The following is a 288,358-nucleotide window of genomic DNA, read 5'->3' on the forward strand; positions in this document are numbered from 1 at the left end:
GGTGGTTGGGTGGGTGTCGGGAATGCTCTTGTTTAATATTGTTATCAATGCCTCTGAAGTTGCAAGGCTGAAAGGAAAGCCGCCTCGTTTTCAGCCTCCATTTGAGACTGGTTCACCCACGGCCATGTAGAGGTACCACTAAATTTTGACCAAAGCAGAATTTCCTCAGTTAAACCATCCAAGGAATTTTGAGTGGGGGGGAAAGAATGTTGATAAGAATGAAATTTCTCAGGCAGACTGTCATACAACCCTGCCTGAGATGAAGAGAGGACATAAATGTAGATTGAGGCAAATGGTGCTGGAAGCAGTTGGTGCCACCACTGCCTCTGACCATCAAACCCTTGGGAGACGGGGGCTGGAGGAAAAGGCCCCCACCCAGGGACTGAAGTTGATAAGGCCAAGGGCAGAAGTTGCCACCAGATATGTCCAACGTGAAATGTCCAGGTGAATTCAGACATTCCCAAATCTAAAGCAGCCTTCTCCCGAATTTGGAATTGTAGTTCAAAACAACCAGAGGACACCAATTTGTGGAAGGCTAATCTAATGCACCCTAAGGAAAGCCAAAAAAGCATTTCAATACAACTTGTGAGTTTTTCTTAGAGAGGTTTGAGACATTCCTACAAACACAGTCCTCATCTGACAGATGCCCTTGAATAGGTGATTCAGGATCAAACTCCTGTACAGCATTGCACTGCCTCACAAGCAATTATTTGCAACGTCTTTCCTATGACACAATCAGCTATGATGGTAGGCAGCAAACATGGAAGGGACTCTGAATTTGGACTGGTGGAGAGTTGGGTTCAAATCTCTGCTCAGCCACAAAGTTCACTGGACTCAGCACTGTTTCTTAGCCTAGCCTACCCTGACGGGGTGTTGTTGGGATAAAATGGAGCAGGAGAAGAGGCGTGGATCACACATTCACCAATTCCTTGGTGGAAGATCTGTGTATAACAGATTAAACAAATAACCAAGCAATGCATATTTGTGTGAGAAAGAGCTCCTGGCTCCAAACTCCTCTGGAGTGGGTGACCCTCTTAGTAACCCTCTTTTATCCCATGTCTTCTTGCGTTCATTCGCCTTGCCACTTCCTCCCTCCTGCCTTTCTCCTCTCGTCACAAGCACCAAGAGATTGAGCTGGCATGGCAGAAAGGTTGCATGTCGGCTCTTCCATTCACTTGGCAGGGAGTCAGGCAGTTGCCCCCATGGATTCGGGCAAATGCATTTTCATTTTCCTCCTGGAAAATGAAAAGGCGGGCCATTACCTAGGGAGGGAGCTGACCCCTTTTTCTGAAGGGAGAAAGGAAAGGAGGGTGTGAGGCTCCCATCACTCAGCAACATAATGGATGGCTTGGCTCTAGGGCCAGAGACCAGTCTTGGCTCTTAATCGAGAGCACGCACATGCAGGCACGCGTAAGTGTGCTTTGTGCCTTGAGTTACAATTCAATTTTTTAATATTTCAGATGGCTCAGGAATAGAATGGAACAAATCACCCACACAGACAGACGTGGCTTTTTATTTCTTTTGAATAACAGGACTGCCCTTGAACACGGAGACAGGAGTGAATGTGTGTGTTTGTGTGTTGTTGGAACCACCTTTGGCACCTTTGTACCTTGAACTCCATCTCCGTGGTTGGGGGTTTGTGGTGCTTAACATGATGCTGCCTGATACTCACTCTTCTGCCAGAGTCCCAGGGCACACGAAAGCTGCCCCCCACAACAAACAACCCACCAGGCTGGATGCAGCACAACAGCTGTGCACAGTGCTCCACCCGAGGCTCGATGAGCCCACCTGGGTCTGCTAGAATGACTGCTCAGATAAAACTGCTGGTTGCTGCTGGCTTGGGTCTGCAGAAAGGAATAAATAAACTTAAAATGTGAGGTTGCCGAGTATCCAACAGGCCACAAAATGGGGCACATGGGCTGCATTCAGCTTGGTGGGCTAAAGGCTTCTAAAAACAAACACATCTGCAATCTAAGCAACGGATGTAACTGTTCTTTTGGTACAATGGGCTAGTTTTGACATGCACTCACATATCCTCCGTCCAGGCAAGCAAGAAGCATGGTCGGACTTCCAGGATACTTCCCAGTCAGGCAAACACACTCAAGGCATTTGAAAAACAAGTCCATTAGGGGGTGCAGCCTGCAGAGAGTCTCAAAGGCTAGACAGAGAGACCCAGAGGGCTATAATTGGCCTCTGGTCCTGAGGGACCCAATTCCTGGAGTATGAAAAGACGCCGCCACTCACACCTCATCCTCTCCCTCGAGCAGGTGGTGGGCTCAGAGAAAGAGGAGGCCTGCTAGGCAGCAGTAACAGCAGTGAAGCAGAGGTGGGCAACTGACTCAGGGAGGGGGCACCTGATGAAAAGCACTTGCCTAATGCCCTACCCATCCTGGAGCCAGCTCTAGCGTAATGCACCAAGGAGCTTGAACTAGAGAACCTGGCAACAGGGGGCAGGTGATTTAACTCCCTGCTCCACTGGGGCAGTCTGTAGACTGAAGGAGAGAATAGTCCATTACAGCACCCCTGGAGGGGTACTGCATCTTATCAGCCCAGCCAGACCAGGTGATCTGAAGAGCCAAGGGCAAATGACCCAGCCTAACTGTTGACTGAGGCTTGGCCACTTGGTTGGTGCAACTCTGGTTATAGAGACAGATAAGAAGGTCTCCCTTCCCTGCCCCTTGGACACCTGTCTTTTTGGAACAGGACCACCTGTCCTGGCTCTCCCCATCTGATGAACTGGAACTCATGACAAAACAAAACAAAACAAAACCCCATCCATTTTTGGATTAGAATAGGACATAAGGCAAGTCCCAGGTTGCAAGGCTGAGTGATTGCACGAGGAGTCAAAGGCACAAGCTCAGATGACATGGCCCCTCTACCTTTCTTTGAAAGAGAGGGTTGGCACAGCATTTAACAGCTGGAATCCCATGACTGGGCAAGGAAATGGGCACTCCTTCTAGTAGGCCGGCAAGGGAGAGGTTTCTGTGCACTGGCATCTTTTGCCTGCTTGGAATGTGTCCTTAAACTGTGACAGCATCTTCCTTGCCTGGACTGAGAGGGTTTACTGGGGGAGGGGAAGCTGAGAGGTGTGCAGAAATATCCCACTGCTGCATGGCTGGAATGGGTCACAACTGTACAAAAGTCTCATCCGTTGCTCTGTCTCCTTTGCCATTTGTCACACCCACCGCTGGCATGTGGCCCTCCCCTGAAAGCTCCAGATGAGGGTATGCTGCCTCAGGTTATCCACCCTGAACTAGAATAATACAAGTCCACCACAGTGTCACAGTTTTAAATGAAGATAGATATGTCAAGAGAGCACCAGCAAAGAAATGGGAAATGGATTGGATTGTCATAGCACAAGAGATGACCTCTCAAAAGTTCCTTTTTTCACACACACCCGAACTATGTGTGAATCTAAACACGCCCACACCCACAAAAACACATGACTCTTCAATATCAACATCCCTAAATAATATTTTTGGACATAATCATGGATCCAGTTTTAATATTATTGAAAGTTATTTTTTTTACAAAAAGTAATGGGCTGCCTGATCCCCCTGTTCATTCCAGTCTCCTCTCTTAGCTAGGCATGTCCTTCATCTACCCATATAAACTAACGATATAATTTCCCTCCCTTCTGTCCCCCAACTCAGAGAATATTAGATGAAATCTCCACACCCCACCCCAATTTTGATGTGTTTGGGGTGAGTCCTGAGAGCCAGGTAGACAGGAGTGGAGAGCTACATTTGGCCCCTGAGTCTAATATTCCCCATCCCAGGTGAGACATCCAGCCAAACCAGGCCAATAAGAAGCATTCCTATCATTAGGGCACCAGCCTAGGAACACTGGCTGGAGGTGGGCAGGGGGGAGCTACCACCAATACCTTCCTGTTCCCTGGCATATGCCACCTGAGGTGGTTGCCTTACTGTGCCTCATGGCAGGACCCGTCCTGCACACTATGAACCCCTCTTCCACCTGCCTTCCCTCCTCATTATGGAGGCTTCCTCCTTCTTTCTCCCTCTGCTCTCTTCTCTGTTATTCTCCTCCAGTGCCAGTTTATTCATTTCAGCCCCATTAGGGAACTGAAAAGCAAAAAAACAGGAAACACCACCCGACTGCAAATGGACTCATTCTTTTAAAGGAGAGAGATGCTGGTCTAATTGCTCTCGGATGCAGAAAGAGATGCATCTGGAATGCAGGAGAAGGGAACAGTGGAGTTAAAAAAAAAAAAAGCTCCACAATCAGATCAACTCTCCTTTGGAGCCATTTCTGAGAACAGAATTGTGGGGGTCTCTTTCTCTTCCCATCCCACCCCCCAATGCAGTTCCATCTACAGTAGACTATTTGGTGATAAATGTCTTACATCCTCTAGAGCTGGTAATTTCAACCTTTTCAGACCCAGGCCCCACTTCTAACCCAAACATGCATTTGGCAAACCATTTTGTAATCTTTTACCACATGTTTGCATGGTGGTAGTGCTCCTGTTGCGATCCACCTTGGATCAGGTCATGTCCCACCAGTGGATCCCGACCCACTAGATGAAGACCAGAATTCTAGAGATGTACAAAACTCCCTTCAAGAAGTTTTGCTTATCTCATCCACAGTCTTAACCTACAGTAATTCCCGTGCATTTCTTGCCTGCACTGGACCATCTAAATGCACCTCAAATTTCACAACCTCAAGCTGTGTGGAACTCACACGGCCAATTTTATTGAAATTCCATTCCTACCCTGCAAAAACTAATAATCCTAGAGTTGTTTTGCCTGGGCAGAATTCTTCATATACATCTCAAATTTAGCTTTTGGGCAGTATAGATTGCCAATTTTTACTGTTATACCTCAAGTATTACAGCCAAGCTGGTTTCTTCAAGAGCAAACAAACAAACAAAAAACAAGGCCAGACTTACTATGTGCTCTACTTGCTACAACATTTCAGTATCCCCACCTCTTTAACCATAGTGTTTCTGTGATCCATGCTATGCAAAGCAGTAGTTTTTCTTATGGAAAACTGGGGAAATCACTATGCAATGCCCTTCAACAAATTCAGTGCTCTTTAACTAAATATAATGCACTTTAAATGATTTCATGTGCACTGCCAGGGCCAATGGTCACGAATTAGTCTTCTACCAAAATGTTAGCATACAGGGAGATAAAAGGAACCACAGGATGATGAGCTTTTCCCTGTTGTTGTTGTTGTTGTTGTTGTTGTTGTTGTTGTTGTTGTTGTTGTTGTTGTTGTCTTGGTGATCTCACCTACTTTTAGTTGTAACTAATTGCTTCTACTCATTGCCAGGTGTTTTCCATGACCAATGACAGTGCCTGTCCTGTGTTGGCCCCCTCTCACCCTGCCTACGTTCCCTCCTCCATTTTGCCAAATGGAAGCAGCAGGTGTTGGAACTGCTGCCATTTTTTGCTTTCCAACTACATTCTGGAGTGATGCTACACCAGAGGGTTGTGGGAACATCAAAACAATGGGTGGTTCACAGGCACCTGTTGCAGATCATGGGATCTGCTTGCAAGGCAACTTGGGGGGGGGGGCTGCCAGTGCTGTGAGGGGCCGACGGAGGGCAATTTGCCACCGGCCTCCTTGTACCTGGAGCCACCAGCTTTGCCCTCTTTATTATTATTATTATTATGAATCACTTTGATCGGCATTTGTCAGAAAGTGGCCAAAAAGCTCTGCAAGTGCATTCTGGGACTGACCCAACAGGTTCTGGGGCAGAGCTTTGTAAAACCCTCTGCATGATCCCCTAAGCAGAAAGTGCTGGTTTTTGGGTGGGGGTTGGACTGCAGAGATCACCCTGCCCTCTGTTGCCTTTGTGTTGTGAATGAAAAGCCCCTTCATCTTCTGCAGGTTCATTACCTTCCCATTACAGCTCCTCTCATCCCTCATTGGGCCAGGGAGCTGGTGCTCTGGGGAAAAACCAATCCCTCTAAATTATGTCTCCTGCTGCTGCTGCTGCAGCAGCAATGTTGTTCACCTATTTCATCTGGCTGACATGATAGTGGGGAGGGCAAGAGGCCAGCGCTCTTCTTTTCGCCTCGCAAGAATAGAAATATTGCAGGAAAAGGGCAGGGCAGTGGGGTTCCCCCCAACAGTGACATCTCAAGTGCCAAAGATCCCCCACCCCTGATTTAAAGGTCAAAGCCAACACTTAGTGTCGGGCCCCTTTGACTGGGGCCATATGTGCCAATCACTGTGCATGCACAAGCAGAATTCTACTGCACTGTCTTCAAGGGCAGCCCCATGTAGAATACATGACTACTCTCTACTGGATTACGGAAGCAAGGTCCAATCCCTCTAAATACAGCTGGCACCAGCTCTCTGACCAAGCTACTGGCTGATCCCTGAGCTGCGCTGCAATTCTTCACCTGATGCTGTGCAACAGTGCCTTAGTGGTCCCCAGTGGAGCCTCTGAGCCCTGAGGTCAGAAACAGAGATTGTCTGCCACTTGTATGATGCCGATACCCAGGGGTTTGCTAGGAAACAGTTCAACGTCTTGCTGCTTCTCATACAACATGGGAAGTTTTATGGATCTTGTCTCCGGCTGAGGCTGCCGGTAGATCTAGGGATGCTGAAGTCAATTACCCTCTTTGGCGCTTGGCCAGGCTGCAGAGCCTGCTGCCTTTTAGCATTTATGAATGTTGCTGTGGCTTTCTTTAATGACCACCCAGAGGTCAGGGCCAGTTGGCGCTCGCTGTCTTTGGAGAGGTGACTCTCCGAAGCTGGTGCATTGTTACCGTTCACGGCAACACATAGTGAACTGTGTGTACAAGTGTGGGGGCAGGGAGAAGCGCTGCCAAAGAGCTGCCACCCCCTGCTTATAAGATTTATCCCTCAAATAAACTCCCAAGAAACAAACACTAATGGATCAGAGGCCGAAGGGCTGCAGATTGCTAACTCCACAAGGAAATAGGATTGATAGAGAATGATTTTTTTCGTAAGAACATCCTGCTAAATCATCCCTCTAAACCCAATGACAGCGAGACAGTGCTGTGTAGTGGTTTGAGCAGCATTAATTAAGTTGTCAGGTGGGCTTAGCTCCCCGATCCATCATCCTTAAGCCACCGCTGGTCCTGCATATCGCTAGCTGTTCTCAGTAGCCCTCGGCCCAGTCAGCCCTACCTGCTGGGTATCTGTTGTGCTGTGGGGGTGACAATGAAGTTTCTGGGGGTGACTTGGGCCTCAGAGTTGGGTCGTGGGCCATGAGTTTGGATTCAGGAGCCAGGCATGACTAGCCAGTGGTCGGAATCAACAAGCCAGACTGTGAAGGTTTCTAAACAGAGGTCAGAGAGCCATCTGCCAGGGATTCTTTAACTGTGGTTCCTGCTTTGCAGGGGGTTCAACTAGATGACCCTTGAGATCCCTTCCAACTGCACAGTTCCATGGTTTTATGACTAGATAACAGACTAGAGGGCAAGAGCAAGCCAGGAGTCAGGAGCAAAAAGCAAGGGGTGCAGGAATACAGGGTTGCATTCAGTCCTACTCAGAGTTAGACTCATTTAAACCTAAACTAGCTGTGCCTATTTATGCCAATGGGTTTCCTCTGAGTAGGATTAGCACTGAATACGCAAAGGAAGGAAACAGCCTTATAGTCAGACCCTTGGTTCATCTGCCTCAGTATTGTCTCTACTGACTGGCAGCAGCACTTAGGCAGGGAATTCCAGCCCTAACTGCAGATGCTACTGGGGACTGAAGCTTGGATCTTCCACATGAGCTATGGCCCTTCCTTAAAAGGAGGGCCAAAGAACAACTCAGGGTGCAGGAACAAACCAGAGCTTAGGGAGACCTGATGCCATGAACTGGCAGGACAAGGGGAAGGAGGAAGACGATCCCAGTGAGGGGTGTAGCTGGGGCTGGGACACACCGGGGCAAGCAGGGGATGGGGAAGTAAGTACTCACAGGGTGATGAAGGATGGCAAAGGGATGGGTATCCGTGAGCAGGAACCACAGCAGGAAGACCCATCACCAGAGCCAAAGGGACCACTGTCTCCGTTAACACGGTGGGCTCTGAGGCATAGGGAGCAGGAGGGGTGCTCCAGGAGGCTGAGTCAGGCAAGGGCCCACAGCCCAGCTCCCTAGCTAGCCAGGTGGGGCTTGCTAGCTCTGGGAGGAGGGATGTGATTCCTCAGCTGGAGTAGGAACAGGTGAGGGTCCCATGCCTCGTCAAGCCCAGATGCTGCAATCAGCATAGAAGGGCAGCAGATCCGTGTCTGCTCAACTGCCCATGTTGATGGACCTCAGCTTGGATGTTCTAGGATCTCTGTGGGACTATGTTTTGGTCTGACCTTTGGACTGACTGGGGACTGGGGACGTGATATATGGAATTGCTGCCAGGTAGTCCAGGGGTTCGGGACACCTTATTGTTCATGTATGACTCAGCTGCAAAAGGAAGCTGTTTATACGCTTGCCTGCTGAGAGAAAGCCAGTGGTCAGTCTGCATGGGCAGAGTCAATCCAGAAGGTTTTGAAGAAGGCAACTGTCAGCAGTTCAGTGGCTCAGCACATGGCCACTAAGTGACAGTGGTACTCAGGGTTTCAGACAAGGGGCATTCCCAGCTCTTCCTGGGGATGCTGGGGATTGAACCTGGGGACCTTTGTGTGCAAAGCAGATGCTCCACCACTGAGCTACAGCCTTTCTCTGAAGATACCAGCTAATTGGCCAGAAGGAAGATGGCAGGAGCATGCTGGATTGGTTGTGTCAGTGGCCTCTCCAGACTGCTGCTGTTGTGGAATACATCAGCAGCAGCAACAACAACAAAGCATCAACATAAGAGTAATGCATTAGTGGTGGGTTTATACTGGACTGTCTACTCATCATTCGGCTTTATTAGTTGTTCTGTGATTCTTCCCCAATTGACATGATTGCCATCTAGAGGGACAGGATTTAAGCAGGAACATAAGAACCTAATGCTGCTGGATCAGGCCAGTGGCTCATCTAGTCCAGCATCCTGTTCTCACAGTGGCCAACCAGATGCCTGTGGGAAACCCACAACCAAGATTTGAGCACAAGTGCTTTCTCCCTTGCTGTGTTTTCCAGCAACCAGTATTCGGATGCATTCCTGCCTTCAGCTGTGTAGGCAGAGCATAGGTATCATGGCTAATACCCCTCTCCTCCAGGAAATGACAGGATATGCACTAGTTGGAAGCAAAGCAGTAAGTCTGCCCTGAAAGTTTTGCAGATAATAATAATAATAATAATAATAATAATAATAATAATAATATTCTTTATACCCCGCCAATCTGGCTGGGTTTCCCCAGCCACTCTGAGTGGCTTCCAACAAAATATTAAAAATACATTAAAACATGTCATTAAAAACTCCCCTAAACAGGGCTGCCTTCAGGTGTCTTCTGTACTGAGTATTGAGACCAAGGTCATGTATGACCACCCTGGAAACATCATGGGCCCAAGTCATTATAAATACACCATAAACAGGACGTCTGGAGCGGCCCCTGATGGGCCCAGCTGCCTGGCTAATTTCCTCTGACGAAGCCATCCATCTTTTTCTTCCTTGCCTTTCCTGATGGCTCTCTCTTTGCCAACGCTTTGCAACAGAAATATTTAGTTTGCAACCATCAGCAGTTCGGGAAGTCTGGGGAAGAAATCCCTGAACCTCAAAGGAGGCCAAGAACGAGAATAAATGGATAGCTTATTTTAGTGAAAGTGAATTTTTTATATATATAAAAGTTGTATATTGGTGTACGTGCATCTCTGCTGAGGGAGTGGAGGAGGTGCTAACGAGGGTGAGAAATGCTGTTTATTTCCCAGCTCACGCTTTCACTTGGAGGGCCTGCGTAATTAGAATGTAACCAGTTAAATAATGTATGGCCATCCGGAGGGAATTCGCCTACCTGTGCATATGTGAGCAGGGCTTTCTCTGTGGGTAGGAGAGTTCCCAAGCATGCCGTCCATCGGCCCCCCGCACCCCCACTGCTCCATATTCCTTCCACAAGGGGATTGATTTGCAGGAAAGTGCAGCCTTATTGCTTGCAGAAAGGTCCTCCAACTCTGCCAGATCATCTGTACCTTAACCAGATAAAAATTAGAAATACAAACACTTGGGAACTGCATCATTCATCATGCATGCACGTAAATCTTAGGAAGAATTAGTGCTTGTTTTCCGGGCCCTGCGCTTCACCCTTTTGTACAGTGTGTGTTAGTGGGGACGTGCTAAATAAATCAACATTTTTGGTTTTGTTTATTTTTTAAAGGGAGGCTTACAGGTACTACAGGCTGCAAAGCTGTAATTAGAAGTAACAGGGTTACAATCTAAATATGTATGATTTAGAAACTGCATTTGAGCCGAAATCCCTATAGCAGTCCTGTGGGGTAGACCTATGTTATCCTCATATTGAAGATAGGGGCACTGAGGCTGAGAGGTAGGAGACTCCTTAAGGCCAATGAGTGAGCTGCTGGCTGAGCCGTGAAGTGAGCGCTTCCTGATTTGGAGATCACACTTGGAAAGTAGGAGAAGCTTCCCCCACCCCAGCCAACAGTATATTCAGGGATGGTTGTCAATGTGCGATCTGGAAAATGCTTCCCAAGTTTCTATGCAAATGCATAGAAGCCAGTCAGGGAAGCCAGTCAGGCCCACACTTTGAGATAATGTAGGGATCCAGGAAGCTACCTGATACCCAGAGACCCTGTGGCTCCATCTAGCTAAGTCTTGTCTACACAGAGGTGGGAAAGAGGTAGATAAGAATCTACAGGTAGGTCTCCAGATGATTTGCATTTCATCTGCAAGGATTTCTGCTTCCCAATTGTTTAACAATGGCTACTTACCAAACCTCCTGGTCAGAACAGTGCAATTGCACTGGCAGGGGTCAGGTGGCGCATTTGCACTGCATGGACCTCACTTCCATTTTGCCCCTTGCCCTCTTGGTACATCAAAGCAATGGCAGCAAAAGGAGATGAGATAAACAAACTGCTGGAACTACTAAAGCTTAGGAGAAAATCAAGGATGGAGTTTTCTGTGAGAGGTCTGTGAGCTCAGCTCTGGCACTAAGAACAAATATCTGGGCTGAGCTTATGCAAGCTTGATGTCTGCCCACTCCTGGTCCCTGCTGACTGGCAGAGACTCTTTGGCATATCTAACGGGGCCTTTTCCAGCACTAATTGGCCTCAGGATGCCATAGATTGAGCCTGGGGTCTTGTGCATGCCATCAGGGGCAGGCTGATCCGTTGGGGGACTGGTGCACTGCCCTCCCCTTCTCAATTACCTGCCTGGCTTCTCAATTACCAGTAGTTCACGGGAAGGCCCTGGTTGTGCAGTTCCTCCTCCCCAGTCTCTGCTTTGCCCCTGTACAAGACAGCAATGGGGATAAAACTAGAATTGGTTGACCCCATCTAAGGACAAAAGAAGAGCCTACTGGATCGGGCCAATGGCCCATCTTAGTCTCACAATGGCTGCCCAGATGCCCTAAAGGGAAACACAGAAGCAGGATCTGAGCACAAGGGCACTCTGCCTTCCTTTGGTTTCCAGGAACTGGGATTCAGAAGCATTACTGCCTCTGGCTGTGGAGGTAGAACATTGCTGTCATGGATAGTAGCCACAGATCTCTGCGATGAATTTATCCAGTCCTTGTTGAATACCATTGAAGCTGGTGGCCATCACCGCCTCCTGCGGGACCGAGTTCCATAGTTTAACTGTGTAACAGGCTTTCTTTTATCTGTCCTGAATCTTCCAACTGGATGTCAAGGAGTTTTAGTATTATGAGTGAAGGAGAAAAGCTTTTCTCTATCCACACTCTCCATCCGATGCATCGTTTTATAAACTTCTATCACATCACCTCTAGGTTGTCTTTCCTCTAAACTAAAAAGTCCCAAACGCTAAATCAGTAATACTAGAACTCATTATTAAAATTCAAACAATCCCAGACAGAAAATGATTGAAGACTGCATCGTGTATATATGTTGCAAATCCAAAAGTTAAAACAGATCCATTGTTGGCTCCACCTGTAAATCAGAGAGCTGCCATTCCATTTCTACGTGTTGCTGGACCCACTGTTAACCAGCTGTGCAGCTGGGCTGGAGCATCAGTTAAGCTGGGTTTTGGATAGGTTTGATTGATGAGCGCCTTAGCAGCACCGCATCGCCGAAGGGAGCTTTTTAATTACAAGAGGACTCTGCAGGGGTGCAGGCACTGTTGATCTGAAAAGCCTCCCTGTTACACCTCAGTGCTCCTGGCAAGCCATCTCTACCTAGGACCCCATCTCCAAACAGGTAGCAGAATGCAGTGGGGTGTATGGAAATGGAGCAGCACCATCTTCTGCGACATATATTCCTAGCTCTTTCTCTTGCACCATTTTTCTTTGTCATTCATTTATGCATCTGCCTTTGTATTTCTGTCTGTATCCCCCATTTCTCTCTCTCTCTCTCTCTCTCTCTCTCTCTCTCTCTCTCTCTCTCTCTCTCTCTCACACACACACACACACACACAGAGAGAGAGAGAGAGAGAGAGAGAGAGAGAGAGATTTGTATGTTTGTTTGCTGATGAATCCCTGCTCTGACCACCATCCCAATCTGCATTTAAGTTGGTGTGTACATGGAATAGGGCCTTCTTTGGTGGTGGTAGCCTCTGTATCCCCCCCCCCCCGGGAAGCCAGTCAGGCCCACACTCCACACATAAATTTTGCCTAGGAATTTCAAGGAATTGCTGTGGAATTTCTACAGAAGCAAAACAAAAGCCCAAAACCAAACAGATGTGGGTGGCAGTGGGAAGAGGAAGGATAGTTGTATATTAGTATTTTCCACCAAAAGTAACACAGAATCTTGTGGCACTTAAAGGCAATCATAGTATAAATTTATAGCAAGTGAATGAAGTGGGTCCCCCAAAGTACCAGCCACACAGCTATGCTGCTAGTCCTTAAGGTGCCTCAAGATTGTTTGTTCAATAATACTATTGAAAGATCTATGAGTATCCTTACATTGGGCTTTTAAGAGGTTGAATAAGGTAGGAACCCTCTGTGCCAGGCTTCCTCAACCTCAGCCCTCCAGATGTTTTGAGACTACAATTCCCATCATCCCTGACAACTGGCCCTGATAGCTAGGGATCATGGGAGTTGTAGGCCAAAAACATCTGGAGGGCTGAAGCTGAGGAAGCCTGCTCTGTGCACTTACCTGGCAGTAAGCCATATTGAATACACTGGCACTCATTTCCAAAGAAATATGACATAAGGTTGTATCCAGTTAAGCTTTGCCCAGAGTAGACCCATTCAAATCAATGGGCCTAAGTCAGTTGTCCCCATTAATTTCAGTGGTCTAAACCACTGAGCCTAGGGCTTGCCGATCAGAAGGTTGGTGGTTCAAATCCCCGTGACGGGGTGAGCTCCCGTTGCTTGGTCCCTGCTCCTGCCAACCTAGCAGTTTGAAAGCACGTCAAAGTACAAGTAGATAAATAGGTACCACTCTGGCGGGAAGGTAAACGGTGTTTCCGTGCGCTGCTCTGGTTCACCAGAAGTGGCTTAGTCATGCTGGCCACATGACCTGGAAGCTGTCTGCGGACAAAATGCCAGCTCCCTCGGCCTATAGAGTGAGATGAGCACCGCAACCCCAGAGTTGTCCACGACTGGACCTAATGGTCAGGGGTACCTATACCTATACCTATACTCTTAGTATGAGTAACATTGTATGCAACCCACAGGCATTTCAGAAAGCCCAATGGAATAGCAGCCCAAGTTGTTTAGTTATGTCCCACTTTTCATATCTGTTCTTTTCCCACTAGCATCTTAAACATAATTTTGCTTTACTACATTGTTATTGTTGCTTTAGATTGGGGGTGTTTTATTTGAGGGCTTGAATCATCTTAATTAGAGTTAATGCCAACATTTCACCTGAAGTCAAATTCAAAGTGAGTTTTTTGTGGGTGTGGGTTGGGCACCCTCCTCAGGCGAAACAGCTGAGGAATGCCACGGGCAGATAAATTTTGACGAGATTAACAACACTCCAAGGGAGACTTTGCACAGCCGTAGGATATTGCCAGATTGTGCCCACGGCAAAATCTCAGTGTGACTCTGGAGCAAGATTTTGAGGGAACGCTACCAGAATTTCAATATCTAGCACAGTTTCTTGGGGTCACAATATCACCCAGCTCCGTAACAACGTTAGGTCTTCTGAGTCTGAAATCAATACAGAAAGCAGCAGGGAGCTCATTAAGAGGTTTAAAAAGGAGGGTGAAATTATTCAAGGGATCGGAGAAGAGATGGGGAAGAAATTCCATTCCATCCATATTGAAAGGTGAACCTTCCTAATTTGTACTTCCCTGAACAATACATGAACCGATTCACGGCAGTCCTCTCAAATTCACATTTGTCTGAATTTTGCAATGCAGTTCTCCAGCCAAATATTTTGTACCATGTTGTATATCATAGAATCATGGAACTGTAGAGTTGTAAGGGGCACCACAGGGTAACTAGTCCAATCCCCTGCAATGCCAGAATCACAACTGAAGAATACCAGGCAGATGGCCACCCAACCTATAACGTATGAACGTATAAAAATGCATTATATATGGGGAAAATGCTTTGCAAAAATGTGAATGTCATTCTCCTGGCCTTCAATCCCAGCTCCTAGCTTCATCATTGAACTCTGATCAGTGGCTCCTGGTTCCCATTCCCAGGTCATCTCAGATTTAAGAAAGAATGAGGTTATTTTCACGGAGGCGCTTAGAAAGGAACCATTGTTAAGAAATGGAGCTGATGAGCAACACGTGTTCTCCGTTCTGAACTTTCTTTAAATTCTCCTGGGGCTGTGGGAAGGAAACTTTAACGGAAAAAAGAGGGGAGGGGGAATGCTAACACATACATGCCTTACCCCCCCCCCCCGATTCCAAACAGAATCGAGGTGCGTAAATATGCTTAATAACTGAGCACTTAGCACTTAATGGAAATTTTCTTTTTCTCTCATGATTAGTTCTGGGTCAGTAAAACACCATTTACAGCTTACAGGGACTGATTGCTCTTGACAGAGCCTGTTTCTTTCCTCCCTTTTCCTCTGCTGCAGTTTGATTTACAAATAAGAGCCAAAAGTACAGTAAGAAGAGCCCGAGGGAGGATGGGGCAGGGGGAGGAAGCCGCAGAGCAAAAGGCCTCTGCCACCCTAATGGAACGAAAAAGCTTGCTCGGTCTGTGCAGCGGCACGCCAAGGAGCTACCAGCTGCCCTTAGGCTCTGAGTGAAGCCATAAACTCAGGGCTCCACCTGCCCCCCCTAATATTCTTGTGGAGCTGCCTCTCATCTGATAGCACTTGTCAAGCTCTCTCCAACTCACCTCATTAATTTGCTTGTTTTCCCCAGGTTTTCTAAGGGAACAGGGGAATGTTAAAAATGCAAAGAGCTCTCAAAGAAAGTTAGAGGTGGTGTTGATTCACTGGGGAGGGGGCTTCCTTTCAGACCTCCTTCCAAGTCCCACTCCTCCTCAAACCAATGTAATCTTTTGGTAGTGGGGTGGTGGTGGTTAGTGGTGGCAGTAGCCTGTTTGTTGCATCTTCAAGACCTTGACACACCTATTGCCTCTGAGAGGCATTTCATGGAACGGAAAACTCCAATAATGGATACAGCAAGACCTTAAGGATAAGGCTTCTGCTGTTACACAAAAACATGAGTAGCCTGCTGGATCGGGCCCATAGCCCTGTTCTTACAGTAGCCAATCACTGCATCAATATGTTGGGTGGGGGACACAGGTATCAAGTAATGGCTGATGGTGAGCCCATTATAATATGGGCCTAAGCTTTGGGAATGGTGGCCTTACCTCATAATGAGTGAATTTTTCCATTTTCCATTACAGATCCATTACAGTTCTGAACATCAGAGGAAGTTCTCCTGGGCAGGTTCCAAATGCAGCTGGGGGGAGGTGAACTGTTCACAGTACTGTAATATATTTTTAGCTGTAGTAAGGGTAAACAGCAGCCAAATATCAACACAGATATTTTGTGTATTTGCTTGTTTGTTTAAAAACAACCCTACCTTTTCACCCATGAGGCCCACAAAGCTGTAAAGCAATAAAAATGAAGAGATCTAAATGAGGGGTGGCAGATTCTTCAGATAGCCTTAATTGTCAGAGGGACTCGGCAAATTTACCCTTAATTGTTGAGCTGTCATTTATTACACTTGTGTGGAAAACACTGGGTTGCAATAGAGAATTCTATAATGCATTTTGCAATCAAGGCCACCATGGAGCAGGGTTTAGGAGCTGCTCAGCAGGACCTGCCTTTGGAGCTGATTTGGGCCGGAAGTGCTTTATGGAGGCTGAATCGTTTTAATCAAGCAACGGAAGCTCAAGTTGCTTGGCCAGTATTAATTGCAGAGGGCAAGTTAAGATCACATTTGTTTGGCCTCTTGGGTTATTTTGTTTCTAGTGCACAACTAATAGGGAATGAGAAAGAAAACAAGAGGTGCCCTTCCCTTCTTTTGCTTCAATGCCCAGCACGTTCACACACACATATACACGTACATGTATAAAACTTTTAATTTTCACACCACTTTTCTATATTGTAATACTCGAGGCTGTTTACAACCCATAGAAATGACAGAATATGCAGCAACAACAAAACCACATCTTGTTCAGTCAAATGAAAATAAGTCGCCATTAAAATGATAACTTAAAAAGCCCAAACAATTTAGCAATTAGCAATTAGCATAAAATTCAATAATCCATTTCATTTCAAGCTGTCTTACACATCCTTCAATATCTCCAAGGCGCCAAATATGGAGGTTTTAGTAATATGGAAATGGATTTTAATTTCGTGATTTATTAAATGTCTACAAAGGCCTTCTGCTCCAATGTCTGAAGGGCTGGCTCATCACACAAGAGGGTTCAGGCTTGTCGCTCCAGAGGAACAAGATGAGGACCAAGAGGTGGAAATGGATACAAAGTGGATTGTGGTTGACAAGGAGAAACTTCCTCATGGTAGGAGGTGCTCTACAAAGGAGGCAGTGAGAGGGGCATTGTTGCTTCCCTTTGGAAGAAGAGGCAGGAGTGCCATTTGTCAGAGTAGACCCACTGACTAAGTTGGGCACATTGATTTAGTTGGCTACAATCTTATGATTCTGCAGTGCATTGGATTTGTCTGCAGTTTGGGCTTTGTTGACCCAGATGTCTTGATCACTAGCCCTAGTCACATTTTACATGCCAGATGAATCTCATTTCTTTCTTCTTCTTTTTTATACTTACAAGTTTGGTGGATCAGGAGAATGCTAGTGTAGTGAATCTTGATTTCAGTAACACTTTTGACAAAGTCCCCCATGATATTCTTCTGAAGAAGCTGATAGAACATGGGCTGGGTGAGATAACTGTTAGGTAAATTTGGAGCTGGTTGACTGCTTGAACTCAAAGAGGTTGCTTAATGGTTCCTCATCATTCTGGGGAAAAGTGACAAGTGGGGTGCCACAGAGTTCTGTCCTGGGCCTGTTGTTGTTCAATGTCTCTATAAATGACTTGGATGAAGGGATTGAGGGGATGTTCATTAAATTTGTAGATGACACCAAACAGCAGCTAATGCTGCAGAAGACAGAATCAGGATTCAAGATGACCTTAACGGATTGGAGAACTGGGACAAAACTAAGAAAATGAATTTCAATAGAGACAAATGTAAGGTTCTACACTTAGCCAGGAATAGCCAGCTGCACAATTATAAGATGGGGAAAACCTGGCTTGCTGCTAGAACATGTGAAAAGTTTCTTAGGGTCTTAGGGGACCACAAGCTTAACATGAGTCCACAGTGTGATGCAGCAGCAAAAAAGCTAATACTTGGTTGCATGAACAGAAGTATAGTGTCCTGATCAAGGGAAGTAAGAGTACCACTCTATTCTGCCTTGGCCAGACCACACCTGGATTACTGTGTCCAGTTCTGTGCATCACAATTTAAGAAAGGATATCGATGAGCTGTAATGTGTGCAGAGGAGAGCAATCAAGATAATCAAGGGTCTGGAAACCAAGTCTTATGAGGAACGGTTGAGGGAGTTGGGTATGTTTAGTTTGAAGAAGAGACTGAGGAGATATGATAGCCATCTTCAAATATCTAAAAGGCTGTCACATGGAGGATGGAACAAGCTTGTTCTCTCTTGCTCTGGAGGGAAGGACCCAAAGCAATCAAATCAAGTTACATGAAAGGGGCCTACCTTCCTCACATTACCATGGGTGCATTCCTGAGGCCAGGCCACCCTTCAGTCTCCAAGCCAGGCCATGCCAAGGCCAGCTCCCTTGGTAAATGGCTGCCCAGCCAGTGCTTGCCCGCACCTCACTCAGCTCACCATGCTCCCCGGATGGCAGCAGGAGCAGCCCTGGCCCATGGTGAGCCCATTGGTCAATCTTGCTCAGCATTGTCCACACTGACTGGCAGCAACTCTCCAGGGTTTCTGGCAGGGCATCTTTCCCAGCACTGCAAGGTGATGTCAGGGATTGGACTTGGAAACTTCTGTGTGCAAAGCACATGCTCCACCACTGACCTACAGCTCTTCCCGAAAAGATACCCTTCCTCCTTTGCCTTTCCACCATCTCTTATTTCTGTCCCAACGCTCAGAATTCCTGCTTGGCCCAAAAGTATTCGTTCTCTCTTGTGCACAGTTTCCTGCTACTGGGCCACATCTGCTTGCAAACCCCTGCCACTGCTTAACAAAGAAACACTCTCATCTCTCTTTGTGACCTTCCACTTCTCAGTCTCTTTTTTGTCTCTCCTCTTGTGAAGAAACCCAAAGTCTGTTATGCACACTGTGCAACCTGGATGAAGGCTTCCGTTCTCCTTTTAAGAAAGTGCTTTAAAACATTGGAGGTTAAACAACAGTTCAGCTTTGTTCAACCATTAAAGTTCTTGCTGACTGATGGTGGGTGACCACCAGCCCCCTGCCACTCTTTGATGGTTACTTTAGGATTCCATCTCACTTCCCAGCTTCTCTTGGCCCTGTGAAACCTCATTGCACATTTTATATACTCCACCCTTTATGTGGCCATTTCCAGTGCTGCAAGAGACTGTACAGTGTGCTGTATCATGTGCACTACATATTAGAACCCCCTGCAGCTTTGCATGTGTGTCAGTTAGATCTATGCTTGAATGGCTTCTTGAAATCTTCCACCTTATTTGCACACAGAGAAATTGCAGGGACCGTTTCACTGTAGTATAAATTCTCCAACAGTTTCTCAAGGGTAGGGGTCACCATTAATAGTGACAGCAGCGTAGCTTCTTCATTTTGTCCTAAGGTGTCCTGTCTCCTGTCCCAGATCACAACAGAGCATGCTCTAAAATCCAAGCTAGATCAAAATTTTATTAAGGCAGAGTAACAGAACGGACATGGCAGCAGGGAATCGGCTACTCCTGCCCCAGATCTAGAAACAAGGCCAAGGCTCTCAAGTTCAGGGTCCAAGTACAAGCTCAAGATGGCACAAGAATGGAGAAGTTGTCCCAACAAGTTGTCCACACCCATACACCAGCCAAAGCAGGCCTCACAATGCATCATAGGAGTTTCTGGCTACGTTCACATTAGTGTCTTGACATGTTGTGAGGTTGCTTCCTGGAGCTACATGTCCAAGTCACTTTCTCCCACTACTGATCACATCTGAATAGGGGCTGGGATGTTGCTGCCCGGTGATTTCTTCCCCCAAGTTGGTGAAGCTTCCATCTGTGCCTGCACAAAAGCCACCTGAATTTATTATGGTAACTATGGATTTATAACAGATGGATAATGGTAAAAGATGCAGAAAACTTTAATTATGGAACACATAGAGGGAGGGATGGAGGTCCGAAGAGTAAAAAAAAACAAAAACTTTTATTTGAATGTTTGAAATGGTTGAAGTTGAAATGTATAAACTTATGTAAAACCAATAAAAAAATATTCTAATAACAATTTTAAAAATCTGCCTAAAATGTCCACACCACAATGGAATGGGAGTTTCCATCTTCAAATTGCACAGAAGCTGGTTTGAGGGAAAGTACATCCAAGAGGAGTATTTCTCAAAAAGCAACAGGCTGTGGAAGAATCATGGCTAATGTCGTATGAACCTGGCTTTATAAAACAGAGGTCAGAACATGCTAGAGCTGAAGTAGACTAATTCCTGGAGCCACCACTGCCCCATCTTCCATCCGAGCATACAAAGGGCATTATCGGAGTTCAAGGGCACATTCCAGCTAGGCAAAATCTCTCAGTGATGGGTACAAAGCAGGGCCAGTGAGAGGGTGTGGTCTGGTAAGAGAGGCTGGGAGAACTGCATTTGGCCATGAGGTCTGCAGTTCCCCGCTCCTGTTTTAAGGCATGACGCTGGCACTACTGGCACCTCCCCCCCACCCCCACAAATACAGTGAAGAATATTTGGAGAAAGTTCTCTAAAGTGGCTGCCTTCTTCTAAGGGTCTGAAGAACAAAACAAAACAAAACAAAACTCCTTTTAGATTTCTCTGATAAAATGTCTTCTGAAGAATTTCAGCTCAGCTCTCGTGTTAATGATTCTGTGATTGAAAACGGCACCAACTTCTACTGCTGTAATAAAACTGGCAAGTTCAATAAGCGCACACACAAAATTATTTTTATATGGATGTGCTGGTTTTATTTGCAAAATGGAAGTTGCTTTGGTTTTATTACTTTTTTTTAAAAAAACTAGGGAAATGGAGATTTGGTCTTCTGGAAACTTGGTTGGCGGGATAGGGCTGGGTGGTGCTGTTTGAGGTGCCCCAGGAAGGCAATCCCTTCTGCTTTGCTTTTATTTATTCCACACCTTTGCCCCATTCTTCTTTTTAAGAGGGAGATCCCACCACATTTCATCCTCACAACAATTGTGTGACGTAGGCTAGGCTGAGATACGGTGACTGGTGCATTTCAGGACTCTGGGAGGGATTGGAACTTCGGTCTCTCTGAGCCTAATCCAAGACTCTAACTACTTACCCTATGCTTCCTCTAATGGAAAATGCCAACTCATGGGAGTACAGGATTTGTCCAGTCCAGTCCACTCCTGTCTAAGGTTTCAGGCAGAGAGAGGTCTCACTTACTTACCACCTGATACTTTTTAAACTGGAGATGCTACTAAGGATTGAACCTGGGGCTTTCTGCATGCATAGAATGCCCTCTGCCCCTGTGCTGTGCCCCCTCCCTATTTGTGTGTAAGGAAAATGCACTTTGCACCAGCTGATGGGAATTTTCCTCAGTTACTACTAGTGGGGCTTTTTTCAGTCGGAACTCAGTTCTGGCCCTTTTCAGGTGGGCACTATTGCTATTATAAGAGAACAAGGGAGCTGCGGTGACCTCTTTTCCTAGAAAAATAGCACTGACTACAAGTTAAGCTCTGGCACTGAAAACAGATTCTGGGGCTGAGTCCTGCCTCAAATTAAGCCCTGGGGGTTTGTAATAAATATCTCTTCTCTCCCCGCCCCCCTTCTTGGTGTCTGTTAGGACCCACAATTATATCACATAGGATGAGAGATTAAGAAAGGGAACCCGGTCAGCCCATCTACCCCTTCGCCAAAAGGCTGGATATCTCTCACAGGGGCCTACTCTATCCTCTGTTGGGTATCTCTACTCACAACCTCCCCAAGTGCCCAGAAACAGTGTATTCCATAACAGAATGGCAGTTTAAACGTAGTGGGTTCTTCCTATCTTTGAACCTAATCTTAACCTTCCTGTTGATGAAGCTATCGCTGCATCAAACTATAGCCCCCACATCTTGTTCTCACAGTGGATCTCCTGCCAACAACTCAGCCCTTTCCTAATATTGTCACAGAGTAGAATTAGCAGCTGCTGTGGAGGGAGATAGCAGGGTCCCACAATATGACAGAACCCCCCCCCCCTTTATTGATAAAACTCACTGATTCCCCTGTCCTTTTAGCTGATATTCAACCCCAAGTTCACAAATGTCATCATTTCTATTTTATATATGACACGTTGCTGTGTTTTATAGTTTTAATGTTTTTATATGGGTAAGCAGTTCTACGGTGGTGGTGCAGTTTTAGTACAAAGGGTAGTATAGTCACATATTGAATAAAGAAGTAATAAATAGCTATCTAAGGAGGAGGCACTCCTTATTCAGCACCACTAGAGGAGACAGCACCACAGCTTGGCAACTATCAATAGAAGGCCTCAGTCCAACATAGGTGGGGTGTGTTGCCTAGCTATCGCCACCTGAGGAAAATGGCACACCAAAGCCTTGCAATAAATATAGATCCACCTCCATCCACATGGACCACATTGCACAATTACCCAAGTCAGGAGTCTTCCACAACCAGATTTAAATGCAGACTGCTTCAGGTTATTTTTGAGCTTCCTGAAGTCTCCTTACAAATCCTCCAGTATTCTTCAGAGATGTTCCTCTGAAACCCTGACCCTTGTGCTCTTTTGAAAACATTGGTCCTTTGAAGCCAAAATGAAGGCAACTGGATGCAGTCTTCAGTCCACCAGAGAAAGGAGAACTTCTTAGGCATGGACAGAAACAGCAGAATTGCATGTGAGATCAATCTGACCCAGGGAGGGCAGACACAGATTTTTCAAAAGCACCCAGCATGCTAGATGGACAGAAGCAGCTGTGAGCCCAGTTTCCTACTGTACAGAGAACATCAAACACTTGTGATATGAAAGGCAGTGGCCAGCCAAAGCACCTGCTCAGCCACACCTTCTGCAGAAATCCCTTTGTGCTTATGCTCACTTGCCGTTCCTCATGTAACCCTTTCCAGATGGCTTGCTGCCTCCCTCTTTCTGTCTGTTGTTTCCTGACTACAATGGTAGCAGCTGGAGCACTGGCCTCTTTCCCCTTAGCATCTTCAACCTCTGGTTAGCCAGAGGAGAGCAGGCCTGGAGAATGACTCTGATGGGCCTGGATTGATCAGAGCAAAAGTGCATTTTGAGCTGTTTGCAAGAGTGGCTAAGCCAGATGCCACCAGGAAGCTCACAAGCAGGCTACTGTTTGTCACTCAAGTGTCTGATATTCAGACACCACATCTGAACACAGAAATTCCACTTTTCCATCTCTGTGCTTCTAGCCAAGGGTAGGACTTGTCTGCAGGGTGTCAATATTCTAATATTATCTGAGAAGGAGAGAGAGAGAGAGAAGCCATCTCCTCCTCCTGCACACACGGCTGTCAGGAAACAGGCCATATGGAGTGTGAACATTGATGGGCATGTTCTTTGGCCCACACTTGGCAGTGGCGCATTTCTTAGTTTGACAGTTCTCATCCAAGTGGAGAATCTTTCATAATTCAGCAAATTTGTGTGCAGTGAGTTGTTGGCATACGTCTGTCTCAGGAGACAACGGAAGAGTGCATTTTCTGGGGTAAAGTCAAACAATTGGAGAGTTACAGAACCTGCTGTGATGGTAAAGACTGATATGGGAGAGACATGTTTTATTGTTGGTGGGTCTGGTTTTGCCGCTGCAGATGCCCCATGGTGTTTCTTCTCTCTGCACTTCTCCCAGTGGTCATTCCTCCTCTGGTCACTGCTGTGGATACACAAACTGAATGCCTCCAGGTACTATGATCATCTGCAGACATCTTTGTAACACAGAGTTGGTCTGCCAGCAGGCCTAGTGCCTGAAGCCAGCTCCCTGCAGAGCACATCCTTGGGGATCCTGCCAGCTTCCATTCTGTGTACATGACCAAACCAGCATAGATGTCACTGGGACAGAACTGTGTGAACATGCTGGGAATGTGGGCTTGGGAGAGCACATCTATGTTTGAGACTCTGTCCTGCCGTGTAATGCTCCAAATCTTCCTAACAGGGGTCCAACCAGGACCTTTCTGTAGGCCAAGGCTTTTCCCTTAGCTGCACAGTTGTAATCGTGCAGGAAAGGGGCAGTCCCTGCCTGCCAGAAATGTTTGTTTGTTTGTTTAATTTAATTTAATTTAATTTAATTTCTATACTGCTTTATATTTTTAATAAAAAAATCTCAAAGTGATTTACAGCATAAGATACTTAGGCCCCCTAGAGGCATAGTGGGTTTGGGCAGGGTGTGGCCACCAACCTCATATCTTGCTAGATTATACAAGGAGGATTTCTGAGATGGTGGTGTTCAAGGTACAGAGGTGATGTTTGATTTTATTTTGTTGCTTTGAAATTGGACTGAAATGTGTCCTTGATGAGTGGAGATTAGGGTGTCTGGAAGGGGAGATGGAGGCCACACAAAGCAAAAACTTCCATTTTTTTGTAAGACCTTAGATTAAAATATGCAATTAATAAATATTTAACAGAACTGAATCAGCAACTAGACCTATTTCAGAAGCCTTTCAGTTTTGAAATAGAACATGCACCACCTGAAATTCAGCTTGAGCTGATAAAACCGCAAAGTGAAACTGAACTGGTGAAAAAAAAAATTCCAGAATAACTATGCTGAAATTCTTCAAACTGTTTGTGTCCGTGGAAGAATAAGCTGCAAACGGGAGATGAGGACCAAAAATAGCATCTCTGTTTGGGACAACCTCCTGCTGTGAGGCATTGTTTTCAAAGCTGACTCAGGCCAAAATGCATCTTGTGCCAGACTGACAGATGACAACTTCGAAAGGCAGCTGAGAGTGACAACAAGATCAGTGCAGCCAGACTTTGCAAAGCTCACAAAAGAAAAACTGCAGCCACAACACTAGAAAGAGATTGGGACTGGAAGATAAAAGGGTGGCTGGAAGGGTGGAGATCACATGAAGAAAAGAGAACACTTCCACTTCCTGGATCAAAGATATGAGGTTTGGTTATCAATGTTTAACCAATAAATACTTAACAGGACTGCATGGGAGAGCACAAGAGTGATACTCCAGATCAGCATTTCTCATACAGTGGGAGGCCATATTCTGGTGGGGGACCAGGAGCTGTTCCACAAGATCATCAATTGCCTGGGAAGAGCTCTTCCTTCTCCAGCCCCCCATTCTCTCTGGTGCCGAAGCAAGAGGGTGGAGCACTGTTGATGCATCAATGCGCAGACTGCGAAACATTTGACACCGTTGTCTTAAATCCAGCACCACAGCTCAGAGAGGGAGTTGGAGGTTCTTGTTTACGACTTTCTCCCTTCCACAGCAAGCAGGACTTCAGTGAGGAGGACAGCTGCCATGTTTGTCAGTAACTAAAACAGCTCCTTAGTTGCACATGGGAACAGTTTGACCCAGGGCAGCAGATACAGGTTGTTTCAAAAGCACCCAGCATGCTAGAGGGACAGAAGCAGCTGGACATCAGGTTTCATTCTGCAAAGAGCACATTAAACACTTGTGATATGAAAGTCAGCGGCCAGCCAGACTACCTGCCCGGCTGCACTTTCTACAGCAATCTCTCAGCCATTCCTCCTCTAACCCTTTCCAGATGGCTCGCCACCCCCCTCTTTTGGTCTGTTGTTTCCTGCCTGCAATGGTTGTGGCTGGTGTATAGGCCTTTCATCTCTCAGCTTCTTCCACCACTGGGGAATAGCTTGGCAGATGCCTCTAGGAAGCCCATAAGCAAAGCATGATGGCAACAGGCCCACCCTCGAGCTTCTGTTATTCAGAAATTACATCTGACCACAGAAAAGCTCTCCAACTCCATGAATTTTGTCTCCATAGGAACATAGGAAGCTGCCTTATACAGAGTCAGACCATTGATCCACCAAGCTCAGTATTGTCTACCCTAATTGGCAGTGGCTCTGTGGGGTTTTAGACCGGGTTATCTCCCATTCCTACCTGGGAATGCAACAGATTGAACCTGGTACCTCCTGCATGCAAAACAGATGCTCAGCCAATGAACTGTGGCCAAGAGATACTTGTGCAAAGACTCTAGCATGCTCAGAGGAGGAGAGGAAGGAGCAGGATTTTCTAAATGACAGATAAAGCACTGAAAGTGTCTACAGAGCAAAATGTTACAATCCATAAAGGCAATTCAAGCAAAGAACAAAGGAGAGTGACAAACACAGTAATTTCAAGGTGCAAGTCACAAAATGGCTGCTATGGGGGCATGGCTTATTGTAACATAAAATGGCTGCCACATGTAAAAGACAAGAAAAAGGAACAGGACCACAAAATGGTGTGGATGTCTACATCAGCTACTGCTGTACTAACTCACTGAGAGAAGCTCTTTCTACCTTCCCTCTGTTCTGAATGGGACAAAAGTGTGTGTCCAATTGTGACTTCCAAAGAAACATGGGCACACTCAGTGGAGGAGAGGCCAAACTTGTGCAAACAGGAACTGAGGAGGAAGAGCAAACTGTCTTTCGTGCACTGTGCATTTTTGAGGGGATATTTCCTAAGAACTTTGTGGGTGCTGGCAGGCAAGCATGTGGCCCATGGGCAGTATGCTGGCAACCCCTGGTCTAAAACTACATAACTGCACCACAGTGTATGGGGCTGATTGGATTTCGAGTCGAGCATCATGGAAGGCCAAGCCTGAAGCAGAGGAATGTCTTGTGCCAGCCTTTCAAGCAGGTGGCTTCCTGCCGTAAAGTAGGACACACATGGCCACCCTGTGCTGAGTTCAAAAGCATCCCATCGGATCTTGGCACTCATTTGGCTTGTGCAAACTAAACTCGTTAGAAGTGAGGCATTGCAACAGAGAGAGGAGGAAGATTTTGCAGGCTGAGAAACCAGGTGGCTTAGGTTCCCTGTCTTCATTACTGGGGTTTTCTTGATGGGTTATTTAAATAAATACATGTTAATGAAGACAGATGCAGTGCTGTGCTAAGGAAGCAATTCTGCAAGAAGCCTCGGAGTGGGGGCCATCTGAATCCAGTCAGATGTAACACTCTTCCCACTCAGAGTAGAGAAGCAGGGCAGGGATAGCTCATCTCCGCCTCGCTGAAACGCATTTCTCCTCAAGAAGAAGAACACTGACTTAATTAAACCCGGCTTCTATATTTCAGCAGCTGCGGCAGCTCCCCGTCAGCCTCAAGTTTGAGTGGTTTTGTTAACTTCATTGTCTTGAAAGGCCTCTTCAGGTCTAGGCCTTGAATCCCCAAGTGCCTGGCTGGATGCTGATAGATTGTGATGAGTTAGCCGAGGCAATGCTTCATGTAACAGGCTTCGGAGCTTCAGGTTCAGGGTTTAATGCTAGCATCTAAGCTGCAAAGAGCAAGGCAGAGTGCATTTGTGTGTGCACAACTGTAGCCTCTTCAGATGCAGCTCTTGAATTTAGTGGAATTATTGTCTTGTCATGCAATCCTGTGCAGGCTTACTCAGAAGTAGGGGTGAACAAATCTGGTTCTGTTTCTCATTTTCCCAACCTTAAGTTGAGTTCGCCTCATTTCAGTTTGCAAATTTTCTCTTTTAAGCCCTCGTGAAAATTCATCAGCATTTTAATGGGTGGGTGGGTGTACACACACAGAGGAATGCGATTTTGTACATTTTCCCAAGCAATTTATCCTAATACAGCATTCTTCTGTGCATTATCACCACTTGTTTATGCATTTCCCCCTATTATGTGCATTTTTGTACATGGTTTTTGGTTGGAGAACTGTGTTGCAGAATTCAGGTGAAACATTAGCAGTAGTTTTGACAGGCACCACAAGCATTCCTAGGGGAGGGGAACAAGCAGAGTTGTCTATCATTAGAGATGACACTGAATTTAACAACAACAACAACAACAACAACAACAACAACAACAGGAAATTTGGAGGGAACTACTCGGGCAAAACACCAGCAAGAATTTTGATAGATGTCCAAGTGCTTGTTTTAATAATGTGCAGATTTTCTGAGAAGAGATTTCCACATTCTGTTGCAGCTCACATTTAATATTTGTTTATACAGTGTTGTTGATGTAGATGTCTCTTTACAACAATGTCCCTGCAATCTCCCCAGCTCTCTACAATTATCTGAAAAAAGCCACACTGGAGTTCCCCTGGACTTCAGAATGAACAAGGTGCTAGTCCTCAGAGATACAGAAAAGCATTAGGAAGATGTGCACATAGGTTAGTGAATGTGACAGCTTTTTGTGGTCCAATACGTTTTCCATCGCCCTTTCCAATGTATGCAAGGAAATCTGCATACCCAACCAAACATTATTTCAACCCTAGCGCACTGTGTGTGATAATTTACGGCAATCAATTTAGCTAATTGATCCAGTGATTCTTCCGGCTTCCATAGCAACATTGTAAGGACACACACAGCTGGGCTCAAACCCCGGGGTGACATTCCTTATATATGCAACAGCACTAGCTGCCCTCCCTCATTCCTTGTACCAGATTTCATGCTATAATGTGTAAAGTGAAACAAAATGGTATTTAACAGAGCGATTGCCTTCAGAAGCACAAAATATGCATTTGACGAGGAGCTGCGAGCTAGATAAGGCTTCCCTGAGGATCTGTAGCAAGGCAGATTCAGAGCGTTTTATGTCAGTTATTTCTCCACAGCAACCAAGTTGCTGTTTGCGTATTGCTTAAACACAGTCACAGTCGTGGCAATTTCCTGGACTTAAGGGTGCCCCAAAATGGCAGCTTCCCTGACACTGTGTGGAAACAAGCAGAACATTTTCAGAGTGCTGGTGGTACTATGATGGAGCCAAGGTGGCTCCAATTGCCAACCTTTGCTTATTGGTTTTGCAGGGCTTTTCAAGGCACTCCTAGTTGTACCTGGGTCCTGGGGAAACCCAGTTCGTAAGAATACAAGAAAAACCTTACTGCTGGATCAGGACAACGCCTCAACTAGTCCAGCATCCTGTTCACACAGTGGCCAATCAGATTCATCCACGAAGTCTACAGGCATGAAGGCAAGAAAGAGCCTGACCTAAATGTTGCCCATAAGAGCATACAAAGAGCCATCTCCCTTTGATCCATTTCCCCTTGAAATAGCAAGCCAAGGCTACAGTCCGTTGTTTTGATCACAGTTCCATAGCAGGAGACCAAATTCTTTTCTTGCTGAATCAGAAGGGTGTTCGCCATGGGTGGAGAACCCTTTTCCAGGCCACATCCTCCCATGGGCAACCTTCCTCCATCTTGATGGGTAGGGCCAGAGGCAAATGTGGGTGGAGCTACAGGTGTGGCTCATACTTTTGTACAACCAGCTACATTCAATACAGGTTTCAACAACACTATTAAATATTCAGGAACAGTCAGAAGCCCAATATAACTTCGTTTATTCAACAGCTCACTCCCATATTAAAACAAGAACACACTCTGAAAAGCCCAACAACAAGAACTGCCAGTTGGCAGGTGACAGTTGACAGAGCTTGCCATTAGAACTTTCATCCACCTACGCTCTGCGATTGGTTAGAATCATAACGTGTTAAACCCAATACATAACACTCCTCCCCCCAACTTCCTAACAAAAGGAACAAACATAGTCATCAAAGTGTGCTGGCCTTTTCCGCTCCCGCTGGGACCGTCGTGGTTCCTGTGCCCGAATGGGTGACCCAGGAGGTTCCTCCGGTACCTGCGGTCTAAGTGGAGAGGCCAGCTCTGAAGGGGTAATGGCCAATGGCACCATTGAGGACTCCGGCCTGAAGTCACCTTGCTGGGGTAACTCGGTCACCGGCAACCCATCTGGTTCCCACCCTGGCCTGGGCACAGATTCTCCCAAAGTACCCATTTCTCTGTACTCTGATTCCGCTTGAAGTTCCCTGTTTGGAGGTGTCCTGGTTCTGATCTGGTCCAGGTGTCTCTTCCAAACCAGACCCCCCTCCAGCCCTACCTCGTAGGAGACCGGGCCTGTACAGCGGGCAATGGTACCTGGGACCCAACCCTGTCCGGGCCCATAGTTCCGGACGTACACAGTGTCCCCAGGGAAGAACCCTCTAGGAGCCCCCCGCACCACAGTCGATGGCCGTTGCTCAAGAGCCCGGTCGGGGTGCATACGATCAAGGAGGGTAGTGAGCCTCCTTCCCATAAGCAACTCCGCTGGGCTCCGGCCGGTCACTGCGCTTGGAGTGGTGTGTTGGGCCAATAAGAACTCCGCTAACCGGAGAGTCCAGTCACCATGCACTATGCGCCTCAGTGCGTCTTTGGTAGTACGGACCATGCGTTCAGCTTGGCCATTAGTGGCTGGGTGAAAAGGAGCGGAACGAATATGGCGGATTCCATTCTTTGTTACAAATTCTTTGAATTCCGCCGAAGTAAAAGCAGTCCCATTATCACTCACCATTGTGTCTGGCAAGCCATGTGTTGCAAATAGCTTCCTAAGCGCGTTTATAGTTGCTCTCGTGGACACGGTTGAGGTAGGCACCACCTCTAGCCACTTGGACTGAGAGTCGACCACTATTAGGAAGAGTTGGCCCTGAAAAGGCCCCGCGAAGTCCACGTGCACCCGGGACCATGGGGACTGTGTGGACTCCCAGGACTGTACTGGAGCCTTGGGTGGATCCGGCCGGGAGACCTGGCAGGGCTCGCAACGTTTCACCCAACCCTCTATCTCCGCATCTATGCCTGGCCACCACACATAGCTACGGGCCAATGCCTTCATCCGGACAATTCCCGGGTGAGACACATGCAGCCCTTCTAAGACTTTTTTTCTTAACGGGGTGGGGACTATAACACGGCTACCCCATAACACGCATCCTCGGTGAGTAGACAGCTCGTCTTTGCGGGCTGTGTAACATGAAAATTCTGGACCCGGCTTCCCGGGCCACCCCCTCCCCACCCAGTCCGAGACACGGGACAATAGTCTGTCCTTCGCGGTTGCGGCAGCAATGTCCTTCACATGCAGGGGCTGGTCAGGTAAGTCTTCCAGCCGCAGGATCTGGTGGGCAGGAGCAGGGTCAGGGCCGCTCTCCGGCAGTGGCAAGCGGCTGAGCGCGTCTGCGTGACCCATGGCTTTCCCAGGTCGGTGCTGTAGTGAGTATTGGTACCCGGCCAGGAAAATGGACCAGCGCAATACTCGTGGCGAAAGCATCTGGGGTGTCTGGCGGTCGGGCGCAAAGAGTCCCAGGAGTGGCTTGTGGTCTGTAATGATTGTGAAAGGCCGACCATAAAGGAAGTCATGAAACTTTTTGACTCCTTTAACTATTGCCAAACCCTCCTTGTCGATCTGGGAGTAGTTGCGCTCTGCCGACGTGAGAGTTTGGGAGAAGTAAGCCACTGGAACTTCCCTCCCATCTGGGAGCTGGTGGCCCAGTACTGCGCCCACTCCATAAGGGGAAGCATCGCAAGCCAACACCACCGGAAGCTTTTCGTCGAAGTGTGCCAACACTGAGTTGGACACAAGCAAGTCTTTGACCCCTCGGAAAGCCTTGGCCTGTCGAGGGCCCCAGATCCATGGTGCTTTTTTGTCCAGGAGCCTGTGCAAAGGCTCAGCTACGGCTGCCTTGTGTGGCAGGAATGCATGATAAAAATTAAGAAGTCCCAAGAAGGCTTGTAACTCTGCCTTGTTCTTTGGGTCTGGGGCATCGCAAATGGCGCGCACTTTGTCCTCTGCTGGATGCAGGCCATCCGCGTCAACCCGGAACCCCAGGAAATCCACACTGCTAACTCCCAACAGGCACTTTTTCTGCTTTACTTTAAGTCCTGCTGCCTGGAAGCGTTGGAGCACTGTCCGTAATCTGGCGGTAAAGTCCTCTTTTGATGATGCGGCAATCAGCACATCATCGAAAAACGGTGTGACTCCGGGAATGCCTTTAAGGAGACGATCCATTAGGCTCTGAAATAACCCTGGGGCCACGCAAACTCCAAACTGTAGGCGTTTGACCCTGAAAGCACCCCTGTGAGTCACGATTGTCTGGGCATCTGCGGTAGCCTCATCAACGGGCAGCTGCTGATAAGCTTGCGCTAAATCTAACTCCCCGAAAATCTTGGCCCCAGCCAGGGTCGCTAACACGTGGTTCACTACTGGAACCGGGTATGCGTGGTCCTGTAAGGCCCGGTTCAGGGTGCATTTGTAATCACCACAAATACGGACTGAGCCGTCTGGCTTAACCGGTGTGACAATTGGGGTTTCCCAGGTTCCCGAATCTACCGGCTCTAAGACCCCTTGTGCGACTAAGCGATCAAGCTCCTCATCGATCCTGGGTTTCAGCGCAAACGGGACTCTACGGGCCTTGACCCGGATGGGTTGCACTGTGGGGTTCAGCCGTAGGGAAATCGGGGGTCCGTTGTACAGGCCCAGGGTTCCATCAAAGACTGATGGAAACTCCTGGCAGATTGATTCGAATTCTGCCCCTGGGGAAATCTGATTAAGCCCTGAAATGCTTAAGCCTAATGGCCCGAACCATGCTAGGCCTAGAAGGCTAGTGAATGGGCCTTTAGTTATGATGAGGTTCAAATTCTTGGTGTACTTCTTAAACTGGACCTTGAAGGTGCCCATACCCTTTAGCTGTATTCTTTTCCTCTGGAAGTCCCGCAGAACTATGGGGGCTGGGCGGAGAGGAGGACCGCCGTCAGGACAAAGCTCTTTCAGAGTCTTAGCAGATATTATGGAGTAGGATGAGCCGGTATCCAACTCCATAGTACACGGGGATCCCTCTATCTTGAGTCGCACCCTAAGCTTATTGGGCCCCGGGGACGGAAGTTGCAGTACCCTGGCTGAAGAGGTGGACTGTAACTCCTCCTCTATGTAGGCCTCATGGACACGTTGCTTGGGTCGTGCTCCAAAGGTCTTGGAGCGGCAGACTCGACCAATGTGCCCAGTTTTCCCACAGCGGCGACATGTGGCATTCCGAAACCTGCATGTCCGCCGCTCGTGGTTTTCTCCGCAGCTGGCGCAGGTCCCTTGAGGTGCGTCAGATGATCGCTGGTTCGACAATGTGCTCGTAGCATGAGAGCTGTGGTGTCGGTCGGATCTGTCCGAAGCTCGGTGGACATCCCCATTGTGGGAATCTACTGAAGGTGACCGGTCTCGCTGTATGCGGTGAGTTCTCACTTCGGCATGTAGGCTGTAGGCCGCCTCATGGGCGTTATCCTTCTCAAAGGCTGTGGCCATATTAATTGCTTCCATCATTGTGATGTCATCTTTTGCCAGCAGCTTGCGGCGGAGACGGCTGTCTCGCACGCCAGTGATGAATCTTTCGAGAAGTCGTTCCTCGATGTCCGTGAATTGGCAATACATCGCAATTGCCCGGAGCGCGGTGATGTATTCACTCGCTGACTCTTGCGCTTGTTGCACTCTGTGCGCCAAGTCGTAGCGGCAGTGGTTCTTAGTTGGCTGAGGCGCGAGGTGTCTTGTCATAGCCTGTGTCAGCTCATCGAAAGTGCAGACCTCTATGTCCCTGGGTGCCATCAGACCTTCCAGTAGAGTGATGGCGGAACTTCCCAGCACAGTGAGAAGTACATCTACTTTATCAATTTCCCTAGTAAACCCTTGAAGCCGAACATAGCTCTTTATTCGGCGGAGCCATTGTGGCCATTGCTCGGGGTGACTCAAGTCGAAGTCTGGTGGTGGCCTAGTCTGCCCAGCGGCCATTTTCGTACCTTGAGCTGTCGCTTGTGTTGTGCTGGTTGATTGCAAAGGCGCTGCTGGCCCTTCCTCACTACCGGAGTTCTCCGTAGAGTCCAGCGTGACTTGATGTCGCACTCACTATGAGTGGCAGGGCGGTGCTGCAGTGCCAACTCAGGCCTCAAATCCAGGCCTCCAACTCAAGCTCACTGTGAGTGGCAGGCCTCAAAACCGGGAGGGCCAGCATCCCATCCTCGTCGCCAGTATTAAATATTCAGGAACAGTCAGAAGCCCAATATAACTTCGTTTATTCAACAGCTCACTCCCATATTAAAACAAGAACACACTCTGAAAAGCCCAACAACAAGAACTGCCAGTTGGCAGGTGACAGTTGACAGAGCTTGCCATTAGAACTTTCATCCACCTACGCTCTGCGATTGGTTAGAATCATAACGTGTTAAACCCAATACATAACAAACACAGACACATCACTCCATCCTTTGTCCAGGCAAGCAGAGGGGTGGCATTTTCACAGTTCAAGCGCACACTCTAACCAGGAAAAAAAGCACTCAAAGAGGGCACGGAGCAGGTCTGGAGAGCATCCCAAGGTCCAGCTAGAGGGGTCTGGGAGATAGCATTGAGCTGAGCTGCTGGGGTTCTGCACTTCTTGTGTTGATGAGCAAAAGTTCTTCCTATTCAAGCTGTGCTGTTTTTGTTTCACCAGAATGGAGATCTCCAAAAACATACCTCTTTAAACAACGTAGCAATTCCTGCTCCCTTAATGTCTCCTTGGATGCCTCTCCCCATAAGATGTTGCTTACTTTTTCAAAGATGCAAAGAGCCGCTATAGATTCTTGCCTGCTTGTTTCTCTGGAGAGCCAGAAGGGTCATTATTAGATACATATTTAAAAATCAGAGGGGGGGAGAAGCAGATTATCTCTTTGGGTCTTGTAAGTCAATTACTGTGTGTTAAATAAATGTGTTCCAGCAGTGGCCTCATGCATTAAAATTCAACCGGCATTTTGCACCACTGTCACCTATATCCAATTAATGTGGCATTAAGAGCACAGTGACTTAGAAATCTATTGGGAAAAGACGTCTTTGAACTCTTATTATCGGCGGTCGTTTCTGATAGTATCTCCTTCATGGATAAGGAAGCATCTCCTGTTCTCAATCAAAGTCTTCTATTCTGCAGGCAGGCAGGAAACTCCAGCACCTACTCAATTCTGCTCACACACACACCCCATAATTTCATAAGCTGTTCATGCCTGTGCAAATGGAGTAACAGTAGCATGCGGCAGAAATGAATATTCCCTTCACCTCGTCCCCCATCAATATGGAAATGTGTGTATACTAGCATGCAGACAACTGGGTAAGGTGTGTGTGTGTGTGTGTGTGTGTGTGTGTGTTAGTTCCTGGTTCCCCAGTGTTGTTTTGCAATTATATTTTACTGGAATTTTAAAAACAAAAATAAACAACAACGATTATTTGGATTGCTGGTACTCTAGGGTTTGGCAAATGGCCCTTCTTGAGAAGGTATCTTGCGGGGATTCTTTGCTGGAGCCCCCCGCGTGCAGGACTAGGTCAACTGCACATGGGATTCCAGTTGCCGGGAATCTGCGGCCAGCGCCTCACATGCGTTCCCGCACGGGCACCAGCCAAGCCTGCGAACGGGACGGCCGATGGTTCCGGAGCTTAAACTCACACCGGCGTTGTCCACCAGGCTAAATCTGAAGGTGCGTGAGTAGTCCGACGAAAAAGAGTGCCTCGTAAAAGTACCCGTGAGCACTTGCTACCTCCTAAATTGTTCCCTTAGTTAATGTACCCAAATAAAAGGTGGCCAAAACTACGGCCGGGAAAAAGCGCCCATAGACTACGAAGAATAAAATCGAGACGAAATAAAGACAGACAATCACTGTTTCTTTTAGATGGCTTTGGCTGACCCGCATAGGCTATTCCCTTTTTATATGCCTAACTGTACTAACATTCCCTAGGCTAGCCGACCCTGAACCGCCAATTCTTCCGCAAGTTCTAGGCTACCTAAGACTAAAGCTATCTAAGCCTAAACTGCCAAATCTTCCGCAAGCTAACCTCTCTACCTCCTGCACGCGCTTCCAACCCAACCAACCTGATCCCCGAAACCCCAACTATCTACATCTAAATCATCTGAACCCTAACTCTGACTGTCCGCCTAATACGGGGAGCCGCAGCCTTTTATTGACAACCAAGTGCAACGTCATGATCGATAAATTTACCAATAGGAATGCTGTTGCTGCCCCCCAAAAAGGCGGGAAGCAGATTAACTGATCATTCACATTTTAAACCTCTGGAACCAAAAAGTCTAGGCGGAGGGATCTCTGTGGCGAGACGCCTACTGAGCCCTGCTTTCGCTTTCACTTCTAAACGGAAGGATACATAAAATAGTGCATAACATTAACATTAACTTAAAGCAAATAATCACGGGTTCAAAGGAACCCACGAAGTGTATTCCCATAGTATCTCACAAAATATAAGTACGGTATCTAAAGGGAAGAGCTCAAATGACAATTTTCTTTTATTTTTACATAAGGCATGATTTTATTTCTTACACAAATATTGAAGCACATGGCCAGTATATGTAAATGTCTCACTCATTTAAGACTGTACAGAACCTTTATTCTTAATAATGATATAACTCACAGATGGAGAAAACCTTTACAGTGGTACCTCACGTTACATACGTTTCAGGTTACATACTCCGCTAACCCAGAAATAATGCTTCAGGTTAAGAACTTTGCTTCAGGATAAGAACAGAAATTGTGCTCTGGCGGCGCAGCGGCAGCGGGAGGCCCCATTAGCTAAAGTGGTGCTTCAGGTTAAGAACAGTTTCAGGTTAAGAACGGACCTCCGGAACGAATTAAGTACGTAACCCGAGGTACCACTGTATTTTCATATATCTTTATTACTTGTAAAGGGAACCTTTGTATGAGTTAATACTTTATTATCCTTTTGTGCTGTGTCTTTGTCCTTTTAGGCTGTGATGCTTTCTGGTATATATTTCCGATTCTCTGTTTTCTTTCCTTTTGTTACGTTCGTACTTTTTGTTTTGTTTCATTAACAGATCAATAAAACTATTTAAAAAACAGTATCAACAACAGCAACAATTGCTGGCGTCAAGTCTGCAAAATGTACACTGTACAATCAATGCCTCCAACAGTGTGACGCAGCCACAACAGAAGCCAGACCCTATTACCAAATTATACAAGCGTATCTCTCTCGAAAGAGTACAGGGGAAACCAAGGGATGCATTTCTTCTTCGTGATGATTTACATTACAAACACAAATGGGAACCAGATTTCATGAAATTTATCCAGCTGTATATCCCACCCCCCACCCCCTCGGGGCCATTCTACACCTGGCTGTCAACTTTTCAGCTAATGCTGTTTGCCATATCCTGTAGTACCACCGTTGAATTGAAAAATCCTCTTAGATGTCTAGAAATGTGCTATTTCTCTACAAGCCACTGTTTCATACAGGTGCATTAACAAATCTGTACACTCTACCTTTTCTTTTTATGGTACTTTTTGAATTCGTGGCAATTAAAAAAAAACACATTGTATTGCAAGCTCCCTTGAAACAGTTTGCTCTCCACGGTAGCACAGAAATGTTTTTAATAAATAAATGAAAAGCTGGACTTGTGATTCAAGTGCCAATCCTTACTTAGCCAACGTGGTACTAATCAGCCAAGAGCAGGATGTATAGGTATAGATGTAGATATAGATACATAATAAGAGCCCTCCTGAATAGGGATGTCACAAAACTGCAACAAAAATGGAAACAGGAGTGCTTATTCGTCCCAAGTCCAGAATGGAAATCATTTCAGCAAATACAGTGGTTTTTGCTGTTGTTGCTTTCGGTCTGTAAATAATGTGTGTGTGTGTGTGTGTGTGTGTGTGTGTGGGTCCTCCCCTCCCCCCCAATTGGTATTGCATTTCCTTTGCATTGAAATGAATGGGGTGGAACAACATGATATAATTACATACCTTGCCTAATAAAGCGACTGGGGAAACCCAGCCAGATAGGCAGGGTATAAATAATAAGTATTTTTTTTTATTCTTGCTATTACTACTACTACTGCTACTACTACTACTACTACTGCTACTACTACTACTATTTAATTATGTAAGTTATGTCATTTTGCCAATTGTGTAATGTTTGGTGGAAAGTGAACTGCAGCACTGCATACAACGAACACAGGGCAAAACAAAACAAAAACAAAAACAATGCCTTCCTCAAGCCCTGCTCCTGAGCATCCATCTAGCTCAGCATCCTGTTTCTAGCAGTGGAGTGGAAGCTTACAAGCACAACGTTGTGAAGGTGTTGGCCCTTCCTTGACTATCTCCAAGTTGCTGCGCAGTTTCCAGCAGCCGAGGCTGGCTATGCTCAGACTGCCCTGCTGGTTTCCATCTTCTAAGATGCCTGCAGTCGGGTGACTCAGGTACATACATGTTCATGCTGGTCAGTACCTTTTAATGTGTAGCTCCAGGGTTACAGCATGGCCTGGGCTTACACAGAGGCTGGATTTTGAGCCTCCCTGTAATTAATATTGGCAGCAACCAGAAAAACAAAGAGTGGCAGGTTTAATTTACTCCTGGCGTCCTCTGAAGCAGCGGAGCACTAAAATAAAAAATTGCAGTCATGATTCATTGGCCTGCCTGCATGTTGTTGGCGCGATGGCAGCTCTCTGGAACCCTCTGATAAACTAACCTTGATCTCCTTCCTACTGGTGTCGCATGCCTGCCTTCCCGATATTCATTATAAGGCATTTCCTCCAAGGCTTGTCTGAAGAGAGGCGGCAGCTAGCTGAGCACATTGTAGGAACACACACACACACACACACACACACACACACACACGGCTGGCTACGTGTAAAGCAATGTTGTGGGTTGGCTCAAAAATACAAGAGTATCTGAATGCCTGCAGAAAATTTCCCCCAAGTATTGTCTTGCAACGGAAGTAATTAGCAGGATCAAGCTACACCAAGACAATTTTCGTACCAGGTGTTGTGTGCATCATTGATATCAACTTGTATTGTTTTCCTTGCAACCAGAAGCAAATGTTCTTTGATGATGGAACCGGTAACCCAAGCTCTGCAATCTGCGCAGTTAGGTTTAATGGAAATGAAAGCACATATACGAGAGTTGCTGGGAACAGTAGAACGAAACAGGGAAGCCAGTGAGGAGACCCTTAGCACAGTAAGAGAGAAGTGAAACTGTCTTACCTAACAAGCCGTGCAACAGAAGAACTCTGCCAATCATCCCAGCTACTCCTCAGAAGACTCCTACCAGCGGTCCATCTATATTCTCTACCTGGATCTGCTTATTACTTCACTGAGGACTTGCTTCAGCGATGAGAAGTAACCTGCTTACAGTGTGCTTAAACTATGTTCATATCAGAAGTACCACATTGACTGGGGGGGGGGACTTTCAAGTCTATTTCAATTCCATTCAGAAACTTTACAAATCTGAAAACTTTTGGAGTGAATCTGTTACTTGGTATGAGTTGTGGGCAAACAGACCTACCAAAGAAATATACCAAACATCGTGTGAACAACATGAATCTTACTGAATTATTGGGTCACACCTTCCCTCCTGGTTGCAACATGCACGACTGAACAATCCTTTACTTATTAATTAAATTCATGGGACACTTTTTTTTTTAACCAAGATGACTCAAAGTGCCTGAAAATCTATAAACAAACAAACATACATACATACATTAAAACCAGCATAAAACAAAAACAATCCAGAATACAATCTTATTTTTAAAAATTAGGATTAAAACAACACACCCACTTAAAGAGGCCACAGATAATGAAAAGCCAAAGGCCTGGAGAAAACGAAAGCTTTTGCCTGGTGTTGAAAGATAGGTAATGATGGCACCAGGCGAGGCTCCCTTGGGACAAGCAGGGAGCCACCACTGAAAAGTCCCGTTCTCATGTTGCCAACCTCTGGCTTTCCCAAAGAAGGGTCTCAGATGACCACTGCAGGGTCCAGGCTGGTTCATATGGAGAGAGGCAGTTCTTGAGGTTTTGGGGTCCTGAGCCAAATAAGGCTTTATAGGTTAAAACAAGCTCTTTGAATTGCATCTGGAAACTAATTGGTAGCCAGTGCAGTTAGGCCAGGATATGTGCTCTGTCTATTTTGCCCCAGTGATGGAGTGGCAGCCTAGCCACTGAATTCTGCACCAGCTGCAGTTTCCAAATGGCCTTCAAAGACAGCCCCATATATAACACATTGCAGCAATCTAACAAAGAGGTTACCAGAGCATAGACAACAGACGTTAGGCTATCCCTGTCCAGATGGGGCGCAGCTGGGGTGCCAGCTGAAGCTGGTGGATGGAACTCCATGTGAACAAGGCTACCTGAACTTCATGTGATAGGGATGGATCCAGAAGTACCCACAAGCTATGTACCTGCTTCCTCAGAAGAAGTTTAATCTCATTGTGGGCAGGCTACCTCCCATCCATCTAATCTAGGGGAAAGTTTCACTAGCAGGGCCTCAGTCTTATCTGGATTGAGCTCTCATCCAGTCCATTACCAAGGCAAAGCTTTGGTCCAGAACATCCACTGCCTCACCTGCAAATGTAAAGGAGAAGTAGAGCTGTGTGTCATCAGCATATTGCTGACAACGTACTTTTGCGCAAGATGAAGACAAGGCTACATTTGACAATGAGTGACGATCAATTATCTGGCTTGTGTTTGTTGAGTGTACATTGAAAAAAGTTGAAGACTTATTCCAAGGAGAAAATTACAGAATAAGTCATTTACCATTTTGGCCAAGATCCTTGAAAGCTCTAGTTTTTGTTTAAAGAGTGATACATTTTGTATTATATTTTCCTTTATATAGCACAAGCATTAACAAACAACCAAAAGTCTGACTGGTTTCATACCTTATGTCTGGCATTCACCACAGCCAAGGTAGATTTTGCATAAAAGGTGTGAAATTCAGCCTTAGGGTTTTAAGAGTTTGATTTAAAGTCCTACAGTATTGTTGTTCAATTGACAAATTAAAGCTGTATGTCTTTCTAGTGCTTTGCTCGGTTATTATTAAATCATCAACAACAAATTGTTAGAAGATTGTTTCCTCAACCCACCGGTAGGCAGTTAGAAAAGGGAAAGGCCAGAGTTGAGTTGTGTGTGTGTGTGTTTGCCTGAAGCTGGATTTCTGTTTGAATCCAGGGCTACGGCTGTGGGGAGAAGCAAGACCCTCTTGGGGTGTCCATGCTGTGAGCCCCTCCATCATAGGCTCAGGTTGTATACACATGTAAATCAGCCATAGATAATAAAGGCACCACGGTGTCCTCTGTGCCTCATTCTCAAAAGAAGCATAAACCCTGGGTGAGCACCTGGAAGGAGATTGCAGTGGCATGCAATAGCATTTCCCCATAAAATTCTGCAAGCCAACGCACCATCGTTTCTAGTTGCTTCCCTTCGGGGGGGGAGGGTAGTTGTAAGCTGCCCCTAGAAATATTTCTGTGGACTCCCACGCTACCTGTGGTTTGAACCTGAGACCTTCTGCAGGAGACAAATGTGTGTTCTGCTAGTGAGCTCTATTCCTGTCCCCAAAATGGATGACGTAACAACTTTTGCATAGTAGGAAGCTGCCTTATGCTGAGTCAGTGAGTTCTCTGGAGTTTTTGACAAGGAACTTTTCGAACCCCACGTGGAAATGCGAAGGATTGAAGCTGAACCTTTCTGCATGCAAAGCAAACGCTCTGCCACTGAGCTACCTGCCCTTCTTTTGAGGTGCTGCTCCTTGCTGCAGGTGGTTGCCCTCTAACATGCGGGAGTAGGCACAGCAGGGGAGTGGACCAAGGGCGCTCATCTCCATTCCTCCTCATGCAATTGGTACCATGTGAGGGAAATTAGCACCGTTGGAAATCGGAAATACAAGACCCATCTATTTGTGCCCCTCATTTTTTTTAAGTTCGTCAGGGACTCAGGTATCTGCTGAACTCCCTGAGTAAAATTGCATCCTAGACATTGCCTTCAGGGAGGCGAAAAGGAGAGCAAAAGAAAAAGGAAAGGGAATTGGGGGGGCAGTTTTATTTTTAAACCAAGAGTGCTATTTTTTAAAAAGATATATTTTGCTTGTCATTTGGATTATGGCCAATGGTTTATCAAATGCACGTACATTTTTCATTATGGTAAGCGTCTGTAAATAAATCTGTAGTAACTGATAACTCGTGAAATTTAATTTGACTAATGCTGTTAACAGGATTTTAACTGCTTGCTTTATTTATATGCGTGGAAATGGCATTTGCCAGGTATGTGTGAGAAAAGCTAGTGACAATATCATTATAGTACAGTACAGTACATGTGTGTGTGTCTACAAACTGGATGACTCATCCACTATAGTCTTATCCTTGCAAATAACCATCACGGGGAGAAAGACTGCTTTCCTGGCCCCACCCTACCAACTTGTCCCCATTGCTGGCCCTGGCCCACACATTGGAGGGCAAGTCTAAATTAAAGAGCGTATTCTATGCAAATAGGCTCTACCACTGTTATGGAGCCCTGCCAAAACAAGAATCCAGAGCAAACTCCCCTCTAGAGAAATGTCCCCCAACATGTGGAGAATGGGACAGGGGCTGCGGGAATGTGGCAGTGAGGTGGGACCAATGGGTGTGGTTGTGCTCTTCCTCCCCACATTTCTCTGCAAGCCCCTCTCAGCTACTGGCTGTGGTTCTATGACGTTGTGGAATATTCACAAACATGTTAACTGCTTCAGGTCATTTACAGGATGTTGATAAAGCAGGAATGCTTTTGAGAGGTGTGGGGAAGATCAGTATGGGAGAAAAGCTTCATACAGACTAGGGACCAGACTATATAGGAAGAGGGAAAGATGAGCAGAGCCTTAAGTCTTTGGATAAATGCAGGAAGCTGATTCAGGAAACCAAAGGGGCAGACACAGAGAAGGAAGCAGCAGAGAGAGGAGAGTTATTTGCACAGAAATGTGCATTGGACGGAGGCTCTGGGGCTAATGAGCTAAGATGGCTGAGGGCAGAGGGGCTCCCACTGAGCCTAGGGGGAGAAGAGAAAGGTGAGGAGGGCCGAATTTCATATATTGATTTGAAGCAAGCAGGCAAATCTCTCATTTCAAACAAGCGAGGTGAACCACTGTGTAATAGGGTCACAGCTTGCCTGCTGTTTCACCAGTCTGCTCATTTTTACTTTTTAAAAGTCTTACACTGGTTGCCAGTGCAGGTGATGGAAGAGCTGGAGGAACCGAAATCTAACCAAGCAGCACCTCTGTACTATGGTGTCTGACATAATTTGTACCTTCTGAAACAACAATCCTTCAGACAATCCTTCAAAATCACACTTCCCGAAATTTTGCAATGCAGTTCTCCAGCCAACTGCGTCTAAAAATGCATATACTAGGGGAAAGTGTGCCTTTAAAAAGGCATATATTGATGAAAATAAGATTTAGGAATGCATTACATTAGGAAAAATTGCTTTGCAGAAATGTACCTATTAGGGGAAATTGCCTACAAAAATGTGTAAATTAGGATAAATTTGGAGAGCCAGTGTGGGTTAGTTGTTAGCAGGATGAATTAGGAGTAGATAGGCCTGCCAAAGTTTGAATCTATACTTGCCCATGAAACACACTGGGTGGCCTAAGGGCGGTTGCTCTTCCTCTCAGCCTAACCTACCTTACAGGACTGTTACTTGCCAGAAAACGGAGCTGTGTCCCTTTTATCTCCTACCCTGGTGTCAGCAGCTTACCTCTACAACTGACTTCAGCAATCTGCAGTAAACTCTGAAAGGTACCAACATGAACTAGCTAACTATGCAGATGTGCAGCAGGTGGTATGTGTCATGTGTTGTAGTCAATTCCCGTCGCCCAAGAAAGGAAGGTGCATTAATGTGTGCTTGTACTGGGTAAAAATGATTTTTTTAAAAACTTAAAAACCAACCTTGTCCCTTTCCCCGCACCCCTTCTTCTATATGAAGCTTGCTGGAAATGTTTGCTTTCTCCTCTGCTTTATGAACTCTGTGCTTGTACCAGGAGACACACAGCTAAGTGAGGGAAGCTGTTTGTTTAACCACCTGACAAGGCTCCAGTGTCTTTTGCTAATGGCACTACAAGGAAGATGCTTTTTGCTGCATTGATCCAACTGGCCACGGAGCCTTGGGAGTCATCCATTTGGGGCTCCTCCTCTCCGTCTCTCCATCCTTTGCAGGCACATCTCAATCACACAGTGGGCCTTGCCACATGTATCACAAGCGCTGTCAAGGACACCCGCCTGTTCTCACCCCCTGATATAATTTATGCTTCCTCTTTGCCATTCCTCAGCAGAAACCTTGCTTTGCATTTGCGGCTGCTTTCCAAGTTGAACGTTAGCACACTGGCCACTTTATTTTTTTTTCACCTCCTTCATTTATTTAGGCTCTTCCCCTGTTGTAACACCTGCTGGTACAGACATGTCCAACTGATGTAATACTTTGCTTCAGCTGTGCTGTTGAAAGCGGAGCACCTGTATAACTCGATTCAAGTATCAAGTGAGCTAACCAACCATCCCATTTGCCCTGAGACCAGTGTGGTGTAGTGGTTAAGAGCAGTGGACTCGTCATCTGGTGAACCAGGTTCGATTCTCTGCTCCTCCACATGCAGCTGCTGGGTGACCTTGGGCTAAGCACACTTCTTTGAAGTCTCTCAGCCCCACTCACCTCACAGAGTGTTTGTTGTGGGGGAGGAAGGGAAAGGAGAATGTTAGCCGCTTTGAGACTCCTTAGGGTAGTGATAAAGCAGGGTATCAATTCCAAACTCCTCCTCCTCCTCTTCTCAGTTTGGCACAAGTGATATTCCCAGTGCTTGTCAGGAGGGGAGGTGCTAAGCTTTTTTTTAAGGGCTTAGATCAGAAACAGAAATCATTGGTGAAATCCACACCTCCTACTACCCCACCCCCAATGCCCTTTTAGTTACAAGTTTGGTGATATGGGACCCATAGCAAAAATAAGATACTATAAGGTATCTTAATAAGGTAACCAATCACAGGGATAGGACAGATGTGGGCTTCCATTTCCCCCCATCCTTGACCATTGGCTGTGCTGGCTGGGGCTGATAGAAGCTGGAGTGAAACAATATCTGGAGGGCCACCAGTTTCCCCCACCCTGACTTAGCAGCAGTGGGGCTATGACACTGAGCGGCCCATCAAACTTCATTGCCTTCTCAAAGTGGCCCTCCTGGAAAATTAGTTGCTGAACAGTCCCTGAGAGGAGTTGGAAGACAAGAAGGATATTCCAAAGCAGGAACAGATAGCAATATCTGTTTATTTCATAGTGCAGTGTTTTTCAACCTTTTTTGGGCAAAGGCACACTTGTTTCATGAAAAAAATCACGAGGCACACCACCATTAGAAAATGTTAAAAAATTTAACTCTGTGCCTATATTGACTATATATAAAGTAATTCTCTTGAATTTTTCAATTTTTCCCACGGCACACCAGGCAACATCTCGCGGCACACTAGTGTGCCGCGGAACAGTGGTTGAAAAACACTGTCATAGTGAATTTGAGGATCAGATATATTAGTAATGGAGCTTAGTCCTCAACAGTCGTGTCAAAGGGCCAAGAGGACTTCATAAAGCAGTGAACAAGGTGGAGAGAGAACGCCTTCTCACATGCCAATCTGCCTGTACCTTGAGGTCATCGGAGGAGGAGTGACTGGTTGCCCCTGTGTGAGAGGAAGTACAAAGCACCAGAATCCACAGAAGGGCCTTTTCAGTGGTGGCTCCATATCTGTGGAAGATTCTTCCCACGGAGGTGAGTCTAGGCATGCCAAAGTTTTCTTTTAAGAAACAAGCAAAAACATACCTCTTCCAGTAGCCTTTTGGATGAAATGATGATTGAAATAATGATGAATTATTTGATGATGATGCCTAATATGAATTATCCAACGGTTTTGATTTCTTTGGTATATTATGTTATGTACGTATAGGTACATACGTCGTGTTGTTTATTATGCTGAAATGTTATAAAACGTTCTGTGGTCTTTTGGAAAAAAGGGGGGGATGGTGTAAATTTCTTAAATAAATACATAAATATGAACCATTATTCCCACCACCACCACTATAGGTAGTCTTGTCTCCTTCCTGTCTCAGACACACCTGGATTTCGTCCTTCCTCAATGATGCATCAGTTGTTGCTGTTGGAACTCCACAACCACAACACAGGGCAGGAATACTGGTGCAGTTTATTTGTGTTTAATAATTAACAATCATCTTCCCGAGGCCCCTCTGAAATAAAGGTTTCGGCGATCAACGGCAAAACTAGCAACCAGCCGGTGAGATTGCCCATCCCTCTCTCTCCGTGCATTTGCCTGCCCATCTAATGAGCACAGAAGCCTGCCGCTGACCCAGCTCACTGCCGCCTTCTCCGCCTCTCCGTTAATTAGTCTAACTCAGCACAGTGACTCAGCGACACAGCCTAGGGACATGTATAAATAATTACAAGAATAGGCATGAAATTTAAAAATGATAAAAAGAGCCATTATTTTCTGGGAGACAGCCCATGGAGAGAGGGAGAGAGGGAGAGAATCTCCCTGCAGCTGGAGAGAACAGCTGTCCCAGGGATGAAAAGGCTTGCGGTCCAGAAGTGGCTCATCATCCAGCAAGTGATCATCCCTCCCGTCCTGGGCCGCAATCCTCAGGACCCTGCAGGTTTCATGTTGTTGCAGAAGGGTCTGTGCAGAAGGGGAAGATGGGGTTTAAAAATAATAATTAGGAAACTGCATAACACGCACTTAGTGCCTTTGATTGTAGGATGTGAGCTTCACAAGTGGCCAAGTAATCTGCAGGGGGGGTAAGGGGGATGTATCCCAGACCTACACACTGCTTGGCGCTGGAGAGAAAACAGAAGGGGAAGGAGGGAGGTCCAATGAGCAATGGAGAAAGCTGTCAATTTCAGGTCCTTTCAGTTTTCCAGCTTTGAGTTCAGTTCTCCCCATGTCCACATCAGTTTATGATTTACTTATTTTTCAAAACCTCGTAAAAATCCATCAGCATTTTACTGCGAATTTCTTCTAAGGGACATGTTTTTCCATGCAATTTTGCCAACCATGGCAACTTTGCAAAGCGTTTTCCCCCTAATGTAATTAGCTTTTGTATGCTGTTGTCCCTGGTATTTGCATTTACATGGCAAACTTTAGCCTTGTATATACAGGTGAAACTCGAAAAATTAGAATATTGTGGAAAGGTTCGTTTCTTTCAGTAATTCAACTTAAAAGGTGAAACTAATATATGAGATAGACTCATGACGTGCAAAGCGAGATATGTCAAGCCTTTATTTGTTATAATTGTGATGATTATGGCGTACAGCTAATGAGAACCCCAAATTAACAATTTCAACTTTGGGTTTTTCACCAGCTGTATGCCATAATCATCACAATTATAACAAGCAAAGGCTTGACATATCTCGCTTTGCATGTCATGAGTCTATCTCATATATTAAACTCCAGGAGCTAATTAAAACAATTGCTTACATAAATGAACTTTTCCACGATATTCTAATTTTTCGAGTTTCACCTGTACATTTTTTTGCACACATTATTTGGCTGGAGAACTGCACTGCAGAATGCAGAGAAGTGTGAATTCCCAAGGATGACCAAGTTTCGGTTTGCATATTGTTTCAGAAGGTGCAAACGAGGTAGGTTTGCCTTTAAATGTGAACCGATTTGAATTCCTCCCAGCAGAGACTTTTCCTTCTGACTCACCACCTGATGGATTTAGAGTGGAAGTCGAGATGAGCGCCCCCCCCCCCCAATTTCATTCCTTGATTGCTTTGTGCATTTCCTGCTCTGCTTCTTGCCCCACTTCTCTGGAATTCTCGCTGAACTAGAAGAATCTCTAAAATTAATTCTGGAACAGCAGCATGTGCACTTTCCTGCAGCTTTCAATCCCTTCTGTTCATTTGCACTATCCCCCCGCCTTCTCCGCATGCCCAATGCACATTAGTAATTTATTCCTCATGGAATTCAGCAAGGCTCAGCATTGTACTACAGTACATACAACTATTTTCCTGCAAACCTATGACTTTTGTGTAGGAAAACCGTGAGTTCACAGTCATGTGTGACAGAAACATAGAAATATTTGCCAAAGTTAACAAATGCACACACACAATTTTCTAAGCAAAAGTCCTGTCTCTAGGAGACCTGACTCCCACCAATTTCAGGGGCAACCGCTTACAAAAGAGTTAGATCTCTACTCTCTTTGTAGATTCTCAGTCATTTAAGTTGCAGCTCAGGACTTGCACAGTTTATCTTTGAGCTGACCTTAAAAAAGCAAGTCTAGGGAGACAGACTAGGTTGACGTCTGCTGTTTCCATGAACTCTTCTCGATGTGAGATTTTTGTGGGTGAGAACCTGGAGACTGAGAGGAAGGGTGTGTCAGAAGAAAAATACATCTACAGTATCTATCATCTATCTATCTATCTATCTATCTATCTATCTATCTATCTATCTATCATTTGCTTCTGACACACCCTGTAACATTTTAATACGTAACTCTGTATTTTTGTAATGTTTTGTTGAAGTTGGCTGTTGTTGCTTCAGGTTTTTGTACACCACTTAGATACATAGTTAATATATTAAGCCAGTGTTTTTCAACCACTGTTCCGCGGCACACTAGTGTGCCGCGAGATGTTGCCTGGTGTGCCGTGGGAAAAATTGAAAAATTCAAGAGAATTACTTTATATATAGTCAATATAGGCACAGAGTTAAATTTTTTAACATTTTCTAATGGTGGTGTGCCTCGTGATTTTTTTCATGAAACAAGTGTGCCTTTGCCCAAAAAAGGTTGAAAAACACTGTATTAAGCAATGTTCCGTCTCAGGACGGAACAAGCAGTATAGAACCCAACCAATCAGTCTTCACTTTGTCATTCACTCCATTGGAAGGATGGAAACACCTGTGAGTGTGTCGGACGCAGAGAGGAGAACTTAGAGTTTGTTTGTTTTTCTAGGAGCAGAACACTCAGGCTATAACTCCTCTGAGAGCCCACCATCCCAGGCCCATCAAGCCGTTGCTCCCTCACGCCTTTCCAAGGGAACTGGACATCACTTCCCCTAACTCGGTGCGGGGCTCTGTAACCCTCGAGCGAACGGAGCCAGCAAGGCCTCAGGGATGCACAGAGAAGTTCAAACCCAGAGAAAGTCAATATTTAATTTCTGCCAGCCTGTGAAATATCATTGATTCGTGCTTGGGGTAGCAGAGGGGTGAGGTGGAGTTGGGGAATGTTTTCTGGCAGGGAAACTTTGCAGAGGCAGGAAAAGATGCGGAGGTTTAATTAGGCCGTGCGGTTGCCTGGGGGTGGGCATGGGGTGGGGGAAGCTAACTTGAATTATGGGCTACTGAGAAACATGTCAGTATAATAAACATTTGTTACTGGCCTTGTACAGCACAAACTGTTCAAACAACAAGCACTGAATACCGTACGATGGAATAATACATCGTACAACTGCCGTGAATACTGAAAAGCAAAAATCACGGCATACTGTACTATATATACCAGGACAGCAGGGGCTGGCTAGGGGCTATCTAGTTTTGTCACCCTATTTCAAGGTAGCAAAGTGGGGGGCGGCTAATTTTGGTGGTTTGGAGGCATGCGGGAAAGAAAGCCATCACAACTTACTGAGATTCATAATGCACCGTTTCCCATCCCTCAAATTCCCCTCAGAACGTCACATTTATCCATCTGAGGGGATTTGGCCGGGGGGGGGGGGTGGAGGTTGTTGAATGGCTAGAGAAGAGTGGCCACCTCCCACTTCAGAGCCAAAGAGGAGTCTGAAGGATGGTTTCGGTGTGGCGCTTCGGCCTGTTGGATTGAAGGAGCAAACCAACATGGCCGCCTAATGAAGTCATTTTTCCCTACTTCAACAAATGCATTGGGGGGAAATCCTGTCAGCAGCCAAATGAGGATTTATCAGATCTGATGCATCACCTTTCCTTAAGCACGTCAAACCGTGACAGAAGAATGTGCCAGCCTCTTGCTGCTGCTGGCGGGAGCCTAATTAAGAGAACTGACGGCTGGCTTCTGCATCCCTGATGGGAGTGGGCAGAGCCCACCTGGGCCCAGTCATCAGATCCAGGCAGCAGAAGTCATATTTAGCCCGCTTCTTGCCTGCCCACCCTGAGGGGAGAGGTTCGTTTAGCCGATGATGCAAGGAGAAAGAATAAAACCCAACCAACTTGTGGATGTTGACCTTTACAGTGAAAATGGGGACCCTTTCCTTCCTGAGCAGTTCAGTATCCTCGGCTTCCCCCTCCCTGGCTCTTCTTGACACATTGCCTTCTGGAAAACTCTCCTGTCACAATGAACTCATCACCACCCCCTTCTTGAGTTCATCTTCTTTTTTTAAAAAAAAAAATTGGCTTCCTATCATACTTGGCATCAGCCTCCAGCTTCTTCGTTCTTTTAAGAAGAGAAGCCTCCCGCATTTCTATTGCTGCCTATAGCTCGATTCGCATGTAAACAGAGCGGCGTGGGCGACACTTCCCTGTAGCTCCTACCCACATCGCTCTGGCCAGGCATGGGAGGAAGAAGCCATGGGGGGAATCTCTCCCACCCCTTGAGTGTCCCTTGGGCTCCTCGTTGCCTTGACTACTCAGCATGGATGGTGGGAACTAGCCTGGGCAGAAACCGTCTGTGGCCACCCAGCCCAAGCCTGGTTGGCAGACCAAATAAATAGCACAAAGGAAGCTGGCCTGTTGGGGCAAATGGCGCCAGTGCCAGTGCCTCACCATTCCCACTTGCCTGCCTTGGGTGGCCAAATGTTCTTGTTTCCACAGTGCAACCAATACTTTAAGAATTTCCTATTTAAAATGATAATAATTATATGACTGAATTTCGTACACAGCATTGTGCCTGGGAAATGTGTTGCATTTTTCATTTGCTTCTAGTCAGGGGTGCCATCTTGGAGGGGGGCAGGGAGCCAAGGGCCTGCCAAAATTTTCAAGGAGGGGGCCGGCCCCCTCAATATTGTGCAGCGACGTGCACTCACGCCACACAACATGCTCACGCCATGCGGGCAAGTGGAGGAAGCCGGTGTGCCTGCTTCTAGTTCTTCCTAGCTTTTTACTCATTTGAGTTAATCCTCTAATGGAAACAAAAAAGCAATGGAAAAAACGGTGGGGGGAGCAGCAACCTTAATGCATTCTTTGGTACGATTCAAGATTCTTTTGGTGTGGTGTTTCACCAATATGTGTGCCTGGAGTTCTTATGGTGCCTTAGTAAGGCACCACAGGTGGAAAAATTTAACCCAATTTGATGTGATCGTACCTACAGATTTTTCAAGATTCTATTTGTGTGTGGTTTCCACCAAAATGCAGAAGCAAATGTATGCATCCCAGTGCTTTATTTGTGATGATACTCTCTGGCATGAAGTGCCTTCACTTCTTTAATTTTTTCCCACTGCTCTTGACAGCCATTAAATGCTGGCACGCATGGTACTTGATCAAGATGTAAGTACCAGCAGCTCATGATTTGTTTTTTTTTAAAACAAACAAAAAAAGCACCGAGTTAAACACACAAAGGATCTTGATGCTCTCATAGTAGGATTGCATCACTGCTGGCTTTCTAGCAACAGTAATGTGGAGGTGCAGGAAAGATGCAAATGAACAAGGGAGGCAGCAGCTCTGCAGCAAACGGTCCGTGCTCTAATTTTAGAATTAATCTTAGGCATTCTAGTTAAACCAGAATTCAAGAGGAGCAAAGCACAGGGCAGAGCGAACCAGGGGGAGCAATAAAAGAAGACAAAAGGAGATATCCTCCCATCTCTAAATGCAGGAATTTTACTGCATCCCCATAAAACAAGAGCCTTTAATATAACAATCGCCTTTAATTCACCTCAAGCTATTCACAAAAGCAAGGAACAGTTAACTGGGAGGCATTTAAAAGGCAGTTGGCAATGCAAGGGTTGGGAGAGTTCCTGGAGGCTGGAGTTGCTCCAACAAACTCTAAAGTGTTGGTTAGATTCCCCCAGCTGGGTGCCCTCTGGCTGGGTTGCCTGGGGTTGATGGGAGATGTAGTCCAAAACATCTGGGGGGGGGCACCAGGTTGGAGGAAGCTAACCAGACGACTGGCCCCTCACATCCCAAAGCAGGGTGCGTTGACAGCCAGAGCCTCATACCTTTAGTGATGATGCAATGAATTTAAAGAGGCAGCGTTGTGTCTTGTGACCATGCACTGCTACTGTTGAAAGGCCACCAGAACGAGTCCTGTGCCCTTCTCCAGCGGTAAGAATAATAATAGCCATGTTCCATTGCAGGCGGGCTGCTGTTGTTTGGGTTGCTTGGATCAGGCCCACAGAGATGTTGTCTTGGTGGCAGTGCTAGGAATTGCAGCTCCACATTTATTAATGCTTTATTAATATTTCAGGAATGGGTCGGGAGTCTGAGCCACTTTCTCTAATAACTTTTTATAATGCATAATATAAAATGCATTGGCCATAAATCACCAGGCGGTCACACCTTGGCAGGCTGCTATAGTGTGTCTAATCAGCTATTGACAAGGTTTTAACAATTTATGGCGAGGGTGTGTGGGCTTAAGAAAGGATTATTCAGGTTATTACGAGTGCCACATTTCAAGCTTGCCCAGAAGCACTCTGCTCGCCTGGCCAGTTTTGACTTGGGACTTCTGGGGGCTTCAAATATGAACCTTGGAGCAAGGGTCCAGATCATAATCTTGTTCCACACAGTCTTTATAGTCTTTACATTCTCGGGGGGGGGGGACAGTGAATGGCAATCCTTACATCCGCATAGTTCACACAAACTTTACACACTTCTCTTATGGCCTGTGCACTGCAGTAACCTCTTACATTTCTGCATCTTGAGGGCATTTGAGGTTGCTCTTGAGGGCACAAGAGAGGGGCCAGTTAAAAGGTGGCAACCCTAAAAGCAGAAACAGAATGCAGACATTCCTGTAGTGGGACTGGAACAGGAAGACTCCACTTTGGAAAAGCCGACACATTGCTCCACACTGTTCTGAGCACAGTATTTTTATCCTTATTATCCCGCCATGATCTTTACATCAGCCCTGCGAGTTGGGTGGGTATTACACCCATGATGCAGACAGGAGACTGAGGCTAAGAGAGAGTGGCCCTCCAGACCTCTCTATGCAGCCCCAGCCCCTGCATCCTCCCTGCAGGGCACACTCTTTGAGTGGCTGAAACTGCTTCTTGCCTTGCCAGAGGGGTGGCAACAAGCCTGCGGCACAAAAGTAAGATGCACATTTGTTGCTCCACCCATTTTGGCCTCTGGACCCTGTCCACTACTGGCATGTGGCCCCCAGAAGGTGGTCTAGAAGGGAATGTGGCCCTCAGGCTGGAAAACTTCTCCACCCCTAATCTAGAGCACGGGTAGGCAAATTAAGGCCCGGGGGCTGGATCCGGCCCAATTGCCTTCTATATCCAGCCCACGGACAGTCCAGGAACCAGCATGCTTTTACATGAGTAGAATGTGTCCTTTTACAGTGGTACCTCAGGTTACAGATGCTTCAGGTTACAGACTCCACTAACCCAGAAATAGTACCTCGGTATTAAATAGTGGGTGGACATAGCAGACGACACAGTGATTCTCCAAGCAGCTCTCAGGCTGGAACAGGACTGAACTGAAGGGCTCAGCAGCCTGCTTATATAGAAATCAGCTACAAGCAACAGTAACAACTTTCTGTAGTTAACCAATCCCTGAACGTCACTTTCAATCCCTCATTTGCATGTGCGGACCTGAGTGAGAACTGCAGCAGAATGAACTATATACACACACCCCTAATGGCCTAGGGTGAGAACTTCAGTACATAACACTCAGATTAAGAACTTTGCTTCAGGATGAGAAGAGAAATCGTGCTGCAGCGGGAGGCCCCATTAGCTAAAGTGGTACCTTAGGTTAAGAACAGGTTCAGGTTAAGAACGGACCTCCAGAACGTATTAAGTTCTTAACCTGTGGTACCACTGTATTTAAAATGCATCTCTGGATTATTTGTGCGGCATAGGAATTTGTTCATTTCCCCCCCTTCAAAATATAGTCCGCCCCCCCCCCCCAACAAGGTCTTAGGGACAGTGGACTGGCCCCCTGCTGAAAAGGTTTGCTGACCCCTGATCTAAAGTATCTGTGACACTGAGTTTCAATGGAGAGAGGGGGTGCCCCAGTTTTCTCATTCATAGTTGCACTCCTATGCATGTTTACACAGAAGTAGCTGTGATTCCAGCATTGCAGGGGGTTGGGCTGGATGACCCTTTGGGTCCCCCCCAACTCTATTCTATTCTTTCTATTATTCTATGTCCTATCGAGTTCAGCAGGACCTGTGTGTACTATAGTGCCGGTTTCGGTCTGTTTCTCAGCCGCTATGCCTACAGCAGCATTTGGGAGTCGTGCAACTGTTTTAGCTCTTTAATTCACAGAAACGCACACAAAAAATTAATCAGGCGCAATTTCCTCTCCTAGATCGGAACATGAAATAAACAGGAGAGAAATCCGGGCGGCAATTTGACAGCACGGCGGTTCTGCGCACGAGGTCCATGCTGAAAACTCAATCAGGTTTTGTCATTTGAACATATTGTCTCCCTATTTGGTTCATTTCCATGCTGAGGGGGCCTGGTTTGGAGCTGATTGGAAGTAATACATCCCTCTGGGCTCCATGTGTCACCCAGAAATTGCTGTGGAAAGATTCGAGTTGGTGTGTGTGGTCTGATAGCGCCTCTGCAAAGAGGGAGGGAGAGACGGGAAGGGAAGGGGAAGACAAGCGGGGAGCAGGCAGGTGGATCTGATCCCTCTACATGGCAATCACGCAGCACCAGGCTAAGCAGATTTACTCAGGAGTAGGGATGGATGAAAGCATCTGCTTCAGATTCTCTCTGTTGCTCAATTTCTCTCCCCCCCCCCCATCTTAAGCACAATTCACCACATTGCACTGTTGCAAAAAGAGAAAGAAGTCCTCAAGGGGGGGGGGGGGAAACCCAGCCTTTTAGTACCCAGTATACTTTTACCCAATATATATACAAATTATGAACACCTTTCTCTTGAGAAGAGATGTGGCTCAGTGGTGGAGCATCTTCTTTGAATACGGAAGGTCTGAGTTCAAATCCTGGTACTGCCAGACAGGGCTGGGAAAGATTCCCTGCTTGAAATCCAGGAGAGCCACTGCCAGTCAGTGTGGATGATACTGAGCTAGATAGATAAATGCAGCTTCCCATGTTCCTTTTTTGTGTGTGTTCTTGTCACTGATATATGCATATTTATGCACACTTTTCCCTAATCCATGCATTTTTCTTCACCTTTCTTTGGCTGAAGAGCTGTGTAACGAAGTTCAGGGGAGCCCAATTTCCAACGGAGAGTGGTATTCTGGACTGTGTCATTTCAGGAAGTGCATAGTGAGGCAGAATTTGTCAAAACTGAATTTATTTGGGACGAGTAAAGTCTCCTGACAGCAGTCATGAAATTAAAAGATGCGTACTTCTTGGGAGGAAAGCAATGACAAACCTAGACAGCATCTTAAAAAGCAAAGACACCTTGCCGACAAAGGTCCGTATAGTTAAAGCTATGGTTTTCCCAGTAGTAATGTACGGAAGTGAGAGCTGGACCATCAAGAAGGCTGATCGCCAAAGAATTGATGCTTTTGAATTATGGTGCTGGAGGAGACTCTTGAGAGTCCCATGGACTGCAAGAAGATCAAACTTGTCCATCCTTAAAGAAATCAGCCCAGAGTGCTCACTAGAAGGACAGATCCTGAAGTTGAGGCTCCAATACTTTGGCCACCTCATGAGAAGAGAAGACTCCCTAGAAAAGACCCTGATGTTGGGAAAGATGGAGGGCACAAGGAGAAGGGGACGACAGAGGATGAGATGGTTGGACAGTGTTCTCGAAGTGACTGGCATGAGTTTGGCCAAACTGCAGGAAGCAGTGGAGGATAGGGATGCCTGGCGTGCTCTGGTCCATGGGGTCATGAAGAGTCGGACACGACTGAACGACTGAACAACAACAAAAGGCCCTCGGAGCTCAAGGGGGCTTACCCCCAAGGAAGTGCATGTAAGATTTCAACCTTCAAGCCACTTACGGCCACTTCACACGTGATACTCTTGTCTTGCGTGTGCGCTTAAAGACTGCCGACTGTAAATGCAACAAAGGGCATGTTTTCAAGCATATGTTTGCTTTAGGTACAATTCGCAGGAGAAAAGCCTGCCTTTGATACCATGTAAGGCCTGATGCGGCCGAGACCTCCTAACTGAGTCATCACCTTTCCCTAGAATGTCAGAAGCCAGCTATATTACTGGCCTCCAAATTCCCAGGGTTCGTGAGGGCCATTCTCTCGCTCCAGTGGGCTTTCCTCTACAAAACAAGAGAGACCATTTTAAGAAGAAGAGGAGTTTGGATTTGATATCCCGCTTTAGCACTCCTCGATGGAGTCTCAAAGCGGCTAACATTCTCCTTTCCCTTCCTCCCCCACAACAAACACTCTGTGAGGTGAGTGGGGCTGAGAGACTTCAGAGAAGTGTGACTAGCCCAAGGTCACCCAGCAGCTGCATGTGGAGGAGCGGGGAATCGAACCCGGTTCACCAGATTACGAGTCTACCGCTCTTAACCACTACACCACACTTAACCACAAGCCTTGGCCATTAAAAAAAACAAGGGCCCTCCCCTTATCTTAGCCTTGGATTATATAAAAACATAAATATTCTTGTGTGTTAATAAAACAGGATTGATTAAAAGTCAAGTTTAAATTATTAATTAATTAATTCCCCTTCTCCGTCAATGTCTCTCTGAGACAGAGCACTGAAGTGTATATGTGTGTGTGTGTGTGTGTGTGTGTGTGTGAGAGAGAGAGAGAGAGAGAGAGAGAGAGAGAGAGAGATATTCTCTACTCACATATTTTTAATCCTTTCTCTCTATCACTCACCGCCTGTGTGAAGACCTTGGGGTTCCTTAGTTACTATCTCAGTCAGGAACTCAGAGCCTGACAACAGGCTCTTTCTGAGCGGGTGCTTCAAAGAACTCATTGGCTCTTTGCATTTTTCATGGCCCACCTAGTCCAGTATGTATCCTGTTCTCACAATAGCCAACCAGATGCTCCTTTGGGAAGCCTGCGAGCAGGATCTGAGTGCAACAGCACTGATGCCCCCCAGCTTGTGCTTGTGATTCCCAGCTACTTGTATTCAGAGCATAGCTGTCAACTTTTCCCTTTTTTTGTAAAGGGAAATTCCCTTATTCCGAATAGGATTCCTTGCAAGAAAAGGGAAAAGTTGACAGCTATGATTCAGAGGCAAATATTTCCTCCAACCGTGATGGTAGAACACAGCTGCCAAGGTTTGCAGGCATGGATAGCAGCCTCTTCCGTGAATCCGGACACTCCTCTCTGAAAGCCATCCAAGTTGGTGGCCATTGATACATCTTTCAAGAACCAGTTCCATAGTTTAACTATGCAGTGCGTGAAGAAGTACTTTCTTGGATCGTCCAACATTCAGCTTCTTTTTTTCATTTGTTGATACTTATTCAGATATACAGCTACTTTATCTTAAAAAAAGGGCAACGCCAGAAGGAAGAAAATACAGGAAAAGGATAAATCTTTTTTTTTAAAGGAGAAAGCCAGAGAAAGGGGGAAAGGGGGAGGGGAAATTAAAGAAAGACCAGGTTCATTGGATGTCCATGAGTTCTAGGATTTCGAAAGAGGGAGAACAATTTTATTCGCGCCATGCATAATTTTATAAAATTCCCTTCTTACTGGCCTCTTTCAACTAAAATGTCCTCATAAGGAAGTCGCTCCTTCCCCTTGATAATTTTGACCGCCTCTTTTCTGCACCTTTTCCAATTCTACCCTTTTCAGGGATTCCTACGAGATTCACACTGGTCACTAGTCCATGAAGGGATGTCAAAATGGTGTTTCTCTGACTGTCCTTGTTAAAGGCTAAATACGAGTTGGTGGACGGTCATCTTGGTCACCTGGGATGTGTCACAGGCCAGACTATCCAGGCCAGGCTCCCACAAAACGCTCCTTGCCTATCCTGGGTGAGCAATGGCTTGGACCTAACATATTAAAATATTATTTGTTGTAAATACTGGCATCTGACAGCTGCCCGAGCATTCAAGTTCAAAGTGTGTATGTGGGGGGGGGGGTCATCTCTTCTGTGGCTTCTCTTGCTGCCACCATCCTTAGCATATCCAGCTAAGCACTGGCACCTTTTTTGGGCGTCCTCAGCCTCGGCCTATTGGCCAGGTATGAGGCACACCTGGTCCACTGCCTTCCAGAAATTGCTTGCCGCAAACTTATCTCTCAAAGCTCAATTGCAGAGATGGGGAGAGAAGGAAACGATAAGGCTCCCCCTCCCCCCACATTTCTCCATCCTCCCACCTTGATGCAAATCAGTAATCCGCTGCTGCCCCCTAGTGGCTCTTAGGGGCAAATGCAGCTGCTTGCACAGGGAGAAGACCCTCGGCTCAGACGACTGATTAAATGGGCTCCCGTCATTCCTACAGCTGCAGGGGTTCATTTCAGAGCAACCTAGAGCAGGCTGCGTCAACGTACAGAGGCTTTCCCCTCCCTGGTCATTTCCACCACTAGCCTCCAGATAAAAATTAACACCCCCCCCCCCCAAAAAAAAACCCCACAGTCATTTGCCCATGGGGTTCAACATTTCCCTCTCTCACCTCGCTGCCACTATGAGAGTAAAAACGTCATAAAGTGGGTGATCTTGAGCTGGAAAGGGAGAGGGAGGGAAAGATTTGAAGAGACTGTCTGTGTGCGTGCGTGCATGCCCCTGTCTGCCAATTCAGACTTGCAGCCCGTTCAGGTTGCTTAGTATTTAGAAAAAGGGAAAAGAAACAACTCAGAACAGAGGATCACAGGTCTACATTTGAGCTGTCATAGTCCAGCTGAAATCTTTGGGGACCAGCAAAGGGCAGACCAGGTGAATGTACCAGCACTGCCCAGGCTCCATGGTTCTCAATTTGCTCCCTGTTTGCTGTGAATGCAGTTGGGCTTTGGATAAAAGGCTGCTAAGGATCCAGGATGCCTGGTTAATGGTCAGCAGATGCCTCTTTTTGGGTACTGAGTATTTAAAATGATGGCGGTTTCCTGATGCAGAGATAATCTCTGGAATGCCAATGCCACCAACTCTCTCCACCTAACAAGGGTCTTGTTGGCAAGAATTGAGTGTGCTTTGCTTTTGGCTGTGTCAAATTCCCCTGCTAAAGCTTTATGTTCTCAAAAACAGGGACTCGGTCCTTGGAGAGGGATGTCAGAAGGCAGTGAATTTTGTCCTTTATTCGTCACATGCAGCGCTGTTTCCATTCCACTGCAGTTCGGGGGGCGGGGGGAGGACTATGTTATTTTTGCTAAGGTGAAATTTTACATAACTAATAGTTATGCTATGTTTCACGCCATTTGTTTCAATGCAAAGGAGCCAGTATGCAAATTGGAGCAGGAGACATCAATTATGTATTGTTACGTATCATTTACAGACTGAAAACAACAGCAATGAATATTAATCATGTTTGCTGGATTGAGATCCATTTTGGGCATGGGATGAATCAGCAAACTCCGGCAATTTCTGCTCCCACTTCTGTTTTCACTGTGACTCTCCAGCATCTTCCTGCCCTTGTGTGAGTTTCTTTGTCCCAGTAATTGTAGGTATCTACCTGAAACCTGCACCACACCTAGTCTTACTACCTGAGCTTTAACCTGGGATGGGGTCAAGGGCCATATTCCCTTCTGAGCAACCTTCCAGGGGCCACAAGCCAGAGGTGGGCACTGCCAGAGGCAAATATCTCCTGTTAGTTTCCTCACACACTCGTATGTGCCTGTCTCTCCTTCATCCAGGCATGCAAGAGGCAGAAATGCTCCACACGATTTGCAAAAAAGGGTTGGTGAGGGGGCATGGCCTGGAGACAGTCCGAAGGGCCACATAGAGTGGCTTGGAGGGCCACATATGGCCCAAAGGCCTGAGGTCCCCCCGCCTCCTGTTTTAACCAGAGAGGCCTCCCTTTTCTTTCTCTCCCTATTAGTTTTCCTCTCCACTTCTCTGGGTATCCAAAATGTATGCACTTGAATAAATCATCTAGCGGTAAATATTGCTAGTATTTTGTATGTTGTTCCTTAGGGGGTTGGGTGGGTAGGTTTGGCTGCGGTGTTATTTTATATTATTAATGCTGGTAAATTGCAGCATACTGCTCAGAAATAATATTTTAAACTTTATATATAATTCATACGTCTTTTGCAGTATTTTGGAAAATTTCTCAATTAATAATAGAGCGATGGGGGATTCGACTTTCTGCACGCAAACCTGGTTCGGAGATTGCCATCAGCACCCAGGCCCTCCTGGATTTGAGTCTTGGCTCGGGGGAAAGCTCTTCTCTGGACACCAACCTGCTGTGAATCACTAGCCACCCTGCATAACTCAGGGGCAATGTTCCCAGCTCCCATCATCCATGACTGCTGGCTGGGACTGGTGGGAGTGGGCGTGTAAGAACATGGGGGGGGGCCCTCAGGCTTCCCATCCCTGGTTTTACTACACTGGAAGGAAGTGGCAAACTTTGCAAACTGGGACTGGGAGACAGCAGGTGAGCTGGAGTTGCTGGTTGCTGAGTCTTCCCAGTGCAACCATGTTGCTTCCTGAGGTGGGTGGGACAAGAGGCAAAAAGTGGGGAGAGCAATGGCTATGAGGGCATTATCCAGATAAACAGGGCTGGAGGACCATGTTCAGCCCATGAGCCCGAGGTTCCCTGCCCCTGATGTACTTAGGGCTGGTTCACAGGTACACAGGTACACCAACTGATTTCTTTCTGCTTATGGAGTGTCAGCTGAGTGTGCGAAGCTTTCATGTGCTGTGATGCCACAAGGCCTCTTCCCACTTCCATACCTTTTTCGCACTTTGTGCCTGGGCTGAAGTGTTTGGTGCTTGTTTGTCACCTTCCAACATGGGGTGGTTGAGGACGTGCAAAAGGGAGTTTCGAAACAGTTCCAGTCTGCATCGTCCACGGAAATGGCCCCTGCCACCCACGCACGGCATACGTGTACAATTTACATTTTGTCCCAGACTTTGCCGCATTAGCGCTGTGACTCGGCATGGCATCCTCACAGCCCCGCTGGGGGACGTTAGCTTTTAATCTTCATCTTTTCTTCGTTATATGGATGCCTCCTTCAGATCAGCTTCCAGGAATTTCCCCTCTCTGCTGCCTCTCTTCTTGCATACGGGAATTGGCCTCTGAAAAAGCAGCAACAACTTAAACATTTCCCGCACGAGAAGAGAGAGAGAGTGTGTGTGTGTGCGCGCGCATGAGTCAGGCAGCCTGTGTGAGGAGGGGAGGGACATGGGGTGCCCTAGGCAGGAGGAAAGGGGGGCTGTGTTGGCAAGTTCTGAAGGCTGGGCATGTCAGGGTGAGCATCTTGGCACACGAGTATGGGCTTGCAAGTGTGCCAGTTTGGCTACAAAAAGCTCCAGGAGCCAAACGTCAGCAACACTGGGCCTTCTGCTTCTTAATGTCCTTGGCCAGACTGTGGTCTTTTGCTGGGGAGTTGTAGATCTTGGCTGCAGACGGGAGCCTGTCTCGTGAGTCTGGCTCCCCCCACCCTCTCCTCACACAGGGAGACCAAGCCAGGCACAACCTGGAGCCAGTCTCCTCCACAAAGCAGCACTAGCAGTAGCAGGTCCTGGCTATTTTGGGCCCATTACTAGCTTTTTGTTCCTAATAAAACTTTCCTGCTCCAGTTCCCCATACCTCTTTTACTTGCAATCCTCACTTGGGTGTCTCGTGCTGAAGAGCAGCCTCTGCCTGTTTGTCAAACGTCCGGCCTCCTTTCCTAGCCCATTCGTCCCTTCCCCACACTTCTCTCCCCACCTGACCTGGGTCTGCTATGACAGGCTACAGCTTTCCAGGAAGGGGGTGGGGGGAGTTGAATAGCTTGGCTGTCAAAGTGAAACACAACCCTTCCTTCTTTTCTTATGTAAACAAGTTTCTGTTATTTTTGAGCCTGAGAGTACAAAAGTGATCCTTGCCTACCCCCCCCCAAGCTGCGTATCTCCCAGTTGTGCCTATTTAGACAGCCATGTGGATGTTGCATCCTGAATGTTGTTTTCAATAGCGCAGGAAAGGTGCTCTGTACATGTTCAGAGGTACTCTGCTATCACTCATGGCTGAACCTCTGGCACTGGGAAAAAAAGAACTTCCATGGCTTTCTGTTCTGCTGTCATGTGGTCTGAACCAAGAAGCTTCTGGGAAATTTCCAGCATTTCTGCTAATTCTAAACAAAGTGGAAGGGAATACCCTCCACTGATGCACCCAGAGGATGAGGTGGAGCATTCGTATGTCATCTTCTCTGCCTGAACTCAATATTACTCCAAATATGTCTTTCACAGGCTGAATAGGAAAAGATCGGGGAGCAAATGGGGTCATGAAAGAGAGAAGAGAAGGAAGAGAGAGAGGAGCAGAATTGAGGTTTTCATAAGGCGCTTGTTAGTAAATACCATTTCTAAGGCTTTGAAGTGATGCCACAAGTGGTCTGGGGATGGAGCTGGTGAAAGTTGAGAAGGATCCAGTAACTGAGTTCAGTGTTACAATAAGAACGTAAGAACAGTATCCTGTTCTCACAGCAGCCTCTGGGAAGCCCACAAGCAGGACCTGAGCACAGCAGCACTCTTGCCACTTGTGAATCCCAGCAACTGGTCCCTTGGACCTTCTTTCCAAAGCCCGGCACCTCTCTTGCCTGGCTTTTGGAAGGCCGTGCAAGGAGTTTGTGTGTATCAAATTTTGGCCTTGCACAGGGCACCATATTACCCAGGTCTGTCCCTGCCAGCCATTTCAGCTAGTAGCCCTTGTCCTTTCCATCTCCTTCCAAACGGCCTTCTGCTTTGCTACTTTCATGGATCCTACTTAGGCTGTCAGCACTGACGCTGTCTAGTGGGCCTTTGGAAACCACAATTAGCCTTTTAGTCAATGGTCCCTAGAGCTCCACGGCTACATCGACCCCCGATCTTGTCAGGGCACAAGCTTGGCTCTGATTTGCCTTGTCTGATGCTGACAATATGGAATACTGGCAAAACGTTACAATATTCCGGAGAAACATTTCATTCACCGCTGAGCTTGGCGATCCAGAGAAACATGATGGGGATTCCAAGAAAACCTGTGATCTCCTTCCATGGCTGCTTGAGGCATGCCTCATTTTGCTTCCAGATGCAAATCGTGTGGAGCAACCAAATTCTCCTCCAAGTTTGAACATTTTTGCAACATGTCCCCTTCTGCGGAAGTGGGCCTGGTGGCACTTCCTATGTATTCCCATATGGGGCTCCTCTCTAGTGACCTAATAAGAATTCTCCTGAGTGAGCAACTTTTTTGGGGGGGAGGGGCCTCTGCAGTTGGCATGTAACACTGAAGCAGCAAGTGCTCCAGCCAAGAGATGAGTTTTGGAGCCCCTCAGGGACCTGGCAAGCACTCAGGCAGGCAGCCGAGCAAGCAAGCAAGCAAACAAGCAAGCAAGAGCATGGGAGGATAAGATGGGACCTGGCAAATGAAATGGCACCTCGTGTTGGTGGAAGATCACAGCCCCCTCTTGCGCTGAGTGGGTTCTTTCTGAGAACAGGAACTTGGCCTCCATCTCGGGACATATTGCAGAGGGTGTCTGGAAGTGTTTGTGTGTGCACGTGTGTGTGTGTGTGTAGGTGTTCAGTTGGCATGGGAGCTGCATTGGGAACCGCACCGTGGGTAAGGAACTGGCACTCGTTTTATTTGCTGGTTCGTGACTTGTATGCTCGGAAAGCTGTGGCAGAGTGTGGCGAAAGATGCTGCAGTGGGAAGAGGAGGGGCCACTGAAACCCTTTTGTCTCCAGCGCCCTCAGTTTTCAAGACTCACAATGAGCATATCACCCACCAGTCAGAATAAAAACCAGCCAATTCAGAATTGTTTGATTAAGACAGCATTTGCCCCCAAATAGGTAATCAGTCTTTTTCAAACTAATGAACTGCAATTTAGTAATACTTTTTTGCCCCGCTGTACTAGGGTTGCCATATTTCAAATAAGTTGAAATACCTCAAAAATGTTGCCCAAAGTTGTTGAGATTTGAGGGCAAAATTGCAGTGTGTGTGTGTGTGTGTGTGTGTGTGTGTGTGTGTGTGTGTGTGATTTTTGAATGATTTTAAAGGAAAATTGGCAAAAACAACACTGCCGGCATGAGTTGCCGTACGTCCGGATTTCCCTGGACATTTTGCTGATTTCCGCCTAGACACTGTTTCCGACCACAGTATTCCCGATATGTCTGGGAAATTCTGGGTGTAGGGCCACCCCATAATGTCATGGTGAATGAATGCATGGTTGCACAGAGTTCTCCCTGCTCCTTGCAAGCCTCGCAACCTAGATGCCCCCTGCCACTCCACTCTTGAGCCTCTGGTTAGAGATCTGGTGGAGAATGACAGGGAGACTCCTCTCCAGGTCTGCAAGGGCTCAAGCTGCAGAGAGGCCTTTGGTGCCCATTGTGCCTCCAGAGACAACAGGAGCAAAATGGAACCTAGAGATGCCTGGAGGTTTTATGCTTCTGATTTGGTGTCTGTGGCCTTCATGTACTCACTAAAAATGGAACCCCAGGAAAACAGATTCTCTCCCCACTTCCTCAGTCTAGTTGGCAAACCCAGTCAGGATCCACATCTTCACCTAGCGAACATTCATCACTGATATTTCAAAGTGGTCCTCAGGGAGGGACAGATGAGTCTTATTTGTGGTTCCTGTCTGTTTCACAGCTGTTCATTTCTAAGTCCGTTCCATTTCCAAAACAATCTGTGAATTTTTTAAAAACAGAAAAGCTCACATTACTTTTTTATTTAAAAAATAGATGTATCTTATTCTAGAATTATTTTTTGTACATGTTTTATCCAAAACACACCTTTTTTTTGTATGTGTTTGAATCAAAAAATCCATTTTTATATATTTGGTATGTATTTTGAGCCCCAAACCAAACTGAAAATTCAGAAAGAATTCCGATGCAATTGTTGGCCTGGGAAGTGTGAATCAAGTCTGCTACAAAAATGCAGACCAAGTGAAATCCTTGAGTGTCCTTCCTGGTCCCTCATTAAAGTTGCATAGTCCTGATCTTGCTCCTGGTTCCCTGACCCCAAGTTCTCTCAGATCAGGTCCAGGTCCTGCTGCTACAGGGGTGCAAGATCCTAGGAATATGTTGATGCTGGGCCTAGTGAGATACAGACCAGTCAAGCTTATAAGGGGAAGCAGTGGTCAGACTTCCCTTTGCAGCCAGGATAGAGAGCAAGTCCAGGGCAATGCCGCTTCACTGAGCTGGAGTGGCTCTCCAGAATTTCTTGAAGGGGACATTCCCAGCCCTACCTGGAGATGCCGGGGATTCTGTCAATAGCTGCAAGTTGCTTTGCCAGGTTGAACACCTGCCTGATCTTCTGCATTAGGTCTGATTCCTAACAGTTTGAAACCAAGGGGCACCTCTGGCACTGCATTAGAAGGCTTGGAGATGTGTTTACAATTATTTTTCCTACGTTGTACTGCTCCCTCCTCAGTGCAAACCAGCTCTCCAAGTCAAAGTGTCTGCCCACAGCCACAACCATTTTTGTGGTCCTCATGTCAACTGTGGAATTTGTGTGTGCGTATGTACATAAAAGCAATACTTATGAGTGTGTGTTGGTCTGGGTAGGGCTGCCAGGTCTAAGGGTTTGACTGGAGTTTCAGCTTCCTTCTCAGCAGTTCTAAGGAAGGAAGCCAAATCTTTGGCTGAGGGGCCAGAACTGATGTATCAGGAATAGTTTGCCAGTGGAATTTGCTCCCACAAGAGGTAATGGTGGCCCCCAGCTAAAAGAGGGTGAGAAAAATCCATGGAGGAGAGGACTCTCAATGGCTACCAGTCACAGCGGCTAGGTTGTTCCTACATTGTCAGAAGCATTGTGCCAATTGTGGGGATCACAAGCCCTCTGCTACTCCTGTTAATTGGATCTCAGGGTCCATTTCCATCTTGTGTTCTCAAATTGTGAAACTTTAATCCCTGTTACTTTGTTTTTAAGTAACATACTGTATTGTTATGAGTTTGTAGGTACCAGACCCCGCTAAATTCCTGGGTCCAATAGGGGTTAGAATTTAAACAAGGCAAATGTTAAAACATAAGCTGGGCTGGTTTCCTGACCAGGAAATCACTTGGAGTGATGAGTCATTAGGAAAATTAAAGGAAGGTGATGACTTGTTAAGAAAGCCATTAAGGCAATGGCTCTGTGCCAGGTAGCAAGTGAGCGGGGGGGGGGGGGGAGGGCTCCTCCTTCAGCTCAGTTTTAGGAGAACAAAAGCCAGAGTTTTGGAGTTGTCTAGGATGTGACCTGGAGGGGAAAGGTTGCAGTCTGGTAAAGGCGGCAAGCTGGAGAGGGGGTCAGAGCTATGGCTGATGTCTTTCTGAATTCACAGCTGCAGCTATGGAAGAAGCAAGACCGTCTTGTGGTGCCATCTGAACGTGTGACCCAAGAGGTGCCCAAGGCTCACCTGCCATGTTGCAAAGGATGTTGGGTCCCAACTGCATCCAGATGCATGTCCTTGCAAAGTCCCCCAGGGTGTACTTCTCAGGATTTCTTAGGATCACCCTGGGAGCAAGGCGTAGGGCTCTCTGGGGGGGACTCCCTTGGGCACCCATCTCTCTGGGGTGTATCAGAGAGAGGTCATAGATCCATGGGAGAACCCATGCTGAGCAAGCAGAAGGTCTTAGGTTCATTCAATCCTTGGCATCTCCAAGTAGGGATGGGACACACCCCTGCCAGACCCCTGGAGAGCTGCTTCCAATTGGTGGAGACAATACTCATTGGAACATAGGAGGCCTCATTATGTTGGGTCAGACCATTGAGCCATCTAGCTCATTACTGTCCACATTGACTGGCAGTGGCTCTCCAGGGTTTCAGGCAGGGGACATTCTCAGCCAGGGATTGAACCTGGGTCCTTCTACATGCAAGGCAGATGTTCTTGCCACAAAGCTGCAGTCCTTCTCCAGCTATATGGACCAAGGATCTGACACACGCTAACTAAGCTTCCTGTGTTGTTTTTCAAGCATGCTGCGTGACTGAGACAGATACTTGTTATCATACAGGGAATCTCACCGAAACACAATATTGGCTGCAGCTCCATGTCAAGAACACACTCAGTCAAAATCCTGGGTCTGCTGCCACGTAATGTGCGGAACAGCCCATTGCCTGTCTTTCCTTTCCCCCCTCCCTCTCTTCCCCTCCCCCCATGCAAAAATATATTTCTCTTCTTCAGCTGCTCCTCCTCGTCCATCATTCCTTGTGGCTTTCTCCCATCAGTTACTCATTATTCGTAACTGAAGCAGTTCTTTTGGGATCTTTTCCAATGGGCACCAGATGGAACGTTAACCCCCAAACCAGCACTGGCAAATCACACACAAATCTGCTTTTTAGTGGCATGGGGTGTGGGGCAAAGGGGGGGGGCAAAGGAGATAAATTAGGCTCCATAAATTGTTTTTAAACGACACTCAGATATTCAACGGCTGCATCTTTTGAAGTTTGCCTTCCTGTGCTGTGCTTGCGTTTTTGATATGGTTGGTTGGGTTTTTTAATTTAATTTTAAAAGGCATATCTGCCAATTCTGACTCTTCTTCCCCTCCCCCATTTTGTCTCTGTTTGGGAATTTGGGGGGGGGGCGGTCATCTCTTCTCTCCACTTTGTCTATTTTTATCTTCTTGGTTGCAAAGAGTCTTGGCTTGTCTATGGGTAGAGGGGGGGGAATCAAATGTAAAGCTTCAAAATTGATGTTTTCAGCTTGGCATTCAAATAGTTTTGTGTAAAGGGTTTGTAACTGAATTAGGCCGGCAGCCAAAGACTCCATTCCCATTTTTCATGAAAGAAAACAAACAACCCCCCAAGCTTCCCCAAAGAGAAGTGTGTACAGACTGTTTCTGAAGATCAGTGGAAGCTCCTTCCCCTTTTTACTTCCCCCAATCCGGAATCTGACTGAGAAATGCTCTGAGCCTAAAATATAGGCAAGATTTCATGTTTTGGACATAAAAGATGCAATCTTTTACATAAGGCGAGTGTGCATATATGCTTTTTCTAGGGAAACTCCACAAGCAAAAAAACCAGACAAACTAACCTATAATTCTGTTCTTTAGTGTTAGGTATATTATCTTAATACAAATCTTCTTTTAAAATGTCTTAAATGTTATTATTTCATTGATGTAGCCCCATCCATCTACATGACACTTTACCACAGATGAGACATGGAGATGTATGAAGGCATCAACATCTGCCTTGCAGTTCGCTGTAGCAAAATTATGTAATTTACATAAGTTACATTGTCGTTACCTTACTCCGCCCTATTAATTCAGAGGCGAAGGAAACCCAGTGCATATTCGGGGACGGGGACGGGGACAGGGAATCAATTATGTATTGTTTGCACACTTAAAGCAACAACAATAGTGAATACTGACCATATTTGCTGGTTGATTTCCATTCTGCAAACGGGACGAATAAGCAAACAGTACCAATTTCCATTCTGGGTTCCATTTTCCTTGGAATCGACTGAGAGGACAGGTCCCTGCCCCAAGGAGACTACAACCTCTCTTTCATTTTTTTACAGGAAACAAGTGGGAGCAGGAGAAGAATTTGCAATCAGGGGCATTGTATGGGGTGGTACATGGATTGCCTTCCCTGGGTCTCTTATGCTAGGGCTCAAATTGTCTGCTGCTTTTTTTTTTTTTTAAACCTGCTTGCAGGACTTCTGAGCAAACGAGAGCCAGTAAGACCTCAGCCATCCAACATCTTAATCTGCTCAGTGATCTGAATTTGCATCTGTACATATAAAGTAGGTAGTGCATATTTCATGCTAATTTGCACCATGAATCTATGTCTGAAAGTACCAAGCAGTGTCCCTCTTTACACATGCTTAGGCTTATTTGCATGTTCAGACCCAGAGACTTCCCCCTAAATAAATTCACACTTGACTCAAATTTTAGTTTGGTTTTTGGCAGAATTTAGGCCACAACTTTATTGATTACAGAAAGTGAGTGGTTGCATAGGCTCTGGTTCAAATAGCTCCCTGCACCCTTGCAGGTAGCACTGACCCAGGGCACCAGCATAGGTCAGCCTAGGGTGAACACCTAGAACAGCGGAAAGCCAGAGTCAAGCTAGTCCACCACCCAGATGTCCCCTTGGACTCAGGCATGGGCACAACCCCTCTCAGGGTTGACCAAACCATTCAGTCCCTGGATTCCTTTAACAGAATACCCTTCGCTTAGGGATGGCGAGAGCATTCCCCCTTATCTCTGCGGCTGCGATTTCCGGGGTACATCACCACCATTAGACAGTTGAATGTGCATGTGTACTGTGTCCATTTCCTTCCCTCCCACCCATCCTCCGCACAGCCCCAGGTGCTGGCAACCCATGCTATGCCACTGGCAGTAGAGATCGGAGGATTGTGCCCAAGGCTTCGCAGAAAGAGAAGAGCACTGTGGCACTTAGGCTCCTTCTTGCTTCTTATGGGCTTCCCATGGGGACAACTGGTTTGCCACTGTAAGAACAGGATTCTGGACCATATCGGCCCTTAGTTTGATCCAGCAGCAGCAAGGCTCTTCCCATGGAAAGGAGGGTTTTGAAGGAAGTCAGGAATGGCTATCATGGAGATGTTCCAGGTATACAGGGCAGCAGGGAGAAAGAATAGTGTTGTTTAAATAGATGCAGGAACTTCTGAATATTAATACTTCCGTGATCTGAAGCTGTGCCACCCCTTCACCACATAAAAGTGAGCATGCAAGAGCAAATAACTGGAGAGCTGCTGTGATCTCTCACGTCCTGGTGAGGTTTAGAAGAATCACTTAAACATTCTTGGAAAGGATCAGCTATGGGACCATAGATGATCTTTATGAACTCACTCCTTGCAAATCATGCCTTTAGATTTACTAAGCAAGTTGTAAAAGATTACAAACCTCACATAGTCCACTCTTACTATGGAATAACAACCTCATAAAATGCTCAAATTGGAACCATGCTAAGGAGGTGTCTTAGAAGTGGGAACAGACTCTCGCCTTGGATCCTCTGCAGGGCTCCTGCCTCATCCCTCTGGGTTTGAAAATAATTGGCGTCAAATTTGAATACGAATCTGACATGTCCCTCTGAGCATGCAACCTTTGCCAACTCAGGAACTAACGCAGCTATTCTTAATAGCAACTTTTGAGGTGGAATAGAAGCGGCTACACTGGTCTATATTAGCAGTTAATGGCTTGCCAATCTGCAGTTCATTTCCATCCCAGCAATTTCTGAGATGGAATAGTTGATGTCAATAGAGCATCGCTTTCTGGAACTTACGAAAGAACTGTGCAGATTGCATTGCATCAAAAGCAGCAGTGTCTTTTTATGCACCTGCACAATAACACAATTCAAATCTTAGCTCCCTAGGCACACCGCAGTCAGCTCTGGAGCAAATGAGTTTTCATCTGTGAGAAACATGAAGTTTTATTGTCAACACTAGTGGGGGGGGGAATTCCATTCCATCTGCATTTTAATGCAAACTTACCTAATCCACACTTCCTGGATCAATAAGCACATTGAAATGCAGTTCTCCACCCCCTAATTTTGCAATGCATTTCTTCAACCAAAAAAAAAAAAGTGTCCCCCCCCCAAAGTAACCATTAGGAAAAATTGTACACAAAAAATGTGTACATCAGTGATAATAAAGCACAAAACATTCTTTCTGAAAGGGCGTATTAGGAGAAATGCACAAGCAAAATATTTCTGGATCTTCACACAGATTATTTTAAAGGAAAAAAATTGTGGAAATGTGGCAAACTTAAGGCGGGAAAAATGAGGAATGAAAAAATCATATATCCAAAGTTGACAGATTCACCCATCCCTAGCACTTACAGCAGCTTACAGACGCTCACCAAAATGCAGTGAAATGCAACATGCCATTAAAATTAACTAAAACAATATCCATATCAGCAATATAATATATATATATAAAAGAGAGAAATTTTCCAGGTAAACTGTCCTCAAGCTTTTAAAGACTTTAATACCAGCACTTTGAGTTGGGCCCAAAAACTGATGAGAAGCCAGTGTGGATGACAAGATGTGTGATGTGGTCATATTTACCATTCCTCATCAATTAACTTCGTTGCACTATTTTGGACCAGCTGTAGTTTTCAAAGGTACCCCACCCACCCCATGTAGCTGGGAGGCCAGTCTTCTCCTCTTGGTTTTTTGCAGCTTAAGATTCTGGCCTGCCTCCTCTGCCCAAGCTGCACCCAAATAACCAACAGGCACCTGTGACTCTTTTTGCAGTCATATTCCACATGGCATGACCTGTGGACTGGTGGGAAGAAACACACACTGTGGTAGCTGTCTGACAGGTATATGCATGCAGAATCTCACCTGCATTAAGCACAGTCACTGGATCACGACACCCACCCACCCCCTGCCCTGTGTCAGTTCATGCAACATCATTGTTTTACAGCTCCCCTCCCATTTGTCTCCAAAATACATAGCAGTGCTATGGGGGGAAATAATTGCCCAATAAAAAAAGGATTATAAAAGTTGGGTGATATCTCATAGCCAGCAGCTCTAATTACCCCCCTAATTATCACTGTGTAACTAGCACTGGAATAAATCCCTTGTTGCAGAGTCTTTGGGGGTTGTCGGGAAAACAAATGGCCCACGGTTGCGCTTGAGCACTGGAGAGACTCTTCGGTAATCACTCTGACCACCCGCGACATCTCCTTCGCCATGTGCGGAGGGAACGATCAGGTGTTAATTAGATGCCTGCTTATTGAGATGCATGCATGCATATTTGTTAACCAAGAAGAAGAAAAAAGGAACCCTCTGGGGAAATAGATTTGTCACCATTAAGGAATGAATCTGTGCAGAAAAGAAGCAACTCTGAACTCTGACGGTCTGCCATCAAGCTAGAGAGCTAGCAGTGCCACTCGCAGTGCCTCCTTCCCCTGCTCTGATTCTGTGAGAGTAAAAACTCAGGCAGACAATGACCAGCAATTAAAATGGCCACAACTTTATTGGCTGCAGGCGTAGATGGAACTTTGGCTGCAGGCATTGGGTGTAGATCCATTCCAGCCTCCTCCTGGAGGGCTGGAACCCCTTCAGGGTTGTGTTAAGGATTATGGCTTCCCCAAGACATTGATCTACTGAAGTGGCTGTCCTATGGAAGCCCTACAGCCCTTCTGTCCCACTCTGGCTTCTGGACAGGGACATCCACCAAGACCCCTGAAAACATAGTTGATCTAGGATGGACTGATGCACCATTTCACAAGTCGTTCAAGGACTAAGATTCCACCCAATTCCTTAACTGCCTAAAGTTGTGATGTTTTGCTCTGGGGAAGGCAAAACCTCTAGACTGGTCAATTCCTTCCTGGCTCTGAACACAGAGGATTTGGCGCATGGGCAGGGCACCCTGTAAGAGGGATAGGGAACCCATAGCAGATGTGTTGGAACTCCATTCCTATCACCCCAAGTCAGCATGGCCAATGGAAAGGGCCACAGCAGTTCAGTGATGGGGCATCTGCTTTGCAAGCAGGAAGTCCCGGGTTCAATTGCCAGCATCTCCAGATAGGGCGGGAGAGCCTCTGCCAGTCAATGTGGGCAGTACTGAGCTAGATGGACCAATGATCTGGCTCAATAAAATTCACAGCCCTGTGTCAAGGATGATGGTAGCTTTAATCCAGGAGCAACATCTGGAGGACCACAGGTTCCTTATTCCTGCAATACAGCAAATTAACCAATAATAAATGACCAAAGGAAACCACATGCAATTATGTCAAAATGTTAATACAGTGAAGAAAATTACATACTATAATGCATTATATTAGGGGGAAGTACTACTTGCAAAAAGTAGTATTAGTCATATATATTAGGAGAAATTTGCACTAAAATTTTGTTTTAAATGGTTTTTAATATTGTTTTTAATGTTGCAACCCACTCAGAGACCTTGGGGTTAGGGACAGGTAATAAATACATTAAGAAGAAGAATGCTGATGAATTTTCAGGAGGGCTTTTAAAATTGCACACTAATGCAGAATGTGCAGAACTGAATTTAAGAGTGGAAAAACTGAGCGAAACCAGAATTAACTGATTTGTCTATCCCCACCTCTCTCACAAGGTTGTTCCTGAATCTGGATGCTACAACCAAAAAAAATGCCTCATCTTGGGTGCCCATGCACTGGGATCTGGTGATTTCGGGGAGGAGGGAGGCGACCACACAGTGAAAGGCCTCTGAAGTAGACTGAACTTCTCGGGCAGGTTGCTGTGGGAGGAGGTGATTCTGGAGGTGCTCAGGCTGGCCCAAAGCCATGGAGAGACTTAAAGGTCAAAATCAGCAACTTGAATTAAGCCCAACAACAAATTGGCAACGTGTGAAGGCTATAAAATCCACTGAGGTTTTGGCAGCAATCTAATCTTCCTGGCTCTGAACACAGTGACTAGAACATGACTGACTGAGGCCAGGTCTTGTTTCTCAAAAAAAGAAAAAGGGGGGGGAAGCACTGGGGGCGAAGCACTGGGGGCGCAGGGGGTGGAATGCCATACAATGTACAGATACCTTGGTGGTGGCCTCAATCCAGCTACTTATGCATGCAGTTCATTCAAAGTTATTGATCCATCTTCCCCAGTTTTGGCCAATCCCAGTGTATGCTTCTGGCATAGAAAGAGGTCCCTGTCCAATCCCAGGACACTTCTGGGATATGGACCGTTTCCTCATCTATTGCACCCCTTGCAAAGTCTGTGTGCTTGAAATCACACCTCTGCCACCAGTGGAATGAACGTGCAAATCAGAAGCCCGAAAACCTCCGGAGGGCACCAAATTGGCAATGACTTCCTTAATGTTTTGGGTTGCATAACTTTACAGCCTGGGAGCACCTCCTGGGTGTCTGTTTCATTGGCTGCTGTTTCCTATGAAAATGTCAACAGACCTGTAGAGTAAATAACTGCAGACCCTGCAAAAAATAAAATAATCAAGGACCGTGTTGAAAAATAAGGCTCATTCCTACCATCCTGCCAGGTATGGAATAATTTGAGTGTGGGGGTGGTTTGAGTTCAGACTTCTCTACTGGGGTCTGAAAATCCAAGGCTAAGACGGCAGCTGCTCTCCGTCTGCCGAGGGAGGCTTCTTGCTAAGCAATTTCCCAGCCAGAACTGCCAGGGGTTGCAATCCTATTTCTTCCCTGCTGTTCCTGGAAAATCGCTTTCTGGGTCTATATAAATCTGTAGATGCCAGAGAACTTCTGAGGTTTTCAATTTTTCCTGAGTCAGCTCAGGATTGTAGCGGTGGGGTATGTGTGTGGGGGGGGGGATGTACAGTATATGGAAGATATGCAGTTCTGCAAAAACATTTCTCAAGGTTTGCCTTTGACTCAGGGCTAGAAATGTCTCCGAGCCTTGCATTTCATTTTTCCATCCGCTTGGGGGGAAACCCTTTGTGGGGACAGCCTAGGAGGTAAGACTTGGAGTGCAACAGGGGTTTGTGAAGAAAGCAAGAATCAAGGGAAAGTATTGGTTGCAGGGTTTGTTTGTTTGTTTGTTGCAAGCTGTTTTGGGGTGTTTTAAAAATATACACATATTTGCATCTCCCTCCCATCCATCCAACTTTGTACTCCATTTTCTTGGGCATGAAGCAAGAGGATTCCAAATTGCAATTTGTGGAAGGGCTGTAGCTCAGTGGTGTAGCTCAGGTAGCAGGGCTGCATATGCCATCCACCATAGAATCCTGGGAAATGTAGTCTGTCCGTCAAAGAGCTGCAATTCTCAGCACCCATAACAACCTACAGCTCCCAGGAATCTTTGGGTAGTCATGTGCTTTAGTGTAGTGTGTACACAGCCTAGGTTAAATCCACAGCATGTACAATAGGAGGACTGAGAGGGCACTTCCAGGCAACCTATTTATTGAGCATTCATTCTGATTTGTTTGCCTGGAGATTAGATGATACATCAATGCAAGTGTTACCCTACAGTTTCTGGTGCATTCCCTGTCACTTTCCTTAAAACAAAATGCCTGATCTTTTGTGCAAGTGAGTTTGTTGCACAAGACCTCCCAATCAGCTATAACTGGGATATTCAAACTTGATGGTATGCAATTGAATGCTACCTCCAAATAGCCATAGTCTGGAAGCATCTTCCAGAAAGATGTATTCCGGAGACTCTACTACAGTGTGGCTGCCAGTAAGAGTAGCAAGTAGAGAATACTGAGTTAGACTGGCCAACAGGCTGTTAAATACAAAGTGGTTTCCTATGTTCATTAGCCACAAAATAACAAATTTGATTGTGGTCCACAAACTTTTGCCATAATAAATTTGTTAATTTTCTGTATTTATATGTTGTTCTTGTATTTACCTGAAAGAAACCAATAAAAATTATTTGGCTAAAAAAGTTGTTACCCTTTTTTTAGATGCCGCAAGACTCTTTGTTGACATTCAACTGCGTTTCTTGGAGGCTGAGCAAGGTAGGTCCATTATGCATTTTTCTTTCAGTTGTGTTTGCTGCAGAAGATAACACAGCCACCCCTCTAATAAGCTGTAATAAACTAAACGTCCAAACAATTGTGCCGTTAAGCCCAATTCGCAAACAGCCATGATCCACATCTGCATTATGCTACTTGAATAGGGAACGTGATGCACTATTAAGATAACTTTGGGTAATAATATGCTTGTGTTGTGCAACAAGTACTTCTCTCATCCACGTTGGGGAAATCACATATTTGCCTCTCTACTTAAATATCCCAAACATGCAACTCAAACGCTGGAGAAGGTGAAATATATCCATAGAATTGTGGGGCCAGATACACATAACAACCTCGCCTGAAATTTGAGAAATTTCCCATCATTTCCAGCACTGTCTGTTCCAGCACTTTTAAAGTATTCAGCGCTTAGGAAATTGGCCTCTTTGTAAAACCTCTCATTTGAAAGCTTGATAGCTGAAAGCCACATCCAGCTCTCTCTGCCTGGGTCCTGACAATGGGGATTCTGTCTTGCTTCTGTCTCCTACGTCCAGGCTTCTATAGCACTTAACACACATTGTGATGTGTGAGCCAGGACTGCATTCAGCAACCTTCTCCATAACCAAGTTGGCTGGGGAGGTCTGTAAGGAAAAAGTAGCATTAATGGCAGCTATTTTAGTCCCAGAAAGTAGGCTGTAGTTGTTGGCTGCTCCAAAAGTCCTTGGCAAATTTCACTGTGGATTTTTCTCTCCTTCCCACTACTTATTAGTTTTCTTACATTTTCTAGTCTGCTCTTTCTTTCTTCCTTTGCTTAAGGCAGGCAGCTGCCATTTTAGAACCTGAGGAAGAAAACCTGAATAAATCTGCTGATAAAGGGGTGACAGATACCTTGGGGAAGCCATAAGCAACCATGTTAGAACACAAGAAAATGTCCTGCTAAATAACTATCAAGTCCAGCATCTCATGGTGACCAACCAGATGCCTTTGGGAAGCCCACAAGCAACAGCACTTCCTCCCTCTCCGGTTGCCTGGCAACTGGAGTTCAGAGGCCTACCACCTCCATGACTGGAGGCTGAGCATAGTCAGCATGGCTAGCATACTCAACCCCCTTTTAAAGCCATCCAACTTGGTGACCATTGCTACATCTAGTGGGAGACACTTCCATAGGTTACAGTAACTATGTCCCATGCAAACAAGTCCTTCTTTTTCTCTGTCTTGAATCTCACACCTTTAAGCTTCTTTGGGTGAATTCTAGAATTACGAGAGGGTAAGAGAAACCATGGTCCATTTTCTCCATGCAATGTGTTATTTAATAATGCAATGACGGCTAAGTTCCCCTTTAATTGGTTCCCCCGCCCCCACCCCCCAAAAAACCCTGAATAGCCACAAAGCATAATGAAGAGCTAGAACAGCTCATTTTCTTGTACTGGGGACTTTCTTCCATCCACCTAAGCTGGGATGGGCAATTGTGGCTATCAGGATGTTGTTGGACTCAAACTCCCATCAGTCCCAGCAGCATTGCCTGTGGGCAGGGATGATGGGGGTTGTAGTTCACCAACATCTAGAAGGCTTCATGTTCCCTCCCCACTACCTAAACAAGGGGATTGTGGCAGCTACTGGGCCCAAGAGGGTTGAGGAGAACGAGAACCGTGGCAAGAAGAGTGGGGCTTTGTTTTGTTTTTCCTGTGTCTCCATCCTGACAGAAATCACTCCTCTGAAACTGCTATTTGGTGTGGAGGGGAAGCTGCCCTCAGTGCTTGCTCTGCTGCCTCCCTGTGCATCAGTCCTGGTCCCAATTGGCCACCGATCCTGCCACACTTGCAGCTGCCATTTTAAAGGTGGCATTTCATGAACCAAGCCTCTTGGCCTGCAGCCGCTTTTTGCATGAAAGGCCAGAGGGGAGAACCTGCCTGCAGCCTGTATTTTCACACTGCAGATATCAGGGATTAACCCCGGGAACCTTCTGCACACAAGATGCATTATTTGTTCATTTATATCCTGCCTTTCCTCCAGGGAAGTCAGAATGGCACACAAGAGTCTCCCTCATCTTATCCTCACAACAACCCTGTGAGGTAAGTTAGGCTGAGGGACGGTGGGTTGTAGTTACGGTAACTATGTTCCACTCTCAGTACACCCACTGGAATGAATGGACCTAAGTTAGGCCACCTTCACACCATACATGTAAAGCACAATATTACCACTTTAAACAGTCGTGACTCCCCCCTAAGAATCCTAGGAAATGTAGTTTGATAAGTGTGCTGAGAATTGTTTGGAGACCCCTATTTTCCGCACAGGAGTGTTTTAGCAGTCAATCCATCTTTGCAAACCACTCTGAGGTAGTTGTTGTTACGATCAAGCGGTATATAAATTTCATGATAAAAATTCGCAGGGAACTCTGGGAACTGTAGCTCTGGGAGGGGAATAAGCCCGCTAGACATCTAAAGGGAGTCACGCTCCCTCACATCCATTCCCAGCCTCTCTCTCTCTCTCTGCTTCCCCCTTTGTAATGCCTCAGACTTTCCATCGAGAGCAAATGCAGGGCTAATTTCTTTCGGCTCCAAAAATGAGCACTGCTCTGTTAATGTAAGTAACCAAACCACAGTCTGGAAGGCAAACTGTACAACAAGGCACTGTGGGTTGGCAGGGAGAGGCCCCATTCAGGGATTTGCTTCCACAGGGAGACAGCTTCTGCAGACTCTCTAAGCAGCATTTCACAAATGAAAATAGGGGCCTGCTTGCAAAAACCCCTGCCCTTGTTATTTACTGAATTAATTAGATATTAATAATCCACGCTTTCATGACGTATATCATTGAGGCTTACAGCAAATAAAATATAATAAAATCAGGGATAGCTCAGCTGGTAGAGCATGGGACTCAGCGTTGTGGGTTTGAGCTCTGTGTTGGGCAAGAAATTCCTGCATTGCAGGGGATTGGACTAGATGACCCTCGCTATATCTTCCAACTCTACAGTTCTATGATAACATCAGTAAAACATCCTCATTTAAAACTTCAGTAGATACTGATGGGTTAAAAAGAGGATTTCATATTGTGAAGACCTGCATAAACTGTGCAGCATTCAAAAGACATATGGAAAAAGTCAGGGGCAGTTCCTGCCAAACCTCTACTGGCAGGGAGTTCCACAGGTCAGGGCCTGCAACACTAAAGGTTTGGTTCCTGGTAGAGGCAAACCAGACATCCTGGGTGTGGGGAACCACTGAAAGGGCCCCAATGGAGGATCCCATGCTAAGGACCACAGTTTGATCCTCCTTCCCCACTGCACCCCATTGATGTATGCCAGGCTTTGCCAACTTGGCGCTCTCCAGATGTTTTTGACTACAGCTCACAATATGTTGATGGGAGCTGTAGTCAAAAACATGTGAGTTGGTGGTCTGATGGGAGTTGTGGTCCAAAAATATACAGAGAGTGACAGGCTGGTTTACCCTGCAATAACTTGTTCACTGTTGAGTTTAAAGCCAAGAAGTTGATTAGCGAAAAGAACATATATTTCAAAAGCAGAATTGTCCTCCAGTAGTTTATGGGCAGCTTAAAACAGGGGCAGTGAGGAAATTCAATTATGTTTGCATGTTAATGAGAAACTACCTAATTTGCACTTATTGAACCAATACACAAACCAAAACACAAGCTAGCCCTTGGAATTCGCACATCTCTGAACTTTGCGATGCAGTTCTCCAACAAAACAACATATTTAAAAATGTATGTATTAGGGCAAAGTGTGTGAGGGGGGGAATGCACACATTACTGAAAATAAGATACAACAGTGCATTGTATTTCCTTTTTTTAAGGGAAATTCCCTTATTCCGAATAGGATTCCTCGCAAGAAAAGGGGAAAGTTGACAGCTATGATTGTATTATAGGAAATTGTTTGCAAAAATGTACAGTGGCTATGCTTTGACTCCTTGGTCAGAGGCGGCAATGCTTCTGAATACCACTTGCTGGAAACAACAGCTAGTAGGCAGAAGGCTCTTGTGGTCAGATCATGCTTGCTAGTTTCCTATAAGCATCAGGCTGGCCACTCTGAGAACGGGATGCTGGGCTAGATGGGCCATTGGCCAGCAGGTTCTCTTATATTCTTATGGTCCCCAGAATTATTTGGGGAAAGCCATGGCTGTTTAAAGTGGTATGATACTGTTTGAAAAATACAATGTGGATAAGGCCTCAGCCTCAGGCAGCTTCCCGTGTTCCCATGACAATGGCATCCGAACGGGTTGTCAGCTTGGCTTCCACCTGCAGCAACTCCTTGGCCCTGAACAATCTCATTAAGAAGTGTCAAACATTAGGAAGGCAGAGAGAGAGAGAGAGAGAGAGAGAGAGAGAGAGAGAGAGAGAGCGCACTATACAGACAGCAGAGTAGCGGATGAGGTGGCTGTGGCTTTCGTTGCCTGTAGGCCTTTGTTCCTGTCCCAGCTGGGCTTGATTAAGCTCTCTTGGCATTCCGGCACGTTTAATAGCTCTTTGCTTCCAGCGCAGGGGCCTGGCAGAGCACGAGCATTTCGTCACAGAGGCAGCCTCAGGCGCTTAAGGCAGTTGTGGGGGGGGGGGCAGGGCGGCGGGGGGAGAACCTTCAATTTTCCAACTCAGGAGGGAGAGTCTAAAAGAAGAGCTATCTGGGTTCTGAGCTGTCAAAAACTCTGTAAGGACCCCATCGAGCTTGCTCTGCAGCAGAGGCTGGGATCTGCTCTCCTCAGAGCCTCTACTCCACCGATTCTCCGCTCTTTCTGTCTTGCACACCAGCCAAAAATAAAAGGGGGGGGGGAAGAGTTGCAAACAACTGAAAAGTTGGAGAGGAGGCTTGCCAGATCTGATGGTGACGTGGGCTGCAAGCTCCCTGCTAGTTTGCTTGCTTGCTGGGGACTCGATTGCTCTCCAACGCTCCTCTTCCCCCACTGCTTAGGAATATGGCCAGCTGTGTGTAGCACCTCCGACAGGTAAGAGAACTAATCCCTCCCAGTTTGATTCAGAACACTCTCTCTTTCTCTCGAACATCTGTTTGCAGGGCTGCGAGAACTTTTTGATTTGCTCCTGGGTGACTTTGCTTGCTGAAGCAAGGATGCTGTTTGAAGCAAAGCGGGGGGGGGGGGGGAGGAGGAGGGGGTGTTGGCTGGAAGGCAGCTTTTCAGGTACGATTTTCAGGCCACCTATAAGCCGAAGGAGGTGATTAGCTAAGCTGCTGCAAGCTTGCCATACCACCGTGGATCTCATGCTTTATCACCATGGTTGACTCCTGGATGAAATCCTTCCAGAACCCGGCTAGAAAGCAACTCTCAGAGTTATCTTAAATTTGCTTAGCTTTAGGGCTCTGTGTTGTTGGGTGTGGGTCTGTATAGTGTAAGCTTTGGGAGATGTGGAGGAGCAAAGACAGAGGCTTTGTAATGCATCATGTACCTTTCCATAAACACCTCCAGATGTGCTTTATGTGCAATAAATCCTTTTTTTTAAAAGGGAGGCAAAGAGAGGAATCCTTGCCTCTTAGGAGAAGCTTCCTTTCAAACAAAAAGCCTGACTGTATCCTTCTGGAAACAGGGCACCTTTAACAGGAGGTGAAGAAAAGGAGTAATTGTTGGAAGGGAATTTAGCACAAGCTTTCTGTATACACACCTGCGAGGAAATTGTAATGTGGGCTATGTGAGGCCCCCTTTTTATTATTTATCTAACTTGCAGAATTTACACAGGAGTGTGGATTCCCTCCCTCCCCCTTTCATTTGACACATCAATCAACCTGGGATCAAAGGAGGATCATAAATGCAGATCACCAGATGGTGCGTTGCAAGTTTTTCCCTCCATTTAAAAACTTAATCACTTTGGAGATTCCCACCCCCTGCTTCAAGGCAGATCAGCTAAAATGAACCAGGATTATTATTATTATTATTATTATTATTATGCCAGTTTGGTGAGCTGCTCACTGTAGGATATGGCCTGGCATAGGGTGGAGGAGAATTTTGTTCAGGCCAGGTATTTAAGCAAATTCATAGAACAATTGAATGGTGGATCAGAAGGGACCCAAAGGGTCATCTAGATGAATGCCCTGCAAATTGACCTAACCCACCCCTTCCAAACATGGCTTGGGACATAGTTATCCTTCCGATTTCAGAATTCTCAGGATTTTTGTGATCTTGGCTCGAAAAGCACCAAATTGCATACAAATGTGCATATTTTAGAACAAATTACATATAGGAATACATAAATATGCATTTAAAAACTTGCTTAAATACCAGTTTCTGTAGAGATTTTTTTTTATAGAAAAACAGATTAATGAGGAAACAGAACAGGATAGACTTATTAATGAACACCGGTGAAATTGGCACAAAGTGTAAATAGGGGGATTTGCCCCTCCTTTTGCCCCTCCTTAGTTTCTCATGCCATCCAGTGCAAACACCTCTGCAGAGATTAAGCTTCATGACTGCATAGGTAGTCAGGTCTCCCAAATTATTTAAAGCAATGTATACTATGAAGGGGCCAAGATACCTGCATAACTTCCTGTGTTTCATTTATGCAGCACATAAATGTGCATCTGAATATGGCTTGCCATGCTTGAAGTTCTCCTAAATGTGTAGGGACAGTGCAGAGCTTACCATGGACTGCTGTTTGGGAATGCTTTGCAGTGTCCTATTTCCACCCCCCCCTCCCTTTCAGTTTTGGAGCTAACTGTGGCTAGCGTTCTGTCTGCACTGGTGTTTTAGTTACCCAATAATTAGCCCAAACCCAAGCATGTAAAGCTGGTTCTTTTAATCACAGTTGCAAAATGTGGCTTGGCATCAGCTATGGTTCATGGAAAGACTGGTGCGGATATCCTTCTAACATCACAGTTAGCTTTAAAACTAGAAGGGAACAGTGAGTCACTGCACAGGTAGCCAAGGTAGGAAGGGATGGCGATGAGTGTGCCAGCTGGTGGGGCACCCCACCTCCCTACTCACAGGGGAGCCTGGGCAGCACTAAGTGGGAAAGCGCTGGCAGAGGAGGTGGAAGCCTCTGCCTTGGAGAGATTTCAAAAATCTTTTAACTGCTGGGGCAATTGATTTGGGCTATAACCCACGCGTTTTAAAAGAGCTTTGCTGGCCTCCGCTTCTGAGTCCCATTCAAAGTGCTGGTAATTGCTTTCAAAGCCTTAAAGGGCTTAGAGCTCAGGGGGCCTGACAGAATGCTTTCTCCCGTGTTGATCTACCTGTGCCCTGTTAGGCCACACACTAAGTCTTTTCGTCAAGTGCTACCTTGGTCAGGTGTGAGATGAAGCAGGTGGCAAACGAGGAAGGCGGCATCTATGCCTGTAGCACCCTGACAATGGATCATTGACTGATCTCTAGGGTGCTGACTTGGCATCTGTGTGGTTTTCCTTCTGACATCAGGCAGAGCACACTTTTGGTTTCCCGGGCCTTTTAAATTGCTGAAGTGTCTCTTCTGTGGATTGAACTCTTACTTATTGTTTTTAACTACAAGCAGGTTCTGTGTTTTGTTTTAAATATTCTTTCTTTTTAAAAGGTGTTGCACAGTGCATATGGTAGGATACAATAACAACACAAACAGGACATGACATAACAGTGCACATCAAAGAAGTGTCAGGCATCACACTCAGATGGTCGCATCCAGAGATAAAGAGCAGCTTGAGAATCTGTAGGAACAATTTAATCAAGAAGGTGTCTAGGTAATAGGTTCAGCCGAAAGGGGTTTGTTTGTTTGTTTTTTAGTAGTTGGTGGTATTATAAGGTCTCCCTGCCTGACTATGTGACACAAATGGGGATTCCAACTGCCTGCAGATTAATTTATCACATTTACTTTCAGCCCTCAAAACATCATTGCCATTGGGCAATTTTTTCTGGTCCACCATCCTTAAATTGTGAAGCATGTTGAGTTGTTTCCATTGATGGGCAATTTCCATTCTAGCTGTCGCTAAGAGATAAATGATCAGGCATATCAAGCCATTCATTGGGGAAAAAATGATAGGAGAACCAGTCCTGGATCTAGAAACACAATTTGATTAACAGTAGTAATTACTTGGACTACCCTAGACCAAAATCCCTGCACCACTGAACACATCCACCACTTGCAGGACATTGTTCCTATCCGATTGCACCATGGTTCATGTGACTTAGCTTCACAGTTTGCGTGTGGCCTCCCTCAGCCTTAGTGACACTGGCTTCATCAGTAGTTTTAACCAAACAGCTTTACTCTTTTTTTATTTGCATTTGTGTTAGGGGACTCATAAAGTGAGTTTTATGTAGGGCAGTAAATAAATGTTTTCAATAAATAAATATAAATAAAACATCTCAACAGTTCACTCCTGGGCAGGCCCTTCATAAATCTCCAATTTGCCGGTGTTATTCAGAATGGCTTGTTTCCCTTGAAGTTCCTGCAGGTTAGGAATGTGTGCACAATCCCTGGGCTATTTTGCTACAGGCGCTCCCAAGTCCTCGTAAAACACAATTTGCAGAAGGTTAAACCTCTGTTTCTCTGGGAAGGAAAAGCAAGCTTCCAAGGGAGTCCAGCCATTCCCCCCTGGAAGTAAAGATGGAGTCCAAAGAGAATTTGCGTGACGGAATTTCACCTGGACAAAATTTAAGCCAAGGGACTGCACCCCAGGAATGGGCCCACTGACAAGAGCTCCCTAGACCTGGTGTGGTGAGGAGGTGGGATCACTGGGGGGGGGGGGAGCACAGAGAGCCCTTCCCCCTCCAAAACCTGGAGTCAACACTGTTCTCTTCAGACTAAACCCAGGAGAAATCTGAGGAGGCTCAAACCATTTTACAAAGGGTATCCAATAAATACCATAACTGAGACTGTGGTTTGGCAAACGGAAAAACTGAGCAGAATCTGGAGATGGAAGGGAGATGTGAGGGATTTCAAAGGAAGTCTGAAGACTTTTGATAAGACTTACAAAAGCATTCAGGGATAAGTGTGTGTAAATTCCTATCTGCAATAGTTGGTCCAGCCTAAGATGGGCAGGGAAGAGTTTGGTTATAGGAAATGAGGAGGAGGAGGAGGAGGAGGAGGAGGAGGAGGAGAAGTAGAAGGAGAAGGAGAAGGAGAAGAAGGAGGAGGAGCAGCAAACACATAATGGTGCAGTTGTAGGTGGCTAGTTACTGGTTGGCCACTGTGCGAATAGGATGTTGGATGCCTTTGGATTCTTTTGGCTCTTCTTGTGAACTTGGAACCTACTCCTTTCCCCCCTGTGCTCCCCCTACTGAGGAAAACATAGAGGAAGGGTCCAAAATTGATGCCCCCCCCCCATCCGCAGACTGGAAACTTGGCTGTGATTCTGAAAGACCTGCTCCCTGCCTTGCAGACGTTTTCCCACCTGGGCTGGGAAGGGAAGGCCCTGACTGACTCCAGCTACAAAAACTGAGGCTGCTGAACATAATCTTGGGCTGGGGTATTGCTTAGGGGTTTTTAGTGAGGGAGTGTTTGTTGCTGTTGTCACTGTTAATTTTTTTTTGTATCTTTATTTCGTATCTTACAATTTATGTGGAAATTGTTCAACTTGGTTGTGTGCTTTTTGATGTTTTGTTTATTGCTTATGCCTACTTTTGTTATGTTTGTACTTATGTAATTCTTAATACACTGCATGCTGCCTTGATCATGGTGAACCTTTGAAAGGTGGCATACAAATGAAATAATTGATTGATTGATTGAATTGAATTGACATAGTCTATTTCACAGCATCATTCCGCTGCATGTATAGAACCATTCAGAGGCTAAACAACCAATGATTTCTGGATAGCGAGACATTGTAAATTAACATTTTGTATTAAAGACACATGGTTGTATCCAACTAAGTTGGTACTCAGAGTGGACCCATTGAAATTGCCACCAGTGGGTCTACTCTGCATAGGACTAACGTTGGATACAACCCACAGGGGACAAGCCAACCAAAGTTAGGCATATGGAAATTTATCAGGTTTCAGTGAGGAAGTTAATCTTAGTAGTAGTGAGATGAGCCTGCCCAGAAGGGGACAGCAGCAGGGGTCAGGATAGCTTTTGGTTGCTACAAAACTGGTGCTCCCCCAGCCTCACTCCACCCCAGCTCAGCAAGTAGGAACACTGTTGCAAACAGGGCCCCCCTGCCTCTCCAAACACCATTCCTCATGTGCCACGACTAGTTACTGGAATAATAACAGAGTTTACAGCAAGTTCTTTCATGAGCTGGCAAAATCAATCCTCCAAAGTTCAGTGGCGGCCTTGCTAACCACCCCCACCCCACCCCCAAATATTTCTATCATGTTTTCTGGATACTGGCACACATCTCACCCCTATTGGAACAAATAACACCCCTCTGCACACACCAGTTTCTTCTTGTGTGTGAAATTTCATCCAAGGTACAGGCCAGGAGCAAAATTGGGCCTGGGGAGGGTCGGTCAAAAATGAGTCAGGGGACACTTGGTCTTCCCTTACTCGGCTCTCCCCTGTCATAATGGACCTTCTTCCAGAAGACTCGTCATTCCAGAGGCTGGGGTTGTAAGCAGGGCTTCCACTGAGAGAAAATAAAAGAAGAAGAAAAGAGGAGACACTAATTTGAACTACAAACAATTCTACAAAATATCCTGTCAGCTCATCCCTTAGCACCAGAAGGATCCCATAATTGCTTCACATCAAGGAGTCCACAGAAGCTGTGCAACGCTGAACCACGATTCCCTGAAAGCAGCTTTCCAGATGTAACAGCTAATCTGGGCTCTACTCATTACACACACACACACACACTGCGCCACACAACCACCACAGGCTTATCGCTGTAGCCAGTGGATTTTGCTGAAAATGACATTTTGATGCAAATTTGGGCAAAACAGTACTGAAATTCTGCAACCACCTTAAAGGGCTTTGAAAGGATACTTTGAGGTTGTACAGAGCAATCGTGCACCCCTAATTTAGCACCACTGAGGGTAAGAAGTAGCCAACTTGGTGCCCTCCAATTGGGACTGCTGGGAGTTGGAGTCCAAGAACATCTGGAGGGCATTATGTTGGCTACCCTGACTTAGACCCTGACTATGTGGTACAGTCATCACTTGAAAAGTAGTGTTAAATAGCCAGGCTCTGAGTGTTGAATTCTGATGCTCTTCCTGAAGCAGACAGAGAAAGCTGGAGGGAATCACAGGCTACTTATCTTATCTCCCCTTTAGTAGCTAATTTCCCCACTGGGTTGGGAAGGGGAGGAGCAAGGATAATTAGCTGCTAGGATAGAAGGTGGGTCTTTTTTTGTTCCAATGAAATGGCAAAGACATGTTGACCCTTCTCTTTTCTCAAGGGGCCTTGCTGACACCTGCTCCCTCTCTCTTCTAGGTGCAGCATTCCCAGCAGTGCCTGCCTGGGCTACCAAAGACCCACCATGTGGGGAACCCCTTTTTCCATCTTGTGCTTGTTTGGCATTGTCTTTGGCACCAGCAGAGGAGGGAAATTGCTTGCTCCTCAGGAAGGTAAGAGACCCATCATGGTTGACACAGATGGCCAGTTCCTTAATGGGATGTAGACAGATCACTAAGATTGTGTTGTGGCATCATGGTTGACACAGATGGCCAGTTCCTTAATGGGATGTAGACAGATCACTAAGATTGTGTTGTGGGATACACGTCAGAGGATCCACAGAAATGGATCCAGGCTCCTGGTGTTTGGAATGAATGTTGGGTTTCAGGTGTCTGCACCCTTTGGGGAGGCAGTTTGGCTTTGTACACACTTTCCCATTTCACATCTTACAGTAAGTAGTCAGGATTCTACTGGAAATAATGTGCAACTTTTAATGAACTAAAGCTGAGCCCTGCCGTTAATTAAAGTGCCAGCGAAGCAAACTGAAAAACATCCAACTGAAAGAGTTGCAGCAGTTCTCAGCATTAATTAATTCAAGTTTCAGTGTTGAATATATGCAAATCCTTTTGGCACTAAAGAAAGGTTCCAAAACTATGACACCAACGAAAGATGGGATCCAAATCGTTTTGATGATTACTGTGACTAATTCACGCAACACTGTGTGAGGTGGAGGTGTCTTTTAGGGCTGCCTTTCCCTCTTAATTTTCTTAACATACTTGGGGGTGGTGTCAGTCTGGATGATGCCCATGAGTGACTTCCAACATGTGATCATGTGACTGTGAGGTTACAATCTACAAGAGGAAACCTGGTTAACTTTTGTTAAGGTTATGGTCTCAGCTGGCCTGTTAAGTGCTGCCATTTACTAGTCCAAAGAGGTTGCCATAGAGACAAATGGGAGTAACCCCTCCCCCACCTAGTTGGAGGTAGCAGCAATACAATGGCCAGAGATTTGTATGTGAGTTTTGGCCGGTGCTGAAAGCTGGAGAGACTGAGGCTTGTCTTGCTCTGTGCTGGTCCAAAGAGCTTGGGGTTTCCCTGTAACCCTAATGGGGAAACAAGATCTGTTGGGGTGTTGATGCTGAGATCCCCTCCAGCCTATGGTCAGGTTGTATATACATGTAAATGAAAGACACTATAGCAGGGGTCAGCAACCTTTTACAGCCATGGGCTGGTCCACCATCCCTCAGACCACGTGGTGGGGCGGACTATATTTTTTTTGGGGGGGAGGGGAATGAACGAATTCCTATCCCACAAATAACCCAGAGATGCATTTTAAATAAAAGCACACGTTCTACTCATGTAATAACATGCTGATTCCTGGACCGTCTGTGGGCCGGATTGAGAAGGCGATTGGGCCGCATCTGGCCCATGGGCCTTAGGTTGCCTACCCCTGCACTACAGTCTCCATTGACTTTTCATTCCAAGGAAATGGAACCCTGAGGAAAGGACAGGAACCCCTGAAATCTCTTGCTGCCTGGAGACTGAGGTGTGAGCAACAATACAATGGTTTGGTGTCAAGGCTGAATGTGGCCTTGGGGCAAGAACTTGGTTATCCACCCCATTATCACATATGGTGTTTTCCCCGGGTACAGGAATCAAGCCCCTGCTTCAAAGTGCTTACACTTTAAAATTCAGCACCAGGAAATCAACAGAAGGAAAGAGAGGAAGGTGAGGCAGAGGAAGAATTTGCAAAATATCAGGCTGCTTCCCATGATAATGTTGTAGATTGATAGGTGCTGGAATTCAATTAAGGTTTGGGGGTGTCAAAGCTAATTTCCTTGGAGATGATAGCTAGACTCATGTGTATTTTGCTGCAGGCGGCCTCTTGAGACTTTCGTGGGCTGTCCATGAAGCAATATGAAATGGACTCCAGCACCCCGCCTGGGTTATCATAACTGGATGTGCATATCTGTCCATTCAGTTCAGATCCCCAATTCGGTCTCCATTCCTGGGGAGCTGCTATATCTAGCCTGGGAAAGGCCAACTTTAGCATCGTGGAGTGATGGGTGGTGGCGTGGGAGGAGGAAGGGACGCTGCTTCTCCATGGCTTGGGGGCCAAAAGTGCATGTTTGCCACAAAATTGGCTTCTTTGCAGTAGAAAAATGTAGAAACCCCTAATATAGGTAAATATTAAAGAAGGGAATGATAGCTTGATGGAGAAGGGGCTCCAACTTGCTAGGATAACGCTTTGCATGCAGAAGGTGCTGTGTCCAAATGCCAGGATCTCTGGGGGGGGGGTTGTTTTGTTTTTTTGTTTTTTTAAAAAATTGATTTGGTAGCAGGTGATGTAAAAGACCAATAATTGTAGGCAGTAATGGGCAGAAAGTACAAATAATCTAGCCAGGTATTGGGAGCTTCCTATGTTTCAAAAGTGTAGATTCTTTCTCTCTCTGACATACAAAGGAAATGGTGGCAAGATTCCTACCCCACTCTGGACCCCTCCAGACTGGAGATGTTTTTAGTGAGTTTATTCTGCAACAGGTCATTGATGGAACATTAAGTGCTCTGGAGGCTGCTCCCCTATAATAGATCCAGTAAGAAATACCCTGTATGGGAACATCTTATGCTCAACAAATGTGTTGAGGGGTGTATGCATGCATGCATGTGTGCAAACTCGCATGTGGGGGTGCTGAACTGAGTCTTTGACCTGGGTGAAAGAAAGCCTAGTTTCACCCCTGGGTGGTGGAATGTCCTTCATGGGATGTTTTTTAACTCTGCTATTCTATTATACTATGACCTGACTGCAACAGCAGCACTCTGTTACATTTTCCAGCAACTGGTCTTCGGGGATACAGTATTTTGTCTCCAAAACCAGGGGCCTCCTGCATGCATAGCACTTGCTTTGCCACTGAGCTATAGACCTTCCCCGGAGTTGGAAGAGGGAGTGGCTCAGAGGAATGTAAGAAAGAAAAGGAAAGCAGGGAGAGAGAAAGGGAGAATTGGCAGGAGGGAGAGGTACAAATGGGCAGGAGCTGGAGGGCAACTTTTACATATGGATTGTTTAAAAAGAACAGAATCTTTGGTTGCAGGCCAGCTAAATCTCAACTGGGGGGTGTCTGTTGTGCAAACACTGGTGGGTGTGGAATTAACACACTATGCATTACCAAAAAACTATTGTTGGATTAAAGGATGGTTCAATTACTCCCTGACAGTTGTCTGCACAAAAACTGCCTGCAAGATATCTTGAGCTGAAGGACTGCTGAGAGGATTTGACAGATCAAACATGAGTCACCTTTTCCTTCACACATCCCCCCCTCCCTCCCTCATAATTTTTAAATGTGTCTGGTACTCAGTGAGCAGATACCCCTACCTCCTTCCAGTCCACTGGTCTTATTTACAGTGCTGGTAATACACACTATACACGGCACTTTGTACCATAAGTAAAACTGACAATCCTCAGTCCCCAAGGAGCCTACAGTCTAAAATCCCCACTAAGTTTAACCAGTGGGGGTTTCTGCAACCCCAACGCTAAGTGCATAACCCTCCAAGTGCCCATATTTTCCATGGACAGTCCCAGAATTGCAAAAGCCATTGCGACTTCCGATTTGATCCCAGAATGTCCCAATTTCCCCTGCCAGCACTGAACCTGGAGGAGGACATGAGCCAGCACATCTCCTGAGCCGCAGCGGCAGCCACAGCTGCGAGAGAGCATCCCGTTGCCTCTGCCTGCCAGCCTCCTCTCTTGGGCAGGTTGTAGCAGTGCTGAAGAGTGGGAGAGGAGGTGGAGAGACTGCAATCGCTGAGGCCCAGCCCTGCAAGGCCACTCTGGGCGGGATGAAAAGGGGAACGGAGCAGAGCGCAAGAAGTCTTGTTTTTTATTTTTATTTTTTTAAAAAGGTTTTATGCGTCTGTGTCTAATCTTGCCCATTTCTAAAATTTATTTACAGTCATACCTCATGTTGCATCCGCTTCAGGTTACGTCTTTTCAAGTTGCGTCCCGCGGCAACCCGGAAGTACCGAAACGGTTACTTCCAGGTTTCACCGCTCGCACATGCGCAGAAGCGCTACATTGCACTGACGCGGCACTTCTGGATGCGAACGCCTCTGGGACGGATTATGTCCGCAACTCGCAGTTCCACTGCATTGGTGTGTGTTTCTCTTTTTGTAAATCTACCAAAGAATAAAATACAATGCCATAAAATAAAATAAAATAAAATCAGGATTAAGGGGTTTTCTCAGGATGGTGGGCATGTCTGCTGGTGTAGCAATGGCGGCACTCGCCCTTCTTCTGATAGGAAATGCTGTGCAGGGTGGGGGAGAAAAATGGGGGCTCAAGGAGGGTCAGTGGGGGGGAGGAAATGAGAAATGTCCCTTTTCCATCTGATGAATGTTGGAGGGTATGTAAGTGGAGGTCAGGGAGAACTGGTGCCCAGACATACTGGCAGAGTGGTAAGCAGGGAGACCAGCAGTAGATGGAGCCAAAGCCAATGGTAGGCAGAACCAATTCATTGGCATGTGCAGTCATGCAGCTCCCGCAGGGTGAAACGAGAAGAGGAGAGCAGCAATAGCATAGGAATAACCCTGCAAGTCTCCAAACACAGAGCCTGCTGTAATCGGAGGCAATCTGTTCTGGTTCCTTGGGCACAGAGTGCTTAATTTATGCATCTGTCTTTGTTCAGTGGCAGATGCACTTATTCCGAGCACATCTGTGGCTCCCTCTAGCTTTGTTTTAAGTCTTGGGGTGGGGGCGGGTTGCTTTCATCTGCTGGATAAAGGAGGGGGTGGAGAATGTAACATCTTCCATGGTGGCTCCAGACAACAGGAGTTTTTGTTTTCATTTATTGCAGAATCTTTTAATCTAGTTGGTAGTCCCTCTCTCCCAGCCCGACCCCTTTCCCCAACTGAAGCTGTGAATTTGAGCTGGATCGCTGGTCTATCCTGCACAATCTTGTCTATTCTTTCCTGGCAGTGGCTATTATCATAAGAATATGAAAAGAGCCCTGCTGGAGGCCTATCTTGTTCAGCATCTTGCTCTCCCAATGGCCAACAAGATGCTTAAGGGAGATCTGCAAGCCAGGCCTGAGGAGAGCAGCATGTTCCTCCTGGTTTTCCCCAGCAACAGGCATTCAGAAGCATTACTGCCTCTGGTGGTGGAGGCAGGGCATAGCCATCATGGTTAATGGCCTTTGATAGCCTAAGCCGCCATTAATTTGTCTTGTAGAGCCATCCAAGTTGTGGCAGAATATTCCATAGTTTAACTCTGTGCTATGTAAAGGAAGTCTTTCCTTTTATCTCTCCTGAATCTCCCAGTATTCAGCTTCATTGTGTGGCATCTGGTTCTAGTATTGTGAGAGAGAGAGAGAGAGAGAGAGAGAGAGAGAGAGAGAGAGAGAGGAGGGGAGGTGGGGGGGATTTTCCCTATCCTTTCTTCACCCCATGTATATGCACCTTTTAGTCTCCTTATAGTAAGTCTTTTTCTTCTTCTTCTTTTTTAAAGACCCAAATGTTGTAGCCTTTCCTCAGAGGGAAGTTGCTTGAACTCCTTGTTTTGATTATGAACATACAAAAAGCCTGCTGGATCAGGCTAGTGGCCCATCTTGCCCAGGATCCTGTTCTCACAGTGGCCAACCAGATGCCAGTGGGAAACCTACAAGCAGGATTTGAGCACAAGAGCACTCTTCCCCTCCTGTGGCTTCCAGTAGCTGTTATTGAGAAAGATTGCTGCCTCCAACTGCCATCGGGGCTGGCAGCCACTGATAGCCCTCTCCTCTTCCATGAATTTGCCCAATCCTCTTTTAAAGCCATTCCGGTGGCCATCACTGCCTGCTGTGGGGGCAAGTTCCATAGTTTAATTATGTGCTGCCCATTTTTTTTTTGGTCCTTTTCCAATCTCCTTTTTGAGGTGAGGTGATCAGAACTGTACACGGGATCCCAATTGTGGCCTTGATGTAAATTTGCACCTTGGCATTCATTTCCAGCATTCCAGGTTGAGAAAGGTCTTTTCCCAGCGCTGCTGTGGGAGCCCCATTTCTGCTCTGCCAATGCCCTTATTTATTCTGTCTCTTCCATTGCCTCTCTTGCACTGAAGGCTGCACCCCTTTTAAAGATTTGCTTCACTCTGCCAAGTGCCTGAGGTGACATTCCCGGGCTTAGGTTCAGCGGTGGCTATAGAAACCATTTCCAACCAAATGGGACCTTATAAATGGATGTTCTGTGTCACAAATAGGACAAAGCCTGGAGATACATCTCCAGTTGCTTATTGGTTCTATTTTTGGAGCTGAAGATACTTTGATGCCAGGCCCAGGCCCAGACATTTTGCTTCCTGGGGTGGAGCAGCAAATTGTGCCCCCGCCCCCACCATGGTAGTCTACTCCAGAGTGAGATAATGCCTGTCACGTGTGCCTCTCCCCCCTCCCCCAACCCAGCTGTCAAAACGCAATAATAGCAACACACTAAGTTACCAACCTTTGGCTGCCCTTTCATGTCACCTCAAACCAGTTGCCTAATGAGAGGGCCATCTCTTTTCCTGTATTTCAGGCCCAAATAGAGTACGATAGAGCAGGATATGGTTCATGAGAAACCAGAATGACCTAAGAGAACCCCATGGATAGAACTGTTGCCCTGTGTCATAGCTTCCTGCCTGGATGGGCTCATTCCTGCTCTATCTATTTGTCCAATGCTCACATACTCTGGTAGTGAGCATAATATATTAAGGCAATTAAGTTCTGCAGGTTAACACTGTGCTGCCTTAAAAATACTGCCTGTCTCTGGCAGGGGCATTCCCTGAATTTGGGTCGCCCACTGGCTAGCGATGCAGCCTCTCCCTTACCTGCTTGCACTGATGATGTCCAGAGTTCATCTGCACTTCCTCCAAATTTCACATGCTCTCCTTTCATCCGTCTGTGATGCATTAAACAGAAACATTCCGTCTTCCTGACTTATGAGCTTGTTTTTCCCAGGAATTGGCTAAGCACGCGGTAAATAGCAGACGCTTCTCGTACGCTCACTGCCCCACTTGTTCTTGATCGTTTTCCTCTTCTCCTGTTTTGAGTTATTATGGCAACTGCCACCATTGGCAAAAAAAGAGGGGCTCAGTGCCTATAGATTATGTGGGGGTGCAGCTCTGGAGAGCAGAAAAGAAAATGCCCATTGAAATTTAAAGAGGCAGTTAAGATCTCTCTTGCAAAAGGCAAGCTTTGGGGAAATTGTGGGTAGGTGGGTGTTCTTGATTTCATTCTGCCTTACCATGGTTTTATGATGGCATTTATATTGTTTATTTATTTTAAGAAAATGTACCCTGATTGGAGAATCTGGTTGAAGCTATCAATTGCCTGAATCACATAAGTCAACATAATGCCATGATGTGAAGCCACAATTTGTCCTTGGCTTATAAAGTGTGGCTTGTTCAACTATAGTTTAGCATTATGTACAAACTCAACAGCTTGGCTTACCCATGGTTTGTTTGTCCCTGACCCCACCCCACCCACTCACTAAGCCACAGAGGCAATAGCAGTTGGGGGGGGTGGAACAGGCATTGGATTTTCCAACTGTGGCTTGTTTCATCTTTTGTCAGATGACTCATGTTTTGTTGAACAAACTATGGCTAAAACAAACTGTGTGTTTATGTGTTACATGCAAGCACAACCAGTAGCTAGGAACAAGCAAGGCACTTGGGAAAGGCACCTCCAGTTTTTCTAGCTCTGCTACATATTACCCATTGTGATCTTGGTCTTATGATCTTAAGATGCCATAGAAAAATGTGCTATTATTATCCTGTGTGTTCTGCCTGTCTGTGCTCACCTGTTCCTCACTCCCTTTGCTCACTGGTGCTCTTCCCTGGGGCCAGAAGGGCAGCAATTAGAGTCAGGGAAGTTTGGTGGTCAAGACTGGGCTTTGTTGAATGCCTGACAATACCACTTCTGGCATCAGAGGGTCCCTATATCTACCTGTGAAATATCACAGAGCATGTTATCTACACTGCATATCAGTTGTTTGGCTCCTCCATGGACAGTGAAAAATTCAAAGCAGTCATTTTGGAGAAAAGCATCATGGAGAACTAGCCACCTGCAATGGCCAGAAGATTTTGTCTGTTGCTGTTTCAAGTCAGTATGGGAACTTGACCCTTCCACCCCTCACCAGCTGTGGCCAGATGTAACTCCCCTTCCTGACTCTTCTTTCAAGCCTCGTTCATATTATTGAAACTCTGTTGACTTCCTTGGAAATTCCTCAGACGTTGCGTCAGAACATGAATAACTTCTTTGAATCTCACTTCTGACAAAATCTGGAGACAACTTGTAGATGTGAGGAATCCCGCCACCAAACGCTCCATATTGAGATGGTTTTAAAGTTTTTATTCACTCTTTCTGTCACATTGCTTTGTATTGATTTGAACCATTTCTCCCTTGCCTTCCGCCTGGAGATGTTTGGGTGGCAGCTAACAGCTTCCCTCTCAAAGTCACTGTGGATTTTTGCTGAAGGTCAAATGGTTGTGATGATGGCTCTTTATCTAGAACGTTCCACGCTCTCCTTTTGCTGCACAGAAAGTGCCCCAAATGATCTCCCAAGGGCAACCTATGGCCCACGCTAGCACATTGACTTCCTCTTCCCATTGTTGTTGTTTAAATAGTCCTAGCAGGAAGATGTTAAGCAGATGTTGTAGCCTGGACACCTCAGAAGGGCCCTCAGGAGCAGTTTTTCGGGAGCTGTGATGTTCCTTTATAGACACACGCTGCAGTGAACCGTGGCCACAGCTGCACACTGGCTGTGATGAGGCAGCTCAAGACAATACTCCAGGGAATGTCGCAGTTCCGAGATCATTCATCAGGGAGGAGTCAGTTTCTGACTTTGCAGCTCTCTGGTATGACACCAAAGAACATTAAAGAGAGTTCATCCTAATTTCAGCATCCTAACCCTAATTCCAAGAAAAGTCTACCAGATGCATTGAAAGAGGGGTGAATCTGTCAAATTTCAGTTTCTCTCCATTTCTAATTTTTCCAGTCCTGAAGTCAGTTTGCCATATTTCTGCACCACTATAATTCATCAGCTTTTTAGTGTGCATTGTTCCTAATTTATACATAGTTGTATGCTCTAACAGACACATGGAGAGGGCTTGCAGGACTGCATTGCAAAATGGGTGTGGTGCAGATTTCAAAGGATAGCTGTGTTGTGGTTTACACATTGCTTTGTGGAATGCGAATTAGGTAGATTCACATTAAAATAGGAAGTGAACCAAATTTCTCCCCTATCCCTATCTCAGAGCAAAAATGCAGCAAAAAACCCTCTTGTTTTCATTGGTGTAATGTCTTCAAAGGTGCGCTGCCTCTGATTGAGGAAGTTTCATTTAGATAACCTGGCTAACCATGAGCTTGCCTAATTGTGAGCTTCCCTTTTAAAACAATGCCAGTGTCCACAGACACATCCTGTGGCAGTGAGTTCCATAAGCCAGCTGGGCTTTGTGTAGAAGTCCTGTGTTCTTCCTTATTTTATTATTAAATGTATTTATATCCTGCCTTCCTCCAAAATCAGGATTCAAGGCAGCTTACAACATTTAAACAACATCATCATAAAGTACAAAGTGATAATGACAGATTAGTTCACACCAATAGTTAAAATATACTAGAACACATTTAAAACCAGCATTAAAGTACAGTTTGCCCTGACAGCAGCCTAGTGGTTAGCATTGTCTGCACCTTAGTTTCCAAAGGCCTGTCTGAATAGGAAGGTCTTACTCTGCTGGCGGAAAGATAATTGAGAGGGAGGGAATTCTACAATATGGGAGCAGCCACAGAAAAGTCTCCCCCCTCTCTTGCTTTCTCTTGTGTTACCACCAACTGTGCCTCTGATGGTGATGGGACTAAGAGAAGGTGCTTACCCCAGAATTTCAACATCCAGGCAGGTTTGTATCGGAAGATGCAATCTTAAGGTAGCCTGAAAGTCATTTCTGGCCGAAGCCTACTGCTCAGCAGTTTGATTGGGTGACCCTTATGAGAGACAGTAGGTGAAGAACACTTTTCCTCTACCCAAGAGTGAGGGGGAGATGGGCAATGACTTCACATGAGTAAAGGTGGCCAGGAACAGCGGTGCCAACTTGAGTAAAATATTGTGGGGGCTCAAGTAAGCACTGCCCCCACTTTATCAATCACATAACACAGTGAACACACACCATTTGAATGGCAATGCCTATCAACTTTGTGGGGGCACAGCCCCCTCAAATATTTTGTTGTGGGGGCCGAAACCCCCCCCATGGCCCCTAGGAGTTGGCTCCTATGGCCCAGAAGATCATGCCAAAAGTCTCATCTGCTTTTCTCACTGTGCATTTACTCCCAACTTTTTCCTTGGCTGCAGTGAGTCAGAGGACTCATACAAGCCACTTCTGGCATCATTGTTTTCCAGCAGCTTGACAATAATGCATAATTTTGCCCTGTACTGTACTGCTTATTTGGATCAGTCAGGGAGGTAGAAGTGTAAGGGAGATTGATGGATAGAAAGAGGATTGGTCTAAAAAAAAACCTTATTGGATCAGAAACCCAGACATTTCTGCCAAGGGAAGAAGAGGTAAGAGTTAGGCAGAAAGTACCACATCAATTTGAGGCTAAGATCTCCTGCCCTCCTGGGGCAGGTGCCAAATGACTGGCCTGGCAGAGATCATGGAAAAAGTAGTAGTGGAGAATTGGGTGGAATTAATCCTCTTCTTTGTATTTGCTTATGTATTTATTTTCCCCAATGTATATTTAACAACTTTTACTGTGTTTATTCAACCACATATGTTGTTAAGGACAATGTAATGTACCGTGGATGGATTCAATGTCTTAATAAACATGTTTCTTTGTGATTTATTGTTAACATGATCTTATTTTATATAGCTAAAGCTGGTTAAGTCTGAAATGTACTTGTACTATGTTTCAATCTTGTAAAAAAATTGTGTAAGATACATTAAACTTTAAAAAAAGGAAAGACAGGAAGGAAAGAAGAAGAAAAAAGAGCCTAAATTGTCCATCATCCAAGCAGATCCCAAAGTGATGTTGAATAAGAACAAAAATAATATGCAATAAAAGCACAACATAATCCATCATGAAACAATAAAAGCTGGAAGACAACTGCTGAAGAACAAAAAGGAGGACCAAAGATGACTGTAGCTTCTTTAAAATGCCTGGACAAATGATGTCTTAACATGGTGCTGAGAGGACTGTGAGACCAATGCCAGGTGAATCCTTCCAGGGAGAGTATTCCAAAACTGGAACAGTTTAGGGCTTTAAAGGTAAGCCCCAGTACCTTGAATTGGGCCCAGGAGCAGATAAGCAGCTGGTGAACTTATTGAAGAATTTATGTAAATGGCTTCACTTTCCTACACCAGGCAGAGTACTTTCAGCCAAATTCTGAAGCTTTGGAGTCACCTTCAAGGGCAGCCCTGCACTGGCGGAGGAAGTGGAGTGCGGGGGGGGGGGCACCGCCCCCAGAAGTGCGATCCCGGTGTGAGGTGCCATCGTGGCTGCCTCCCCAGCCCATGCTGGGCGCCATGCCCCCAGAATGAGTGCCACGCCTCCAGGACACGCACCAGCCCCGCCCCCGCCTGCTCTCTGCCCCCCCGGTGCCGGAGCATGAAGTTCTGCCACTGCACCCCTATTGTGTAACACATTTACAGTAGCCTTACTTGTAGGTTTCCAGAGCATGGATCGCTGGCGTTAAGCTATCCAGTAAGTGAATTACAATGACAGGTGCAAAATGTAAAATGCTAATTTGGCATTCTGGACGCCCCCTAACAAACCACAATTTCCAGGATGGTTTTCTTTTGAAGGGGGTAGCCGTGAAGTTTAAACACATACAAAACTGACAAGATGTTTGTTGTGTAGGTATGCTCTAGGTTTTTGCCATAGTTTATGAAGATGTCTCTCTCTCTTGCAACTTCCTCTCTCTCTTACTTCACACTTATTTTTTCTCTTCTAAGGAAGGAAGGAAGGAAGGAAGGAAGGAAGGAAGGAAGGAAGGAAGGAAGCTGGAGTGACCCACTTTCACTTGGGTTGGGGCACTCCGCATTAGTGGGATCTCCCTACCTTCCAGTTAGAGGCCATCGATGTGTCATAGATAACTTGTAGGACTTTGCTCACTGAGACCAGAGTTCGTTCTCCATTGAGCCATGAAATGTACTGGGCAGCCTCCGGCAAATTTCTGGCTCTCAGCCTAACCTACCTCATTGGGTCATTGTGAGAGTGAAATGACATGACTCCTTGTGAGGCACTTTGAGCTCCTTGGCCAAAGGGTGGAATTCATAGGCGATGAAGAAATGCTTTGCCTCTCAGCAAGGATGACGTGGAAGGTTTGGAAAAAATGTGCACATCTTTTACTTATCTGTCTCAGAATATCCGCAAGAGAGATGCATCATCCCGGTTGTCATCTAATGTGGAAACTGGATAGGGATCAACCCTCGTTTTGCCAGAGGCACCTTGAAGGAGCTGAAAGATATCTGTGCGTATGCAGAGTGGAGCTTCCAGCCATGGCTTACTCTGGTGGCTGTTTTAGATCTCAGCAACATTGCAACGCTTTGATAAAATCTGAACTCAAGAGTATTTTTTGGTGTAGTGCAGATAACTAGATAATCTTCGGGGACAGAGAAAGCTTCACAACAGTAGCAGAAATAGTTAGGAGGGAAAGGGGAACTGGGTGGAGCATGGCATCACCTACATTTTATACACATTAATTCCTATTCATTGAGAGATTAAAAAGAGGGGATATTGTCACCAGTGCTTTTTTCTGGGGGGACGCAGGGGTATACATACATACCCCTAAACATTTTGTGAATCTTTGTACTTTTGTCCATTTACTGTATTTATTTTTCCTGATTTGAACTAAACATTTTTTTTTTAGAAAAAAGCACTGATTGTCACCCTCCTTTTTTAAAAACAAAAACAACAACAATCCAAAATCAGTTGACTAATTGTATGAGATTTAGGCCCATTTACCTGAATATAACAGGACGCGGGTGACACTGTGGGTTAAGCCACAGAGCCTAGGGCTTGCTGATCAGAAGGTCAGCGGTTCAAATCCCCGTGATGGGGTGAGCTCCTGTTGCTCGGTCCCAGCTCCTGCCCACCTAGCAGTTCGAAAGCACATCAAAGTGCAAGTAGATAAATAGGTACCGCTCTGGAAGGTGCACTGCTCTGGTTCACCAGAAGCGGCTTAGTCATGCTGGCCACATGACCTGGAAGCTGTACGCTGGCTCCAGCTGAGCGCCGCAACCCCAGAGTCGGACACGACTGGACCTAATGGTCAGGGGTCCCTTTACCTTTACCTGAATATAAGCCCTACTAAATCCAGTGGGATTTCTGAGTAGAAAAGGGATTTTCTATTAAGGTTGCCGCCTTCATTAATCAACAGAAAGAGCCCCTTGTTTTGCAAGGGAAAAGGGTTGTTTCCAACTAAGTTTTGCTCAGAGTAGACCCATTGAACTTAATGGGCCTATTGATTTCAACAGGTTAACTCTGAGTAGGACTAGCATTGGCCACAACCTATGCTTGCACAAGGCTTGTTCAGGACATTTTGTTGTGTGGGTCAGAGGGCAAGACGGTGCCTCCTCACCCCATTCCAAGTTCTGAAGCCAGGAAGACTGGTACCTGAATATTACCTCACTATGGGTAATGAGCAGCATCCTGCACCACACTTGAAGAAAGCAGGCTAGTTTGGGAGATGCGGGGCAGACAATAGTCGCACTGTCCTTTTCTCCAACACCTCCCAATGCTCTAATACCTCCCCCTGTTCTCTAACGCTTGAGGCAGCTGCCTCCTGCATAATGGTAGGACTGGTCCAGAGGTCTGCATCTTGATTCTGTTCCACATCTGCACAATCTGTGTGCCTTGATTTTTGTCTGTGCAAGGCTTTAGTGCAATCAAGGGTACCATGAAATGTGAATGATGGGCTTACCTGCTCATCCTCACAGCCACTTTGTTGTGATGGCGTCTTGCACGCGTCTGCTTAATTTCTGTGGGGATATGTTGTATCCAAGCCAGCTTTCAGCCACAGGCTTGCTGCCGGTTGGGTGGGACTGCTATGAAGAGAAAACAAGGTTTCTGGTAAATGCATATCAAAGGGCTGAGTCATTTGCTTTATACTACACTATTATTCATTGCCTTTGTTTCCGAAATAAAGTGCAACACATTGGAGTAGAAGGATCTCACATGGGGTCTTGGCAGGGCAGGACTTAGCGTCATAGCCAATATGGAGATTTCTCAACAGTTCCAAAGTTCATAGCAACACCCCCTAATTCTGTTTGTATTTGTTACTCAGACGCACTTCCCTTTGTAAAACAAAAGAACAGGCTAACAAGTTGCAGCTTAATTTTTAATGGCAGGTTATATGGGCAGCTTCCAAATGTATTACAGTGGTACCTTGGTTTATGAACTTAATCCGTTCCGGAAGTCTGTTCTTAAACCAAAGCGTTCGTAAACCAAGGCGTGCTTTCCCATAGCAGTGCGGGACTCAATTTACAAATGGAACACTCTCAAACAGGCAGCGAAACATGTTCTTACCCTAAGGCAAAGTTCACAAACCAAAACACCTACTTCCAGGTTTGCAGCGTTCTTAATCCAAGTTGTTCATAAACGGAGCTGTTCTTAAACCAAGGTACCGCTGTACTCAATCCATGTTCAATGCACTTTCTTGCAGGCGAGAAATGTCCACAAATGCAAAAGGAAGGTCTCCGGCTGGACCAGACTAGTGACCAATATGTAAACATAACTGGTAAGTTTGTTTTGTCTCTCCAAAAAAATTCTTCTCCTCGCTGGCCTCTGGCCACAACCTCTTTCCTCCCTAGGAATTTGCAAGGGGGCAGAGATAAATCTAATCAGGACCCGTGGATCTGAGACCCAGCAGAATCAGGCAGGAAGATCCATAAAGCTGCCTGAGGATCTCTTGCAGTGTCACAGGCAGGACTGGCAAGCATTCTGGTCTTGAAGCTGGGAAGAAAGATGGGCAGTGTGGAGAGTAACCCACGATGACCTAGCATTTCCTAGAATCACAGAATCATAGAATTGTAGAGTTGGAAGTCATCTAGCCCAACCCCCTGCAATGCAGGAATTACAGTTAAACATTCCCTGACAGATGGCCATCCAACCTCTGTTTAAAAACCTCCCATCATGAAGGAGAGTCCACCACCTTCTGAGGGAGTCTTATGCTCCAGAATTTGTTGGAGCAAAAGTGCCCGTTGTCATTTTTCAGTGCCTTTCTTCTTTAAATAAGTGAAGTTCTCCATCCCAAGATGTATCTGCATTTGATCTGCAATTGTTTTCATACATGCAAATGCTTTTACATTGTTTTTGCAGCAATGTATTTGTTCAGTACGGTATATGTTTTTATGGTAATGTGAAAATTGCTTTGAGATCCTTCATAGGAAGTGATTCATAAATGAAAACTAATGAAATGAAAACTAATTGATTAATATCAAGCTCAACAGGGTTTATAATATGCATGTGAACACGTTAAATGTGACAGGAGAAGCCCTAACCAAAGAATATTTTAAAATGTGGCATTCCAAGCATAAAATTCTCAATCGACCAGGGAATACATTTTTTAAACAAACAGACCAAAAAAAGGATGAACTGTGGTTTTTTTGTAATGCCACTGCCTTTCACTTTCTACTTTCTCACATTATCGGAGTTTAACGTGCCCCAGCAACTTGTCTGTAAAGGGAGAATGGGAACTGGGCTAATTCACTTGACATCTGGAATGGGAGGCTGGACTCTCAAGCTATGCTCCTTTCTCTTCTGTGTCTTTGGCAGGATTTAATCTAATTAAAAGGTTTGCTCTGCTGAAGACCTCAGCCATTAAGAAGATCCGCAACCCCAAAGGCCCAATGATCCTGCGACTGGGCAGCACCCCTCTGGTCCGACCGACAGAGTGAGTATGCCTGCTCTCAAAAACTAGTATGTGGCTGCATGTGCCTCAAGTCATCAGTGCAGTCATTCAAATTATTAAGCCAAGTGGGTCTTATTTATTCCTTTAGGAATTGAGTATTCGCTATTGCAGAGATAACAATAGAGCTTATTGTAAGCCCCTGCCGGATCCCTGCTGGTTCTCACTGTCGCCAACCTATGGGATGCCTATGAGAAGCTCACAAGCAGGACCAGAATGCAACAGCACTCTTCTCATGTGTGAATCCCAGCAACTGGTATGCAGAGGTGTACAGCCTCTGACAATTGTGCAACAACCTTGCGACATGTGTCATGATTTCCTATATTGCAGATGGGGAACTGAGGTTGGCAGAGACACACAGAATGATTTGCCCCAGGCTTGGTGGGATTGTGGTAAATTTTGAACTTGCAGAAATACAGCGTGGTGTAGTGGTTAAGAGTGGTGGACTCATAATCTGGTGAACCGGGTTCGCTTCCCCGCTCCTCCACATGCAGCTGCTGGATGACCTTGGGCTAGTCACACTTCTCTGAAGTCTCTCAGCCTCACTCACCTCACAGAGTGTTTGTTGTGGGGGAGGAAGAGAAAGGAGATTGTTAGCCACTTTGAGACTCCTTAAGGAGAGTGAAAGGCGGGGTATCAAGTCCAAACTCCTCCTCCTCCTCTTCTTCTTCTTCTTCTTCTTCTTCTTCTTGCCTTTTGAGTCTGTACAGTGTATACTGTACAGTGCAAGAGCTGACCATAGGGACAAATATTAGGAATAACTGGGCAGGAATAATCAGGAATGCACAAATAAAAGATGAGGGGAGCACCTGGTTTGACAGCAGTACATGCGAAAAGGATCTAGACTTGCTCTCCACAGCACCTCTGAGCTAACGTGATGCAATCTGCACTGGGTTGTGGAGGCTCAGCTTCAGATCTCCACTTCTGAGTGCTCTTGGGCCAGCTGCTCTAGACCGGTCAGCTTAGCCCACCTCATGAGCTTGTTGTAAGGATAAGTCGGTGGCATGTGAGTGGGAGAACCACATCTTCCCCTTGAGCTTCTTGGATGAAGGCAAATGAGAGGCCCGTGTGCTGGACTAGGCTCAGGGAGATCCAGGTTCAAATCCCCACTCAGCCATAATGCTCACCAGGTGACCTGGGGTCAGTCACCATCTCCCAGCCTAACCTTCCTCACAAGGTTATTGTGAGCATGAAATGGAGGTGGGGAGAGGAACCATGCATGCTGCCTTAGGCTCCTGGAAGGAAAGGCAGGGTGCAAATGTAGTAAATCGAATAGTCCTTGGGGAGTAGACAGCTCATTGGGGTTTGTCTTGGATGGGGTGTCCAATGGGTACCAGCCCCAAACACAAAGAAATTTATCCTGTTAACTCTATAAAAGAGCCTGCGGTCTCCCTGAGTAAGGATTGTGTGGGTGCCTTAGCCACAGCCTGATGGCTGGAAGGATGTTTTAATCCTAGAAAGTAAATCACAGCACAAGAGCAAAGGACTTGGGCCTTTTCCAGGGCCATTATGCAATCTCTGCACCATGTGTGTTTTCCTTCCTCCACTGAAAGTTGGCAGGCAGCCTGACGGGTCTAGACGGGTAGATTGAAGCAGCTTAAGCTGTTTACTAGCTAGGCCTTTCCTTTCATCAGGACCCAGCAGCAGTGCAGAAAAAGCAGGCTTAGAAACTGGCTTCCCCCATCTCCTGCCTCTGCATGTAGGACAGCCTTTAATGCCTAAAAGGGGAGGTGCTGCAAGGACTCGTGTCCTTTCCAGGACTTGCTTCAGTTCAGGCATTGGGGTTTTTGATCTTCATGAAGTACAGTAAGTCAGGAAAGCACATCTGCACTCAGTTCCCAGTTTATGAGACTGCTTTATTCTTCCTGTGCATTTTGGCACTTAAAAGTACGCAGAACGGAGAATAGCAAAACACACACACAAAAAACAACAACAACCCTACCAATAAGGATAGTTTAAAATTTAAGCACTATGATACAATAAAATTAACATTTTGATAAACCTCATAAAGGTGACCTGTAACCATAACTTAAGATGGCAACATATGTAAAACTGAAAGCAGCGGGACCTCCAATCTTCACAGATGTCAAAACACACATTCACACCCACCATGGCAGTTTACACAGTAGCCTCCCTTGGGTGGCCTGGGCCAACAGCTCTGTAGGCAAAGCAGGACCAGCAGGAAGCAAGGGCAAGGCATCTGCATTCTCAGGGAACTCTGGAGTTTGCAGATGGACATAAAATCAGTAAAGAGGAGGGAAAACATCAGTGCCACCCTCCTCCACCCCCCAATTCAACAACAGGAAAAATCATGCATGTATGGTTGCATGGAAGTGAATGCACACACAACCCAGCAAAGCTGTTTCAACTGAGCCTGAAATGAAGTCTTCAGACCCTCCCTTCCTCTGTACAGCCTCCCTCCTGCCATCCTACCTCATGATGAGGCCTGTAGAAGGAGATGCAAGAGGCCAGAAATAACAGCTTCCACTTGGGAGGAACAGAACATTCCACTCATCTGCAGCTGCAAATTTGAGGAGGAAAAGGAGAGGAGAGTAAGACACCGCTCCAACAGTGAGGGGGAAGGTGCAAGTGGAAGAGCCCTGGGCACTCAGGCACATGTGCACAACAGCAGCAGCAGCAAAAGTAGCAAAGGCAGCAGAGAGCATACTGAGGACGGAACACAACATTTTGTTGGGCATCTGATTGTCGGGAAGACCCTCGTGTGAAAATGCTCCTCCCTGCTAGAACTCAGTCTATCTCTTTCTCTTCCAGAACTGCCTAACCTTATACTCTCCACTCCCACCCAGGTTGGGGAGTGTTTCATAGCTAGTAGCCATCGGCCATGAAAGACCCATCAAGGCAACCAAAATGATCAAAGGGAAGGAGCAACTCCCCTATGAAGAAAGCTTGCGGCATTTGAGACTTTTCAGCTCAGAGAAAAGCCAAGTTAGAGGTGGCATGATAGAAGCTTATACAATGGCGCGTGGCATGGAGAAAGTGGGTGGGGGGAAGTATTTTTTCTCTCTCCCTCTTTTGCAACACTAGAATTTGTGGGCATCCAGTGAAGCTGAACATTGGAAGATTCAGATGAAAATACCGTATTTTTTCATGTATAACACACACCCTTGTATAAAACGCCCCCTATTTGGGGAGACTCAAATTTAAGAAAATGGGGGGGGGGTTCACAGAGTTGTTGAGCTTTTTGGGGGGAGGGTTGCCCAGAATAATTGTTGTGCTTTTGGGGGGGGTTGCAAAAAAAAAATCAACCACAATACCGCTAGCTGCCAATCGCCAACACAGCAACCAATTGGTAGCAGCCATTATCGCTCCCATCAATCAACAGTGACCAATCCTACAACCCAACTCTAAACTACCCATGTATAAGTTGACCCAAAATTTTCCACGGTAGTCTCTAAGGAAAAAACCCTCATGTTGTACACAGAAAATTATGGTACTTCTTTACACACCACATGGTTACACTATGGAACTCATTCCCATAAGAAGTAGCAATGGCCACAACCTTGGATGGCTTTAAAAGAGAATTGGACAAATTCATGGTGGATCGGGCTATTGATGGCTACTATGCTCTGCCTCCATGGTTGGAGGCTTGTGAACACCAGTTGCTGGAAACCACACCAGGAGAGAGTTCTCTTGCGCTTGAATCCTGCTTGTGGATTTCCCACAGTAATCTGGTTGGCCACAGTGAGAACAGGATGCTGGATTTCAGGGGCCAGTGGCCTGATCCAGTAGGCTCTTCCTATTTTCTTCGGTAAGGTTTACTTAAGCCACCATGTTTGGGTCTTCAGTGCCCACTGAAGAAGTATTTTCAACTACAGTATTAGCAAAACGGAAAGCCAAGAGAAAAAGAGCAAAGGATGATCAGAGCACTAATTGAAGTGCCTTGGGGTTCCTGACACAGTTTCCCCCGCAACCACTAAGCCAGAGCACCTGCCCCACCCATGCTCAGAAGATGTGGCATGGCAGAAAAGAGGCTAGTGGCTCCTTAGATCCCGATGGTGCCACCAACATCCAACACAAACATATATCCAGCATGTATGGTGGTACTTTGCTTTAATGCTCATTCAGACACCTGGAATTCAGCCTTCAGGGAAGGAGGCTCTGCTACAAAGGATTGAGGGCATTGGAAATAGCTGGTGCACGGCAGAACAGTTGCCGTGGCTCTCCTTTCAGAGTGCTCCCCTCCCCTCCACCTTCTTAGCAATTGCCGCTTTTGTTCTGTTCCAAAGAAGACAAGTCTGTAGTTGTCTGCAGAAGGCGTGCAGTCACCTCTCAGGGGCGCATGTGGAGTAGGACCACTCAGATAGTACCAGCTTCAAAGAAAACAACAGTGAGGGCCAAAAGAAGACAAAGACAAAGAAAAAAGAGGGAGTCGGTGGAAAATCTTGCAACTGAATTCTGATTTCAGTCACTGAAACTCTCCTAAGAAATGGCAATAACTAAAAAAGATATGTATAAATATTTAAGCTTCCTTGAAAGCCAGAACTGAAGGGTCCAAGCAAGGGGTTCCGCAGGGCCACCACTGAGAAGTCCCTGTCTTGCCATCCTAACTGGTTTCATTGGTCAGCACATAAGTAGGACTTCGGAAGCAAATAATAGATTGCAAGCAGTTTCATATGCATATATTTTCATATTTCAAGCATATTTTAAAAATTGTACACAATAGAACACCCCTGTAAGGCAGGTCAGTATTATTATTGCTTTATTATAAAGGGAATCTGAGAAAATAGTGGATTGCTTAACATGGCTACTGCGTTATCTCCTTTCTTATCTCTCAGTTCATAGCGTGGGGCCTAAGGTAGAGAAGAAGCTCCAGGGCAGAGCCCTTGTTGAGCAGTCGCTGGAACTGAGCTGTGGAGTGAATCTGAAATTAGACGGTGGAGAAAAAGTGGAGAGATTTATTTGCCTTTCCTTTTTGAATTTGACAGTGCCAAAACATTTCCTTTGAGTCCCTTGGGGTTTCCCTCCCTCTCTCCCCCCCCCCCTCGCTCTTTATCTTCATTGACAGTTTTTAAACAGTTTCTTAATGTAGGGATGGGCGCTGTGGCAGTTGGGAATAGGTGTGTTTGTTTAAACGCTTGGCTAGCTGAGGGCGCCTCTGCTATGATCTCCTTCTGCTGGTTCTTGTTTTGTCTTGGTGATTCATGAGCCAGGCATGATGACCCCACAATAAACACAGAGAGAGGAGCAAATGAAAGACAAACGACCTGGAGCAGGGCTTCCAAGAAGACAACAAGGAGATCAATGTGCATCCGGTACAATGGCAATGCCAGAGGTGCAGGGCCAACAAGTATTAGTTCTGGTCTCATTCCTTTGCTGGGTAGGGGAGCCTGAGACCAAGGGACAGAAAAGCTCTCCACCCACACACTGAGACTGATGAGGAAACCGTCTGTGCAGTTCTTCTTTTCTGCAAAGGCTGCTATCACTCCCCCCCATCAGCAGGCACTAGTCTTTACTCTGGCCTGCGAGACTCTCTTATCAGAAGTGGAAAGAACTCAGAGTTATTTTCCAGGTTAGGAAAAACAGCGGCGGCAGTGGGCTAGCAAAGTGTGGCATTGGCACACCAGCCAGTCTTTGGTGCATTCAAAGCAGGGAGATTTCAGCTCCTGCTCCTGCTGCATGCAGAGTGCTTGTACCCTCCGTCCCGGTTCTACATCCTTTTCTTTGCATTTTCAGCTTGGCAGTGATAATAATAATAATAATAATAATAATAATAATAAGGCAGTTTATCCAAATCACGTGGAGCCTCCATGCAGGATACTGTGAATCTGCTTTCAGCCTGGGTGGGGGGCAAGTCACAAATTATGCAGCCTGTTCTCCACTATTGTCGATAATTTTGATAAAGTTAATGCAAATGTGGCTCACCAACCATATCTTTCAGCTGGCAGATGCTTGACGACCTCTCCCTGTTTTTGTAGCCATAAACAGAGAGAAAGAGAGAGGAAAAAACCATCAGACTGTTTATCGTGCCTCTGGCTAGGGATAAGAGGATTTCCCCAGCTCCATTCATTTATTGATCTGATGCTTTCCTTTGCTCCGTCTACTGTTCCTCCTGCATTCCTTTACTGGGGAGAATTTCTAAAATTAACACCAGAATTGGCTCAGAAGCAGCTTCTCCTCTGCTTTCTCTTCCCTCTTTTCATCTTCATCTTTCTCCACAGCTGCATCACTGATGCAAACCACCAAAACACTGAGAAATCACCACCTCCCCTCCTGGGCTAGCCTGCCCATGAGGCGGGGTGGGGCAGTTGTTTCAGGTGGCAGACCAGGGGACAGTTGAGAACGGCGGCAGATCCAGGCCCTGATGAGCACACTGCTTACCACTGCTGCTACCACCACCACCTGCTCCTCCTCCACCACTGCGCCACCAGTGTCCCTAAAGTACATTACTTACTTGCATCTTAATGGAACACTCGACAACATGTTCTTGATCCAACCATGTGCTTCGTCACATCATGTTTACTGTTGTGTAATTTCTCATCAATGCACCCGTGTGCATCAGGGATTTTTCTTTTTTTCAAATGCACCCCAAAGAACCGTAAATGCAACCATGCAAATGATAGAACATAGATAGGGTAGGCGCTTATGCTAAAGGGGGGGAGGGGTATAAATGCTGTTATGAAACAAATATGCTCATATTAAGATAGGGTGGTCATTTATGTTTTATCAAATAAGAGAAAATGCATTATTAGAAAAAAGAGGGCATAGGTTTGTGCAGAATTTGCATGCGCTTGTTTATATGTACAGGACTGTATACTCCAAAGCCTATGAAAAAAAAAATCTAATGTAGAGAATTTTTGAAATGGCTTCCCTGTCCTGGCAGTGATATCTGCATTGTTTGGTGGCAGGTCTGATGTTTTAAAAGTCTCTGACAGGTGGGAAGTGGGAAAATCTGCCAATTTCACTTTTCTCAGTTTCTGATTCTTCCAATCTTAAAACAAAATCGAAAATTCTTTCTAGTAGCACCTTAGAGACCAACTGAGTTTGTTCCTGGTATGAGCTTTCGTGTGCATGCACACTTCAGATACATGCACACGAAAGCTCATACCAGGAACAAACTCAGTTGGTCTCTAAGGTGCTACTAGAAAGAATTTTCGATTTTGTTTTGACTATGGCAGACCAACACGGCTACCCACCTGTAACTGATTCCAATCTTAAATTCAGTTCTCCATATTTCTAGAACAATTTGTGATTATTATTATTTTTTTTAAAATATCCTCATGAAAATTAATAAACATTTTAGTGCAAATGTCTCCTAACACATACATTTCTGTATACAGTTTGACTAACGTACATATTTTGCAAGCAATTTATCCTAATATATGGTATGTTTGCATGTTATTTTCAGTAATATGTTCTTTGCCATTATGCACCCTTTCCCCCAATGACTGAATTTTTGCAAACTCTGTGTGCTTTGAAGAACTGCACTGCAAAATTCCAAAAAGTGTGGATTTTGAGGGATGGCTACATTTCAGTGCTTGTATTGTCTCACATAGTGTGAATTAGGTAGGTTCACCTTTCAATGCGAACAGAATTGAATTTCTCTCCCGTTCCTGGTGGCAGAACTTCATCTCTCAAAAGTCAAAGGGCCCTGATTCTGACCTCTGTCTGGCATCCAAATTCTCTGTCTGGCTCATTCCTGATGTACCTCTACAAAGACCATGTGGTGCAAAGGGAAGTCTCTGTAGTGGAAAAACTTGGCATAAATAACTGGTGTTGACCAAGCCCCAGAACTGGTCGCTGAAGGGCAATGAATGTTGCAATAGTAGGATGGATTCCACAGATGAAATTGATTCCTGCTCTGCTTGGCTTCCAAATCTCCTGATTCTGTCTGGACTGGATATGGGTTGTTGTTGCTGCTGTTTTTATTTTTGAATGTCCTGAGAAATGAACACAGATGTTAGTGGCTGCTGTTGCTACTGGAGCAAAATTGTTGGACTCGCTCTGTGTCTACCATGACCTCATTATAGCAATCCTTTTAAAGTGTTATTTATGGTTTGGCTGGGATAAGCTTCTAAATGGTTTTTAGGGTTACCTCCTTTCCTATCGGGATGCGGGTGGCACTGTGGGTTAAACCATAGAGCCTAGGGCTTGCTGATCAGAAGGTTGGCGGTTCGAACCCCCGCGACGGGGTGAGCTCCCGTTGCTCGGTCCCTGCTCCTGCCCACCTAGTGCAAGTGGATAAATAGGTACCGCTCCGGCGGGAAGGTAAACGGCATTTCCGTGAGCTGCTCTGGTTCGCCAGAAGCGGCTTAGTCATGTTGCCCACATGACCCGGAAGCTGTACGCCAGCTCCCTCGGCCAGTAATGCAAGATGAGCACCGCAACCCCAGAGTCAGGGGTACCTTACCTTTCCTATCTGACAGAGCCACTGTGCCTTTGAGCATGGGCAGAGGGTGCTTTCATGGTGTCCATGATGATGAGGGAAGCCTCTTGTTTTCATCTATTTCTATTTCTATGTACTGCCTTGAAACACCTGCATTGTTTCATGATTTAAAATAGTGAGTTACAGTGTTATAGACATGGTGGTACTTGAGGGGTAAGGAAGAGGAGAGGGAAATAAGCAAAAACAGGTACCGTGGCCATTGCATAAGTCTGTTCTGGAAGGGTCTGGGGCTAGCAAGAGATCTCAGGAATGAACATCATTGAGAGCTCCATCTGAGGCACATCTGCACTATACGTTTCCCCACTAAGAATCCGGGAACTGTTAAGGGTGCTGGGAATTGCAGCTTTGTGTGGTCCTTACATGATACATAGCTCAGTCGGCAGAACACAAGACTCATAACCTCAGGGTCGTGACTTCAAGCCCCACATTGAGCACAAGATTCCCACATTGAGGGGGTTGGACTACATGACCCTCACGCCTCATAGCCCCTTCCAACTCTACAATTATATGATTCCCAAGCCTGTTGAGGTGATGGGAGACAAGGCCTAGTTGGTACTGACCCCTAGAAATATTTTCCCAGCCTCTTCTTTGCCCTCTTTTAAGCAGGATCTTATGACTATTTCATTCTGAGGTGCAGTTCTGAATTAATTAGAGCCCCCAGAGAATGAATTCTAATTTAATATTCCTTCTGTGTTTTATTATTCCATTTCATTGCTGCTTTATTGTTTTTAGAATTGTACTGTAGATTTTCTTTGTTAATATATTTTTATGATTTTATTTTATTTTTATTTTTTTTGCATGAAAGAAAGGAAACTCAACTGGAACCCACATTATGCTTGCAGTAAGAAACGATTTAGTGGGCTGGTAGAAGGGATTTATTATAGGCTGACCAATTAACCACAAATCCTTTGAGTAAATCATTTGTCTTTAGATATATTAATGTTAATTAAAATAAATTGGCATATTGCACATGGATGCCTTTTTTTGCAAAAAAAAAAAATATGAAGAAAGTGAAAGATAGTTTACTGCTTAATAAACAAAAGTGAGCACTCATTAGAGGGAAAGGTCATTGTTAATATGTTCTTTTTCTTTCCATACGTCACCAGAGCCAAAATAGCTGCAAAACAACAACAACACCCCGACAGAAATTGAACATTCACAATGAAAAGGGACCCCCACCCCACTGAATAAACTACAGCGGTTGTTGATTAATCTGCCAATTAAAGTTTCATTTCCATCTAATGTGTGTGCGAGCATACGTGTTCTTATGGACTGATACGTATCTTTCCCAATATTTTCTGTGATTGTTTAATTAGTCTGCTTGAAAATAAGGTGCGAGCTTTGATTCAGTGTCTGCTTGGTGTATTTGCAAAGAGGAGGGTGCTTTGTAGTGAGTCATGCTAGTGGTCTATGTTTTATGATGTTTTGCCCATGATTTTTTACTGAACTTTTTGGTGCACACCGCCACAATATTTTTCTTATCAACTGGCAGTTCATAAATAACCGTAGAAACAAAATAATAATTTATAAGGCTACTTATAAACCTTATGAGCTCAATACGAGGTGACTCTCATAAATGTGGGAGTTTACCTCAACGGCCAAGTTAACTGATTACATCAAAATGAAAGAGAAAAGGCAAAGACAAGATAAATTAGCAACAAATTGGCGGCCATTTATTAAATACAGCAAGGATTCAGGGTTATGTCAAAATATATTGTGCTTTTACACCGTTTTGAATTCAGTTCTAGCAAGGATGACAAGATTATGGTGTAATATATTGTCAAGGGTTTTTGTTATTCTTTTCCACTTTTGGGAGGCAGGGGGAAACAGGTGACTGTAGTTTCTATTTTCCCATCTTTTTTTCCCTTTTCATTTCTTTACACGCACATACGTATCCCGAGCAAAAGACCCGCTTGCTATCACTGCTTTCACTGGCATGGCTGCCCCTGGGCATCCAGCATTGCCCTTGAGACAAAATGTCCCACCATAGGAATGATGTCATGAATTGCTGTATTGCCTTTCTAGAGCTTTCTTGCCTGCCCCCAATGGCTGCCTCCCTTTCCTCACATCTCTCCCCTCCTCTTTGTTCCCAGACAGCTGTTCCCCCGGGGCTTGCCTGATGAATTCACCCTGGTGGTTACTCTACTCTTGAAGAAACAGACCAGCAAAGAGAACTGGTACCTCTTCCAGGCCACCGATCGTCAGGGGTACCCCCAGGTACATCACACTAGCATGGTGCATCCTTTCCAGGGCCTCGTGGCTCTTTCTGTCCTATCATGCACCTCTTCTTTCCACTGAGGGCAACCAGCTTCCTATTCTCCTTCCGCCAGCCCCAGGCTTAACCAGATAGTACTGCTCAAGGAACAAGCAGATCTGTTGCCCACCTGATCCATATGGGCAAAGTTGCCAGTGGAGCTGCTGTGCCTTGTAGATGCCCAAAAGCTGTCACCACCCATGCAGTTGCCATCTGCACCCATGCCCACTTTTCTTTCACCCAGGAAATGTGGGACATGCAGCATTCCCCAAATGGGTGCGCGGCAGATGTGGTGGGCTTTAACTCCCATCAGCCCCAGCTGACATGGTCAATGGTTAGGGATGGTGGGAATTGTAGTCCGAAATATCTGGAGGTCATTAGATGGTGGGAGATTGCTCTAAAGGGGCTCCCAAGTAAGCAAGTTGCTCCCATAAAGACCAAGAGTGGGCTGGAGCCTTCTTTGCCTTCAGGGCAAGATCGCTCCTCCAAGGCCCCACCCCAGGTGATGGAGGAACCCACAGTGGTGGCTCCAAACCAGACTGAGCAGTAGGCTTCTTCTGAGAGGATAAGCTGGAGCCAGGCTCTTTCAGTGCTGCAGAGGGTGCAAGGATTGGAGGTGAAGCTGCCACAGGAGTGAAGTGGGCTCAGTTCACCTGGGTGATGTAAGAGGGGAAGGAGTGGAGTGGCTACGTCACTGAGACCTTCCCGGGGATCTGACTCCTCATGTGTAATTCCCCTCATTTGGTGCTGCTGGCCCAACAAAACTAGCCAGCCCCTTCTTGTCTGAGTGACAGTTCAAACCTAAGCTGCTGTCCATGAGGAGGATCCTTGCCATAGAAGTGAGCCTCACAGATTTCCTAGACTGGCCTTGTGTTGTGCTTTCACCATGGAAAGCTAGCATGGGAGTGTGGCCTGGGTAAGGGCAGAGCACTGGATGTGGCTCCTTGCTTCCCACCTGAGCCATTTTGGCAGGTGGGAGGAACTATTATTAGCTTGGTTCCCCTTGAAGGTTCCTCTCCCAGGTGGTTTCCTGGACAGGGAAAGCAGACTCCAGCTATTTAAAGTTTCAGTTTAATCCCCCATGCATTGATTAATCCTAACTTTTATTAGACCCAGGAATTGAGGGGGATCTGGTTCCCCACAAACTCATAACAATATGGAATATATCAAATGGCTAAACTAACTGTTTTTCTCAAGAAGTTATTTCTGATCCAAGTTAATGATAATAATAAAACATTCCTCTCTGGAATAACAGGCATCAAGACCATATTTATCTTTCAGTGTTCTTTATGATAATATAACTGTATTTTATATCTGTCACTTCCTATGTGTATATATATATATATATATATATATATATATATATATATATATATATAATCAGACAATGATTCATAGTATGACAAAGATGCCACTTGTGTTGTGGGATCTGATGGTCTGCAACATTAGATTTGACCCATTTCATAATAAAGGGTGTATGGACCAGAGGGAAGACTGCCCTGGCAAAAAAAGAACCATAAGTCTTCTCTCAGCTTGCCTGCTGCCGCCACAATCCTTATATCTCCCTGTTTAGTGTGCTTTCTTCATCTTTCTTTCTCCCTGTCTCCCCTCATGCCTTTCCTCTCTGCCTCTCTTTCTAGAACATTCTCATAGTCAGCGCCGTCTCCTTTCACCCCCTCAGCTCTCCCTGGGGATCAACAGCAAAGAGCAGAGCCTGGAGTTCCAAGCCAAGGGTCAGGACAAGGAGTTTGTCAGCGCCATCTTTGCCGGAAAAGGGGTCTCTGCCCTTTTCGACTTGAAATGGCACAAAATGGTCCTTAGCATCCAAAGCCAGGTGGTTTCCATCCACATCGACTGCAGCTACATCTCATCCAAGCCACTGCAACCCCGCCGGAGCCTGGCCAGGGAAGGCAACGCGTTTGTTGGATTGGATGCCGTGCAGGGTGCTCCTGTCACAGTGAGTCATGGCGGGGCTTTGTGGGAAAGCTGTGGCAAGTGGTCCCTCTCTCCATTTGGGGCTGCTTGGCCTTTTCTCAAACCTAGCTTGGCCCAAACACACATTGGTATTTATGAAGACACCCTCAACTCTAAGGAATGTTGCTAACGTTTTTAAAAAGTGTTAAGCTTCACCGGAAATCTCTCCTAAACCTTCAGGTTTGTCCTGGCATTCTACCATAGGTGACATGCATACTTTTTGCTAATCTTACATTTCTAAGAAGAATGAACCTCCAAATTGTCCAAAAGTTCACTTTACACAAAATTCAGTTCTATTGAAGCTTCTGTCTGTAAGGGATTGTCCCTCACTCCCCAGAGAACAGGAGTTGGTGTCAGGATTGAGGCCACTAAGCTAGGTCACCTTTGAACTTCAAGACAAAGCTATTGTAGGACAGAGGTTCCCTGCCTCTGATCTACAATGACCAGCAGCAGCTCTCTCTAACCCCAACCCAATCCTACCTGAAGATAGTAAGGATTGAACCTGGGACCTGCTGCATGCATAGCAGATCTTCTACCACTGGAGAATCTGCATGGTGATAGAGCAAGAAATGACTATATATTTCCAGGAAGAGATTTTGAAACCCTTGAGCTGATCAGCCAATGCATAATTAACAACAAACTAAGCTATTTTGGTGTAAGTGCATTCTGCAATAAATCAGGGAGCTTTAGCAAATCCTGAGTCTAAGCCAGAAGCCAGTACACAAAATTCTTGGGCAAGGTTTGGGGCCTTGGCAAGGACTACTGCCACCACCACCAGGCTGCTGTTATAACGCTGGTGGGGACATCACTGGTCACTTCTACTCCTGCTGCTAGCTGCTTCCTAGCAGCAGCTAGAATGGACTGTGGGGTGGCCTTGAACATGAGAACATAACAAGAGCCTGGCTGCTGGATGAGCTGAAGTCTCTCCCAGTCCAGCAGTTTGTTCTCATGGTAGCCAACCAGAAGCCCCTATGGGAAGCCCATAAGTAGACCCTGAGTGCAAGACCACTACACTCCCCGAAATGATCAAGGGGATGGAGAGCGACTCCCCGGTGAGAAAAGGCTGCAACATTTGGGACTTTTTAGTTCAGAGAGAAGGCCAGCAAAAGGTGATATGATGGAGGTGTCAAAAATTATTCATGACATGGAGAAAGTGAGTGGGGAAGTATATATTGGATAAGGCTAATAACAGTTACAAGCCATGATGGTTATGCTGTACCTCCATGGTTGGAGGCAGAAATGCTTCTGAATACCTGTTTCTGGAAACCCAAGGAGGGGAAAGTGCTCTTGTCTCTCAGATCCTCCCTGCAGGTTTCCCACAAGCATCTGCTTGGCTGCTGAGAGAATAAGATCCTGGACTAGACAGGCCATTGGCTTCATCCAGTAGGCTCTTCTTCCATTCTTATGAGGCACAGTGCCTCTGATACTGGAGACACTATATGGCCATCATGGCTAATAGCCATGTGAAGCTCTTGGTGTTGAGTGGAGCTCTAGGCCTGCACCCCTGAACTCTGACATTTTAATTATGCCATTTCCCAGGGTGTGTATGTTGGGAGCAGGGCTGGTGAAGTAAAATGGCGGTGCTGGGAATTCAGTAATTTGGGCCCTGTGCAATTGAGTTAACTACTGAGCTGTTAGAGGCTTCGGAGTTTTGCTTAGAATCCAGATACCTAGAGTATGTCTTTGTGGGATTTCCCTATGGCTGGAAGGCAAATGATGCCATAGCAGCCTTCCTGACGCTAAGCAGGTCTAGCTCTAGTCAGGGCCTGCCTGAGAACCCTCACGTATCCTGCCTTAATTTCCTTGATAGAAGGAAGGTGATATTTAAATGCAATAAATGAATAGATGTACCAACCCATTAGACAGGTATAAGCACAGTTCCACATGTGCCAGATTTCAGCTCCCAACCCTGACCCCACCTCTGCTTCTAACTGCACATTTGCGGGTTAAAGCAAGCGGTCAAAATGAGGCAATTACCCTGCCAAGATCAGGATTTCTGATTGTTCTCTCTTTTCCTATAATAGAATTGGGAGTGACAGTTCCTTTTTGGAGAGGGAATTTCTCTCCCCACACATTTATCCCACTGTGGCAATGCCACTGGGGAATTTGGAGAAGCACCGAAGAAAATATTTCTTGTGTGGCATTGTTTTCTTCTTAAGTAGAACTTTAAAATAATGCTGCTCCAAAACTCCTAGGCCAACATTTAAAGGTGGCAATTTGTGTCTACCTGATGGCCTTGACCAAGCCCAAGACCTGCCAACCCTTCACCAGAAACCATTTGAGAGGCAGGTATCTGAAAAAGTACAGACAGTTGGGAAGCTCACCCTGCCATTTCTCTTGCCCAGAAGAAGCTTGCCGGGTGTGGTGGAGCCCAGTAGGTATTCACTGTCACTTGCTGGGCGGGGAAGATGGCATGGAGGCTGCAGATGCATTGAAAGGGGCATCAGATTGGCTCTGCCAGTGCATTTTCACTGCACTGGTCTCCCTGCCACTTTTGCCCTCTCCTTCTTGGGAAGCAACTGGGACACAACTGGTGGGAAGTCAGCATAATGGCACCGCCCCACCTGGTGAGCCACTTCTGCTCATTTCTCTGGTGGAATGTGTACTTGTACCACTATGAATTCCCATGCTTAAGAGAAGGGCTGGCTGAGGCCTCTTCTCCAGGATCTGAAGAACCAGGGTGGATATTGGATCTCCACCCTATAACAGTTTGCTTGTTTCTTTGTTTGCAGTTTGACATTCAGCAGCTTCACATTTATTGCGACCCAGCCATGGCAATGCATGAGGGATGCTGTGAGATCTCTGATAACGGGGTGAGTAATACTGCAGATATGCAAAAGCTGTCACTTCTGTTTATGTGTGTGCTCCTGCAATTTCCCCATGCTGAGGTTGCAGGACTGAGACATTTATCCACAAAAGCTGTCAGACAACTTTTCTAGGGTTGAAAGCACTGCTGTCTGTTTTGCATGTTTTTATTACCTACAGTGGTGCATCAGGTTCCCCATTCAAAACCACAGGCAACAGCAGCAATTGATATAGATCTGATTCACCACTGTGCATAGTAGATGCAATCTACTCAGTTACATAGCAACTTGTATGTAAAAACTGCTATGCTTTTTTGGGGTGGATCTGATAATATGTTGACACCTGCTGCCTGTTTGGGATAGTTATTTGAAACAATGTCAGTGTGGTTTTTGCTTCAGAAAACCTTCACTTTCAGGTCTATGCAGTCATTGCCCTCTACTGACTTCTCAACAAGTTCTGATCTTGTTCAAATAGTACAGCCTCATTGTGCCCATAAATTCAGTGGTGAGGAACCTCTTGCTCAGGGGCCTAATAGGCCTATGGGAGGCAGTCGTAATTTGGCCCTCAAGGCTGTTTTCACCAAACCACACCCCACACCTGACCCACGCCTGACACCACACGTGACATCAGGTGGGCACCTCATAAAGACATGGCTAGCAAAGGAATACTCAGGAGCTTAAAATGTAATCCTGTTTGTTCTTTGGCAAGAAGGGCCTGCTGTCAGCACCAACCAGCTGATTGGGACTGAAAGCTAGCAACTTGGAAGTTGCCACCTGATGACGCACCTGTCAAAATGGCCCGTGATGGGTGAGGGAAGTGTGGATCCATCCCACCAGGCTGAAAAGTCTTCCCACCTGAGCCATAAACTTTGGTCTCCCAGTTCCTGGTCTGTCACTAACCCCTATTTGTTCCCAAGAAAGTTTTCTGGGGCTCCCCAGACACAACCAATTTGGGCAGCAGTAAGAAAAAGGAAAATTGTAAGTAGACACAGTGCTAGGTTGGGTGGAGCCCAGTTCCCTTATAGGGAACCAAAACTACCTCCTTCCTGATCATCAGAGTGATAATTTTGTAGTTTTAGGGGGGCATGCAGATCAGCCAATGGGTGGCTTGTCTACCTGTGTGTATGCAGGTGAGTGCATGAGGGAGTGTAGGGTGGCTTGCAGCCCCCAGAGATTGGCCAAGGGTAAAACCAACCCTTGGACCAAAACAGGCTAGCCACCGCTGCTATAAGCCCCAGGCCATGCTGGTCCATGAAGAGCTAACTGCCTTGCTCACCAAAGTTATTTCAGTACTTTCCTGTTTCATCAGTGCTTTCCCGAAGCATCTAAAACTCGCCGGGATGTGGAAGTCATGCAGAGCAATGACCTGATAGAGATCAACCCTCAGACTGAAGGCAAGGTCTACACCCGCTGCTTCTGCTTGGAGGAGACCCAAAGCAAGCAGGTGAGGAACACCAACCAGCAAGAAGGAACTAGCATAGCCCAGAGCATTGGGCAGCCAACATGGTGCCTTCCAGACATTTGGAACTACAACCCCCATCTGCCTCAGCCAGCATGGCCATTGGTCAAGGAGGATGGGAGCTGGAGTCCACAACATGTGGAGTGTACCACTCCAGTTACTCCTGGTGTAGAGCTATGAATCAGGAAGCCCCTAGCTCAAATCTTGTTCCTGTTGTGAAGTCAGGACATGGCTATAAGCAAGCTTCTCAGTCTCCCATCTGGGGGTTGATGATGCTGTCCTTCTCTGAATAATTGTAATGGTTATGACAAGCTAAAGTATGTGCAGAATTTGTAAGCATTACATAAGACAAAGTGTTATTGATCTGAAATCCTCTGGAGAATTCCATTTACTGGAATTGTACAGCCCAAACTGTGGAAATATGGGGTAGTTGTGGTTCATGGGTTTTTGTTGCATGTGTGCAGACAGCACAGATGTAAGAAGGCATAGTTTTCTGTTTCACTCTGCATTTGTTGCTTGTAGCACTGTTGCCGTTCCACTGCATTTCGTCTTCTGCATAAACTATTATTCTTCTCACTGTCTCGCTGTTGACAATATTGTGCAAATTATGTAAATTCCATCTTGTCATTATGTTATCCATTCATTTCAATGTAAACAAAACATGATGCAAATGAGAGAAAATGCAATTGATTTTGTATCATTTGCAGTCTGAAAGTAACAACAGCAGTGAATAGCAATTGCATTTGCTGGATTGATTTCCATTCTGGACGTGGGATGAACAAGTGAACATTGGCAATTTCTTGTCCTGTTTCTCTCTAGCAGACAGCTAGGTTGATACGATGTGATTAAATAGGATGGATTTGTGTGGAAAGAATTTTATTGTGGAAGAAAAGCTGTGAGATCATTACTGAACAACCATGGCAATGTTAGCCAGCGTAAACAACACTGAAAACTTCCATTGCGTGTGCTTAGCCATGTTCTCCAATATCTTGCTGCCACCCCCAGCATCTGCCACCTGAGGCAGCTGGCTCACTCTGCCTAATGGTAATGCTTATGTCCAATCACATTGTGTTGGACATAGTACCATGGCATTGTTCCATTTACTATGTGATCCCCAATTGGATGGGATCACCCATGTAACCATTACCAGAAGCAGCAGTCAGGATAAATAATGGCACCCAACAGTTTTGAGAAAAGATAAGTATTTGAGAGGGGAAATTACCCATCAAAATAAGTATTTTTGATCCACAAATCGGAAAGTTGTAGAGACTCAGTGCAGTCTTAATCCTCTGCTGAGATAGATTTAATGGTCCAACTGATGGAAAACTAATTTGCCTGTTCCCACCACCACTGTAGTATGGAATAGAGAGAGCTTTGCTGGAATTAAACACCAGTCATCCGTTCAACATTTGCTGGGAATAAATTTGCTGCCAATTTAGGGATTTTATTTTTCACTGTCACATCCTACTGAGGAGAAATACACACCAGAGAAGGGATTGGGAAGGGGGGAGCAAGAGGTTGCAATCCAAACCATCTGAGACTACTGCCAGCCAGTTGTGAGCTGACATGATGGATAGAATATGGAAATATTTACATCCCCGCTCTCCAAAGATAGTTCTTAAGGGGGCTTGCAACATTTTTAATACAAAAACATGATATAAAAAGAAACATCAGTACAAAAGCAAAACACAACCTTCGGCAGATTAAAAACAGCAGCAGAATTGATTAATCAATCATTTAAACACTTTATTATTCGATCACTTGGTACATAAACAGGTTTTTTTTACCTTCTCCCGGAGGTGCAGTTACTGCTTGATTCCTGTCCTATAACTTAAGTTTTCTTTCATCTGGTGAATAACATTCCTGTTTTTGATAGCTCAAGTGTAGGCATTCATATTTGAGATATGATTAAATTGTGCTTCTTTTATTTACATAGAAAAGCCCCATTTAATTCAGCATATCTTGTAGAGGCATTGATTTGGTTTTGAGATGAATTGTAGGGCCAATAGATGCTTACATCCAGTTGATTTAATATTAGCTTAGGCTACAGTCCTAACATGCTGGTCCTTGTGGCTGAAGGGGGTTAGGAGGCAGCAGATGCAGACATCTGCTGGGCTACGTCTCTGTGGGACTCCGTTGCCCTGGAAGCCCCACTCCCAGCCATAGATGGTGGTAGTATTCCTGCCAGTCATAACCAGCATAGGACCCCAAAATGATCTGTAATGGGGCTGAGTCACAGCAGGGCCAGCCATGGATCCACTGGATTCTGAACCAGTCCATTTAGCAGAGAGGGCTCCTGGAACAGGCATGGCTTTGAAAAGTCACTAAAACCACTGCCCACTTCTTCTGCCCTGGCCAACAAAAGCCAGCAGGATGTGACAGTCAACCCACCACGACACTCTTAGTGAGTATATGCTTTTGTGTGCATTCTTTGGTTGGAGAACTGCATCATAATTTATGTCTGCATTTTGAAGGACAGCTGCCTATCAGTTCATGTCTTGTTTTGTGAAGTGGGTAGATTTGCCTTAAGATGAAAACCATGCTGGATATTCCCCTCATCCTGAAGTGGCATGGGCATCTTTATCCAACTCTAGATAAATCTGACCCCGGGGCATTGTGTTCTGACTTGCCCAAGGAAGAAATGCTGAACTCTCTGGCTTGGAACTGCCTTCTCCCACACATGGGCCCCCTTTCCCTGTTGCTGTCCTCTCCATCCTTTGAGATTCTTTCATTGGTGAGAACACAAGCCTCATTCATTCACCCTCTGGGACAAAAACAAACTTGCCTCATTTTTTCCACAATATTTAATGGTGGTGATGAGACTAGGCCAAAAGAGCCAGACTGAAGAAAAATGCAACAAGAGCCAGAGGATAGAAAACGGAGCTTATTAAGAGGTGAATCTTGACAGGATGGAGCTGCAGATAAGTGGGAGCGTGGAAAGTATTCCTACAAGTGCAAGGGTGTGTGGTGATAAGCATCTTGCTGGGTTGGGAGAAAGAGGCCAGGATGTTAGGACGATGAGTAGGCGGACTAGTCCCTGGATGGTTAAAGTGTAGGTGGATCTATGGCCCTTCAGAAATTGCTAAACTACACCGCCCATGGCCACCAGCCATGCTTCCTAGGGCTGATGGAAATTGTAGTTCTGCAATACAGTGGTACCTCTGGTTACGTACTTAATTCGTTCTGGAGGTCTGTTCTTAACCTGAAACTGTTCTTAACCTGAAGCACCACTTTAGCTAATGGGACCTCCTGCTGCCACTGCACCGCCAGAACATGATTTATGTTCTTATCCTGAAGCAAAGTTCTTAACCTGAAGCATTATTTCTGGGTTAGCAGAGTATGTAACCTGAAGCGTATGTAACTTGAAGCGTATGTAACCTGAGGTACCACTGTATCTGATGGGCCAAAGGTTCCCCAGTCCTGACTTACAGTGATGTAGAGAAGGCATGTAGCTGCTGCACAGCATGTTCCAGGGGCAGCTGAACACGGTTGGAATGTGAGGAGAATTTCCTGGAGACTTGAGTCTGCTGTCAGGAGAACCACTCTTCACCAGCCGCTCCTGCCTTGAGGAGCAAGACTGGAGAGCAAAAGGCCGAGATGGGTGACGGAGGAGGTCACTTGAGCTCCTGAGCTTCTGCCATTTCATTTCTTGTTTAACACAGGAAACTGAATTGGTACAAGTCAGACCATCCAGCTCAGTACAGTTGTACCTTGGAAGTCGAACAGCTTAGATCCTGAACGTTTTGGCTCCCGAACGCCGCAAACCCAGAAGTAATTGTTCCAGTTTGTGAACTATTTTTGGAAGCCAAATGTCTGGCGGGGCTTCCGAGGCTTCCGATAGGCTGCAGCCAATCAGAAGCCACACTTTGGTTTTTGAATGTTTTGGAAGTCGAATGGACTTCCGGAACAGTTTACATTCAACTTCCAAGGTACGACTATACTGTCAACACTGAATGACAGTTTCTCTCCAGGGTTTCAGACTAGGGATGCTAAGCCCCTTGGGGAAGGGGCATAGCCCAGTGGAGTGCATCTGCCTTTCATATAGAAGGTCTCAGGCTCAGTCCCCAGCATCTCCAGGTAAGACTGTGGGAGCCTCCCTGTGTAGACAGTACAGCGTTACATGGACCAATGGCCTGGCTCCATATAAAGGCAGCTTTGTGTGTCCTGTGTTCAGGCAAGAGACCTTCCCAGCGATACCACAGGGTGCCAGGATTTAAACTTGTGACCTTCTGCAAGCAAAGCAGATGCTCTATCACTGAACTATGGCAGTGCACTTCCAGATGCTGTGATAAGCACCTGTTAAATGTTAATCTTAGTTCTCTGAACATCAGCCATTTTCTCCAGCTGCTGGCAACCTTCCCTCTTCACTAGGAGTGAAGGACAGAAAGAAGCTGTTTTGGCCCGCATGGAAAGCTTGCTACAAGGGAGGGAGCATGAGAGCATCCAGGAGATTTATGGCTTTGAAAGAGGATTGGACAAATTCACTATCAGTGGCTACTAGCCAGGATGGCTAGGCTCTGCCTTCACAGCTGGAAGCAGAAATGCATCTGAATACCAGTTGCTAATAACCACAGGGGAGGAGAAGTTGCTCTTGTGCTCAGGTCCTCCTTGCAGGCTTCCCACAGGCATCTGGTTGGCTAGTGTGAGAATAGGAAATAGGATGCTGGGCTGGATGAGTCCCCTTTGGCCTGTTCCAGCAGACTCTTCTTCTGTTCATATGCTAGAAGAATGGTTCATGGACTACTAACCTATAATACTGTCTTTTCTCGGCTCTCTTCCAGGAGGAGGTGAGATCTTCTGGAAAGGTTGATGTAAAAGATGGCCAAGGTGACAAGGTGAGGAATCATGGAATGTGAGTTAGTCATTTGCTTACATAGGTGCAGCATCTAAGAAGAAATTGAGCTACTGATCAGGGAGACTCCAGTTCTGACCTCTCCTGTCATGAATTTCTGTGTCCTCATGCCCATAGGATAGTGAGACCAATTAACCTCATAGGGTTGTTGTAATATACATGGGGAAGGGGAATATAGTTAAATAGGTTTGTTTGAACCATGACTTGGTAAGTTTGCTCTTTGATATATTCAGCTTGAGACAGTGTTGAAACATCCTTTTTGCATTTTTTAATTTGTTTTTAAACAAATAAAAAACAGTGTTGAAACATTGGCACAGAGAAATATCAGAGGGGAAGTTGGAAATGTGGAATTGAAGGAAGGACAAAAGATCTAAGAGTACAGGGGAAAAGCTGAGTGTCATCAGCATATGGGTAGTATTGAAAGCCACAAGAATTCGATACAAATGGTTGAAATGCTCATATTGGATTGTGAGAATGACATTTTGCAAGGCAGTTTGAATACAATTTCTTTTGAATGGGAACATTGGCAAATGACCTATGGAGAGTTTTGTAAGGTGTTCTACTTTGGAGAGAAGTTTCTCGAGGAATTTCTCTAAGCGTGCGCGCGCGCACACACACACACACACACACACACATTCTTTCAGTGGCATTCCAGACCTTTAGGGGCTGAGAATCAAAACCCTGCTTGTCCCTGCTTACCATGTAGTACTTAAGACTTCATTGATGCTAATCCTTTCCTGGAGAGCTCTCAGTAAACTGTTCCTTCTGAGGGCTTCTTTGTATGTTCCAGACTCCTGAGCTATCGATGCCTAAAAGGAAGCAAGCAAAGCCTTCTGCGCTGTGGCGCTTGTTACACAGTCAGGAATTGTAGCCTTCATAACATGCCTCTGCAGTTGCTGCTTCTTGTTCAGAATATTCTGGATGCCACAGTCATCAGGAAGATTCGATTGCTGACATGGATATTGTCTTTCCATTGATGCCATCAGTTATTCTGAACCCACAGATGCTGGGGGGGGGGGAGTGTTGTATAAGTGTAGGTAAAAGAAGACCTCACTTGCCAAGGACCAAAGGAACCTTTCCTCCAAGTCACCAGAACTCTTCTGATGTCACTTCCATGCCACCACAAAGAAACAAAAACAACCTCAGCTCAGTCCTGGGACAAGCTTTAGAAATTATCAAAATTAAGTGAAAATGCAGTTGGATGTATAAACCTTTGCACAATTGAATTCACTGGGGAAAAGGGCAGCCTCTGCACTTCAGTTCATGCCCCACTGAAAACAATGAAGAGCACGCCTAAAAAACCACCGGTTTCTTCTGAATGTGCCTGAATGCACATTATACTCAAAAGCAAGGTGGTCTATGGTGCTCTGTGGAGTTTCTGTGGATATCTGAGCTCACAGGAATACTGTGCTGAAATAAATGGGCAGGTTTCACATATCCCAGCCTTACACCTTGCTGGTGTGCTGGATACACACAGAAAGGCATCTCTGCAATTTCCACAACATTCTGACATCCCTATCAACAGTGTGTAAATTTGCATTCCAAGCACCGTTCCTTCAGTTGCCCCCAAAGCAGGGAAACCGCAGCAGCCACCAGATGCCTCGGCCTGCCTGGTTTGGCTTCTTTAGAGCTGACCATCCCATGGGAAGCATCTCACACTTAACTGGTTTGGTGGAAGGAAGCAGTGGTCAAGCCACAAACCCTCACATATAATAAGAGTCTTTTGCTGTGCCCAGAAATTTGCCAGGGAAAGGAGACGGAGCCAGCTGCCTTTCAGACAACTGAGCCCCTTCACTAGCTCACTTGAGGCTTCCACCCAACACCCCCTTCACTAATAAGCTGCTTGGCATGTACTTGGGAATGGACTATAGGAGGATTCAAACTGATCCTATCACAAGGGAATCAGAGAAGGTATTTGCTTAACCCCCACAATGCTGCATTTTAGTATTTTCCCGATTGCATTAAAAATAGCTAAAGTTTGATCATTTGTGTCACTGCCCATCATACAGACTGTCACAGAAATGCATAAACATTACAGAGTGATTGATAGTTAAACTGGTAGATGGATGAAAGAAGTCCTTGCCCATGGGGCGTAAGTCAATGAATGAATTTATCTAGTGAACCCGCACATGTTTGCAAACAAATAAAGCAACACTGCTAAAGAAAAACATTCTCCCCCTGACCTTGATGGACCCTTGCGCCACAGCCAGCATCACCATAAACATGGTGGTCCATCCTATGTGAGGAAAAAGCAGGGATGCCTTTCTTAAGGTGGTGCCCACCACATACTGATTTTTTAAATTACTTAAATTCAAAGCAAGTTACTTTTTAAAATTAAAAACCGCAATTTGGTGCCCTCCAGATGTCTTGCCTTGGTTCCTTGGGGCAGATGGGACTTGCCGTCCAAAACATCTGGAGGGCACCAAATTGTAGAAGGCTTCAATAACTAATTGATTGGCTGCTAGTCAATTAGTTAATACAGCCTTCTCTATTCTCAACTCACTTACCTGAGGAAAAGCCCCCACTGAACACAGCAGGATGTACTTCTGAATAAACATGCACAGAGCTGTCTTATAACTATTGCAGCCTTTATTAGAAGGCATCTTCCTTTCCAGATTTCTAATTGTTTTGTTCTTTTTGCAGTGTCCCCCATGCTCACAGAAGTCACAGCTTTCAAATGTAAGTCAAGGGGCTGGTGTTAATATCACATTGATTTTCTAATGAGCTTTGGATAAGGCTGGCTGGTGGATACTAGTTCAGGATGTCAGTTGCTGCAGGTTCAGGAAGCAACATGGGCTCTCTTTAACTTCCAGAAGTGGGATCCATGCATTTGTGGATTTGGGGGGGGGGAGGGGGAAGCTCCATAGGTCCAGTGGGCAGGAACTCCGGTCCAAGAGTAACCATTCCTAGAAAACTGTTAATTAACAACAACAACAACAAAAGCTGAGCTGGTGGTCAAAAAAGCAAGGTCATGCTCAGAACAAGAAAGAACTCTGGGCTTGGCATCTCTGGTTGCCAACTGGATATTCCATACCCACCAACATTCCTCAGATGTAAATAGGGACAATTCTCACTCCCCTCCAACTGAACCTCCTTGATCCTGCTGAGCATTTCCTATGACAAAAAGGGTAAGTACCTTTCGAGCAAGACCAGCCTACCTCATAAGGTTGTTGTAACCCCACAATAACCCCCCCTCCTTTTTTAAAAAAGCCCAACAATCTTGCATGTTTTCAAGGTTGGCCAAACACTGCTGGTACACTTGGGAACATTGTCCCACCCACATCCCTTTCTTTCTGGTGTTAGAGCAGCATCATGACTGTTTTGCTGCCCCAGCTGCAATTGTAGTTGAATGTGCAGTTTGCCAAATTAGAGAAGCAACTGACATAAACTTCTAGTTGTGAGCAATGTTGAAATCACCACACACACACACACACACACACACACACACGGTCTCTAACGGGACAAGGCTGTATTCTTAGATCCTTCCTCATTTGGCAGCCTAATTGCTGACTCAAAAGGCTTCTCAGCAGCTGCAGAATTATAACCTCAACAGGGACCATTGATTCATTCATTGATTCATTCATCCCAGTGGCGGGTTCCTACTCCGGAACCTGGATTTCCATCTTCTTTCTCCCCTGCCCCCCAAGTCCTTTTACCTGTCCCAGTTGGCTGAATATCCAACTTTGTCTGCATGCTTTCTAAAAGGAGCTGTCCCTGTGACCCCCCCCCATCCTTCCACCACTTTCCCCTGTTCCTTCTGGCTTGCATCCACTGGAACATCTGGATCACTGAAGAAATCTGTGATGGCTTCCAGATGTCAGCAAGGGTTCCCATGGCAACAACTTTGGCACATGGAACCGCAGAGGATGAAAGGAAGAGGTGGGGAGGAGAGGCTGCATCAATGCTACTCTTTGCACTCTTTCCTTGCTTACTTGGTTGCTGTTCTGCAGGACTAGATGGTGGGACTGCCAAGCAGTTGCACAGGAATTTGTGGGAGGGAAAACCACAGATCTGAGTCTTGGTGGCTTGGCCAGAGTCCCTTTTAGTCATTACTCCCTGGATGTACTCTAATGGGGACCCTGTGGCTTGACCCTCAACATGAACTGAGGAACGGGGGCAGATTGGTGTGTGAGAGAAAAGGACAATAAGAAGCTGCCTTATTCCAGTCAAATCATTGGCCCAGCTAGGTCCATATTGCCCGCACTGATTGGCTTCACAGAATTTCTGCCAGGGGTCTTTCCCATCTGTACCTGGAGATATTGGGGGTTGAACATGGGACCTTCTGTGTGCAACTCATGTGCTCTACCACTGAACTATTGCCCTCCGTTAAAAAGCCCACTTTATTCCATGTCAGACAATTTGTTCATCTAACTCAGGATTGTCTACAATGACAGGCAGTGCCTCTCTTGCTAGTAGACAAGAGTCTTTCCCAGCCCTACCCAGAAATGCCCAAGACTGAGCAAGGTGTGGTGCTTTGGTCCTCCAGGCTTGCCATACAAGGCTCAAGCCCTGGACTCTTACTTTCTGTCTGAATTACAAGCGGCAGCTGGCTGCATGACTTTCCCCTCCATAACCATATTGTATTAGAGTTCTTGTTGTTTGTGCATCCTCTTTGTGGCCTCTCCTTTGCAATACTTCTCACCAGGGGCCTTCTGCATGCAGAATATGTGCTCTGATGCCACTGAGAGCTGCCCTTTCCTTGACTGCAGGCTCTGATCTCCACCTCCAGACCTTTCTTGCTCCTAGTCTGAAGGGAGCCATGATCTGACATATTAACAGATTCTTACAAAGGCCACCAGTTCACTCTTGATGAAATGCAAGGTGCTGGCTCCTGTTTGTAACCTTGGAGGGCCCCTGCCAGTCAGTGTAGGCAGTACTAAGCTAGATGACCATTGGTCTGAGTCAGCAGAAGGCAGCATCTTATGCTGCTAAATAACCAGTCTGTTGGTTAGCCTGAAAGCTCTAGCAGAGACCTGCACAACGTATGACGCTTGGCGAGCTGAATGCAGACATGTATTGTGGTGGGGAGGGGGGTTATATTGTAGGGTTCTGCCCACCCTCACATTAGGGTTACGATGAAATGGAATGCACTCTGGGCATGCTCAGGGGGTGCCTTTTCACATTAGTGACCTAAAAATGAGCTAGGGCTTGTCTTCTCCCTCTCAGGTTAAGCTCAAGCTACTCTGAAAAGTCAGGCTTTTGAGTGAGATTCTCTGTTCTCCGAAAGATGCTTAAAGCACTCAATCTCATGTGACTTTCAGCCATAAGAATAAATTTGCCTCCTCATGGACCTCCCTCCTGGCAAATGGGGCCCTACTGAGTCAATTGATCCAGCAGCTGCAGAATAGTAACTTTTGACAGGGGCTCTTCATTCATTGCAGTGGCAGCCAATTTTCCACTGGTATGTTTTAAACTGAAAGTCAAAGCTCAGGGTCAATCTTTACTTCGATGTGTGAATGTGTGTGTGGTGGAGGGAGGGAGGGATATGCTGTTTGATTGCGTGGATGGAACATATGGATGCCAGAACCATCTGCAGTGGGTCTTGAAGCAGAGATGTGCAAGGAGTCTTGAACCTGGATGACATTACACCATCCTGACTAGAAGAGTGAACAGCAATGAGACTGGCCAGTCCTGATTTCCTTACTTAGACCCACATCTTTTAGCATCTCCTTCTCTTTGCCACAGATTAACTTCTTGGATATCCACTTCGCCTCTCATCTATGTAGCTATGCAGACATCTTGCCCCTAACTTTAGCAGGCAGACAAAGCCCCATGGGCCTGACCCAGCCACCAAAGCCTGTGACTAGTGCTGGCCTCCATCTTCTCCATCCGTTTCTGGATCCCTTTTCAGGTTGTTCCAGCAGTGTTTATAAGAGGCCCTCCCTCCCTCCCTCGATAAGACACCTACATTTTCCATCCTTGCAGCTTGACTAACTTTTCCATTTGTCTTTTCCTTGGGGGAAGGAGGAAAGAGTTCCTCTCCATCTTCTTTATGGCAGCCTCTTAAGTTTGAGGCCTGTTATGTTACCTTTTAATCTTCTTTTCTCTAGGCTCACGTTACACAGCCCCTGATAGTTTTAACGTTTTGTCGGCCTGGATACTTGCTTTTCAGTCTCTTCCCGTTTGACCTGATTCCTCCTTTTATTTACTCTTGGCATGCAGAATGATCACTGAGGCGTCTAGCAGGTGCATTAATTTTGTTTTTATCTCTTCAGGCCACACTGGGTCCACCGGGCTTAAAGGTAAGTCTTTCACCTTAGCAGAATCCCATATGGTGGCGACTGCTTCAGGCTCTACATTCCGAATCTTCTGCAGTTAACATTCCTAGAAGAACTGGCTTTCTGGCTTGCCATCATGAGTAGGGCTAAAGAGGACTGCTGATCACTCTGCGTTTCCTTTTAAAGCCTTCTTCTGATTAGATTAAATAAACAAATGGACTACAACATAATAAGCATGTAAATTACCTTATCCAGAACGTCCCCCAAATTGTAGTGCATATTTGTGCATTGATACTAACAGGCAACAATGCAAGCCATGGGCTCAGACGACAACCACTCCTTTTCTCATTGTTACTAGAGATTTGTTATTTTCTCTTACTGCTTAATTGCTGTCATCGCTTAGAGGTTTTTGAATATTAAGCAGTTTATAAATGCTTGTATTGTTAACTGCAGATACTGCACACAATCCAACTTCTGTCATTTGCGAATATTTTTATTTCAGGATGTTTGTAATTATTTTAAGGTAAGGGTGGCTAGAGAGTGTTCCTGCTGGCGCCTGAGGTTGTGTACACATTATATATTTGAAGTACATTGATTCCCCCAAAAGAATCCAGGGAATTGTAGTTTGAGAATCCTGGGAACTGTAGCCAGCACCCTCACAGAGATACAATTATCAGCACCCGTAACAAACTACAATCCTCAGGATTCTTTGAGAGGTCATGTGTTTTAAATGGATAGACTTGTAAAGAAGGCAAACAACCACTGTTGTTAGACAAGCTGCTAAACCTGCTATTCATTTTCAGACTAGAGACCTGAAGCCAATATTGTAGCTGATACTTATGCACACCTTAATCAACAGACTGTGGGAGAATTTCCTCCTGATGCTGTTGCTGTCATCCTGTCTTTCTCTCTCTCTCTCTTTCTCATCCCCTCTCTATCTAAATCCCACCTACCTTTCACTCCCTGCTCCTAACTTGGGGGAGAGTGTGTGAAGGGCAAGGATGACATTTACATCTGAAAGAGATTAATAAGCTAGCATATGTGTTTGCATCCAGTCATCAAGTGATGTCACGTTTTTGTATTGTGCGCTGCTCACATCTACAGCGTGGGGGCTTTTGTGTTTGATTTGTGCGCTCCGGAAGTGTCTTCTGCCTAGAGCTTCTGTTTTCTTTTCAATGGCATGACGACAGTTCTTTTCTCAGGGAGCTCCTTCTCTCTTTTCGCACAGGGTGGGAAAGGCGAACGTGGACCACCAGGCGTCTACGGATCCAAAGGGGAGAAAGGCGATCGTGTAAGTACAGCATGGTTCCTCCTTGCTCTTTCACATGAACTGACTCTTGGAACTTTGCTGACATGCTTTGGGGTCCAACACTTTTACCATGTGGGAGAATTGGCATATCCAAATCCCAAACCTTTGTTTGACATTATTATTATTATTATTATTATTATTATTATCTTAGTTATCGTTATGTACTTTGTGGTTTTGTTCTGTATTTTAAAGTATTTTTGTGCTGTGAACTGCCCTGGGAACTTCAGATGAAGGGTGATACACAAATTTTATCCAGGCTGATCCACCCACAAACCTGTAATGCTATTATTAATTTTCCAGGGTGCTGACTGTGTCCGGATCTCACCTGAAGCCCCATTACAGGTGAGCTGCTGCCTAACCCTGGAGAGAGGTCGTGCCTGTTTGGCTTCTCTCTCCTCTTCTTTGTCCAGTGTTGCTGTCCTTCTAACTCCCTGCCTGTTTTTCCTTATCTTTTCTGAAGTGTGCTGAAGGCCCACGGGGGGAGAAGGGAGATCAAGGAGAAAAGGTAAGCATGAATGTACAGCAGGCTTTGCCAACTAGTGCCTTCCAGAAGTTTTGGACTACAACTCCCATCAGCCCCTAGTGCCAAACTGTTTAGGGCTTTACTCACCATTGGCTCCTGCACCACCCACTTTTGCCTCTGACTCCTCCCACTTTTCACTCTGGCTCCACCCACCATCAGCTTGCACCCCCTACTCTGTGCTCACTCTGTTGCATTATGGTGGCCAGGGGGAGGGAGAATGCTCCTGCTAGGACTGTGAAACTGATTAAAATGGGTGAGCTTTCCTGCCCAGCTATTTTTCAATTTCAAGTTGAAAATTATTTTGGATGAAATTTCTCTTCAGCCTTACCTGCAATAGATTAGTGGCAATCTTAAATGATTAGTTACCAATCTTAAATGACCTACTTCCTGCCTGTGCTTAGTAAAACCCACCTGATCAGAATGTACTATCATTGTTATCACTGTGACATCTTGTTTTCTGCATACAGAGAATTATTTAGTGTGGAGAACAATCCAGTCATGTGAGCCCCTCACTTGCAACCTGAAGGGTTGCAGCAGAGCCGTCTCATCCATAGAAGCCGGTGGCGCGGTGCGCCAGGGCGCTGGGCGCCCCAGGGGCGCCCCCGCGAGCCCGCCGGCATACCGGGCTCCTCCTCCCCAACCCGCCCCCGCCCCCACGGGCAGGCGGGCACTCGCGCGCCGGCGGGCGGGCTGTAAGCCGCCCGCCCTCGCCTCCCAGAGCCCCAGCTGGAGCGGCGCGGGGCTTTGCGCGACCTTCCAGCACTCCAACTGGGGCTCTGGGAGGCGAGGGCGGGCGGCGCCGCGCCGTCCAGCTGCGCGCGGAGCGCGAGCTGCGCGGGAGCGGGAGCCGGCCGCCCTCGCCTCCCATCCCGGAAGCGCTGGAAGGGCGCGCAGAGCTCCCGCGCGCAGCCGGCCGCCCGCCCGATGCAGCGCGAGCTGCCCAGCAGCGCCGCGCTGTCCAGCTGCGCGCGGAGCCGAGCTGCGCGGGAGCGCGAGCCGGCCGCCCTCGCCTCCCATCCCGGAAGCGCTGGAAGGGCGCGCAGAGCCCCGCGCCGCTCCAGCGCCACGCCCCTCACCCACCGCTCGCCCACCCCCCTCCCAAGGGGCGGCAAGCGCGGGAGGGAGGCGGCGGAGAGGCGGCATGGCGGGGGCGCCGGAGGGATAGCCGCGCCAGGGCGGCAGATCCCCTTAAGACGGCTCTGGGTTGCAGCTCAGCCGCAGGTTGACCACCTCAGTAAGGATTAAGGGATGAAGTCAGAGAGACTATCCCCAGGGGCCCAAACTCTGATAGTCTGTCCATCATCTGGAGTTGGACAGAACTTTTTTAGACTGACCTTTGATGCCAAAGAATGCTGTGGGACCCAGAATCTTGCATATGCCTGCATCTTGCTTGCAGAGACTGGTCCACTCAGAGGCTTCTTCATTCATTCTTCTGGGTTCTCTAGTTAATAAGCTCCACAGACATCCATGCATAGATGCATCAAATTCAGCGCCTACTCCTTAGCCTTCTTGGTTTAGCCTGACCTTAGCAGGCCTGTGTCCATCAAATGTCACTTGAACTTGGCCCAAGTCACCCTGCTCTGGCCTTTTGCTGACCAGCCACTTGTCTCTTTGCAATCTCCAGTTTGCTGTTTTGCAAAACGTCTGTTCTTCTTTCCCACTTTGAAAGCTGCTGATTTGAATAAAGGCCAGTGTGTGCTGGGCCAAAGTTTATACTGTGAATGATAAATATTTAGTCACAGCATCCTGTGGTCAGGCCTATCATGACACTGTGTGTGTCTCTGTGTGTCTGTGCCTGGCCAGCTGCATCCTGCCCTGTCCACTTAATGCATTAACAAAACCCCAGAAATATAGTGGCACTATATATTTTGTCAGAGCCAAGGACTTTTGCTTTGTATTTCAAATTGATATGAATAATTTAGCCTCTCTCACTTAAGAGCTGCTGATGGCAAACCATTCTCCTCTCTGCCTTTTCCCTCTCTCATATCCCTTTGGCCTTCTCCATTCTCCCAGAATCCAACCTTCCTTTGCTTTTCTCTGCTGCCTTCTCAGGCCTCTGCCTCCTCTTTTCCTAGGCCTTTGCTGCTGCTTCACCTCTCTCTCTGAGATCAGAGCAATTCAACCAATGGCAGCCAGAACCCATTCCTTATGTGACAGGTAGGCAGCTTAGCTAATGGTTGACAGGGGTTTCACCATTCCCGCTGTCACCATATCATGTTTAACACATTACAGTAGCCCCTATCTTGTTCTATAGGGGCTTGGGTCCCATGTAGAAACTGGAAGCAATAAACAGAGCCCTTTCTGGCCTAAGCAGGTCAAGTCAGGACCCTGGACAGCTCCTAATGGGATGGGATGGAAAAGCTGTGGGAAATGTTGTCTCAGTAAAGGAGCAGAGAACAGATCCACACTACACATTTAAAGCATATTCAGTGCACATTTAAAGCACATGAGTTCCCCCAAAGAATCCTGGGAACTGTAGTTACAGGTAGGTAGCCGTGTTGGTTAAGAGAAGAGAAGGGCACAAGGAGAAGGGGACGACAGAGGATGAGATGGTTGGACAGTGTTCTCGAAGCTACTAACATGAGTTTGGCCAAACTGTGAGAGGTAGTGAAGGATAGGTGTGCCTGGCGTGCTCTGGTCCATGGGGTCATGAAGAGTCGGACACGACTGAACGACTGAACAACAACAACAACAAGCCGTGTTGGTCTGTCATAGTCAAAACAAAATAAAATAAAAAAATTCCTTCCAGTAGCACCTTAGAGAGTTCTGGAAATGGTAGCTCCACACAGGTGTGGATCTGCTTTGAACTACTGATTTGGGCTACCCAAGTCATTTATTTATTATTTCATCCCCACCCCCCACCCCACCCCGGATGAATATCAACAGATGATCATGGAGTAGGTATAAATGAAGCAACAAAAAAACAATTAAAACAGTACAGTCATTAAAACAAATAATATATAACAACAGTATACTTATTACTTTCTGAGCATGATGGGAGAGCTGTCATGGCCTCAGGCTGGGATGGTGTAGAAAGGGATGCTAATACCTCCCCTTCCCCTCCAAATGACAGTCATGAAAGTCCTTAAGCTTATATGTGTATGCTTATATGATGAAACCAGCCCTCAGTATTTGGGATAGCATAGACTTAACAAATCTACACCACTAATAAATAATCCATTATGTTTCTAACAGGGACCTCCGGGATTGGCTGGAACAGTTGGACAAAAGGTAAACACCCCAGCTTTAGAGAAGGAATAGCTGGCCCAAGGGAAGACGCTGACCCCTTGAAAGTTGTTCTACCATGACAGAAGGTCCTGCTACAAGAACTTTATTTATTTGTCTTCTTTGTTTGTTTCCTGCATCTTGATGCTACCTTTCATCCGGAATGCTCCCAAATTGCCTCCTAGCTTTCAGAGAAATGACTTACAAGATCTCTCCAGGGAAGCTGTGATATTAGCTAGAAGAACTGAGGGCCTCTGGCTGGCTACACAGACTGGATGTCAGGCAGGGAAGCAGGGGATGCCAGATTGTGGCAATAATGAGGGTGGCCTTAGAGTAGCCTTCCCCAACCTGGCACCCTCTGGATGTTTTGGACCACAGCTCCCATCTTGGAAGTTGCAGTCCAAAGCATCTGGAGGGCACCAGGTTGGTGAAGGCTGTACTGGAGTGAGGCCAAGGCAGAAACTGAATTAATTGCTAAGACATGTCATCTGTTGTTTTCTTTAGGGGCAAAAGGGTGATAAGGGCGACTTTGGTCTTCAAGGAAAACCAGGAAGCCCAGGGCGTGATGTAAGTTGTGCAATTTTGTGTCTCTCTCTTTTACACTATCTCTCTCCTTCCAGCCCTCTCTCTCTTTTTCTTCCTTCTCTGTACTTAGGATTGTACCCTGAATACCATGCATTTGGGGACCATTTCTGACTTTTCAGGGCTTAAGTGCACCAGAATTCGTCGCTGCCCTTTAGCATGGGTGCAGGATCAGCTTCCTTCATTTTTTTTTATTTTTAACTGTATTTTGACACTACCTGCTCAGTTATTTTGCCATTTTGGGGTGTGTGTGAGATGACTGCCCTGATTACTCATCCCCAAATGCCTGGGAACACCAAGGCATCTGGCTAATTTGGGGGTTAAGAAAATTGTTTGGTTGAAGAACTGTACCGCAAGATTTGTAGTGTAAATTTTGAAGGATAGTTGCATTTTGGTTTGCATGTTGCCTCAGGAAGTGTGAATTAGATAGCTTCACAATAAAATGTGAACCGGGCCAACTTTCTTCCCATCCCTACTGTGAACAGAGCTGTGTGTGTGTGTGTGTGTGTGTGTGTGTGTGTGTGTGTGTGTGCTGGTTTGTTTGTTTGTTTGGGGAGGGTCATCTGAAACTTCAACCTCTGGTGTGTCTGTGATGGCCCAGCCAATCACACATGCAAGTTATTCATAGATGCTACATGTACATTTACATCACTGGCTTACTTATCTGTGTGACCCAAGCTTTGATCTTCTCTAGCTGGTAGGGATCCTTCAAACAGTGAACAATGCCACTGGGAAATTGCTCTTATGGTGCTGTTCGAGTCTGAATCCTTCAGATGTAAAAATAAGTTTATTATCCAAATAAACACCCTTGAGGTTAAAGAAAAATGTATGAGGAAGATTACTCATCAGTTCCAATCTCTAGAATTTCTATAGATTGCAGAACAGTTCACTTAAACCGAAATAGTGTTTAAGAGTTTTTATTTGACATCTCCCTAAAATCCTTCATTTGTTGCTTCCTCATATGAGTGGGTTCCTGCCTGGCAAAACTCAGATATGATGCTGGAAGCTGAGCTGTTGAAAACAAATGTTGCATTTCCCATCGTTGCTGTGTCTCCCATCATCAAATCTCATTTTCACCACATGGAGATGCATTTTGTAGAATGAATGCTCATACTACTTTGGGTGACATTTCCCCATTAACTCTGTTGTATCATTCACCACCACCCCAACTATTATTGTCCATTCTGGCTTCCTGGATCAGAAGAGTAGAGACTTTAGAAAGATTGCTCAGAATAGATATACCACACAGCACCTTGTCCCTCTCTTCATTGATCTCTCCTCGACTGAGCCAGGGTCATGGAGGAACATGACACAAGAGGAGCCCTGCTGAATCCATAGGGATAGGGGAGACATTCAGTTCTCATCACATTTTAATGCAATTCTAGGCAGGAAAAAGCACCTAAGGAGAGTGCAAAGTATGACCAATGATAGGTGTTTCATTGGACGAGGGTGTGTGGCTGGGTAGGTGTGAGCTGTGAAGAGAGGCCTAGAGAACCGTATTTGCCCCCTAGATCTGAGGTTCTGCACCCTAGGATAGAGGTTGAAATATTGACCCCTGTGATTGGCCAGTAGTATAAAACCAGTCCAAACCCCTGCAATGCAGGAATACACAGCTGTCCCATACGGGGATCGAAGCTGCAACCTTGATGTTATCAGAACCATGCTCTAACCAGCTGAGCTATCCAGGCGGGTACGTAGATCAGGGAGATTGTGCCCTTGAACTCTGCTAATGCTGCCTGCTTGGCTTGTGGGGGTGGGAGAGAGAGAGAGAGAGACTAGACTACTGTACAAAGGGGAAAATTCATCTGTCAGGAATGCTTTGATGGTGTTTCCTGCTTGGCAGGGGGTTGGACTGGATGGCCCTTGTGGTCTCTTCCAACTTTATGATTCTATGATTCTATGATTCACATTTGCTATTACATGCACTGCTGCATGTGGCCCCTAGAAGATTGTTTAAAAGAGAACATGGCCCTCAAACTCAAAGAGAGTTCTGAAGCTTCAGAATATACCCCGCCCAGGCAACTCCCTTGATTAAGCCCCACCCTCAGCCCATGAGGCCCCCCCCCATTCATACCTGTAGGTATAGGGCAGTATATAAATTTAATAAATAATAATTCAAGCTCTGAAGACTCTGACAATTTGACCCTGTTAAGTGGAAAGAAGCCCCACCCTCATGAATTCTGCCTTTTCTTCCTAACCAGGGCCGGCCTGGGGAGATTTGCGTGGTGGGACCCAAAGGCCAGAAGGTAAGATTATGCTTCTCTCGGGGGTGGGGAGTGGGGACTGACTATTCTACTGATGGGCTTCTCACTAGTAACAACTGTGCCTGTCTTTTTAGGGCGACCCAGGGTTCGTGGGTCCTGAAGGTCTCGCTGGGGAACCAGGACCCCCAGGCCGGCCGGGTCCACCTGGAGTTGGCCTGCCAGGAAAACCAGTAAGACATTCATTTCTGCCTGCCTTCCATTTCTGGCTCCTTCACTGCTTCAATCCTTTGTTAAATTTATGGCTCAGATAATTGTGATGATGTGCCAAACTAGGTATGCGGGTCTTTTGCCGGTGGGTGGAGACAAATCAGATTGGCACTGGCAGGTGCGGGCATTCAACCATTTTCCTGATCTAAACCTCCCTCTTTCCAAAGCTGTTATTTGCCCCATGGGTGGAATAGAAACATGCATGTTCTTCCCTGCAAGGCAAACGGCAATTTGTGTGAAGATAATTCACCTCAGGGAAATGGGGGGGGGGGGTAACACCATCTTCCCCAAGCACTGTGGCACTGTGTGATTTCTCGATTCACACAACCCATGTCCCAAATATCTGCTTTGAACTAGGGGAAAAGTAAAGTGCCCTGTCCTTGGGTCTCCTGCAGCATGCCCAGTTTGTCCCATGAAATGAAATGTCTCAGTTGGCTTTTTACTTTTTGGGTGCAGCTTCTGATTAAAATTCCTTGTAGCCTGCTTGTGTAGGGGGAGGTGGACTGAGAAGAATTAGGCTGGGTGGTGGTGGTACTGATCACAAATTCTTGGTCTGAACATGTGCTCAGAGGTACCCTGTTCGTTAATTCTTCCCATACCTACGTCACTTGTCAGGCTTCCTCTGGGAGCATCTGGTTGGCCTGTGAAAACAGGATGCTGGAATAGGTGGCCCATTGGCCTCATCCAGCAACAGGTCTCTTACGCTCTTACTGTAATGCACCTGACTCTAGTTGGTGCACCTCGGTGTTTCAGGTAAAAATGAAGTAGATCCTGCAGTCCAATAGATCCTGCCCTTAGGATATTTGGAGGCAACTCTCCTATCTCCCTTTAACCACATCTTCTTCAGCCTATGCCTACTCCGCTCTTTCAACCATCCATCAGGGAATTTGGTTCCAGACTCCTCATTATCCTCTAGACATGCTCTAGGTTTTCAATGTCCTCAAAATGTGGCACACGGAAGTGGACACAGAACTTCAAATGCAGCCCAACCGGTGGACCTATTAATTCTCATGATTTGAACAGCCTATGATTGCATTAGCTTTTTCAGCAGCTGTATTGCACTGCTAGCTCATGTTCAGCCTGTAATAAACTAAGGCGCATAGACAGTACTATATATATATATATATGGTACTGCTACTCACCATGAAGTTGTTATGGAAAGGGCCACACTTTTTAACGACAACAAAAAGATGTGTCGGTACTGCGTGCCCTTGAGTACCCCCTGGGGGGAAAGGCACTGCGCGTACATTCTTTTTATATGTACCACTGCCAAACCAAGTCTCTCCCATCCTGTACATGTGATTCTGATTCCTTGTACTTGAATGAAGGACTTTACATTTGCCTCTGTTGAATTATTCTCTCTCTTATTGGTTTTAGCCCAGTATTCCAGCTCATCAAGATCATTTTGAATCTTGATTCTATTTTCTATGGTGTTAGCTATCCCTCTTGGCTTTGCATCATCTCCTCTGCACCCTTATTGAAATCATTCACAGGGCTTGGGACAAAGCCCTGTGGCACTTTATTCAAGACCTCCTTCCAGTTTTATGCAGAGCCCTTAATGAATGTTTGCTGGGCATGATAGCTCAACCAGCTGTGGATCCACCGAACAATAGTTTCTTCCAGCCCACATTGCACCATCTTGTCCACAAGCATAGAGAGACCTTGTCAAATGCTTTGCTGAAATCAAGACCTATTATGTCCATGGCGTTCCCATGATCTACCTGACTTATAACTCTATCAAAAAATGAGATAAGCTTGACCTGGTATGGCTTGTTCTTGATATACTTGTGGCAGCTCTTAGCAATCCATACTTTCTTTTCTAAATGCTCACAGACCAAACACTTAATAATCTGTTCTAGAATTTTGCCTAATGTCAGAATTTTGCCTAATGGTCTGTAGTTTTCTGGTTACTCCTTTCCCCTCTTCTTGAAGACAGAGACAACATTTGCCCACCTCAGGTCTCTTCTAGAACCTCACCTGTTCTCCAAGAATTATTAAAGAGTAATAGCATCTGATTAATTACTCCTTCAACAACCAGGGTTTTCATTCAACTGACCCTGGAGACCTGAACTCATTGGAAGTAGCTTGGTGTTCTTTAACCACCTCCTGGACTACAAATCCCTCATAATCATTTCTTCTTATTTTTCTAAGTCAAACATAACCCCCTTAAGGCAATGCAAGAGTTGAATAGTTCCTCCTCCTCTCTATCACCTGTTAACTCTTCACCTCACTTCCCCAAGCAGCAAACCTACTGCTTCCTAGTTCTTCTTTTAGTTTTTCCAACAGGGGCATGGCAAGGGGGGTGTAGGGGGCGGTCCGCCCCATGTTCCATAATGGAGGGGGTGACAAATTATCAAGGAACAATTACTGCCCTACTAGGGTGGATCATAAAAAGCTCTTTTAAAAAAATGCCTGCTCTGAAGGTCTTATCTTACTATACTAGGGGTTATATAGCTATATATGAAATTTCATGTATATATCGGTTAATATCTTGACCCTCCTCCACCAAAATAGCTGTTTACTTGGCTGTTTTCCTATGTCGTGAAGGCTGAAATTTCAGTTCAGTGGAGCACTTACTGTTCCCAACCCTAACACTGTGGGAAGCCATCTAATTAGACTTTAATTTTATTTTGAGATGTTTTAGGGAGGTAATTTAATTATTGTTTGATTTTATAGCAATGTTATGTATCTGATGTTAGCCACCCTGAACCCAACTTCGGCCGGGGAGGGTGGGATATAAATAAAAGTTTTTTTTAATTATTATTACTTGTTATTATTCCTTTGTAAGAAAATCTGAAATAACGTAAAACCATTTTTGCAGGGGGGGGAATCAATGGGGGGGGGGGTGACAAGAAATTTTCCGCACTGGGTACCACCTGACCTTCCTATGCCTCGGGGGGGGGTGACAATTCCCCCCCCCCCCGGTACCAATTTACCTTGCTACGCCCCTGTTTTCCAAACATAACCAAGAAGCCCCTTTGGTTGTGTGTAGCACCCCTCACTAACCACAGGATTTTGTTAAGTTTTAAAAATACGTTTTCAGGCCTTATGGTTGTGGAGATAAATTAAGAAACATGTAAGCAATAGCGTCAGATGACATGAAGGGAAGCAGGTGATGCTGAGCAGGACTTCACAGGGATCCAGGAGAGAAGCTCTGATGTTCTGCTTTGCCCCTTTATCCCTCTTTCTGACAAGCAGCAGATGATGAGGATGAGAACTACAGCACTATGCAAAGAAGAAAGGCTCTGCCCCAGAGAGCTTACATCTATCTTTTGATAGCAGAGGGCAGGTAACATCAGGAGACAAGGGAAGGGAATGGCAAGGGAATGGCGAGGAACAGCAGAAAGTTAGGAAGAGTAAATGTGAGCAAATGCATTGACCCAAATCTAGGTTACACATGTTATTATGCAAACAAAAATGTGTGCGAGCTTTCAATTTGAACAATTAGGCGCAGAATTTGGAGCTCTTTTTAAAACTCGCACTGCCTGCAGTGTCATGTGCAAACAAACCCTTTTAATGCCTTACAGTTCCTCGTAAGCTGTTGGCCCAACCACAGCATCGCTCTGGTGATATTTTTCATTGTCCTTTGTGTTTGTTTTGGTTATTTTTCAAAACTGTTTAAAAAAAGAAAGAAAGAAAGAAAGAAAGGCATTTATAGAATTTTGGTCCTGTTCCAGCGCAGCCACTGGCAGCCAGGAGAAACATCGAGCAACAGCCAGTGGGTGTTGAGGCTAAACAATGTTCACAGCACTGACAGCTTTGTGAAAAGAATTGCTAAGAGGAGCTGCTTTTCCGGAATCTGAAATAGGGGCCTGGGGGAAGCCTGTATGCACAATCCATTCTTATCTTCACCCAGATACCACCCAGCCAGTCAGTCAGTGCCATCCAGTACCGGCCAGCCACCTCTACCCCCGGGAGTCCAGCCTCTCATATATTCTCATCCACTTAGGGTTCCGTATCGGGTGGAGAACCACGGGTCCAGGGACAAAATGTGACCCTCCAGGCCTCTCTGCCTGGCCCTTGGGACTCTCCCCAGGCAACACCCACCTCCCTGGCCACACCTCCTTTCCCCTGCCCTCCCACCCGCCTTCATGCTCCATATCCCCCTTGGCTGGAATGTTCCCTTGAACTCTGATAATACCTCTTGCTTGCCTGGACGGAGGATAGTGTGATCAGCTTGGGAAAGGGCAAGTACACACATTCCCACCCTGTCAGCATAATTTAACAGCTCCATAACCAAGATAGAAGGAACGAAGGAAAGGTCAAACTCAGGTTAAATTAAATAGAAATATGCCAAATGTATACACGGTAACAAAGGGCACGAGTGTTTAGAAGACTGCAATGCAACATCCCCTCTGTTATGCTTTCCATAGTCATGTGTTCAAAAGTTATACAGGATACAGGGTATGTAATGGGCAGAGGAGACCTAGGCCTTATTCACACTTAACCTTTCCTTCACGCTCCCCAGGCATGGCCTGTGCTCCACTTTCAGGCATCTTTTTTTCCCTTCCCCAGAGCTTTGTCCGCAAATACCCGCTCTTTAAAGGTCAATTGGAGCAAAGGGCAATCCACAGAAAACCTGAATTGGTGTTTGCTCTGATTGGGTGCTAAAGAGCTGATTTTCATGGGGAAATTCCCGGGGCAAAAAACAAACAAAAACAAATTCTTAGATACAGAGCTTTTAAGTGCGGACCTGCGCCTGGAAAGAGACAGTCAAGAAGTGGCAGAAGTGGCACATATTCTGGGTCCTGTTTGGGATAGCAATGACCTTGGTGGATCATTCAGCTTCTGAATACAATCAACTGTTCTGCTTTCATTCTAGGGTGATCCCGGTGGCCCACCAGGTCCCAGAGGAGAGAAGGTAGGCATAACCATGCATATAGCTTTGGATAGCCCCAGTGATTATCATGTCCCAGAAAACTAGTTTTTTCTCTTGTCCGTGGCTGCTGTGTCCAAACCTACTTATGTGGATCTTATTCTCTGTTCTCTATTTCCAGGGGAGCTCAGGACCTCCAGGGCCAGGCGGTTCAAGTGGAAAGCCAGTAAGTTCCTCCTTCAGTGAGTAAACCAGCAAAGCAAAGTGGGGAGGATCCACGAAATTGCAGCAGATCCCAGAACCCCAGTCATGGGAGTGGGGGCTCATGCTTTGCATATTTCTGTGCTCTTGACTAGGCTTTCTCCACCCAGGTCATGTGACCACTGAGTGACAACCAGAAAGCTGGGTGGGACCTTGCTTATTGGGCAGCTGCTGGGTTTATTTATGATATGTGTATGACACCAGCTTACGGAGCTGGTTACAAACCTATGCCACCTGTGCGCAAGAGAGAGGCATAAGCAGACTCAAGGTAACTGTGGTAGGTGGGTGAAAAATCTCTTAAATGGCCCTATAATAACTCAAATCCCAAAGCAAATGCAGTCCATTGTCCACAAACTGCAGGCTGGAAGAGGCTTTTGCCAAGCAAGACTGGCTTATGACAGCTCTTATGTGTATTTCACAATGAATGTTGGAGTTCAAGTTCTGAGTGGTTTACAACAAACTTGCAGTGTTGTCCAGAGGTATTAGCCCCCACCCCCTTGCTGGTTGGAGATTTGGCTAAAGTGCAGAGAGCAGCTTATAACTAACCCTGTCATGTTATCCATTGCTTGTATCGCTGCGCTGCTGAGGTTGAGCTGAGAGAGTAGCACACAACAACAACCCTACGGTGTAGTTCACTGTTATATCCCTGTTGCAGGTAAGAGGAATGTGCTGAGCCAGAGTAGCTCTTAGCAGACCAGAGGTGCAGCTATCCCCCCAGCACTGGCATGCATGGAGAGGGCTGAGGCTTTATAGACTTGCATGCAAAACGTCCAAAAGGCTACAATAAGCCAATACATTTTGGACATGAAGATTCAAATCAGAGCAGAACCACCTGCCTTTGATGCAGATGCCGCAGGCTCAAGCAGTGCATCTGCGCCAGGAACGTACTGCAGCATTCTGTTGTGGCGCTCCACTTGGCATTAAGTGTCACACTTAAACAATGACATAAAGGGAGAATAAACTGGATGTACCAATGCAGCTGTTGGGAATGAAGTCATGCCTCGTTCCAGGCCCAGCCCTTGCTCCCTAAGGGCTGCTTACATTGCTAAAAGTCTACATTGCTCAACAGCTGAGGTTTCTGCCAGTGGGGGAAGCCTGTCGGGAAACAGCAAAGCCAGAGGGGTTGTGGGAAGGCTTTGAGGGCGGGCATTCAAAAGACAGGCGGAGTGTCTGTGTGGAATGGGATCGTAAAGGCAGAATAAATCATTTTTGTGACAGTGACTATAGGGATGGGGGAGAAATTCAGTTCAGTTTGCATTTAAGGGCAAAACTACATCATTCACACTTCCTGAAATAATACACAAACTGAAACACAGCCATCCTTTCCCCATTGATCTGACAGTCAACACGCCCCCTATAGTCCTGTTATATGGGAACAGGGCAGCACAACTTAATGCGGCAAGCAGAACTGTCTGTTCATGCCTGTGTTGGCATCTCTGTTACCTTGGCAATGGACAAAGCATCACCAACTCCTCTGCAGCGGGTGGAGTAGGTGGGGCAGCCTCTGACAATTTCAGAGATGGATGCTGTGTATGACCTGTGCTCTGGGGTGAGTGATGGGGAGATGGGGTGGGGAAACCCCTCCCCCCCCCAGTAGGTCCTTCCCCATGATCTTCCTCCCCAAGTGGCTCATTGAGCTCCCCAGACTCTGGCATGATCTGTGCCTACCCACCTATGCCCAGCCAGGTCCCTCACTGGGAACCGATGACATCATCAATTACTTGGCAGGAATTCCCATTGAAGTTTCCTAGGATTTATTTCCAGATACACATGAATAAGTTTAGGCTGCAGATTTCCTGATCTGCAAACAAATTAACTATAGCTAGTTCCTGGTCTCATAGGAGTTTGTTTATTTATTTCATAAAACGTATATACCATTTAAGTGTAGAAAAACCTTGACGCAGTGTGCAAAGAAGGAGTTGCATCACAAACGGAAACCTTCCTTCTTTCTCTGCAGGGAAAACCCGGGGTCCCAGGCCTGAAAGGAGACAAGGTGAGTAGAAGGAAGGTGGGTCCAAGGCAAAGCCTGTGCATTCTCTGAAACCTAACCTGCCCTTCCCATAGGGTCCCAGATCAGGTTATAGCAATATACTATACAGCTATAGCAACAGATAAAACAGTTACAATTACATATAAAAAAGCAAAACTTTTCCAACCAGAGCAGGATAAATAAACAGCAAAAGAGGTGGGTGTCTGAAGGCAAAATGCTTAAGCTGCAAAAGGCCGGGGTAAAGAGGCTTATCTTCAGGAGTATGGCAAAAGCTGTACAGTGAAGATGCAACAGGCACCATTGTGAGGAAGGAGTTCCACAGTTATATCCCTCTGATTTGCTCTGCCCTCTATTCCACCCCCCACCTTCCAAAAACTACATGCCTGTAGAAGAGGATCTAACTATGTTTTGTCTCAGGAATAATTCATCTTAATGCCTTTTGTTTAAATAATTTTCTTTCCATTTTGGGGAAGGAGGCAATGGAGACCTTTTCCCTCAGGCTCTGTTGCCTTTGTTTTGTCTTCCTTTAGTTCAAGTCTTCTTCACAGCATATTGAATCTCTCTCAACAGGGGGACCCATGTGAAGTCTGTCCCACCATCTCTGACGGGAACAATGCAGTCAGCCTCCCTGGGAAACCGGGGCCCAAAGGGGAGCCTGGACCTCCAGGGAAACCGGGCAAATCGGTGAGTCCCAGGTCACTGGGTGAAGGCTTCATCCCTTGTGGGTGTTACAGTGAGATTCCTGCATTGCAGGGGGTTGGACTAAATGACCCTTGGAACTCACAATTCTATGATTCTAAGAGGCAAAGGTGTTTGGTTGATGGGGCAATTGCTGAGTTATTGGACCCTGGAGTTCTAAGCACCTCCTTTGGTCTCTCCCCCCTGCCCCCGCCTCTCTCTTTCAGGACAAGCCTGGCCCTCCAGGATCCAAAGGCAGCAGGGTAGGTGTCAGATTCATTTTCTGTGAGATTAAGAGCAGAGCAAGGGGAAGACCCAAGTCAGAGCACATGCTTTGCCTGCAGAAAGCCTTGGGTTGAATCCTTTGCATCTCTGGTTTAAAAAGGATCAGGTGACACGAAAGACTGTCTCCCTCATATCCCAGACAGCCAGACCAGGGCAGGGCTTTGGCCCAATTTCAGGCAGCTTCCTATGTCTGTCAAGATGACCTGTAACCAACAAGAACAGGTATCCCTTGACCCAGAAGCTTAGATGCTGTGATGGACTTATACCATCTACAGCCTTTGGGCATGAATCTTTCCTTGGTAGGTGTGGCTGCTTTCCTTGCAGTTCCCTCTTCTGGACAGAATGAACTGGATGATGGCACACAGCTTGAATGCCCCACCTGGCATCCTTCAGGTCAGTGTTCTTCAACCTTAGTTCTCCAGATGTTGTTGACTGCCACCGTTCCCAGACAGCTTAGCCAATGGACAGGGATGGTGGAGGCTGTAGACCAACAACATCTGGAGTCATAAGGTTGAAGGACACTGTCTCACGTCACTGTGGCAGATTTCAAGAACTGTGGCAGATTTCTGACACTAGGTGAATTTGTTACCTATTTAAATGGACCAGGATACACAGATTCTGTGGAGGAATCAAGTGAGGGCCAGTTGATGTGGCCCATTGAAGTCTGCTGAGACTGTGAGCCATGCGGATCCAGGAGCATTTTTGAACAGAGTTTGGGTGGGCATCTGCCAGGGATTCTTTAGCTGTGGTTCCTGCATTGCAGGGTGTTGGACCAGATGACCCTTGGGACCCCTTCAAGTTCCACAATTCTGTGATTCTGATTTGTCTAAACTGAAGCAACCATTGATGGGGTACAGCAGTTGCGTCTCTTGCTGATGCCCTCTCAGCACCACCAACGCCCCAGGCTCAGCTGCCTCACCCAGTTGCTGGTGGCATGAGCGTTTCCATTGCCTTCTGATTCTTTCCTCTCCCTTTTCTTTTTATTATTCTTCAGGGGGACCCTGGGATCAATGGAATTAAAGGGGAGAAGGTAGGTGGCCATTTCCTTTTCATATGATCTCTAGCCCCTATTTTTGCTTTGGTTCAATAGGGGGGTCACACTCTGTAGGGCAGGGGGAGTTGTGCACATAAGCCCCACCACAAATGTCCTCGTGTGTGCTCTCTCCCACCGCCTGCCTCGCTTAGTCCCCAACCTTCCCCATGTTGTACAAGGAAAGTTTGCACCGGGATTCTACTTAGCATTCAATTCAATTGGCATTATGTGTTTGCGGATTCTGTCCTTGATCATGAGATGCATTCGAGCGAATGTGAGTGGAATTCCTAGGCGGGCCTTCTCCTTTTAATCCTGGGCTTGTCCAAAGTTCTCTGTAGCCTTTGGGGAGTACTTGCACACATCTCTGCTTTAGTTGTGATTAGTGGCAAGGGCTTAGACCGAAAGCAATCTTCAACTAACAGCATCTTTTGCATGCCTGCAGATTCTCATTTTAGCTTGCAAACTGCAGAACTCCTTAGGGAAATACTGCTTCATTAAAAAAAACAACAACAACACACACACACAAAAACAGTGAGTGTTTTGAGTTGGGTAAATTTTGTATTCTGAACAAGGTGATGATGAAGTTTTGCTGATGAAAAGGAACAGGTTTTACACAACCCCTCCATCTTGTTGCCTTTAGCCAGTTGTTTCTCACAGCAGGTGATTAGGCATGTGGCTATTTACAAGATTGCTGAGCACCTTTGTGCAAATTATTTCAGACACACACACACACACACACACACACACCAAACGATACTTACTGCAAAGTCAATTTTGTAATTCATGTAAACAAGGAGACACAGGCATTTTAGGCTTACTGAACTCTACCTATCTATGTCTGTCCCAAACCAGCAGTTTTCCCACGGTGCAGGCAGTTGGGGTGGGGGAGCAGGCTTGTACCATATCCTGCCATCTGTATCACCATTTGCATTGTACTGGTATGAAATGAACTATTCCTTGCTAATACCAAGCATTGTACTTCTTCTTCTTTAAGGGAGATCAATGTCAGTCATGCAGCCCTGCAGCCCTGCAGCTTCAGAAAGGAGCACCCAAAGGAGAACCAGGACCACCAGGGATTGGCCTGCCTGGCCTTCCCGTAAGTATAGGGCCATCATGCCTCTTGCCTTTAGTGTAGGGCACTGCAAGGATTTATGGGAAGAACAAGGGTGGAATGAGTAGCAGTACTGAAGTGAGAATGTGAAATAACACAAGGGTTTCTAGTCCTCATGATCATAGAAAAGCATATGTAATCCCCTGGGTATGTCTACACAGTACAAACCCATTTAATCCTCTTCACTTCAGCCTGCGGAACTCTAGTTCTGAGAAGCATTGTTGATGATCTCACCAAACTACAGTCCTCAGGGTTTGATGGGATGTCGTGGCAGTTTCAAAGCTTGTTTCGAAGCTGTTTGGATTAGTTGTGTGAATAGAATGTTCCAAATGAGAGCAGGTCTGATCTTAAGGTACTATCCTGGTTAAAACCACATCCAGAACGTTTCCTGGTTCTGCCAACTCCTTCACTGAAATTATTCTTCTTACTTTTCTTTTATTTGCTTTCAGGGCAAAGATGGCCTTCCGGGGCTGTCTGGACTCAAAGGAGAAAAGGTAAGAGCAAATTTTCAGAGACAGAGGGCTGGTTCTGGAGTAGCTTGCTTAATCTCTGTACCACTGCAAGTGTAATTAGCCAGAACTTGAGGGTGAATCCAGTGGTTTTTATCACAGGGTAATAATACCTCTGTAAAGATGCGTGGTGCCTTCTGCTCTCTCTGTGTGTATGTGTCCAGGCAAAATACAGTTTGTAAATTTTATAAACAAATAAATAAATATACAAGAGGTGAAACAAGAAGATCCCCTTATGTCAGATTTATCTGAGCAGCAGTTTTCTTGTTTCAAGATGGTAGATCATTTAAGCACCGTTGCAGCCATCTTCTGTCTTCAGCAAGTCACCTGTTCCTCTTTGTACCTAGGGAGATACTGGAGCTGTAGGACCTGCAGGCAAAGCTGTGAGTATGAGAAAGTTCTGCAAGTTTAGAGTGTGTTGGTTGCCCTCTGGGAGCTGGCTTTTGTGATCTGAACAGTGTTGGAAGATATGAAAACAAGAACAAAGTCAGATAATAAAGGGATTTGGGGGAGTTAATAAGTCACTGTCGCTCAGGAAAAAAACAGGTAAGTAACAAACACAAAAAACAGGAATACAGAGTTGCAGATCTGCAGGATGAAATAACAACAAACCAGGGTACCAAACATCCGGTTCTTTAATATGAAATATGAAACTCTGTGCAATTTTCTTTGTATTTGTCTTTTACTTTGCTTGCTAGACAGTCTGATGAATTGTCCCCTAGCATAGTTTCTAGACCTCAAGATTTTTATTGCATCAAGCTCAAAAGCTTCAGTTCATGCTTGAAGAGATGTGGCGTACTGCTCTTCAGTATATTCTGATGCATCCAAATTAACTCTAATGAATGGTATTTATTTATTTATTTATTTATTTATTTATTTATACATACATACATACATACATACATACATACATACCAAGCCCATCTGGCTAGGTTTCTCCAGCCACTCTGGACGGTTTCCAACAAAAAAATTAAAAATACAGTGGTACCTCTGGATGCGAACGGGATCCGTTCCGGAGCCCCATTCACATCATGAGCAGTCCGTATCATGAAGCACCGCATCTGCACATGCGCGCGACGTGAATCGGCGCTTCTGCACATGCACATGATGTCATTTGACATATCTGCGCATGCGCAAACTGCCAAACCTGAAAGTAACCCGTTCTGGTACTTCCGGGTTCGGCACGTTTGTAACCCGTGATGAACACAACACGCAGTGTTCGTAACACGAGGTATGACTGTACATTAAAACATCAGTCATTAAAAACTTCCCTAAACAGGGCTGCCTTCAGATGTCTTCTAAATGTCAGATAGTTGTTTATTTCTTTGACATCTGATGGGTGGGCATTCCACAGGGTGTGCGCCACTACTGAGAAGGGCGAGAATGGTAATGCCATGATGTATTGTATCTCTGCCACAAGGAATGCTCCAAATCTAGGGATGGAACCCACCCCCTTCCCCCAACCTTTACTCTCATTGTGTGCTTATACTCAAAGCTCAGCAGATTCTTACTCCTCCTGTAATTCTAGGGAGTCCGAGGGACCAAAGGGGACACTGGAGATTCAGGAGTCAAAGGCGAAAAGGTGAGCAGATTGGTATCAAAGCATGGAAATGGTTGTGTAACCTGTTCAGATAAGTGAGCCATTTGTCTTGCTCACAATCTGTGGGCCTCTCCTCTCTTATTCATGTCCCCTGTTTTGCCATCTTGTATCACAATTCATTTTCTATCCCCTGTAGGGAGAACCTTGTACCGAGTGCCCTGCCTCTCTGGAAGGTCGGGAGACCATGGTTTCCATTCCGGGGCCTCCAGGAGAGAAGGGTGAGCCAGGGCTTCCTGGTGCTGGGCTACCTGGAAAACCAGTAAGTGACCCTTGGCATGCACTTCCTTTGGAGAGGAGCAGGGGGTGTGACAATAGAGCTAGAGGGAAGGTGGTTCCCATAGGCAAAATTAAAAGTTGCATTGCAGGGAGTTGGACTAGATGACCCTTCCAACTCTCGAAACAAAATAGAAAATTCTTTCCAGTAGCACCTTAGAGACCAACTGAGTTTGTTCTTGGTATGAGCTTTCGTGTGCATGCACACTTCCAACTCTATAATTCTGTGGTTCCTGGGGCAGGTAGAAAGGTTTTGTGAGTTTATGGCATAGTACGTTCCTCTTAAATTAAACAAAACTAGTGCAGAAGCTCAGTGTAGAAGATAAACAAGGGTGAGAATTGGGAACCAATTTCTAGTGGGCTTCTCTTATTAGGCTGCCTGGAAGACTTGATTTGTTGGAAGGACTGTCTTTGTAACAGGATCCAAGGGGCCAGTGACATTTGAGCAGAAAAGCTTTTTCTCTTATATTGCTTCCTGTACTTTTTCAGGGGAAACCTGGGGAATCTGGAACGAAAGGTCAGAAGGTAAGAAAAGTCTGCCTGCTGGAGTGCTTCTTTGTGAGATTACATAACCCAAGGGGGTTGGTGGCCAGAGCTGGCTTCGGAAAGGGGTGAGGAGGTCTGGCATTTTCATGCTCCTCGAGACAAAACCAGAGGCACAGGAAATGCACCTCTAGGGAGCAAATATATTCTCATTATATTTACACCGTATAATTGGAAAAGCAAGCTACAAACAAAATACAGTGATCTATAAGAAGTTGCCAAAGACCTTAAGGAAACACAAAAATCAAATATGCATGCGGTACAATAGGAGGAATGTCAACACCCGCAGTCCAACATGGGTGTAAAACTGCTAAAAATCTCATCAGTGCAAATGAATCCCTTCTGTGCCAAATTGTGCCAGTTCCCGAAGGGGCCCATAGCAGTTCAGTTCCTTGCTTCTACATGTAATAAGGCTTCAGGTACTGGGGTTGGAAATACCCCCGTCTCAGTACTTGTAGAGCCATTTGCCAGTCAGCGTAGAGCAGTGGTGAGGAATCTTCAGCCTATGTGCCTAATTAGGACCACCAGCTCTCTCCATTTAGCCCTCAGTGTTGTTTTGATCAAGCCATGCTCACCTGTCCTACACCTGACAACTGATGTGGGGCTAAAAGCCCCATGCACAGTGCTTTGGGAACTCCAATGATCAGATGATTGTCAGAACTCTTGTAGACAGTGCTATGCAAAAACAGCTTGTCTGATGTCATTGTGACATCGGATGATTGACAGGTGGATGGCCCCACCTATTTGTCAGGCATGGCCTGCAGGGGGGTGGGAAAGGTAAGGATCCGTCCCCTGCTGGCTGGATCCAGTCCCCTGTCCTTCCCCCTGCCCCTCCCCTGGGTGCAGAAGACAATACTGGGCTACATGGACAAATTGTGTGGCTCGGTATAAGGCAGCTTCATGGACTGTATTGACCTGGGAGTTATGTGGGTTACAGGTGTAAGGCTTTGCAAGGAGGACAGGGTCATATGTTCAACAGCATGAGAGACAGCTTTCCCCAAGTGTGGTCATGTAGAGTGGCCAAGAGGCAAAGGAACGTATGGCTGGTTTTTTTTGGGGGGGTGATAAAAGAATTGTTTAGAAGAAGTAATTTCATCAAAACAAAATAAAATAAAAAATTCCTTCCAGTAGCACCTTAGAGACCAACTAAGTTTGTTCTTGGTATGAGCTTTCGTGTGCATGCACACTTCTTCAGATACCTGGCAGGGCCAAGAGAAGCAGCACCTTTCGAAATCGATTTTACACAACTCTTGAAGGTACAGTCTACCCTAGGCTATAGTGTTGTAACCACCGGTAAGCATCACTGCAGGAGAAGTGTGTCACAGCTGGTGTTGCCTACCCACAGCCACTAGAGGGAGGTGCACACCCCTTTCCCTAGCAAAAACATTTGGGGGGGGGGCTGTCACCATGCAGCCTTTAGGTTGCCTGGCAACCTTGTATTTGAATTCTTAATGCTTTAACGTTGGTTCCAGCAGGTGTTAGGAAGGTTAAAAATGAAATTAAGAGACCCTATTTGGGTGCTACGTATTTGTGATGCCTTACAACCACCAGCAGAGAACCACAGCCTCCATGTTTCATAACAACCACTGCTCACAAAGCCCAGTCCTATCTCTACAGGCTACTTCAACACGTGAACATAGGAAGCTGCCTTATACTGAGTCAGATCATTGGCCTATCTAGCTCAGCACTGTCTACACTGACTAGAAGCAGCTCTCCAGGGTTTCAGGCAGGGGACATTCCCAGCCCTACTTGGGGATGCCATTGGGGACAGAACCTGAGTGCTTTTGTGGGCAGAGCAGGTGCGCTACCACTGAACTATGGCACAAAACAATGGCAGATTATTGTTATATTTATATCCTGCCTTTCCTCCAATTATCTCTCACCTCGCCCTCAGTATTATCCTCACAACAATCCTGTGTAGTAGGTTAAGTTGAGAGACAATGACTGGCTCAATATTACCCGCACAACAGCCCTTCGAAGTAGGTTAGGCTGAGAGGCAGAGACTTGCACCCAGGCACCCGGTATACTTTGATGCTGACTGGACATTTGAATCTGCCCCATGGTTCTCCTCTGTCCCATAAGCCACTATATCCCACCTGCTCTTGTAGTATTGTGCCACAGATACAAGGGTACTCACAAAGAGCAGCAGATTTTTACTAGCCATGAAACCATTGCTTTGTGTGATTTCTGCTGCATAAACAAGGCAGAATCTGGCATAGTCTTGGAAGTCCTAGCAAAGAAACTAGAGAATTCCTCTCTCCATTCCCAAAAGAAAGCCTTTCTGCCCACTGCTTTTGGCTGTCCCTGAGTTACAGTACATGGTTCAAGTGGGCCTATGAAAACAGCCACTCCAGTCTGTATCCCTTGTTTCTATGATGCTGTGCCAAGACAATGGGCTGCCTTTTGAAGATGGTTCAGAAACTGCAGGAAATGAAGATTTCAGCAACCAGATGATTGACTGGGACCTGGTGGTCTGGGAATATACCACCAATTCTGGCCAAACTGTGCTGGTGGCAGAATGCCATATCCTCCAGCATGAGTTTCCCCAGGGAAATGCAGCAGGGAAAAGAAAAATCCCCGCTCAGACACAGATCTGGAAATCCCTGACCTGTGCCTAAAAAGCATGGCACAGTGTGGATGAGCTCTATATTGAAATCTGCATATTTCAGACACTCTCCACTTTAGTATATAACCTTTACTATTATTATTTGGATCTGAACTATGACTTGAGGTTGGGTAAATAAAAACCCAGGGAGGGTGAGATGTCTAGTTCATCATTTTTATCTTCTTTGATATGTTGTAAAAATAAATAAGAACAAGTATGTATAAAAATCTATCCTGTCTAGGGTGCTTCAGGAAGCCCAGGCGATCCTGGCATACCAGGCACAGCAGGTTTGCCTGGTCTTTCTGGTGAACCTGGAGTCAGCGGTCCATCAGGAGCTAAAGGTGAAAAGGTGAGTAAGCCCCTTATTGGGGTACAACCACTATGCGGCCAGGAGAAACCAAATATTTTTGGAACAGGGTGTGTGTGCACTTGTGCAAATAACCAAACTCACCCCAGGGTGTGATTTCTCACCTGTACAGTGGAACCTTGATTCTTGAACTTAATCCATTCTGGAAGTCCGTTCTGGAAGTCCGTTCAAACATTCAAAAACCAAGGCGTGGCTTCCAATTGGCGCAGGCACCCTGGAGACAATAGCTGACAGCCGCATTGGACGTTCGGCTTCCGAAAAACGTTCAGGAACCAATTTGTTTGTCAACTAAGCCGTTCAAGAACTAAGGTTCCACTGTATTGCCCTGTCAAGCAGTAGGAGTATTTTACTACACTTGCAATCCTGTAGTAAAATTGCCATCTGCAAACTAGGCACTGAGTGAGTGGGAGAACGGTAAAAATAATGGTTCTTATTGTCATTATTCCCCCCCCCCCGCCCACTGCCCGCTCTCGCCAATGTCCTGGAGCAATGCTATATGTAAGGCAATGGGAGGTGGATACAAATCGGTGGCTGGGCCACTGAAAGAGGAGCTGGTGTGTTGCTGCTGCTGTTGGTAGAGACTTTTGAAAAGCGGGAGAAAGGAAAGCGCCTGTTGCCATTGCTAAGGATGAGCTGCTCCTCTGATGCCAAATTATGTGTGCACATCTCTCTGATTTTTTTTAATCCTTTATTTTTTATTTTTTTGGTGCAGGAAAGAGGCTCTCCCAAGTTCACCACAAGCAAAAAGGGCCGCAAAATTTGGAGCTCATTTAAGTTCATCCCTAATTCAGCTTGGTTCATATCAGTTATTGTGTACCTGACCACTAGGCAAATGGTCCTCAAGCATATCTCTCAGTGGGGTGGGGTGGATCAGAATACTGCTTGCTGGCCCACCCCTGACTGCCCTGCTTTAAAGTTCATGTTTGCAAAGAGGAGCCTACACACACAAACTTCCTTTGCATGATCCAAACCAACCACAGAGTCTAGGGCTTACCGATCAGAAGGTCGGCGGTTTGAATCCCCACGATGGGGTGAGCTCCCGTTGCTTGGTCCCAGCTCCTGCCAACCTAGCAGTTCGAAAGCACGTCAAAGTGCAAGTAGATAAATAGGTACCACTCTGGCGGGAAGGTAAACAGCGTTTCCGTGTGCTGCTCTGGTTCGCCAGAAGCGACTTAGTCATGCTGGCCACATGACCCGGAAGCTGTACGCCGGCTCCTTCAGCCAATAAAGCGAGATGAGCGCCGCAACCCCAGCGCCGTCCATGACTGGACCTAATGGTCAGGGGTACCTTTACCTTTACCTTTATGCCTATAAGCACACATGTAAAGAGCCAGCAGACACAATTGCAGCTTGCCTTCTTGGTGTGGCCAATGACTATCCACATGGGCCTCTGGTCTTAAGTGTTTACATGATGGAAAATTTTGATTAGGGATAATAGGGTAGGGTATCTGGGACATCTAGCTTGGTCTACTGTTTGTTGACTTATCACTCTGCATTCTTCCCCACTCTCACCACCCCGGCCCACAGGGTGATGCTTGTGACTCCTGTCCCACCCTCAATGGAGACCTCTCTGGTGCAGTTGGGATCCCAGGAAAACCAGGTTCAAAAGGAGACCGTGGACTTCCAGGTGTGGGACAGCCAGGCAAACCTGTAAGTAGTTTTCCGGCTGATCAAAATAGTGGTGCTGAGAATGCCGAATTCAGAATTCAGTCTGATAGTCTGTTTTAAGATTGGTTCAGTCATTAACTACCATTACTTTGAGTTATTTATGTGAACAAAACTGAACAATTCAGGCTGCATCCGTAGAACCAGATACATTTTGTGTTTGTATAATAGATTTGTCAACTGTTGCATGATCTTTTAGCCAGTTTAGATACCTGTGGGTGTCACAAAGCAGGCATGAAGGTGGAAGGCCTTTGCTATGCTTCCAAGTTAGCATCTGGTACTCAGGTACTCTGTACATTTATTTGTTTATTTACAGCATTCTTATATCACCCATTAATAAAAAGTTCTTGGAAATTCCATACAACTACAATAGATGTTAACTTTTGATAGATCTTCCACAAATATGTCTAATCCTTTAAGATAGCACAACTTGCAATAACAACTTTCATAAGTTAATTACGTCTCGTGTGGAGAACTAATTCCTTTCATCCATCTAGAACCTGATGCCAATCACTTTTATTGGATGACCCAGTGTTAACTGCCTCATTTTTATTCCTTTAATTAACTGGCTCGATTTACATTTCACAACACCTTCACAAAGGATCTCAGTAAAAGATCTTCCCTGAATACGGGTGACCGTTTCTGTTAAGTATGAGCATGTCAAATAATTATAATTTTAAACACTAGCATTCCTTGGTATGACAAAGGAAGACATCTTTGTTATTTTAAAAGCAAGTCATGCTCTAACCCTATTAAGTTTGTGAATGTAATATCGTTTGTGAGATAACCAATGATGACGGCAGTATGGCTCTGTTTTCACAGATACTGATCTTCAAACATAATTTGAAACAGTATGAACACCATTGTTCATACTGGGAGTGTCAAGAGATTTGAGATACATATTCTAAGCACATCCCATGATTTCATAAAAGCACATGAAAGATAGAGAATTTGCAACAGGATATCTGAATTCAGCATCTTGAAAATCTCATTAAAAAAGAATCAAGTTTCTATCCCTCATGGCTATGAAGAGAGGCTTGAAAGGGTGTAGGCAATGTATATTCCAGTGTTCAGAAGAGTAAGGTTGAAATGGTTCTGCACTGAGCATGGCATTATCCCTTCCTGCAACTGAAGCAGATGAAATTATGCACACTAGGGAAATTATGCAAATGTTCGTGATTTATGGTGGTTCGTGATTTATGAAGGTTGCATAATTCTGTTTCTCTTGATGCAAAATTAGAGTGATCGAGATGCAGAATGATGTTATCGATTCTTTTGGTTGTTCATGACAGCAAAAATACCCTTTCACAGGATGAGGCTGGAATAAGAGCCTCATATTTCTTTGCTTTACAAATATCCTTTTTGGAGCACTTTTTTAAGAAGTTATTTTAAAAAGTTTGTTTCACAAAGCTAGTAACTTTCTAGTAGACCAGTATGCTTTTTTAAAAAAAAAAAAAATCTGCAGCACTGAAAGGTCTAAAAATGATTAATTGCGCCCATTAAATTTTCCAGAACTACTCATTTGAAATCGAATGTCAATGTAGAGCAAATGCTGACTTTTTTAGCTTCCTCGGATAAACAGCTAGCTTTCCCCCTAGCTTTCTAGCTCAGAACGATACAAGAACTGAAAACCTGCTGTGAACTCATAGAAGGTAGACAATACGTTCCTCTAAGGCAACAGAAGATGGATCAGATGTGTTGCAACCAGCATGAGTGACGTCTTGGGGGGGGGGGCGCCTCTAAATTATTCAGGCTAATTCTACTGTGTGTTCCCTCCTCTCACCACCAGGGAAAACCAGGACTTCCAGGAGTTCAGGGACCTCCTGGCTTGAAAGGACTACAGGTGAGCAAGGGCAGGGCTTTAAATGTACCTCGTTTGCATGGACAGATGGGGCTGCTTTCTCCCAGGCACTGCTTAAAGTTAAACCTTGGCCTGGCTACCTACTGTATTTTGACAGCCAGGCCCAAGAGATAAGAGGAAGAGTGAATTGCCATTGCTAACCAGCCACAAAAGGTGCTCCACAACCACCCAGTTGGGGTAGTGAACAAAGAGGATTAAGGCTGCGGTGCAGAGATGCAGGAGGAGGAAGTATAAAATTCCAGGGAGGGAGATAAGGGGAATCACTGAGCCAAGGCTGTTTAAATAGCCATGACTCAGGTGTGCTTCATTCATTTGGGTGGTTTGGTGATGTCGTGTTTCCACTAATCTGTCTGTTGCCTCTTTCCAGGGGGAGCCAGGTCCTCCTGGGATAGGAATCCAAGGTCCAGAAGTGAGTATGGCCACTTTGTGTGTATGTGTGTGTCAATAGTTTCTGCAACCATGTGTTGCGATTAGAACAAAACCCACCCACTTCTCTCTTTTTTTCTCAGGGGGAAATTGGGCAGAAAGGCTCACCTGGCAATCCTGTAAGTAGAATCACGCCTTGCCATAGTTCAGCCACATTAAGACAGGTCAGCCACAGTAGACCTGTCATGCCTAGACAATGACTCAGAGGATCCCTGAACCAAACTCTGGTGCTAACCTAGAAATTGGTACTCACCTGGAAAGGCCTTAGATGATCCACGTAGCCCTGATGACCCAGCAGCAAAGTCCCGAGTGGAGCAGTATGGAGTTAACTGTTTTGCAAGGGGTTATGACCTAGCATGGAAATTAGCACTCATTTGCAGAAGGCTCTTCAATATTCCAGACAAGGGGAACGTGCTGGGGTCTGGGGCAGACTTTTATCTAAGCTCATTTTCCTTTTCTCAAAAAATCATTGTATGATGCCCCTACACAGAGACCTCCAAATATGCCTTGTGGCTTTAGTTGCAGGTATAAGCAACTCTGCCCTGAATGCATGGGCATAGCCAGACGGTAGAGGTGGGGGCAGCAGCTAACCCCAATCAAGTAGATAAATAAAAATACTTCACTGGAAGTAGAAATAATCAGAATGTTTGAAATTGAAAGGCTCACAACGGTCACTTGGATGATGATTTTTCTGAGCACTTAGGGTCAAAAGAAAGTAATTTAAGCAACTCTTGTTGAGAAATTTCATTCTGAATCTGCTAGACAGAGCTAGACAGAGGATGACGACAGGGTGAGTGTCCTGTCCTCCCCCCCCCAAAAAAAAATCCTGGCTATGCCCGTGCCTGAATGTGTAGACTTCCTTCACCAGGGCAAGTGGAGGATGCCCCAAAGGACGGCACACAGAACATATCTAGACATCTACATCAACTTTTTTGTGGTTCCTCCAGGTAGGAATGTACGGAACGTTCTGAAATTGATAGCAAGAAAATTCAATGGCATCTCTACTTTTTTTCCCCTAAAGGCTTTGCAAACTCCCAATGCAACCTTTGCTAACCTGGTGCCCTCCAGAGGTATTGAGCCATAATCCTCATCAGCTGGCTAGTCCAAAGCATTGGGGGAGGGGGAACCAGGTTGGCAAAAGGTACGTGGCGAAAGTGTAACAAAAGGAAATGTTTTGCTATTGGGATATCTTCATGTTTCCAGAACCCGGCTTTGTTCTTCCTGTCCCTTTCACTTGTGCTGTGATTCTCTTTCTTTCTGTGCCACAGGGACCCCCAGGACCTCGAGGGCCACCAGGAAATGTTGGGGGAAAGGGGGAAAAGGTGAGCATTGACATCTGGGTTGTATAATTTGCAGTGGGAACAGAGAAATGGCATCTAACAGCCTGCATTCTTATTCATTACCAGTGAGCTGTTGCATCGAATGAATGATGGAACAGATAAAATCTCAGTGCAGTGACATGTACTCCCATTCCAAGGTGATCCTCAGTAGAAAACTGCTTTAATTCTGTGCTGTTCACACAGCGCCATTTCGCTGAGGATGAAATTACTGGTTTGCACCCTGCAGCAACTATCCCATATTCCATTGCATTAATATAGGAGCGTGGGAGACACTGCGTTTGCAAAGTATACTTGATATCCTACAATATCTGTGCAAGTTAATAGAAAACTCCAGCATAGATTGTGTTGGGCCTTAACCATGTTTTAGAGCAAATGACACCTCTTCCGCCATTAACATCAGAATGTTGCCAGCTTGGATGTAACATTGCTCTTTTCCCTATAGGGCTCCCCGGGTCTTAAAGGTGCCATAGGACCCACTGGGCCTCCAGGTGCCAGTGTTACTGGCCCACCAGTAAGTGACATTGCTTTGTAGCTCCAGAAATCTTACAACCAACCAGCGCTGTGTGCTTTCTGACTCTTGTTGTCCTGATATTCTCCTCCAGGGCCGAGAAGGCCAGCAGGGCCTCCCGGGAGTTCCTGGATCCGATGGTTCAAAGGTGGGCAAGCTGTGTGCTTTGAAAGAAGATTTATCTGGAAACTAAAATGATCCTGTCTAATCATCGGGCTGCACCAGGTTCTTAATTGCCTGTGAACCACTCACTTCTGACAATCCCACTGCTGGCAAAAACCTGCACTGGCCTTGAAAGTCTTAAAACAAAAGGAACTTGATAGGCCTGTCGGATACAACCTGCCATGGCTGTTACCTGGATGGAATCCAATCAGAGAAAAATTCCTCCCCTTCTTAAAAATGCCCAGATGCCAGATCCACCCTTCCTTTAGAGCATGGGTAGGCAAACTAAGGCCTGGGGGCCAGATCTGGCCCAATCGCCTTCTAAATCTGGCCCGTGGACAGTCCGGGAATCAGCATGTTTTTACATGAGTAGAATGTGTCCTTTTATTTAAAATGCATCTCTGGGTTATTTGTGGGGCATAGGAATTCGTACATATATATTTTTTCAAAATATAGTCCGGTCCCCCACAAGGTCTGAGGGACAGTGGACCAGCCCCCTGCTGAAAAAGTTTGCTGACCCCTGCTTTAGAGCAAAACTTCTGCTTGTCCCTTGACTAGAAAGCATGGATCTGAGAGGTTTTCTGTTTGTCTCATGTTTCTAGGGACAGTTCTGAGCGGTTTTTCATTTGTCTCACCACTTTCCCCAGGAAAACCCTATGTTTACTGCTGAATTGGAACGATCCACAGAAAAAACTGATTGACATTTGCTCTGATTCAGTAGTAAACAGCAGTTTTTCCCAGGGGAAAAGCGTTGGGACAAGCAGAAATGTGTGGACGAGCCCTCGGGCATCCTTAGTGCCCTCTTTAATATTGAAGAGGGGCTTGTGCAACTAAGAATTTGCTCACACTGCTTCTCACCTTCTTGGATGCTCTGTGAAAAAATTAGCAGAGTGATGCCCCTGAGTGCTGCTGGCCCTTTGCCCACCTCAAGGCCACAGCAATTGCCTGACCCCACTCTCTTTTGAAGCAGGCTCTGAAACTAAAGTGTTGAAAGCCTGAATTTTGAAGCTTTGGGTCCAGCTTTGGCATGACTAATGTGTGGAAGTTTTGTGTAAACACTTCACTTCCACCCCAAAATAAGACTGACTAAAGATGACTGAAGCGGCTGAGGGTGAAAGAGCGAAGCATGCAGCACAGAACATGCTTTCTCGTTTGCAAAGCAGAGGTGATTGTTCACGCCGTGGCGGTTCTGAAATTTGCAGCGCAAACGCTCAGCGCTGTTCTGATGACGAGCGGTGCCTCAAAGGCCAACATATGGCGCTGAAAAATAAATTGGATATGGGGTGCGTACTCTTCTTTAATAACTCCCGATGTTAGCAAGAGAGATAAAGGGGGTTATTAATTATGTGCACCTCTTTTGAGGGAAGACCTTCAATTATTCAATAGGAGCCACTGTGCCTAGCCCTCAAAAGATCTGTTCCGTGGCCCTTTGTGTTCTCAAGTCATTCCGGTTGAATTTAGCATGTCACTCAGCTTGTTTTTCAGCCCAGCAATGCTGTTATCATGTTGGGGGGGAGGTAAGAGGGTGCTGGGGGGGGGGAGTATATTGTTCAGTGGTAGAGTATATGCCTTGCATGAAGAAGGTCCAAATTTCAATTCCCCATGGCATATCCAGGTGCGGCTGGGAGAGACTCCTTGCCTGAAACCCCGGAGAGCCACTACCAGTCAGTGCAGACAGTATTGAGCAAAATGCACTTCTGACTTTGTATAAGGCAGCTTCCCATATTCTTTCTCTACTCCTACACCACTGCCTGAGAAAGATTCCACGGCAGAGTTTGGACCTGAGATCCTTCCAGGCTCAAAGCCTGGCACCATTCAAATGCACGGGTACACACACCTACAGCCCCCTCTTCACCACTGCTTAGCTGTTTCCCAATCAGATGGGCACTGGTGGGGCTGACTGTTGGGAGGGGAGGTTTAAACCTCCTTTCCCACTGATTCTCTGCCCCTCAAGCTGGTTGAAAAAAAATGCTAAGCAGCAAAAAAAAAGAGAGGGGAATTGCTCCTTTGGGAGTTACAGCTTCAAGGCATGCCAGGCACCTTGAGGTAGTAGTTCCTGGTGGAACTGGCTTCCCTCACTTTTCTTAGTGGGGAAGGTGAGATGCAAGGAAAGACTTTAGGAACTGCTACTTCAAGGTACCCCAGGTGAGGAAAGAAACTGGCACTCCAGGCATCTTGAGGAGGTGGATCCTGATGGAGCCAGCTTCTCTTACCATTTCAGATGGTTCTGGCAATGATCACCAAGTGCTTCAGAAGATTCCTAGGAAGAGCTGTAGGGAGCAATGAGGAATTTGTTTGTTTGTTTGTACTTGAAGCCACTGCTACACAGAAAAGGTAGGCAGCTGGCAGGGCAGTTGGAAAGGCTTCAGGAGCTAGTTCTGGCCCAGGGGCCACTGTTTACTCCCCTCTTGTAATGTAAGGTAAGTCCACATGATTTCTAAGCAACAGAGGAGTTTTCTAAAGGGTTAGGGCAAGGAATTAGTTAGCTCAGAGGGGAAAGGGGTTCCAGGCAGTGGGACGTCAGAAGGCATGAAAACTGGAGTGAAAGAAGCAGGCCAAAGAGAGCTGATCAAAGGAGCTTGCAGATGTGCTTCTTTGCACATCTGAGAAGCAAATGGGACCATGTAATCACTCTGCACATATGTGTGCATGTATGCTCTTGCCAGCAGCATGCTTCTCCAAATATCTGACTCTTCTTTCTCTTCCTTTCTTTTTCTCTAGGGTGAAAGGGGAGCCAGAGGAGAGAAGGTGGGTCAGCCTCCTTCTCCATCCCAAATCTTGCAACACTTAAGTTCCTTTTGGTGTCTTTCCACACCATCAGCATCTTATACAACAAACACCTGCTGTTTTGTCATGTGCTACACACAATTCTCCCAGTTCTTATCTTTCTGGGGATACAATGCACTGGCTGAGAGAAGCACCGTGCACCTTTGAGTAATCCAACATAAGGAGGAGCCAGAAATACCCTGCCACTCTGCCACTCCTTGTTCATGTGGACCAGAGGTGTTACTCTGGGGATAACAACCCCTGACTCTTGATTAAGTGTCCCATTCCAGAGCCCCTAAGAACATAAGAAGGGACCTGCTGGTTGAAACCAAAGGCTTATGTATTCTTCTCCCACAATGGCCAAGCAGATGCCTCTGGGAAGCCCACATGCCATACATGAGCTGGGATAGCTCAGCCAGTAGAGCATAGGACTCTTACTCTCAGGGTTGTGGGTTTGAGCCCCGCGTTGGGCAAAATATTCCTGCATTGCAGGGGGTTGGACTAGATCAGTGTTTTTCAACCTTTTTTGGGCAAGGGCACACTTGTTTTATGAAAAAAATCACGAGGCACACCACCATTACAAAATGTTAAAAAATTTAACTCTGTGCCTATATTGACTATATATAAAGTAATTCTCTTGAATAGGAATCAAATAAACACAATTTTTCCCACGGCGCACCAGGCAACATCTCGCGGCACACTAGTGTGCCGCGGAACAGTGGTTGAAAAACACTGGACTAGATGACTCTTGTGGTCCCTTCCAACTCTACAAATTCTATGATTCCATTAGCACAGTTGCCTTCTCCAGCAGGAAAAGATCCCTGTGCCTCCACTCCTTGGCCCCCAGATGTCTCTCCCTCCTTACCCTCCTCACCTTTATCTTCTCAGGGAGATTCTGGTGAGTGCAGCTGCCAGCCCGGCCCTCGCGTGGACTCAAGCAACATTGGTCTTCCGGTAAGCGTCACTACATGCTCCTGCTGCCCCCCAAGGCCTTGGGGATTCGCTGCCAGGCTGGATGATGGTTCAAGCCACCTGTGCCCCCCCATTCTCCGCTCAACGCCTTTGCTGCTCCGGAGGCTGGAACGCCCATGTCCTGCTTGGCCTTTGCTAAACGCTCTCCCCTTTTGGACCCGCAGGGTGCCCCAGGACTGTGGATCGGGACTTCCTGGCAGCCTCAGCCGGGCCCTCAGGTGTGTGGGTGTGTGTATGTGCATGCTTGCTCCTCTGTGCGTAGCGACCTTGGCTCCTTTCTCCCCATTGCCTGCCTCATTGCTCTCTTAACCTCTTCCTCTCTCTTTCTTTGTGGTGTTAACAGGGACCGCCAGGTGTTCCAGGCCCTCCAGGCCCACCAGGAGCTCCTGGGAGGCAGGTAAGTGGTAGGAGAGCCATATACCCCAGCATCTTACAGACAAGAACAGGTAGGCATTGTCTTTGTGGTGGTGGGGAGTGGATAAGGCACAGCATTAGTGGATTCAGTTAACCTGGAAGAGACAGGGCTTCCAAGCCCAGAATTCACTCCCACTACCCCTGACTTCCTTGGTTGTGCAGTGCACAGTATGAGCGGCAGCTCTGCTTAGATGGGGACCCAGCCCTGGTGTTATGTGCTGTGCTAAGCAATGAGTTGTGTTGTGGCTATGAGCCAGTGTGCTGCCCCCAGCAGCTCTGATCGCAGCCTCATGGAAATGACACAGAATGCTAAAAACCTTTGGGAAGGGGGAGAAGTCCAGCAAGAGTCCCATTGCCATGACACTTTTCTTGCTGGGCCATCCCTTTGTTGGTTGATCAAGAGCAGGAGGCAGAAATTGCTCTCCAAAAGCTGATAGTATGTAACACTATACCTGCTTGTTCTATACGCTGCCCTGTCAAAGGGGAGCCCTCGTTACCACTTGGATGGAGAACCGGTTCATAACATTTCCATTCCTCCCCTTCCTCCCCTCCCAGAACACAAGACATCACTGTGGGGTGATGAGCCTAGTTCCTCCACCCCAACTAAACATAATGACAGAGGCTTGTTTTGACTTAAGACACATTGGTTGGCCGCAGAACAGAGAACTGTGGCAACACTCCATATGGAACATGTGCAACTGATGTATTGCCGTCTTATAGACCTGTTCATTCTAAAGGGCATCTAGATCTTAGGCATGCCTCCCCATCCCCTCTACACAATTGTTGGCTGCAAGAGCAAAAGGTGTGCCTTCTCGAGGTGGGGAGAATACCATGCAAGCATTATGAGTCCTGATCTAAGCTGCGGAAAATCACATCCACCCAGGATACTCCTCCTACCCCCTAAGCCTCCACACCCCCAGCCCTTATCTTTATCTTATCTTTCTTTAAGTCTTGTTTCATCTTCTTGGATGCTCACCAGATTTCTATAGGTTCCCCATTTATCTCTGAGATTCATCTTCTTGACTGCCACTGCTTCTGTCGGTGATATCCACAAGGGTGTTTTTCTTTCCAGAATATCTCCGTATCTCCTCCATACATTGTACAGGCTTCTTCTTATTACATGATTGAAGAAGGCCTTATGTGTTTTTGCTTTGCCGTGGGGGAGAAATTTGATTCAGTTCACATTTAAAAGTGGGTCTATCAAATTTGCACTTTCCAAAACAATATGAGAACCAAAACTGCATGCAAAAGTGTGTTTATTAGGAGAAATTTGAAATGAAATGGTAAAAAAAATTCACTTGCATTTTTTAAAGGAAATTGCTACAGAAATGTGGAGAACTGAATCTAAAGGCTCATCCAGACTTCTGCTTGTCCCACTGCTCCCCCCCCCCCGGAAAGTCTACTCTCTAGCACTGAATCAGAGCAAACATCAATCGGGTTTTCCATGAATTGATATTTGCTCTGAATGAGTGCTAAAGAGCAGGTTTTCCCTGGGAAAGGAGTGGAACAAGTGGAAAACTGCTCACACCCATGCTTTCTAGGAGTGGGATTGTGGAAGTGGGGATGAGCCATAAGATTGGAAAAACCAGGAACTGAGAGAACTGAAATTGACAGATTTTCCCATCCCTAGTGTGGATGAAGAGCCATGCTGGGGACTTGGGGGAGCTCAAAGGGAAGAAACAGGGCTCATCACATCACTAGATCTCTCAGGTCAGAGAAAAGAATAGGGAAGCCCTGACTTGGTGGCAACAGTCACCAGCAAACTGTCAATGATTGGTTGTTACCCTGATGAAGAAGGTGCATAGGAGGCTGCCAACCAATGGAAAGGCTAGTGTAGGAGCCAGTCAGGGCTTGAGGAATAGGTAAAGGAGTTGGAAAGACAGAGGGGGTTGTTCTGATGCTCGCTGAAAGGCATGGAACGCAGGTATCAGAGGTCCCAAGTTCTGGTGCTTTTGAGGTGCCAACATCTTGCAGCAGAAGCCCTTTGAGATAGCAAAGATCACTTCAGGAGGCAACAGTTGGGAAGCACTCAAAATATTCAAAGTTTCTCCTTGCCTTTAGGGCATCCCAGGACACAATGGCTTGCCGGGACTGCCTGGGACGGTGGGAGACTTGGTAGGTACAGGACTGCAGTGTCCGCCTTTTCCTGCCCTCGCTCAGGCCTGTGCTTAGTGCTGTCCCCTTTTGCTCAGCTCTTCCCCAAGCCTCCTCCATCACCCCACCAGGGAGAAGTGCAGAAGAGGTGCAAACTAGAAGCTATGTTTTTATCAAAAGCAGCGACCAGGAGGCTGCTGGAGGGAAGCTGTTAGGTGTTTATGCTGCTTTTTGGCACAATTCCCTAGAAGCTCATGGCTCCGATAAAAAAAGAAAAGGAAGATGGCTCTGTTTTATCAATGCATGTTAAAAATTTCTCTCCTCCTTTCTATCTCCCCATTGCAGGGACCACTGGCTGCTGAGAGCATGGCTGTCCTTAAGGTAAGGCAAAAAGGATCTCTGGCTGGCTTTTGCTCTGGTGTGAGGAACAGAATGTGAGACGCCAGCAAAAGCTGTCCTCTCAAGAAAAGGTTAGAAAGTCACCTGTCCAAGGTGTTTCTGTCTTTGGATGGAAGGCTGGACTGCAGCAGTGATTCAGTAAGCTATGGTCTGTGGGGCATTCTTCAGGTGATCCTAGAGAGTGTGATAAAATACTTTTTGATGTTTTAATTATTTATTGTATTTGTTTTTTTATTGTATGTCTTTATTTTATTTTATTTTGAGTGCCACCCTGGGCAACTTTCCAAGGAAGGGTGGCATAATAACAATAACAACAGCAGCGGCAACGGCAAGAACAATAATAATGGAAAATACCAGAATCACTTGCCCACAGCAAATGGTGACAAACTCCAACAGAATTGTGCTGAGCGCACAGCGCAACAGGGAAAACAAAGCAATTATTGGGAAGGCGTTGCCACGTTTGCACATGTTCCATCTTACTGAGATGCTAGTCATTGAAAGTGCTTCTGCAACAAACCCCAGTTCAGAAATGACACAGACTGTCCTGCCAGTATCCTTCTCACCAGAGCTGGCAGGATTCCTCCACTCCTTGTTACTTGTGCATCATTTACAATACAAATAGTACATCACTTAATACAAATGTTGACAATTAATGTTGGAAAGGCAGCAGGCAGCGCTGGAACATTCTGCTTCTCACCCTCTTTTTCTTCTTCCCTTGCCAGAACATTTGTGGAGACTGTGCTAACATACAAGCTTCCCAAGTCCCCGGCACAACCAAAGGCGAAAAGGGTGACCAAGGCATGCCGGGAGCCCCTGGCATAGATAATTGTGCACGGGTGAGTAGCCAGTCAGGATTTGGCCAGATTTAGATTCCTGTAGCTGGGCTTGAAGAGCACTGTAAATCAGACTGTGAAATCAGTGACCTTGCAACAGCACGAGTCTGTAACAGCCCATTCTGCCAAGATGATGTGACACATTTGTGCATCTTGGTAAGTGATGGGAAATGCGAAAAACTCAGGGCACATGAACATTTGAGAGCCAGATTTTAAAATAAAATAAAATAAAAATCATTATGTTTATTGATTGTAAAACAATTCTGAAGGCATGAAACACACATATATCCAATACAAACATTTCGTCTTAGAATGTAATACGTGTGATATGGTTCACCGTCAAAATAATTCTCCCAAATCTTTCACAACAAATTATTACAAGATCTGTCCATCCAAAGTTTCCACTTCTGTTATTTCTTTCCCTATAATTATATTGATCACTGCCCAGACTTCATTTTTCCATTATCTAACCACTAGAGTTTCTTCCTTTTTTCTGTCTACTGGCAATTCTTAACATTTTGGGAGGTCAGTGATATATGTTAAATGTGATAAATTCAGGGTGATTTGTTGTTGTTTTTTTACTGTAGGAGAGCTCAAATATCAGAAAGGGACTTTTATCTCAATGTAATGAAATCCTTCCCTCATTCCCATAATAAACCAGTAAATGCAGGAGAGCCCCAAAATATGCTTGCAGAGGGAAATGCTTTCTGGTGCTTTCTTGCTCAATCTCAACAAATCACAGAAATGCCTTTGGTCAGCGTACCAACATATAGTCCTATGTAGAGTCCCATTTTTATATACAGAAGGGGGTTGTGACTGTGTGGTCAGGTGGCCCCTCACCCCCCCACACACACACCTATGCTTTGGACTTCCTGTTTGCATGAGAGCTACACAGATAGAGCTCACTGCATCAGTCATGGGATTCAGGTTGACACATATTGGGCTCCATCTGTAGGGGTCCCTATGGAAATGATAGGCCCCATACATTGGGCATGACCAGGAGTAGGGCAATCATACGTATTTTGCCTTACTTGCCAGCACCTCTCCAGGCATGACCCAGAACTGGCATAAGCAGCTCCGACAGCTGGGTTTTCTCGGATTACACCTATCAAATGCCATTCGTGGTCCAAGACTGATGCCTTAGCATCCATTGAAATATTGCAAGGGGTTCTGGAGTGCACTAATCAGGTCACCCACTGCTCCGTTGGCACCCCTTGAAAATATGGCTGCTCACGTGTTTCTGGCAAGTGCTGAGCTGTAATGGTAAGTCATACTACAAACTCTGGATAAGAAATTCAATTTCTGCATCTCTTCTGCTTTCAGTGCTTTGCTCTTTACCCCAGAGCAGAAGAGGCTCCGGTGAGTAAAACTCTTGGCTGAGTATCTATGGAGAGGGAATCATGGGAAAGATAAAAGCCTAAAATATGCTGCGAGTTAATTAATCAATAGCACCTTTCTTCCACCCAGTGGTATGCAAAAAGTGTCCTCATCAGCACATGCTACTTGCACTAATGGTTCGTCATCAGGGGGGGACCAAGCTCTGTGTCCTCTTGATCATCATGTTCTCACTAGGAATAGGAATAGGAATAGGAATAATTTATTATTGGCCAAGTACATTTTCCAACATACTTGGAATTTGTTTCGGCTACATTGCAATGTAAACATACAGACACTGTTCCTCTCACAATACAAAGAAGTAAAGAAACCCCACCCATATTTTACCTCCCCTTAAGCTATACAACTACGAATTTAACAATTTAATGGCACAAGGGAAAAAACTATTCTTGTGCCTGGCCCATTTTGTATATGAAGTCCTGTAGCGACGTCCAGATGGAAGTAAATCAAGCAGATGATGACCGGGATGTAAAGGATCTGCTACAATTCTCTCTGCTCTCTTCCTTACTCGGGTAGCATAAATCGTCTCTATTGAAGGCAAGCTAACACCAATTACCCTTTCTGCAATTCTTACAGCTCGTTGGAGCTTTTTCTTGTCTCTCTTAGAGGCTGTACCGTACCAAGCTGTTATAGAATTACAGAGAACAGTTTCAATGATGCCTCTGTAGAATTGAATCAACACTTCCTGGGACAATTTAAATTTCCTTAGTTGACGCAGGAAATACAGCCTCTGGTGGACCTTTTTAATAATACTATTGATGTTGCTTGACCAATTTATGTTATAAGAAATTATGGAGCCCAGGAACTTAAAGGACTCTACTATTACAACTAGCAGTACAGGTATATATATATATATATATATATATATATATATATATATATATATGCCTGCAACAAAACGCCAGTCTATACTGATACAAATTGAGACCCTTTTGCCCTATACTATGCTTGATCCAAGACACTTCACTCTTCAGCTCAAGTTGCTGAGACTTCAGGTTCAGCAAAGCTTAGGGGAAGCTTAGGGGATTCTGAAGATATGTGTGTTTCACATCATTCCTTGATCTCCAAAGGTAGCTTGAGTAGATTATTAAGGTGAGCTAAAATCCGATGATAATTCCAGAAAGTCAGTTGTTGTGCCTTCCATGGGTGAAATACCATGGCAGAACCATGGCTTAGCATAAATGCGGAAAGATGCAAGTTCCTCTGAGGCAGAGATTGCTGCTACCTTTGCCCTCCATGTTTGTTTTGCTGCTAAGCCATGGCCTGGACAGACCATGAGCTGTAGCTAAGAATAAACCTATGAAGAGAGCTTAACCACAAGCCCAGGTTTGGGTAGTTCAGCATGGTGCAGTAGCAAAAATAATTGTCTAGCAAGGTCCCAGACCCTCCCGGGATGTTGGAATAAAGACATATGAAACAGTATTTAGGGTTAATGGGTGAAAAAAGGCCACAATTTCATTGGTTAAAGAATGTGAGTGGTATTGGCTTAGGCATTGGAAACCACACAATTATATCTGACTCCTGCCCATCCGCAGGAAGTCTTGGAAGGGTTAGCCACCAGTAGGGGGGCCCTGCTGATGCACATTAACTAGGAACTCCCCCAGGGTCACCGCTAGGGGTCGTGCCATGGCCCTAGCCCCCCATCTGGGGTTTCAGACAGAGACCACACCCCTCAGATTCCTTTAACGGAATACCCTTGAAAAGGGGGCGAGTCCTTGGCCACAGGCAGTTTAAACAGCCTGCGCTGCGCCCCCAGATTGTGCAGATTTGGTCAGCCAGGGATGACACGGCCGAGGACCCCCCAATCGCGCAGGGGCTATCCCGCTCTGTGCGTGTGGGTAGGGCTTGCTTCCAGCCCGCAACGTCATTTCCCCGGGAACAGGAAATGGCTCTGTGGAGGAGAAAACCAGGCCAGTGAAGGAAACTCATCCAATTAACAAGCAGAAACTAAGGCAGTATTATTGTATCTGAATAGTATACAATACAAATAATCAAGGGATGGGTGGAATCAATAAAAAGTATCTAACCACAAAAATATCTAAGCAAGCACACCAAACCAGATGGGTTGTTTCTCCTCTGTCAAATAGCAAATGCAGCTTGAATCAGGTTCACAATACTGGAGTGGGGCACAGGGCAGTTTTAGCTGAGTATTGGGGGAAATAAGAAATCACCATGGCCCTGCTCTGTGATCCTGTTCAGAATCAAGGACCTTTGCAACTTTGTCTTTTTAAAAAATGGTGGAGATGCAATGATACCCACTTTAGAATGAGTCTAAATATAGAAGTATTTTGTCTGTAGTCAACAGTGCATGCAAATAGGCAGCCCAAAACAGCTGCTACACTGATTTAATCTTCTATGGGACTGTGAGTTCTGGAAAATGTAAGTTCCCTAGCCCAGGGCCAGTTCACTGATCTGTTCTGATGTGAATTCTGGCATTCAAGTTGGGTCTTGTTCCAAAGGGAACTGGATCTGAAAGACTGAGTTGGCTCCTCCTTGAGGCTGCAACCCTATATGCACTTAGCCTGGAATAAGTCCCATTGAACTCAGTGGAACTTACTTCTGGGTGAATCTGCCTAGGATTGAACTGTACTGTAAATTATGCAATCTTAGGTCTGGCAATGACCAACTTTACTGCATGGTCATCAGCGCTCAGTTTACTGAGATTTCTCTCTAGAAGCTGCTTTCTTGAAATAATTCCAAACTGATGTTCATTGGTGGTGGGGTTGTGTGAAAATCCAGCAGTATTGGACTAAAGCAACTAGCATAAATGGAGAGCTCATTCTCATGATCTAAGTCTTAAATATATTTTTTTCTGTTTGTCTATTTAAAAAATCTGGAAGAGGACAAAGAGCACACCAGGAAATTTTTACCAGTTGAATCATAACTACCAGAACTGCAAACAGCAAAAGGTCTTGTGGCCCCTTAAAGAATATCAGATTTAATTATGGCACAAGGTTTCATGGACCATGGGATTGAGCCACAGTCCTGGACTGGGAAACATATATATCACATGACAGGGGAGGGAATGTGGAGGAGTGAATTCAGAGGGAAATGAAATGCAAGAACAACAAAGAGTGACAATTATCTGAAAGCAAAATAGTTACAGTGACTGCTTAACAAGGTGGGACCACTGCCTTCTTAACTGGACAATGTACCGGTAACTATTTTGTTTTCAGGTAATTGCATCCTTTGTTACTCACACTTTATTTCCCTCTGAACTCATTCCTGTGCTTTTTCACTCGCTCATATTTGCATGTATATATGCCTGCCAGTTCAGGCTTACACTTAGTGCAGTGGATGGAATGTGGTCTTCAAAAGCTATTTATTCATAATAAATTTGTTAGCTCTTAAAGTGCCACGTAACACTTTGTTGTTCTTCCTTCAACAGACTAGCATGGCTATCCTTCTGGCAAGGATCATGTTAGCTTGTAAATTGAAAGCTGCTGGGAGTCCTCCTCCAGTAGATGCTGTTCTTTGTTTGGAAACTGCTGGCATCCTTTAACTGCGTAGAAAGGTTGGGATTGACTTGATGCATCTTGTCTTTCCTTCCAGAGCGATAGTAGCAATGACCAAGATTGTGCTGGAGGTCCTGGCCATCCTGGAATCCCCGGATTACCTGGAGAGAGGGGGGAACAGGTAATGCCACCCGATGCTTGATGTTTTAATTATGTTTTTAGATATGCTGTAAGCCACCCAGAATGGCTGGGGTATAGTTTAATAATATTATTAATAATAATAATAATAATAATAATAATAATAATAATAATAATGACACCAAAGAGCCACAATGCTGCCACAGTATCTTGAGTTTAGGAATTACAATTTTCTCTTTGCTTCTCCTTCTGTGCAGGGCCTACCAGGCCCAAGAGGATCTCCTGGACCAATTGTGAGTACATCCCTTAGGCCTGCTTTTTGGTTTCCATTTTCAATAAAGATTTTTATCCTGCCCTTCTGGTGCCTGTGCACCATTCACAATTTGCAACCATTTAAAATCACAATGCAAATGCTTTTGCTTCCTCCCTAGAGCCTTTGACCCTTGCAGCATCCCTTTCACCACAAGCTGAAACCTGTCCAAAAAGCCAGAGAGAGAAAATGCATTTAAATATAACCTTCCTCTTTTGTGCCTGGTCCGTGGTGTATATTTGGCCTTTTGCATCCAGGCTGTGAGCGGCTGCTCATTGTGTTTAATGCAAGTTCCGGCCAAAAGGGCTCAAATTGCATTGGAGAGAAGGAAGGGATAGGCAGGTCTCTGTACTCTAAGGTAGCCTTGCTTTGGGGAAATGTGGCAATGGATTCATTTGGAAAGGTGAGTCCATCACGCTAGTGCTGTGGTGGGAGAAATTAAGTCCTGCTTGTGTCAGGAAAGCCCTGTCCATTCAAGCCAAATCTCTGCTTTCAGTTTCCTCCATCTTCACCCACCTTCCCTAGCCTAGCCAATGTGATTGCCAAGGTATGATTTCACTGTTTCTTCCCTTAGGGCCCCCCAGGTTTTCCTGGAACGCCTGGCGCACCTGGATTACCTGTAAGAACCCAGTATAGCACGTGCTCTGTGCAGTCCTTTGTCGCCGCCGCTTGTTTGGCTTTTTCACCCCCCTCCTCTTCCCTCCTACTCCAGTCTCTGTATCTAATAGCACAGCCAACCTCCCATGCACACTTGGTCACATGATCTAACCCTCGCCCCCATACAGTCAAGTTGCCTGATAAAGGCCCATCTTCTGTAGATGTGGATCAGAAGGACTGGAAGGCTCTCCAACCTTTTGGCAACATGGGAATCATCTAATCTGGGATTCATCCTAGTCCCCCAAACTGGTTAATCAGGGTCATTCTGTGGTCTTCCCTCAACCCCATACAAGCATATTCTAAAAGCTTCCAGAGTCCCAGCTGTGAAGGGACATCTTCACCTCTACCAAATGCTGAGAAACCTTGACGGATCTAGTCACATTTCTGCCCACAATGATTACACTTAGAATGGATTCCCACAGTTAACTTTTCTCTCAGTGCATAGTTTGTCCAACAATTGTTGTCTGTGAAGTCCATTGTGAGTTGAATCCCTTCAGATGAAGTGGTTCCACTTGACTATGAACCCATGGTAGATAAACGCTGGAAAAATGTCAAGGTACAAGAAAGGAGGTTCCAACTGAACATACGCAAAAACTTCCTGACAGTAACAGTTGTTCAACAGTGGAACGGTCTCCCTCATGAGGTTGTGGATTCTTCCTTCCTTGGGAATTTTTAAGCAGAGGTTGGATGGCCATCTGTCATGGATGCTTTTGCTGAGATTCCTGCATCGCAGGTGGTTGGACTAGATGACTCTTGGGTCCCTTCCAACTCTAAGATTCTATGATTCCACTCCAAAATGAAACCGCCTTCCTTCTGTGTCGTGTATGCAGATTGTGTTTCTGGTTCTTGAAATCCTCATTCCACCTTCACCTGACCACCACCATCATCATTGTTAATTCCTTAATCTCATCCCTCAGCACCTCATCCCACTAATGGCACTGTAACTTCCACAGTCTGTGTGATTAATTGCTATGCGGCGTGGCCCTATGCTGGTGTCAACAGTGTGTGCAGTGAAAACCATCACTGCCCAGCACCGCCATGTAACCCGAACTAACCCCACATTGTTAGCAGCACCAGGGCAGCCTCCCCACTCTTGTGGATCACATGACAATGAATAGAGAAGTCATTCTCATATTCCATGTTGTGTAGCTCTGTCAGTTAGATACAAAACCCAGTTAAGGGCTGCTTGTGACACAGTGCCTTCTGAATAAAAGGTAACTGCTGGAGTGACTCCCATTGACCAGATCAATGAGCTGATGAGTTGTATGTACAGCCAGCTACTGCTCCTGACAATCCTGTAAACTGAAAATGATACTCCATTTGCTAAATATTCCACTGAAAGTTGCTATCAATGATGGATAAATGAGTTGTAATCTGTGGAGAATTCTGCCTGCGTCTTGGGATTTATGTTCAGAAGTGAAGCCCAGATTTACTCCAATCACCTTCAGTCTCTCCAGATCTTAAAAGGAATAGGATGGACTCTGGACGAAACCCTTCTCTCCCCAGTGGCTTATAAGGGAAATAGTAACCCCTCCATCCCACAGTCGTAGTGAAGAGGTGCCCATGTATGCTCATGCATTTTCCCATCAATTTCCTTATGGCAAAACATCTGGCCCTTGAGGGAAGCAGGTTTGTTGCACAAGAGCTCCAAATTAACTTAGATTGCACAACCTGAATTTGCTAGTATGTGGTGGAATCCCTCCTCAAAGCAGATACAGTCTAGAAGTGCGCTAGAAAACATCCACCAACTAGAGTTATTTCCATAGGCTCAAAATGAATTTCCTAATAAATGATCTCCTGTGCCATTTGGGGTTTTCCTCTTTTTTGTGCTCTGGCTTTCTATGTCCGGCTACTTCTTATGCTGGGACTGTAAAAATGGGCTCACCTTTCAGCCTGTCTTACAGTTCACTTCCTCGGTTGCTTTGGGAGACTGCTTCCTCCTGTGTCTTGAGCATCATGTGTGGTGATGGTTGCCCACTGCTAGTGGTGGAGGGAGCACAGCAGCTGAAAGGAGGAGAAGGAAGAGTTCTATAGTTACATAGTGGAGGACAAGATGGGGGGCCTGATTTTTTCCACCCATTTTTTTTCTCTGGGGGGCAGCAGCTGTTAAAGAAGGTTATCTGAATGACTTTAGATATCCAAAATATTTAGAATGAGAGCACCACAAAAAATAGAAGGCAAATTTCCTGCATATAACTACTTGTAAGAATTCTGGCAAGACTCTCATAAGGAATGGGGGAACAATCCCACACACAGACACATTGCTCAATTTTGGGGCACAATTCAACAAAAGTTAATCAGTATCCACTGGGATTTAATTCATCACACAAATATCAACCTGATCCTATGCTTGCTTACACAAAAGTAAACCTCACTGAGTTCAATGAGATTCGGGACTAAAGCATAGGGTTGCAAACTAAGATTGGTTTCATTTTTACCTCAATGGAATTTAGTCAAAATAACTTGGGCTGGATTGTGTCCTCCTCCTGAACCTATTGGATGATACCATGGTTGGAGACTGGGATTGGGTTTAAGCAGATTTTTGTAGCTCTTGCAGAGGTAGTTTTAAAAAACACAAAAGAACAACGGGATAAGATGAAGATACTGGCTTCTCTAGAATCCTCAAAATGGCAATGCTGGAAATGTGACAGGTCAACTAAACAGTTGCTGGGAATCGCAGGTGGGGAGGATGCTATTGCACTCACGTTTAGCTTGCCAGTTTCTCACAGGCATCTGGTTGGCTACTGTGCAAAGAGGATGCTGGACCTGATGGACCATTGGCCTGTTCCAGCAGGCTCTTTTTGCATGTTTATGTTATCAGAGCTTCTCCAGCTGTTTTACTGTGCAACACACACTACTGTCCACATTCACCAAATTGTCCAAGATGCCTTTTGCAGAGCACAAAGAAATCCAATCAGCTGACTCTTTTGCCATGCTATCATTCCTGGAAGATTTTTTTTGTGGGAAGGGTTGGGGATGTACATAGTACTTTCCCTTTGAAAGAGTATCAAGGTAAGCCCCTTCACTTGGACTTGAAGGTAGGTGTGGGTGTGTTCATGTGTGTGTGTGTGTGTGTGAAAATTCCATCATACAGATAACACACAGATCATGCTGCAAGGTTCTCCTTGACTGGCCCTTTTCTAGATCAGCGTCTTCAGATGTGGGAAGAAATGCTGCTATAAGCACTGTCGTTCCAAAACTTTGTTCAATGCATTATCAATAATATCTTATTGGTCCAGTTTCTTAAAAGAAAAGCCATCCTTGGAGAACTGAATTCCTAACAATGTTAACAAGAGGAAAAGCTTTCCACGCAACAGTAGCCAGATGAAGGTGGTACCTGGTTGCTTCGAGGCCACTTAATACTTGTGTCACTGGGCTCTCATTTCCCCAGTCCAATCTCCATTCATACCCACCTTGCTACATGGTTTAGAGCACCCTCCCTCCCACCCACACCAAATGCAATTAAATGAAAAGGGGACAGAAAATGAAAAACACACCTTTTTGTATTTCTTCTCAAAGGGTCTGCAAGGTGAACGTGGCTCACCTGGCCCCCCTGGATCCAAGGGAGAATCGGTGAGTAATGAATCCTTCTTCTAAACTTCGGAAGAGCTACAAAACATGCAAGGGGCTTGTCGATCTAGACTAGCCTTCCCTCCCCAACCTGGTGCCCTTCACATTTTTGGACTACAAGTCCCATCAGCCCCAGCCAGCATGGCCGTAGTAGTCTAAAACATCTGGTGAAAGTCTAGAGTACCTTTCAACTACACGTCTTAGATGGATGGATGCTGTTAACCCTAGTTGAGATCCTCTTTGTGTGATCATGGGGCTGAAGCAAATAGTAGCAGGTGGTTTCAGCAGAAAACTGAGTTACTAAGACAACCAGAGACATTTTTAGTGCATGTGATGGACAATCCAATATTTTGATGACTATTTTATCTCAATGAATGGAACCAAAAATCTGTTATCTAAGGTGATGTCCTCTATATAGATTGTCTAGGTCTGGGGAGATTTTCTTGACACTTACCCAAGACCAGCATCTTACCTTCATCAGTAATAATTTGTAACAACAACCATCTTTTGGGAAACTTACAATTATTAATGAAGATTAGAGGACACATTCATTTCTGCCTTTTTAACATTCAGCCAGGCTTTTTGGAATGGAGTTTGCAACATGACAACAATGATCAGGGTCTTCAAGAATGCATGGAAGCAGTTCGTCTGGCACAGTGATGGTTGTCTGAGACCACAAGACTATTGTGTGTTGATGCTTTTCCAACATCATTTTCCACAGGGTCCCCCAGGTCAGCCTGGATATCCTGGCTCAATGGGTCCTCCTGGGCTACCTGTGAGTATGGCATGCAAAGGGAAGGATGGAATGGCAAATTAGGCAGGCAGAAAAAAGGGGGAGGGAGGATGGGAAAGGTTTGGCTCCCTTGCTGGGTGGGGAGGGTCTCAGGTGTGCCGCCACACAAAATCTATTTTGGTGATGCAGTTAAAAACACATATAACAGGTCAGCTAGGCCCACACGTCACAATGCAGAAGTCCACAGGAGAGCTGAAATGCCTTAGGCAAAAACAGGCTCAAGCACATTGTATTCAGTCAGTTTTTGCTATCCAAAATTCACTGTGTGTTTTATATATATATATATATATATATATATATATATATATATATATATATATAGATAGATAGATAGATAGATAGAGCTTTTGAATAATTTTACAGCATACCCTGCTGAGGACCCTCTTGGATTTTTAAATATTTAAGGTGTAAATTATCAAACTTGCCAAGTCAATATTTAACATTCTCCATAGTGAAAATTCCCATGTTTGTTTTGTTTTAATTCAGAATTCGAAAATTCAAAATGTAAGGTTTAAAGTTCTGAACGTAATTTTTTTTTTTGGGGGGGAGGAAAAAAATCACTGGAAAAGTTGACTGCCCTGCTCAATTAATCCAAGTATCATGTGATGACAAGTCTTTTCCTTTCTCCTTACCTACCTAACCTACTACCAGGGTGCTAAAGGAGAACGAGGATACATGGGGTCATCTGGAGAGAAAGGGGAATCGGTAAGCACCTGCCTTCTCCTGCCTGAACATTCCTGCATGATCCTCAGAGGCCCTTCCTTCAGGTTAGGGGGATAATGACTGGAGGGTGAGCCTTTTCAGCTGGGGCACTGCACTCTGGGACATGCTCACCAATGAGGCTTGCTTTGGTACCTACTCTTACATCCTTCCTGAACTTGGCAAATATCTTCCTCAACCTGGCCTCATTCCCTGGATTGTTACAGTATAAATGTCTCCTCTGTTTTCCCTTTGTTTCTTTAGGGTCCTCCAGGCTTGGATGGTCCTGCAGGGCCCCCTGGACCAGCGGTAAGCTCACAGCTGAGTTGCATGTGTGCTCTGAAATAGCCAATCAAATCTTTATCGGTGGGCGCCTGGTGTCACATACTGTGAGCCTGGACCTTTGCCAGCAAATGGTTAAATTGGACCACATTAGAAAGAATTGTTGCTAATTAAATTTCAGTGGCACCTTGTGAAAGACCAAATTCCGCCCCCCTCCGCAACCTTTCACCTTCTGATCTATTTACTGCATCAGTAGTTCCCAGTTGGTGGTCCATGGGAGGTCAGTGGCACCACTCACATAACAAAAGCTACCATAGAGATAACAATATTTTCAAAAGTAAGAATTGGCTTTAAAAAAACAGGAAGACCTCAGTACTTAGCTAATTGGGAACCACTGCATTGTGTCATAGTTGCAGTGCCCTGGAACCAGTCATGCTGCCCTAAATCTGCCTCTGCTGAAGAGGTACAACCCAGACACAGGTTCAGCCATCCCAGAAAGAACTAGGTCAGCAATAAGTTTGTTGCAGGGAGCTCCTTGAGAGGAGTGCCCCCCTCACCTTTGTGCTCTCTATACATCAGGGTCCAAGAGGAGAACGAGGACTACCGGGCAGTGGAGGAGAAAAAGGCGATCAGGTGAGGTGTTCCTGTATTAGGATTCTTCTAGTTTAGTAGCAGCCAAGGTATTTGGCAAGTGGGCCACAGGTCAAGCCCAGTGTGCCACCTTGCTGTACTCTTCTTCTTCTTCTTTCTTTGATGATCACTCAAAGCCAAGTAAGAATGTCTTCCATGAACACGGTCTTAACTGTGAGTCCTTAAGTGACTGTGGAGGCCAATTCTGGATCCACACATCCTTCCAAAGTGAAGACATATGTTTCTGGGTGGGAGTTGATCACAATGAGGGTTTGTCAAACGTGCCTTCCTCTTAGCTCATTTCTCCTTTTCGCCCTGAGTTTGTGCTTCTTCGAAGTCCATGACTCCTTTGGTTAAAGCTGTTCTCCAGTTGGAGCACTTGCAGGCCAGTGTTTCCCAGTTATCAGTGCTTATACTGCTTTTTTAAAGATTTGCCTTGAGAGAGTCTTTGAACCTCTTTTGTTGTCCACCAGTATTTCGCCTTCCATTCCTGAGTTGAGAATAGAGCGGTTGCTTTGGAAGATGACAATCAGGCATCCGCACAACATGACCAGTTTAACAAAGTTGATGTTGAAGAATCATTGCGTTGACACTGGTGATCTTTGTTTCTTCCAGTACACTGACATTAGTTCGCCTGTCTTCCCAAGTGATGTGTACAATTTTTCAGATTGATGGAATCTATCAAGGAGTTGGAGGTGCCCCCAGCACCTCCTTCCTTCCGAATTTGGGGCTTTTTTTGTTGGGCATCCGTGGATGAGACTGTGTCTTCCCGTACCCCCGGGGAGATTTTGGGAGGCTGATTACTCCCATCTCAGCCTCTAATTACCCCGTGGGAGCCGAAGCAATGGAATTTTCAGCCATCTTCCATGGCGCCTCAAGCAGAAGCCAGGCTATCATGTTTTTTAAAAAGATTGTAAGTTCAATTCCGCCCACTTTGAAGACTCCGACTTTGCTGTTTTTCATTTGGTTAATAGCTGTACACAACTCTCCCAGATTTGGAGATACAATACTGCAACCTCATTTCTAATTTGTTTTTGTGGGATTTGTGAGAGGATCTCAGCAGCTGCAGGGGAGTTGGCTCATAGATGGTCTTTGTGGCTTTAAAGAAGCCCCATGCATCATGAGTATAGGCTAAGTGCTGGATCTCTTGAGCTTTTTTTTATCCACCAGGTGTTCTTTAGTTCTCCGGTTTTTCTTTGAACCTCAGCCTTAGCGTTGGCATAGGGTTTTTTCTTAGTGGCACAGTTTCTTTCTCTTTGCCAGATCTGAAAGGCCTTCCTTTTCTTGTCGATAATGCCTTGGTGTGGTTTTTGCTTCTAGCTTAGCTGGAGAGAAGGCAGTAATGCAGGCCTGACTCTGTATCATAACCAGGCCCTCCTTGCTTCTCTTCAAGTTTGCCACAGATTCCATCTGTCTGCAGTTATGGTGCTGTTTATGTCATGTTGACTTAGTTTCTCTGAGGTGTGTGGATTGCGAGCCCACAGAGGAAGCTCCATGCTGCCTCTTGGTACGATTCACTGTTCTGACCTTGCCTCCTTCCAATCAGCCTCCTCCTGGGGACAGGTAATTTTGCCGAGTCTCTGATTTGGGTCTGATTAGATCCCTCACTCATGCCTGATGCAGAAAGGCAGCAGAATTACCCATGCATAGAGGAGGCTGCCTGTTGCATCTCTGTATGAATACCTGTTTGGGGCTTGCCTTATTCTGGATACATGGCCGGATCAGTGATTCATACAGGTACAGGGGAGGTGGCTCTGAGCACAGGCCAGTCTTCCTCTTACACACATTTTACACAGTGTAAAACAGTCAGTTTGTAAGGGTGGTGTTTGTCTTCCATTTTTAATATTTTAAAAGGGTATGCTTCCCTTCTGAGACATTTAGGAGACACTGCTGTAAAAGATAGAGAAACTTACCCAGGGAGAGCCATTCATTCCTCCCTAAAGCCCTAAAGACTTCTGTTGGTGTCCAACAGCATCTGCAGAGCCACAGATTCTACCATCCCTAGAGGTTGTGCTACTCTTCCACTCTTTGGTGGGGTGGGGGTGGCAGCAAAAACAGACTTAATGCAATCTGAGAAGAAATGGACACACCCACACCTGGGAAAATACAAAATGACCATTACTGGATGACGACATTGTGTGGATAACCTATTTTAAAAAGCAAGTGAACAAACAAGCAATTCCACACTTTGCATGCTTAGTTTGAAAGTACTTAGAGTAGCTGCAAAAGAATTTCCCTCCTTGCATCGTGAGGCAGGTAAGTACAAAGCATGTCAAACTGCTACCAGACAGTGCTGTGCTAGCTTAAACACTCCCTTCTGCTATGTAGAGTTTCCCCAATCCGGGATTTCCAACCAAAGTGTCTGTTAAAGCTTGAAATCCTGTTTCTTCTTGGGGGGTAATTGTTCACCCAGCTTGTTTGCTGTTTCTTTGCCAGCCAAACTCCTGCTGGGAGAGAGAAGATATCCTGCTGTTCATCCTTTCTGCCCTGTTACCTGCCTTGGCTCAGAAAATAATAATGAAATGGTGGCGGGTGCCTTGGAAGGGGTTTTCACCCATCCCAGATTAGCTGGCGTGTCAAGGTGAAGCAGGCTTAAAGCCAGAGGGAGGGGGACCATCTATGCCATCCCCTCTCCCCACCACCACTTGTATGGGGAATGAAAAAGAGCCACCTAACATTAATATTTATTAGCTTATGTATTATTTATTTATATTAAACATGCTTCCAGACTTTCCATAAAAATGGCCAAGGCAGCTCACACCATTAAAATGACATAAGTAAAATACAGCATAATGACAAGGAGCAAACGCAGCAGATTAAAACAAAACAACCAACCTGAACAGAACAGAACAGAACAAAAGATGCTTTTTTTAGCCTTAATTATTTCTCTGCATCTCCTGCCTCTGCCCCAACATCTATAGGCTAGGCAAAAACTACACCAAACAGCGCAGTGAGTAACCATAGTTGGAATGTCAACTCCAAAATTAGTCACAAATTGTATAATTACAGCCTGACCTCTTTATAAAGTGCTTAGGGCACCATACCTTGGCTTTCCCTGGTTTAGGAAGTCATTTGCATCAACCCTGTGAGGTAGGCTAGGTTGAGACTGGGCCAAATTCATTCTTCATGCCTGAGTGGTGAGGATTTGAACCTGAGTCTCACCAGTCCGTTCGGAGTTTTGATCTTTGCAGAGTAAAATGACTTCCATGCCTCTTAAATGGGTGCAGTTGGGGAAGATGACACTCTGCTCCCTTTAAGTGTCCTTCCAAAGAGCTCAAAGTATCTGCCAAGGAGGGTCTCTCCCGGGGCATTTTAAACCAGGGTACTTCCCAGGTCTTAACCTACCTTCCTTAGCTTCAGATGCCCCTTTTGGTATTTAGATCAGGGGTAGGCAATCTTTTTTCCATCTGAAGGCCACATTCATGAGCAACCTTCTGGCAGCTGCGTGACATTGGTAGGCAAGGCCAGGGCAGAAAGAGAGTCGGGAAACCGATGCAATTCTGACATTTGTACACACACACAAAAACCCCAGAGCAAAAGGCGTCACAGTTGAAGGACACGCATTGCAGCCAGGAGCAGATGATGCCATGGGCTTGGCTTAGGAAGAGTACCGAAGGTTGGACATAGAGGCCTGGGGGCTCCTCGTCCCTGCTTCTGATGCCCCCCTAGGCCTACAGCACGGCCTTTGGTGCCATTAAGCTAGTATCTCCAAACCTACAGCCCCAGAAGTTCCCCTGTGAAATAATAATAATAATAATAATAATAATAATAATAATAATAATAATAATAATTTATTTATACCCCGCTGATCTGGCTGGGTCTCCCCGGCCACTCTGGGTGGCTTCCAACAAATATCAAAATACAATACAAAGTCACAGATTAAAAACTTCCCTAAACAGGGCTGCCTTCAGGTATTTTCTAAATGACAGGTAGTTGTTTATCTCTTTGACATGAGATGGGAGGGCGTTCCACAGGGCGGGTGCCACTACCGAGAAGGCCCTCTGTCTGGTTCCCTGTAGCTTTGCTTCTCGCAGTGAGGGAACCGCCAGAAGGCCCTCAGCACTGGATCTCAGTGTCCGGGCTGAATGATGGGGGTGGAGACGCTCCTTCAGGTATACAGGAGCGAGGCCGTTTAGGGCTTTAAAGGTCAACACCAACACTTTGAATTGTGCTCGGAAACGTACTGGGAGCCAATGCAGATCTCTCAGGACCGCTGTTATGTGGTCCTGGCGGCCACTCCCAGTCACCAGTCTAGCTGCCGCATTCTGGATTAATTGCAGTTTCCGGGTCACCTTCAAGGGTAGCCCCACGTAGAGCACATTGCAGTAATCCAAGCGGGAGATAACTAAAGCATGTACCACTCTGGCGAGACAGTTCACGAAAAATGTGACTGCACTCAAATAACTATTTGGTCCACTCTGCTGTGGCTTTACTTGTGGCTGATTGGCATTTCCTTTCTTCCCAGGGATTCCAAGGTCAACCTGGTTTCCCAGGACCACCTGTAAGTATTGCACATCTCAAAGAAGTTTTTAGATTCTGGAGCATGGGGTGTGCTGGAACAGCACCTTGCAAAAGCAGGAGACCCACAGCCCTCCCCCTCTCCCCTTCCTCCCTGGGGATTTGGATGAGAGTTTGTGGTTATCTTTAACAGAGCTGAATCCTGAAAAAAATCCAGTTAAGAGGGAAGGATCTTTAGTCCCGTTTCAAGAAGGCAATCAAGATGTAAGAAAAACAAAAAAACGAAACCAGCCTTTTGTCTGATTATTACAGAGGGATTTTGCTGGGATGATGGGTTTTCAGGAGCAGATGAGAAGCTTACAGGCGGTGGCTGGCAGAGGGTCACCATAGAGAGCAGAAACATTTCAAATGGTGTGTGAAAACTATCCAAAAACTGCTTTCTTTGCCCCTTTTTGTAATACAGGAATTGAAGGGCTATATCAGGAATCTAACATTTGGAAGCTTTAAGCATACTGGAGGTGCCGGCTCCTTTTCTGAAGCAAACTATCAAGCAAAAGGCAGGGCTGTCTGGGTGTGCTGCCAATTTAGCATAAGTGCAGAAGAAGCCCTGGAACGTGGCGCCGGAATTCAGCTTCCTGAGAATCTCACTTTATATATTCTTAAAAGCATATTTCTAGTGCTTACGATTGCAAAAAATGCACATGAACAATGCCTGTTGAAATCTCAGAAGCCAAAGGGGTGGTCGGATAGGATTTTGAGCAGGGGGGAAGGGGCGGGAGGCAGCTCCAGTGCCTTGGTCTCTTCCTCATTATAAATTATGCAATGAAATAGAAATTATGCAAATTTGCTTAATCTGGATAATTTATACATGCTACAGAATTCAGCTCTTTTTAGTATAGAATTTTAATTCATTTCCCCCCCCTGTTTAGCACAGAACAGCCACTTTGTCCTGACTGCAGCTTTCCTCTCAAATAAAGCTTTTTATAGACTCTAAAGCCAAAAGGCTTCTCGAAACAATCTGTCTGTTGCTTTTGTTTTATTAGGGGCCGCCAGGCTTCCCAGGGAAAGCAGGACCACCCGGACCTCCAGGGCCTCCAGCAGAGAAGGTGAGTAGGGGAAATAATAATAATAATAATAATAATAATAATAATAATAATAATAATAATTTATTTATACCCCACCATTTGGCTGGGTTTCCCCAGCCACTCTGGGCAGCTCCCAACAGAATATTAAAAATAGAATCAAACATTAAAAACTTCCCTAAACATGTAAAACATGGCTGCGCACCACCCCAGTCTCTGAGCGGTGCAAGATTCCAGGTGTTCCAGGCACTCACCTAGGATCTGTGTTTCCTTTTGGGAATGCGGTACAGCGGAGACTGTGGTGTCTTTATGATAAATGGTTTATTTACACATATATACAACTTGAGTCTATAATAGAAGGGTTCACAGCATCAACACCACAAATAGGGTCTTGCTTCTCCCACAGCTGCAGCCTTGGATTCAAACAAAAATCAGGCATGATTCTGACTCTCTGCCTTCCCAGCCTGCTGCTTCCAGTTTCTAGCCTTTAGCTCACATAACTCTTAACTCTGGCATTTGTCTTTCTAACTGCCAGCCACTTCCTTTGTTACCTTAACGTCCCATACTTAGGGTCGTTACCTCACCAGGAAGCTAGCCTGGTTATTCCAAGAACTGAATCCCTGCTAGATCCAGGAATTAAAAGGGTCCCGGCGTACATAATATTGAAAGGATGGAAGGAAGGAGACTCACTTTTCCTGTTAATGGCAGGGAATGGGGAAGGACTAGCCAGTGTCAGAGCTTCACCTGTGTCCCCTGCCCATTGCTGATAGGCATCTGTGTCACCCTTTCTGACCAACCTCCTTTCCTTCCCTGCTGCTTCTTTCCCTTCTCACCTTAAAGACTAACCTTGTAGCAAGGATGGGGAAAGCAGTGGCAGGTGAAAGGTCTTTCTCTCTGCTTCCCTCCCCTCCAGTTAGAGCATTGCCAACAACAGCCTCCCACATGGAAGGCAGCTTTTGGAAAACATTGCCCTCCAGGCATCCCTGGAGAACTATACCTCCAATGTTTGCTGTATCCAGAGACAGTGTGGTTGCAGTGTTTTAGGAGTCCCAATAGTGGGAGGGAGAAATAGAGACGTTTTCTGCATTCCCTCACTTCCAGACAAATGTAGGGGAAGGGAAGGAGGGCAGAGGGAATCTGGGGGCTCATAGGGATGGGGCAAATTGCAGGAGGGCTGGGAAGGTGATTCAGCTCATCCATTCACTATTTATAATCCTTCCTCGCAAGCATTTGAAAATGCTTGAGTTTTATTTCCCCCCACTGGACAGTAGGAGAAATCACTGAAAGCAAGTAGAAATTGGGGTGAGCCGAGAGGTCGCCATCCATCACTACCTGAGAGTGTGATGTTCCTTCATATGACAAGACACCCTTTGTGGTTAGAGGGTGACCTGGTGAACCAGGAAGGGGCAGGTTTAGTTGCAGTCGCTGTGGGCAAGTCACAGAGTGGTTCCAATGAGAATTGTCTTCAAACCTCGCCCCCTACCCATGTTTGTTGACAAAACACTATCCGGGAAGAAGGGCTCATTTATGCTGCAGCTTTTGGGAAAGCTGTCTAGCAGCACCAACGATAACTCCAATGAGAAAATAGCTGTTGAGTTGCCCAGGGAAAGAGATGGGGCTGGGAGGAGAGAGAAGTGGAGTGGATCACCCCTGCTCCCTGGCCTCTGCTGACACCTGCAGCTCATTGCTAGGATAGCACCTGAAATCCTTTATAGAGAGTAAATTTGAATCTATGATTCAAGTCTTGGATTCATAGAATTCTAGAGTTGGAACTGGAAGGGACCACCAGGGTCATCTCTTCTAACCCCTGGCAATGCAGGAATCTTTTGCTCAATTTGGGGTTTGGATCTACCTGAGATTAAGTCTCATGCTCTACTGACTGAGCTATCCCAGCAGTTACTGGAGAGTAAGCCTTTTGCTCACTTACCTGTTTGCCCTGCTTTTTCCAGGCACAGATGGGGTTTTGCTTTTGCATTTTGCCCAATAGTTTTCATTGTGAAAACCCGCTCTATAGCACTCAATCGGAGCAAACGTCAATTTTGGTTTTCTGTGGATTGCTGTTTGCACCAACTGAGTGCTAGAAAGCAGGTTTTTGTGCGGAAAGGTCCGGGCAAAAAAACAACAAACAAACACAAAACAAAACGGCGCTTGAGCACATATCTCTAAAGTGTGGACATTGCATGGAGAGAGTGGAGGAAAGGTGAATAAGCCCTCTAGAGTTTAAGGGAGGTGGATATTGGCTGAAATGTGCAGCTTGAAACTGGTATAGAAAGAATGGCTGCCTGAAATCTCTTGTTCAGGTAAGGCACAGCTGCTGGGCAGGGGGTGGGGTGAGCTCAAGCAGGGCTTGGCTTCTGGGCACTTCTGCAATCTGCTGGCACCGATTTGTGGGAACACCTGTGAATCATTTGCTGCAATGCACCCCATATACCAGCCTTTGCCAACCTAGCACCCTCCAGATGGTTTGTATGGCAACTGCCATGCTGTGCTGATGGGAGTTGGAGTCCAACAACATCAGGAGGGCACCAGAAAGCCTTTAGCACTGACAGCTGTGCTTCATATGCCCACCAGGTATCAGCTGCCATGCCCAGGTGGTCTCCATATGCTCTTCCAACCTCCCCCGATTCAAATTATCCCCCACCCACTTGAATTCCCCATGGAAAAGATAATTAACAGGAGGAAGGCAAAGGAATCACAAGTGCATCTGTCACACCCGGCTCCCTTTTGCCTCTACAGTGGTACCTCAGGTTACAGATGCTTCAGGTTACAGACGCTTCAGGTTACACACTCCGCTAACCCAGAAATAATGCTTCAGGTTAAGAACTTTGCTTCAAGATAAGAACAGAAATCGTGCTCTGGCAGCGCAGCGGCTGTGGGAGGCCCCATTAGCTAAAGTGGTGCTTCGGGTTAAGAACAGTTTCAGGTTAAGAACGGACCTCCAGAACGAATTAAGTTCTTAACCCGAGGTACCACTGTATATTGGTTTATTCTCCATGCATGGCAGCCAGAACAATGTAATCATTTGGTGTTGTGTGGGTTTTTACAGGGTAGTGATGGGATGCGTGGCTCTCCTGGCATGGCGGGCCCCCCAGGGCCTCCAGGACCCCCTGGGATACAAGTAAGTATGTTGGTTGCTCAGCAGTTTACAGATCCTGAACATGGATATGAGACAACTAGGCTAGATTAACCATGATACTAAGTACTCTGCAGGGAAAAAAAGACACAGCTCCACAAGGAAGCCTCTGTTGTGGTAGTTATTTAGGTGATGCAAGCCAACCCCATCCTGCACCTTAGTTTTCTTAAACTCTCGGAAGATTCTCTGCTACTCATGACTGGAGTGTGCTTTTCTGGGCAGTTGTGATTCTTCTCGGCTCAAATGCACCTGTGATGGATGAAGTGATGGATGCTTCTAACAAGGAGACTTAATTTTTCCTGGGACACTTCAGACCCTCTTACGGCACACCAATATGCCCTAACATGGTAGTAATCACCTGTGTCACTTAAATAATAGCTCAGTTCAGACGTCACAATAAACAATGGCTTGTGCTAGCCATTAGAACCCAAGCCATAGTTTGTTCTGCCAAATATTCAGCAAGCAAACCATGGTTTAGAGCTTCTTGACAGCTTTCATTTTCCACCCTCAGCTTTGTAGGTTGATAAATTCACTCCTATATCCATGGTGTAATTGCCTCAGAAGCTGGAGTGATAGCTGTAACTATGATTTGTTGATTCTGGCATTGCACCAAACAAAATTTGCCACAAACCATAGTTTACAAGCTAATTTCAGCCCATTGTTTCTCACTTGGCTATGCATTGTCAGCTCAAACATTACCCCAAAACACAATTAAGCTTCCTTAGTCGTCGTTCAGTGTAACATCTAAACTGAAACTGAGCCAATGTCTGTAAGCCCATGTGCATGCTTATAATGCAATATATAAATATATAAATATAAACTGTTGGTCATGCAATCTGGATTATCTACATGACAGTGCAAGGAATGAATGCATCTGTAACCTGAGTTTATTTCTAGGGTCCACCTGGTTTGGAAGGACTAGATGGGAAGGACGGAAAGCCGGGGCTACGGGTAAGGATGCTAGATGGTGGCAATGTCGTCACCTACAACTTATTTTGGCCTTAAAAAAAAATCCACTATCAATTATATTGTATCTCAGAATTACTGGTGAGCTCAGCTCTGCCTCTGATCTGACCTTACCCCATTGGTAAGAATAAGGGCATTGATTGCTTGGGGCTTTGGCACAATGAGACCAAAAAAGAGATGAAAAGCATAGCATTCTGCTTGACTCCAGGACTGCATCTGGGACAGCAGCCTAAACCCCTCTAGTGGGGCTGGAGGAGTGATGGCTGCTTCCTTTGCATGATGTGTAAGGAACTTTATGCTTCGGATAGTGTTAAGCCTCCCGGTACAACCCCAAGATTTGAACCAGCACCTGCCCTTTGGTGGTACTAACTTGTCATTTTCTCTAGGGGGACCCAGGCACTGCAGGACCTCCAGGAAGGATGGGACCTCCAGTAAGTTGCAAGTCATCTTATGACCATGTTGGACCTATGAAAAGTAGGGAACCTTAGTCCCACTGCTTTCCCCTTCAGGGCAGCCTCTTTTCCCACTGAAAGAAGTTGATATTGACAAGGGCAGTAGGACAATGCCCTTTAAGCAATCTGCGGCCACTGTACCTGCTGTAATGCTAATGCAGACATTAGCAGGTAGTAGTACCATTTATCTACATACTGTGCAAAGCTTCACTGGCCAATTTCTGCAGGTCAGGGTGCTGTTGTTAAAAGTGCAAGAGCAAGCTGGGACGGGTGTGCATTATGTTCTTGACAACTGTAAAGGGGGGGGGGGTGTGGATCAACAGCTGTGGGCTTAATAGCTCAGCAACCATGAGAGTTACTGTAGCACAGCCTATGCCAACATAGTGCCCTGTAGATGTTTTGGGCTACAGTTCCCATCAGCCCTAGCCAGTGCTGGCTAGAGCCAACAGGAATTGTAGTCCAAAGTATCTATAAAGCACCAGGTTGGCCAAGGTTGCTCCGGCACCTTCAATGAAAATGCTCTTTTTTATTCTTTCCTTCTAGGGCTTCAAGGGGAAAACAGGTCACCCCGGTCTCCCAGGACAAAAGGTCAGCGACTGCAAGCATCATTAAGTGATAGGTGCTTTTGAGGAGGGGGGAAGAATTAAAATAAATCAATGCTATCTGTAAGATGGGCCCAGTAAGGAATACAGAGACAATTTCATATAGAAGTGCAAAAAAAGGAATGCTCATCAGACAGGGCCTGCCCAAGACAATTTGGCACCTGAAGCAAAGCATAAAATGGCATCCTCTTCATGCAAACACAGAAGGGTAAGTAAGGTTCTACATCAGGAACAGGGGGGGGGAATAAAGATCTACATTGGTATCTGCTGCCCCTGTGGATCCTGCCACCTGATGCTGTCATCTTACCTTGCCTCATGGGTGGGCTGGCCCTGATCATAGAACATGGTTGTGGGTTAAGAATTCAGTTTCCTGGAACCTCAGCTTTCATTTAAAAACAAAACTGCAAGTTTCATGTTATGGTAGCAGCAGTAGGCACTAGAAGCCTGGCTAAATAGGATCTCCTGTGCTCAAGGAGCCAGGACTTTAGAGCAGGGGTCCCCAAACTAAGGCCCGGGGGCTGGATGCAGCCCATTTGCCTTCTAAATCTGGCCCTCGGACGGTCCGGGAATCGGTGTGTTTTTACATGAGTAGAATGTGTCCTGTTATTTAAAACGCACCTCTGGGTTATTTGTGGGGCCTGCCTGGTGTTTTTACATGAGTAGAATGTGTGCTTTTATTTAAAATGCATCTCTGGGTTATTTGTGGGGCATAGGAATTCATTCATATTTTTTTTCAAAATATACTCCTGCCCCCCACAAGGTCTGCTGAAAAAGTTTGCTGACCCCTGCTTTAGAGGGAGCCCTGCATACCTTCTTTCTTCCCACCCTTGATAATTAGCAGAATAAATCATGAAAATTTCAGGGAGGGGGTGAAATTTAGTAATGTGAAGTAAAGTATGCAAATGTACTTGTTTGATCTGTGCAGGCCACAGGATTCTTCTTGCAGAATTAGGGTGACCTATTTTTTCCTAGTACAGAGTAGTCAAACATCAAAGGTGTTCTGAAGCAATAGGCTACGAAATATTTGGGGTAATAGTCCTCCAGTGCTCTGCAGCAGAGTCCCTGCTTTGCGTGTAGAAGATCACAGATACAAGCTGCGACTTCTTCAACTGAAACATCAGTCACGCTAGTGCATTAAGAGGCATGTGCAGCAATCACAGCAAGCCCATCCTCCTATGGATCTATGTTGTTGCAGTCCCCAGGACCAGACTGTGTCAGCTTTTTGTGGAATATCCCATATAAACATGATGAACCATGCATATATTACTTCTTAGGGTGACTGTGGCACTGCAGGGCCACCTGGGAATCCTGGCCGGACTGGAGTCGAGGTGAGTTATCAGCATGCCACCAGAAGTGTGTTATTTTTACAGGTCAATGCTCTGGGCACACAGCACAAGACTGTACTCTTTTATTCTGGATTCACAGACTGATGGAGTTAGCCACTAAATCCAGCCCACAGCTCTGATGCACAATGGGCTGTTCTATCCCTGTAACACTCATGCTATGCCCCATTGCAGCATCAGCTGCATGTGTATATAACAGACACTTACCTGGGTCAGGAACTTAAGGAGAGGTCATGCAGGTGAAGCCTGGGGCTTTGCAGAAAGCAATTCACAATGATAAAAAGGCTGGGATTGGCAAGATTGTTAAGGGAGCAGGGCCAAACTAAAATATGGGTATAGTTCCTATCCTCATACTGTGCAGGCCTCTTATTTCTCCGATGTAAGGGAGTGGCAGCCGTTCCCCCAATGGGGAAAAAGAACTTGGGGACCTTGTTGCTATGGGGATGTTCAATTGCCAGCTCCTCCCTGAACACCTTGTGACATGCAGAGCATCCTGCAGTGCAAGCAAGAGCAGATGCTTCACAGAAGGGTGGCTTGCAAGAGTGAAAAAATCAGAGTCACTGGCCAATCTGACCTAGGTATAAGAATGTATATACAACATGTGCTTAAAGCCTACTATATGAGCAATCTGAAAATGAGTCATTAGTCTCCACTGAATAAAGCCATGTGTCTGCTCTGACTTTCCATGTTATCCTTCAGCTTTCTCTCTCTCCCTCTCTCTTTCTTCCTTCAGGGAGAGCCAGGCCCTATGGGACCTCAAGGCAGACCAGGTCCTCCCGGCCACCTTGTGAGTCAAAATACTTAATTCTATGCCTTTCATGATTGTTATTTGGGCTCATGTTGGGTCTGAGCCACCTGCTAAAATCAGTTCCTGCTTTCCAGAAGGTCCACGATGTGTGGAATCATGTGAAACATTATGCAAAAGACCACGCAGCTAGTTAATTTTTCAGTTTGGGTCTTTTCTCACTTTTCAGGATTCCTTAAAAAAAACCAATAGAACAATCTGCAGCTGTGCTTTCTGCACAAGCTAATGTGGAAAATAAAAACAAGACCCCTCCCCTTAGGAATAATAGTTGCACCTAGGAAGTCCTGTGAAGAATCAGAATAATATATTGTAGTTGTACATTCTTATCCCATTGAAGAGGAAGTTAGACATTGCTAAGTCACATTGAAAATGTCAGGGTTCCAGTTACATCTCATCCATGCTTCTGTTTGCCCTGCCACTTTCCACCAAGAAAACTTATGGTTTAGCGCTGAATCAGAGCAAATGGCAGTCAGGTTTTCAGCAGATTGCTCTTCGTACCAATTTATTGCTAAAGAGGAGGCTTTTATTTCATCCATTTTTCAGTGGGACTTAGCTGAATCAGGGCCTCTGAGATTTCTGCATGTCAAGTTTGGACAGTGAAAATTTGCTAGAAAGTTGGATCGTGGAAAGCCAAATGCAAGTCCCATCTTGACTTTGAGTTCATTGCATAGCCTTGGCCAACTTTTGGCTCCAGCATGGATAGATCTTACAGGGTTGTTGGACAGCTGAATGTACTGGAGGCTGTGAAGCTCTTTGGTAGTTTTAGAAGTGTTCTCTAAGTGGGATATAAAACCGCACACAAAATAGAATCACCTTTAGGACCAAACTCAATTTGGGAGGCAGCCATGTTTGTTCACATGGCTGCAGCACTCGCATGTAGAGCAGGGGTGGATTGATCTGTACATTAGAAGGGGCATAAAGCAAAAGGGAGCCAAATCCTGCCTTGCCTTATCATACACAGTTGCTTTGGGTGCACTTCTCCCCAAACTGACTCCAATACCACAAGTGAGAAAAGGTGAAAAGTGGGTAGTGGAGCACAGGGATGAAAGACAAGAGGAGAGCTTGGCTCCCTTCACTCGTGTGTCCCATTTGATATAAATAAAGATCCATCTTCTCCCATGTGAGTGAAACAGACCTGTGAACAGCAAGCCTCATCTGGTCTGGAGTCGGTGAGTGATGTGAGAGAGTGAATGAAAAATGTAGCTTTGCAAAAGTGCAATAAAAGAGCACTTAGAATCTCAGCTCTGTTGTTGTTTTAAAATTTTACTGCTGATATAATTATTCCGCTCTGCTTTATAGTTGGTTTTGGAGACATTTTTAATTTGGATTTTAGGTAGCATTTCTGATTTTCTGAGCTGCCTTGTGGGTCTTTTTATGAACCAAAAGGCAGAGGTAAAGCACTAATAAATTCCTAAATAGAAAAACCCCTAGTGTGTATTTCCCCATCAGTTTTCTATCTGTACTGCATTCCCCGGTTAATCCTGTTATTAAACTTGCTGTGTTTCTCTGCCTCTTCAGGGTCCCCCTGGAAGCCCTGGCCAGCCAGGCCCAGCAGGACTTTCCGGAGTTGTGAGTATCATTCCTGCTACTGTTGGCTCCCTGTTGGCAGCTGCTGCTAGAGAAATGGTCAGCTTCCATTTCACATAAATAAGCAGCCAATGTCATAATGTCACTATAGAAATCTATGGTGCAGCAACACTTAGCATACCATGTGCAGTTTGGTCATCATATCTCAAAAAAAATATTAAAGAGCTGGAAAAAGGCAACCAAAATGATACTTAAGCAGAAAGGGTACAGTGTTTGGTGGTTTTAGTTTAGAAAAATGGGAACATCACTGAGGTGTATAGAATTATGGAAAAAAGTTGATAGAGAGATGTTTTTCTGCCTCTCATAATACTAGAACCCAGGGTCACCCTACAAAGCTGAATGTTGGAAGATTGAGGACACACAAAAGGACGGACTTGTTCACAGTGTATAGTTGAATTATAATGAATTGGCTACCACCAGATGTGGTGATGGCCACCAAATTGGATGACTTTAAGGGGGGGGGTAGAATGGAGGAGGGTAATATGCCCATGTACTACTATGTACCTCTGACTATCAGTTGCTAGGAAACAAAGTGGGAGATAAACTACAGTGAAACTGCATGTTGGAGGTTTTGTGAGAGAAGTTCCATATATACAAAATATTCTGAGAGTCAGCCCACATTGCTCTAAACACAGCCTTGGGGGAGAGTCCTTATTCCAGAGTTGACTGTTGCACTCCATTAGCTATACACTACAAGGCCTACCTCGGGGTAGTCATATTGATGCTCTCCAACTCCCATCATCCCTGACCATTGGCCATGTTGGCTGGGACTGAGTTGGAGCCCAACAACATCTTCTTTCCTGCATCTTCTTGGCTGCTTCTACCTGTATCTGACGCCTAAAACCTTCTCTCCCCAGGGGCTGAAGGGTGAAAGGGGATCGCCTGGGGAAAGAGGTCTCAGTGGGATTCCAGGCCAGCCAGGCCCACCGGGTCACCCAGGCCCACCGGTAAGTGTGGCAGGTTGGAATTGGAATGCCTTGAGATTAGTCTGCTGAAAAACTGTGCAGCCAATCTTTTGTTTGCATTTTAAGGGCCAGCATGGTCCAGTTCGTAAAATGTTGGGTTTGGACTAGGGGAAGCAAGTTCAAATCCCAGCATAGCCATGTAGCTCTTACGGTGATGCACAAAGCTCATACGAGAAGAATATGAGATCGTTACAAACCATGATTTATGGGCCTAGATTCAAAATGAAAAGAAAATAACCTTTTGCTTCTCCCCCCCCCCCCCCGTTGATTCCTAGGGCGAGTCAGGCTCAGATGGACAAGTGGGCAAAGAGGTATGGTTATTGTGGTCTCTGCAGTCATCTTGAAGACCTTCCCTCTTTGGCAGGTGGGGTGGGCAGTGCCAGAAGAAGCCTGCCCTGGGCATGTCTGTGGGGCAAAGCATGGTGAGTCTTTATCTCCATGGTTATTGCTTCCCTTTTCCTTATTACTAGGGTGCAGCAGGAAAACCAGGCCCTCCTGGACCCTCTGGACCAAAAGTAAGTGTGATGGCTGAGATCTGCATATTAGTCTCCAATCCTGTGAAAATGCCTCATGGACTTCTTGCCATCTTTTTTCTTCCAGGGTGAACCGGGGTCTGTAGGGGAGAGAGGACACCCTGGTGAGAAAGGCAGAGCTGGGATGCCAGGAGGGCCAGGAAAGAGTGGCGAGATGGGTCCTATTGGGCCACGCGGCCCCTCTGGGGAGAGAGGGCAGCCTGGTCCTCCCGGTCCCTCAGGAAGTCCAGGGAACCCAGGATTGCCTGGGACCATGGTAAGAGATGGGGAGTGTGTGGCTACTGTTTGAGGGGTGCAATGGGAGACTGGAATGCCAGGCAAGGTTTCCAAGCAAGGCTTGGTGCTGTCAGCAGGTAGAAGTGTTTGGCTGTAGGCCTTCTTGTATACTGTGACCAACTGTAATAAAAAGAGACATAACTGATTAATTACAATGCAATACAAAACCAGATGCTGTACATACAGCAGAAGTCCCAAATCCATCCCCATACGGGGATGGATTTTTGGGTAGTGAAAAGCGGGATATCAAATCCAAACTCTTCTCTTCTTCTTCTTCTACTACTAAGGTTTGCTTCTGATTAATGCAATATAGAGGGGAAAGACATCAGCCATGACACTTGCTGGGTACTTATGTCACTACTGTACTTTCAACCTAGTTCAACTTAAAGAGTTGCTGTGGAATTAAAAAGCTGCTCTGAGCTCCTTAAACAGAAGGGTACAAATGCAAAAAGGGAAAACAAATCAGAAGTACAGTGGTACCTCGGGTTAAGAACCTAATTCATTCCAGAGGTCCGTTCTTAACCTGAAATGGTTATTAACCTGAGGCGTGCTTTCGCTAATGGGACCTCTTGCTGCCGCTGCACCACTGGCACGCGATTTTTGTTCTTATCCTGGGGCAAAGTTCTCAACCTGGAGCAACCACTTCCTGGTTAGCGGAGATTGTAACCCGAAGCGTCAGTAACCCGAAGCGTCTGTAACCCGAGGTACCACTGTATAAAATTCTGCCTAATACTGTGTGCGTTGAGAGCAGGTCAAACCCAGGGCCTGTGACTCAGAAGTCACCTTTCTAAATTTCTTAGTGTTGGCTGGGGCTGATGGGAGTTGTAGTCCAGAACATCTGGAAGGCACTGGATTGGTGAAGGCTTTATGACCCACCTGATTTGACAGCAAATGAGTGACAGCTAAGGGACAGGTATCCAATGGAATGGGTTGCCTGAAAAAGGTGCAGAGTAAGGGGAAGAAACTATTAATGTTGAAAATTGCTTAGGATAGGCCATGGGAAGGTTCTTGGCACAGACTATTTAGCGGACTATAAAAGTAACAGACTCTGCAGGGTTAGTGTTTTCTGCAGGATTAGCATTTTCTCTGCCGGTGTGTCTCTTTCCTGCTAGGACAGAGAATGACTTCTTCATTTTCTCCTCCTCATTTTTCTTGCTAGGCGGATGCCATCAATTATGATGAAATCCGGAGGTTCGTCAGACAAGAACTGCACAAAATGTTTGATGGTTAGTAGCAAACATTGCTGGGGTGGTGGCGGCAGCCATATTGAGTGGGGAGAGAGATGCCGCTTTGATAGAGAGGACCATATTCTCAGTAAGTGCCTCAGAAGAATGTTGTCTTTGACCGCAATGTGTTTGGGCTTTTTGGAATCCTTACAAGAATGGTGTTTGATAAAGAATGATCTCTTGGCACAGCTTTGAGGCTCTACCTCTTCTACCTTTGGCTTCTACTGCACAGAAATATCATCTCATGGCTTTGCCATTTGGGGCCATTGAGCAGACTGAGCTGTAGCTGTTCCTTCTTTATTGGATAAGTTGGACAAATCTTTTAAGCAGTGGCAGCCCTACCATGATGCAAGATGATGTGGCTGCCTTGGAGGTCATATTTTTGTAGGGTACTGTGAAGAGCAGTGGATTGAGAGACCTGTGCAGATTCTCTTCATCTCAACGAGTCATGTGCAGAAGAATATGCTGCTGGATACATTCTTGCACCTGCCCTGATTTTAGGAGCTTGTTTCTCATGGCTCCAGAACAAATAGCAAGGATTTAAACTTGTGAATGGACAAAAACAAATCCTTGTATACATATAATTTAGCCTACCGTTCCCTGGTTGGAGGAGTGGGAGGTAAAGCCATGGAGGACTGTGACTGAGTGGGAGAGCATCTGCTTTCCATGCGAAGTCCCAAGTTCTGTTAAATCCCTGACATCTCTAGGCAGGCCTGGAAAAGATTCCTATCTGAGAACCTGTAGAGCTGCTGCCAGTCAGTGCAAGAAATACTGAGGTACATGGATTAATGATCTGGCACAGTGTAAGGTGGCTTACTGTATTTCTTTGTCCCTATGATTGCTTCACTGGAGCCAAAGTAGCTTCCATTAAAAACTTAAAAGACCCTCTTAGCCAAGCATCCTTTTCTCCCAGTGGCCGGCCAGCCCTGCCTTTGGGAAGCCTGAGCACAACAGCACCCTGCTTGCCTGCAGTCCCCAGAAAATGGTATTCAGAGACATACTGCCTCTGACAGTGGTGGCAGAACACAGTAATTGTAGCTAGCAGCTATTAATAGCCTTATGCTCCATGGATTCATCATCCACGGTTGATATTGTGGATATGGCTTTAAAAGGCTAAAGCTCCTCTCTGCTTCTCCTCTCTCAGCATTATATATCATAGTACACATTCTAGAACAGAAGCTTGTTCCATCATTCCCCTAGCTGAGACCCAACCTGGGATTTATTTATTTTTTAGTGGATTTATAAACCACCCTTCAAGGCTCTCAGGGCATTGTACAATTTTAAAATAATAAAACAGATAGGATAAAATTCAATAAAAGGACAATACAAAATCACAGGAGCTGCAGCCATAAAATTCAGTAGTCAGTATAATCCAGCAAAAGTCATAAATACAGAACTTAGATCAGCCATAAAACAGGCTTGAATGCCTGAGCATTTTTTTAAAAAAGTCTTTTGCTTAGTACCACATATATATAAATAGTATTTTTGCTATTGTGAACAGCTCTGAGCTTCCCAGAAATGTAGCATACAAATATTCAATTAACAGGGAGGGAAACCAGTTTAAGCAAGCTTCACTTGCATGGCAGATTTCATATATGGGGTGCCACAACTAAGAAGGTCCTCTCCCTGGTTTCCACCTGTCTATTTCCCATAAGTTACCCAATAGAAGGCCCCTGTTGTGGGTGGACAACCTTCCCTGCCACTAGCCTGGGATGCTAGGAGAATCCACTGGGCTCAAGTTCCAAAATGAACCCTACCAGATGAAAGTGCACATTGGAATGTTGTTTTGCTTTGGAATCCATGCTTCAACAACCAAAAATGTCACCCAATTTTTGCCTTTAAGTTATGACATGGTCTGAGGACTACCTGAAACCCTTACCCCTGTAGTGTTTGGGTTTTGGTATAGCATTCAACTGCTTGGAAAGACTAGCTTCCACACAGCTTGCAAATGAGGCTGTATAAACCTGCAGGACGATGAATGATTTCAAACTTTGTACAGAGGAAAATGTGGTTGCCCTCATGTACCCATGGTGGTGGCCATCTTTTTTTTCTCTATACAATGTCCCTGTGTGGGGAAAAGATGGTCATGGGTACCTGGGACCAGTCACTCCTTTCTCCATACAAAATTCTTGGGAGGGTCAGGGGCTTTTGCAGTTGCATTTTCAAATGGTGCAGCAGTAGTGATTTCTAGCTAAGTGGCAGCTGTACAAAAGAAAAAAAGAAAAAGCTTTTTAAAAAAGGGTTTGTTTTTTTCAAGAGAGTTTTGCGCTAACATTTTTCAAAAATTCTACACATACCGTGTTTCTCCTAAAATAAGACACCGTCTTATATATTTTTTTGCTCAAAAAAACACAGTATGGCTTATTTTCAGGGGATGTCTTATTTTAACCGTGTCGCATCGGTACGCTGCATAGCCACGCCTCCCCAGGCTGTTTTAATGGGAGGTACCATGTCACTATGGCTTATTTTCGGGGTATGGCTTATTTTTGGGGAATGGCTTATATTTCGCAAATGCATAGAAATCCTGCTATGGCTTATTTTATGGCTACGTCTTATTTTAGGAGAAACAGGGTAGATGGGACAGGACAGTCTTTATATTGATTATGTGCAAAACTTATGCAGACTCATTTTTGACTATTCCATCCATCCATCCCTTCCAGCAAGAGCAAACCATCAGTGCCTAGACAAATGGGCCACCTTTACAATAGCAAAGCAAACACTGCACTCTCTTTATCTCCTCCTGCAGAGCGGATGGCATATTACACCTCCCGGATGCAGTTCCCAGTGGAAGTGGCTGCCCAGCCAGGAAGACCAGGACCCCCTGGTAAAGATGGTATGCCTGGACGGCAAGGGTCTCCGGGTCCCCCAGGAATGCCAGGACAGATTGGGAGAGAGGGTCGACAAGGTGTGCCTGGAATGAGAGGTACGCACTTCCATTTCTGTCCCTGATAGTGGCAGGCTCAGAGGGTCTCTTACACCTTGCAGATTAATTTGTTTTTGTTCATTTCAATGACAGTCAAGGATTTGGATTGTGGGATATTCTAGGTATTCTTGCAGTGAATGATTTATTCCTTCTCCTTGCTAGCAATTACATCTACCCAATTTGGCATGAAACTGACCTGTGTTTAGCTATTGAGAAAAGACACAAGCATTAGCCTTAGCATCAGTATCATAAAAGACCTACGTTAGCAGCAACCTGATGCAATGAGAACAAGGCTCTGTGCCTTCGATACATGGAGGCAATTCTGTAGGTGTTGGTGATAGATTGACCACCTTGCAGCTTCTCTTCCTTTTTCTTTCTCTTGGTGCAGGTGAGCCAGGAGCCAAAGGTGAAAAGGGAGACAAAGGGATTGGAATCATGGGAGAGACTGGCCCTCCGGGTTCTCCAGGTACAGGCCACCTTTTCTTTCTTTTTATTATTATTTTATTTATATTTTGACAAAGTAATAATAATAAATAAAATAAAAATGTGTGTACTCCCTACCAAGACCATTCCATTGTAACTATTCAACCTCCCAAAAGGAGGTTAGTGATGGTTTGACCCCTTTCCGTTTTAACAGTACAAATTCTACAAATACCTTCCATATCTCCTCAAAATCATTTCTGCTGCCTATTCCCCATCTTACCTTAATAGCACATGTTAATTTATCGTTAATAGCTATATCCCACACCTCTTTATACCATTCTTCCATTTTATATTCATTTACCTTGCCCCTTCCACTTCCTAGCTAAAATAACCCGTGCAGCTGTCAATAAATTTGTGAGCAAGTCCTTCATAGCCTGCGAACCTTCCACCCCATGGTAAATTGATAATAATGCTACCTCTGGACTTTTGGTCAGCTTTAACTCAGTGACTTCTGTTATCTCTTTAAACACCCTTTGCCAAAAAAATAAATAATTGTACATAATTACACCCCTACCACTTGTGAACATAAGTCCCCGTTTCCTGAGGCCTCCTTTTCTTCCTGCACCATAACAGGCATCCTTTTTAAACAACTTGTTTACTTAATTTGGGTATATGAATACACACATACACATGCACATCATAGGAGTGAATTAGTTAATACTATATAAGGGCGAGTTCTTTTTCTGCAACTTTATAGAGATACTGTATAAACGTTGACTCCTCCTTAGAGACTCCTGGCCTTCCTCCTCCTCCATGCTCACTGCCTGTTCACTTGCCCTCTCCAAGCATGCAAGCAATGATGAATGGAGATAAAGCATCGCCCTGCACTTATGGTTGTGCAGATTTGACCCAGAGAGAAAGGGCAAGTGACATGGGGAGTAACTATAGTTATGAGGAGGTGGGCCTCCTCAGAAGGGACTGCAGCTTGCCCAAGCAGTAAGGACTTTGAAGGAGGTGGGGAGGACGTGAGACTTATTCCCAGAAGCTCCTGCCCTTCCAGAAAGTGGAAAGCACAAAACAGTCTGCATAAGCCCCAATGGATGAAGCTTATGAAATGACCCTCTTTCTCATTTCTTCTCTGCAGGGATCCAAGGACCACCAGGGTATGGCAAGATTGGTCTTCCGGGACCTATGGGACAGCAGGGCATCCCAGGCATCCCAGGCCCCCCAGGGATTACAGGGCCGCCTGGAAAAACAGGTCACTGCAACCCTTCAGATTGCTTCGGCATGATGCCTCTAGAACAGCCAATGTATCAGCCCAAAAACATGAAGGGGCCTTTAGGCTGAAGCACTGGCAGGTTTTCTTCCACAAAGGACTCCATTGGAATTCGCCAAAGTTCTGGTCCTTGTGACTAGTCGTGAATGATTATTTTTTCATTGTTGTTAATATTTTGACTATATTTTTTCTTTGCAGTGGGGGCTCAACCGTTCATAATAATATTTTGTTTTTGTTTTGTTTCAAAGACAATGATCCAAGCATGTGTGGCTGTGTGTATGTTTGCCTCAATATTCTAAAGAGAAGTTGATTTTGTCATCTGTGTTCAGCAAAATACATTTCAAAATAATGCTTCAGTCTTTCCATTGCTGTGGGCAAATAATGGGTAATTATTTCCACACCTCTTCTGTTCATTAGGAATGAATTATTATCCTTTCAACAATATATGCATGTGCATATTCCACCAGGAAATTCCAGTAGCTGTGCAAAAAATGTGGAAGTGCTGCTATTGTTAAGTTCAAAGGAACTTGTGTGAATTGGCATCTTTGTCGTAGGTTTAGGTTAAAACTGGAAAGAATGTAGAGGGGTGGATATGGAGGGTGGAGTTCTAAAATGGAATTAACATTGAAATTCTGTGTATGCCTACTCTGTAGTAAGCCCCATAAATTGACTGGGACTTGCTCGCAGGTGAACATTGGAGCTGAACAATACTGAACCTTAGTTATTCTGTCTGCAGCAAAAAATATCAGGCACTCCTGCATCTAAAAATAACTGAAAAATCAGTTCTATGTGGCACACACACACACACACACACACACACACCATTTTGTGTATTATGATGTAATTACGTTTTTGTCCAAATGAGCAAAACTCTAGTTTCTTCCATTTCTATTGTACGTAATGTGAAACTTGGCCAGGGGCAAGGGAGAGGGAGTAACCTTTTTAATATACTGGAATCAGTGACTTTTCTTTAATGTTACTGAAACATCAATTGTTTACTTTTCATAAAATATATTTTTCACTAAAAAAAAAAAAAAGACCAAACAATGCTTATCCAAAGTTAAAGATTTTACTGACTGCTGGAATCTCTGGGCATTAGAATTGGGAGATTTTAGAGTCAGATGAGAAATTGCGGTCAAACATCACTTTTGCTCCCCCTTAAAATAAACACACCACACCCCTTCATGGTAACCAACTCTTTCATGCAATGGTAGACTGGGGAAATGTGGATTTTAAAAAAATGCTCAAAAATTCCCCCCTCCCAAATATCCTCTTGTTCTTATGTGCCTTCAGACCTCAAATTACTTTATTTTGGAAATAAGAATTGGCTACCAAGCAAGCTGTTTGTGTTGCTATGTAGCTTCTGTCAGCTATTCCTAGACTTAAAACTAACTAGGTTAGAGGAATTGTGAGCATCTCATTGCAATAGCAGTTTACATGAAATGTGCCCCTTAATGGTCTTGGTAGAGGAGAGTAAGTAGTGGAGTCTTTCCTCAGCTGAAGAACCTTTCCTAATGGTTAGCCATGCTATTTAAATAAATGATGCCTTGTTTCCTAATTGGTATTTGGCTCACTTTCATTTCAACCCTTTGGCTCACATGCTGTGTTTAAACCTAGCACATTACAACACACTTTTATGCCGTTCCGTGAACAATGTCCTTTTACCAAATGGACTCTGCAGCAGCAAACAGCCAGAGAACGGCAAGAATTCTTGTTTGACAACCAGTTTTGGTCCTTTTGTTAGAAAACAAGGGATGTGATTAGAAATAATAGCTGCAATTACAAAATCTTGGCTCCAAACGTGAAAATATGTTGGTTAAGTAAGGCTACACTAGCTCAACTGCAGAAGGGAGGGTTTTCTCCCGTTCTTTTTTCTGAACAATCTAAAACTTAGTGACAATTTACACACAAATCTCTTGTCTCTTTAAATAGAGGGAGACCTATTTCACCAAATCTAGATGCATCAGAAATCATATTCTGATACTCCAGGATATATGAAATTGCAATAACCTTGTTCTTGAATGAAATGGATTCGTTTCACAATAATATTGAGGCTAGACTACTGAAATTGCATTGTGTGTGTAGGTATCTTGGACAGTCTGGGAAATCAGCTTCTGCCTTCTGCATAAAAGACAGAATGTTGGTCTTCACTCATAGCCTAAAGGTTTTTGCCCCTAAATACCGGTACTTAAGAAGCTGCCATTATATAGCCCATTGCAAACAGCACAGCCTCTTGAAGTAAGAATCAGCGCATTTAAGAAATTTAAATCACATCCTCTCCAAAAACTTATAGTAGCTCATGATCTAATGTGTACTATTGAATATTGGACTTGGAGCCACAACTGCTGGATCAGTATTCTTACTGAAACACATAATTGAATTAATATTGCAGTTAAATAAAACAAGCCTTTTAAAAAGAGAGATATATAAAAAATATAATTAACATCAATGTAATTTATAAAATATAGTTATATATCATAATACAGCTCAATACATCTTATGCAAAACGAGGCAATGAGAATAATAGTCATTGGGAGCAAATGACATTATAGCTTCCGAAAAGCTCATCTGAACAAGAAGACTTAATGTCAAGAAGACTCACTAGGCAAATGTTCCATAGCTTTGGAGCCACCAAAGAGAAAGCAATGTAACTTTTACTGGTCTTACATCCAGTGTTGTTGTTTTTTCTGGGGGTACTCAAGTACCAGCAAAAAAAAACCACCCCATGTTAAAACTGTGGCACTTACTATAAAACTTCATGGTGAGTACTGGCAACTTTTTTTTCTTTTTCTTTTTTAAAAGCACTGCTTACATCATTTAAACATAAAGCTTTGAGCAGGCAATCCATTCAAGATCCTAAAACAAGCAGCAAGAAGGGGTGTGCATAGGGATTTCTGGTCCCCTGAAAGATGCATGAACAGACCCTTGAGATACACAAGGACCTTAAATCTTCCTTCAAACCCCTCTTCTCATTGCCTCCTGCATCAATGTCATTTGTCTGTCAGCATTGATGTGACCCCATTGGCCACTCCCCATCCCCAAAGAGCCTGTGCATTAGCATACAAGGGCACCATTACAGTGGACATCTATCTTCTTCCATATGTTACTACTATTGCTCAGAATACATGCCTTAATATACATCTGAGGGCTATTTCTCAATATTAAAATAATAAGCCATTCTGGAATATGATTGGGGAGTCAGGTTGGAATTTAGCTTGCCGGTATACCGTATGTGCCATGAGAACCATTTCCTACTGCAACCCTGGATCTATGCTGCTGGAGGATAGGCAATTTATTTGTCTGACAGAACTGGCACAGAAATCTGCACACTTTCCAAATACACAGGAAGACAGCTTTTAATTTTAGTTTTGTTCTTTTCATTATTGCACCAGAGTGCCAATGACAGGAGCTCAGAAAGCAGCAGGTACAAGATCAGAGCATTTCAGGAAATTGAGTTTCATTTAAAAAGTAAACAAAATAGAAATTTAACATTTATGATGAAGAATATCCAGAGAAGGAAATGAAAAAGTGAAGGGTGAGAAGTGATTCCACCAAGAGCCTTTTTAAACCATGCATTCAGGTAAATGAAAGTTGAAAGGGGTAGGACACATGCTGCTGAGCATGATGCCCATGTCTGTTGGGTGCCAGGATTGGACATTCACACTCCCATTCCAAACAGTGGAAAGGTGCAAAGAGCTTCTCTCTGTGTAGTGGTGATTGAGGTAGGAGTCATTTTTCCATTAGCGTGCCAACACCATTTCAGGTTCCTACCCTTTTCTGCTTTTTTAAAATATGGCAGCTATTTTGTGTTCTGCCACACACCCCACAACAACCAATTTGTGACTGGCACCCACAGCACTTTCTCAAAATTCCAGATGTGCCCACTGGCCCAAAAATGTTGGAAAGGCATGGACTCTGGTTGGGGTGGGAGATTAAGATTAATAGAATCATAGAATTATAGTTGGAAGGGACCCGAGGGTCATCTATTCCACCATCCCATTGAATGCAGGAATCATTCGTGACAGATGGCTGAATAGGCAAACTTGATTGCCTTATATTGCTATTTTTTTGGGGGGGGGGGACAACTCACACATCCTCCAATTCATGTTAAGCTCAAACTGGGACATACTGAAGCCCCAAAGCACAGGTGGTTTAAGATTTTTTTATTACCTTTAGGCAGATGTGTCTCTCTCCCCAAAAATGATGCAACATCAGGTTTTCAAGCATACAGAAAGGACGGCAGTAACTAACTCCTTTTCAGTGGGGTACAGCTTCTTGTGAAAATAATCTGCAAGAAACTGTTTTTTACTTCTTTTAAGCTTTGTTGGAATGGCTATGGATTTAATGCTAAAACATGAATAATCTCAACGGAGGGCTGACCCTTAACTTTCAAGCTGATGATCATTATTTAGTCTTTTGGAACCACAAAATTCACTCCCTTTGCTGGAACTCAGGCTGTGCCGCCGTTTCTTAGCATCAGGATAAATCTAAAAAGAAAGTAAAAAGGAGACTTCTCATTATTTATTTATTTATTTATTTAATTTATGAATGTCTTTCTCTGGAAGTGAGAGTGGAGCTGGGATTCCAGGCTAAGGCTATACAGTGTTAATCACAGCAAGTCCCATTTCTAGAACCACCTGCAGTTCAGTGGTTTGGAGGTATAAAGATGTACACCCAACTGGGAGCTGTAAAAAGCAAGGTAGGTAGAGCATATTTCTCTGGCATCATAATCTACAGGAGTCATTGAGTTAAGGGTTTTTTTGAGGCAGCCACAGCTTTTAATTACAAAGACTCTCCAAAGGACAGGAAGGTGCTACATAAAAGCATTATAGATATAAATTTTTAAAAAATTCTCTAAAAAGTGCACAAGAAATAAAAGATTTTAAAAATTAGTTAAAACTACAAATCAGCCTTCAGTTAAAATGCCTGCTAGAATAGAAAATGATTTATTGTTATATTTTGCTATTACTTCTGTTTGCATAATGCCACGGTGGCTTTTTAGTGTAATTATTTCTGTTTCTGTTGTTGTTGCTGCCACTCTTGCGGCGGCTCTTCGCTACTCAACCGCCTGAGCGAGGGATGCGAAAGCGGCTCTTAGCAACGGTCGGCAACGGCTGAGGGGGTGGGGCTACGAGCTCTTCCCCGCCCACCAGAACCTCCCGCCTCCTCTCCCACGGAAAAAGAAGGAAGGCGGAGACCCGCTTCTCCTTTTATGGACTTCCTCAGCCCACAGTGGATGACTGACGGGAGCTCGGCCCAAGTACGCGGGAGGCTCAGCAAGCCTGTCCCCCAATTGGCTGCGTCAGTGGGCGGGCCAGAGCGGAAAGGAGTGGGCGTGCCAACGGCCCGAGTAGCTGTGAAAAGCTCAATGGCGGCCAGCTACCCGTATGGGCAGGTAAGTAAGCGATCGAGGGAGGAGCGCCGACCGCCTTCTCCTGCCCCCTGCCGAGGGGAGCATCCAGGGGGATGAAGGCACCATCTGCTGCCTAGGCGACGGAGCGTTTCCAGGGAAAGGGGGAGTTGGACGTTGCCTAGGGAAGAGGGTGTGGGAGAGGACCCAGGAGTCCGGGGCGATAGAGATAGGAGGGTGGACGGGGAAAGCGTACGCGAACAGGAAGCGCATCTCTCCCAGAGTGACGTCATTGCCGGCGTGGGCCTGTGAGGTGACATCATGGTTAGGCTCGAGTGCAAAGGATTCATTGCAGGAGATGTTGGGGGAAGGGTCAGAAGCGTTTGGCCTGATCGCTTAGGTAATCAGAGGAGAGCTGGTGTAGCAGAGTGACAGGCAGCAGAAGTAGTAGTAGTAGTAATAATAATAATAATAATAATAATAATAAATTTTATTATTTATACTTTGCCCATCTGGCTGGGTTTTCCCAACCACTCTGGGCGTCATACAATTTTTTTTGCAAAACATCAGGCATTAAAAAACTTCCCGATACAGGTCTGCCTTCAGATGTCTTCTAAAAGTCAGATAATTGTTTATTTCCTTGACATCTGATGGGAGGGCATTCCTCAGGGCAGGTGCCACTACCGAGAAGGCTGACCGCCTGGTAAGTCCCACCGTGATCAGTGGGGCTTGGTCCCTAATAAGTGTATTTAGGTAAGAGGCACAGCTGTGCATAGTAACCTGCTCGACTGAATCTCAGCTCTTCCACAAGGCAACCTTGGCCTCTGAAATCTGCCAGTGGCCACCCTTGCAGGGGTATGGTGGGAAATGAAAAGGTGGCTGCTTCAGTGTTGTAATATGGCTGTGATTCAAATCAAACTTGCAATGCACAGGTGGCCTGGGGGCAAGCTGCTTCTCTTTCACCCCCCCCCATAATAGTGACCTATTTAGTAGGGTTATTATGGGGATTAACATGGAATTGTTTAAGCACCCCAGGACATTAAGCTATGAACCAGGAAGTCCTTGGTTTGACTTTCACCTCTGGCCGTGTACTTAATACAAGAGCTACTCTCATTCAGCCTCACTCTATGATTCTGTAAACAGAGGCATTGCTTATTACTCCCGAGGGAGAGTGCCGAGGGAGCATAGCTGCTATAGTTGTGTTAGGAGAACAAAGTCCTGACAAGCAGTACATGTTACATAGGAACGAGAGAAGCTTCATTTCACAAACTCCTCTTTCCTGGGCAGCATGGCATCTCAGGAGTGGGAGGGAGGCTTCTAACATCTTTGCCACCCCACCCTCACCCCACTCCCCGTCACACCTGTCTTGGCCACCAGAGCCAGGGACTGTAAGAGAGAGAAGTTAGGAACCCCTGGCCTGTGGCAGACGTAACAATTTACAGCTTCAAGAGTCCATGAGATTCAGCTGCAGAGTGATTCTTCTTGGAACAATGAGAAGTGGGGGGACCATTGTCTATTTTAGTGTGTGTTGTAAATTATGTTGTAAGCCACCCTGGGTACTTTGCTTAGTAGGTGTGGTAAAAATACTCCAAAATAAACTGCTGGGGTTTCCCAGTGTCCTTTCCTCTGTCATGTCCACTCAATCTGACCCAGCTATGTATATGGTGCCCTTGCTCGCCAAGTGTTGTTAGTCTTGATGTGCAGTGGCCTTCCTTAACATGCACACACACTAGCTCGTCCCCAACCAAATGCAGCTCTTCCCTTCCTCATTTCCTTTCTCTTTGTTTTGTCTTTGCTGGCCACCGTGAGATTGTAAGCTCTGGGGAGCAGAGACTAGCCCTTTCTCTGCTTACATCACACATATAGAACCTTTGACCCTTCACATGTTGCAGTCCTAGCAAGCCTTGCCAGTGGCCAGGAATGATGGGAGTTGTAATTCAGCAAAATATGGAGAGCCAAACCTACCCAAAATGAAAGGTGTTAATGCTTGATGCACTTGTTGGTAGTATTAGTTATCTTTGGTGACTAAGAGACATGTGCTGGAGTCCTTTGATCAAACAGGTTTGGAAGCTTCTCTTCATCTCTCCTCCGTTGTGTAGAGGAGGCTCTGTGGTGTCAGGGCTGCAATGTCATCTCCTACTCTGCCTGTTCAGCAGGTTAAGCAGAGAATCATTGCTTCCTGGGCCATTGGGTTCAGCTGTGGCCATAGTCCTTGGGATTTTCCATGTACTGAGACACCCCAAATGCAAGTTTTTCTTACTATGCTACAGACAGCAGTGCTGGAGATGTGGCACTGCTATCTCATTTTTGCAGTATTTCATGCAAATTCCTTGCCTATAAGTAACTGTGAGGTAACATGAGTGCAAAAACCTTCTCCCCAAGACCATGGACTCTGAATCCTGGGAGACACCCTTGCTACTCTGCTGGTTTCTCAGGGTCTTATTCCTTATTCCTGATTAATTAGTCCAAAATATCTTATCAGACCCAGCTTTGAAGTTTTATTTACTACATTTCTAACATAGCATTTGGTAATATATTCCTCTCTCTCTCTCTCACTCTCTCTCTCTCTCTCTCTCTCTCTCACACACACACTTTATCATTCACAAGAACCCTGTGATGTAGATAGACAGGACTCATCCAGACTTCCATTTGTGCCATGATTTGTAGGCACAGGACCATGTTTTCCAGGCATGAATCCAAGCAGGGTTGTTGTTGTTTTTGTCCCACCAAGGAAACTCTTTTACCTCTGAATCGTGGCTTGTTGTTTGTTCCAATTCAGCAGTAAACAGCAGGTTTTCCTGGGGAAAGCAATGGTACAAAAAAACAACAACACACACACACACCCCAAACCGCTCAAAAAGCACGGACCTGTGCCTACAAATTGCAGCACAAACAGAAGTCTGGATAAGCCCAGAGACTGATTAGATTAAGGTCGCACAGTGTGCTTCTTGCCTGAGTGGGGAGGTTGGACCCAGGACACTCTCATCCTGTTCTGACTGTCTAACCACCACTCCATACTGATTGTACATACTCATAGTTCCTTCCATGCATTAGTAGTGCCACTCTGCACTCCATCCAGGACTGCTGGGTTAATCTCTCTACATTATATTATCTTGAATATGCGCTGGGAATGCATAGGCCCCTCCCCTTCATCCTTGCATATTAATGGGATGTAGAAATCAACTCATTCCCCCTGCCACTTTCATAGCCTTTTCCTTTTCCTGTAGGGTTACCCTGGTTCTGCAGGACAAGCTCCGGGTGCTCCACAAGGCAACTATCCCGGAGGAGGCCAGTATGGAGGTGGGGTCCCTCCTGGCAGCTCCTATGGTGGACCAGCGCCTGGTGGTCCCTATGGGCCACCCTCAAGCGGAGGACCTTATGGCCACCCTTCCTCTGGGCCTCCTGGTGGAATGTATGGAGGAGGCCCAGCACCAGGAGGACCTTATGGGCAACCGTCTACCAATCCATATGGTGCTCCTCAGCCTGGCCCCTATGGGGCAGTAGGTCCTGGAGGTGAGTGCTAAAAGCGCTTAGAGCTGTTCTGATGACTATGTGCTTTCAGGTGGATTAGTAGTGTTGCAGAATAATGACACACAAATTCATTGAATGTTCCATATTTTTAATCTATAGCCTTTAAATCTGCGTGGGTATTGTTTTTGTTAGTTTCTATGTTAGGTGGTTTTCTGTTTTTATATTGTAAACTGCCTTGTGATCCTTGAAGGAAAGGTGATATCAAAATTTAATCAATCATCATCAACATGGGGAGGAGGTCTAATGGATTGTCATATGGGGCGTGCTTTCTGAATTCAAATGACATGGTACTCCGTGTCTTGTCTGAATGATGCCATCCACTTTTCTGGGGTTGCTGGTGTGTGTTGCCCCGTTTACTTGCTAATGAAATTTCATACCAAATTCTTTCTTTGAAAAATTGTTCTTGGCAAGAGCTCCCATCCCTTGCGGGGGTGCAGTTAGTGCCAGCACCTTCCATCAAGAGTTTGGGTGTAATCTTTGACGCCTCCCTTTCTATGGAGGTGCAGGTTACAGCTACAACAAATGTGGCATTTTTTCATCTCCGCCGAGCTAAGCAGTTGGTCCCTTAACTCTCTCGCCCTGACCTCGCTATGGTGATCCATGCGATGGTCACCTCCAGGCTTGATTATTGCAACTCACTCTACGTGGGGCTGCCCTTGAAACTGACCCAGAAACTCCAGTGGGTGCAAAATGCCGCGGTGAGACTCCTCATGGGGTCCTCGCCACAGGAGCACATTCATCCGGTGCTATACCAGCTGCACTTGCTCCCGGTGGAGTACAGGAACAGGTTTAAGGTGCTGGTTTTAACCTTTAAAGCCCTATATGCCTAGGACCCTCATACCTACAGGACCGCCTCTCCTGGTATGCCCCACAGACAACCTTAAGGTCTGCAAATAATAACACCCTGAAGATCCCAGGCCCCAGGGAAATTAGACTGGCCTTGACCAGAGCCAGGGCGTTTTCGGCCGTGGCCCCGGCCTGGTGGAACGCTCTCTCACAAGAGACTAGGGCCCTGCGGGATTTGACATCTTTCCGCAGGGCCTGCAAGACGGAGCTGTTCTGCCAGGCCTTTGGTCAGGGTTCAGTCTGATTCTTTTCTTTCTGTATAAGAACAGGCATTAAAGAGGCCTCCTAGCCCGCTCACAGGTCCTTTATAAGACCAGTGGTAACAGTTGGCTCTGGAGAATATTAACCACTCTCAATTTTACCCTTGGACTGCCATCCGTCCAGATTTAATTTGCTCTGAACTAATTTTAAGATGTATTTTAACTAACTGATTGCCTGTTTTTATGTTCTTTGTATACCGTCTCAGTTTCATGATGTTAGCCGCCCAGCTGGGGAGGGCGGGGTACAAATAAAATTTATTATAATTATTGTTATTATTAAGCCAAACTTTCTGTGGGGTGGTGCTTTTCTCCCCTCCCTATTGTAGGGTTGACACACAGTCATACACATCTCCACAATTACCTGCAGTTTCTTCCACCCATGTGCTGTTTATGCCATACTTAGAGAAGGGAAGGCCTGGAAAAAAAAACCTGGAAAAATTTGGGGGGAAACCAGGTTTTTTTCCAAAGCCTTTTTTCTGGAAAAATTGGGAAAAAACCGATACAGTTTGAATATTCCACACATTATTTTCCCCAAAATTTTACCTGAAAAAATGGTTTTTGAAAAAAACTGTTCCCTCCCCCCAAATTTTTCCATTTTTTTTTCCAGACCTTTCAGCACCCACACTTTGGAGCACCCTGCTGACTGACGCCAGGCGGGTGCTCTCACTGTACTCTTTCCGGAAACTGCTCAAAACATTTTTGTTAGGGCCAGCCCATCTGAACACGTAGAAGCTAAATGCGATTTACTTCGTTTTAACCACTGCTGACTTTAATCATCTTTTGAATACCTGCTTTTAACTGTGTTTTATCAATCATTTTAATATTCTGTTGTATATTTTTGTAAACTGTTTTGAAAGCTCTCTTACCATCATGAGGTTTATAATAACAAATTCAATTTAAAAAACACACACATTCCTTTTCCTTTCAAACAGAGTTTGAGCCTTAGTGCAACATACTATTCAGTAACTGTATGTTGGTTACCTCTGGGCCTGGCATGCAAAAAAATTGCATTATGCTTTTGCCCCGGCTGTCCTCAAGTAGAGATAGAAAGGCCTGGGGGAAAAACCGGAAAAAATGGGAGGGAAATAGTACAACCCCCCCCCCCGTTTTTCCCCCAAAGCTGTTTTTTAGAAGTCCATGAGAAAAATGACAAAGAGGAAGAAATGGAAAATGATAGCAGTAGTTCAGAAAATGAGATAGAATAAACTACATAATTATTATTATTATTATTATTATTTGTACCCCGCCCATCTGTATATGTTGTGTCTTTTGTTTGTTTGTTTGTTTGTTTAAAAAAAAACACTACTCAAAGGGTAGACCTTCTATGGAGCTTAAATATTGAGGTGGAACTTAACTTTATTTGCTGTTGGTGCCAAGGGGCAAACCTGATTATTTTTTATGTTGGTGGTTTCTTGCTTTTTTTTGTTGCTTTTGAGGGAAAGGGGGTGGTTACCTGTTTTATTGCAAGCATAATACTTTTATCTACACTGTGTTTCACACAGTTTGTAAAACTACTCCACACTGAACTTTTTTTCAGTTTTTCCAAAATTTCCATTTCCCCCCCGGGGGGGAAACGTGGGGAAATGTTCTTTTCTCATGGCTTCAAAATTTCCGGAAATTTTACATCTCTAGCCGTACTGCATCTGGGCTTCAGATTCTTGATATGAAGTTTCCGTTTGGTATCTAAAAACCTGGAATTTGTCACTTTAAATATGAATGCTAGGAGACAAGAAATGGCAAACCATACCTGAAAATACATCAGTTCATGCCGCTATGATGTAGTGGTTAGAGTGTCAGGTTAGGACCTGGGAAACCAGGGTTCAAATCGTCACTCAGTGATGAAGCTCACTGGGCAACTTTGGGCCACTCACTGCCTCTCAGCCTATTCTACCTCGCATGTGAAATGAGGAGAGGCAGAAACATGTACGCTGGCTTGAACACCTCAGAGAAATGATGGAATATAAATTAAATAAATAAAGGTACATGTAGTCTTTGATTGCAATGGTGGGCTATCTCTCTCATATGAACACTGGTCAAACCCCAGCCGGGGAAACTTTTGTAAATTTGAAAAGAACGTAAACTTCTCTCTCACACATGCATTTTGGTTATTAATTAGCACACCACAAATACCATTTTGCAAGGCTGGGTGAAGCTTGTGTTTTGCAGATGTCACATTTCTGCCTCCCCTTTCCCACATCTCCCAAGATTCACTTTCTTCTACTTACAAAGCGTTTCAAGCACCCAAGCGTCTATCTTTGGCATCTATCATGTAAAGGGCCTCTTGGTGTGCAGCTGGAGCCCTTGACTCGAGTTTTGCACCGCAGCGTTGGAGAAGCAGTCGCTAATTGAATTATTCATCTCCATTTAGATAGGCAGTTGAGAAAGACTGCATTATTTAAGGCTCCAAGGTGGGAGCCAAAAGGCACTGAAGCTGCCACCCTGAGTGGCGGAAATAAAAGTTTATGGCTGTGCATCTGTCTCCTGGAACTGGGTAGCATTTACATCCTGCTGAAACAACACACCTTCCGCATGTTTGCACTCAACTTTACAAACTATCTAAAGAGATCCCATTTATTTCCCTTCTGTTTTTACAAGGCTTTGCATCCCAGCTCCTGCTGGGGGGGGGGGGAGGGGGTTGAGCCGTCTTCTGCAGGATTAATAACTTGGCTATTAAAAAAAACCTTTTAGAAAATAATGGCTGACTCAGCGGGTGTGAGAGAGGGCCTGTCCAATCCCTGTTGCTCTAGCTGCCAAAAATCTGCTGAGCTAAAAGCTTACTGCCGGTGGCAATGGGCACTTGCCATGCCTTGATGAATGGCCATGCGGTTCTCCTAATTTGTGTTCTGCCCTTTCCCCAGCAGGGAACATCCCCCCAGGTGTGGACCCAGAAGCCTTCTCTTGGTTCCAGAGTGTGGATGCTGACCACAGCGGCTACATCTCAGTCAAAGAACTCAGGCAAGCCCTTGTCAACTCCAACTGGTCCGCCTTCAATGAGGAAACGTGCTCAATGATGATGAGTGAGTCCAGATGTTGATGATTCATATCAAATGTGCTCGGAGTGGGAGGGGTCTGGAATGTTAATAATCTGTCATAATACTCTGTACTTTGGTATGGTGACTAAGACACATGGAAATAGACAATTCTGGAAGGTGCAATACAAGATTTTCTTTAAAAAAAATACTTGTATCAGGGGCTGGGGACTTTTCTGCTGACAGTTTCCCTTTGAAGTTGAAAATATAGATGTGCCCTGCATCAGCATATGTGTGAATTTATGCCAGAATGCAAACATCAGTTTAAAAATGTTTCTTGTTATCTGACGGGACTCAAAACTTCATAGCAGATGTCTACTTTCCCGATCCTGCTTCAGGTTCTAATTCTCAAAAAAGAAGAACATGGAACTATCAAAAGGGACAGGATGTACTAGGCTAGCAAAGGCATTGCTAATCGGAAGCCAGAGTGGATCAAATGTGAACCAGTTCAAAGACCATTTTGATAATGAAGGTGCAGGGTCACCTTAAGAAATCCTCAGCACCACCCTCAACCAAAATTGCAAAGTAGAATCATTTTTGTTGCTGTTGTAAGAATTGTCACATACAGGTGAAACTTGAGAAATTAGAATACAGTGGTGCCTCACAAGACGAAATTAATTCGTTCCGCGAGTGCTATCGTATAGCGAAAATTTCGTCTTGCGAAGCACAGTCGGAGGAAGCGCGGCTTTGCAAAAATAACAAACGCAAAACGTTTTCATTTTGCGAGTTGCGGCCATAGGGAAACTCATCTTGCGAGTCACCCTTTCGTCTAGCGAGTTTTTCGTCTAGCGAGGCATTCGTCTAGCGAGGTACCACTGTATCGTGGAAAAGTCCATTTATGTAAGCAATTGTTTTCATTAGCTACTGGAGTTTAATATATGAGATAGGCTCATGACATGCAAAGCGAGATATGTCAAGCCTTTATTTGTTATAATTGTGATGATTATGGCGTACAGCTGATGAAAACCCCAAAGTTGCAATAATTAATTTGGGGTTCTCACCAGCTGTACGCCATAATCATCACAATTATAACAAATAAAGGCTTGACATATCTTGCTTTGCATGTCATGAGTCTATCTCATATATTAGTTTCACCTTTTAAGTTGAATTACTGAAAGAAATGAACCTTTCCACGATATTCTAATTTTTTGAGTTTCACCTGTAATGTGTGCCAGGGGTTGCCATTTTAGCACCCACGGGCATGCATGTACCTGGCACTCACAGGTTTCCCTTCCCTGCTCCTCCCCCCCCCCTGCTGAAATTAGGCTCAAAAGAAGCATTCTGTTGTGACCAATGGAACAGGTTGTGGTGTGTGTGCTTCATTGCGCAGGGAAAGTGCCCACAACATTTTCTCTGATTTGCAACTCTGCTCACAGGCCCCAAAAGGCTGACAAACCCTGATTATGCAGAGTGCATTGAACACTTGAAATGAGCTGTATAAATGCCAAGGCTGTTTGATGTTCTTCAGTTGTGCTTGAAGTTCATGGACTCCCATGCTTGCCTTCTTCAAAAACGTGAGGTGCACATTTCATCTCCCTCATCATCATTATCCCTCATTATTATTATTTCGATTTTTGTCCTGCCGTTCCTCCCAAAGGAGCTCAGGACAACCATACAACATTCGCAATAAGACATAATTAAGACCCAACAAAGACTAAAACAATTAAGGGATTTTTTTTTTGTAAATGTCACAATTCCATCTACTAAACGTATGAAACATCAAATACTAACCCCCTGGGTGAACAAAAGTGCCTATAGATTTCATCGACATGTTGGCAATGTGGGGAGCAGCTGCTGTTCACCAAGAAGGGAGTTCCATAATCAAGGTGCTGTCACAGAGGAGGCCCTGCTGCAGGCTGCCACCATTACCCACAGGCCACACTTGCCAGCAATGCCACCTGTCAGGTTTCCCTTGCTAGCCTTAAGGCTCAAACTGGTTAGCATTGGAGGAGGCAGGTATTTCTAAGTCCTTAGCCCCTGAGCTATTTAGGGCTTTGCATGCCAGTACCAGCACTGCATCTGGTGGCTCATAGGCAGCAGGTACAAATCTTTTAGGACTAGTGATTCATGGTCCCATCTTGCTCTCCCTCTCAACAACCTGGCAGCTGCATTTTGCATCAGCTGCAGCTCCTGGACTGTCTTCAAGGGTAGTTCAACATAGACTACGTTGCAGTAATTAAAATGGGAGTAGTCCACATAGTAAATGTTAGAGTGTGTGTGCTTTTTCCCAGACCACCCTGCTGAAACAGTAATTGAGCTTAAAATCTTCTGTAGTCTTCAAAAGATCCACCAACGTTGTTTGTGGAAAGCATTAGTGTCCTAGTGGCAGCACAACCCTAAGAAGAACCCCATGCTTGTCCTTGCTGCTGGCATGTGTCATGCAGAAGAAGAAGAAGAAGAGTTTGGATTTGATATCCCGCTTTATCACTACCTGAAGGAGTCTCAAAGCGGCTAACATTCTCCTTTCCCTTCCTCCCCCACAACAAACACTCTGTGAGGTGAGTGGGGCTGAGAGACTTCAAAGAAGTGTGACTAGCCCAAGGTCACCTAGCAGCTGCATGTGGAGGAGCGGGGAATCGAACCCAGTTCACCAGATTACGAGTCTACCACTCTTAACCACTACACCACACTGGTGTAGGTATTGTGAAGAATTGCATGTTGCACTGGAGACAGACAATAGTTCTTAGAGGGCTGAAAGCAATGTGATAGATACTCTGCTTTACACACATTGTTTGGTCTCAAGCTTTCCTCTGGTCAAACAGATTTTGCTGGGTTCTGAAACACTGCACAAACCTGGTGGAGCAGAGGCAAAAGTAGGATTAGATGCCTCTCTTGTGTCACCTTCAGTTCTTGGGGCTGTGTTGCAAGGCGGGTATTCTGTCTCTGGTTTTGAGTCAGCAAATATATGGGACCACCGCTCAGTGCTTCACTCTTTTTTTCTTTTTTTTTACTGCCTCTGCAGACATGTTTGATAAAACCAAATCTGGGCGAATTGATCTCTATGGGTTCTCGGCCCTGTGGCGTTTCATCCAGCAGTGGCGGAATCTCTTCCAGCAGTACGACCGCGACCAGTCAGGAAGCATTAATTGTAACGAGCTTCACCAAGGTGAGACAGAAGGAGGCAACAGTCCTTAAAGCCTCCAGAGGCTGTTCGTGATCTCTAATGCTGCTGGAGAGTGGCTGTTTTTAGGCAGAGGTCTGTTCATTGTTGCTTTTGGGCTCAGAGGCCATTCCAAAACAATCGTGAAGAACAGACTGAGGTTTCCGCCATGGTTAGTGAGAGTTCTCTCAGCCAGGTCATCTTTTGTGTCCCTCTGCTGCTAGGCTGAACCATCCAGTCTTCTGTGGAACTGCTGATAGGGTCCAGATCCCCAATAAATGTTATGAGATTGAATCAATGTGTTATGACCGGAACAAGCTAAAGCAGCCTTTGCCAACCTGGTGCCTTCCAAATGTTTTGGACTACAGCTCCCATCAGCTGGCAGTGGCCAAGCCTAAAACCTAGTAAACTGATAAATGTGAAGGAATTTTTTTAATTTTGTTTTTATAAATGAGAAGTTTTTGCATCAGGCAAACGTCCCTCTTGCTTAGTGTCTGGAGAGCAGATGAGCTGATTTCTTCAGGAAGCTCTGACAGCAGAACAATGGCTCATTGGACTTAGGTGGTTCCTCGAGAGTGGAGCCATAGCTCAGCAGGAGGCTGCATACTTCTCATGCGAGAGGTTCCCAGTTCAGCCCCTGACATCTTCCAAGTAGGGTTGAACAAGTCCCCATCTGAAGCCCTGGAGAGCTGGCATCAGTCATTGCAGACAACACTGAGCTTGATGGACTCTGAGTAATGCAGCTTTTTCTGGCAGTCTCCGTAGGTTCATGGGAACCTAAATGCAAGTCCCTAGTGCAGTTATCTGGAGTGCCTTGGGGCTAGGCTTGGAAATGGAGAAAGAACTAGTCTAAGAAGAGGCTGAGCAGACACAAGAGTTAGCAGTGGTTAGATGATGTGCCAAGAGAGGAGTGCGGGGGGGAAATGCATCTTCAGGGACCGCTGAAAAACGTAGCCATGTAGAAATACTGGCATGGTTCTTGGGTGCTTGAACGCTCAGCTCTGAGTGACTCAAGAAAGGCCATCTTGTCTCTCTGTTATGTTAGTATTTGGGTGAGAAGAAAAAAGTTTAGCACTAGGGCAGTTGTTGATGAAGATGATAATAACTATTATTACTGTTATAGCATTTTACACTCCTCTTCAGTGGGAAAGATTCCCAAAGTAGCTTACAAAGATCACTCCTAAGACAACATTCATAACAAGACTATAATAACAGCTGCGAATCATTTGTGGCTTCCACCCATGGCTGGGTGAAGCGTGGATTCTCATTTATTCTCTCTCCCTGCCTGCCCTCTGTTCTCCTAGCGCTCTCCCAAATGGGCTACAGCCTGAGCCCCCAGTTTTCCCAGCTGCTGCTCTCCCGTTACTCACCGAAAACTGCCAATCCTGGTATCCAGCTGGACCGCTTCATCCAAATCTGCACCTTGCTCCAGTCCCTGACCGAAGCCTTCCGGGAAAAGGATACTGGCATGACGGGCAATGTACGACTCAACTACGAAGACTTCCTTACGATGTCGACCGCTTGCGTGTTGTGAGAGCCAGGGCTATTGATTTTGTTGGTGATCCCACTGGTGGCTGGTGGCATTTCCTTCCACAGAAGGAAGGACCATTTTGTCCAGAGGACATTGTGTTGCAAAGGAAAATGAAATTGTCCTTCTCCATCACACCTGTGTAATGCCAGATGCTTAAGCTAGGTGGATTCTTGGAAAGGGTTCGGTTTGATTACATTGAAACAGCTGCCTCTTATAGCCACTAGAGGGTGAGCCACAAACACCAAGTCAGACTGTCTGTCCCAGGCAGCTCTGCAGCAGCCCCCACTACCCTCTGCCTGAGTTCTCTCCTCTTCCCCCACTCAACCATCCTGCCAAAATGTTAGAGGGTTGCCAAGAAGTTTGAATAGAGCTTCTTGCTCCTAAATTGCCCCTCTGTAGTTTGCATGTGCAACCTGTAATCGCCAAAGCACAAAACAACACCTAGGGAAGAGAATTGGGTTCCATGCTTTTGTGTCGACAGCAGCCAAAATGCCTGCATTCCATGACATCCATGCCAAGTGCAGCTCCCTTCTTTGCCACTAGATGGTGAGACCATCAGCCAAGATTCCAGACACATCCCCCCCCCCCGGGAGGGGCTTTCCCCCTGAAGTCTTGACCCTCTGGTTAATGTGTCCCGGCAGATTTCTTTTTGCATTGCTAATTTTCTCAGTTGCCAACATGTTGCTTGTGATTTTTGTAAAGGCCAAAATCGTGGATAAAGATGTGTCAGTAAGAGATTTATACCCAGGTAAAACTCTGTACAATAAAGGACCCTAAACACTCTTTCCCCCTTCTGTGTGTTTCTTCCGTGCATGAGAACACTACAAAATACTGTGGAGATGAGATGGGATGGCCTAATGCAAAACCACCCTGAGCTGCTTTGAGGATGGCTAGGATGCAAATATGTTAGATAGAAAGCCAGGTGATCTAATCCTTAAACCTGCCCTTTGGCAAGAGAGAGTCTGCCAGTTCAACGCACAAGTGCGGAATTCCATGTGGCGAACTGCCGGGTTCTCCTCTTCCTTTATATTGAGTATCCAGCCCTTGTGGTTCCAGAAAATAACTATGAAGCGCACTAAGGCATCGGATTCACAGGCCAGAGGAGAGCTGGGCAGGCGGTGATACTTCAGACAGTACCTGATTTTTCTCCCATGACCAATTATCTGGGCTTCTGCATCCTCCTACCATCTGCCCAATGTTCTTTCCTTGCAAAAAAAAAAAAAAAAGCAGCCGTGCATGTTGAATTTCATACATTAGTTTACGCTGCTTTAAATTGTCCTTTTTAGGGGCCAGGGGCCATACCTCTGGCAGGGCTGGCTGAGGCTGGTCAGGGATGAGGGGAGAGGCATTTGTTTTCATGACTTCCCATCTGTCGAGTCCTGGCATTCAGGGCTTACTTAGACCAAGGCGGAGTGGCTAACTGTAGTTTTGAGTTGTACCCTCACCAGGAGGGTGACGGGCACAAAACTTGAAAATACTTATGAACAAAACAACTATATCCTTCCACAGATAATAAATGGTTTGTGTCTCTGATGGTGGCACCAGAAGGAGCAACTCCCTCTGTGGCTCAAAAACTGATGTCTAGATGATGCCTTTGTCTGCCTCCTGATCTCTCTCAGGGGACACTTGCTGGCTGCGTGCCAAACAGCTCCCTTCTGCCTCTGGACATGGAAGTAGCATCTAGGTTCCATGTTGACCCTTGAGAACACACTGACTGCAGCCAGACTCATCCAATCTGCACTATTTGTTTTGAGGGCAAGACAAGGAGGTTCAAGCCCTCTTTCCGTCACAGGGTAGAGCAAGCTCCCCAGGCAAAGGACAGGCACCTTGTACCGAGCCCATTTCGCAGCCCCCTTTCTCACTTTTGGTCAAGATAATTGCGAATGCGGTACACCCAGACTCGGGATTATTATTTTTTTAGGTAGTTTGAGAACTTCTGTCAGATTGGTCTGGTGCCTTCTGGATGGAGAATTTCGCAGCCACGGAAACAGCAGGAGAAAGCAGCTTTAAGCTATTGCTGTAATTCCTCTTGCAAAAACAAACCAGGGGGAGAGGGGGAATCCGCCATGCAAATGATGAGATTAACTTTTAGCTTTGGAAGAAAATTGAACTGCTAATTACTCTTTCAGCTCTTAACGAGCAGCCTCTTCATTAGGCACGGTGTGCGGTTCTGGCTACTGTGCCAGGCAGTTGGCTTTCCTGGTAGTCTGAGTGCTGCACTTTTAGCATAAAATCACTGCCTTTGCAGCAGAGCAAATAATTCCCACTTGTGCATTTCCAAGAACTCCTGGCGGTTTATGCATTGGCTCACCAGATGCAAGTTGTTTATTTTCACCTCCCTGCAGACATAATGTCAAAAGCAACCTCTGCCTGGAACTCTTCTTCCCACTAGTCTCAACACAGAATTTGTATTTAGAGAAGCAAAGGTAGGCGAGAAATAACAGTGTAGATTAGTGGACTGAGGTGCTTGGTGAATGGTTCTTTTTCTGTGGAGTAGTCACAGGCGTGGAGGGCAGGATGTTATGAATGCCTACCCACTCTGGCAAATTGAATGCCCTTTCCTTGAATTTTCTGCTTTAAAGAAAATGTTTCTGCATTTCCTCCAAAATTTACATAGTTGTGACACACTTCCCCCATCCCAGCTAAATTAAAATGGGCACCTTTCCTTCTTACACCTAAAATGTTTGCATTCAGAGTATGTATCTAAAATAGCTGCCTGCCTTTCTGTATGAATCACTGAGGTACTTAACTTGAAAATGAGGGGTGAGCTCTGAGCAGTGACTCGTTGTTGTTGTTGTTCAGTCGTTCAGTCGTGTCCGACTCTTCGTGACCCCATGGACCAGAGCACGCCAGGCATGCCTATCTTTCACTGCCTCCCGCAGTTTGGCCAAACTCATGTTAGTAGCTTCGAGAACACTGTCCAACCATCTCATCCTCTGTCGTCCCCTTCTCCTTGTGCCCTCCATCTTTCCCAACATCAGGGTCTTTTCTAGGGAGTCTTCTCTTCTCATGAGGTGGCCAAAGTACTGGAGCCTCAACTTCAGGATCTGTCCTTCTAGTGAGCACTCAGGGCTGATTTCTTTGAGAATGGATAGGTTTGATCTTCTTGCAGTCCATGGGACTCTCAAGAGTCTCCTCCAGCACCATAATTCAAAAGCATCAATTCTTCGGCGATCAGCCTTCTTTATGGTCCAGCTCTCACTTCCATACATTACTACTGGGAAAACCATAGCTTTAACTATACGGACCTTTGTCGGCAAGGTGATGTCTTTGCTTTTTAAGATGTTATCTAGGTTTGTCATTGCTTTTCTCCCAAGAAGCAGGCGTCTTCTAATTTCGTGACTGCTGTCACCATCTGCAGTGATCATGGAACCCAAGAAAGTGAAATCTCTCACTGCCTCCATTTCTTCCCCTTCTATTTGCCAGGAGGTGATGGGACCAGTGGCCATGATCTTAGTTTTTTTGATGTTGAGCTTCAGACCATATTTAGCGCTCTCCTCTTTCACCCTCATTAAAAGGTTCTTTAATTCCTCCTCACTTTCTGCCATCAGGGTAGTATCATCAGCATATCTGAGGTTGTTGATATTTTTTCCGGCAATCTTAATTCCGGTTTGGGATTCATCCAGTCCAGCCTTTCGCATGATGAATTCTGCATATAAGTTAAATAAGCAGGGAGACAATATACAGCCTTGTCGTACTCCTTTCCCAATTTTGAACCAATCAGTTGCTCCATATCCAGTTCTAACTGTAGCTTCTTGTCCCACATAGAGATTTCTCAGGAGACAAATGAGGTGATCCGGCACTCCCATTTCTTTAAGAACTTGCCATAGTTTGCTGTGGTCGACACAGTCAAATGCTTTTGCGTAATCAATGAAGCAGAAGTAGATGTTTTTCTGGAACTCTCTAGCTTTCTCCATAATCCAGCGCATGTTTGCAATTTGGTCTCTGGTTCCTCTGCCCCTTCGAAATCCAGCTTGCACTTCTGGGAGTTCTCGGTCCACATACTGCTTAAGCCTGCCTTGTAGAATTTTAAGCATAACCTTGCTAGCGTGTGAAATGAGTGCAATTGTGCGGTGGTTGGAGCATTCTTTGGCACTGCCCTTCTTTGGGATTGGGATATAGACTGATCTTCTCCAATCCTCTGGCCACTGCTGAGTTTTCCAAATTTGCTGGCATATTGAGTGTAGCACCTTAACAGCATCATCTTTTAAAATTTTAAATAGTTCAGCTGGAATATCATCACTTCCACTGGCCTTGTTGTTAGCGAGGCTTTCTAAGGCCCATTTGACTTCCCTCTCCAGGATGTCTGGCTCAAGGTCAGCAACCACATTACATGGGGTGTATGAGACCTCCATATCTTTCTGGTATAATTCCTCTGTGTATTCTTGCCACCTCTTCTTGATGTCTTCTGCTTCTGTTAGGTCCTTTCCACTTTTGTCCTTAATTGTGGTAATCTTTGTACGAAATCTTCCTTTCATATCTCCAATTTTCTTGAACAAATCTCTGGTTTTTCCCATTCTGTTATTTTCCTCTATTTCTTTGCATTGCTCGTTTAGAAAGGCCCTCTTGTCTCTCCTTGCTATTCTTTGGAAATCTGCATTCAATTTCCTGTATCTTTCACGATCTCCCTCGCATTTTGCTTGCCTTCTCTCCCCCGCTATTTGTAAGGCCTCATTGGACAGCCACTTTGCTTTCTTGCATTTCTTTTTCATTGGGATGGTTTTCGTTGCTGTCTCCTGTATAATGTTACGAGCCTCCATCCACAGTTCTTCAGGCACTCTATCCACCAAATCTAAATCCTTAAACCTGTTCTTCACTTCAACTGTGTATTCATAAGGAATTTGATTTAGATTGTATCTTACTGGCCCAGTGGTTTTTCCTACTTTCTTCAGTTTAAGCTGGAATTTTGCTATAAGAAGCTGATGATCTGAGCCACAGTCAGCTCCAGGTCTTGTTTTTGCTGAGTGTATAGAGCTTCTCCATCTTTGGCTGCAGAGAATATAATCAATCTGGTTTCGATGTTGCCCATCTGGTGATGTCCATGTGTAGAGTCGTCTCTTGTGTTGTTGGAAAAGAGTGTTTGTGATGACCAGCTTGTTCTCTTGACAGAACTCTATTAGCCTTTGCCCTGCTTCATTTTGAACTCCAAGGCCAAACTTGCCAGTTGTTCCTTTTATCTCTTGACTCCCTACTTTAGCATTCCAATCCCCTATAATGAGAAGAACATCCTTCTTTGGTGTCATTTCTAAAAGGTGTTGTAAGTCTTCATAGAATTGATCAATTTCAGTTTCTTCAGCACTGGTAGTTGGTGCATAAACTTGGATTACTGTGATGTTAAAAGGTCTGCCTTGGATTCGTATCGAGATCATTCTATCATTTTTGAAATTGCATCCCAGTACAGCTTTCGCCACTCTTTTGTTGACTATGAGGGCCACTCCATTTCTTTTACGGGATTCCTGCCCACAGTAGTAGATATGATAGTCATCCGAACTGAATTCGCCCATTCCTGTCCATTTTAGTTCACTGATGCCTAGGATGTCAATGTTTATTCTTGCCATCTCATTTTTTACCACATCCAGCTTTCCAAGGTTCATGGTTCTTACATTCCAGGTTCCTATGCAATACTTTTCTTTACAGCATTGGACTTTCCTTTTGCTTCCAGGCATATCAGCAACTGTGCGTCCTTTCGGCTTTGGCCCAGCCGCTTCATCAGCTCTGGATCTACTTGTACTTGTCCTCCGCTCTTCCCCAGTAGCATGTTGGACGCCTTCCGACCTGAGGGGCTCATCTTCCAGCGTCATATCTTTTATATGCCTGTTGTCTTTGTCCATGGAGTTTTCTTGGCAGGGATACTGGAGTGGCTTGCCAGTTCCTACTCCAGGTGGATCACGTTTGGTCCAAACTCTCCACTATGACCTGTCCATCTTGACCTGTCCATAGCTTCCTGAGTAATTCAAGCCCCTTCGCCACGACAAGGCAGTGATCCATGAAGGGGGAGCAGTGACTCATACAGAGACAAAACAGGCACCCTCTGAGAGCAATTTCACTATATATCTGCAGTGATTGGATTGTTCAGTTGCACACAATGCAGAGACACAACATAATTGCCTGCCAAAAGAGGTGAAGGCAGAATAGTAGCAGGGAATTTCATTTGTGTATAAGTTACACACACTTTTCAGTTACTTATTTCTCATAGAGCATAGGTTGGGAATTACTGGTTTAATTCTTTTACTGATGGTTTTATCTCGCAAACCTGGAGCATGCATCTAGACGGTGCAGAGGAAACCTAAGATTCTTAGTGGTTCTACTAGAGAAGTAGATCGGCAGTGTGAAAATTGGTTCCATTTTAAAAAAAGAAAAGCATTTTTTGCTGACCCACGCCTTTTCTGGGAGCACTTTTGTAAACTCATCCCTGGCAGTAGGTCCAATTGAATTCAGTTGGAGTTCACTCTGAGTAGATATGCACGGGGTTGCACTATTAAGTTATTCAGAGACAGAATAAAGTTGGTTTGGATGGGTTAGAGGCATTTGCAAGGAACTAAGCTCTCTTTCGTGCCTTCAGTTTACAACTGTTGTGGACTGAGAGGTGTTCCCCCACATCAGTACCACTTTTGCAAAGAATTCCCCTGCTTTGATGGTAGAACAGTGGCTTTCAAGCTATCTTCCAGGGCACCTGAGCATTCCTCACTGATCAGAAGAACAGCCAGTAGGACTAACACCCCTGAAAGAGAGTCTGATTTTCCTTCTGCCAAGCACAGATGCAAGATTATGCTGGGTGCATTCTAGGACAGCAGTAGAACTGGGAGGATTTATTAGTAATTTGCTGAAAGAATTTCATTGGATGGGTAAGATTGTATGAATCCCAGTGGTTTAAAGAAAATGCAAAGAATTCTCCCCCTACCCCTTTCCAGCACTTCCAAACCCTGAAATGTATGATCTGCAGTAACTCTCATGTAGATTTGCAATTTTTTATGTAAGTCATCTCAATGTATCACTCTGGGTGCAGTGCAGCAGGTCGCTGGATCCACCTAAGCCATCATTTTGTACCTGGTTTCAGTTGGTTGATGACACATTTCTGGTAAAAAATAAAGTAGACCACACGAGTCTGAAGTCTGTGCCTATCCTAGGCCACACTCCCCTTTGCGGATTCCCCACAGGCATCTGCTTGGCCACTGTGAGAACAGAGTGTTCGACTAGAAGGTCCATCAGCCTGATCCATCAGAGCTCTTCTTATGACCTTATGCTCTGATGAAGAAGAGCAGAAGAAGGAGTTTGGATTTGATATCCCACTTTATCACTACCCTAAGGAGTCTTGAAGCGGCTAACAATCTCCTTTCCCTTCCTCTCCCACAACAAACACTGTGTGAGGTGAGTGGGACTGAGAGACTTCAAAGAAGTGTGACTAGCCCAAGGTCACCCAGCAGCTGCATGTGGAGGAAGGGAGATGCGAACCCGGTTCACCAGATTACGAGTCTATCGCTCTTAACCACTACACCACATTGATGGTAGAAGGAAAGACTGAGCAGGTCCTAGTCAATACCCCACATCAGTTGAGGGTCCACACTCAGTGGCGGAGCATATGTCCGTGCTGCCCAGGGCGGGCATGCTCCTGAGGGGGGCGAGGCACAGAGGCTGCCCTCCCAGGCGTGGGATAGCTGCTTGGTTGCACGGAGCGGCGTATGCGCCCTGCAGCCAGAGACGGAGTGAGCCGCCGATGGTGGACATTTGGCACGCTGCCCACCCGCAACTCCCAAGCCTCCCCCAAGCTGTCAAAACGAAGGGGGAAGGGGGGAATGCCACTGGCAAAGTGGCGTAGTTCCCCCCTTCCCCCGATGGCTCAGGGTAGGCTTGGGAGTCGTGGGCGGGCAACGCGCCAAATGTAACCCCCCCCTCAGCGAAGACAGCCAGGGCAGTCTGCCCCCACCGCACCCCCCTTCCTCCACCCCTGTCCCCACTACAATGCAGGCTAGAATCCTCTGCACACCTATAGGGTCCGTTACAGAGGTAGAAAGGATCCCTGAAAGATAGGGGTTTAAGTTTTTGGAGCTTTGGTCCTGTATGTGATTTGTTTTTGTTTTGTTCTTCTTTACTTCGCTTATTGATATTAACGTTTTCCCCTTACCTTCACGAAAGCACCTGAGGCAACTAACACTCGCGAGCGTGAAAAAGCAAGGCACAGCCAAATTAAAAACTAACGGGCAGGAATCAACTCTTTCCTCCTGTGTCTCTGAGAGGTAACTGTTGTTCTTTTTTTCTCAGCCCCTTTGTATTCAAGACCTCTTTCTCACACCATGAAGTAAGTGGCTGAAGGAAGTGTGCAGATAATTAAACGCAGGGCACTTAGATGCTCTTGCATATAAACAGTGGGTTGTATCCAGGGTTAGTCTACTCCGAACATACCCATTGAAATTAATGGCATGGTTAACCACGACTGGACCTAACGGTCAGGGGTCCCTTTATCTTTACCTTTTTAACCTAAACCAATTTCAATGAGTTCACTCTGGATAAAGCTGATTTGGAGATAACCACATCAGGAGCAGTAGGGCATGAGGGGAAAGGGTACAGTAGTCAGCTGCCTGCTTTGCACTCAAAAGGCCCCGTTTGTTCTTTGGCATTGCCTGGTGGGGCAGGGAAGGCCCTGTCAGGAACTTTGGGGAATTGCTGCCTATCAACTTCGAAAATGCTGAGTTCGATGGACCAAAGTTATGACTAGGTACAAAGAATACACCTTCTTGATTTCCTTTTAAGGCAACACTGCCCTCTAGTGGCTACGGGGCCCCGGCATCCTGCCAGCTGCATTCTTAAGCACCACACCATCCAAGCAAATTGCTTTGTACCACTTAATTCTGCTGAGTGTATACACTAGCCCTGAATCTCCCTTTCACTCGGTGTTTGAGCACAAGCTTTGCATGCAAAACGTTGTCAGTCTGACGATCCCTGGAATCTCCAAGGAGGGTTTGGAACAACCCCATCTTAGGCCTTGAAGAGTCAATGCAAAGGCAGACAATATTGGCAGGGACAGTATAAGGCTGCTTCCTGTATTCCTATGACAACCAAACAGTGCACATTTCAGGGGCCAAAGGGGGGGGGGGGCTGCCAGATTTTAAAGAGGAAATTACCTCCCTCCTGCTCACAATAAGCTGTAATCATATTCTCCCTAAAATGTCCTCCATATTGTGCTCATCGTGCTTTTCTTGAAAGCATCGTTTTATTCCAGGCCAGAGTAATGCCATGGGCAAGGTTTCCCAAATTTCCCATAGAAGGAGCACATTTGTTATGTGAAAACTAAAGGGATGCTTTGCTGTTACACCAGTTTTCAGTGAAACAGTAAGAGCTACTCGCCCTCAGAGGCTATGCCCCGCTCCCCGTGCTCTTTCTGCAGGAGTCGCTGATCTTGAATGTTGTTTAGTCATTTAGTCGTGTCCGACTCTTCGTGACCCCGTGGACCAGAGCATGCCAGGAGCTCCTGTCTTCCACTGCTTCCCACAGTTTGGTCAGACTCATGTTGGTGGCTTCGAGAACACTGATCTTGAATAGAAAGGTGCAAGCCCAGAGCAGTGACTCACACAAAGCACAACCACCAACCTCCTCTGAGAGCGGGTATTTATGAGGTATTGGGAATGACTGTGCGATTGAGCATATCTGATGCAGCAGAATTACATGTATGTGCTCACATCTGACAAAGGAGGAAACTAAGTTGCAGCAGTGGCTCAAGTCTAGTTGCCTGCCTACCGAGATGATCAGGAGAAATTTTGTTTCCATCAGAGGAACAATAGGGGATGACATTGGACGGGGTGTTTTAAGGGGCCTAGGGTATGGAACTCCTTCCTGTAGGAAAACTGCATGGGCCCCACACTGCAGTGTTTCAAGGCTCTTTACAAACGGTTCTGTCGGGCTTTTAGTTTAGAATGACCCTCATTTCCTCTGTTGCCATTGGAATTGTGTTGTCCGTCCCCGTCCTCCCCACCCCCTGCTGCTCCACCTTTTATGTTTTCATTTCTATTCATTTTTTATTGGATTCTTTGTTTTTATTTTGCTGCTTTTCTTTCTTTCTTTTTTTACCTCGTAAGCCACTTTGGAAAGGTCTTTTTGGCAGAAAAGAGCCTGGAAGTATAAATAAGTAGGGCTGTGGCAGACTAGCCTCCAAATGAGGAGGTAATTTGGGCTCCAGGGAACTTTTAATAATTTGATTTACGTTCTTTCTCCAGGAACACAGCTTGGGAATTAGCAACTTAGAGGAACCGGTGCCATGTCTCTGGCGGCAAATAGCAGGGGTTTTATAGATTTCTCTGTGTGATATGCATCCCCACTCAAAAAGGGGAAAAAATACATTAGTCTGTACAACCCTAGTACTGGGGACGTGACCAGTTTTTCTTTCCCTCCTCTTCTCCCCCACCTTATTTCTTTTTCTTTAGGAGAAGCTGGTAATTTCCAAATCTTTATGTGCCGCAAACACCTTCTTCAAACGCCTCCAAAGAGTGTCAGTGGGCACCTTCTAACCTTTTTTGGCAAGTGAAGTATTTACCTTGCTAATTTCTAGCACCTCTGTCCATGGTGCTGAATATGATTTGCTAAGAATGCATTGGCAGCAATCACAGAAATTCAAAAATGGAATTGGTATAGGAAGCACCTGTGTCTTGTAGCACAGGGCTGGTCTAGATGCTGCTGGACTCCATCTCCCAGCAGCCCCAACAGCCCCTGTGACCAATAGCTAGGGATGGTAGGAGCTGTAGTCCAGCAACATCTGGAGGGCACTGAGTTGGCTGGCAGTACAGAGAAAGAATCATAGATTCATAGAATTGTAGAGTTGGAAGGTGTCACAAGGGTCATCTAGTCCAACCTCCTACAATTCAGGAATCTCTCTGCAATGTGGGGCTTGAACCCACAACCTAGAGATGAAGAGTCTCATGCTCTACCAACTGAGCTAAGAAGTAGGCTGCTCATGCCATGTATCCTGCCATTTATGGGCAACCACTGGTGGGGGAAGGGGGATGCGTCAGGTGTGGCCCACCCTGGGATGCTTGCCCCGCCCCTGCGTATGGATAGGCCCATCCCACGCGTATCTAGCCCCGCCTCCAGGTGCACAGCATGTGTGCCTCTCCGGGTGCCGCAGCAGCTAGCTCCACCTCTGTGGGCAACCCTTCCCTATTTGTAATACAGAATCTTAGCACAACATGAACTGAATCTCAAGAACAAAAGGCTAGTCCAGGCAAAGGCATTGTTGTCTTCTGCTGTTCATTTCAGTGGAGTTTCAGTAGAGAAGCTCCCTGGGGATGGTGTCCCACGACTTCCCCCTGCCTCCTAGATCCAAGTAGGCTACTTTGTCCCAGCCTGCGCTCGCTCTCTGAGCAGCTAATGCACAGCCTCGGCTATAAAGATTTCTTTGCTGCATCAGCTCCGCTCTGTGACCTGTGGGTGGTCTTCTCCCGCTTGCCACATTCATCACGCCAGCTCGGCACGCAGCAGAATTTTGCTTAAAGCTGCAGAAACAAGGAAGGAAAAGCCTAATTCCATCTGCTGTAGTGACTCCCAGCCGGAGATCCTTCGAACCCCATTAAAGTTGCTCACTCCTTCAGTCGACCCCTCCAGCTGCAGCCAGCAAAGGGACTGTCGCAGAAGGAAGGGACTGATAAGAGGAATGGAAGCTAATTCCAGGTATAAGTCTTGTCATGGAGGGCTATCTAACACCACCAGGAGATGGGTGTTTTCTGAATGAATCATCTCTCTGTTAGGGATTTCGCCTCTAATAATGGGAGGAGGGGTTCTTAATTATTTATTTTCTGCTCTTTTAGCATCAGAATCACTGACTCATCTCTTCAAGAAGTGATCTTGGCTTGAAAAACTCTTGTCTTGCATGACACAGTAAACTATCGTTTAATGGAGGTTGTGTGAATGTGCAGACTCCTAGAGAGTTCCTTTGCCCCTTCTCTCTCTCTCTCTCTCTCTCTCTCTCTCTCTCTCTCTCTCTCTCACACACACACACACACACACACACACACACACACACAAACTTTATTCCTGTACCATGCTGAACTAAGCCAAAGTTTGGTTTAGCTCTCTCCTCACTAGCCACAGGCTGTAGTCACGGATCAACCTTGGTTTACTGTGTTGCATGAACCAAGTTGCAAACACTTCAGAGAGGATGCCGAAGAGGTCAGATGGATCTCTATGTTAATAGCTCTAGCTGACTCTGTTAAGTGTCACTTTTGCATGACTAAAGAGGACAGGAGACTGGTTGCCACAGAAACTACTAGCTGGAGTTGCTTCCAGAAGGGGGTAGGCTTCCCCTCCCCTGGCTGAAGGTGATGTCATTGCTTAGTGTGAGAGAACAATGGTCCTGAGGCAGTCTTAGTCTGGGCTGTAGAGGCCTGGACTGCTTCCTTCACTGAATCCAAATGTCACCTCTAGAAGCCTAATGGAGGAACACAGATAAGCACAGCATCAAAGCAAGCCAATTAGCATATTTCAAAGCAAATTAAAAAAAACATATATGAGCTCATTCTTGCAACAGCTACCAATTAGTTTTGAGGTTATCTTGACTACCAAGATGGCGTTTGCAGGCCTTCCAGAACATTTCATCTTTGGTTTAACGAAAATTCTCATCAGTTGTGGTTGTTATGGAGGTGTGGTGATGCAAATTCTGCCTTAAGGTAACATATCTAATAAATGGAGCCTTTGACTGCAGCAGTGGAAACTGCTGGTCACATTAAATGCCAAGAGCATTTGTTGGCCAGCAGCTAGTGTGACATTTTCCAAAGCCTCCCAAGGGATGAAGGAGCAAAGGCACCTGACATTTCCATGGAAGCGATGAATCATTATCTCCTAGCAAGGCGCAATTACCGATTCATGGTGAGGAAGGCACTGAAGACCTGAGACCTTCAGCCCTCTTGCTATCTCTTCTCAGGCAGTTGTGGTTGCAATGAGAAGCCGCATAGGTCAATGGGTATCTGGGTTTTTGTTTTTTATTCGGCATCTGGGGGCGTGAAAGACTATGCAAGCTTTTGAGGTGTGTGTGTGTGTGTGTGTGTGAAACCATTGAAAATGAAGCTTGCATTCTGTGAATTGTTCCTTGCTCCTACCAGTTCTCACTCCTCCCAAACCAAGGCAGGTTCATGTGCGAAGTGGAGGACAGATGAATGGGTTTGAATGAGAATGAGACATATTCATGGAGGATAAGGCTATCATTGCCTTCTAACCCTGATGGAGATGTTCTACCTCCACTGTTGGAGGGAGTGTGCTTCTGAATACCAGTTATGGGGAAAGTGGTGATGCACTCGGTCCTGCTTGCAGGTTTCCCATAGGAATCTGGTTGGCCACCATGAGAACAGGATACTTTTTGTAGAACACCTACCAGCTACTGATCCTTCATGTGCCTGATGAATTTTTGACTTATGTTACTAACAACTTCATCTCCCAAAAGGTGGAGGAAGGAATGAGGGGATCTGCTATCCTAGTCTTAATAGTCCTGACCAGCAGAGAAAAACTGATCGCTGAAATGAAAGCACGGCGGGGGACCTTAAGAGAGAGTGACCATATGTCACCTTGGAATTTTGAGCATAGTTAAGTGTGTGTTTCCTGGATTTCAGGAAAGCCAACTTCAAGGAGCTTAGAGAAAAAGTTGGGTAGGATCTCACGGTTAAATGTTCTGAAGGAGAAGAGAGTTCAAGAGGGATGGGGCATTGTGTTAAAACGACATTGCATTAAAGGGAAACGGAGTGGAAATAGTTTGCTTTTAAAAAGAAAACATGCTGTTTTATGTTTATTGGGGAAGGGGGATTCTTAAGTATTGTGGTCTGCTTCCCCACCGCCTGAAGTTCTGTTTGCTTCCAGTTCCGTTTTGTGAAGTGTGACATTATGGGGTTTGCATGAGAGAACTTCCTCTGAGTCAGCCTTGCCCCACAGAGCTGCGAGAATAGAATCGGCAATAGCCGCTTGCAGTTCTCATCCCTCCACAGAGACAAAAAATAGAGGAGTTTATACATTTTGGGTTGTAGCCAATGTCAGTCATACTCAGACTAGATGTATATAATCAAAATTGAAATATAATAATAATCCATGGAAACATCATTAAAAAAAAAACCTGTGCAATAAAAGTTACTTTTGGCATTTGGGAACTTCCATATTGCCTTGTGAGGGAAAGAGCTTCATGACAAGTGACTGAACGGCAGAGCAAGCCAACAGACAGAGACTGCTGTGAAAGGCACAGGGGCAAAGCCCTGTTAAAGATTTGGCAGCCCTGTGGATCCCATTTGGAGAAGATACAATCAACCTCACCAGCAAAGGTGTTGATACCCGGAGCAAGGACAGAGAAGTTCATGTGGAATGCATAGCCCCTAAATATGAAGCTTCTAAGCAATGTTCAGGGGTCAGCAGCCCTTTTCAGCCATGAGCTGGTCCACCGTCTCTCAGACCATGTGGTGGGCCAGACTATATTTTGGAATTAAAAAATGAATGAATTCCTATGCCCCACAAATAACCCAGAGATGCATTTTAAATAAAAGGACACGTTCTACTCATGTAAAAACACGCTGATTCCTGGGCCGGATTGAGAAGGTGATTGGGCCGCATCCGGCCCACGGGCCTTAGGTTGCCTACCCCTGAACAATGTGGAGCCCATGTTGCTATGGCAACCTCGAGGTGCCCACAAAACCTCTGCACTGCCCTCTCCTGGTAGATAAGGGAAGTTACTGCTCTTTTCCCTTGAAAAGTACAGTACATAGAGCTGAAGTTGGAAGAGTGACACTCTTTCCCATTGTCTCTTTCAGGAGTTTGTGGATTGTACTCAACCAGCTTTTCCCCTTTAATTTTAATTTTTATTAATAATTTATTTACAACATAATCCACAACAACTCATACATACAGACAAACCTACCACCATTTATCCTAGTTATGACTTTAAAAACCGCAAAGTCTCCTGTATAAATTAATCGAAACAAGCCCAGGTATATATTTTGGGGCACTGTTTGGTAAAGTATCCTCTGCATGTTCCCCATTCTTTTTGAAATTCTTGTCTGGGTTGTCCCCTAATTGTCTCTGTTAATCTGGCCAGTTCAGTATAATCTAATCATTTATCCTGCCATTCCTTTTTTGTTGGCACAAATTCTTTTTTCTTTCTTTCCAAAATAGACCCATTGAAATGAATGTCTCTGACTAACTGAGGCACGTTAATTTCAGTTAGTCTACTCCAGGTAAAAGTTAGCTGAATACAATCACCATGTGCTTTTCAAGGCACAGATTAGTTCCACCCAGATTCGTTGGAAAAGTAAAATGTGTGGGGTTTTTTCCTTGAGTGACACGTGTGTGTGTTTGTGTGTCCTGATCTGGATGAGTGAGGAGAGAAGCGATCAGAGGGGGAGTCGCCCACAACAGTTACTTAAAATTACAAATGGGACTCTGGGTTTAAGAGAACATTAATGACTGGCCGCTGTTTCAAGTGACCCACAGATTCAGGGACCGTCTTATTCCTGACCTCTGTGAGTCTCTCTGGGACCCATATTTATCTCAACAATGAGGTAAAAATGCTTTAAATTTTATAAAGGGAGGGATGATAGGAGCTTATGGGGATGAATGGGTAGGGTTGCTGACTCACTGGGGGGTGAGGTAGCTGATATGTGTGCATTTAAAACTATGCAATTTATGCAGAGAAACAACTTTTATGCTAGCCCCTCACCCACCCGAAGTCTGAGCATTGCCCACAGACCCATTCTGACCCAGGCCTCAACCAGGTCTTAGCATCTTTTTCCAAAAGTCAACAGTTACAGAGGAAACAGTTTAAGTTGCTGTGCAGCACTCCTGCTGAAAGCAGGGCCATTTAATTCTCACCCCACCCCTAGCCAACATCTCCTGCTTAGATTCCATTCCAGTGCCCATTTCTCAAGTTAATAGAACGTAGCTTCTGATTGTCGGTTCTTCTTTACTGTACTTAGATTGGGGGGTGTTTTTTGGGGAAGAAAGAAAATTAGTGTTTTCTGTTCCACTCTCTTTCGAAGGCTCATATTTACAAAGGGAAGGGGGAAAAGCAAGATATACATTTTCTAGGTTATCGATTCTCCTCCCACCCTCCAGCCCAAGTGCCCAGAGTTGCTGATTTCAGACTTCTTTGCTTAATGGGATAATCTTTTTTGGAGGCTCAGGGCCATGGCCTGCATTTGCAAGAGACATAAAGCAGGACAATTTGAGCTGGTTGCTTAAGAGGATTTAAGCAATGTCAGGAAGTTTAGACATGAGAGAAAGACAAATTGGTTTTTTTTCTGTTGGGAGGAGATGGGGATTAGGAAGCCATTTGGATCTCAGTCCGAGTCTGGATGGAGCCCCAGAACCGGTCACAGAGCGCTGGGCAAATAATATATTGCGCGAAGGGTGACGGTGTGACAGAATAACCTTGAACATGTACAGAGTAGCTCTGCCTTGCCACTGAGAAATCATAGCCTGCCTCCAAGCCAGCTTGGATTTAGGAGTTGGCTTCCTCAGATTTTCCTAACGGACACAATCCACAATTTGAAGCCTTTTCACTGTTGTTGTGGAGGGGAAGTTCTGTAATATTCCATGAACAGAGGTTGCTTCTGTGAGATAAATTGTTTATGATTTGCCTCCTTGGAACTAGTGTGATGCAGTGTTTAGTGGTGGAGTAGGATCTAGGAGACTAGGCCATCCCCACTTAGCCATGATGTTTACTAGGTGACCTTGGGCCAGTCACTGTGTCTCAGGCTAGGCTACATTGCAGGGGTGTTATGAGGATGAAATGGAGTGGGGGAGAGACTCACATATGCCACTTCGAGGGCCTTGGGGGATAGGTAGGATATAAATACAATAACAAACAGTGCTTTTTTTCTGGGAGTACTCAAGGAGATGCAGTACCTCCACCTATATATATGAAAAAATGTGGCACTTACTAGAAGAAGAAGAAGAGGAAGAGTTTGGATTTGATATCCCGCTTTATCATTACCCGAAGGAGTCTCAAAGAGGCTAACAATCTCCTTTCCCTTCCTCCCCCACAACAAACACTCTGTGAAGTGAGTGGGACTGAGAGACTTCAAAGAAGTGTGACTAGCCCAAGGCCACCCAGCAGCTGCATGTGAAGGAGCGGGGAAGCGAACCCGGTTCACCAGATTACGAGTCCACCGCTCTTAACCACTACACCAAACTGGTGTAGAACAACTTCATGATGAATACCAACACCTTTTTTCCTTTAAAGAAAAGAAAAGAAAAGCACTGGTAACAATAATAGCAACGCTAGAATTATAGAGTTGGAAGGTACCCAAGGAGTCATTTAGTCCAGCCCTCGCAATGTAGGAATCACACAGCTGAATCACTAGAATCCATGTGCATGATGCAAGCAAAATTTAAGCAATTTTAAGTCCCATTTCACTGCAAGATGAGGCCCAGCTGGACAACTGCAGAGCCCCATGCCATGGCAGAGGATGCAATGCTGACTGGAGATACTGGACAGCTCTTCTCTTTCCGGGTGGGGGGGTGGGGGACAGAGAGAGTGGAGCACAAGAGATTGCCACTACCACCAAGCACTCCTCCCATCAAAAAACGGAGTATTGCGATTACGAAGCTGGAAGAGACCTAGAGGCCCTTTGATCCAATTCCCAGCATACAACTACAGCCTTTCTGACAGATGGCTAAGCAGCCTCTGCTTAAATAAGGCTAGTGAAGGGTAGCCCACTGCATCCTGAAGCTAAATCGGATCCTCCCTTAAAGAGGGCACATATTGCGGTGAGACCTGGCAACCTACCCCTGTGTTGTTGGTGGGTTTGGTTGACAGCCACAACACCCAATCGGTAGGTCCCTCGATGCAGGGTTCAATCAAGCCAATGGGACGCAAGCTAAACATATCGAGGGACCTATAAATACCCATGCACGTGACCCAGAGCTTCCTTTTTCAGTGCGTGCACCCGCCCTTCCCTACGTGAAGGGTATTCCGTTAAAGGATTCCAGGGACTCGGTGGTTTGGTCAACCCCTGAGAGTGGGTTGTGCTCGTGCCTGAGTCCAGGGTGATATCTGGGTGGCAGATAGAGCAGGTCTATGGCTTTCCGCTATCCAGGTGTTCACCCTTGGCTGACCTATGCTGGAACCCTGGATCAGCACTACCTGCAGAGCAGGGAACTAGGTGAACCAAAGCCTATGCAACCAATCACTTGCTGTATTCAATAAAGTTGTGGCCTAAATTCTGCCAAAAACCAAACCAAATATTTGAGTCTTAATTTATTTGGGGTGAGGTTAAAAGGTCTGAACACACAAAGGAGGGCACTGTCCTCATATACCCAGCTATAAACAAAGGTTCTCCTGGTGCATGTTGCAGTACAGCTTAGGGGGAGCAGCCTCCTTCCACAGACTTTAAGCGTGATTTTCCCATTCTGGACATGCGCAAGGGGGCTGGCTACACAGGCTTTGCATTGTAAGATAGATTCTTCATCCTCCACTAAGGCTGCCTTTGGGTCAAAGGTCTTCCCAAAGGTTCTTGGTCAGCTGAGCTTTGGTCCGCAGGCAGCCTGTCCTATTATGCAACCTTTAGAAGGCATCTGAAGGCAGCCCTGTATAGGGAAGTTTTTGATGTTTAATGTTTTATAATGTTTTTATATATGTTGGAAGCCACCCAGAGTGGCTGGGGCAACCCAGTCAGATGGGTGGGGTATAAATAAAATAGTAATAATAAATAAATAAATAAATAAATGAAAAGAAAGACGTCCCTATTTTAATTGGAGAAATGTTGGAGGGTATGATGTAAGCAGTTGGTCCAGGCAACATAGGTTTGGGTAGCATTATGTACACATCAGCTCCAAGTAACCACCTTGTTATTCTGCTAATGTCGCTGTTTGGAGCTTTAAGCCACAAACCCTTTTATTCTTTGACTGCCGTTTTTATTCTGAAGAGAAATAAGTTTATTTGAACTTATTTATTTGAAATGGGGACTCGCTAGTTCTGGCTATTTCCCTCAAGTAATTTAAGTAACTGAAGTACCACACAAAGTCCCCAGGTAGATGCTTTGAACTCCAGATCGAAGGTGTCAAATACCAAAACCTTTGTGGCCTGCCTTCTATGTAACACAAGTGATGCTCATTTCCTAGAATTAGGACTTAACATGGCCGACCTCCATGGCACAGCCTGTAAGATTGGGGCGGGGGAGACTCACCAATGTCCTGCTGCCAAAGGCCCACAAAAACTTGGAGCCAGTGTTGTATGATCATTAAATGTTCCTCATCCTAAATTAATGGGGCTTCAAAATACCTAACTTTAAATGGATCATGCCCGAGGGCTTTATGCCAAAATCAATCCATTACTCTGTCAAATGACTTTTTCTGCAGGACTCCAAACGTTTTTCAAACATCATTACTTGTTCTGCCTGAAAATTGTCTTGAAGCGGTGATAGATTTTTATTCTTATTTTTGGCACATTAGCTTCTTTCTATTGTAGTCAAACTCCTATCATCCCAAACCCAAATACATACTAACTTTCTCTTCCCCCCCCCCCACAAAAAAGCCCTCCTCTCTCCTTCTCTTGCAATTTAGCACATCAAACCCTGCTATTTTCATCCTCTCGCTTAACAACAATTCCCTACTTTCCAAAAAACGTATTCAGATTTTGGCTTGAAACGGTGAGAGGCTTTCAGTCAGTATGTCTCCAGTGCCATCTCCTGGGCAGAACCGTAACTGCAAGGCTTGAGCAGAAACAAGTTTGACAGAATGGGCAAGACATCTACTGCATTTTGATGCAGGTAGCCACAGCTCTATAAATCCTCTGCAGGACCATCTGAACTTAGGCAGCCCAATAAAGAGTACATTCATTGATGCAACCAGATGTAACTAAGGAGTGAATCCAAGAATCTGCTTAGCAGGCTGCTAAAGCAAAGGAAGTATCTATAATTCTTTTTTTTTTAACAAGAATTTATTGGTTTTCCACATCAAAACAGATACAAATACAATAGAAAAACAACAACAACAACAAATACAACAAGAAAAACAGAAATAAAAGAAAATACATACCTACACCGGAACACCAACACTCCATACTTTTAATTAAAATCTTATTTCAAATCTAATTAGAGGGACTTCCCCCGTTCTCTCCTCTGCTTCCAATTCTAATTTACTTTAGTAACTTTCTATCTATTTCAACAATTCATTCACCTAAATTCATAATTTTCATCTCTAAAATTTAAGTCATTTAACATCAAGATATCAAAATACAACTTCTTAATACAAATCTTAACTTCTTGTTACCTTATCTATCTCTTATTCCACTAAAACTGCTGCTGGTATTTCTAATTCAAACCTTATATAATATTAAACTATCCTTCTTTAAAAACAATCCAAGTATCTCTTCTCTATTCCAAATCAAAAAAATTTTTTTTTTAACACTCTGACTTCGGGGTACCATGAAAAGCCTTCCTGATTACACATCTAAATTTTTTCACCCTACCCCTCTTCTTACCATTTTTTCTCCCCCCCCTTGGAATCACCCACCAGACTTCCCTCCACCTCTTTCCAAAACCATTGTCCAGAATGTCCTCTTTTTCCTTGTATCTAAAGACCAAGGCCTTGTCCAGAAACATCCTTGCAAAGCTCTTCAGGAAATATAATACGTCACCATCCAGCATCTCCATTTCAAACTTCCAATCAACTTTTAATTGTAATTCCCAAGATTGTTGTTCCTTCATTTCTGGGCTCCCACCCCAGAAATCGGATATAATATGTCTAAATTCAACCCTGGGCCTCTCACACCAACAGGGTTTTTCTTCTTCTTGGAGTTGCGTAGTCACTGTGTCTTGTTCTCCAGATATTTCCTCAAGTTCCCCAGCAAGGTTCTCCTCAGGTTCTTTGGCAAAGTTCTCTGAAACCTTACCAATTCCAAAAAACTTTTCGTCGACATTCTGATTCAGCAGTTCTAATTTCTGGTTTAAAAGTTCAAGTTTCAAAAGAATTATCCTTTGTCCTTGGGTCATTCCCGGATCTAAAGTCATTTTAAAAGCGAAACCAAAAATGGCAGAAGCAGGCAGGAAATAACAAAGTTCAGTACTTTTCCATCTTTAAGCCTCAAGTTTCAGCCGCTATCTTCCCCTAATCAGGGTGCAAAAATTATATTCCACCAACTTTGAGAAGAAATGCTTTAAAAGTCTCAATCCTCCCCTAACAGGGGTTTTGACAGATCGTACTTGTCAGAAAAACTCCAATAGAAACATTGTATCAGCCAAATGCAGCAACAGCCAGATACATTGTTACTCTCTTCCAATTCGGCAGGGAGAGGAACGGGCTTCCTTTTGACATTCCTCCCCAAAAGCAAATTAAAGAAATTTTAAGGCCAATTAAACTCTGTACTTACAGCTTATGGGGTTCTTCTTTTTGCTTCAATTTAGGTAAGAACGATACGCTCATCGCCGGCGGCAGCCGCCACTTAGCTTCCCCGGCTGGGGCAAAACCTCCACAGCCCCGCGCCGTTGCCCTTTCACTCCTGCGCCCCTTTTACAAGGGGAACGGAGAAAGGGTCAGTGCAATGGGGCCAGCTGGAGAGCCCATGCCGCGGGACGCTCGACCCGCGGCTTAACGGAGCCCGCTGTGTGGTAGCAGAGCTCCTAGCCCCCGGGAAAGCCAGGGTCGTTTCGCTGCCAAGACAACCCTCGACCGCCGGCAATGGCGCCCTCGCCGGAAGTCGGAAGTATCTATAATTCTACCAGTCCATATACTTCGTGTTCCATAAATGTATGGCAAAAATATTTGATAAAAAATCTAGTCTTAATCAATGCCCCTGTTGCTGTCAAACTGTTACCTTGGAAATGGGGAGAGGGGGCGAGGCAGTGAGAAAAAATGGCCTAAGACCGCCATATGCAATCATAGCAGATGTGAGATTTCAGACCAGCAACAACCTCATTCACTGAGTCACCCCACTACAAAAGCTCTTAGTGCACTCACATCATGGTTTTGCTTATTCCCATTCAATTTAGGGCACTGCTTGTCAAATTGTGAGGCAGGGGGAGGACCCTGTTTTGGGAAGTAATGATCCTCAGAGAGTGGTCTGCCATAGTCAAAACAAAATAAAAAAGAAAAATTTAAAAAATTCCTTCCAGTAGCACCTTAAAGACCAACTAGTTTTGTTCTTGGTATGAGCTTTCATGTGCATGCACACGAAAGCTCATACTAAGAACAAACCTAGTTGGTCTTTAAGGTGCTACTGGAAGGAATTTTTTAAATTTAAATTTTTGTTTCAACTATGGCAGACCAACACGGCTACCTACCTGTAACTGGCATGAAGGGTTGTTAACTTTGTCTCCAGGGGCTGAATAGTTTTTGCTTTTCCTCAGCTGCACAGATAGAATGGGGCTGCAATTTTGTCTGGATTTTCACTTTTGGGAATATGGCAGTCCTAAGATAGAAGGGTATATCTGCATTAAACCTTGAGCTCAGATCATTAGGGAACATGTCTAACTACTGTTTCTGGTTTCTCCACTCGGTGGAGAGACATGATTGCCATTTTTGGAAGAGCTCGGAGTCCTTCCACTATCCTCCTGCAGCAAAAACAAAAAGTTTGGGGCACCTTAAAAAGACTCAACATTTTTATAACAGAATTAGCGTTTGTCTACCACACGGACCATGAGGTCAGAAAGAAATGAAATTCAGAAAAAGGAAGACTGGTGCCCAGTCTTGAGCTCCTGAAGTTTCCCAAGATGGCACAAGATGGCAGCATTTCCTTACTCCAACTGCAGTGAAGGAGCCATGGTGGCAGACAGCTAAATCAGGGGGGCCTACACTATATATATTGAAGGATTGCAGAGTGGTTTGTAATTGCTTAACAACACCAACGAAATAACATCTAGAGCTATAATTTAAAAAGAATGAGGTGACTATAAATCTCAGACTAACTACAGAGAATCTGGAGGGCTGTTGTTAGCTATCCTCCATGTTTCAGAAGCCCACCTGGCACTGTCTAGAAGTCGGGCATTAAGTGCTGTTGATCCCATGCAGTGCACTTTTCTTGTAGTAGAGACACAGCAGACATCTTCATTTGTAACCTGATTTATTTATTTTTTAAATGTAGACAGGCCTGTTCAGCATTTTCAACTTTTAAGATGACCTGGTCATCCCTGGCAGCATGACCAATGAGCAATCACAGGTGTGTGGCCAAGTTGTTCTGGTTTTCACCACAACCTCCCCTGTTGTAAAGTTACAGTGGGCACTGCAATTTTGCAGCTTTGTTGTTGTTGTTCAGTCGTTCAGTCGTGTCCAACTCTTCGTGACCCCATGGACCAGAGCACGCCAGGCACCCCTATCCTTCACTGCCTCTCGCAGTTTGGCCAAACTCATGTTAGTAGCTTCGAGAACACTGTCCAACCATCTCATCCTCTGTCGTCCCCTTCTCCTTGTGCCCTCCATCTTTCCTAACATCAGGGTCTTTTCCAGGGAGTCTTCTCTTCTCATGAGGTGGCCAAAGTACTGGAGCCTCAACTTCAGGATCTGTCCTTCTAGTGAGCACTCAGGGCTGATTTCTTTGAGAATGGATAGGTTTGATCTTCTTGCAGTCCATGGGACTCTCAAGAGTCTCCTCCAACACCATAATTCAAAAGCATCAATTCTTTGGCGATCAGCCTTCTTGATGGTCCAGCTCTCACTTCCGTACATTACTACTGGGAAAACCATAGCTTTAACTATACGGACCTTTGTCGGCAAGGTGATGTCTTTGCTTTTTAAGATGCTGTCTACTGAAAAGTGCCTCACTCTGGTTCAGAGGGGGGTCCCTGCGGTCACAATTCCTGGTGTGGGTTCATGCTAAGCAAACTGCACAGAGGTGAGCCCTGCTTAATTCTGTGGGGATTGCCACCTTGTAAGTATGCACAAGATTGTAAACCTGAACTGGCTGGTCTTAAAAGTGCAGCACAGGACTGTTAACAAATTACCCCATAAATTTCCAGAACCTCTTTTCCTGGCCTGCTCCTTTCCCCTGGGGAAACCACTCTTTATCACTCAGTCAGGTGGGGCGGGGGGACAGCGATCTGGTTGTCTCAGACTGCCATTTGTTCCGATTTACAGCCAAGGAGCAAGTTTTCCCTGGGAAAGGAGTGGAGCGAGGGGGAAAAACACTCAGACCTCCCATGCCTAGAAAGCGTTGGTCAAGCAGAAAACCTCTCAGACCTGTGCTTTCTAGGCACAGGGAAAGAGGAAGTGTGAATGAGTCCTGATAATCATCCATCCAAAAAAAAAATTACTCACACACAGAAAGCTAGGTATCAAGGAGAGTCCAACTTTATGCTTGATGTGTTAGATTTCCACACAAAGGAATTTGGATGTGAATGGGGGAGCAATCAATCTTGTGGGTCCCCACCTATTTCTGATAGTTTGGTACGTATGTCCCAGGTTTATCAGAAGACACTAGATGGACACAGACAGGACTTCCCTAATGACTACTGGGGGGGGTGCATCTAAATTGAGCCGCTATCCCATTTTCCTGGCAGGGGACTCCATGAAGGTTTTCCAAAGGTTAATGCATCCCAACATAACAGGAAGCGAGACAATGGCAGATGCCCTTATCTTGACTGTGCAGCTTTTCCAGGTGCTGACCTCCCGCCCCGCCCCCCCCCCCCCCGCTCTACACACACACATACAGTGGTGGGGGCATGCCTGCAGACGTCTCAGAGCAAAAGCCCCCGAGGCCAGAGCTGAGGCTGCAAATGAGAACAGGAAGAGTCTGCTTCTGTCTTTCCCCCTTCCCGTGGTGCTTTGCGACGAGGCCAAGTTTTTGCCAGGTAGGCCAAGTTTGGGTGTATCAAAAGATACCTCTGGTCACAAAAGCAGTCTGGCTACAGATCAGACGTGACAAGAAAGTGTGGTGGCATTCCTGTCCCTTTTCAATGTAAAAAAACCCAAAAATCCACAAGATTGTTGTGTTTGGCTCTTTCTGCAACTGACGTTTTCTTGCTGAAAATTACCCCCAAGAAGAAAAACCCCATCTGGACAAAAAAAAAAAAAAGACCCCCCCCCCCCAAAATGCAGCCTCTTCAAGAAGTTACAAAGGCACCAGATTTCCTTCGTACATTAATGAAATTTTCAAGTTTAAGTGTCTTTAGGAAAACCTGTGTTGGTTTCCAAATACCAGCAGATAACCTCTCCCAGTTCATAGTGTGTGTGTGTGTGTGTGTGTGTGTGTGTGTGTGTGTGTGTTTCCTGGGGTGTGCATGCTAAAATTTAGCCTAAGGCTCCAGGTGGAAAGAAAGAAAACAGCCACACACAGTTCTTGCCACTGTCTTTGGTGCACTTTATTTACAAGTAAGCAAAATAAATATAAAAAGGCTCTTAGAAATACAAAACCTTCTGCACAGACAAGGTAGTAGGATTGCTTCTCTCTTTGAATAAGTTCTTGATCTACACCTGACCAGAAGCACCTTCTTTGGAATGTAATAACTTGAGAATTTGGAGCAGGGCTCCCTGCCGCTGCCTCCACACACACATCAAGTTTCGTTCATTCATGCAAGTGTCAACTGTTAGTTGCAAAGGTGGAGGTTCCCTCTATGTGTGTGGATAATACACAGGTGCTCTGAGCCAGGTGAAGAGATCCATGTACATAAATAGACTTTTAACACATGCATCACCTCCTGGATCAGGAACCTTTCCATGATTCTTTGTGGAAAGCCACAACAGACAAACTGGTTTTATTTATTTAGGTTTGCAACATTTATGTCTCCGAGCGCTTCCAGGCTGTTCATATTTCTGGGTGGAATTTAATCACATTCTGGGCAAATTCCGGTTGTGCAATTACAATTGACTGAGAGGTCCTGTGCAACAAACCCACTTGGTCAGACTTTCAGCAATAGGGAAAGTGACAGGGGAATGCTCTGGAATGTGTGGGATAACAGTAGCTGGAAGCAACACCCTCCGCAATCGTCCTCCAGCCTCCCCACAAGCAATCAGGATAAATGTTCACTAAACAGCAAACCCCAACGAGCCTCCCTGCAAACAAGTCTGGATGAATGCTCAACAAACAGATTGTCTGGAAGTTCCCTGCTTGTCACCATTCATTTTACTTTTCATCTTTGGTAGCCCATAATTTGCACAAATGCACCTATATCCGGTCAACGCCAGTCTCCTAACATGGGAAGTAACTGGGTTCTGGGAACGTAACTAGCTACATTTTGGTCAATGGCGCCACCCGAAAAGGCAAGGCCATGCCTCACTTTTGCTGAATTTAGCAGGCCAAGTCAGCTGTGACCATTGTGAATCCCTCAGGTTTTCAAATTATTTTAAGCACAGGCTATACATGTAGCAGGAAGAGGTGGCAAGAGTCCTGAGGTGGGAGAACAAGGTACATAATATCTAAGGGCGGGTGGAAGATCACATTATTCAATGTGCTGTTACATTAAAATCTCATTGCAAGCACAGCAGAGTGCATGGCTGGGGTTAGAGCTTTTAAAACCAGACACTCGTAACATTTCTATCAACTATGCTAGGGGTTTTTGTTTTCGTTGCTCTCAGTGAATTATTTTTAAAACCTGGGGGAAGCATTTCAAAATGGCATCACTAGCCCGCAGCCTAAATCAAGTATATTTCATTCTTAGCATCACTGGGTTCTTCCATCTCATTCTCTTGCATGACTTGGCCTCGGGTGCAAGTGATGACTTGCATGTATAAATGTAGGGCTGCCATATGTCTGGAATTCCCTGGACATATCCGGGATTCGCCTGCTGAAAATGGAGTCCCAGTGGAATTTCCAAAAGAGGTTAAAATAACTGGGAACCCATAGCAACCCATGTTGAAAGTGTTGGGTTTTTTTTTGTTGTTGTTGAATTTCCTTTTAAAACTTCAATTTTTTCAGAGATTTTCCAAAGAAAGCTCAACAGCTATGGCAACCCTATGTAAACAGGCCATTGCAGATAAAATGTCGCAGACTGGAGGGAAGTTCACTCAAACCTCACTACAATCCAGCAGCCATGCATTTGTTGTCCATTTGTAGGGTCTCCAGACACACAGTTAGCCTTGAAGTGAGAGAAACTCCCTTCTTCACAAAGATTTCATAACGGTTCAAGGGCACCAGTTACTTCGCACATTCAGCTACTGACGAAGTGCACAGGAACTAAATGTAGAGAAATAAACTGAGACATGTATGCCGTTTAGGCAATGGGTGCACAGGTGTACTGATGGCAATTCATTCCATTTCCTTATCTTTCCTTTTTCAGTTAAAAGCTTTGATAAGGGAAAAGAAGAAGGGATGGAGCTATACCTGTAATAGCCAGGAAGCGGGCAACGTAAGAGGATTGCCCACAATGACTGCACATTAGTTACAGACGGATGTCAGAATCTAGGCTGCTCCTAAAAACAGCTGCAGCTGCTGGCAACAGTTTAGAGAGGACAGCAAGTCAACCTAGGATGGAAGCGTGGACTGCAGAGCTTGACTGTATCCCCAATGCACATTTCCATCCCCAAAGCACTTTGAAATGGACAGGTGGATGGAGGCAGTTCTGTTCTGCTTTTATGCAGTGGCCCAGTTCTCCCGGAGGTGGTCAACCTGTGTCTGGGCTATACCACTGCAGACTGCGAGTGGAGGCACACATGATGGAATACTTTTCATGCCAAAAATAAAAATGCCATCTACCTGGACAGATGCCACGGAGGTGGGTTTGCACCTTGCTTTCTCCTTAGCATGCTTACTTTCCATGTTTTTATTTAAAATTTTCATAGAATGGTCCATGCATCCATCACCACCACCCGTAGTCTGAAGTGGTATAGTCCCAGCCACGGCTTTATGGACCTGTGAGATATAAGCCAAGGTAAATCCACAATCACCTGGATGTCTCGTTTTCTGCTTTGATCTGGGCACATGTACTTGCTGGCTTCTCCATTGTTAAAATTTCATTTGGACTCTGTATGGAGTGCTGGCACAGGCACTTACTCTAAAGCCTTGCTGCCTCGGTCAGGCGTGAACGTGCTCCACTTTAATGTGCGCTTTCACTCTCCGCTTCTTTCACATGAATGGGGGCGGCTCAGTGTTTACACTGACGCTTGTGAAGCTTGCAAAAACTGACAGAACCAGCCACGACGCCTGACTAAAGCCCCCTTTCATCAACACCAAACTCCCAACAATGGTCTTACTAAGCCAGGGTGGGATTAAGCACCCAAAGACCCCCACATCCTGTACAGAAGGCTCAGAGACAGGCGTTCAAACATGAAAGAAAGGGACAGGGATAACTGATAGGGGCAGAGTGAGGCCAGAGCAGGGGAGAATGAAGGCTTTCAATATGGATAATATATGGGCTGGTGCACTGAGTTCTTCGTGTCAGCAAAACTCTGTGTTTGCAATAGATCTCGGGAGGGGAAATGAGAAAACAGCACAGGTTTTTAAACAGGTTGGGGAGAGAGAAGAAAAAAAGGATTTCCTATTTTCTAATGTGGAAGAGAGGAGAAATGGCATTGTGGTAGGGAAAGAGCATGGGGCTCTAGCAGGACTGGGGCCTCATTCTGCCTTGCTCTGCCAGTAGGCAGGCGAATGCTTTTTTCAGATAACTGAAAGTGGTATGATGGAGTCATCCCCTGTTGCACAAACAAACACTCTGCTCTGGCACAGAGTAAAGCACACAGGAATCCCATGCCGAGTTCCTTCCTCCAAGAAGCACAACTTCTCCTACGAACTCCTGACATCATGATAAGGTGTGTTTTCCTGCTACAGAACATTGGCCGCCCTTGGCAGCAGTTGAGCAGGGCTAAGTTATGAAGAACGTGTCTGAAAGGTTGCCATTTTCAGTGTCAGCCCCATGTTTGTTTGTTTTATATAACATGTTGCTTCAGCCTCCTCAATGGATGGTTTCTGCCATGTTTCAAAAATCTGCCAAATTCATTTGATCAGAGAAGATTGCCAGACAAATGCAATTACAATGAACAACAATGCCCCCTTCATACCATCCTCAGCTCTCTTGAAAACTATTGTTTGTCTTCCAACCGTTTGGTTGATCACCAGGAATCATAAGATATAAAACCTTTTTTGGGGAGGGGGGAGAAGAACCCTAGTAGTAGTTTGTTCCACCACCCATGTGAATTTCCCACATGCCTGGGCAAAGCTGTCTAGAAAAACCCAGTCTTTGGTGTCGTTTCATCATTCTGTAACTGGACGCCATTTCCATTTCAGGATTGGGCCTCCAAGAATGATGGACCTTACTGAGCAGTTCTAGAAAGGTCTTCACAAAATCACAGCAGCCATTTTCTTTACTTCGTTCCCTGTGGTTTGGACTGACTCCTCTGTTTGTGAGGGCATCCCCTGGCAGACTTGAGATTCCTTCTTTTCTTCTATATGTCAGCCAGGCTGAGGTAAAGCAATGGGAATATGGAGTGGCTAGGAACGAAACTATGGGAGTGTTTACGAGAGACAACGTGTATTAGGCTGTGAGGCTTGATTATTTTTGTGTGGTCTCCATAAGACTGGTGTTCTTATGTGTGTGAGGAGAAGGAGCAGCTAAGGGGAGATCCCATGTAACCTGAGGCCCAAAATGGTTTGACATGAGAAGCCCACAACTCTTGCTATTACAATGGCTGCCAATTCCTCGAAAGAGGCTTGTTCCTGACCCAAACCACTGTGAAACATCAGGTCAGAGAAACCAGCACTTCTGAAATGGCTTCATTTTGAGGCACTGGTGAGGTGTACAAGATATTACTGGATATCCACAGAAAAGGAGAGGCTGATTTGTCCTCCCATACAGTTCACTGTATGGCATCAGCCACTCTTCAGGCAAAATTGACAGGGTGTTCCTTATTTGCTTCTGGTGTCTCTGCAGCAGACTTTGGGTTTTGTGTGTAGGCTAACAAAGATGCAGAGGAGCAAGGGGGTGTCAGACAAAATAACTTTCCTTGGTCCCTTCTGACAAAACCTTCCCCTCCCCAGCTGTTTCTTGAGTTCTCAAGGAGCTTCCAAAGTTTCCAAGAAGGTCATCCAAAGCCTTTTAGACATGCCCAGTGCTTCAAGAACAGTCCTAGGCCTCACACAGTCTTGTGCACACCCCAGAATGTGGTCAAGCATTGTTCTCTTCAGAGACAGACCCAATGGTGAAAAGGAGCGGTGTGGTGTTCTTTGGCTGATCCAGACCTCAGATTTGATTTTTTTTCTTTTTTTGGAGAAGAAAAAAGGTGTGGGCAACAAAAGGAAGGAAGTTCTCCCTGGTGACCTGCTGGTGCAAGGTCAGCCTCCCAAGTTCCTCACTTCTTGTGGTGCATGTCTTCCATCCCAACCCGGCCCCAGACGCCTACCACAAAGGTTTCGATCTCACACTCATTGGCCCCACGGGCAATGCGGAAGTAGCCGTCCTCTCCCCAGGCCTTGCCCCACGAATTGGCAGCAATCTGAAACCAGAGACACAAAATTGCCCACGAGATAACATTAGCCGTTAATGGTTTCCGACAAAACAGCTTTTCACATTTATACTGCGCCGTAGCATTCATACATAGCAATCTTGTTGCCATCCTTACAGCAAGCATGCAGGGCAGGTCAGTATTATCCCCATTATCTTGCACAGAGAAAAAGAGAAGCTCACCTAAGGCTGTCAAGGCGGGTTTTTAACTGGGGATTCCTGCTTTGTAACACTATCCCATAGGGGGTTCACAACAGCAACACTCATATTAAAATAAGGGTGGGGAACCTTTTCCGCTCGACAGGCCAGATCCTGAGCCCAGTGGGTCACTGACAGGTGGAGGGGGCACCCACCTCGGGGGACCCATTTATCCTTTGCAGCATGGCTTGATGCCACCCGCTACCAGCTGGTTGGTGGTGACTTCAAGCCCTGCTGGGATCGGCTACATTCCAGAGTTTCCAGTCAGTTGACTGGCATTGTCTTCAAGCCTCATTTACAGCAGCGCTTACTTGCAGACTGCGGGGCAGGAGAGATCCGGAGAAATAGATGTCTAGGATAATGAATAATTATTAAAAGGTCCCATAGTGTGCTTTGAAGGTATATGTTGCAGCCACTTGCTGAAGTTAAAACAAATTTGGGTCTGGGTCAGTGTCTCGATCGTCACCCCCACACTGAGGTTGCTCCCTGACACCCTGTTTAATGAGCATTCATCCAGATTTGTTTGTGGGGAGATTAGATGATGTTGGGTCAAGGGAGTTTTATCACACACTTTCATTTCCCCGTATTTTTCCTTATCGTGAGTCTGATTTCTTAGGGAAGCAGGTTTGTTTTGCAAGAGTTCCAAATCTCCTTTGAGCGCGCAGGCTGAATTTGCCAGGATTTGACTGAATTCCACCTGAAAACAGTGACAATCTGGAAATGCCCTGACTGGGCACCCATCTATGCCACCTTGAGCTCTATGATGGAAGACCTTAAATAAAATACCTCAAATGATCAATGCCTAAATTTATGGCAATTCCTGGTTAAGAAACAGCAGCACTCACCCAGTATTTCTGATTTGAACCATCAGGCATCTGTTCCTCTCCCCACCTGTAACACAGAATGAAAGAGACAGCTTTGTTGAGTGGCCCTCCTTATCATGTGCCCAAAGATTTCAGCCACACATTTGCACACCACCCAGGCATCTTCTGATGAAGGAAAATTAACAAATATTAGGGAAACTGCTTGCAAAAAAAGTGTATATTTGGAGTAATCGGACCAAAACGCTGATGAATTTTCATGCAGATCTTAATAATAATAATATTATGTGGAAATGTGGCAAACATTTTTAAGACTGGAAAGATAAGAAACCAAAATGAAATTTGACAGATTCTTCGGTCCATACTTACAAATGAAACTTGTGAGTGATAAATGTTTTGCCACACTTTAACTAAAATATGATAAGGCCAACAGGATGTGGGTGGTGGGGTGGGGGTGAAATATGCTTCAGAGGCAACACCCAGCGTTTGGGCCACTAGGCAGCCCTGTTTAGGGAAGTTTTTAATGTTTGATGTTTTATCATGTTTTTAATATTCTGTTGGGAGCTGCCCAGAGTGGCTGGGGAAACCCAGCCAAACGTGCGGGGTATAAATAAAATTATTATTATTATTATTATTATTATTATTATTATTATTATTATTATTATTCCCATCCCTTCTTTAACATGCCAGGAAGCTGTTTTATGACAGACTTGCTCAGTGGAACGCATTTCACAAAAAATGAAGCATTGTTGTCCAACCCCATTACAGTACATTCATCCTTCTCGTTTGAGAAGATCATAACAAGAGACCCTCTGGACACCAGCATCCTATTTTCCACGATGGGACAACCAGATGCTTCTAGGAAGCCCACAAGTAGCACATGGAGGGGAAAGCCTTCCTTGGAAACTGCCCTATACCGGCTTAGTGTTCTCTGCACTGACAGGCAGCAGCTGTCCAAGGTTTTAATGTAGGGGGCATTCCTAGTCCTAGCTGGAGATGCTGCTAGGGATTAAATTTGGGACCTTCTGCATGCAAAGCAGATGCTCTACCAGTCATTCTTGCCCAGAATCTGGAGGTTGCATATAAATATAATGTCTAGTAGCTGCTGTTACATGAATCTGTCTAGTCCCCTTATAAAGCCATCAAAGTCAGTGGCAGTACTTCATTTTGCCTGTCCGGGAGAGATGCCCAAAGTTCTTGGTCAGGTGTTAGCAAAGCAGGCTTGGTGTCCGACTGGAGGGGGTTTCCCATTTCATTCCTTACTGATTAGCTCAGAATCTGGTCTGTCATTTCCTTCTGCAAGCAGCTTGAGAAGATAAGCCCGAGTGGAAAAGACAGCATGATCTACTGGCTGGGAGCCTTCCACTTGTTCCTCCTTAGCTTGCCCCCATAGTTCACTGTTTTCCTCCACCCTAAGCAGAGGCCTTTGCCCATCTCTGAGTGTTTTGATCTCAGTGTTTGAATGGGTAACTGTGGCAACATTCTGTGTACCTGCAGTTTGTGAGTCATGTTAAAAAGACTCAAAGCATCGCCTGGTGCCAATGTTTTGTTTAGGTTTTTGCTGTATTCCCAGCTTGTTCCAATCCAGTGAGAATTCCTCGTCCCTCACACAGTATTATTATTATTATTATTATTATTATTATTATTATTATTATTATTATTTCATCCACAGCAGCTTACAAGTGAGTAGACAATTCCCTTCCCTTCGGGCTCTCAGTCTAAGGCACAACCCTCAGCACCCTTCACAAAGTACAGTTCCCAGAGGGTGGGAAGCCATGACTGTTTAAAGTGATATAAAACGGCTTAAAATGTATACTGCAGGTGATGCATTAGTTGTTTTAGCCATAACAGACTAAAAACACACACAGCAGTCTCCCCATTTCATCTGCGAAACGCTGGAGAGTCTCTTGCATCCTGTGGAATAAGTCTCTGAAGCCGTTTCAGACATGGTGAAAGAGTTCTCAGAGGGGAATCTGCTCCAGCTGTGCTCAGCTCACCCAAAGAACGACTCTTTCACCCGGCTGGCGGCTGTTTGACGTCAGAGAGAAAAGTTCTCACTTTCCCCCAAAAGAGTGGCCTTATCTGGCAGTGACTTGTTCTCAAGAGCCTCCACTCTCCCCCTGCGGGGCCTCTCTTGTTAGTTTTCCTTCCTCATTCCTCAAGCAGCAGTGAGCTGGCATGGATCAAACTCCGCTGTCCAGTCAGTGCCCACAGAATGAGGGAAAGTGGAGAGGAAGCCACGTGGCACCGCAGAGAGGAAACATGTTGAACTCCCTATGGTACCCACCATCAAACACACACAGAGAGACAGAGAGAAAGGCAGTCAGAGTAAGGTCCAAAGAGTCACAAGGCCAGGCAGTCATCAGGGGTCCAAAAAGACCCACAAGGAGGAAGGAGGAATATGAGGAAATTCTGTCCCCTTTTCCAGGTTAAAACTGTCTGTGGAGGATGTACTCTGCAACTGCTCCCCCCGCCCCACAACCCTGGGAAAAGAGAGGAGGCCTTCAGGAGCACCTTAAAAAAAAAAAAACATTATTTTTTTTCTTTACCCAAAGGTCTCCTTCATTCCTTTTTCCTGCAACTGAAGAAGAAGAAGAAGAAGAGTTTGGATTTGATATCCTGCTTTATCACTACCCGAAGGAGTCTCAAAGCGGCTAACATTCTCCTTTTCCTTTCTCCCCCACAACAAACACTCTGTGAGGTGAGTGGGGCTGAGAGACTTCAAAGAAGTGTGAGTAGCTCAAGGTCACCCAACAGCTGCATGTGGAGGAGGGGAGACACGAACCTGGTTCACCAGATTACGAGTCTACCGCTCTTAACCACTACACCACACTGGTGCCTTCTCCCAAATTCTGGGGCCAGGGCCAAGCTCGCACACCTCTCCACCAAAACATACACAGGCCACATCCATGCCATACATTCATAGCACCATGATAGCATTTTAACCAGTCATGCCTCCCCCCCAAAGGATTCTGGGAGCTGCAGTTTGTTATGGATGCTGAGAGTTGTTAGGAGGCCCCTATTGCCCCCACAGAGCTACCATCCTTAGAGTCAATCACTTTCATGCCCTGCTCTGAGGCTCTCTGAAGCTGCTGTCCACTGTTGGAAACAGAACACTCGACTGAACAGGACCTTGGCATGATCCGGTAGGACATAACATGTGAGAATACCATGCGATTGGATATTCCTGTGATCAGTAGGAAGGCAGCCCCTGAACACCTCTCCAACAACATTACCCCCTCAAGCAATCTCCCTCACCCGGTGACTTTGACGGAATGGGTGCCGTGCCGCCGGTACTGTTCTGGCTTCCCAGCTGCTACAGGCGTATGACGATAAATACCACTTCTGTACATGAAGAAGTCTTCATGCACCTCCATGATGGCTGTACAAGAAGAGAAAGGAGTTGAAGTAAGCAACAGGAAAAGGTCGACAGGCACATACCTTCCACCTCTGACATCGACTTCACCACCAACACTTTGGAGGCCTGTCTGCACTACAAACGTGTATCAGATTTATAACTCTCATGGCTTGCATAAGTGCACCCCAAAGGATCCTGATAATTGCAATCTGGCTGAGAATCCTGTTAAAGGTTCTTACACAAAGCCAGAATTTATTCAGAAGATGGAATAATTATTAAGCAAGTTTGCTGTGTGAACACACCATTTAGATTTCTATGACTTGCTGAATGTCCGCCAAGAAGCAGATGGTGCATTTCTGCACTATAGATGATGGAGCTGATCATTGGGGGGGGGACTCTATGGAGAAGTTGTGGGCCAGAAAGGATTGTGACTGGGCTTGCAGGACTTGGAAGGCTGCTGGTGGTGATACTCGTTGCTAGTAGTCTGTGGGGTTGTGTGTCTCCACTTTTGAAAGTCAGTGTGGCATTGTGAAGAGAATGCTGTACTTGAATAGGAGGGAGCAAATTAAGACCAACTGACCCTAACGCAGGGTTGTATCTAACTCCATTTTACTCAGAGCTGCTCCATTGTGATTAAGAGGCCTAGCTTAGTCTTGTTCATTCATTTTTATGGGTCTACTCTGAGTAGGACTAGCACTGGCTACAAACCATGTTCATCTATCATCATCATCATCCTACTACTACTACTACTACTACTACTACTACTACTACTACCCTTTTGAGATTTAGACCACTGGAATTAATCTATTTTTCTTTCTTTCCACCTGTAAAACTTTTGAACAGCTTTGTGGTGCTGAGCGTCCAGTGTGCCCTGCTTCAGATGACAAGGACGTGGCTTTCATAATATCCAGGTCCAGACTCAAATTAAGCCCTCCACCCCCACCCACCCAATGGCAAAACTGTTTGTATGTAGTGTTATATGTTTATCAGCACAACTCTTCCATGATTGCTGGTGCCGGTGAAATGGAGCAAACCCCTTCCATGCGTTCAAAGAACATGTGAAAGGATTACACAGGCTGCCCCCTTGCTTGCTGATGCACCCGAGAATGCCCCCCTCCAACTATGTGCATGGAGCTTCTCCATGCAAGGGGCGGGTCATGACTGGATCTCTGATCATAGGGTCTCTTCCCACATGTGATGAATGCACCGGTGGCAGAGGAACACACCATCCCCTATTAATGCATGTGGGTTTTCTTCTGTCTTACACCACTGTCGCAGAAATCTCAGTCATAGAGATCTGTGAACCATTGAAATCCAGAGTCCAACTCCCTCGAGCTTAATCATTGATAATTTCCTAAAGGAGGGTCCGTCTTGATTGTGCCTATCCTAAAAATCACAAACCGATTTCTACTGGGTTTTTATCTCTTGAGGGTTACAGGAGCAGTGCAGGTTGCTATGACAGAGGCATTTTTTTGTACAAAATGTGGAAATGCAACATTTTTGGGGAGCTAGCTTCCTGTTCTCATCTTTGTGTCTTCCATACTGGGCACCACAGTGCTGTAAATAATTATTTCTACACTAGGCTGGCAGTGGGGATGAGACTATCAAGTCTATGCCCTCTTTCTGGCCAGGACATGGCACTGGAGCAAATTAAGAATGCCCATGGACCTCTAAGGTTTAAATTCTCAGATAGACTGCTCTTCCTCAAAGTGCTTTGTGGAAAAGCTCTGTAGCTACAAATCTCTCAGTTTTTTTTCCTGGGGGAGACCCATAGCTCACCTTGCACTGGTCCGTTTTCCATTAACTCCTTCATGATCTCTTTCTCCTGCAAGCAGACGGAAGAGTATCAAGGCATTTTACAAACATATGATAAACAGCTTTAAAAACCCCATAAAAAGAAGGATACTTTGCAAAATTTCCTCCCAATATTCTCCACCATTTTTGATGGCAGATCCCACCGACAGCACCCCAGAACAATGCATAGGCTAGGACTTGGTGGAAGATGCAAAAGGTGGTCAGGCTGCCAGCATAGTTGATGGTGAAGCTGCACCTTGCAGCAAGAAAAGACTGCTTTGTGACAAAAGAAAGAAAATCCGCTACTGCAACTTTTAAGAGTGATCCCCACCACAAATAAAGTACTGGGTCCCTGCTCGCCCCCACCACAAATACAGATGTACCCATCAATAGGATAGAGGATTTAAAGAGGCCATTTGTGCACAGCTCTAGCTTGAAAGCCCTGCCCAGAACGATCAGCTGTGCTCAGCCCAACTTTTACAGCACTCACGTTAGAGGAGAGGCGATACGCAGGGGTGGACTGGAAGATCTCATTGGAGTCCGTCCATGGGTTGGGGCAGCGTGCTGTGGCTTGTCTCTTGCCCCGGCCTGTGGAGCGGCTATGCATCATGCAAGGGGTTGCAGGAGGGGTGCTGTCTTTTTCCTGGCTGGTGAAAGGGTAGCATTCATCCGTCACCACTCTGGAAGACCGAATTGGGGGGCGGGGAGTGAAAGAAGGAAAGTGAGAGATTTTGTAGGTAAATGAACGGCTTATTTGGAGACTTGCTCACTACCAAGGGTGATGTTAAGAACATGGTCTGCATGTACCTTAAAAAAAAAAAAAAAAAAACCCTCTAACTAGGAGTCACCCAGGATGGGGAAGTATTGGAAACATGAGCAGGGAGGTGATTATTTAACCCTCCCCTCCTATAGAAATGGAAGGGGGAAGGGATTTCTTCCCCATCAGGAACACAGCATAGAGGGAAACAGTTTAAGAACACCTTCCCCATGTGTCATTGTCCTGATCTTCCACCCCTTGCCCCCACAAAGCTGCAGTTATATAGATAGATAGATAGATAGATAGATAGATAGATACAAGCAATGCCAAGCCATGTGCCTAATGCCATGGGTTGTTCGGCTTTAAGTCTTTACATGCAACTCCTTCAAGGCAACTTCCATTCCCACCCTCCCTTCCCCACACCTGCCATCCCCCACTAGTTATACTGATACTTTTCCCAGTCATCAAGGGAATAAGTATCCCAGCCCCCCAAGCCCCATAACAAGGCCAGACCAGTATTGCCTAGCAGTTTTCAAGACATGTGACAAGGAGAGTAATGGAGGCTGATCTTCAGCGAAAGACAATATGTACATAGGAAATTGCCTTATTCAGAGTCAGGCCACAGGTCCATCTAGTCTAGCTCATTAGACAGTAATATGCCAAGGAACTGTTCTATCATTTAACTTTGTTTCTTTCCCCATGACTGCTCTTGTGTGCATTTTTTGGGGGGAGGGATACTTATTCCATGCAAGCTGGTGGTGAAACACCCCATGCAGACTCAGTGTGCAGCGGATGTAAACTCCCCAGGATCTTCTGCAATGCACTGGGCTTCCATGGTAGATATATGTAGAGGTGGAAAGTCTGAATGTCACAGTTCTCTAATTTAACAGCCTGCTGTAAAATGACGATGCCTGAACATTTGAGTTTAAGTCAAATTCAGCATATGATCCCTTTGTTCTTTCTACCTTCATGGACTCATGGCTGAGCCAGAACTGGGGGCCTGGCAGAATCTGGGAGATCCAAAAGGGTTCTGGAAAGCCTCCAGTGCTACACTTGACCATGCCACATTTGCACATAGACCTTTTCTGTCCCGTGCAGGTCAACGACCTCATCAACTTGCATTGCTATGCCAGGCTCCATTTCTGAATGTGACAAAGTGGACTTTTCTGCACAAACTCACCCTCTCCTGCGCAGGAACCACCAGGCCCCATCAATTCGGCCCCTGCTACAGCCTTGCTGGTTGCGAGTGTTGCAGGAAAGGAGGTTCTGGGGCGATAAGGCGGGAGTCATGTGTCCCATGGAGTGGATGGAGATCCTGTCTGAGGCCACCGCTGGTGAGAAGACACATGTGGTTAGAAGTCTGGAGAGCTAGTAATGAGGATGAAGCCGGTTTATTGAATCCTAGGAGCATTAGCATTGTGCTACAGTAGCATACAGTTGATTCAGCTCTCCTACTTGGATTTTCAAAGCATACGTAATCTCCAGATTTAGGGAGGAGAAAGTGAGGGGCAGCAGTAGTTGGAAGAGAACGCCGGATGGATGACGGCGCACTAAAGGGGGCACCAGGGATTCACAATCTGCATCAAAGATGAGGTATGGCTGGCCCCTCTATGTGTGAGAAACAGCTTGTACAGGGAAGTCTAGGGCGTTGCTTGAAAGAAGTGATGCCCTCTCAACAACTGCTGTTCCCAGAGTCCCTAAGCACCTGTACAATGGGAGGAAGAGGCAACAGAGTGTCACAGCAGGAGGGTGGGAAAGCACCGTGATAATAATCAGGGACACGGACATGCCAGGAATGTTGGAAAGGAGCCAGTACTGCTATTAAGATTTACAGGCCTCTGAAGATGTGTGAGTCAATGAATGATACCCATTCCCAGAGCACCTAGAAGAACTGGCAGTAGATTGCCAGGTACAGAAAACATCTGAATGGGAAGTAGAGCATCAGGAAGGTAGCAGAAGACACGCCCTCTCCCTGCTCCATCATTGTTATGGCGCATTCTTTCCACCTGTGAGTTGAGGTACCTGCAGTAGAAAAGGCCCAGGATCCAGCACAGTTGCCCTGGTCCAGCGGCTCATGGATCATTCCAGCCCACTTCTCAGCAGCGTTGAAATGGGAAGGCAGCACCTCACTGGTGTCCATATTCATCTACAGAAGAGGAGAAAGCAGGAGAAGGAAGTCACTAGGGAGCAGGGAAATGTACCCAGGATTCACAGTGGAAACAGCAACAGGAATCAGGCCAGGGATATTCATATCTTGCAACAGGCTTGCCTCGGTTCCTGCTTCAAGATACTCCCCGAGGCACAATGGTTGGTTCTCCTGCTCCAATTTAGTGCTAAAGAAGAGGTTTTCCGGGGGAAAGTAGCAGGGCAAAGGCAAAGCCGCCCAGACCTGTATCTAGACAGCATGGGACAAGCAGAAAAGCTCTTGAACCCCATGCTTTCTAGGACAGGTGAACTAAGCGGAACAAGCCCTGAGAAAGAGTCAAGAAACCAGAATACAAGCTGTGTAAAACTTCCTGCCCTTTCCTGCATCTTCCTCTCCCAGCTTACATAACCTTGAGAGTTCCCACGTTGCTCAGTCACAAAGCAACAAGAGCAAGAGCAAAAATTGCTCAGGCTTGGAATCCTGTCCTGTTCTGTTGACGGACAGCTTGTGCTCGTAGCCCAACAGACAAGGTCTCGTTGCTACCCTTGCTGGAAAAGTGGGGCCTTCAGTCCAGCCTGGCCTCTTCCCTTTCCTTGTTCTAAAAAGAGAGCAGAGATCTGGGGGCCAACCTGGCTTGATTCCTCTGACATTTCAGCTGGCTTCCTTTGGTCTGGTGTTTGCTTTAGGGGAGCAGATTACGTCAGGGATAATGCACTGCTGAATCAGCAGCCTCTGCTGATGTCCTGAGGGGCTGCAGTGGCCTTCCCAGGAGTGGGAAAGAACAACACAGCCAGAAAAAGAAAGGACATGTGTCCCCTCCCCTTGAAACCACCCTCATCCGGAGGACTGAAACTGCTGAAGCAGCTCAGTTTGTTTGCAAACATCTCCAGGTCCCCTAAGTCTCTGGATTGTTTTGTAGATTGTATGATTAATGGTGTATTTGTAATGTTCTATTATGTTCCATTATGTTAGTGTTATTTATTGTTTGTAAACTGGTTTGGGATTCATCTGAATGAAAAGCGACATAGAAGTACAATAAATCAAATAATACCCTTCTCTTAACAAAGTCACATATCTTCCCTCTTTTCCCCACAAAAAGTGCAAGTGACCTCCCTCTTATAATGTAGATCATGGGTAGGGAAACTAAGGTCCGGGGGCTGGATCTGGCCCAATCGCCTTCTAAATCCAGCCCACGGACAGTCCGGGAATCAGCGTGTTTTTACACGAGTAGAATGTGTCCTCTCAGGTGGGCACCATTGTCATTATAAGTGATCAAGGGAGAAGCTCATGGTGAGTTCCGGCACCACTTTTCCTAGAAAAATAGCACTGATTGTAAGCCTTCCTGATTTAGAGCTCAGCATTCCAGGCCATCCTCATTACTGCCACTGTAAGGACTGGATGCCTGACTAGATGGGCTTTTGGCCTGATCCAGCAGACTCTCCATGTTTTCTCTCCCCCCCCTTTTTTTAATTACCATCAACAGGTAACAAAAACAGGCTTGAAACTGACCTCTCAGAAGTTCAGAGCTCTCAGAGCTACGAGCCTGAAATCTGTCTCTTGTCCCTTCTGACACAACTGGGAAAATTATACACATGTTCTTTTGTATTTAATTTTACACCGTCCTGTGCTCAGAAATGCAGAGGAAGAAAACTCCCAGGCTTTGGAATGAAGAAGCTCAGAAGCCTTTCTGGATCATATACCAAGTGAGACTTACATCGAGTTCATTCATGTTCATGACAGCAGTGGGGGGTTTGATGGTGCCAAGTCGATACTGGATGCCCTCCTCTAGCGTCATGCCCCAGAACTGGCTGTAGTTGGAGGCTCTCCAGCTAAAGAAAGATGGAAGAGACTCCATTGAGAAGATGAACCTTAGCTCAGGGAGACCCTGAGTGATCCATTAGAGAGGGTGCCAGCATTCAGAACTAACCAGCTACCTTGGTAAGAAAACACCACCGGTTCATAGTTATTGGATATATGACAAGCCAGCTCCCTTTCCTCTTGGCATTCTTCCTTGACTTGAAACTGGCATGCAATTTAAAGGGAGACTATGCCTGCTCAGTCTGCCCAGGAAGGGTGAGAACCCCCCAATTCTCAAAGAAACTAATTGATTGCTGTGGTGTTTTGAAGAACTGGAATGTAATATAAAACAATAATAATCAGTTCTAATTCTGAATATGGTGCCCCTGTGCCAACAGAACTGGAGCCAAACAGGACCACTGAGAAACAAAATGGAGGCATTGGTATGCTCAGCTGAATACTGAGGTATGCAGCTTTCTGAACACTGGTGTCCCATTACATAATGGACATATAAGCACCATTTTATATCAGATATATACTGACCAGCACATGTATCTTATATGTTTCCAGCTTCTATCCAGAACAGACCACAAAAACCACTGTCTGCACTCTGCCATCAAGCTCTGTGATACAACCACATCTGTTTTAACCCATTGGATAGAGACTCACAACTGGAATTCCTTATTAGACTACAAACACTTGGAGATTTTATTGCAATCAAGCTGTATATAAATGTTGCTAAACAAATCAATACAGTACACACACACAAACCACAAAGTGAAAATGCAGATCAGCAAAGCCAGACTGGTACTCAGAAAGGACTTATTATACAACAGGCCTAGATAACACGGCTTGCTGTTACTTGTAAAGGTAAAGGGACCCCTAACCATTAGGTCCAGTCACGGACAACTCTAGGGTTGCGGCGCTCATCTCGCTTTTTTGGCCGAGGGAGGCGGCGTACAGCTTCCGGGTCATGTGGCCAGCATGACTAAGCCGCTTCTGGCGAACCAGAGCAGAGCACAGAAATGCCGTTTACCTTCCCACCGGAGCGGTACTTATTTATCTACTTGCACTTTGACATGCTTTCGAGCTTCTAGGTTGGCAGGAGCAGGGACCGAGCAACAGGAGCTCACCCCATCGTGGGGATTCAAACCGCTGACCTTCTGATCGGCAAGCCCTAGGCTCTGTGGTTTAACCCACAGTGCCACCCGCGTCCCAAGGTTGTTACTTGTAGTTCCCAGCTAAATCCACTCCAAGGAGCTACAGCCCATCCTGGACAAAGGTACCTCCCTCTCACTGGCCTTGGGTGGTCGGTCTTAATTACAGACACATCCTCAAGCTAGCACAGCTCCTCACCAAGAATAATAGGCCACAGACACAAACACAGGGACCAGATCCTGCAACAGACCCAGGTTCCAATCCTGTCTCCACAGCTCCTCAGAAAACACTACTGCAGATCCTAATATTGTCAACCAGAATGTCAAGGGGACACCAACCAGATCAACTTACACGGCAGCAATCTCTTGTTTGCCAGTGATGCCTTTGTGCATCCTAAATAAGACCAACAGAACAACCACCGTGCAAAAAGCATAAATGGACATAAACTTGACACTTGAAATAGCAATTTTTTGGGGGGGGGGGAAGCACCAACAACTGTGGGGGAGCATTTCAATGTACTTGGACACTCTGCCATGAACCTTGTTCTTGAACAAAGGAACTTCAAAAGAAAACTGAAGCATGAAACCAATGAATCACAATTTTTCAAGAGGTACCATTTTTCAAGAGGCCCAAGTCTACTAGCTGCCTTAAATCAGGATAATGGATTGACTCTTTAGGTGAGCTTGGGGGACAATATCCATGAGGGTCCTAGCTTGGGTTTCACAGACCCCTGGGCCACTCACCTCAGGTGCAGTATCAGGAACTTGTTCCAGGCCCTGAGCTAGTGCTACAACATCTCCAGATCCAGCCAACCTATCCTTTTATGCAAAAGTACTTCTTCTTACCCATAATTCCCTCTGTTGACGGCATCTATCATATCCCCATTGATGAGGCAAGCATGGTTTTCACAGGACCATCGCCCATTTCCTTCGCAAGTGCTGAGAAGAGAAGACATGGGAAACATTAGATATACGAAGCTATGGAAGGGTGGTGAGCTAGTAGCCAAAGGGAGATACTTCCAAAAGTCTAGATCTAGCAGTGGCCTGTGAGGTGGTGTAGAGCCGCCCTCCTGACACCAGCTTTGCTGATGCTTACCTGGATGCAGTGAGCTTGGGCAGAATGGTGATGCCATTGGGGCTGGACAGGCCCACTGGCAGAGCCAATCCAACACACTCCCTTTGGTGTGCCCAAGCAACTTCAACCTCGCCGCCAACCTGTTTTACACCAGAGGTTGCCAATAGCACCCACCAAGGTCTTCCCTGGCAGACCACCTTGCAGCTTAAACTGAGCAACTCAGCAGAGAGCAGGATAGAATTCTTCGTTTTTGTTACAAAGGCCTAGTGAGCACTGAGCCTTGTGGAACCAGGTGCAGATCACCTGAGAATCAAATTCATAACAGTACAAAGGAGATAGGTGATGAACCAGGGCGGACCACAGCACAGATATAACAGAGGCAGTTCTAACTTCTATAGGAACCTAGGAAGCTGCCTTAAACTGAGTCAGAAAATCTAGCTCAGTGTTGCCTACACTGATTGGCAGTGGCTCTCCAGGATTTAAAATAGAGGATATTCTCAGCCCTGCCTGGAGACACCAGGGATTGAATCTGGGACATTTTGCAGGCAAAGTAGATGCTCTACCACTTAACTACAGCCTTGCCTTCTACCTTCCCTCACAAGACTTTCCCCCCCATCATCTTGGCCCTCTTTGCTGCTGCTTTTGAAGGTGCTCCAGCATGTCTACATCCAAATTCAAAGTGCAGAACCTACAAAAAGACACAGAGCTCAAAGTGAGATCCGACTAGTGCTAAGAGCTTTATTTGCTTATTGGAACAGGTTCCTTTATTAAAGAAAGCTTGAGATTCTGAGGATGCTGGAAGTAGAAAGGCTGTAGCTCGGCGGCAGGACATCTGCTTTGCATGCAGAATGTCCCAGGTTAAATTCCCAGGATCTGCAGGTGGAGCTGGGGGAGACCACTCTGAAATCCTGGAAAGCCACTGTTAGACAGTTGAGTTGGATGGACACAATGGTCTGACACCCAAAACCAACCTCCCAAAACCAACCAACCTCCCTCCCTCCCTCCCTCCCTCCCTCCCTCTCTCTCTCTCTCTCTCTCTCTCTCTCTCTCTCTCTCTCTCTGTGTGTGTGTGTGCTTAGACCAAGCTCCCCCTGCACATGGTGTATATCCAGGCCTGCTGCAAACACACTGCTAGCACAAGGTGCCCTAATCCCTTTCACGAAGCCTTCAGGAAACACAGTGGCCTTGCTGACGAGGAGCCAATTCCAACATTAGCTATGCTTCATAGAACGCTTGGCATTTTCTCTCAGCCAAAAGGCACTTTAAAAAGCAACAACAATCCTTTCCCCCACCCCCTTCCCCATCCTGAAGGCAGAAAAGGTTTTGTCCTTTTACGGACCTGCCTGGCAGCAACACTCTCCCCTTAAAGTCTGCATCCTGCCAGGGCCCGCTGAGCAGTTAACTGGAGCTCAGTTGGGACTCTCTGTTTAACCCTCATCTTCCCTTTGCCTTTCAGACCACAAGGACAGCTTTGTTGCTGCTGGATCTGGTCAAAGGCCCATTGAGTCCAGCACCATGTTCTCAACGCCATGGTGAACATAATAACAAAAGGGGGAAAGAGTCTGCTAGACCAGGCCAAGGACCCATCTAGTTCAGCATCCTATTCTCAGAGCGGCCAACAAGATGCCCATGGGAAGCCTAGAAACAGGACCTGAGCACAACAGCACTCTCCCCACTTCTGACTACCAGCAACTGGTATTAAGAAGCATTACTACCTCAAACCATGGAGACAGAGGCTAATAGCCACTTACAGCTTTCTCCTCCATGAATTTGTCTAATTCTCTTTTAAAGCTATCTTAGTTGGTGGCTATCACTGTCTCCTGGGGCAGTGAGTTCCATAGCTTAACCATGCTCTGTGTGTATTGTGTTTACACAAAACAACAACAACAACAACAATTGTTGTTGTTGTTGTTTTATTTGCATCTGGCCCTTCTGACTGTGTTGCCCCAGCCGCTCTGGGTGGCTTCCAACAAATACAAAAGCATAATCAAGCATCTTCATTCATCCAGCTTATTTCAATGCATTTCCCTGTCACTTTTCTAACTGCAAAAGTCCATACACGTTTTTAAAGCAGATTTGTTGTTGTGCGGATTTGTTAAGCAGTACAAACTGAAAGCTCTAGCATGTGCTCAAATTCCTTCTGCCAAATGCTGACAGTCTGAAGGGAACCTTTGGCAGCGAGACTGAAAAAAATGCTTCTGTGATCAAAGAGCCCAACTTACCAGAAGTTGCAATTATCTCTGTAGGTTGAGCCTGTTGGAAACTTGTGTCCATTACGGATGCAGCCTGGAAAAGAGGGAACAAGGATAAAACTGGGATGGGAAACTGGGTGCATATGGATCCATATAGATAGCAAGAAGGCTTGCATTTTGGTAGAGGGGCTCAACCACCCAATATCAGGATTCAGTGCAACTGTTTACTGCTGTGGATGCTGGGAAAGCAATATTTAGGTAGGCTGATTGCTTGTACTAATAGCCCAGATGTCATGCTTATATTGCATTATATTTATTGTACACTTGTATTTGAATTTATCATACAGTACTTTACTGTATTTTTCTTTTCTATTTTGTCCATCACTTGGACAAAAAGCATTTGGGCCAAAAAGCAGTATGTATGCATGCATCCATGTACACACACACACACACACACACACACCAGCCATAACCAATAGGAACCAGCAATGGGGGATAGACTCCTGATTTCTGGGAATCTCTCTCCAGCTTTTGGAATGCAACGCCCATCAGAGTTTGGGAAGGCAAGATTCTGCTCCAGCTAGTGGGAGGCGCAGCAGAGAAATGGTTTGGGAACCAGTTGCACAGTTTCAAACCAGCTAAAATCAGATAGAGAAGAAAGAGAAAGAGCTGAGAGCACTGCTTGGGTGTAGCTGCTGGTGTTTATGGGCGTCTGTTAACCCCTGCCATGCTCTGATTGTATACTGTAAACACATCAAATATTACAAAAGACATAATTAAGCCTTCAGGGCTTTATCATCCGAGCTAAACCCTGTAGCACATTTCTTGTAATTTCTCACTAAAATATTTCTCACTAAAATAAGGCATGCTGGGGGAACCGACACACTGATGCAGCCTGGCTTAATTACGTACCACTCCCTGGTTCTGGAGCAACAATAACTTACTGTTTAGAAGCTTCTCTCCCTCCATAAATGTACATGGAAAGTATGGGATAAATTCTACCCTTTTAACCTTTCCAGAGTACAAAAGGCTGGTTGAAGCTTGCAAAGGTTGAACTGTATAAAATCTCACTGTGTTCAGTAGAGTCCGCACTCCTGCTCTGAGGGTTTGGATCGAGAGCTCAGGGTCAAAGTTTGATTAATTCAAGGCTCGGCGAAGGCTGGAGCATGTTTCAAATGCCATTTTCCAAGTCGGGCTTGGAAAATGTGAAGGGAGGGGCAAACCCTAGCTCATAAGAAGACAGGAAGAGCCTGCTAGTGGCCCATTGGATGTACAGAATGCACAGAACTTTTCAAGTTGTGTAGGGAGGGGCAAGAGGCAGGTTTCAGGCATGTAATTCTGCTCCGTGAACCCCGAAACTCCTGTGCAGTTACCCCTCTGCCTTCTGAGAAGTCAGTTTCAAGAAGATACGTTTTACCTGTTGGCAGTAATGTACAGAAACGTCATAATATACAAAGAGCCCTGCTGGACCAGGCCGCCAAGGACCTCTTCTCACAGTGGCCAGTCAGGTGCCTACAGGGAGCCTCCAAGCAGGACCTGCACAGCTTCCAGAAACTGGTATAAGCCTAGTTTTTCAGCACATTTTTTGTGCTGAAAAAGCTGCCCTCGGTTTATACTTGAGTGAGGCGGGCGGTGGGGGCAGCAAGAAAGAAGCCCTTTCTCTCCGCTCGTGCTGCCACCCACTCTCCCCAGTTAACCATTCCTTAAGAAGCGTACAAGAACGGTGGTTATTTACTCTCCCCAGGCAGCTTGTTCCATTCCTGAACTGCTCGCATAAATGCAAACTTGGCAAAGGAGGAAGAGAAAGGAGCAGCCCAAAGGGCTGCTTTCGGGCTGCTCGTTCCTCCTCCTCCTCCACAGCGGCAAAGGTGAACCGGCTTATACTTGAGTCAATAAGCTTTCCCAGGTTTTTGTAGGAAAATTAGGTGCCTCGGTTTATATTCGGGTCGGCTTATACTCGGGTATATACGGTATTCAGGGGCATGCTGCCTTTGACAGTGGAGGTGGAACAATGTGAATGTGATAATGCATGATCTTGTGGCAGTAACAGAAGGTGGTGTTCCTGAATAGCTTGCAAGTCAGGAAGCCCTCCTTTGAGAAGGTTGTCTCTGCCATGAATTCAGCAGCATCCCCAATGCCCTGGAGAATGGCTATCTCTCAGTGTAGGCAGTACTGTACTAGAGGGGTAAATGACCAGAAGGCAGGACATCTGATTTGCAAATCATTTATTATTATTATTATTATTATTATTATTCACTTCAAGGAGAGCAGGGGATGTCCCTGGTCTATAACCCTGACAGCCATTGCCAGTCAGTGAGGACAAGGCTGAGCTAGATGGACCAATGGTCTGGCTCAGCATAGTTGCCTCCTACATCTCAGGATAAGGTACCTCCCAGTGTGAAAAATAGCAATAAACATGACAATTTATCAGAGTATGCCCAAAGTGCTTTTTTTTTCACCACTGCAGGGGCGGGGAGTGGAATAGTCCATGCACACCAAAACTTGAGAGTGTGGAATTGGTTTCCCGGCTAGGGTTTAGCACTGCTCTTTTTAGAAATTAACTGCTTGGGGCGGGGAGAAAATTTAGCCCAAAATGAAAATTTCTATTTCCCCTTTGGATTCAGCTTTGATGGGGTTAAACGTCTTATTTCAGAGGGAAGCCAGAGCCCTGGGGGAAGCTGAAGGCATTCCCCAGCAGCAGCAGCCCTTCTATGAGACGCTCAAGAGAAAGGCGCCTATTGTTTTTAAGCAAGGATGGAAGGGGAAATCACATTTTCCTTAAAGGGGGTCAAGGGGATTTTGCAGCTGCTGCGGAAGCATCCCTACTGGGACTCTGGGGACTGCGATTGTGCCAAAGGCATTTTCGCATGACACATCTAGTAGAGGCAGATTTAAGGACCCCAACACTGACGTCTTCAGCATGTGGGGTGGGGGGAATGGGAGAATCCCAATAATAATAAATCCACACATTTAATCATAAGGCTGGTCTTTCCCAGATCAATCCAGTGGAACATTACAACAGCAGCCAGCTAGATTCCTCTGGCATCCTAATTATTTTATCTGTGAGCCTCCTTGAGTCCTAGTCTAGGGGAAAGGTAGGATGATGGTGATGATGATTTGGCCCCAACACTGGGCACTCCAAAATGCACTGCTTCCTCTCTGGCTATCTTCTCCAAAGTGGTGGTGCTGGCAGAGCCTGAAGGGAGCTGTGGACCAAAATATCTGGAGGGCATTTGGTTGATGAATTTGGCCTATCCCCTTCCAGGAATTTTTCTCTAATTCCGTATTAAAGTCACCCAAAGTTTTTTTAAAAAAAGTCATTACTACAACTTGTGGCAGCGAGTTCCACAATTAAATGCAGGTTGCATGAAGAAGTGCTGCTTTCTATGCCGGCTTCCACAACAGACATTTACCATAGAGTTATTGTTCTTTCTTCATCTTTTTTTTTTTTTTTTACAATGCATCCACATGATGTCATTATCAAAGCACTGCCAGCCTGTGTTTCACCTGTGCTCTGTTTTCTGCAGCATTTTTTTTTCAGACTGCAGGAAATCCAGTTTGGGAAGGAAGGATCAGAAGAGTAGAACAAACTCAGCCTTTCTCATCTACAACTACTGGGCATGGTTTGGATGCGTTTAGTGATGAACACCATCTATATCTTTTTGTCTTTTTATAAAAAAGAAAAAAGAAAACCCACAATGGTTATTAAACAAAAAAGCATTTTAGTGCAGATTTTAACCTGTGCCTCTCCAACTGACATCCTGTTAGCTTCATTAAAATGCATCATTAGCATCATTTTTAAAAATGTTGTAATTGCACAGTGGTGCCTTAAAAAAACTTTTTAAAATGATTTTTTAAATTGATCTGGATGGTTTTTATTTTTATCCTTAGCTAGAGGGCTAAGTCACATCCAATAGTCCAGTGGAAACAAAGTACAATGTGTATACAATGAAAGCGCCACAATCCCTGAAAATGTAGAAAATCTGTTGCAATTCCACATGCAGCTTATAGTGAAAGAGCAATACTTGGGTAGTGCTAGGAAATTGCAAAGCAGCCCACTTCTGTAGCCCCCTCCTCTCCCCTCTGACTCACCTCCAGTGCTATGTATTATATCTACCCATCAATCAGGCAATCCACCCCACAGGTAACCCACCTTTCTGCACAACAAACGGAGGTTCGATGCCCAAACAGTACTCCCAGAAATCGGGGCAGCAGTCAGAGACAGTGCGGTTGCAGAAGAGGTCGCAGTAGCAGATGGTGTCCAGGTATGGCACTGTGCAGCCATCATCCCTCCCGGGGCAGCAAGCATTACGGCGTTCGCAGTAAGAGCCTCCTGCATCCCGGATCCCCCGCTCATGCAATCCTGGGGCCAGCTCCCTCCGCGTACGAGATGCCCGGATAGCAAGGGCCTCGTCTGCCAACAGCACGGTGGCCAAGAGAGTCCAGAAGGCCTTCATTTTCATTCTGTTTGATCTTCTGGGATCTGCAGGTCCTGGAGAACAATGAAAAGATGTAGAATCACACAGAGGACTCGATCTCCCTTTTACACTATGTGGAGCTTGGTTGGATAACATACCAACTCGTGCACCCCATAAAATGATGCTGAAAGTGACTTACAATACAAAACCAAAACACAACGTAAAAAACTAAAGTGACCTGTTCAGTGAAATAACATCAAGGACAATACTTTCCCCCAGCAGAACAGAGTTTCCGGAACTCTGACCCAAATCCTCCAAAAGAGCACCCCAAAGTGCAGTCGCAATCGTGCCCCTGAAGGCAGACACTCACACCAGGCACCAGCAGCCCTTCCCATTGATGTTCTCCCTGGGTTGCTCTGCACCCTGCCTGGCCTGACAGTCAGTCCCCTCCATGAAACATGCAGGAATGTGCAGGAACCTCAGGAGCAATTTTGCAGGTGAGGGTGGGCAGTGTTCAACATTCAAACAGGATCCTCCACTTCAGCTGGCAACTCAAGAGATCCTCTGAAGAAATCCCACGGGTCTCACCAGCATGCTTCCCTCACTGGAAGATGGTGTTCAGCTTGACCTTCAGGTATCCAGGAACACAGGGCTGGCCCAGCCAGAGCACAGTAATCGTGTCTCTTACATCCTCTGATATATCTGTCCCAGCCATTTTCCCTGAGCCCAGGCTTTCCTAGCCAGGAATGTAACTCGGGACATTTTCCTGTTTACGCTGACTTCAGGATGGAAAAAGAAAGCAAAAGGGTACAGCCTTGAACTCATGAACTGAGCAGCTGAAAGCAGCCGATCAAATGAGGAGGGGAGAGCACTGGGCGTTCTTCCAGGCTGGCTTTTACTGCAGGACAGAGGCACCTCATTTTTGTACCATCCTCAAAACGTGATGCCAGCCTGAATTCCGTCTGCCCCAACCTCCAATTTAATTCAGATTTAATGAATTTCTGGGGGTAATCTGATAAGGGCTTTGGGTTATTTCTTAAGATACCTGTTGCCAATGATGCATTTGGAATATGAAGCTAGAACTCCAAAGTAACCATTTCTGAACTGTGATTGAAGTTCAAAGTTTCTCAAAAAAGAAATTGTAGGAAGGATGAGCCCCCTCACCTCTCATGTTAGAAAGACTGAATGCTGGTGTCTGCTGTGCCCTGAAAGAGGAAGACGGCCTCTGCCCCGTTCTTATTCCTTCTCTGGCATCTCCCCTGTGCCCTCCCATCTCATGGCCACCTGGGATTAAGAAGGCACCTTCTATGATCTCAGACTTCAGCAATGCAATAAGTTTTCTACTCTCAGCAGCAGCAATCTCAAGAGGAGGGCGGCTCAAGGTCAGAAGGCAAGGAAGGAATCTGGGCTTCTCCCCCCACCCCACACCTCTGCCTTGCTCTTCCAGATGCTAGGAAGTGGTGGGGCGTCATTTTGATTAACTGTCACCTTCTGACCTCAGTCGGCAAAGCCCACGGAAACACACAGTGCGGCTCATCAATCTGAGGAGGTGGAGCGTTCAAGAACGGTTCTCGTCTCGTGCAAGGCAGGGAATCTGGGCTTGCGCCTGTTGGTGTGCGGCTTATCTCCCTTTGAACTGTGGTGTTTGTTATGTGACTGTACAACTATGGGGGTTTTCCAGCCCAGAGGCGGCTGCATTTCAAGTGGAAGAGGATTTTTTTTAAAAAAAGAGTTCTTTTGTTTTCTTTTTGTTTGTTTTGTTTGTTTTGTTTTAGTAGTGATGGGAAAAGATCTCCAAAAGACGTAACTGCAAAACAGGAGAACTTTTTGTGCCCACTTTACAAGAGCACAGTTTACACAGTACACATAACACAATGTGCAACAGTTCCAGTCACTTCCACATCCCTCCTAGCGACACGGGATGAGTGGCACCCACACCCTAGTTCCCCACCCCAAACACAAACATTAGCAGCATGTTCTAAATTTCACAGACAGTTATTAAATATAACCTTTCCTGGTGCACCTTTATTTAAACACACTGCTGATAAGGGAGTCCACACAAACACTCGGGACTGGGGGCCTTCCCTGGCAATCAGAACACTCCCCCCTGCTCAGACAAAACTCTTCTTCACTAGCTAAACACAGGAAGGAGAAGGACTTCTTAAACTTCATCAATTAAATTAAAATAGAATAGAATAATTAGGGTTTCTTAAACCAGAATCCCACCCTTTATTTTGTGATGCACCAGGCTCCCCTTCCCTTCCCCAGATGCCTTAGATGTGGGGGAGGCTTGAGGAGGGGGGGGGGGTTAGAGAGGATATGTACTGAAAAAATTCCTTCTCACTTAGCAAATTCTTTATACGGGTCTTTTAAGAGATCTCCAGGATATCTGACTAACTCGTTGCATTTTTATCCCACCCTTCTTCCCAAAAAGCTCAAGTGGGTGAGTGTACATAGTTCTCTCTTCAGCTTTAATCCTTACAACAATCCTGTGAGGTAGGCTAGGTGGGCGCAAAGCCGACCAGTGATCTTTGTGGCTGGACAAGGATTTGAACCCAGCTCTCCTCAGTCTGACACTAACTATGACAGCACCCTGGTTTTCTTGATCCACAGACTTCTGCACCCTGACCATTGTTTAGGAAGCTTTTAGATGACAGAACTCAAGGTGGCATGCCTGTGGTTCCAAGGTGGTCAGCCATCCAAGGCATTGACTAGACCCAGAGCTGCTTAGCTTCAGCAAGGTAGTGTCCTCAGATGCCTTTAGACTGTACCCTGGACCTTGATCCCAGGGATGGGTGACCTGATGCCCTCCAGATGTTGTTAGACTCTGATCTGGAACCTTGATAGAAATATGCTTAGCATTTTCCTTTGTCGCTTCAATTATATCATGGTTGCCTAATGATGGACCCCTCGATTGTTGCTCTCACCTGTGCATGTAAGCATGGTCTTAGTAAGTTGGCAACCCTAGTAAGCAGAAGCACCAAGGCCAACTTGTGCATTTGGCAACCTACGGGTAGCAAATCAATGACATTCATGCACATGATACATTCACATATAATGCTTTTTTAAAAAAATGCACCAACCCTCTTTATTCCATTCTATCCTGCATTCCACCCCACCCATTTTTCTGTGATAGACCTTTCGGGTGGTCAGTCAGATATGATGGGAGTTGGGGTCTGAAGGGCCACGAAGGAACATAGACCAAATCAGACCTTTGTCCACCTAGCTCAGTATTGCACACACTGGCTGGCAGCTCTCTTCAGACAGGGGACATCCCCAGCCCTATGTGGAGATGCTGCGGGATTGCCGCGGTTGAACCCAAGACCTTCTGCATGCAAAGCAGATGCTCTCCCACGCCCTGCAACCCGCACGTTTCCTCATCCCTGCCCTACTCCACGTTTCACACCTGGCCGTGTAACACTTACCCCACCAGCTTCCCAGCCTGAGGTCCAAACCTGGAAACGAGGTTCAGAGGAGCCTCAACAGGAGAAGGAGAACAGCCTCGCCTTCCTGCCCCGGTGATGCTCAGGCTCTGGCCAAGTTGGATTGCTTTTCACCCGGAGAGGAGCAGCCGAAGGGAAGGGCGGCGGCATACCAGAGAGGCTGATCCCCTGAAGAATCAGTCGCGCAGGAGAAGGCGCGGGCTTCGTGGACCTGAAGGGGGTGTGAGATGCAGCTCTGGCGCTCGCGGGCAGCAGGCAGGAAAAGTCCCTGGCAGCGGCGGCAGGAGCGGGCGGACGTCTCTCTCGCACTGCTGCCCGGGGATTCAAGCGCCTCTTATGTATGCTTCCCAGCCCACCAGCTCCCTCGATCCAGTCCCGGCAACCAAGCCCGCCGCCTGCCTCTCTGGCCCGCCCAGCTTTACGCAGGGGCAGCGCGGAGGACCCTTCTGGGGTGGGGCGTGCAGTGATAGTCTTGCCTAGTGGTGAGAGACGCAGCGCTAGGAAGGGACATTCCCCCTCCCTCCCTTCCTCCCTCCCCCCCCTTTTTAAAAAAAAAAAACGGTCGGCTTTTAAAGCCTCTTTTTTATCGTTATTTTTAATGAACCTCTTATCCTGTTATGTAAGCGACTTAGAGCTAGTTGTTGATTAAGCCTAACACAGTTGATTTAAAAATAATAATAAATCATTCATTCAATGATTTCTCAAAGAAATTCTCCAAGCAAGCAGTGTGCACGTCAGGTTTTACGCAAAGCAGGACGAAAATACACAAACCAACTAGAAACAGATAGAATCACTGAAAACAGTTATAAAATCAGTAAAACTTTAAAGCAAAGTATACCTAAAATATGCAGCTGAATGGGTTTGTTGAAACAGAAAAGTTTTCAGCAGGCAGCTAAAACAGTATGGTGAGTGCACCTGCCTCATGTCAACAGGCAGGGAGTTCCAGACTTGCTAAAGAAATACTCATTCCTTTATACAAACATTTGCACTCACTTGCACCTCTGGAGGGGATTTAAGCATGGCATAAGCACCACACTAAAATAAATAGCTTTAAAACAACAACACAAGGTTCTAGTCCCTGTGACTGCAAACATGAGAGGGAGTCCTCTTTGAATTTCAGAAGCAAGCATAAATAAATATTGCTGGACTTTCACGGTTCCAGTCATCTTTGACGGTTGGGCTTGCTGGCTAGGGCATGATAGGAATGCAGCAGCATCTGGAAAGCTACAGATTATCTTCTTGTTGTTGGAGTGTTGGGTTTAAACCTGGGAGATCCCAGTGCACATCCCTGCATAGCCAGAAAACTTACAGTACTGTGCTTGGTGAACTCAGGACAAAACCTTTCTATCTAGCCCTCCCTCCCTCCTCCTGCCCCTTCCTCCTATCTCATAGGAATGATTATGAGAAAAGGGTGAGAGAACTGTGACAGACTGTTGTATAGTGTTGGAATGGGAGCAGGGAGTCCTGAGTTCAAATCTCCACGTACCCATGGTGAAGCTCACCATCTTGGGCAAGTCACCCCCTCTCAACCCAACCAACCTCAAAATATTGTTGTGAGAAGAGGGCACAGAGGGTATGCTAAAAATGCTTTCAAGCACTAAAGATCCCCAGTGGTCCCATGGAGAGATTGGGGTGTGTGTGTTTTAGTACCCTGTCCCTAGTAAGGACATTTGGTTTGGAAGATCAATAAATGATTATTCACTTAACAGCAGCTTTCCTTCTGTCATGGAAGAAGTCAGAACCACCCAAATTAGAAATCCGATGGATAAAAAATTGGGGCATTGTCTAGAATGATAAAATTAACAAATATAATTCTAGTTTGGGAAGGTGGGCAAAGGGATAACAAAATATTATTTAAATATCCTCCTGGAGTAAATGAACACGCAATGCAGTAAATCCTTATGTGGTCTTGAGGGAGGGAAAGAAAACTTTAAAAAAAAAAACCTGAGAGATTTTATTGTGGGAATGACAGCTTAACATCAGATTTGCTGACTTTAATAATTATCTGCCAAAGGAAAGAAATGGAATGTTAAAAACTGCTTATGTATTTGCATCTATTATGATGCTCATTGAACTCAGTGGAGGCTGGTCCATGAGGTTAAATGGGCAGAATCCAACCAGGCTCAGCCAGCTCCTGCTGTTACCTGCCTGCCACCTTACATACAATGACTCTGGGGGTGGGTCTGCCTACGGTGTACTTAGGGGTTGGTGAAAGCAGCCCCCTCCAGGGTCGCAGGCCCTTTGGGGGTGAGGATAAAAATAACCTTTCAGACTATGGAGTATATGACTTATATGTGTGTGTTGACATGACGCCGCTATCATGGCAAGATCAAAGGACACATGAGAGTCCTCGCACCACGGCACAAACGCATATGATTTATTTTTGCTTTTCCTCCTCGCCTTGCCCACAATCCAGACACTTAGAGTACTTGGGTCATGTAAAATGCAATAACTTCTAATGTGGCTATTTGGTTTTTTGTGGGGGGGGGGGCAGGGATGCTGATACAGCTTCTTGACAAGGGTGCAAGGGACCCTAGGTATGCCTCTGGTTCTGCCTCCCATTGGCTCTGGCTCAGCCTTGTGTTGGTCTCCCTGCCTTTCCACTCCACCAGCCACCTTTAGTTGGACATGATTTTGTACATGATAATTATAAATATGCGTGCTAAAAAAAAGTGTGAGTGTTGGGGAGGAAAAACTGGAGGCTCTGGCAGCGCATTCATCTCTGGAGAAGGGGCATCTTGCTGAAGGAAAGCCTGACCTGAAGCCTCAGCGGAGTTTTCCAGCTGTGGTTTCCTTTTCCCACCCCAAGAAGGATCCACATGGAGCTGCGTTGCCAAAGATGAAGGCCAAATCCACCTCCAAAGACATGGGACGCAGCATCGCATCACGCTCAAGCAAGAGCCAGCAGGGTGAGGATGTGCTAGCCAGCTGCACCCTCGCCAAGGGCAGAGAGATATGCCACCAAACTGTGGCATCCCTCCACAGGTTTCTCTTGGCAGCACTCAGTGCCGAACCAGATGGCAAGTTGCCCATTGGCAAAGGCGAGAGACTGGGCTGTGGTTGCGCCAAGAAGAAAAAATTAGCCACAGTGGTTGGGCACGCTGCCAACTGTGACCTCAGGACGCTGGCAAGAAAAGAGATGGGAATTAAGCCAGGCTGCCACTGTCTGTGGCTGGCTGGGATGGAAAGGCAGGCACAAGGAGGAAGGCTTAGCTGGAGCCACAGCCCCACCTGAACTCAGCCTACTTTAAAAAATAGAAATCTAAACTTCTGATAGCTGAGACACGCCTTTCTGAATTGAAACAGGGAGCACATTTCATCCCATATCTGAAAAGGGTTCCTTTGGAGGCATATAAAACCAAATATAAAACAGCCACCTACAAAGAAGTCCAGCTTCTGTGTTTCTGCATGAGTCTCTGTTCTGGGCAAGCCTCTTCATTGGAAGGAGGCCAACCTGGAGCAGAGACTCACCCAGGGGGGCAATGAGAGCTGAGATAAAACGTCTCCAAAAATAACTTGAGAAATTCCTTTTTCAGAATCCCTCTGCACTGTTGGTGGAATTGGAATTTTCCTGCCTGCAAATAGGGTGGAAACCTCTGAGGACCATTGTGGATCCAACCCACAATATTGTTATGAGTTTTGGGTGCCAGAGTGTATGGGTGTCAGGCACCCATAATTTCTAGGTTTAGTAAGTGTTAGAATACAATCAATGCTTGGCAAGTTAAACTGGAAGGCACACTCTTAATAGCTGGACTGAGTTTCCCCCTGATAATGGCTGAGTTGTAAAGCAAGCAAAGACAAGGTGATCACCTGTCAAGAAAGTCATCAACAAGGCAAAGACGCTCTGCCACATGCAGAGGGGTGGGGGTCCCACTCTGATCTCTGAATTAGCTGGAAGAACAAAGGCCAGTAGCAGAGTTTGAGGTTAGCAGTTTTTGCCGGAGGAAAATCAGATCAGTCTGTAAGCAATGAAGAAGCAACACAGGCAATTACCTAGTGTAGTGTTAGGAGTGACGCAACGTAGAAGTAAAGGAGCAAGCTGGAGAGAGGGTCAGAGCATGACGGTTGATTTCTGTTTGAATCCAAGGCTGTGGCTGCGAGAGAAACAAGACCCTCTTGGGTTGTCCATGCTGTGAACCCCTCCATTGTAGGCTCATGTTGTATATATGTGCAAATAAACCATATATCCTAAAGACACCACCATCTCCACTGTGCCTCATTTCCAAACACAACCCCTGGCTAAGCGCCTGAACCCCTGGAATATCACACTGCTGTGGAGATTGGGGGTGGCATGTTAAGATTGTGAAAGGAAGCATTAATGGGTTGGGCCCCTCTTCCTTCTAGCCCTTCTGTCATAGCCTATTGATTCCTGCCTCCATTACCATGAACTATCAATACAGTATATTCCGGCTTAGAAGTTGGACTGAAATTTCACCAAGGAGAATTTTCTGAAATTTTATTTTCTGATTCCAGCCTCACATTAAATAAAACACACAGCAACAACAACCTGTTCTAGAATTATACTTCTCCGGAGAATATTTGGAGAATTCCCACCCATCCCCAACCCCAATTTTGCCACCCACAGACACAGCAGGGTCATTTTCACTCAGATCTGGATGCAATGGGCAGTTTCTTATGTGTGTGTGGAGGGAGAGGTCAGTTCACACACACACACACACACACACATTGAAGAAGCATATGAAGATTTATGGAGCTATACAAACTAGCTCTGAAACATGCACGAAGTCCCTTCATTTGGTGCCTGAACATGCAAATAATGTGTGGCTGTTGCATGGTGTGCCATGGTAGGGGTGCCTAACCCACCTCATGAATTCTTTCAATGCTTTAGGGGATTGTCTGAAACCCCTTTGGTCACCCATCTCTGCCTCATGGGTGAGCACCTTCCTCAATCTCACCTACTGAAAGCTGCAGCAGAATAATTTGTGAGTTAATTCAGGGAGAGGTTTGAAATAATAATAACACCATCATCAACTTCAACAGTTGGGGGCCTCTGCCTCTGCCTCAAGGCTTGCTCTGGGATTGACCTGCCAGCATCACATTACACAACCCCAAATGGCAGGACTCTGCACAATGGGGTTCCTGTTGCACAACAATGTGTCATGATCCCTTGCACAAGTGGGGTGGGTGCAGAATAAGAGGAACTGAAAGCATCTTGGAAAGGCAAGGGGGATAGCGTTGGACCCTCTTCCAAGAGAAGGGCAGAGGAAGTGAAAATCTGGGTCTGAATCACTGTAGCACCAACGTCCCTCAAGTAAAGTGCTGAAGGGTTAGGAAATGTGGAGGGAACATCACTGAGTCACCCCAGGGCTGTGACCTTGAAGTCAGGTGGGGACAAATATGCTGAAGCGAACCCCATCCATCCACACATTGTGCGTCACTTCATTTCTGCAGGAAAAAAAATGCCAGCAGTCATCCCCATGACAGGCAGGACCACTTCCCCTCAAATTTTGCATCTATAATTAAAATAGAAATGCATTCATCTCAGCATGCTGGGGAAGGCAGTGACCAGGTGAGTTGTGTGCCTTGCTCAGCCTGCTGCCTCTCAGGTGCTGCTCACTGCCAAGGGGCAAATTCAAGGGCTGCCTAGTTTCCTAAACGCCAGGCTGGTCTTTGAGATCAAGTGTTGCAGAGGCGGATTTAGAGAAGTGCATTGGGAGATGCGGTCCAAAAACATCTGGAGGGCACCAGGTTGATGAAGGCTGTTCTACACAGACCTTCTGATCAACATATGGTGGTCAGAGGTTGGGGGAGAGGAAAGCAACCCCAATCCCCCCCCCAACTGATCAGTCATTGTTATTCCCCACTGTCCATATAAGACCAGCATTTTCTGTGGGTCCAAGGGAAGGTTGTGCAAAGCCCCAGTGAGAAATTTTGCTAGTTCATGGAAACTCTTTTTTGCTTTCCTCCAAATTCCTCAGAAATCCCCACCCCCAACAGGAACCTCCAGAATTCATTCCAAAACACTGAAACCCAGTACTGCCTTGCACAACAACCACCCCCTGGCCCAAGAGGCACGGTTTATAGAGGTACAAGTACAAAGCATGGGTGTCATTAGGCATGTCCAGGCCAGCCTCTTAAGAGCCAGAGGCCCACTGCTGCTCTTCAAGCGACAGACCTCTGACTCTTCAAAGGTCTTTGCCAAACAATATGCAATTATCTTCCAAACTCATTCCACATCCCCTAGAAGAGGCTACTGTAATTTAGCAAAATCAATGCTGACTCCATCAAAGAGGAAGTTGCCCAATCCTGAAGAAACTTTGGGGCACCAGTGGGTCAGGAGGAAGTTTCCAACTCCTGGCATGCCATTGCTCAACTGGAGCTCCCAACTTATTCTGAAACAGCATTCAGTGCTCGCTTCTTCTCCATACAAACATAGGAAGATCCCTCCGGATTGAGCCTCTGGCCCATCTAGTCCAGCATCTTATTCTCAGAGTAGCCAATCAGATCCCTCTTCTGGAAAACCAACCAGTTAGACCTGAGTGCAACAGCTGCTCCATCCCTGCAGGGCTTCCAGAACCTGGTATGCAGAAGCATTGCTGCCTTTGAACATGGAACCAGTGGATAGCCTTCGTGGCTAGTAGCCATCGATGTCCTCCATGACTTTGTCCAATCTTCTTTTAAAGTCATCTGTTGGTGTGGCTGTCGCTGCCTCCCGTAGAAGCAAACTCCATAGTTCCACTATGTGCTGCATGTAGAAGTACGTCCTTTTGCATGTTCTGAATCTTCCAACATTCAGTTTCATTGGATGACCCCAACAGAATGCAAATGGGATAGAAGCAGACATAAAGAAAGTTGGAGATATTTGCTTGCCAGAGTGGAAAAACATCACCCACAGTGGAAGTTAAAGCAGACATTCCTCCTACTTGTGATGGGTTAAAACAATTGTACAAATTCTTCTATCAGGGCCCTATTTTAAGAAAGAAGCGTCACCTTTAAGATAAGTTTATACAACTTTGATAGATTTTTCTAATCCGCCAAAGCTCCTTTTCCTGTGCTGGTGACAGTAAGTCTCACTTCCTGGCGGTAGCAGCCACCCCACCTTCTGGTGAAGGGGCCGGGTGTTGGACAGGGTGTCAGGAAGGCCCAGCAGGACACTCGGAGACCCAGCGTCTCCTCCGCGCATATTTTAGCAGTGACTGAGTGGATGGGAATGTGCCATGCGTCATGCGCTTTCCCATAAGCCCCTGGGGAAAAGCAACAGAGATCCCCCTCCACTTGACACGAGTCTTTAGCCATTGTAATGTAAGCAGAGAATGGTTCTTCCCCGAGCATTTCTTTTCTCCCCTCAGCCTTGCACTTGGGTGACTTTTAGTATGCAAGAATGTTTATTTCCAAAACTCCCCCTCTTCATTTCCCAAAATAAAGATGCTCTTTCTCACATTGCTCTTGTTTTTCTGCCAGTGGTCCACATGGAATACACAGGGGGATCCTATTGCACTTCGCCAGAGAGAACATCCCTAGTGATTACTGGAAAAGGGAGGCAAAAGTAAGAAAGTCAGATTTGGGGCAGCAGGTGGGGTGCTTAGAGGAGGAGGAGGGGGGAAGCAAAGAGGATGCATTAGAACTTCTAAAAGTACAGCCAGGGCCGGCTCACTCAGGGGGCACACTTAGGCAGCTGTCTTGGGTGGTGGAAACCCACCGGGGCAGCTCCCAGTGGGAGCCCCACTTGCTGCAACCACCACTACTGGAGGAGTGAGGAGAAGCAGCAGCAGGGAGTTCTGGCAAGCTCTCATAAGATCTTGCAGTGCTCCCACGAGACCTTGCAGAGCTCTGCATGAGATCTTGCTGCTGCTACCACTTCTGTGCCCTTCCTACCTCCCACACTCCATTCCAGCCTTGATCTGGATAGATTTTGCAGTTCAATCTCCAGTCTACAACTGACTCTGCCTTGAGACTGATGTTCTTCTGGATCTGCCCTAAGGTTCCATTCTGTGTGAAGCCCTCATCACCCTAGGCCTTCCATGCCAGCTGCCTCTCTGCCATATTTCAAAAAGTAAAAAAACCAGGACACCCCGGAAGTTGTTGAGCCAAATAAACACAATTTTCTGATTGACTTGCCTATGATCCAGGACAAAGCGCCACCTTTGCCAATCTGACATGCTCTCCAGAAGTACTGGACTAGAACTTCCACCAGCCCCACCTAGCACAGTCCCTGCATTGCAAGGTCAGGCTGGTGGTCCTTCAAAGGATTTAGAGGGCTTGAGATTGGGGAAGGCTATCCCAAATGCTGTGCTGCCAAATGGACCATGGATCTACACAGACTGCACTGTGTGCCACAAGAAAAGCACAGATTCAATGCAACCACAAACAAGCAAGAAAGGCAAGAGAAAGGTGGCCGCCTCCCCTCCCCATCCCTGAAGAGGCAGAGTCCCTCTCTATTCTGATCTAGGAGGGAGGGAGGGATTCCATCCTGCCCCCAAATATGCTGATCAGTCAGATCAGGAGTATGAATGAGACCCAATTACTCAATCACCCCAAGGGCGTTTTCACTGGGTGAAAGTTATAGGCAAGAAGTGTGCATGCACAGGAAAGCTCATACCAAGAACAAACTTAGTTGGTCTCTAAGGTGCTACTGGAATGAATTTTTTATTTTAAATTGTTTTCAGATATGGAGAAAAATTAAAGGGGCAAAACAGGACCAGATGAAGTTCTTCTTGCCCTGCAGAGTATTGCAGGGGCAGCAGATGCTGTTATGCTGCCCCTTCAACATCCACCCTGTGGTTGTCCCTAACCCTGATGCCTCGAACAATATAGAAAAAAGAAATCCACAATCCTTTGTTAGGAGAGAAGGGTGAGCCTAGAACTTCCTGATCCAAGGAGCCAGAACTGAGCCAGCAGAAATCAAGTCTCATAAATTAATTAGTTTACCCAAGGCATGTCAAAAACGTCACAATGAAACCAACCACTGCAACCTTTCAACATCTGGTAAATTTTCAAGATTTGACATGGAAATTGAGATTTCAAATTTCAGACATGAATGGATGGATGGATGATGTCACTATAAATTTACTCAATTTTATTACAATGCGCTTTTCAGAAAGCATCAAATGCTAACTGCTGTTGTATGTCACTTGTCAAATGTATTCCCAAATGCCAGCAACTGTATGTCAGGTCTCAGTATCTTCTGGTGACAAGTGCTGAATATTAAATATTTACCCAATATTCACACCCCAGAGTGTGTTTGGAGAATCTCTCGCTCAAAACTTCAGTCAACAAACTGAGTGAAAACTACTACTCAAGTGTGGTATAGAAATGAATATAAGCACCTTAAGATATGGGCAAATTAAAATGATATGTCCATGTAGACACATAATGAACAGACTTGTGTGGCAAACAGTGTTCTGTACGTACTTAGTGACACAATTGTCATTACCCAAATTCTCTTCTGAGTTTTGTTTTGGAGGCTGGGGTCCACATATCTTTTTCTGGGTTGTGATTGTTTGCAGAATAAGTGGTACCTTGGTTCTTGAACTTAATCCATTCCGGAAGTCCATTTGACTCCCGAAACTGTTCGAAAAACAAGGCACGGCTTCCAATTGGCTGCAGGAGCTTCCTGGCCTCAAGTCAAAGCTGCATTGGATGATCGGCTTCCGAAAAGCATTCGAAAACTGGAACAGTTACTTCTGGGTTTACGGTGTTTGGGAGGTGATTTGTTCGTCAACTAAGCCATTCGAGAACCAAGGTACCACTGTATCTGCCATAAGAAAATTAAATAGGCAAACTTGGAAATTTAGCAGGCAAGTTTGTTGCAGCCCTTAAGTTCTTTGAGCTGCCAAGGAAACTCCTTTAGAAGACTTTCCCACCACTAAGAGGTGATGCGTTGTGAAGGTTAATTATTCACATAGAGAAGCCTGGACGTCATGGCCTCCCTGATTCATTTCCCCCTTTCTGCCTGCTCTGGGCAGCCCTGCCTTTAGAGATAAGAGCACATAAGTCCTCCTCAGCACAGGGACACCAGTGACTCACATTTCCTTCCCTGACATTCCATACCTTTTTCCGCAGCCAGCTGTCAACCTGGTGAATTTTTTACTCCCCGGAACCCTCTGCTGGTAGTCTAAATTATACGTTATCTGCATTTCACCCCTGTGATGTTGCACCGTATCAACAGATGTGTCACACACACAGAGAGAGACAACATGCACAAACACAGCTACAGGAGCTGCAGATCTCAAGAAGGATCATTAATGTGCATGTGGTGAGCATGTCAATTTAGGCAGCAATTTTGTGCAAAGTTTTTTTTTTTCTTGGGGGGGGGGGATAATCAGCGTTTATGTAACAGATTGTACCACCCAGTCTGGCATGGGCATTTCTATTGATGGCGGGCGCCAGCTCAAAGTTATGCAGAAGGAGTTAGTCAGCTTCCTCTGGGGAGGGGGGCATGTCACAAGGCATTGGAAAATGAAAACTGGCTGCTTGGTAGAGGGTTGGTATGGCAAAAAGAATTGGGCGAATTGCATTGCTAGAAAAATCCACACACCACGATAGGTGGATAAGAGACATGGTCGAGCAGGACAATCTTTTGGACACCTGGTTTCCATTTTTGTCATATGTTAAGTGGGGTGGGGGGGTCACTTAAAACTCATTTTGGAGAAATGCTTTTTCTTGAAGAGTGCATCTGCTAGGTGAAATAGGGACATCAGAACTGTCCCTTATAGAAGTAACTATTTTCTGTGTTTGTCTCTTGGTGTATTTAGTTGCTGGTGTGCTTGCTCTTTATAATCCCCACCCCACAGATTTTGTCTGAGTCCAGTGCTAGGTGAAACAAAGGGATTCAGAAGCCCAATTCTCCCCAACCACACACCTGAGCATGTCACAGATTAAAACAGGGACACTTTCAAAACATCTCTATTTCCCTATCACTTGGTTCAGTTCCAAATCGTCTCAACCACTGATGCATAGCTGAAAGCTCTTCCCTCTTGCCATATGACTTTTTCATCTATCCTGCAATAACCTGTCCTAAAAGCAAAAAGGAGTATTTTTGCTTTTTAAAAGTATGCAATATAATATTATGGTATCCTCTTCCGGCAAAAAAAAATATAATGTAAAAGAATGATAACCAGTGGCCAGGCATGGTAAGAGCTGGAGTCTAGCAACATCAAGAGGACCAAACATTCCTCACACTTGATTTTAATATTTAAAAGGTATTTTGTTGTGTGGTTTTTGTGCATTATAACTGGATTACAGAATCCATGCAAGGGCATAATCTGCCTAGGAGTTGCATTTTGATCCACAAGCAAATTTGGGAGCCCCAGATTGAGTTGGTCTGCCATGAAGTAGATTGGACAACTTTCCCCATCCCTCACACATGGCACTAAACATCTGGTTTCATTCCATGAAAACAAACAGTTGCTGATTTCTACAATTCAACTATATGCTAAAAGCTCAGGAGCTGGCCATGGTGGTTTTTTTTATTTTTACTAGTTAGTTAGCAACCCCACAACTTCAGCACAGAAATTATATTTCCTTGGAACATCAGAGGGTGCTTCTATTTTTAGGTGGGATTCAATTGCATCCTGGCAAATTCAGCTTGTGCAATTATAATTGATGGGGGTGGGTTTGTACAACACACTTCTCCCCAAAATCAGCCTTTTGGCAGTTAGGAAAGTGATGGGGAAATGCACTGCAGAGTGCAAGAGAACCTTTGCTTCTATGCAACATCGTTTAACCTTCCCACAAGCAAAGCAGAGTGAATGCTCAACAAATAGCCGACATTGTCTAACCTCCCTGAAAACAAAACGGGGTGAATGCTTAATAAACAGTTTGCCTGGAAGCACCAAAAGACCCAGTCCGCAAGTGATTCCTCTTATTGTGAGGAATTCGGCACCACTTGTAGGAGGCTTTGTGTGCTTAGCATGCCTGGAGATAGGCAGAATGGAAAGACGTCCTTCATGGCACGTTTCTGTCTGCTGCTACTGTGGCACAGCTCATAGTAATCCCCTGAGGCGCATTCATGTTCCCAGAGGCATCATGAAATGGGGGAAGGGGTCTGTGCCTACATGGGCAGATGTTCTGAGCCTTGACAGACAACAGCTCTGTTCTCTTCCTGGAAAGTTCAAGTTCCCATAGAATAACCAGACAAAACCCACCATTGTCCTTGAGTAATGCACATTTATTTGGGATAGTTCCGAGAGCAGATTGTGGGCAAGGGGGCTGAAGGTCACAGCAAGTGAAGGGAGGAACAGACCTGAAGGAACTTTGGCACAGCCCAGAGGCATTGTGGGTAATCTATTACCTGTCTGCCATTTTGGTTTCCATTTCAGTATGATTCTAGTTAAAAGGGAAAAGGGAAAGGGGGGGGGGAATGTGGCTATAGGCCACAGGAAGTGTAACACAATCATCTGTGTCCTTGTTAAGCTCACAATGGATTATTATCATGCACCCTGCATAGGGCTATTTTCAAAGGGGGCTTTTGGAAGTTTCATTTGGTTTGCAACAAAGCCACCAGACTATTCTTTGGTGTGGAGTTTACTGATAATATCACCCCCACTGCTCTTTCAAGTGCACCAGCTACTAGTTTGCTTCATAGCTCCATTCAAAGTGCTTTACTTCTAAGACCAGTTCAGGGGCCTCACTCAGCTCCCAAAGCAAATATTCCCCCACCCAGATTCCACTGATTTTTATGGTTGACAGTGAAAATGAAAAAATAAAATAAAATAAAGTAGGCGTGGAGCTGAAGTGGGTGGAGCCCAGCATTCGGATAGGTGTGCTGTTCTCAGGCATCAGATTGGTCATTTGAGAAGTAGAGAGGGGCACAACAGTCTCCCTCACTAGTTGATCTGCAACAGAGGAAGGGAAGCAGGCTACATGCTGATGTCTGATTGTGTGACAGAGTGTGTGGCATGGTCCCATCCAATTTTGGCCACACCCACACATGGCCCCTGGGAGGTAGACCAAGGTTTCCAGAATAGGTTAGTCACTTCTGCTTCATGGCTTTAAACCAGGGATGGGCAACCTGCAGCCTTGCTCTAACTTATTTCAAAAGCCCTTTGCAAATGATCGGTTGAAACAACTGGCAAATATTTTCCTGGCCCTCAATGGAAGAACTTGGAGTAGCATTTTCGCCAAAATCTTTAATGCTCAGATCAGTGTGTTACATAGGCAATACAGGGCTCAAACACTCAACAAGTGTTATGCATGGCAAATGAGCAAACAAACAGGAACTTCTTCTGGAGGCCTGGACCTATTATGAAGACAGATGCAAAGAATTACAGTAATTCAGATTTTGTGTAATTTCCTTATCTTTCTTTAGCACGCCTTTGACTTTCTTGTCATCCAAGTGTCCAGCAGTCTACCTAGGTAGTCTCCTGCCACTAATGTATTTAAAGGACATCTTGATGGTGGTCTTATTGTTTTTAGCAATGCACGCTTCTAAATCTTTGTAAGCATCCCTTACAGTCTGATTACCCTGGGGTGGGGGGAGGTGTCGGAGGCTGCAGAGGTAACAGGGTTTAGTGAGCAGGAAGAGGCTGTGGCAGAGAGCAGCCAAGAATCAGAGGCAGAAGCGAAGGCTGGAGAAGAGGGGCCAAGAGGCAGAGTGCTGCTGCTGAAGAAGCCAGGGAGTCTCCCCCTCCCACTGTGACCTGATTTCTCCCCCTGCCCCCTCCCCATCTCCCAGTACATGAAGAGGAATGAAGAGGGCAGAGCAGAGAGAGACAACATGAAGGAGCTTCAGGTTGCTGGAGAAGGTGCCGGTGCAGGAAGAGACTTAGAGAGCAGTGGAAGGTGAGGACCTTCAGTTCTCGCAACTGTCTCATTGGGACAAGACCTACTGGGAAGAGTTGCTGTGATCACTAGGCTTGAGCTGTGTTGTTTCTTTGAATAAAGGGTGAACTTCACTGATAAGTCAAGGTAAAGGGACCCCTGACCATTAGGTCCAGTCGCGGACGACTCTGGGGTTGTGGCGCTCATCTCGCTTTACTGGCCTAGGGAGCCGGCATACAGCTTCCGGGTCATGTGGCCAGCATGACTAATCTGCTTCTGGTGAACCAGAGCAGCGCACAGAAAAACCTTTTACCTTCCCGCTGGAGCGGTACCTATTTATCTACTTGCACTTTGATGTGCTTTCGAACTGCTAGGTGGGCAGGAGCTGGGACCAAGCAATGGGAGCTCACCCCGTCGCAGGGATTTGAACCGCCGACCTTCTGATCGGCAAGCCCTAGGCTCTGTGGTTTAACCCACAGCACCACCCACGTTATTGTTGACTTATTCCCAGCTCCTGCCTTGACATGGGGGTGACCAGCGCTGCATGCTATATTCCTCAAAGCAGAGATGGGGAATGTGTGCCCCCACCTGATATATTTGACCACCTGCCAGCCTGCATCACCAATGGTCAGGGGTGATGGGAGCTGGAGTTCAGCAACTTCTGAAGGGTTCCCAGGTCTCTCCCCCCCTGCTGCTTTAAGGAAAGAAATGGAAAAAAACAGCTACATCACAAGTGAATTCCCAGACATACATTCTGCTAAAATTCACTGCATAATTGTAACAGCTGATAATGCTATGGGGACTGGCAGACTGCCTGCAGATATAGAAAAAAATTAACAGGTTGCTCCTAGCAGCTGTGAAGGAATGCAGACCCTGGGGACGGGATAAGTGGTCACTTCCAAACACTCAAAAGGCAGAATGGATGGTGGTGGCAGGAATCTGAGTGACTCCAGATCTTGGACCATGTTGCAACCTCCCAACATTCCTTCCGTACTACCTTCCCTGTGCTGGCACCAGGCCAGAAGGCCACCCCTTCCTCAGTCTTCTTACATCCCTGGGTTGGAACGAGATCAGGCAGGTAAGCAGCATACCTTTGCCCCGGCCTTGTCCTGCCCAAACCAGACAGAGGCGGCTCTTTGAGATGGGAATGTTAAGAGCTCTGCAATTTGCTGGGAGCCAAATTGCTGGGAACCGCAGGAAGGGAGGGTTACGATTAAAACACAAGGTCAGGTGGTCCGCGGCACGTCTGCGTGAAATATCCAGTGATTTCTAATTGTATTTTTATTTATTCTTGTTTTTCCCGTTCACATTCTCAATTGTGTGGATTTCAAATGGTAATAAATGAAATAAAAGAAGCAATAAAAATACAATTAAGGACCTACAGCATCTAAGATACAGGATGGGTGACACCTGGCTTGAGAGCAGTACATGTGAAAAGGATCTAGAAGTCTTGGTAGACCATAAACTTGACATGAGTCAACAGTGTGATGCAGCAGCTAAAAAAGCCAATGCAATTCTGGGCTGCATCAATAGGAGTATAGCGTCTAGATCAAGGGAAGTAATAGTACCACTGTATTCTGCTCTGGTCAGACCTCACCTGGAATACTGTGTCCAGTTCTGGGCACCACAGTTCAAGAAGGATACTGACAAGCTGGAACGTGTCCAGAGGAGGGCAACCAAAATGGTCAAAGGCCTGGAAACGATGCCTTATGAGGAATGGCTTAGGGAGCTGGGTATGTTTAGCCTGGAGAAGAGAAGGTTAAGGGGTGATATGATAGCCATGTTCAAATATATAAAAGGATGTCATATAGAGGAGGGAGAAAGGTTGTTTTCTGCTGCTCCAGAGAAGCAGACATGGAGCAATGGATTCAAACTACAAGAAAGAAGATTCCACCTAAACATTAGGAAGAACTTCCTGACAGTAAGAGCTGTTCGGCAGTGGAATTTGCTGCCAAGGAGTGTGGTGGAGTCTCCTTCTTTGGAGGTCTTTAAGCAGAGGCTTGACCGCCATCTGTCAGGAATGCTTTGATGGTGTTTCCTGCTTGGCAGGGGGTTGGACTGGATGGCCCTTGTGGTCTCTTCCAACTCTATGATTCTAAGATGGTACATCATGATTACTAGTATAGGCTGAACTGTGATTAAGTGGTCCACCTAGACC

General features: G+C 45.7%; 3 protein-coding genes across 4 annotated transcripts; 2 read left to right on the plus strand and 1 right to left on the minus strand.

The window, feature by feature from the left end:
- Nucleotides 1–79,233: 79,233 nt before the first annotated feature.
- COL16A1 (collagen type XVI alpha 1 chain) lies at nt 79,234–202,919 on the plus strand. The gene is made up of 71 exons (XM_033157651.1): nt 79,234–79,598; nt 85,936–86,069; nt 100,552–100,626; nt 101,664–101,781; nt 112,294–112,417; nt 114,136–114,411; nt 117,161–117,241; nt 118,542–118,676; nt 123,473–123,526; nt 126,187–126,222; nt 129,759–129,785; nt 130,990–131,052; nt 131,371–131,412; nt 131,531–131,575; nt 134,789–134,824; nt 135,323–135,385; nt 137,602–137,646; nt 137,739–137,834; nt 142,694–142,732; nt 142,869–142,913; nt 144,906–144,941; nt 145,509–145,622; nt 145,844–145,879; nt 146,896–146,931; nt 147,929–148,030; nt 148,495–148,539; nt 148,902–148,937; nt 150,083–150,136; nt 150,291–150,413; nt 150,917–150,952; nt 153,817–153,924; nt 155,470–155,592; nt 157,397–157,450; nt 157,836–157,877; nt 157,978–158,013; nt 159,163–159,216; nt 159,677–159,745; nt 159,837–159,890; nt 162,626–162,652; nt 163,559–163,624; nt 163,807–163,860; nt 163,986–164,039; nt 166,118–166,171; nt 166,496–166,531; nt 167,272–167,385; nt 168,706–168,741; nt 172,330–172,413; nt 172,628–172,663; nt 173,255–173,299; nt 176,857–176,910; nt 177,629–177,682; nt 178,352–178,405; nt 178,664–178,708; nt 179,261–179,314; nt 183,777–183,812; nt 184,813–184,875; nt 187,898–187,969; nt 188,882–188,935; nt 189,337–189,381; nt 189,946–189,990; nt 191,279–191,332; nt 192,081–192,134; nt 193,671–193,721; nt 194,597–194,686; nt 194,980–195,015; nt 195,175–195,219; nt 195,305–195,493; nt 196,673–196,739; nt 199,486–199,662; nt 200,051–200,128; nt 201,230–202,919. The coding sequence occupies exons 2-71, from the start codon at nt 85,982–85,984 to the stop codon at nt 201,430–201,432; spliced, it is 4,872 nt and encodes a 1,623-aa protein (XP_033013542.1). The 5' UTR covers nt 79,234–79,598; nt 85,936–85,981; the 3' UTR covers nt 201,433–202,919.
- A 3,735-nt stretch (nt 202,920–206,654) lies between these two features.
- PEF1 (penta-EF-hand domain containing 1) lies at nt 206,655–219,438 on the plus strand. Of its 2 annotated transcripts, none has more exons than XM_033157652.1 (5): nt 206,655–206,756; nt 209,939–210,224; nt 214,207–214,365; nt 217,340–217,483; nt 218,782–219,438. In XM_033157652.1, exons 1-5 carry the CDS (start codon nt 206,730–206,732, stop codon nt 219,009–219,011), a joined length of 846 nt encoding a protein of 281 aa, XP_033013543.1. In that variant the 5' UTR covers nt 206,655–206,729; the 3' UTR covers nt 219,012–219,438. The 2 variants fall into 2 exon arrangements, with proteins under 2 accessions (XP_033013543.1, XP_033013544.1); XM_033157653.1 differs by having other exon boundaries at nt 214,210–214,365.
- A 28,317-nt stretch (nt 219,439–247,755) lies between these two features.
- TINAGL1 (tubulointerstitial nephritis antigen like 1) lies at nt 247,756–272,864 on the minus strand. The gene is made up of 12 exons (XM_033157655.1): nt 272,461–272,864; nt 268,771–269,109; nt 264,648–264,711; nt 262,197–262,289; nt 260,111–260,225; nt 258,273–258,396; nt 257,431–257,581; nt 255,984–256,173; nt 255,479–255,524; nt 253,600–253,723; nt 250,366–250,411; nt 247,756–249,314 (listed from the first exon to the last, which is right to left on the minus strand). Exons 2-12 carry the CDS (start codon nt 269,078–269,080, stop codon nt 249,171–249,173), a joined length of 1,407 nt encoding a protein of 468 aa, XP_033013546.1. The 5' UTR covers nt 269,081–269,109; nt 272,461–272,864; the 3' UTR covers nt 247,756–249,170.
- Nucleotides 272,865–288,358: the final 15,494 nt, after the last annotated feature.

This window comes from Lacerta agilis, chromosome 8 (genome assembly GCF_009819535.1).
Source record: "Lacerta agilis isolate rLacAgi1 chromosome 8, rLacAgi1.pri, whole genome shotgun sequence".
NCBI lineage: Eukaryota > Metazoa > Chordata > Lepidosauria > Squamata > Lacertidae > Lacerta > Lacerta agilis.

Excerpts from the sequence above, each read along its gene's own strand:
- COL16A1 (XM_033157651.1), top strand. The coding sequence starts at position 85,982 with ATGTGGGGAACCCCTTTTTCCATCTTGTGCTTGTTTGGCATTGTCTTT. Across the intron at positions 168,742-172,329 it reads CCAGAGCAGAAGAGGCTCCG|AGCGATAGTAGCAATGACCA; the intron begins GTGAGTAAAACT and ends CTTTCCTTCCAG. Across the intron at positions 195,016-195,174 it reads ATGGACAAGTGGGCAAAGAG|GGTGCAGCAGGAAAACCAGG; the intron begins GTATGGTTATTG and ends CCTTATTACTAG.
- PEF1 (XM_033157652.1), top strand. The coding sequence starts at position 206,730 with ATGGCGGCCAGCTACCCGTATGGGCAG. Across the intron at positions 206,757-209,938 it reads CCAGCTACCCGTATGGGCAG|GGTTACCCTGGTTCTGCAGG; the intron begins GTAAGTAAGCGA and ends CTTTTCCTGTAG. Across the intron at positions 214,366-217,339 it reads AACGTGCTCAATGATGATGA|ACATGTTTGATAAAACCAAA; the intron begins GTGAGTCCAGAT and ends CTGCCTCTGCAG.
- TINAGL1 (XM_033157655.1), bottom strand. The coding sequence starts at position 269,080 with ATGAAAATGAAGGCCTTCTGGACTCTCTTGGCCACCGTGCTGTTGGCA. Across the intron at positions 262,290-264,647 it reads AGAGATAATTGCAACTTCTG|CACTTGCGAAGGAAATGGGC; the intron begins GTAAGTTGGGCT and ends TTCTCTTCTCAG. Across the intron at positions 256,174-257,430 it reads TGGTTCCTGCGCAGGAGAGG|AGTGGTGACGGATGAATGCT; the intron begins GTGAGTTTGTGC and ends TCGGTCTTCCAG.